General features: G+C 40.3%; 19 protein-coding genes and 1 long non-coding RNA gene across 54 annotated transcripts in view; 14 read left to right on the top strand and 6 right to left on the bottom strand.

Moving 5' to 3' along the window:
- Window positions 1-8,827: 8,827 nt before the first annotated feature.
- tas1r3 (taste receptor, type 1, member 3) lies at window positions 8,828-12,853 on the top strand. The gene is made up of 8 exons (XM_010731352.3): window positions 8,828-9,069; window positions 9,196-9,496; window positions 9,599-9,955; window positions 10,044-10,460; window positions 10,544-10,750; window positions 10,863-10,983; window positions 11,709-12,079; window positions 12,165-12,853. Exons 1-8 carry the CDS (start codon window positions 8,867-8,869, stop codon window positions 12,780-12,782), a joined length of 2,595 nt encoding a protein of 864 aa, XP_010729654.3. The 5' UTR covers window positions 8,828-8,866; the 3' UTR covers window positions 12,783-12,853.
- Window positions 12,854-13,598: 745 nt separating this feature from the next.
- odad1 (outer dynein arm docking complex subunit 1) lies at window positions 13,599-19,026 on the top strand. 4 transcript variants are annotated; one of them, XM_019262932.2, is made up of 15 exons: window positions 13,599-13,672; window positions 14,671-14,748; window positions 14,839-14,935; window positions 15,024-15,213; window positions 15,289-15,414; window positions 15,575-15,688; window positions 15,814-15,881; window positions 15,981-16,168; window positions 16,621-16,755; window positions 17,015-17,097; window positions 17,359-17,527; window positions 17,680-17,843; window positions 17,929-18,032; window positions 18,125-18,215; window positions 18,309-19,026. In XM_019262932.2, exons 2-15 carry the CDS (start codon window positions 14,688-14,690, stop codon window positions 18,411-18,413), a joined length of 1,695 nt encoding a protein of 564 aa, XP_019118477.1. In that variant the 5' UTR covers window positions 13,599-13,672; window positions 14,671-14,687; the 3' UTR covers window positions 18,414-19,026. The 4 variants fall into 4 exon arrangements, with proteins under 4 accessions (XP_019118477.1, XP_019118476.1, XP_019118475.1 ...); XM_019262931.2 differs by having other exon boundaries at window positions 14,836-14,935; XM_019262930.2 differs by having other exon boundaries at window positions 14,671-14,754.
- Window positions 19,027-28,778: 9,752 nt separating this feature from the next.
- Window positions 28,779-31,538, top strand: si:ch211-222l21.1 (parathymosin). Its single transcript, XM_010731353.3, has 5 exons — window positions 28,779-29,023; window positions 29,671-29,784; window positions 30,171-30,240; window positions 30,447-30,520; window positions 30,632-31,538. Exons 1-5 carry the CDS (start codon window positions 28,973-28,975, stop codon window positions 30,710-30,712), a joined length of 390 nt encoding a protein of 129 aa, XP_010729655.1. The 5' UTR covers window positions 28,779-28,972; the 3' UTR covers window positions 30,713-31,538.
- On the bottom strand, window positions 31,323-39,452 carry slc45a1 (solute carrier family 45 member 1). Of its 3 annotated transcripts, XM_010731354.3 has the most exons (10): window positions 38,899-39,452; window positions 37,860-38,300; window positions 37,670-37,762; window positions 37,127-37,351; window positions 36,071-36,969; window positions 35,828-35,981; window positions 35,542-35,718; window positions 35,226-35,431; window positions 33,801-34,026; window positions 31,323-32,615 (listed from the first exon to the last, which is right to left on the bottom strand). In XM_010731354.3, the coding sequence occupies exons 2-10, from the start codon at window positions 38,278-38,280 to the stop codon at window positions 32,587-32,589; spliced, it is 2,430 nt and encodes an 809-aa protein (XP_010729656.2). In that variant the 5' UTR covers window positions 38,281-38,300; window positions 38,899-39,452; the 3' UTR covers window positions 31,323-32,586. The 3 variants fall into 3 exon arrangements, with proteins under 3 accessions (XP_010729656.2, XP_019118513.1, XP_019118514.1); XM_019262968.2 differs by having other exon boundaries at window positions 31,323-34,026; XM_019262969.2 differs by lacking the exon at window positions 38,899-39,452 and having other exon boundaries at window positions 31,323-34,026; window positions 37,860-37,914; window positions 38,031-38,109.
- A 2,356-nt stretch (window positions 39,453-41,808) lies between these two features.
- On the top strand, window positions 41,809-48,979 carry prxl2b (peroxiredoxin like 2B). The gene is made up of 7 exons (XM_027279729.1): window positions 41,809-42,033; window positions 42,387-42,591; window positions 43,244-43,295; window positions 43,662-43,725; window positions 43,849-43,924; window positions 45,262-45,380; window positions 48,703-48,979. Exons 1-7 carry the CDS (start codon window positions 41,971-41,973, stop codon window positions 48,727-48,729), a joined length of 606 nt encoding a protein of 201 aa, XP_027135530.1. The 5' UTR covers window positions 41,809-41,970; the 3' UTR covers window positions 48,730-48,979.
- A 1,290-nt stretch (window positions 48,980-50,269) lies between these two features.
- mmel1 (membrane metallo-endopeptidase-like 1) lies at window positions 50,270-69,111 on the bottom strand. The gene is made up of 24 exons (XM_019262918.2): window positions 68,772-69,111; window positions 63,889-64,065; window positions 63,346-63,390; window positions 62,967-63,026; window positions 62,649-62,810; window positions 62,470-62,550; window positions 61,566-61,661; window positions 60,940-61,058; window positions 60,333-60,398; window positions 59,906-60,040; window positions 59,573-59,662; window positions 58,535-58,671; window positions 58,357-58,450; window positions 58,138-58,266; window positions 57,543-57,641; window positions 57,367-57,450; window positions 57,179-57,282; window positions 56,740-56,798; window positions 56,488-56,607; window positions 56,181-56,314; window positions 55,973-56,038; window positions 55,753-55,848; window positions 55,119-55,195; window positions 50,270-53,776 (listed from the first exon to the last, which is right to left on the bottom strand). The coding sequence occupies exons 2-24, from the start codon at window positions 64,043-64,045 to the stop codon at window positions 53,677-53,679; spliced, it is 2,310 nt and encodes a 769-aa protein (XP_019118463.1). The 5' UTR covers window positions 64,046-64,065; window positions 68,772-69,111; the 3' UTR covers window positions 50,270-53,676.
- A 12,534-nt stretch (window positions 69,112-81,645) lies between these two features.
- Window positions 81,646-86,977, top strand: miip (migration and invasion inhibitory protein). 2 transcript variants are annotated; one of them, XM_010731358.3, is made up of 9 exons: window positions 81,646-82,006; window positions 82,612-82,805; window positions 83,399-83,507; window positions 83,595-83,706; window positions 83,801-83,880; window positions 83,976-84,102; window positions 84,709-84,805; window positions 84,955-85,056; window positions 86,156-86,977. In XM_010731358.3, exons 1-9 carry the CDS (start codon window positions 81,799-81,801, stop codon window positions 86,159-86,161), a joined length of 1,035 nt encoding a protein of 344 aa, XP_010729660.3. In that variant the 5' UTR covers window positions 81,646-81,798; the 3' UTR covers window positions 86,162-86,977. The 2 variants fall into 2 exon arrangements, with proteins under 2 accessions (XP_010729660.3, XP_010729659.3); XM_010731357.3 differs by lacking the exon at window positions 86,156-86,977 and adding an exon at window positions 85,276-85,631 and having other exon boundaries at window positions 81,647-82,006.
- On the bottom strand, window positions 82,637-85,383 carry LOC113745912 (uncharacterized). Its single transcript, XR_003462480.1, has 4 exons — window positions 85,245-85,383; window positions 84,925-85,029; window positions 82,924-82,984; window positions 82,637-82,777 (listed from the first exon to the last, which is right to left on the bottom strand). It is a non-coding gene; the product is annotated as an uncharacterized LOC113745912 (long non-coding RNA).
- Window positions 86,978-88,583: 1,606 nt separating the features above from the next.
- Window positions 88,584-94,581, top strand: tnfrsf1b (tumor necrosis factor receptor superfamily, member 1B). The gene is made up of 9 exons (XM_010731359.3): window positions 88,584-88,782; window positions 90,290-90,395; window positions 92,102-92,227; window positions 92,325-92,483; window positions 92,826-92,919; window positions 93,007-93,269; window positions 93,386-93,472; window positions 93,674-93,732; window positions 93,820-94,581. The coding sequence occupies exons 1-9, from the start codon at window positions 88,732-88,734 to the stop codon at window positions 94,324-94,326; spliced, it is 1,452 nt and encodes a 483-aa protein (XP_010729661.3). The 5' UTR covers window positions 88,584-88,731; the 3' UTR covers window positions 94,327-94,581.
- A 1,294-nt stretch (window positions 94,582-95,875) lies between these two features.
- Window positions 95,876-128,940, top strand: trim62.1 (tripartite motif containing 62, tandem duplicate 1). 5 transcript variants are annotated; one of them, XM_027279568.1, is made up of 7 exons: window positions 95,876-96,071; window positions 96,304-96,365; window positions 97,253-97,809; window positions 117,465-117,560; window positions 120,626-120,987; window positions 122,463-122,578; window positions 126,105-128,940. In XM_027279568.1, exons 3-7 carry the CDS (start codon window positions 97,402-97,404, stop codon window positions 126,653-126,655), a joined length of 1,533 nt encoding a protein of 510 aa, XP_027135369.1. In that variant the 5' UTR covers window positions 95,876-96,071; window positions 96,304-96,365; window positions 97,253-97,401; the 3' UTR covers window positions 126,656-128,940. The 5 variants fall into 5 exon arrangements, with proteins under 5 accessions (XP_027135369.1, XP_027135365.1, XP_027135367.1 ...); XM_027279567.1 differs by having other exon boundaries at window positions 96,060-96,114; XM_027279564.1 differs by lacking the exon at window positions 96,304-96,365.
- Window positions 128,941-132,487: 3,547 nt separating this feature from the next.
- Window positions 132,488-136,451, bottom strand: LOC104919375 (uncharacterized). The gene is made up of 3 exons (XM_019262926.2): window positions 136,224-136,451; window positions 135,478-135,627; window positions 132,488-134,674 (listed from the first exon to the last, which is right to left on the bottom strand). The coding sequence occupies exons 1-3, from the start codon at window positions 136,267-136,269 to the stop codon at window positions 133,563-133,565; spliced, it is 1,308 nt and encodes a 435-aa protein (XP_019118471.1). The 5' UTR covers window positions 136,270-136,451; the 3' UTR covers window positions 132,488-133,562.
- A 2,202-nt stretch (window positions 136,452-138,653) lies between these two features.
- znf362a (zinc finger protein 362a) lies at window positions 138,654-149,736 on the top strand. Of its 6 annotated transcripts, XM_027279800.1 has the most exons (10): window positions 139,482-139,567; window positions 139,677-139,732; window positions 142,298-142,361; window positions 143,908-144,148; window positions 145,665-145,790; window positions 146,033-146,354; window positions 147,062-147,286; window positions 147,966-148,044; window positions 148,190-148,348; window positions 148,444-149,736. In XM_027279800.1, the coding sequence occupies exons 3-10, from the start codon at window positions 142,299-142,301 to the stop codon at window positions 148,561-148,563; spliced, it is 1,335 nt and encodes a 444-aa protein (XP_027135601.1). In that variant the 5' UTR covers window positions 139,482-139,567; window positions 139,677-139,732; window position 142,298; the 3' UTR covers window positions 148,564-149,736. The 6 variants fall into 6 exon arrangements, with proteins under 6 accessions (XP_019118447.1, XP_019118448.1, XP_027135601.1 ...); XM_019262902.2 differs by lacking the exons at window positions 139,482-139,567; window positions 139,677-139,732 and adding an exon at window positions 138,654-138,788; XM_019262903.2 differs by lacking the exons at window positions 139,482-139,567; window positions 139,677-139,732 and adding an exon at window positions 138,656-138,788 and having other exon boundaries at window positions 143,941-144,148.
- Window positions 149,737-152,030: 2,294 nt separating this feature from the next.
- On the top strand, window positions 152,031-158,172 carry LOC104919360 (N-acetyllactosaminide alpha-1,3-galactosyltransferase-like). Of its 4 annotated transcripts, XM_027279631.1 has the most exons (7): window positions 152,032-152,512; window positions 153,452-153,481; window positions 154,148-154,246; window positions 154,339-154,428; window positions 154,605-154,700; window positions 156,642-156,779; window positions 156,905-158,172. In XM_027279631.1, exons 3-7 carry the CDS (start codon window positions 154,242-154,244, stop codon window positions 157,587-157,589), a joined length of 1,014 nt encoding a protein of 337 aa, XP_027135432.1. In that variant the 5' UTR covers window positions 152,032-152,512; window positions 153,452-153,481; window positions 154,148-154,241; the 3' UTR covers window positions 157,590-158,172. The 4 variants fall into 4 exon arrangements, with proteins under 4 accessions (XP_027135434.1, XP_027135432.1, XP_027135433.1 ...); XM_027279632.1 differs by lacking the exon at window positions 153,452-153,481 and having other exon boundaries at window positions 154,616-154,700; XM_027279630.1 differs by lacking the exon at window positions 153,452-153,481.
- Window positions 158,173-158,627: 455 nt separating this feature from the next.
- On the bottom strand, window positions 158,628-171,821 carry si:dkey-264d12.5 (coiled-coil domain-containing protein 30). Of its 6 annotated transcripts, none has more exons than XM_027279625.1 (21): window positions 171,699-171,821; window positions 170,773-170,949; window positions 170,557-170,677; window positions 169,790-170,001; window positions 169,295-169,390; window positions 169,040-169,111; window positions 168,763-168,928; window positions 168,363-168,434; window positions 167,949-168,064; window positions 166,594-166,701; window positions 166,346-166,444; window positions 164,498-164,617; window positions 164,282-164,380; window positions 164,087-164,184; window positions 163,861-163,981; window positions 162,331-162,443; window positions 161,732-161,873; window positions 160,355-160,491; window positions 160,121-160,250; window positions 159,016-159,077; window positions 158,628-158,928 (listed from the first exon to the last, which is right to left on the bottom strand). In XM_027279625.1, the coding sequence occupies exons 2-21, from the start codon at window positions 170,932-170,934 to the stop codon at window positions 158,709-158,711; spliced, it is 2,466 nt and encodes an 821-aa protein (XP_027135426.1). In that variant the 5' UTR covers window positions 170,935-170,949; window positions 171,699-171,821; the 3' UTR covers window positions 158,628-158,708. The 6 variants fall into 6 exon arrangements, 5 of the variants coding, with proteins under 5 accessions (XP_027135426.1, XP_027135425.1, XP_027135429.1 ...); XM_027279624.1 differs by having other exon boundaries at window positions 171,639-171,754; XM_027279628.1 differs by having other exon boundaries at window positions 158,628-158,835; window positions 171,639-171,754.
- emp3a (epithelial membrane protein 3a (MAM blood group)) lies at window positions 171,793-177,132 on the top strand. Of its 2 annotated transcripts, none has more exons than XM_027279635.1 (6): window positions 171,793-171,855; window positions 173,957-174,059; window positions 175,479-175,589; window positions 175,676-175,778; window positions 175,942-176,082; window positions 176,538-177,132. In XM_027279635.1, exons 3-6 carry the CDS (start codon window positions 175,512-175,514, stop codon window positions 176,711-176,713), a joined length of 498 nt encoding a protein of 165 aa, XP_027135436.1. In that variant the 5' UTR covers window positions 171,793-171,855; window positions 173,957-174,059; window positions 175,479-175,511; the 3' UTR covers window positions 176,714-177,132. The 2 variants fall into 2 exon arrangements, with proteins under 2 accessions (XP_027135436.1, XP_019118473.1); XM_019262928.2 differs by lacking the exon at window positions 171,793-171,855 and adding an exon at window positions 171,907-172,021.
- Window positions 177,133-177,418: 286 nt separating this feature from the next.
- fam83e (family with sequence similarity 83 member E) lies at window positions 177,419-183,127 on the top strand. Of its 2 annotated transcripts, XM_010731383.3 has the most exons (10): window positions 177,419-177,745; window positions 177,843-178,623; window positions 179,124-179,270; window positions 180,352-180,476; window positions 180,558-180,983; window positions 181,246-181,302; window positions 181,421-181,471; window positions 181,558-181,759; window positions 181,839-182,051; window positions 182,668-183,127. In XM_010731383.3, exons 2-10 carry the CDS (start codon window positions 178,156-178,158, stop codon window positions 182,866-182,868), a joined length of 1,890 nt encoding a protein of 629 aa, XP_010729685.2. In that variant the 5' UTR covers window positions 177,419-177,745; window positions 177,843-178,155; the 3' UTR covers window positions 182,869-183,127. The 2 variants fall into 2 exon arrangements, with proteins under 2 accessions (XP_010729685.2, XP_027135364.1); XM_027279563.1 differs by having other exon boundaries at window positions 177,419-178,623.
- Window positions 183,128-184,378: 1,251 nt separating this feature from the next.
- Window positions 184,379-191,259, top strand: utp3 (UTP3 small subunit processome component). Of its 2 annotated transcripts, XM_027279817.1 has the most exons (16): window positions 184,379-184,569; window positions 184,778-184,865; window positions 186,659-186,715; window positions 186,805-186,861; window positions 186,940-187,051; window positions 187,136-187,204; window positions 187,295-187,416; window positions 187,528-187,683; window positions 187,803-187,874; window positions 188,930-188,970; window positions 189,058-189,154; window positions 189,396-189,527; window positions 189,623-189,753; window positions 189,837-189,903; window positions 190,634-190,741; window positions 190,886-191,259. In XM_027279817.1, the coding sequence occupies exons 1-16, from the start codon at window positions 184,553-184,555 to the stop codon at window positions 190,973-190,975; spliced, it is 1,416 nt and encodes a 471-aa protein (XP_027135618.1). In that variant the 5' UTR covers window positions 184,379-184,552; the 3' UTR covers window positions 190,976-191,259. The 2 variants fall into 2 exon arrangements, with proteins under 2 accessions (XP_027135618.1, XP_027135617.1); XM_027279816.1 differs by having other exon boundaries at window positions 186,940-187,204.
- ppcs (phosphopantothenoylcysteine synthetase) lies at window positions 191,106-198,724 on the bottom strand. Of its 3 annotated transcripts, none has more exons than XM_027279819.1 (4): window positions 198,202-198,724; window positions 192,570-193,107; window positions 192,373-192,476; window positions 191,106-191,763 (listed from the first exon to the last, which is right to left on the bottom strand). In XM_027279819.1, the coding sequence occupies exons 2-4, from the start codon at window positions 193,099-193,101 to the stop codon at window positions 191,437-191,439; spliced, it is 963 nt and encodes a 320-aa protein (XP_027135620.1). In that variant the 5' UTR covers window positions 193,102-193,107; window positions 198,202-198,724; the 3' UTR covers window positions 191,106-191,436. The 3 variants fall into 3 exon arrangements, with proteins under 3 accessions (XP_027135620.1, XP_027135619.1, XP_027135621.1); XM_027279818.1 differs by lacking the exon at window positions 198,202-198,724 and adding an exon at window positions 194,094-194,221; XM_027279820.1 differs by lacking the exon at window positions 198,202-198,724 and adding an exon at window positions 194,094-194,217 and having other exon boundaries at window positions 192,570-193,104.
- foxj3 (forkhead box J3) lies at window positions 194,396-268,593 on the top strand. Of its 5 annotated transcripts, none has more exons than XM_027279814.1 (12): window positions 194,396-194,588; window positions 226,117-226,626; window positions 250,612-250,686; window positions 253,650-253,733; window positions 255,128-255,229; window positions 259,029-259,157; window positions 261,219-261,393; window positions 263,430-263,906; window positions 264,595-264,696; window positions 265,274-265,465; window positions 266,267-266,365; window positions 266,468-268,593. In XM_027279814.1, exons 2-12 carry the CDS (start codon window positions 226,306-226,308, stop codon window positions 266,578-266,580), a joined length of 1,869 nt encoding a protein of 622 aa, XP_027135615.1. In that variant the 5' UTR covers window positions 194,396-194,588; window positions 226,117-226,305; the 3' UTR covers window positions 266,581-268,593. The 5 variants fall into 5 exon arrangements, with proteins under 5 accessions (XP_027135615.1, XP_010729674.3, XP_019118488.2 ...); XM_010731372.3 differs by lacking the exon at window positions 194,396-194,588 and adding an exon at window positions 197,250-197,572; XM_019262943.2 differs by lacking the exon at window positions 194,396-194,588 and adding an exon at window positions 197,250-197,672.
- Window positions 268,594-282,200: 13,607 nt separating this feature from the next.
- The window catches only part of prdm2b (PR domain containing 2, with ZNF domain b), a 16,601-nt gene continuing 14,951 nt past the window's right edge, over window positions 282,201-283,850 (top strand). The window contains exon 1 of one of the 3 annotated variants that reach the window (XM_027279200.1): window positions 282,201-282,428. The gene's annotated coding sequence lies outside the window, so the exon portion shown is untranslated. Of the gene's footprint in view, window positions 282,470-282,579; window positions 282,599-283,850 lie in introns of those variants that run through there. The other 2 variants (XM_027279201.1, XM_027279202.1) reach the window with 2 other exon arrangements.

Genomic DNA, 283,850 nt, shown 5'->3' with positions numbered 1-283,850 from the left:
CATCAGTGATCATTGGAAAAAGATGGGCCAGTGATGGAGTGACAACAGAAACGTCAAGGGTGCTCTGGTCAAAGGTTCGCTTTGCTTGCTAATGAGCGCAGTGTTTCCATCTATGTTACAAAATGTTTGTTTCAGCGCTTCAACGCAGGCAGAATATAAACATTTAAAACATGGTTAATCTCTTCTGTAGTCAACCTTAAGTGGAGGCCGGTGTATAATCAGATTATGAACCGTCTCATAACTCTGTCTTGCCTCAGCATTTATGAATCACACATTTCATAGAACCGGAGATTAACTGGGAAGCGGACGAAAGTACATCCAACATGGCGGCAGCCAGCGTTGCATATTTTCGGCAGACTTTCAGAAACCTACGCGTGACGTCTCTCAGGCTCTGTCCATTCTTTATACTGTCATTGGGTTAAAGTAGTTCATGTTTCATTTTGCCACTGAATGAAAAACTAATAAAATTACATCAAAAAGTAAATTAGGAACGATGCTGATGATTGTGTAATTTTTTTTCTCAATACAAATGGCTACTCTGATCTAATTTCATCTAAATATGCAACTATATGTGCGTATCCTACTTCTTACTTAACAATGATGAAATACCTGAATACATGTCTTTATGTGTGTGGTGTGAAGCATGACAGGGACTATGACTGGAGACAGACTCAGGTTACCTGAAATGACTGGGCATGTGGCTGCATGGGGCAGCTTCTAACCTGTGCTCAGAGGACAGACACCCTGAGGGTTGGACTGTGGCAGCTGGTATGTTTCTAAAAACAGGCAACCCCCCTCTCCTCACACTGTATGCCTCCTCCACCTCCTCCTCCTCCTACTCCACCTCCTCCTCCTCCTACTCCACCTCCTCCTCCTACTCCTCTGTTCTTCATAGCAGATGCTGATCTCCGTCTGTCTTCAGAAGGAAGTAATTATTGAGTCACAGGGAAAGACGCACCTCCTTTTAATAAACCCACATCAAATCATCCGATGACTGACAGCCTCAGAGTGTGACTCACGTGTTGGACGGAAACGGAGAGTGAAAAGGTTCAACAATGACAAAGAGAAAACTGAATTAGAGGTCTTAAGAGAGGCAGACTCATGCAGTCAGGACAGAGCTTCAGGCACCAAACATCCCAAGCTTTCATCCCCCCTTCATTTGTCTCTTTTAATACTGTGTCTCCTGTCTTTATAGCTGCTCTCCTCTGTCTGTCTGACTATGACTCTTACTCTGTCCTGTCAGCTCAGCCTCTTACATAAGATTGACCTGGTAAAATTCCACAGCACTCGCTCGCTCCCTGCTCTTCTAACTTCCAAGTGTTTCACCCCGTAGCGACAACAATTTGTTACTGTTCTGATCCAGCCGCCCACTCGTAGGATGTTTTTCCAGCTGCTCACAAACAGGCTACCTCACTTCAAATGAGGCTTGAATGGAGGGGAGGCTTTACTTTTAAGAGAGTCCATCATCTGAAAACACTGCGTGTCATTGTTGTGAGTGGTCTGGACTCGCTCTCTGGAGCGTCTCCTGAAGCTACTCATGTGAACTGAGGACGCTTTGGCCGCCACTCATTTGAAGCACATGAAACAGCACTTTTATTTATAGGGAATTTTAAATGAGGCTTAGCTAAATGTGCACACACTAAGCATAAGATGCTGTATTTATACAGCTTTACTTATTTTTCTATATATAGGACTAGTTTGTCATGTTGCTGTGAAAAAAAAATTCTATTAAGTGCAGTTTTAATAAACAAATATTATACTGTTTCAATACACTACATTAAACAATAACATCGACATTGGCAAGCGGCAATCTCAGTGGCTGTGAAGTGAATACTACAGTATGCGAATTACCAAAAACTGCTGTTCCTTGAACGGCCACTTGAGGCTGGCTACAGAACGAGTCAATTTCCATAAGCCCCCATGTTAAAACGTCCAACTTCACAGCAGAAATAAACATGTTTACAGCCTCGTACAAAAAACTGTTTTGGTCTTTATAGCTAATTTCACCATTCATGACAACTGTACTGAGGGTGAATATTTTTTAACTCGGTTCAAATTAAATTAAAGCTTAAAGTTATGTATAACCAACAGCATGGCAGCTTTGATTGACAGGTAAGTGCTGTTATAGGTGGCTTGCCTCAGGTCCACCAATGATCCACAGATTTTGCGCTTCATAACAACTCCTCTGGGTGACAGCACGCATACGCCGTTTATTCTTAATACTGTCAGTGGTCACTGATAAGGTTGGTCACCTTTAAAGTTGATATGCCAAACGTTTTAGCAGCAACTTCTTTAGTTACACATCCAACAGTGACAGAGAAATATTATTACCATCTCCACCGTCTCTTTTAGGACAATATCCTAAAAAATTTCAACTTTGATCCGCTGCATAGATCCAACTTTATCTTGGCTTGACTAGAAAATGGCTCCCATCACCAGTTCCAGCAGGTAAAAACCGCAGCAGGAGTGTGCAGACTAACTCAGAGATCACAGATAACTTGTCTGATGAGTCACAGACCAGAGGATGACAGATGAGACCTATCAGTTAGCTCTGGGATGTAACACGACACCACCACATCGGCAGGAGTGCACACACACTTAAACACACACACACACACACACACACACACACAGTCAAACATGATGTATAAAAAGTTAGATATTAAGTGCTTTCTGCTGCATTAGTCATGTCCATTAGAAGACCATACACCGGCTGAGTGCAGCATCAATAAAATCGATGAGTTACACACATCCTGGCTGATGCAATCCACAAACAGACTGCTGTCTGCAGACACTGAAAAGTGGAAGGACAATAACAAAAAGGAGTGACATCGCCCGAGCTCTAATAATTTTTCTTTTTCTAAGCATATCATATCTGAATATGTTTGTATACATGATCGCAATGATGTTCCCAATCAGATGACCAAATTACTAACTATAATAAACTGTTGAACTTTGGTTTTGTGCAGTGACACTGCAACAATGTCACAAGAGTTTGCACAGCCTGCATATCTAAACATTGTACATTTGCACAAACTGGAAGATAACGAATCAATCATTACAGTGAAGTCTAAAAAACCTTTTAACATGTCAGCATTTCACAACACTTAAAATAGGATCTCTTTTAACACAGCGCAGATTGAAACATTTTTCTTTTCCTTGATCAAATTATTCAACAAGCTCATAAAAATCCTACTGCTGTGAGTCAGTCATTCACTGCTGTGTAAGTAGCAGAGCAGACCGGTAGAGATGAAGCCAAACACTCTTGTCCCTGATTTGAACTGTACATGGTAGTTTTTTTTTCCTTCCTCCCTGACCTGCATGTTAGTCAATCCAGTGTGCAAACATCATTGTTCCAGTCCTTGGACCGTGCTAACACAGTTCTAGGAATCAGGTTAATCTGTAGGTATTTTTTGTTGAATTTTATCATTGTTTTCTCAGTCACCAGTAAGATATTAAATGTACTCATGGAAAATCTTCTCACAGAGAAGTGTGGTATGTTCATCCACTATTAGATGTGAAACAAAGAATCAAATGACTGAAGTACAATACAACAATGCACAATAATGTATTCCATTGTTTATATATCCCTGCACATGTGAACGTATGTACAAATACAAGTTGCAACACACTTGTTCGCCACACGCACACACGCAGGCTGAAGACACGAAGAAGAACAAGTTTTACTGCTGGAAGGGGGGGAGGATGAATCCTTTATTTAACCCTTTGAGGTGAGGTAAAGACACCTACATGATACACATGTTCAGGCTGTGATAACACACACACATCCTTTTCTGACTGTAAATTGAATGATGTAGCAACACCACCGCTGGTTCAGCCATGACCAGCTGTCCCCGACATCGCGCAACAGGATCTCTTCGTTCTCACATTTCCACCAGCATCATTGCCACAGAGTTGATTGAGACAGATGGTCTCATGTCCAGCAGCACAGTTTAGTATTCTGCTGCTTCGCTGCATGGACTCGCTAGCTGGCTGGCTGTCTTCACTCTGCAGAGAGAGGCTGGCTAATAATTTGTCAGGCCCTGTGGGGTATGAGGCCAGCATGTCAACAACGGGCCCAGTGTTTCTCAGGCCAGCGATGGAGATTAGAGAGCCAGGCTGATCCGGCCAATCTGAAGGCAAAGGGGGTTGGGAGAAGTGGGAGGGAAGGAGGGCAAAAGGAAGCAAGAAGGGAGAGAGGGTGGTATTCCTGGGTCCCTCTCAGGGAGGGAATGTTGCCCAGACTGTGTTTTGCAACAGTCACGGCCATTAGGGACTAACAGAAAGGGCACCAGTGGCCTATTATGTTTGCCAGCCACAGTACATTACCACTGGCACAAAGGAACAAAGCACCCAAACGTGCGGGAGTATCTATTTCGTCACATCAGGATCCATGTATGATGTTCCCTTGATGCAAACAACATCTATTTTTTCTCATTCTGAGAAGTGTTGTGCAATAATGTTCCCTCCTTTTGCAGGTCAAAAGGCTAAACCATGGAAATCTACAGACAAACAATCTACAGTAGAAATGGCTTCAGCCTTACAGGACAAAACATGTTTCTCCAGATTGTGACTAAACCAAAACATTAGGACCAAGAAAACCATTTCAGCATTTATGCAGGTTGACTCCCCTCTGTTATCAGTTGTTCAAACAGCCCTGTGCTACACAATGTACCTGCTGCCCACACAGCTACAAGGAAGCTCCACCTTCCCTCCATCACCAACAACACAAGACGTCTCGTACTTTTCTCACCTCAGGGCTCCAGATCCTCATAACATAAATTTTCCCATTTTGTATGTAAAGATTTCAACAGCCTTACAGGCAAGGCTGACTGTACAAGTCCAGTAGGTGAAGATGATAAAACACACACATCTGACATCTAGTGGCTGCACTACGTAAATGTTCACACTCAGGAAGTGGTGGACTTGTGCAGAAGGGTGAATAAAACAGACTTAATAGCGTGTAATATGACATAAACTGTACAGTATCAAGGCAGACTACGTGTACAGTATGAGTGTGGAGAAAATGTTAAAGATTCAATTCACCCAAACTATGAAAGCATATATTTCCACTTACTACTTTGACCTACATTACCACCCCATCTACCCTGAGTGGTGCTAAGTCATGTCAATTTAGATCTGCAGCGTAATCAAAAAATTAATAAGCAACAGTAACTTGTAACTTGTATACTGTTTTTAAACAGTTTTCAAGTAAAAATGGCAGAAATGTGATGAATACAGGTTCTCAAAGGAGACTAAAATGTCTAAATATGTTTGGGTTTTGTTTTAGAGTAACTGATAATGAAAATAATCATTATTTGCAGCTCTATAATATATATATATATTATATATATATATTATATATATATATATATATATATAATATTTATATAGCCCAAAATCACAAATTTCATTCTGTACAGCATCTGTACACCCTCTGTCCTCGAAGGGGAAGGAAGAAAGAAACAGAGGATACATCATTTTCTTCACAATGGACAGAAATGATGTTACAAACTAGACCAAAATAACAAGTAAATGTTAAAGGTAAAATTACAGTATGGAAAAGCAGAATGACAATAGAAGGTTGAAGTTAAGGGTAAAATTATCCAGACTACACCAAAAACTAAATTGTTTTTATCGTCTTTGGGATTAAAGCAAAAATTTATATCCAACCAATCTCACAGAATCCAGATAAACTGAAATTATTTGTAATTTTGAAATCACCCTGTAATCTGAGATTTAACAAGCTTCCATCCCACACCACATGAACCAGCTCTAACCTACAACATTATTACCAAACATTATCACGGTCGTGTGCAGTAATGATAGTCATTTTCTGTGTGCCAGTTAAGTATGTTGTTAGGCTGCTGAAATTATTTAATACGTGCTATCAAAACAGAAAATGGATTTACTACGTGCATGTGACGTGAGCACAGATCATCAATGAGAGTTTTCCGTAGCTACAGCACACAACAAGGCAAAAGGTGACTTCATGCTTGAGAAGGAAGGCTGCTCAAACATAAACAAGATGTTAATCTGAATCCACAGTCTGCGCACATGAACAGTGCAGAAACCCTGAGCCCACACTAATCACACACGACATCCAGTCAGAGATATGTAAGCAAATTTAAATGTTTCTGCAAACAAGTTTATTTTCACTATTCACACAGAGGATGAAAACTTTGAATACCAGCCGTTAGTGAAAGAATGAACTGTAGGTATAACGATCAGACAGGCTGTGCTAAAGAAAAACAGTTTCATCACTGGCTTACGTCAAGATGACTAACAAGATAGGCAACAAAATACCTCCTTTATGTCCCTGAACAAACCCTTCCTGTAACTGATATGGCCTCACATCAGGCTAGTTCACCACAAAAGATAAGTGTACATGAAAAAGAACAGAAAAGGTACAATCACATATAATCACAAGAATCTGCAGCAGTACACGCCAAAGCTCTGCAAAGAGCAATTTTTCATGTTATTGCCAAAATCTTTCATTTATGCTTCTTAATTTTGCAGCACTTGACTTACTTATTTTTTTCTTGTACTGCGTTTAATGTTATGCACCAATATACCAAGGCTAAGGTGGAAACTTATTTGGCAAGAAACATTAATTTTGATCTTGATTCTGTTGTTCAACACAAAACTCTTAGGGGGGACTTTACATTCTCAATTTGTAAAGTAAATATTCCAAACATATTTTTATGTAATATTTTTTCACCTAAACTACCGCTTTAAATCCAGTGTAAGGAAAACTATATTGTCTATATATTTTATGACATTTAGATTTTTCATTCATCAAAACCCAAAGTATATTTATTGAAAACAAATCAATCATGAATGACAACTAAAACTGTGCGTTGTAATGTTGAATAACATTGTAAGGCGTACAGGGTAGTGGCTTTAGCAACTAATTCTTAACCTATTAATCAAATGACAATCATGTGATGACATGATTCAGAAGAATACTTTTGCCCATGTGGGGCAAATAAGAAACCACTCCCTTCATTGACTCTGTTTGGGACTCTGTATGCAGACATGACAGAGAAATCCTCAGGAAATGGACTGACAAAACCAAACTCTTCCTTGTATGATAATACGATGAATCAGTTTTCCTTTTGTTTCTGTTTTGTCCCTTGTTCTGTCAGTTCATTTGAGCTGCGCTTGTCTTTCATGTGAATAGTTCTGTAACATGTCTCTGCACTAGTTAAATTTTCCTAATTTTCCTTCCCTTTTAAAGTAACTTCAGCGTAATGTACAGACAAGATTTGTGCCAATCAAATGGTGCCTCCAGCCATATGCTGAAAAAACAATGGTGTAACTCATTGAGCTTTTGTTCGAGAGACAGGTCTCCCTTGTTCACTGAACAGATTACACAGAAATGTCTTGTAATGTAAAAAAAGAAAAAAGAAAAAAAAAAGGATTGCATTACAGGGTGAAATAATTTCATCCCACAGGGAAAATTTGTTCTTGTGGCTTGTCTGACAAAGTACATAACAAGCACAGGAACCGGACTGCAATGACAAACCCTGAAAAGTGTTTTGTTAACACTTGGCAGCCGTGGCTCGGAGCTGTGGCTCAGCGGTAGAGCAGGTTGTCCAGGGTGGTAGGGCAGTTCGATCCCCGGTTCCTCCAGTATCCATGTCGAAGTGTCCTTGAACCCCAATCCTGAAGGCTGTGCCATTGGTGTGTGAATGTGTATGAATGGTTACCTCCTAAAACTGATGAGCAGTTGGCACCTTGCATGGCAGCTAATGCCATCGGCGTATGAATATGTGTGAAGGGGTGAATGAGATATGTTGTGTGAAAGCTCTTTGAGTGGTCGGAAGACTAGAAAGGCGCTATATAAGTACAATCCATTTACAATGCATTTAAACATGTGGTTAAATTGTTGCTTGGAATATAGAAATACTAAGGGCCTACAATGAGAGCAGACACTAACACTAAGCCTGTGGGAATAAAAATTTAAAAGCGTGTATGACTACTGTAGGTTTATGCAAATATCTTGGGAGGGAATATATCAATTTGCTTGTATGAATGATACGACATCCAGCGATGGTTAGGCATGCAAATGTAGATGCAAAACTAACACTAAGGTGAAAACAAAAGATAACAAATAGAAAATGAAAATATTAAATAAAAGGACCTTAACATATATGGTACTGAGAGCATTATCAGTATCTAGATTGATACTTATAACTGGTTTTAATAACAGCTCATTGGCTGCAGTGATAGAGTTAGTGTAGCATAAAAAAATTACATTAAAAGCCACCCACAAAAACTAACATTTGCAAAGTGGTAAATGTGAAGTTTTTTTTCCTGTGAAAACAACTCAGGATGAGTGAGCAAAAAGGAGTTTAGTGTGCTTATGTGTTAATCTCCTGACTGATACTTGCACCAAGGAGAATCAAAGAGCAAACCACAAGCAAATGTCAGGAAAATACTCCGGAAAGACGAAATCCACCTGCACGACATACACACACACACACAAGGTGCAAGGTGGGTCTTTCCTCATGTACCCGCAATGCCATCAAATGAGATGCAACTATTCATACTTTTTAAAAAATATTTAAAAATATATATTACTAAAATTATTTCTTCAATATAAAACTAAATGGGGTGCTGATCTTTCATTTAATTTCCATTGACACCACCAATGTAAATGTTGGTTAAAATTTTTTCACATGATTTGCAGTTACTTGGTACCTCAACCTCAGGTGGCCAGGAAGGGGAGGTGCCAAATGCTCCAGTTCGCTTTCAGGCTTACAGGTGCAGGTGTTTGCATAAATTCAATATTTCCTGATGTACTGACACATATGTGCAGTGTTCTCCTTACTCTATCTGCCATATCTGGTATATCTGGATCATGGCTAAACCTTTCGGTCTGCTGAATTTGTGCTTTGGATTTATATTGAGCTGCAGTGCAAATTCACCTGAATGGTTCAACAACATTTCTACCAATCTCTTCAATTTGTCTGGAGACATTATGCTCGGAGGACTCTTTCCCATTAACCACCTCACCAGTAACCTCAGCCAGAGGAAGGAACCTAACAACATCAGCTGTGAACGGTAATGAGTTTTGGAAAATTGCATTTTGGGGGAAATAATCTGGGATTTTGCACTAATATGCATGCTTTAGATGACTAACAAGGCTTCTACTTTGTCTTGTTTTTTTCTCTGCCTGTTGTCCCACAGTATCAATGAGTATGGATTGGGCCTTTCTTTAGTAATGAAATATGCAGTGGATGAGATCAATGCAAACCAAACTCTGCTCCCTGGCATGAAGTTGGGTTATGAAATCTATGACACATGCACACAATCTGCCATTGTCATCAAGCCTACTATCTCTTTCCTCTCTGAAAAATCTAACAACATGCTATCTGCGCAGTGTAATTACACCGACTATGAGACCAGCATATCAGCTGTGATCGGTCCTTACAGCTCAGAAATGGTGTCAGTCATTGGTAAACTCCTGGGATTCTTTTTGATGCCACAGGTTTGGTTACAAAAATGTTAATTTGCATTTGGACAGAAAATAGAATGAGTAGAATTCAAAAGTGGTATCATATTAACAATACTAATGATCTTCTCACTTCAGATTAGCTTTGGAGCCACCAGTGATAAATTCAGTGACAAGCTTCTGTACCCGTCATTCTTCCGTACGGTGCCCAGTGACAAATGGCAAGTGGAAGTAATAGCACTACTGCTGAAGGAGTTTAATTGGAACTGGGTGGCTGTGGTGGGCAGTGAAGAGGAGTATGGACAACAGGGTGTGCAAGAATTCTCCAAAGCAGCATCAAATAAGTCAATCTGTGTGGCTTATCAGGGCCTGATTCCAGTATACACTGATCCTGAACCAGTGGTCAAAACCATCATTGATAATATCGAAAACACCAAGGTCGGAGTGGTAGTGGTTTTTTCTCTCCCATTGCCCGCTCAGGTCTTTTTTAAAGAGGTTAGTAAAGCAAATGTGGGACTAGACAAGCATTGCATGTGGATAGATGGTATTCAATTTAGTACCAATCTAATCTAATCTATTGCAGGTTATCAGGAGGAATGTAACAGGTGTGTGGATTGGCAGCACAAGTTGGGCAATCCATAATGGACTGACTTCTCTCGCTGATATAAACAAAATTGGTACAATCATTGGATTCACTGACAAGACGCAGGACCTGAAGCAGCTGCGTGACTACGTAGAAGTGCTCTTCACCAAACTGAGGGAGAAGAACGCAAACACATCCCCTCCAGCATCAATGTCTAGCAGTCGTTACAATCCCTGCCCACTATGTTGGAACTTGTCAGAAGATAATATCACATTGGTGACTGATCCAGCAGTGGAGCGCAGTGCTTTCAGTGTGTACGCTGCCACCTACAGTGCAGCACAGGCACTGCACAACCTACTGGGATGCAATTCTACTATCTGTTCACACGGACGTGAAACCAAAATCTATCCCTGGAAGGTGATTTTTAAACTCTGTTACATAGGTAACAAATTCATTTTCACAACACTGAAATTAAAAGTGAATCACATCTTCTTTTGCAGCTGTTGGAGCAGTTGAGGAATACATCTGTAGACATAAACGGCGTACATTTGGAATTTGACAGTAATGGCAACCCAAACATAGGATACAATTTGATTCAGTGGGTCTGGAATGAGTCGCATTTTGAGTTTATAGATGTTGGAAGCTTTTATAAAAAGCTGAACATCAGCAAATCCCTCTTTACATGGCACACTGAAGACAAAACAATGGTAATTTTTTAGCAAGCATGTACAGATTTAAAGCTTTGTGATCACTATCCAGTTGACGTTTCTGAAATATTTTTATTCAATAAACTTAACTGTCATGCCACAACTTTTGCAGGTTCCTACGTCCACCTGTTCAGCAAATTGTGATGAAGGCCAGGTCCGCAGAGTCAAAGGTTTCCATTCATGCTGTTTTGATTGTATCGACTGTCCACCAGGCACTTTTATGGAAGATGAGGGTAATGTGGATATCCATAAAACTTTTACAGAGTAGTGCAACATTCTGTGAAATCATCTGATATCTGTCTTTACGGTAACTATAATGTTGCAGCAAGCAGCTGGTGAGCTTAGTTTAAAGACTGGAAACAGGGGAAAACAACTAGCCTGGCTCTGTCTAATGAGACCAAAATCTCTAATCTAACATGTCATACCTTGTTTGTTTAATCCGAAGTATGAAAATGTACGGGTTAGATACTAATAGTTTTACGGGTTTATGTACTGGACTTTCTTGACCACGTACTTTAACTTCAGAGAGTCTTGCTGTCATGAGGTTGCCAGACAACCTGCAAAGACTCCACTGAATGCAGCCAAGAAATAATCCCACCCGTAGTCCCTCTTAAAATCCCAATTTGACTTTTTTTTCTTGGGTTTTTGTTTTAATTAGTGTGCTTTAGAGGTGCTGGAAGGCAGATTTTCTTACATTCAGGCAGAGTCAGCGTAGCTGTGACCCCATGCCCCCAGTCTTTAGTGGTTAACCAAGCAAAATAGCTGCTGTAGTGGCTGTAGGTCCAGATTAAATGCACAGACAGTGGTACTGATCTTCTCTTCTATCACCCTGTAAGACAGCAAATAAGCCTAAAATGTCTGTTACTTATGCAATCAATCCATGCATCACCTACAGTTGTTGTTTTATTTGATTTCTGTTAATCAAACCTGATTTCTTGTCTTGCTTTCTGAATCACAGATGACATTCAGTGCACTAAGTGCCCTAGTGGTCAATGGTCTAAATTGAACAGCATTAATTGCACTCGACCTACCTTTGAATTTTTGTCCTGGGACACAGCTGAGGCTCTGGGACTGATGCTGGCTGGGGTGCTGCTGCTGATATGTCAGGGGTCAGTGTTTGTTATGTTCATGAAACACCGGGAAACCCACATGGTAAAGGCCTCGGGGGGAGTCCTGAGTTTTGTGGCTTTGATAAGTCTGATGGGAGCTTGCCTGAGTCTGCTGCTTTTCCTGGGGAAGCCTGAGGATGTGATGTGTCGTCTTCAGCTGCCCCTCACCTCCATTTTCCAAACAGTGGCCCTCGCCATTATCACATCCATCTCGCAACAGGTGAGGAATGACAGCATGCATTACTGTTTTGTAGAGCAAACTTTGTAATCAGGCTGTAAACCCCAGTTTTTTTTCTTTCAAACAGATATTCTTCCTGTCAGAGTTCCAAAAGACGGCTGCCTCTCACCTGCATGTACTGAGAGGTGCTGGATGCTGGCTGTTTCTGGTGGTCTGCTGTGTTGTGCAGGCTGGTATCTGTGGCTGGTTTGTTTCTGAGGGGCCCTCATTGTCGGATTATTTGGCAAATATGACCATAGACTTTGTGACAGAATTTCTGTCATGTCCAGTGTTACCTTTGCCTGGATTTGCCATAATGCAAGGTTTCAACAGTGCAATGGCCCTTATATCATTCATGTGCACGTTCATGGCAGCAAAGCCTCTACATCAATATAACCTTGCCAGGGACATAACGTTTGCCTCCCTGATCTACTGTGTGATTTGGGTGACCTTTATTCCCATCTACATAGGTTTGAAAACCAAAAACCGGTCTATTGTACATGTGTCTTTTACCCTGGCAAGCAACTTCGGACTGGTGGCAGCCTACTACTTCCCAAAATGCTACTTGCTGTTGAGAAAACCTGAGCTCAACACAGCAGAACACTTCTGTACCTTTCTAGAGGGCGTCCCAGCAAGCCAGGAGGAGGAGGAACCACAGACACAGACAGAGTCAAAGACACAGACACAGACAGAGTCAGAGCAATAAACAGAAGTGCAGTTTTTTGAATAAAAACTCAAAGAATGAATCTGTAAGAATCATATATTGTGTACAATTTACATTTGCATGCATGAAAAAATATGTTTTCATATAATCAACTAGCTTAGGTCTACACTATAAGTCCTATAATAAACATAAACTCATGTACAAAGAATAGCATATAGACATTTGTATATTTACGTTATAATAAAGAGACAACAGTAGACTGATTCTTGTGGTTGTTTTTGTAATAGAAAACATTTGAATTATTTTATTTCTAGATTTATTTATTTATTTATTTATTTTACAGAACAGAACTTCTTTTTGAATTTTCTCCTGGACTTCTTACTATGTGAATAATAATCTTCAGCCCCTTTAAATAAATAAATGTAACACATCATGCATTCAAAATAAGTATTATTATTATTAGTTTAAAGAGTAAATACACATTTTATGCAGGCAAATGAGCCTATGTTGTAGTTATATAACGTTTTTATTCCTCTTATTAATGACTTTTGGATATTGTGGTTGGTAAAGGTGAAGCTAATTCTACATATACTGCATGTAAACATATACTACATATACTATGGAGGTAGAGCAATGGATAAAAACACGTTTGTTTTCAGCACTGAAAAGCGTACACTACATTGCAAATTCAGTTAAATCACAGTTTGCCATTTATTTTCTCTGCATTGCTATACCTGTCTCTACTAGTCTCATCATCGTTCAGTCAAGCCCATAAACCTTTGTCACTGCCTGAGAGGCCTTACTCAGGGATTGAGAGTCCCCAAGTCCCTAACAACAGTTGCTAACAACTCAGGCTGCTGTGTGTGTGTGTGTGTGTGTGTGCAGGCTGGGAAGAGGTTACACTGGGTTTCTACTTTATAAACTTTAAACTGGTGAGATACATTTTCATTTTCACTAAACATCGACATCTTTCAAATGTTATCTAACTGTTTCAAACAAGAAGCTACTTGGTTTGGTTTTTGTTAGTACTAATGTTGTGGGTAGTGTTGGCAACCTCTGATGACTGTATGCCTAAATATTCTACTAATTACATATGCGGTAAATACAACAGACCTGCAACAGTGAATATAAATGTTAATTCGTCAATGGAAACCTTTTATACATTATTAAAGATGCAATGTCCCAGAAAATTAATTATTTTTTAAATAAATAAGACAAATATATCTATGTAGTGTTTACTCACATAACTAGTAAAAATAAACCAAACCCACTATAATAATAATAATAATATAATAATAATAATAATAATAATAATAATAATAATAATAATAATTGTAAATAATTGAAAATATATATTAATGGATTAATATAATAAAACAGTAAATTGTGTAAACGAACAACTCATGTCTCACAGATATTTGGATATAAGGTTACACAAGCACACACAACATATAGTAAAGACACACTGATTGATTGATTGATGGGTATGTTTATACTGTTGTTGGTGATTTATGTAAATGTTGTATGGTTTATTGTTATGTATGCAAATATGTGAGCAAATATATCAACGGTATCATTTTATTAGTCATGTGAGTAGAGAGACGTAGATAAGAAAGTCAGGAAGAGTTGTGGAGAGTTGGAGATTATTGGAGTTGGTTGGTTGGTTGGATTTGAATTGCAAGTGAATTATTGATATAGTAAAGTGGTTGGATTTTGTATGTTGTTTAATAAACACTCGACAAACACTCTCGACAGTTTGCTCCTCAAAAGACCTAATTTTACAGTGATGTGACATGCAGACAAGACCAGCGCCAATCAATTGCAGTTGTACTTGTTTTATCTCACCTAGACAAAGCTGACTATAAAACCAACTACCTAGGTTAAATATTTTTTCAGTAACAGCATCTTTGTACTTTTCATTTTTATCTAGTGAAGCTCAGTGTTACCATGCCTCGAGGAAGATCAGCCAGGAGTGCCTGCTCAGACAGCAGTGAAATGGATACTGATGGTACAGGTATAATGTTGTTATGAACTATTAGATGCTGATTCTCTCTTGTTTGCATGGTTGAAAGAGCTACAATATGATGTTTTTAAGCAGAATCAGAGATAGCCAAACTGCAAAGGCAGTTCAGGATCATGGAGGGAGATCGGCTGGCCTACAACCTTCAGGCTCAGGAGCAGATCCGCAAACAACAGTGAGTAAGCACTACCTCTACATCACATTGTAAACAGTGTACGTGTGTGAGCTTTGCCTGATCGACTGTTTCTGTGATGTGAATAAAGGCAGGAGATAGAGAAGCTACTGAAGGAGCAGGAGGAGCTGCATCGAAACCTTGGTGCCTGTAAGAGCATCTCACGACAACAGCAGGACAGTGAGGACACCAAGAGTCTTTGTGCCCTGCTGGAGCAGAGAGACGCACTGGAGGAGGAGATGGAGAAAGAGAAGCAGCGCCAAAAGGAGTTAGAGAAAGAGGTAAATTAAATCATTTTTTACAACTTTTTTTGGTTACAAACTACAGTTTATGTCATGTGTCTATAATGTGGGCAGATCGCAAACATGCAGTTGAAGCTTGCAGATGTGAGAAAAGGGGAGGTCAGTACTAGTGATACAAAGAGGTCTGAGGAACGGCGGACTCAGAAGGCCATACGTACTCTGGAATACAAACTGGACAGAGTGAGTTCATTACCACGAAATACCCACACATTTTTAAATATTATCACATAGAAGTATTTTGTTCTTTGTCCATCAATATATCAATATATTTTCACAAAGCGCATATCTTTACCTATTATATTATTATATCATTTTAAAGTGTGTTTTGTATTCTATAAAGGCCTTGACTCGCTTCAATGAGCAACTGACTAAAAACGGCCACCAGAGAGAGGAGCTGCAGACTCTTCATATTGAACGTGTCCGTTTCCAGCAACTACAAGACAGGCTGGACAAGGTCAGAGGTCACACCAGAGATGATTCAGATGTTTGGAACCCCAAACAAGTGTCTTTTCTTTGTATTTTGTCCATTATTTAAGTTTACATTGGTTTTCAGTTCAGAAAGATTCTTGTGTGCTGTAGGAACTCCACGATGTCCGCAAGAAGATTGGAGAAATTGTCAGCCTCTCCACTGCTGCTTACGATGCCAGGTCAGGTTTGAGACAGCTGTAATAAAAATAAGCCCTATGATATGCATCTCATGATCTTGGTTGTTGAATATTTAACGTATAAAGCATTTTTATTCATAGGGTGGAGGCTCAGTCCAAGATGACCATGATGAAGGAGAAGGCAGTGAAGGACCTTGCCCAGTACAACACTGAGATGAAAGAACTGGAAAGGGTTATTGCACATGAGTGTAGCTTGAAAGATTTCATGAGCACCAAGTGCAGCGAGAGGAGTGGGCTGGATGATGGCCCTGAGATGGGACACAGGCAGTGTAAGCTAAAGAGTCGAATCCCACAAATATAAAATCATTATAAATGTATTTTGAGGTCACACCACAGACGATATTTTATGTTTTGCTTCTGAAATAAGCATTGTACTAAACATTGACTGGTTTCAGTTTAGTTTTATGCTCACCAGAACTTAGATGGAAACCTAATAGGAATAAAAGCATCCTTTTCACAGTGTTTGTTAGCTTGTTTCAGCCACTAGCAGCACTGTTACAAAACAGAAAGTCTATGTAAATCGTCTGAAAGAAGATTTACATATATTTGATTTAAGTTAAGTCAAATACAGGAAGTCTGGCAGGAAGAATATGTGAATAATCAAATGTTCAGCAGTCATAGCTGATAGCAGCCAAGTGATGGTCAGACAAATGACTGAACATCATGTCTTATAAAACTCTGATGATACTGATATGATGCTAATGGTGCTTGTTTGTCCCAGTGTCTGAGCTGAAGGAGCAGAAGAGGATGGAGTCAGGGGAAGAGTCACTGGACGCTCTGGAAGAAGTGTTTGAGAGGATTCAGACTGTGACAGGGGAGGACAACCTGGACATGCTGGTCACCAGGTTCATCCAGGGTGAATATAAAGCTATTTCACAGGTTTTGCTTGTGCTTCTTCCAGGCTCTGGAACACATCTTCATTACTCATTAAAAAAAATCTGTTTCTTTAAATATTTGATAATATTTGATTAATAGACAATGGCACCATAATTACAGCCTTCTCTTTCTCCACATTTTTCTGCATTTTGAGAAACACTAATAAAGCCAATGAGAATAATCCATCTCAGTTTAGAAGATTCAAATGTTGTTTTTTATACTGTTTCTTCTCTGTGTAGCTGAAGACCGGAACTTTGCACTCTTCAATTTTGTAAATGAGCAAAACAATGAGGCTGAGGCACTGAGGGATCAAATCAGTCAGGTGAGTATGTCTTTTCTACTTGACCGTGCCTGTCGACACACTCCCCTTCCACTCTGCTATAAACGCTATAAACGACCAGTGTTAAGAAATTCAAAGGCCAGGGCTGTGGAGTTGTTTCAAATTCTTGCGAGATCTAGGAAATTAAATAAAAGCTGAAGAAATGAAGGTCAGTCAGTAGTTAGAGCGAGAGGAAAGGAGCATGTAGTTTGGTGGATCATATAAATAATTTGTATATTTATCTGTTTTATTGTGTATCTGCAGATACAAGTAGAGATTGAGGAGTTTCGAGTAGCAGGTTTACAACAGGAGAAAGATCATCAGTCTTTGCTGAAAGACATTGATGAGCAACGTCAGGAAACTGAGTTCAAAGCTGACAACTATGAAAACCAAGCCAACATCACAAGCAAAATCCTGGACGAGGTTAAAACAGGTCTGTAAAATATATATATATATCCATTTCTGCGCACCAAATGATTGAATGATGAAGGCTTTAGCATACTGCAGGTTTGGCTGGGTGTTTATAACACAAGAAAACACAGACAGTTCTTGGTACTCCTGACTCTTGTTTCTTTCATCTCACAGGAGTGAACAGTATCTTCTCTAAAATGGAGTGCGACCGCTCAGTGATAGAGGATAAACTGGGCTCCTCCTCAGGGATCAGTGAGAACAACATCATGTCCTACCTGAGTCTGGTGGAACAAAAGACCAATGACCTGCTCGCCATACAAGCTTTCCTCAATTCCAAAGTAACAAATCAACCTGTTGTTCTGGCATTCATTTTCTTACACACACTCCTGTTGTATGTACGATACCTTCTTCCTCTTCTTGCAGGATCTGGAAAAAGACTACAATCCAAAAGACCTGGCTAAATTTCTTTTGGGTCAAAATCCAGAACTGCTTCAACAGAATGTTAGCATCCAGCCTGCAATCGACAGGTGGGATCTTGATCTGTTCATTTTGATAACTCTATTTATACATTTAAACACTTTGAACATCAAGTTGATGAGTGTTTCTTTGTTCTCCTCAGCGTGGATTATGAAGCAGAAGAGTCTTCTGTCACTGATGAGGAAGAACAGCCACTTTCACAGGAGGAACTTCGCCAAAGAATAATAAAAGGGGTTAGCACGGAAGTCCTACACTTGAATGACTGTTTATTGTTTACTTTATGCTAAGTATTTTATTAGTTTGATCTTTCTGGATATGATTTACAGGTTCTGCAGAAAGAGAGCTCAGTCCGGCAGGCTGAAAACAAGACATCGAAGAACAGTCAGCAGTTTGATGGCAGACGGCGCTCCCTGGAAGACGCACTGATCTGACGCAATCATTGACCGGATCAGTTTAGTTAATGTGCACATATTAAAAACAGGACCCTCATCCTCAACGTCATCTGCTGTTGAAGGGCCTGCTTTCATTGTTTACCGTAATATAGATCACTGTAGGGCCATGACCGCTGATCGAACCAGCTTGATTGGCCATTTTGAAATGTTGCAGCTTGCGCATATAAACATTTAAAGCTTAATAATGTTATGTGTATGTCACATTTTATGATGAATAATTGGCATGGCCTGTATATTATATCTTGTTGTGATTTGTTTAGTTGTAACTAATCAGGTTTGGTGTTATAAAGATGCCTTTTCAGACTCTGGTCACCAGCTGTCCTTTTGATGTGTGACTTGCCATCTGGCTTTGACTATACAATCTGGTCTCAGTACAGCCCTCCCTCGCTGGCAGTGCTTCATTACATGATACTTGCTGCTATGCTCAAAAGGAAAGGTGGGGGGCAGCAGAACCTTTTGTAATCGTAATTGGCATGCTGAGACCTTGATTCTGTTTCCAAAAAGGAGGCGAGAAGCTTTTAGCGCTTCACTGTACACACTGATATTGAACACATTTCTGTCCCTGGAATAATAATTATTTTATTTTGGTGAATCACACTCCTCATGTATTCAGATTAAAGAGTCTTTTATTATATTTGCATTCAATGAGTTGTCTGTTCACACACCACAACTATTAAGAGTTGTATCCTCTTAGTATAGGCATACCAGGAAGATTACCATATTATTCTCATATGTACCATCTTTTTTTTTACTGTCAGTAAGTTGGTGGGGCTTTTAATGTTCAACAAAAAAAAACTTCACTTGGATCCTCTGGAGTTTCAAATGTCACCTTATCCAAACATCCTGGAGCGAGTCGGTGTTGGGGCAAAGATGGCAGTCAGTGCTGCAGAGTGCAACTTCCTCTGTATAAAAGAGAACATCAGGATGGGGAACTTATTTTAAGAAACATATTTTTACTACCAGCACAGTGAAACAATTAACAAAGCGTGTTACTATATTTAGTTTTAAAGCTCACGCCGATGCCATCATACACTTCTATCAAATCAAAGGGGCTCATTTGAATGATTTAAGTGTGCCTGTCTAAACAAGGAAGAGACACATTCGGGTCATTATGTTAATCATCCAGCTTGGGTGGTTTTAATTATCTTATCTGCTAAAGGGTTTTTTTTCCGCTGAGGTTTTGACAGCGGTGATTTGGGGAAGTGAAACTGCTACTCTGTAAACATTTATGACTGATCAACCAATGACCTGCTCTGCTCAACATAATCCCCCTTGCAGTCTCAACTGTGTGGCTATGAAAACAGATTATCAGAGATAAAAGGGTGCCTTGGAAAAGCAGAGGGGTGGCGGCGGTGGGAGATGTGATGGAGGAGGCTGCTTTCTTTGAAATTCTACTCTCTCTTAGCCCCCTCCACTCCCAACAAATTCTCTGTGCACACGGCTCTCTGCATTGCCATAGAAACCTTCCTTTTAATCACAACAGAAACCTCATTTCCTACTCCTGACAAAGAGTCCTCATTGCCTGTAGAGACCGCCTGCATCAGCCATTTCCAAGGCCAACCTCCTTCTGCAGGCTGTACCTACCAGCAGCACTCCTCCTCTCCATATAAGCACATTTTCCACCTTTTCTCCTCAACAGTTTCCCCATTCTCCAGCACACCTTCAGCTTCACATCTCCTAACCCCATGCAATTTGAGTTGTTAGTATACACTGGAGATTGTTGTATTTAGTTAAACTCATCCTAATTATAAGGAAATAATACGAACACCTACACGCCCAATTGGGCAAACAAAGACGTGCAGGTACAGGTTGTGTTTCTCCAGGTTCTTATCTGAGGACTGCGTGCAGGCCTGTTGATTTATTCCACTTCAAACTGTTAGTCATAGTGTTTCTCCCAGGTTTAAATACATCTCTACAAAAAAACTAATGTTACTGGAGTCCATTATTATCTCAAACAACTAGCAATTCATTATAAAGTTCTTGTCAACTTTTATCTCACTACAGGCAGAGTTTTAGTAAAATACAATCTACTTCCTGTCCCCGGTCTGGTTCTGCTTTGGCAACAGACTGTGTTAGCACTTATAAAATGCCTTGTTCCCTTTATCTCAACACAAGACTGTTATCTAGAAAAAACCCCTGTCCTCTCTCTGCCGCTCTCTCTCTATGTCTCTCTCTCTCTCTCTCTACCTCCCCCTCTTCCCCCCACTCCCTCCCTCTCTCTCTTTCTCCCTCCCTCCCTCTCTCTCTCTCTCTTTCTCCCTCCCTCCCTCTCCCTTTCTCTCTCTCCCTCTCTCTCATGTTTGTTTATTTGGGAATAGTGCCAGGTATTTCCCTCAGTCTGCCTTCACCCAGAATGCTCCATCCCCCTTGACGCTTTCTCCCCCTCCACCACCACCACCAGCCCCAACCAACACTCACACCCTCCCACCCACATCCCACCCTCCCATGAGTGTTGCTAAGCAACCACCCGCCATGAGAGCTGGTGCATTTTCCAGCCAATCAAATGACTGAACATATTTTTCGAACAGTGTTGAGGAAGGAAAGAGGAAAACACTTTTTTTTTTTTTTTCCTATCAAGTCCCTCTTCAATTATGGGCTTTGCGCCTTGCAGGTAAATGTGGCTATTTCATCTAACTGGACACACACGCTTTAGTGAAATGAGCCTTTGATCATTTGCAGTGCCAGTTCATCCCCAGCTCGTATACCAGCAGTCCACCGCTGGGTGGCAGCAGGATCAGTTTCTATGTTACCACACATGCTGCAAGAATTTTTTTTACTGCTGTTGCTAAGCAATCCTGATTCACGTCTTACCTGTGAAACATTTGTGATTTTTACAGATGTCACTGACACCATTTTGTCTTTGTTTTCACCATTTTGGAATGCACCAAATTACATGTGAAAAAAGGGTTTGCACCTTAAAAACACATCCAAAATATGATCCTTCTAAACTGAGAGATCATTTCTTTTCAGATCAGTGCAGAGACAAAGCCTGTTGGACGAATGATTGAGATGTACACCGTGTTTGAGAAGCAGCTTTTGGTTAAATATTAGCCTTGAGCAGCTTCAGTTGACTTCATCTCATCATGCAGGAGGCAGGAAATGTGCTCTTGAGCGATTAGGCCAGCAGCTCTTGTCTTCCACTTTCCCAGCAGTGGAAAGATACTCTCTTGCTGCATATACTGAGTAGCTTCTTTGTACAAACCTCTGAGATATTACCATCGGCTGCTTTGATGTTCAGACATGATCCAGCAGATAAAGTCCCATGTAAATATGTCTTTATCGCTGATTTGTTTTCTTTTTCTTACACTCTCCAGGTCCCTGTGCCCTACCCCCCTCAGTCCCCCTGTGTGTGAGTCCCTCATCTCAGCTTTGGTTGCTGTGCAGATGGCTCTTTGTTGGTGCTTCACAATGGGCCTAAGGTCAGTGTGCCTCATGCCATCAACACACTCAAACTTCTCCTCTCCAGCTGTCTCGTGGCTTTATTTAGAGTTTGTCTAAAATGATTCTCTACAAAGTGTCAAGGCTGCTGATGTGTACACGGTTATATTGTGGTCTGAATTAAGAGGAAGTAAAAACCACAGATGTAGTGTAAGGGTAGCCTGGACCTTTCGAGCTGTAAATACGTTAACAGATAACATCTTGTCTTTCATATCTGTGCTACACCTTCACTGTCTTAATCTCCCAAGGATCTTAGTCACATTTCTCAATTCTTCATTCTTCGATTTGTCAGTTGAAATCTTTGGAGCATGTGATATATTTGAAACAAGCCAGACACCAGAATATCAGATCAGCCAGAGAAATAGAAATGCAAATCTACCATCTGTTCTGTGATCCCAAACCAACCCTTGTTTATCATGCAAGCACTAATGTAATAGTTACACGTAGCTTAACCCCTTAATAGTCATTCAGAAGGTAACAAGATACTATGTACTTTCAAAATAGTAAACAAATACATGGTTGGACAAGCTCTTTCCAGGAAGGTCAGAGAAAATTACACATTTAAAAAGCACTTATTGAAGACACTTTGGTATGACTAGTCTGGCTTTAATCCTCACTCTCTACCGCCACTCTAATCTCAAACATGTTCAATACAAAGATCATATTTCTGTGGTAATATACATAGATGTATGTGTCACTGACAATGACATAAAAATAAAAAGGTGTTATGTTTTGTCTCTCTCCTTGTGTAAAGTAAAACCTGCAGGGCACCACACGGTTCAGCAGCTGAGCAGAGAGCCATGAGGTCTTCAGCAGGAAGGAGCAGGTAGAGTGAAAGGCGGGAAAGTAAAAGGAGGAGGAGCATTTCTTGCAAAGCAGAAGGAATTACTGGAAATTTCCACTTTTCTCTGGCAAGGCAGTTGCAGGGGTGGAGCCAAGAGGTGAAATAAATAAGGTAGTACAGCTGATGTTGAGCTTAAGCAGTGCAGAGGGAAAACTTTCACTACTCTTTGAAGCACAGTCTATCTGTTAATTATTTATGAGACCTTAAAAGACAAAGGCTCATTGTGAGATTACATGTAATATTGCAGTGTGCTTAGTTGTTATAGGTTTTCATTCATTATATACCCTTTTTATGTTTAATTTATATAATACCTTAACAAATTATGCATGTTTTTTTTGTTTTTACTATATCAATCTAATTGCTAAACAGTGTTGCAATTATGTATGCACCCTTACTATACTAAAAGACAATGTAGTCGTTCAGGCTGCCAACACAGCAGCGATAAGTTTTTGAATAATTCTGGTATGTTTTGGACTGGAAATCAGTAGAAAATGTTGGAGAATCATACAGCATACATAGATAGCAGATAGCAGGATCTGGTGTGTTTGTGGGTGTAAAATAATCATGTTATCTGACTTGAATAAACATGTCATCACACAAAATACAAGATCTGTGAAAGACATTATAATTTAGAGTGTGAGAAAGATCAAATAAAACATAAATAATGGCGTGTGATAAAGCAGCAGTAATACAAATTAAATGTAGCTTAAGATAATACACACTACATGTGTTTGTATTATGGTATTGGTATTAGTTTTAATCCTGTGTATGATGTATTATATCTCAGTGGGACACAGTGCTTCCTGGCAGATGATGTGTCGCACTGCCTCCCACTGCAATCGGACACCGTTTATGGTCAAGGACCGAAACATGTTTATCTTTTGCTATTGCTGTGTTTGAACAAAAAAATAAAAGTCACATCTCAACATCTATTGAATTTAAATCCAGTCTATGATTAATCGTTTGACATTTCAACCTCTTTGAGTTGCACAAATGATCTGGATGAACACATCTTAGTGCTACATTAATTCACAGCATACATACATTAGCTTTGCTCTTGTACGGTAATGCATATACATGACATGTTTACACATCATATGTGTCATCCATTCGTCCATCTGTCCGTTCATTCATTTATTTATTCTCTTGCAGCTTTTCAAACTCAGGGTCGCTGTAGCAACACAGTGAGTAGAATATCCCAGGTGACCTTTTCCCCAGCAGTGTCCTCCAACGCCTCCACCAACAAGAGATGCTGCCACAGTGGCAAGGCAGACAATCCCCTGTGGAGATTCACAAGATCTCAGCTGGTTGTATACAGATTATAATTTTTGGTCACCACTTACAGGTGAGGGTCAAATTAAAGATGAACAGCCGGCTTCTTCAGCACCATAGTCTAGTACCAATGGCTATATTACTGTAGTTGATGTATGTTACCGTCACTCATCACACAATCTACCCACATTCATTATTAATGAGAACTTCAAATTTCGTCTCTACTCCACATAGGGTGTTTGTGTTCCCCTCATCTGGATGGGATAGGACACATCTTTATAGATAGGATTTGTAGCCTCAATTCAAGAGTTGGTAATCCTTCTCCCACTTTATAAACAGTAGCAGTTGGCTCCTGTAAATCAGAAATAGAGCCAGAAACAACAGAGCTGATAACCAAGCGTTAACAGAGCAACATTCTCCAGACTTTGGCTACTCCTCGATATCCTGCCCGCGATTATCAGGAAAAATGGGGAGACAATGCTTGAATAATTCTAGCACCCATTTTAAACTAGATTGAGATAGTGGCAAACACTGCTTTAAATTCAGAGTGCACAGAGGCCAAAAAGACTCAAAAAGCATTTGGAAACACTAGCTCTGGCATTCTACAAATCCTCAAAGCACCTACAGACTAATCCATGCAACACTGAAGAGACATGTCAACCACAACAGCTCCAACAATATCCAGAGCCACGGAATTTCAGGATCTCTTGGCATAGCACCTCTAGGAAGCTTTGGTTCACATTATGTGTGTTTCTGTAAAAGTCAGTGTTTCAAATTAGTGTTTGATGCTGTATATACTTTTATTTTGTGTTTTCTTACTTGACTTTTTTGTTTTTACTTCTATTGTTTTGTTAAATATATGTTCACACATACTGCAATGAATGCTCATATAATTTCTTTATAATCTGCTGAATCTTACTATTGACTGTTGCAGTAACCTAATAGTGCCAACGCAATCAATAAATGACCAACATTACAATTAATAGATTATGTTGGTGGAATTAGTGGAGTAAACACTTGTTTTGTGTTTCTGTGTATTGATAGAAATGCAATGTGCATTTAATTAAACTTTTTTTTTTACTTTTTCACAACCATAAAGACATCTCAAAACAATAATCATAAAACGTTCAAAATAGATGAAACTTTGTTCGTTTACAGAAAAGTTGTTATACATGTGCTGTGCATTTATTTATTTGAAAATAGAGGAGGAGCTTCTGGAGGTCTCGTGGCGGCACTACTGGTGTATATGTCTTCACTATTGTCTGTAATGACTGTACTTAATTGTATTAAGTATGGATCAATATGTGCACACTTTCTTCCATCTGTGCATTCAACTGAAGAGTCCCAGCGAGAAGTCAAATTTATGTTGTTCCTGTACTATGCAGCAGTTGCCAGAAAACCAGAGAAAGCCAACTCGACCATATAGGACACTGCTGTTCAAAACAAAAGAGCCCAGTTTGTCTCCACCAATTCTTCCAATTATCGGGACCCTTCCCCCGCCTAATCCTGACCTCTGCTCTTTGATGGGCCCCACTTTGCTCAACCCCCCGAAGCACTGACATTCCTCAAGTCAGGTCGGTCCTTTGTCCTCAAGAAATTAAGGTGAAATAAAGGTGCCATACTTCCTATCCTATAGCCTTTATCCTCTGACCTGTCAGCACAAAGGAAACAGTTTAAAATGCAAAGGAGGGATGTGGGAAGCAATGCAAAATACTTCATTTACGTTTAAACGTGTGTCATTATGAACACAAAGAGGCTTTTCTTTTATACAGTATTGCTTTCTGTGGCTCCACAACTTCAAATAGCATGAAAAAGTTTTCCAGTTCCTACTTGTGGAAAGTGTGGTAAACACTCCATTTGTTGGCAAATAAGGGGTTTATAAAAAATCACGACATGAATCGCATCTCTTTTTCAACTTTTCCTTGACTACCGTACTTGTTACAACAGTTTGGTTCACTTCTTTACCTGCAGAATGAACAGGCAGTGCATACACAGATTTTTCCCCCCTTTGTAACAGATTGGTGGCCCATGGAAACATGTTGAGGTAGGCAAATAAGGGAAAAAAAAGAAACAGGAAATGATCTCACAAACACTCCCCCCTTGCCCTGATTGCTCCCATTTTCCAGTTACAGAAAAAGAGTGAGTAATGCCTTCTCTTTAGTCTACTCCTCTGTTCCTCACATGGATCTTCTGAAGTTTCTGCACACACTGGGGCCATTACATTGTGTATGTCTGGTTCAATGCGCTGCAGTCGCCACATGGTCTTAATTTACCAAAATAAAAGGGTATCTCTTTATCTTCAAGCCCATTGCTGCTTTGTGTATTAATTCTAATTCAACCACACAATTTAAAAGTAATGCTGCATCAGTGTTTCACATAATACATCAGAAACTTTGGCATTAAATTAAATTTGCAATATATCCTTGATATAGTTGCCAGGTAATATGTGATGGCACAACAACAGATTCAGCTTAAGTGCAAAAACATACTTATATGAGAGAGAAAATACATCTCTCAGTAACCAGCTAGTCCACTGACACACAAGGCTTTGATCTCTGCATGTAATTACAGTCTTCATAATTATATTTCTGCAGAATGTGAGGTGAATGACTAAAGAGGGCCTGGAGGCTTCTTCAAAATCAGCGTCTTGAATGCTGGCATGGCACAGAGAAGATAACTGAGGCGGTTTAGGATTAGGTTAGGAGGCCCTAAAATTAGAGGCTGAAGAAATACTTGTGTTAAGATATCCTCCTTGGGTGTGTTGGGGCAAGTTCAGGATACAAACATTAGTACAACTGTCTAGAAATATTTGAAGTCTGGATCCAAGAACTGTCATATTATGTGGAGCACATGCAAATGTGTTTTATAAATGGCAAGGTGGACATTACACTGTTGCTGTGACAACTATCTGAAGTCCAGATCAGCGTTTTACAAAAAGGAATTATAGTCGTGTGTGGGCAGAAACAATGACAGGTGTGGCAACTAAGGCTATTCAGGGTCAGATTAGTGTGTTGACACATGAGGAATTCAATTGTAAGTCAGAGCGGCATGGCATAAAATACCACAAAATATGGCAGAGTTTACCTGAAACAAAAACGTGTTTTCTGTCTTCTTCGCAGAGAGTAAGGCACTGACCAAATGCAGGCTTAAATTACAGAGTTCAGGGGCCCACTTAGTTGTGTGTTGCCACTTCCTTTGGTTTAACAGTTGGATGAGTGAGTGCAGCGACTGCAAAGAAAGTTCACCTCAAATAACTTCTGAAGGAGAAGAGGGAAAAAAGCCAGTTTGGGACATCAGGCAACAATCTCTCAACCAGGACTAAGACCAAAGTGTTCCTTATGACCAGGAACAGAGGGAAATGTCTGGAGAAATATTACATGTAAATCATGTTTTATCAGTTACAGCTGAAATGTGAATTACAGAAAATGCGGTAGTAGTATTTCAGAGTCCTTTATGAGGTCTGGCAAATCACTTGCATCTGCCATTAAATGCCCCCAGACACTACATTCATAGGGTGCATGCTATCATTTTTTATTTTTTGCATGTGTATGTATTAGTTCTTATAGCAAGACTGTCTATTATGCGACTTAAACTTTGTCTCAGATATAGGGTGGTCCAGCCTTTCATCGACTTTAAAAAGTTTTGCACTGAAATGCACCACCTATCATGACAATGGCTAATTCAGTTTGAATTCTAATTAAATCATAAATCAAATCATAACAGAAGTTAACACAAGACACTTTGCATATAGATCATGTCTAGACCAAAGTGCTCTTTATAATATTATTTACATAAATTCCTACCATGAGTAAACACCTGGCGACAGTGGCAAAGAAAAACATATTTATATATGTTAATCAAATGAATGTACAGTATTATAGGCACACACATAGCGTACCACACAACACACACCATAACTGTCTCTGATAGATTCACAAATCACAAAGCAACATATTTATTTCCTACTAGACAGTGTGTGACACTTTTATTTATTTATTTATTTTGATCTTCTTATCTTTTAAACATTTTTAAAAATCTATTTTCAAATATTGCCTGAAACAAACTACAAGTTTCCCCCTGGGGATTGTACTAAATTAATACATGTAAGCATACTTGACATATATCAATTCATATAGATAAATTATTTTTGATGCTCCAATTTAATGTATTCTAAATCTCTAAAATGAATGTGTACCTCTTAAGCTATGCATTGTATGTTGTGCCTTTAGGTAAAATGCTTTTGTACCAGAATTGGAGACGCTTAAGTGTGATTTGTGTGTTACTGGCTCGCCTCAGAAGAGCAGGTAAATAGTGAAAGTGTAAGCACATTGTGGCAGGAACACATTTTGTTCGTTACAAATGTTAAATATAGAAAGGAGGAGTGGCCGCATGGTTTTCACATCGTCACAGTATTCCTTTTTGCATGTAATTTGACACCCCATCTCTGCAGAGAAAAGAGCGCTAAGACAAAGGATGTCGTCCGTGTGAATAATGTTTATAAACTTTTACAATCCATCCACTTAAGATCATATTCAGTCGTCTGTAGACTGGTGAATTATCATAACTTTAATAATAGACCACTTCTGATCCATTGTTCAGATTCGGGTTAAAGAAAATCAAACTGATGGGTAGTAGAAAAAAGAACTCTGGTGTCATAGTGCAGCGCTTTAAAACAATTGACCAATCAGCGATGAGATAAATAGTAGGCGGGCCGTCTCTTTAAGATTGATAAATTATTCCTCCAATCAAATAATCCGGTGGTTGATATTAACCAATCAGGTGCGGGATCGACCCGCTGTATCCAACGAGAGTGGATTTTCAACGAGCCCGAGAGAAAAGCGGAGACGGGTAGACATCATTTCTCTCTCAGCTTCTTTGGACTATCCACACGAAGAGGCAAAGAGCCAACAATTAAAGAAAAAAAATATCTTTATTTTTTCTGAACTAGGAATATTATCACCTACATTAATTCACCAAATTAACCATGGCCGACACAGCTGTTGACACTACCGTAACTGCAGAGGTTACAGCCAAGGTGCGTTTCATTCAAGGTTTTATTCTCGTGTGAAAAAAAAAAGAAAAAGATTTTGTGAACTTTTGTTTTGTTTTAAGTTGTTGTGTTATTTAGTTCAAGAATTAACAAAACTAAGTCGAGTTCAGTATAAAGTTGCCGTTTGTAGTAACCGTTACCGTTTAACGTTCGTGTAAGTTGGAACAGTAATTTGAAGCGGTGGTGTTGGTGGTGGGGGGGTGTAAATTACCTAAATGACTGTAATGTTGAAACGCCACTTGTCGACAACCACGCACTACAGAGGTGACTTATTTGTGATTTTCAGCGTCGACAGACAAATATTGTGTCTGGAAAGTCCAACGTTGTGTGATGTGGTTAGCTAAAAAATGTCTTGAGTCGAGCAGACAAAGCGGCAGAGACGGTACAGCTGGTGAAGCGGAGCTGCTGCTGCCGCTGTGGGCGGGAAGCCACAGTAACGTTAACCTAACGTTATGGAAACGTTCGGCACTGCCACTAATCATTTCTAACGAAGTCTCTTTGGTTTTAACTTAACCCCAGATATGTTAAACCGGCTTTTTTTTCTTAAAAAAAAATTAAACCAGAGCGTGTGTGTGGCACTTCAGAATAAACTCGCCCGATTTTTAAAAAAAAATCATGCTTTTATTTTGTAGGAGCTGAAAGAGAAGAAAGAAGTAGAAGTGGAGGAGAAGAAGAAGGAGAAGAAGGAGGAGGAAGAGGAGGAGGAGAAGACGACCGACAACGGGGACGCACCTGCCAATGGCACAGTGAGTTTGTAGACGAGGACCAGCCTCATGGCCTTTTGTCTTAGCGCCCCTCATCATGCAGGTGTCGCTGCGCCCGCCTCCCCCTCCTGTTCAGCTGCTCTCTGCACACAGCGCTTTGTTTGGGTTGTGAAACGGCACAGATGTTAGTTAGCAAGTCTGTGGACGTTTCTATCTGTGTCTCAAAGTCTGAGAGCTTGGTCGCTAATCCTCTGGGGAGTAATGAGAGCTCTACACACACACATGCCTTTTCTTTAACTGTCCCCACAGGAGTCTGTACATGCAAGGGGATTATTTTTAATATGTTTTTTATCTTTTTGCAATATTACACACAAACTATTGTGGCATGATGTGTTTTACATGAGTGACGTTTCCCTTTCTTCTCTCAGAACGGTGCTGATCACAGCGACAAAGCGGAAAAACCAGAAGAAGAAGAAGAGAAACATGAAAATGGGGATGGTATGTTAATTTTTAAAAAATACTGTTTCAAGGAACACAATGCTTGATACACATCTCTCACTTTGTTGCCTTTTGATTTCCCTCATAAATGCAGCCTTTAAAAAAACCCCATTACATTTAGACCAGATTGATTCATCCATTAATTCTGTGTTAATTACACTCAAAACTAGAGGATTCATTTTTAAAGTGACATGTTGTCCTTACAGAGAAAGCAGAGGAGGCGCCCCCTGCTGAAGAGACTGATGCACAGCCTGTGAAGCGTGCAGCTGAAGAGGAAGAGGTGGGTTGTCACTAAGCACACTGTTTTAAATTGTTTTCGACGTGTTTGCCTAATCTGGTGAGCTTTGATCTTTGCTAATGCGTGAAATATTTTCCCTTTTTTATGTTTTAGGAGAAGGTGGAGAAGGTGGAGACAAAAAAGCAGAAGACAGAGGAAAATGGAGATTCAAAAGAGGCAGAAGTGGAGGCTTAGGTCTCTGCTCTGCTACTTGTTTGCAGCACTGTCTTACCAGCCTGGTCAACATCGTGTTGTAGAGCTTGTGCTTTCTGTACCTTTTGAGAAACATTTCTTTTTGTTTACTCCCATGTTATCACATTGCACTGGAGTCCTGAAACGTAGTGGCCCTGCATCCTTTTTTATGAAATGTTATTTATTGGTCTTTAAAATGAGCTTCTTTTTTTTTACTTGTACAAATAGGGCCACATCATGAGATCAGTTTTTTCATTTCTTGAGGTTTTATATCGGTATATTAGAAGCACAATCTCTATTATGTCAGTGCTGACCAGATGATTCATTCATACAGGCAGCTGCTCACCCCCTCCAAGGCTCATGTTGACCTCTCAGATTCACTTAAAGGACCAAAGATAAGTTTTAAGCAGGGGCTAATGGACAGTTGTTAGCATTATTAGTTGAGGCATAATTTCTTTGTGTTGAGCTGCTACTTAATCCTTGGCTTGGCTGCCCTGTTAACATAACAGATGGTGCAAATGAATGAAGGGGCTGTCTTGCTCCTCCACGATAAGATTACTTGATCTTGTTTCACGGAGGCAGGATTTTGCAATGTTAATTAACCCCTCTTAAATCTTAAAGCTTTGGTCATTTGTTCTGTATGCATTCCACGCAAGTTTGTACCATTTATACTTTTTGTTTTTCTTACGTTTTCAATGAATTTTATGTTATGGCTGGGTAGCCCAGTTTTGTGTCCAAGACTGCCTTTTTCAGAACCAGAATGACATTCGGTTACTTCAGCCACTGCTTTGTATATTCTGATTAACAAATAAATTGTCTTTTTACTTAAGTACATCTATTTTTGTGTGAATGAATACCTGTTTATATATTAGTTCTGCTTTTTTAAAAACCACAGCTTCATACGTAGATGATGTCACTTGACCCCATTTTCTTAACATGGAAAATGGCTGTCTTAGATGCAGGAAGGAGCAGGAATAATCTCACTCACTCAGTAATGGAAAAGGGTGCACAGAATCAATGGATCACTGTCATGTGTCTCCTAGCTCCCTCTTGTGGTGCAATATAAGACTTACAGATTAATGCTCAAGTCAATTGGGGTGACAATTGATTCGGGCTACAGTGATCAGTGAAAGTAATCGACACAGGAGTCCCAAGTGGCAAAACGATCATTTTTAGTTTTAAATGAACCCTGAATAAAAGTAGCTTTTACAGTAACACTGCTAATATTGAGCAATAGGTGGTACCATAACACAAAAACCCAATGTGGTATTGTTTTTTTTTTCTCAAGCAAGCTGCAACAGCATGATCCATGCTTAGTTTCCTCAGAAACATTAGCATGGCGTGCATCCAGTCAGACCAGGAGGCTTTAATAGTAGGCAATTATTGACATTCTGCTGAGGCAGCAATAATGACTGGCATCCTAGAGTTGGTGTATTAAATGTGTGTCTGTGTGAGCCAGTCGATGAAACCATCACAATGACAAGGCTTAAAACAGGTCATATATTAAAGTTAACCGTGTGTTAAAGCCCTGAAATCAGGCTTGGTACCTGTGTTGAGGCTGAATAGACAAAACTTAGTGTTAGCCATGGCACAACGTATATATAAAACATTATTTGTATCATTTTGTTCGTTAAAGATGGCTTCTTCAGGATGGAAAAATGATCTGCTGCTTTCTAAACTGAGTTGATGGGTTGTGCGTGGTGGAGCAGAAGCCTACTACCTTAAGCATGCGCCCTAATGATGACAATAAGCACTTGCTGCTGGCTCTATGAACCCCCACAGTCTTTTCATTGTTGTCCACCTTCAGGGTTACCCATAGTTCACATGAGTCTTCTCCCTGTTCTTCTGTTTTGTTCGGTTTCCGACTGAATGCTGATTCACACCCCAGTTTCAACTTCTCCTCTTCCTGATAATGACAAGAATCACTGTCATTATTACAATGGCATGGCCAGGAGTAGGGTGACAGCTCACGGCTGTCGATGGCTTAGTGAGGGCCCAGACAGAATTTGCCACCAGCACACATTTCTCTGTGTTTTTGAAAGTTTATGTACGAGCGTTTGTATGTGTGTCATCCTATTAGTCATGGCCTTACACTGATTAAGTGCTTAATTGGCATTGTACTCATACTTGGGACTTTATTAAGAGTCACCCAGCACCAGACTGTGAAATTTGGGAATAGCACACTGATAAGTCTCAGACAATGTGAAGCCCTTCATGACTGTAACTGTGATTAAATTCAGCTTCATGTGAATATTAAATATGTGTTTGCCAAATTATGCCAGAAAAGCTGTTGAATTAATGAAGCATTAACGGTGTGAGTGTGAGTGATCACTGGCAGCACATTCATTTTGTCAGAAAATCCTTCCTAGGGTGTCGATGCTGATACACTAACTCAGAGAAACAGGCAGGTAGACATTCCCTTGGCCGTGTGACCAAAACAAATGTTAACACAAGGTTCGAAGAGATTACATTGCAGCTCATGCAGACGTTAGGCAACTGATAAAAGGAAGAAAAACTAAGGGAAAGCTGTGGTTAGCCTGCACGTAGTGATCAACATTTCTATTCTAAACACAGACAAGCAGGAAAAGATGATGCAAGATTTTACAGCAAAGAATTGGACACAGAAACAACTTAGGCTTCTCTACACTACAAGAATTCACTCACAGTCTCTCTCTCACACACACACATCCATTCATCTGCATTCAGAATGGTCACACACATTCATTTGCAAAAGTTAGGAAAAGATGCATGGGCACACACACTGTATGAACACATATGGGTCATGTATACACATATTAGAGCAGTGGCCAATGTCTGTCTGTCTGTCTGTCTAGCTCTGAGAGGAACAGTGCTGATTAGTGTGAAACAATATATGGAATTGTGCTGTACAGTGTGCGGCAGGGTGCACAGTGTGTTTGCCCTATCAGTGCTGTGAAGGTCAACACACTCAGACACTAAGCGACAGCGTGAGAGCGTATGTGCCGGTGGGTGGGTGTGTGTGTGAGGTAAAGTAAATCAAAAGGCTTTTATTTTTATTTTTTTTTCTAAATGTGCACCAATAGTGGCTGGGTCTCGCTTTCGGGGGGCTCACCCTCAGGGGGGGGCAGCTGGTACACCACGCAGAGAGAGGAGTACAGGCAGCCCACGAATGACATCAGGCTTGAAAAGTACATCACTCCCTGGGCCCCACCCACCAGTGAGGTCAGAGGTCCCATCGCCACAGAGACCAGGATCTGAGCCAGGAAATACTGGCAGCTGAGCAGAGAGATGTCCACCCCCATCCCCCGTCTGGTCCCTTCCTCTGATGAGCCACAGAACTGGAGGAACAGATAGTTTGATTAGATGATCAATAAAGTGCAGTGCACAGAGCAAAGTGCAGTGCACCACAAATCAGTGAGATTTGATGAGAAGATACCACACCCTTGTCTTCATGAATGAAGTTACAGTTAGCAGCTAACTTACATCAAGATGGGAAACAACAAGCCCAGTTGTATCAAAAAGAACAAAATCCAACTACCAGCACCTTTAGAGCTAACTCCTGATCAAACTACAAAGTGTCGTTACAGGTGGTGATAGGCAGAATTTGTTAAAACTGATACCACTCTCATATCTATACTATAGATCAGTGGTTCTTAACCTGGGTTCGATCGAACCCTAGGGTTCGGTGAGTCGGTCTCAGGGGTTCGGTGGAGCCTCCGCCATGGAATTTTTATTACCATTGTGTTACAACATATCTTTGTGAGCAATCATTTTTTGAGGATGCTGGACATAAAAAACTAAGAAAAGGAACAGACTTTGCTGTGAAAATGACATGAGGCTGGCACTTGCCAAGGTGAAGCCACGCATATCTGAACTGGTCTCTCAAAGGCAACAGCACAAGTCACACTGAGGTAAGTTGTTGTGAGTTCATGCACTGTGTTGGTTTTGTTTTATTGAACAAGGTGATGTTAATGCACGGTTCATTTTGTGCACCAGTATAAAAAAATCATATTTTTTTTTCTAAAGAAGGGTTCGGTGAATGAGCATATGAAACTGGTGGGGTTCGGTACCTCCAACAAAGTTAAGAACCACTGCTATAGATATAAGCTATAGCAGCGGCTTAGCTTAACAATAATACTGGAAACAAAAACAAAAAAACACTAATTATCTCAATTGTTTGTCTCTTCAAAAGCTAACATGGAGATTGAACAATTACTCAGTTTTATGGATGGTTATGTGCTGGACCACTTCTTGGCTAGGACCAGTAATTCATAGTTTTTAAACTTAAGTTTTGTACAGATTAATTAGGTGAATTTGGTTATCTTTGAACAAAGCCAGGCTAGTTGTTTCCCCCTGCTTCCAGTCTTTGTGCTAAGCTAAGCTAAGGCTCTGTAATTTCCCATAGGTATCAATTTTCTATCTAACTCTTGGCAAGAAAATTGCATTCCCTAAATTGCTGAACTGTTCCTTTAAGTTGATCCTGAACGAGTATATTCAAGCGACTACAAATTACTGAGTTACATATCAAAATACTGACCTGAGGGCTCTGGTAGTATTCACACAGCAGAGAGTAAGGCAGCGTGCATAGAGAGGAAAAGAGCACCCCATAGGTGACACAGAGAGAAAGTACCACGTAGATGTTGGTGGATAGTGTGGCCAGGCCTGTGCCCAAACCAAATGCCAGGTAGGCAAAGAAATATAGTGTACGAAGAGAGAAACGCTCCTCCAGTTTCTCCAATATGGCTGGGAGTTGAAGAAGAAACGCAGAGAGAGAAAGAAAGAACAAATATAAAGGTTATCAAGGCAAGAAAGACAATACTTTTCCCAGACCTGTGATTACAAGGGTAGCTTACCTGAGTAGAAAGCAGCACTGAATGCATAGATGCACATGCCCCAGCAGCCCATGCTAACACCAGCATTGTAGCGTTGGTAAGCCTCGGAGTCATGGGGTGCCTTTGGGTCACCTTCAAACACAACCTCCCCCATGAAGTCAGTGTAGAAGAGCAGCATACCTTCAAAGGACAGCCAGCCTACAGAGAACCAACCAAGTATCAGTTAATATTAAATACAGAACAGACAGTTCATAGTGTGTTGCAGGTTTCATGTACAGTTAAATAAAATAAAAAAGATTATTCTCACCCAAAAAATGATTAGTGCATAAACTTCGCAGAGAGGGAGGCATCCTGTAGATGGCTATACACAGCAGCTTCATTGACATTTGGGATTCTCCTGTCTCCACATTCTCACTCAGGTCACTCTCATAGCGCACCCCATTCAGCAAAATGTTTGCAACCTTCATCAGAGAAAAAGGACAGTGTTTAAAAATGCTGTGGTGGCTACTGACTAAAAAGCTTCTGTCATTTGTCAAAGTACGTGTCTGACCTGCTGGCTGAAGGTTACTGTTCTCCTGCGTCCATTCTCCAGCCCAACAATCTGGTTTGCCATCGGCTCCTCTATTAGTGCAAGACTCTGAGGTCGCTTCAGGATACCAGCAGAAGAGCTCCGATGTGACCCTGCACCAGGCTGAGCCCCAGCTGTGACCTGAGATGCTCCTTGAGATTGTGCATCTCCCTCAGGCTGTGACGCTTCTGCATCCTGAGCTTCCTCAGCTGGATGAGATGCCACGTCAGCCTGGGTTTGTCCTGCAGGATTGCTCCCTGCTCCCTGTCTGGACTCGTCAGGAGGAGAGTCCCCTGGAGGCAGGGGCGCAGTGGTGGAGTTAGAGGCCAAAGCCTGTGGTGTCTGCTGACCTGTGTAGCAGTTTATGAGCACACTGTCTATATAGGAGGTTCCTAATGAGGAGGCAAACTCATTGATGCCAGTGAGTGAGCTGTCCCTACTAATAAAGCTGCCATATTTTGGTGTGAGGGGGCTCAGGGGTGATATGGGGCTAGTTAGGCCAGCACAGAGGCGTGCATTGGCACTGCAAGAATGGGCCAGAGGCTCAGAGTTACTTGGGTGAGACTTTGTAGAGAAATTGTAGCTGTAAAGACCATCCTCATCTTCTTCATCCAGCCCCATCGCTGACCCTGGGGGAACAGGGGGAGAGGGAGGAAGAGGGAGGCTGGGGCTTTTTAGATGGGTTTTGCCAGAGTTTTTGCTCGGCTGGCTCTTTGGTAGGGGCCGTTCGGGGATACTCATCAGAGTCATGGCTGTGGCGATCACCAAAGTGACACTCGTGAACATGTAAATGACCCGTAGTTGACCTCCCATCGACCTTCCAAACTGTGTCTGGTCCCAGTTGATGCCGCCCACAATGTAGCCAAATCCACCTCCTAGTCCTGTAGAGCACAATTAATTACTAAACAAATAAAATGCTTTTTTTTGTTGCTATGATTGATAATGCCTTATCTTTAAAGTTAAATCTGCCATCCCTTATGCTACTACTATATAATGATAAAGTAACCATGAGGTTGTGACTGTGCAAGTTTTTCCTACCTGCCAGTAATGCATGGATGTTCAGCCCCCGATCCTGGTCCTCTGGGCTGCACACATCCATCATGTAGGCATGGCTCGGGTTGTCGGCTGAATCAGCACTGAAGTCCATCAGAACCACACCACACACTGTCAGGACAATTCCCCACTTGTGATTTGATGCTGTGTCCGCAAGTGCACTTCCAATGTCCCGCCCGTTCAGCACCAGTGATAGACCAACCAAAGCCCCTATGGGGGAGAAGAGCAGAAGACAATAGATCTTGGTAAGTGGGAGAAATAATCATGCATGTATATCATTGATTATTTAAGGGGTGCTCTAGAGATGTTATACTCAATGTATTAGTCATGGAGAATAGTATGATGTCTTCTGTGGCTCAGGAGTCAAGTCTGAGAAAAATACTCAAGTGACCTCAACAAGATATCTGAGCTCAATGACAAATGTTTTACCAGAAAACCTTTGTGGATGTGGAGTTTAAAAGGTCTAACAAAAGATGTGGATCAAGTTGCATTATGGGAAGCATGAAATCCAGGGTCCACATTTCTTACCTATAGCCAAGGCAAAAATAAAGGGTCTTCTTCGCCCAAACCGGGATGTACAACGATCACTCCATGCTCCAATGAGAGGCTGAACGAGGAATCCTTGAAGCCAAAGACAGAGAAAGACAGTTAGAGTCCAAAGAGCTAGCACTGCACAAGATTATTGCTACTCAAAATCACAACAGGATGTATCACATACCCAGTATGGGACTGATAAACCACACCAAGCTGTAGAACTGATCAGGCAATCCCATCTGTAGAAGCACAGGAGTCACATAAGCTGTTTCCATGGCATAACTAAATTCAATACCAAACAGTATGCAGCCATTGAAGACCAGCTCTTGAAAGGTACGCCTTGGGGGAAGCTCACTGAGGTCCAGCTGGTCCAGGGGACAGGGTGTGTTGGGCGGCGGCGGTGGCGAAGGTCTTATCAGCTTCCGACGCTTTGGCTGTCTTTGGAAGTTATTGGCTCTGTGACTGAGGTGCCGAGTGGTGGATGTGGGGAAGCTGGCAGTTTTGGGGAGTGAGCTCCTCCAGATACCTTCCTGAGCTGTGGATAATCTCCCTCCTGGACTGGCCAAGAGGGGATCACTGGGGGTGCCCATGCCTGGAGATGACATCTCTCTCACGCCAGCTCACACTGCAGAATATGAAAGGGTGGTAAACAAACTTGCTGTAGATTGAGTTTTCACATTAGAGGTCATACAAGATCATTTCAATGTAGCATAGAAGTCATGTGGGTAACTTAGTGCAGCTAATGGTTATGTAGTGCTACCAAGAGGACACTGCAGTCATCAGCAGACAGGCAATGATGGGCACGACGCACTGCAACCAATGCGCATGTTAGTGATGTGCGCAAAGCCCATGTGCTCGGCGTGGCTGACTACAGCAGTGTAGTATGCGGCACCGCTCTAATGAAGCCTGTTTCCATTTTAATTTTTCATGAAAGGAAGCTCAAATCGGACACAATGGAGCGGCTGGGGGAGGTTATAATGACGGCTTTACGAGGATAACGTACCATCATTGCTCAAATTTAAATGAAACATTTGACCAATATAGATTCTATATGTAGCCACGTAGCCGATCGATTGCTTTTCTTTTTTTTTTTTAATTTTAGTTTATTCGTCTCCTCGATATTTTCCTCGATCTTACGTTTGGTTCTAAAGGTGGAGATCACACGATCGACTTAACTGTGTAAGAAGATGAAGCAGGCGTGCAAAGTGAAAGATGATAATTACCTTATCGGGGATGGCTCGTCATTTATTGCGGCATACTGTGTAGGTAAACAGACCAAACATTATGATTTATCAAGAAAAAACCCGTAGGATGGATTAAAGGAGTCATGATTGTTGTTTTGTTTTTTTTCCTCCTTTTTTCATGCAGTCATCCCCCCGCTCTCTCCTCCTCCTGCTCCTTCTCTTTCCCCCTCTTCTTCTCTCCCCCTTCTCCTCTTCCTCCCGGTCTCTCCCGTGACGTCATGCCCCTCCCTGCAACATCAGCACCGCGGACAGTCCCCCTGACAACAACACACATCTGTCCTCCGTCCTCATGTCCGTCCTCTGCATTACACCGAGATGATAGTAATGATTTGTTAGCTGACTGTTAACGTTGTGTAAATGCACAATCGATAGATGCTACTATGCTTGTATATTGAAGCTAAAAGACATGTTTCACTTACTGAAGGGAATGCCTTAATTGTATGAAACAGATCATGTGTAATGTTAGAGGGCACTCCTTAGTGGTTTAACCCCTTAAATCTCAGTAGGTTACTGACAGGAAGGATGTTCTGGACCAAGAGGCAAGAAGTTGAATACACACTGGAGATGATTCAGTAGCTGATATTAAACCGCTGAGGAGATCACAGACAATTTGTTCAACATAGAAAGATACAATCTTAATATACAGGAACAGTCAAAAGTTTGGACACCCCTTCTCATTCAGTACTTATTATTATTATTACTTTCTGTATTGTAAATTAACACACACTACATCAAAACTATGAAATAAAACATATATAATTATTTTAAAAAAGCAAAATATTTAAATATTTTTAAGATTTAAAATTAACCTCATTGTGCTTTCATGACAGCTTTGCACACTCTTGGCTTTCTCTCAGTCAGCCTCATGAGGTATTCACCTGGAATGGTTTTCAATTAACACTTGTGCCTTATCAAAGATAATTTGTCACACCATCTAAATGTGGAACAGCCTCAATATAAACAGAATAAGTTGTTAAATTGGGTTTTACAACCTTAAAGTAAATGCATGGGAAGTGTTGAAATAAATTACAATCCACTTTAATGTGTATATTTGCATGTATAGTTCCTGGTGTATTTATGTAGACTTTAAGTAAATTAAACTTATAAAGCCACAAAATGTGTAAGCCATGCAAGATTAATAAAACACATCCTAATTTGAGAAGATGAAATGTAGATACGTGTTAGTGATTAGGCCCATGGTTAGCAGTGTGTGACATTGTCACTGTACAAAGGGAAGTTTTTCACAGCAGACAGAGCAGGAAAGCACAGGTGAAACAAATTTCATTAACAATGGTTCACTTCAATCTAGTGTCCCAGTAAGCCAGCTGCACAACAGGACCCTGAAACTACTGGAACAGCATTTGCCAAAAAAGTTGGCACACTGTGTAAAATGTGAATAAATGTCATGATGTACAAAACAGTGAAACCCAATATGTCATTTAAAATATCACTTTGGTAAATAATATGCCTATTTTGAATTTAATGCCGGCAACACTATTCAAAAAAGTTGTCAACAACAGACTGGAACAGTTGTAAAACACTAAAAGAAAACACCTGGTGGAACAACTGAAAATTGATTAGGTTAACTGGCAGCAGGTTAGTCACATGACTGGGTATAAAAATAACATCTCAGAGAGGCTGAGTCTTCGGGAAGTAAATGGAGTTCATCACTTTGTGAAAGCGTGCGCTGGCAAATAGTGCAAATGCAATAATGTTTCTAATTACAGTGTGTTGTTAAAGATAGAGGTGGTGAACAGAGTGTTAAACATGATCCTGACCAACTTTCTTGAATCATGTTGCTGGCATCAAATTCAAAATAATTTTCCAAAAACTATAAAAAATTAACATTTGATAAGTTGTACTATTTTCAATTAAATATGGAGTTCAATATGTTTTTTAGCAAGGCTGATAAGGTCACTGGTCAGACAGGTCTTAGCTGTCTTTAGCTGATATTTTCCCTTATCACAAGTAAGTTTAACTTTCTGGGTTTATGTTTTATTTTTGTAAATAGATGCACCATTTTTAGACAAACGGATGTGGTTAGTGTATGTGGGTAGTTTTATGCACTATACAACAAGGTACTGGAATGGGTTATATTTATAAACACATTTGAATACACTGAATATACAATACATACAAATACATATACATACATACATCTATATATTATCACTATCTATCTATCTATCTATCTATCTATCTATCTATCTATCTATTGATTACCTGTGAGGATGTTTTGTTTTGCAAATAAACCAAAACATAATACATAAATAAAAGAGAGGATTGCAGAATAACTCATTAAGGCTGACAGTAAGTACAAGTCCCTATAGACATACTGGTGTGATTTTAAGGTCACTTCTGACAACAGGTGCATCATATCTAATTGACTGTCCTGCTGGTTGTCCAGGTGGGATGAAAATGAAAAGTATACTATAAAAAGTATAGTAGTATAATGGAGTAAAATAGAATGAGTACATCACATATGTACTGAAATATACTTCCACCACAGGATGAAGCAGAACAAAATGGTTGTCTTGTTATTTTAACAGACAGACAGATGGGACATAACTGACAGCAAGAAAAGAGAGCAAACAAAGGCCATGCAATAAATCTCACTATACCTTTGAGCTCACCTGTAACACAAATTATGCAACGTGTATTATGAAAAACTGAATATTTTCAAACCACCGCGCTGTAGTCTGTGTTAAACTGGCGACCCAGTGAATACAAAGTGTAAGAAAACGTATTAAAACATTGACTTTATTCAAGAAATTATTATTATTATTTAATACACTGTAGTAGTGCAAAACACGTGCTCCAAGTTGCTCTCACGAAGCCCCGCCTCCGTTCCGCACATCTTGCGCTGTGATTGGCTAGTCTTTCAGCACCAACAGGATCTGATTGGATGTCAGCGCTCTAGTGGTTGAGGAAGCAGCTGTTTTGCAACAGTTTCTGCGGGCGTTACACAAACTTTACAACTCCAAGACTTTATTTCGCACAAACTGTACATCTGCTTTAAGCTTTGTTTTCAGGTTACAGCCCGTGTGGAAAATGGCGAAGGTCGACCTTGCTCAAGTTGGAAAGAACTCGTTGAAAAGCGCTGAAACTGGAGAGGTAAGCCATGAAACTGTCTGTTTATGGGCTTTTCCTCCTCCTTCTGGTCACATCCAGTTAATTGATTGTTTTGTCATTAAATGTGCTCTCTTTTAATATAAAGCCATGCTTGTTTACCTGCTGTGTTAAATGTGCCATCACCTCACAGCTCTGACATAACTGCTGTTAAGTGACGCCTCCAGGGTGACATAATGATGATCTGAAGGGAATACATGTGATTATGAACCATGACATTAGAATCTATGATAACAGATCAAAATTAATATAATCTACCTACTCTCATTCCCCATGTGATGACTGTGTGTCACCTTTGTTGTGGTTTAAATGTGAGTTTCTCCGTTTGTGCATTTCAGATTGTAGAGCTTCAGTCTCTGTGGCAGGACCAGCCGGTGGTATTGTTCTTCCTGCGCAGATTTGGCTGTCAGATATGTCGGTGGATGGCATCAGAGATCAGCAAACTAGAGCCGGACCTGAGAGCCAGTCGTGTAGCGCTGGTGGGCGTCGGACCGGAAGAGTTTGGGCTGAAGGAGTTCAAGGAAGGAGGGTTTTTCAAAGGATGTAAGCAGTTATTACTGATCTAAGGGTCTTTTTCCAGATTTGTGTTGCACTGAGACAGCTTCACAATATGTGGGACTTTAACTGTAACGGAAACATGTTGGCACACAAGCCTTAAAAGTTTTAAATAAGATTCACTAAAGCTGTTTTTACCCTAAAACCCTACACAGTTTTCTTTCTTCTCAATCTGCACAACACCTGTTGGACCAATACATCAGTTCTTGGATTTTATGGATGGTCAAATAAATAACCCCTCCTGGCTTTGTTAAAATGGAAATTTCAGTGTAAAGTTTTCCGAAAAAACAAACAAATCCAGTGAAACAGGATCTGATGTGCAGTGCAGTTCAGATTTCTGTCACCTCATGGTCACAATTCAGATATGTATCAGATGAATGTGACCAGAAAAGGATCATAATCCATTTGTCCTCCCTTTTCTGGTAACTTTGAAATTAGCAGATCTATGTTGAAAGTTAAACAAAAATGAATCGGCATGAATTGTTTTGTTTTACTTAGCTGCAACTGTCACAACCAAACTTTTGCAATAAAAAAGTCTGGGTGTGTCACAAGGATACAGACCTGCTCTTTGAGCCCATCATTCTCAACAGCCAGTCCTTTTGTAGGATTGTAAATAATCATTAATCATCTTCTCTTTCAGCCATATACGTTGACGAACAAAAGAAAACCTACAAGGACTTGGGCTTCAAAAGGTGAGTACAGTGAATTCATGTGAATCAAAGATGATCAGTCTCAACCTTAAATGTATACTTTAGAGCTGCAAAGATTAGTTGATTAATCGATTAGTCAGTCAATGGAAAAACAATCTGCAACTATTTTATTATTCAATAGTCATTTGAATAGTCATTCAAGCCAAACATTTTCTTACTAATGTGATGAGTAGATACTTTTCTTAATCTTATATGATAGAAAACTTTGTATCTTTGCATCTTGGACTGTTGTGCAAATAAAATCAAATACCTTTCATGGGATGGGAAATTAAAATAACATTTTTTAAAAATTTTCATTAGGTTTGATCACTGATCTTCTCATCAGTATTTATTATTTTTGACTCTCAGATACACAGCTGTAAGTGTGGTTCCTGCTGCTTTGGGGAAGAAAGTACGAGAGATAGCTGCAAAGGTATATATATCCTTACGGTTAATACAACTATTTCATGGTACATAGGTATGGTCACAGATGTAGGAGTGAAATTTGCTGAGGCCCAGACTGACACACTGACTTCTGATTTCTACCTGTTTTCAGGCCAAAGCTGACGGCATCCAGGGAAACTTCTCAGGAGATCTGCTGCAGAGTGGAGGCATGCTTATTGTGGCCAAAGGTACAGTCCATGCACACCAGAGGGGGAGATTAGTAAAGCTTTGTGTTGTAAAGGTGTACAAGTGAAACTGGTTGGATGTGAACATGTAAATGACCTCGTAATGAGACTGGGTAAAGTTTGTCTGTCGTTTAAATGAAGGTAAGTAAATTAAAGAAATGCATTTCTGCAGTCTTACCTCTAGAGGGCAATGCTGCATTACAACATTCAGAGTCAGCTCTCTAAACAACTCACCCCCAGTGTCAGTGATCCCCTTACTTCTTTATTTCCTGTGTCCGCACAAGATTAAAATACTTTTAATTTGCAATAGTGTATTGGGTTAATAATTCTGTATAGAGATGAGTCACAGTTGAAACAGGTGAGAATCTTTGGCATGGGGTAGTGATGTCAAAAAGTACTAAAGACAACACACCGAAGACGTATTTAGGCAGATTAATACATTATGTGTCCAGATACAAAACTCAGTCAGACTGCCTTCCTCTATTAATGTGCAGATACACTCTTTTATGGTGTGGTATGAGCAACTTCTTACGGAGAGCTGGAGGAAGTCGATTACAGATCATTCTGTCCCTTCTGTCTCCTCAATTTTAAAAACCTCAGCTCCACCAGAAGACTTTTCAGAGACAGTTTCCACCCAGTATTGCTCCTCTCTGAGCACTTGAATGAGGCTTAGGCATAGAACTGAATGTTTCTGAATGTCTGTCAATTTCGTCAAAGTTATTAAATAGAAGCTTTGAAGTGAAACCAGACTTTATTGCACATTTTTGGAGGACTTGGCTTGAAATTAAAGATGTCCCGTTGTTCTGGGGACAATAAAAATCGCAGCTGGGACCACAAAGATACGTTGTCTGGGACAGCAGAGACATTTATCATTGCCAATAAAAAATTTACATTAAAATAATCCATCCTGCACAAGCTCCATGCCACATCACATCTGTGCTTACACACACAGAATTAATCACAGAGAGAGACGAGTTTTGCCAACTTGGTGACTTTCTCACAAGATTTAGCGACTTCTCAGACTTACAACTTAATTTCTAAAAAGTGACGAGCGACAAATTTACTGGCTTTCAGACGTCAGGGAAAAGGACAGTGTGAACCGACTGTGGACAAACACCTCAGGTTATTTATATGAGTGCAGGGAACAACTCGCAGAGCTTCCATAGTGGACCAGAGGGAGTCAAGGAAGTGATGCAAGTTACTGAAACACAGTTATTAAAATATATATATTCTCTTTTTTTGTCAGCCTGAGTCACCAAAGTAAAATTCATAATAATCGTTGTTTATAACAGATAAAGTTGATTTGATGACTACTCCTAAATATATTTTACTTTGCAAAGGTGGAGAAAAGGTCCTGCTGCACTTTATCCAGGATTCACCGGGAGACCACTTACCTCTGGAGGATATTTCCAAGGCTTTAGGTATCTCAGCCACAGTAAAAGCAGGACAGAGACCAGTGGTAAGACACCTCATAAATATACAAGAAAGATACAATTATTTTCTGAACGCCCTACTTCAACTTCTAATTTTCTGTTTGTGCTCATGAGTGAAATTGATCACTTATCACGGTATCGTTGTGCTCACTAAAGGACACTGTACTGATGTGACAGTCTTGTTTTTAGCCAGCAGACTCTGTTTTACGTCAGTAGCAACACGCATCAGACTAGCCCCTTTAAAGACAATTTCACACTTATTACTCCGTCTTCATGGTCTGTCAATGTTTGTGTCATAGTCCCACAAACCTTTTAAACTTGAGTGATGATCTTGGTTTTGTACTTAAAATGCTCTAACCTAACCTAACCTAACAAGGAAAACCAGTGTTGGGCAGCCTTACCCAAGATTCCTGAAATATATATCAAATATATATGTCCTAATTAATCTCACAAAGACCATCATGTAGCTTCAGTTGTTCTGTGTGGAATTACATATCAAGTATATCATGGAGGCACGTTTCAACATGTCGCATCACATCAAGTCTTTGCACAGAAATGTGATGATTTTAGTATCTGAGATTGAATCTGCATGTCACAGATGTAAGGATTAGTTTAGTTTAGTTTTTAACATTATGGTAGAAGCTATGCTAAACTTTGCACAGGAGGAGTTTATGAGAATGAAGGGTAAGTGTCGTCATGCCAGTGTGAAAAAATGGTGACCAGAGACAAATTAATAAACATCAACTCTTAGTCATATAAGAAAAAAAACCCCAAAAGACCAAAACACTATTTGTTTACTTTTAAGCATAAAGGAATAGTTCATGATAAATATGCTTATTTCACTTTATTGGCAGGAGCTAGAACAGAACGCCTGGTAAATATGAAGCTACAGTGAGGATATGATGAGCTTTGCTTAGCACAAAGACTGGAAACAGCTAACCTAGCTCTCCACAAATTAAAAACATGTGTCTGTATAAAAACCAAAGCATAAAAACAAAAAGTTGTCATCTCGAATGGGCTTGTGTGCAGGATTATTTCTTGGCCAAAGGCAGAAGTTACTGCTTGTCACCAAGATTCCACACATAATAATAGTCCCATAACCCCATGAAACTTTTGTGAAGATTAAACAAACATGATGTAACATTACCTTTGGAGAGAGACAGACTAGACTTTTCATCTGTTTCCAGTCTTTATACTTAGCTAAGCTAATCAGCTGCTGGTTTTTAGAGGATTTCTATGTTCTCATCTTTTCAAGAACACCCCGTGTGTTATCAAAACTTAATTGAATTGGTGAGCCATATTTTTTTATGCAAATGGAATTGGAGTTCAAGCAGCTCATATCTCATGTTCAGGATGATCTTTTAAACATCAATAAATTGTAGCTGTTTTGTTGTTTTCCCCTCAGTGGAATCTCACTTGATTTTAGGGTGTTTAATGGATTTTAATTTGGAAAACGTGAGGGTAGTGTGGCGTGTGGCGTGTAGCATTCAATCATGAATGACTTTGGAGTTGAGATCATTCTTATAACTTTGGTGCAATATGAAACATTTTATAGATCTCAGAATAAATTTAAAACAAATACAACACTGTGCAAAAGTGCAGAAACCCAGAGGCTATGTAAACATTCACAGAGCACTGTATTCATACAGTAGCACACTACAATTAATGACTGCAACATAAAAACACTTTATTTTACATCTTGAGCTAATGAGCCACATTGTTAATTCTGGTTTTGTGCTGTCAATATGCAAGAGATGGATCATAAAATAACATGAAAACAAATTGTTTGGGGATAATGCACATAATGTCTCAAGTCCCGAGCACTAGGTTTTCTCCTGTGATCATCAAAGCTATCAGCATGCCCATAACATCCAGCACATGGTGGTCTTACCCCATGGCTTTATTGCTTGCTTCCCACAAAACACAGCATGTCAGATTGTAACGTGCAGTAGTTTTTCCCATGACCTGTCCAAAGACCAACAGATGTCATTGCTGCAGCCCAGGAACAGAATGGACCTTGTTTTCTCTGAGGGATCAGAAACAAGTGCAAGTCACAAGCTATGTGCTCCTCTGGAAGAGGCCCTGAAAAGTTGAAGCTTTGTTAACAGAGTGAGGTCATTGGCTGATCTGGATAAAACCAAGTAATGTCTTCTTGTTCAAACAGCTGATAGACAGTATTTACTTCTCTAATCTGTGTCTAAAGATGGAAAACCTCAAACTAGATTTCCCTGAAGAGCTTTCAACGTCACAACTTCAGCACAATAATTCACATAAACAAAATGTTTAATGCTTTATCTCTAGACAAACAAATTCACCTAAAGATCTGCCTTTATCCTAGAAATTGAAGCACTACTCACTTATCACCTTATGTGTAAGTAACTCACAGGTAAGTAGTTAAAAGTCAACAATACTGGGCTTCACTATTTTGTCCCAACAACAGTCTAAAACTTAGATATATTCAGTTCACTGTTCTAGTTTCTTACATTTAAAAAGCTTGAAACAAGAGATTGTTTGGCATTTCCTAGTTTAGATGACTTATCGTTTCGGCTCTGCCATTAATAAAAACTGCTAATCAGCTAATCAGCCTGGTAACTGTGCGAATGTTCCCATTTCAAGTTATTTGACCTCTTTTTGAAAGCCGTGGCTTTGGCTTTGAGTAGATGCATGTTAGTCAGTGCTTAGCTGCTCTATTTGGCTTTAAAATGTCCATTGTGGCATTCCAGCAGAACTCATGGTCATTAATTTGATTGATTAAAACCCAATATGTAGCAAAAGCTCTAATTTGAGTGGCGCTTGAAACTGTTATTAAGTCACAATATTGATCAAGACTCTCGTCGGCCCTCTGCAGATGCATTAGGTGGGAATGTGCTTTTGTGATTGTTTTAATTATTTTTTCCCTTCTGGAACATCAACCTCATTTGAAGTTTTCAACCACAGTAATTTGTATTTGAGGTGCTGATATGAATGATTAATAGCTCTTTTATATCAATACGTTTCACAAAACTGGATTTGCAGGAGATTAGTCTGACTGCCAATAATTGGTTTTACACAATGTTTACACAGGACGTGTCACGCACAGCAGCAGAACTGCAGCAACTGCTTCAGTGGTTTGTGTCTACACAAGGAGGTATTTAGGCACAGTATTGAGTGTAGGTCATTCAAGTTTCAGCAGTGTTAAGAACCCAAGGAACAATCACTGTGGAAAATGGACAGTAAAAATATACTTCCACACATGTAGCACGAGTGAAGTTATCACTTCCTGTATAGACGCACCATTAACCCAAAGTTTGAATAACAAATGTCTCCTGTTAATCCACGATGTAAATACGTCGGTACTTTCTCTTGCAGTGCAACGATGATGTTTGTACCCGATGATGACAGAGCTGCTTTTTCAGACTGGGAAGCTGAAAAGGAGATTTAAGAAGTGGATCTACTTTGTGACAGTTATATATTATCTACAGTGAAAACAAGAGTGATATTCCTTTATAATCGTTACCTTTTAATTGTAATATTAGCATCAATGATTATTGTATGTAATTTGTTTTTAGATTATCTTATATGTATACTGATCAAGGTGATTTTCTTTACACTAACAGTTTATAAATTATTATAAATTATTATGTATTATTATGTGTCTAATGATAATAAATATTTAAAATCAAAACTTGGCTTCAGTCAGTTAGCAGTTTCATGTAGACGCGTGGAGTTTTCTAACTTCGACCTCATGCCCATATGCAAGTTCAGTTGGTTGTTTACTGCATCAGTGATTTAAAACTCGTATGGCTCCATCATAGGTTTAAACATCACCATGTTGTAGGCTTTATTACAATACGAAATTTTAAAATGGCCCAAATTATTACGTTATCGGCAGGGATTAAATTATTGGACTTTATTACATTATCGGTTGCTACACACCATTAAAGTACTTTCTTTCTCTCCCCTTTAACAAATCTTCACATACCAGTTTATCCAAAGTGTCTCTAAACTTTTCAAAGATTACATTTTTCATTTCTCGTGATGGTGATGCTACCTCAGTCATACACTTGCTTGACATGTACTACATTTCTACAATTGACCCAAAACTGTGATATTGGTTCGGACTTAATCAGTGCACTGATGCCAAGTGAGCCTTACCGTAACTCAGCATCACATGTACCTAAAGACTTGTAGTTCAACAAAACTTCTTCAGAAATTAAACATAAATGAATAGTAACCAGACTAAAAGTTTACAGCCAAGCTCGCAACTCTATGAACTCTCTATGAAGCTGGGCGGTACTAAACGCTAAATGCTAATATCACCATGCAAACATACGCACAATGACAATGTTAACATGTGGTAGATGTGGTGCTAGATGAAAATTTAGAGGATCATCAAAGTGATTATAATTCATCCAGAGAGAGAACACCAAAATGTTTTGTTGAGATATTTCATAGGAATAAAATGTGGATCTTGCACATGAAACATCATGATCAACTGTGATGAAGCCAGTAAATCACTAACTCAACTACAAAGAAGTAGTGAAATCTGTATCTCATTCACGACACTTAAGTTCACAGTTCCAATATGTATAAATGTAGCATTTTACTTTTGAAAGCTTGCCTAATAATGACTCTGTCTATGATATTTGCTGACACAGTGACAAAGTGGTTAAGATAACAAGTTGCGAAGCACGAGGAGCCCCTGATTCTGATTTATGACTATAAAGTGAAGTAACAAGACAGGACATATGACATTATGACTGTAACATGACAATGAACATGAACGCCTTTGAGCACTTTTCTTTTAGGGCACAGATGCTAATGTTGCATAAAATCCACTTAATCTTTTTGTCTCTGTACAGATGAGAATGAATACAGTACATGATTTTTTCAGGTTTTTACGGAAACATACAAAATAAAAAGACTTGAGATCCAGTTGAGACAGTCACTTTAATGGCAATCTAGATTACATAGCAGCAGGAACATTCAAAAAACATATTTAACGTCTGAATTCTTGCAAAGCAACAATAGTATTTCATAAATATTCATGTAGATAAATAAACTCCTCTGACTCGTATACAGATATAACATGTTCATATATAATAAAAATGTATTTTTACTTGGCTGGTAATTTTAAAACGACACAATTTCACCATGTAAGTAAATGTGAAGCTAAGAACTAAGGTAAGAAATGTACGCTCTCTTTCTTACCTGATTTGAATCCTTTATATGTAAATACTGCAGTATAGAACATCGAGTATCTACAATAACACATTTTATATTATATACTCTTTGTTACCAGTCAACAACCGTTGAACTGCTTTACTCTTTTTGAGCAAAACCATAGAAAATACACGAGTCTACGCTGTTGCCCTTCAAACGGCAGCCCTATGTTGCATCATAGCCTATGATTTATCCTCCAGCACTTCTTTGAACCAAACATGACAAATGTGCCTTGTTGTTTAAATGAATAGACATTTGTGGAAATACGCTTTGTTGCTTTCTGGGTGAGAGTGAGAGGATAAGATTGATACCACTGTTATGTTTGTCTGTTAGATATGAAGCTACAGCAAACAGCCCAGTCAGCTTAACTTAGCACAAAGACTGGAGGCAGGGAGCACTGCACAGAAACTTAAATGTAAAATCTATGAGTTACCTAAGAATTAGTCCACCATATAACCCACATTACATGTTGGCTTTTGTACAGGCAAAAAATGACTTATAACGTTTTAATCAGTTTTACAGGAAAGCAGATTTTGTTAGTCTTTGACACAGCCAGACTTGCTGTTTTGACCTGTTTCTGCTCTTAATGTTACACTAAGATAACTGGCCGCTGGCTGTAGCTTATATTTAAAGGTATAGTGTGCAAGATTTAGTGGCATCTAGTTCAAGCATGAAGGAGAAACTACAGTGACCATGAAACTTGTAAAAGAAAGGTGCTATGTAGTGCCAGTGTTTAGTTTGTTCCCTCTGGGCTGCTGTAGAAACAAATTGGTTCAAAATGGCAGAATCCATGAAAGAGGACCCTCTGTTGATATAAAAGGCTTCTACGGTAACATAAACATAACAATTCTTATTTTCAGGTGATTATACACTGATGAAAACATAGTTATGAATATGATATCCCACTTCTGTCCATAGATACCCTTAAATGTTACACTATCAGTATATTTTAACCTGAAAGTTTACTTTAGGATGAACGCTTTATATCTACAGAGGGAGCGGGTCCTCTTTCAGGCGGTCCGCCATGTTTCTACAGTAGCCCAGAACAAATAAACAAACTAAACACTGGCTCAAGATATCACATTTTTCACAGGTTTGCAGCCACTATAGTTGAGGAGAGGGGTATTCAGCTGGTTGTAGCCTTGATAGTTGCCACTAAATCCTACACACTGGACCTTTAAAGAACATGAGCGAGGTATCAGTTTTCTCATCTAACTCTCACCAGAAAAAAGCAAGTGTGTGTATTTCTGAAAATATCTAACGTTCGCTTTAACACTATCAGCTTTACATTCTGAGTAAAACAGTCTTTCATCAATGTGTTTTCTTCTCCTGCTTAAACACAACAGTATTTGCCAATATGTGAAGGCTGAGGATGTGAAGTTTCAACACGCACATTCAATTTGGCCTAAAAAGTGGTGTTCAGTTTACCAAGGCATCCTGAATGTGAACATACATTCAAAACCGACTATATGTGTTTGTCTTTTTTTCTGCCGTGTTTGAAAGCTCTATTCCACACGAAAACTAACTACCTGCAGCCACTTCCTCTGTCCTCTATTTTGAGTTCTGCTCTGCTTTGATTCTCCTGTCATTACTTGTTAATAAAGGTAGAAAATAACAGTCCTGGCCCCGGCCATCTCTTTAATGACAAGCACCATTCTTTAGTGTGTCTGCCTGCGGGCACCTGGTTCAGAGACAGCGATCGCCACGCTTCAGCACACCGCACTTCATCCTTTCATCTTACACAGCACTGATCAATGTGAGCTCAGAGGGCAAACCACTTCATCTGCTGCTTGTCCATGTGTGAGGGGGTCTCTTGTTTCTCCCCCCTTGGCATGTAATTGGCTATGCCTAGAGGCTAAAAGTCTTGTAATGACTGTGGGTTCGTGTCTCCCTCCTCTCAGGGGGTGAAGGAAAAAACAAGAAATCGATCAGCATGTCAAGTTAAATGTAAATTTACAAATATCATACAAGCAGACAGACATTATAGTTTTTGAATAAATGCAGTTACATGCCATGTAACAAACGGAACATGGGAGTTTTATATATATCAGCCTCTCAAAATCATGTAAAAGGTGAAGCGAGAGTCAAACAGGCAACACAGCTGTGATTAGCAACCGACCGTATATCCAAACCTGCATCTACACTTGGCAGTAACGAATAATGCAATACAGTGATATACATTGGTTTTTCGTCATTATCCCATCACTCTAGGACAGGGGAAAAGTAGTAGTTCCTTTACAGAAAACTGTCATGACATACGTATACATTTCTGCAGCGAGTATTGAGCAACAGTCATTGGCAGAACGTGATAAAGAAAGATCCTCAAAAAAGTACTAAATAGCTTTGTAAATTTAAATATTTATCCACTCTATCAGTGTAAAAATGTTGAAAGCCACAGCTCTCTCAGAATGTTAATTTAAGGTTAAAGCTGCAAAGATTTAACAGTCTTAAAGTCTTTAGATAATTTGTTTCATGTAACAGTGAATGACCAAACTCTCGGAGTGTGACTAATTCTCTTGTAGCTTTCCTTCAGCAAAGCCCAGAGCTTTCATTTATTTCTCACTCTTTAGCCAAACTTAGTTTTGTTCACTATTGTTTCTTCTGAAGTGGCACAAAGTCTCGAAAACAATACATCAGAGGAAAGACACCAGGCAACTCGGTGCCGAATGATGATAGATAAATCACAAAGATCTGCACAAGAGATTTTTTTTTTTTAAGGAGTAATTGAAGAAAGGCTGGCAAAGCAGTTAAAGCCAGCCATCTAAGCTTTTACCTTTTCACAAGGTATTAGTTTTCTATGTAGCCTTTTTATTCATGTACCCACTCATCATCTGTCGTGGGACACAGCAAAAAAAAAGAACAAGTGACCTACTCATCCAGAGACAACACGTCAAACTTGAGAAGATACTCAAGCAAGTTTCTTTTTTATAGTATATGTGTTGCAAGTTTTGAAACTAGGGTGTATTCCAAGATGTCATCCACTTTAAATACATCTACAGTATAAGCAAATATCTGTGTCATTACTCTGCCCCAAATAAATTGGAATAAGCAGGATGTCCCTGTGGGTTTAAGAAGTAGAACTTGTTCTTTTTGATTTGAGTCGCCCGAAAGTAAAACTTTCTACCAGACACGACACTTCAGCTCGGGGTTCATTCGACTGCCTTTTTGGCACTGGAAAGCTTCTGAGAACGCTTCAAAATTTTGGAGCGATCCAAGTACCCTAAAGACAAAAGAAAAACAAATCATTATTAGGGTGATTAATGTGTGTTATGTAAGCTTTGGATCTGTGAATGGAGCTGCACTGATTCAAATATTTAAATGAGTTGTGCTTTGGCACACTTCCTCACAGGAGTATTACGCTCCTTACTGTCTACGCTATGTGAACCTTTAAATTCAAACAGACAGTGTCAGCTTAAAAGGGCAAAGGAAAGGTCAAGCACCTCTCTTTGTCCATTTACAGGAAGAGCAACAACAGCAAATTTGACTTCAAAATTCAAATTACTTTAGGAAAAGACAGCCATGATTACAATAATTCCACTTTGGGAGCAGCTGCCAAACATCCATAAAAGAGGAATATTCACAGAAACAGAAAATCCTTGTTTGCACAGAGAGTGTTTATAATAGTGGTGTGCGAATCAAGCCACAACCCGTGGTTGTATGTCACAAGTTTGAGAAGTCGGATCAAGTAACAAAGCAGCAAGTTATTAATAACTTGCAGAATAACTGCAAGTGCATCAAAATAGGTTATAGCCTGGAACTGCTAGGCTAAAAGTACAATATAGACCTCCATACATGGGTAACTATTTAGTTAAAATTCACTGTTAAGATGTGAAGGATGCATTGTTTGTTTGAGTAAGTTTGGAGTTTTTTCAAAAACCAGATGAAATTTAGCTCTGATTTTGGTTTCCCACCAATTCATGATAGAAGCTGCTAACTTTAGCTTCTAAATGTTCCACTTTGTTCACTGGCTTGCTAACTTTAGCTTCTAAATGTTCCACTTTGTTCACTGGCTAGTCGCTGACATTGTTTGGCTGCTGTTTGGTGCTGAGCAGGTAGTGTATACAGTTGCTTTTTGGAACATTTGATTAGCTTTGAAAAACAGTGAAGTTGCAGAGAAACCAAAACCAAAACAACAAGCTGAAATACACTACAGCGTTCCACAGAGTTGAAGGTAATTGCAGGTAATAATTTATATATTTTTTCACATAGAAGTAGTCTAATCTAGTACTCTTCTTTTAAACCTGTTAGGAAGAAGTAGTCTAATCTAGTACTCTTCTTTTAAACCTGTTAGGAACTCAAAGAACTGTAACACATCTATCAATATGGATGATATTTTGTGACTTATTTTACTTTTTTACTTTATTTGATGTCATATTTTTTCTAAGTTTAAATGCATATTTCGATTTGATGTCATATTTTTTCTAAGTTTAAATGCATATTTCGATGAAAACAATAGATTTTGGGTCACAATATTGATCAGTAACAAAATCCATCGAATTATCTATTAAATAATGGTTATTGATTTTGTCTATACTGTATCTGAGCACATTAAAGCTCCTTACCTGTACTCTAAGGGACTATGTGAGTCAGTCTTGATTGACTGGCTGGCATACTCAGGCCGATAAGCACCGCACCACACCTAGAAAAAAAAAATGATTACATGAGCAGATAGAAATCTAGTTGCTAAAGATATTATTAGTTAAAGGAAGGTCTCAGACTTAACATTAAGAATAAAATGTACAAATATAACTGGGCTGATTCACAGCTTTTGTATGTTCAATTCCTGTTTTTTCCCTAATGTACCAATCGACTTGTTAAATTCTTCCCCATCTTAGTGGGGAGTAGTTGCGGCTCTTGAAAAAGATTTGTATCAGGTGTTTGGCGTGTGTTATTGTCGGTGACAGTTTTTTGCTTATGCTTTACATTCCATGGCACCATGGTGCTCTTTACTTTGGCACCTCCTCTCATCTCCTATGTCTGGAGCCAAACACTCATTTGTTCTGGGAATGGTTCAGCATCTCACCCCCTGACCCTCTGCCTTTGTCCCAGTTTTTACTTCTCAGGAGGAAAAATCCACTGAAAAATGCACCTCCTGAGTTTTGGCTTCCGACTCCAGATGGAGAAATTATCGCCTGCGCTCTGTCTGGTGAAATAATACAATCAGAACTAACATGTCCACTTTTTATTCTAACTTACTTGGGCAAAGTTAAGAAAGAAAAGTTGCTTGTGATCCATGTCTAGACCAGGTAGCCGAGATTCTTCACCCACCATCTCCACCCACTTTAGATAAGCCTGTGAACACATACACACACTTAAGAAGATATTTCAAATGCGCAGGAAGTTTATTCTAAGCATTTTGTCATTGCTGATGAAATAGTAACATGTTTCTGTACTACTTTTGCCGCTAACATCAAACCTTATATGCTTGACGAACCCCTCCGTTGTCTGCAATGTTCTCCCCCAAAGTGCTGATTCCACTGACCTGCAGTCACCCAGACAAAACCATGAGTGCACTCCATCATGAAAACACTCACTCTGGTGGCGACTTAATACATGGTTCACACTGTCAGGGATTACAGCCGAGACAAAATATACTCATTTCATACATGCCACTGGGTGCTTACATTTTGTCCACCAGCTAGCTTCCAGTTGAAGTTGCCATATTGTTGCACCATGCACTGTGACTGCTCTTTAAAATGCTCAGCGGAGTAATTACTCCACCAGTTTAGCATATTACCATCCTTGTCAAAATTGCGCCCTGTAAGGAAACATATACGTAAAGGAAACGCAGAACGTAAAGTACTGTTTACCAAACATGATGCATGTCATATCATGGTGCTTTGTTTGTAACAGCAGACTTAAAATAAATGACACTGAATGATGAACTGCATTTATCAGTTTGGGCTTCCCAAAATATCCATCACGTCTCACCGTTGTCATCAAATCCATGCGTGATCTCATGTCCGATAACCATTCCTATCCCGCCAAAGTTAAGAGCCTGGTGCTGCTGCTTGCTGAAGAAAGGCGGCTGCAGGATTCCTGCTGGAAACACTGGACAGAAAAAAACAACACAAATGACAACACTATAAGTAAACAGGATTACAATGAGGAATGACTGTGTTATCGTGAACAAAAACATCTTATTTGTCACAGAGGTCTTGTTGATGCTCCTAAAGCTCTTACCTATCTGGTTTCTGTTGGGTGAGTAGAATGCATTCACCACAGCTGCACCGATAATCCACCTGAGGTGTGATTGATAAAGGGTTTATAATTGTTGAAGATACAAAGATACATGGAAAATCCAGGCACAGAGCATCTTTTGCACCATGAAAGGAAATATTGAAATTTTTATTGTTCTTTTGGGATTACTTAATGAGGACACAGAGCCTCTTTTTCTTGTCTAAATTTGAAGATATTCAAAACACCATTTCCATTTTGGAAAATCTTTTTTGTTACACTTTGGCAGAGCACTTGGAAACAGAAAGAAGAGACTGCTTTTTGTGTAATCAACCTCATGTAAAAGGCGGATTTGTGTTGTCACCCCTGATGACATTTCATGTGTATGAGTACAAGATGTTTCTTTTTGTGTTTGTACTGTCAGATGTAACAACAAATATCTTACAAGTCCGGGTCAACTGGTTCTCTGAGCTTCTTCAGACTCTTGTGTGCTTCAGACTTGAGGTTCTCCAGTATGTTCTCAAAGTAATGTTCTTGGCTAAAATTAAGCTGGAAAGTGAAACGGGACAAATGAAAGATTAATGACAAGTACATCTGTGAGTTATTCACACTGTGGCTTGGAGACAGACTTACATGAGTGTACTCCTTGTCAAGCTTCTGGTTGCTTTCCTGCAGAATATGATCTGGATAGCCAATATGCTCCTTGATTGCCATGGCCTATAAGACATGCAGAACAATCAGTAGTAGTGATAATATCTAAGAAGAAGATAGAAGATAACATACACACTTACCTTACACTAGTCACTTACCTTCTCTCTTGCCTTCTCCTTTGAGGGAGCATCCATCCAGCTTAACTCCTCCAGTGTTTCCACGTAAGCTTGCTGGATCTTACTGATGAGGTCACTGACCTGTGAACAGGATAATTACACCCATCACAACCACATAAGTGAAATGACGTTTACTGTCTTTATGATAAATGCTTTGGGGTTTTTTTTTCAGACCGGGTAAAGCATTTCAAGTGTCACAAACATGTTATTAATTATTATGCCAGAGAAAAATATTCTAAATGTATTTTCTTGATGTAGTGACTGAAAGTCTAAAAGGTCTATTTTTAAGGTGAATGATTTCCTAACAGCAACGCAGTATGTGACAGTTACAGCTAGCATTCATTTACATAAACTGTGATTAGTAGTAATCATTGACAGCATAATTATAGACGTCGTTATAGACGTCACCCACAGGTTTCTGAAGAGCTCTGGCCTCCACCATGTTGGCAGTCCTGCCTATTTTCCCTCCTGGTTAATCTAAAAAATCTGCAAGGTCGTCGATCATCAGTGGACCGGAGGCGGACTGAATGATGCCTGGATGCTCAAACAAGTCACGTTCTGTGAAGTTCAGATTTACCATTTGTTTGCTTTCTCCAGCAAAGGTCTCCCGCACATACAAAGCCCCAACTGCGTTCTCCATGCTGCTCTGGACATAACGGACACATTCTCGCCACCAGGCATCCTCCACAGTGGTCCCATAGAGAGTCTGAGCATACAGAAAGACACACACTGTAATTTAGTTTTTGAACAAGTTCATATTAACATGTAGTGTTCCCTTATGTCGTGCTCATCGCACCTTCCTGTAGCGGGCTCTGGCATCTTTGAAACGGCGGCTCAAGCTATTAACTCTCTCACTGATGAGCTGCCAGGTGAGGTAGTTCTGCACAGTTCTGCAAACATACATTTGATTTTGTTAAATTGTTGTGCTGAATTGTCGATGTTCTGTAATATTAGGCTAACTGTCTTGGAGTGACCTGCTACTGTGCCTGGCGAGAACTTCATTCATCTTCTCGAGATAGGGAGAGCTGTACACCACCACCTCTTCCTCGAGCTGGACGTCAATGGACACACTGGACAGCACACCTTGAATAAATCGTGTCCAGTTAAAACCCTAGAAAATAAAAGGAAGGATATAAATGGAGATATATATTTTTATGGACTTCGACGACAGTGGCAAGGAAACACTTTTGTTTAGCAAGGATACGGCTGGCAGTATTCTACATTTTTCTTGTCAACATCCCATGATATTACCAACAATGAGCTGATCTTCAAGTATTACAGTCAATGTAGCCACAGCTTATTTCTCCACTGTTGTAGACACACATCCGTGAGCCATGTTTCTTTATTATCATGAACATTCTCACTGTAAATTGACTCTTTGATTGACTCAATGAACATACATGTACACAGCCCTGAGAACTCCCAAGCACACTAAATGTGTATTATTCTCTGCTAAGAACAAATCCCTAACAAATACATTATTCACTTTTGTTTGCTAAAACTACTACCTCTAAATGGAAAGCCAACATCTGGAGGCCTAGCCTCAACTCCTTGTGACTTACAGAGTTTTCTGATATACAGTAAAGTAAACTGCTGTGAACTGTAGCTGCTATTAGCTAATGTTATCTCAGTTTGTTAGCCGGGGTGCACGGCCTGTGAGCTCAGAGCATATATACACTATATAAAGTTCACTAATTTAATGGTCTCAATCTTATTATCTAACTCTCAGTAAGTGAATCAGCTTAAAATTCTAAATTATCACTTGAATGGATATGTGCCAGCTAAAGATAAATTAATATTTTCCATATCCACACTGGTTTAATTAAATAATGGCTTCTATGGTTCACTACTAAATTGTCAGCTGACCTGTTCAAAGGCACTTCAACAGCACTTGTTTATTAAATGGAAAACACCCTCATTAACTCATTAAGTTTTTCCACTCTGTCAAAGATGCAGTAATTTAGTTATTTGAACCTGTGACCTGCTCGCACTTAATGTGAAATCACACCTACATGAAAGTTGAACGTGCTCTGCAGCTCTCCAAGTGTCATCTTATTGTAGAGAACAGTGACATCTTGACGCTCCTCTGCTGGTGATGTGGCCTGTCCAGCAACAGAAAGGGGAAAAAAAAACTGACTCTTGGTTATATATGTTCACATTTTGGACTCCTTTCATCAGTAAAGTCTCATTCGTCCTGCTCTTGTCAGGCATAAAAACAAACAGGTTAAAAGCTGATCTTCTATGTCTACACTAAATGTAGCCTGCACTCATTTTTCATCTTGTCATTATTAATTTTCCTACGCTTGTGTCCCACAATTCCATTTCCTGTTGAGGCTGGCACTCACGTTGGCGATGTCTGTCTCCAGCTCCAGCACTTGCATCATTTCCTCCCACACACGGTCGTCATCCTGAGTCAAGTTCCTGTCTTCTCGGGTTATCTTCGCAATAGAAACCATAAAATGGAGATAGGCCTCGCGGACCTAAGGTACAATCACAAGCTATAAATCTTGTTTTCACAACAAAATTAAGGCGTCAGAACAATGTAAGACTTATATTTGTACAACTTAAATAATATTAATATATATTTGAGTGTTCAATTTCTTAGGTATAGTTTTTTTTAAGCATCATTTTTTATGCTTTTAACACAAAATTGTACTGTGGTGGAGACAGAAATCTAAGAGGAAGACATCTCAGAACTTTGACAAATTAAACATATAAACATAAAAATGATTCGAAAACATCTTTGGGTATACTGATCCTTTAAGGCCACACCTTTTTGTAGTTTCCATCATTGAAGTAATAATCTCTTGATGGCATTCCAAGTCCTGGCTGATCAATCTAACCAGAACACAAAATATCAATTAAACATTAATTAAACAAGCATGTTGGTATCTTTTAACAGTATGATTAAAGGGCCAGTGTGTAAGATGAGGGGCCTTTATTTTTAGAATAAGGCGGACATGGAGTATAATATATATTATTTTTTTTTTCCTCCACTAGTAGTGGACACACATCAGTGAGCCATGTTACTTTATTATCATGAACACCGGCACTGTAGTTGTATATTGAGTCAATCCTATGTACACGGTCCTGAAAAGTCCCAGGATTTATCTGCTGCTTACAAAATAATCCCTAACAAATACACATTTACTTAGTTTTTTCCTCTAAATGGATTTTTTTTTTTTTGCCATTTATGAAAATGAAATTCTATATTTACATTTTTAAATATTTACATCTTCATCTTCTCTCAGGCTGAGAGCCGCAGACAGGGTAGGGAAGATCTTTTTTTTTAAATATAGAAAAACACCAGCCTTATTTATAATGACATAATGTCTGTGATCTGTTATTTGTGCTCCAATGTACTCCAGGGTGATCTTACATAAATTATATGGCGCCGAGAGTCACGGTCGTCCGTCCACACATACATGTCGAGTATAACCTTCCTGTGGAAACGAGCAGTAAGTGTTGCCAGTGTGTCCTCGAGGCTCCATGTATCCTCTGCAATAGCAAGAAAAAGACTGGCACTTAATCTAGGATGTCTGGCTGTAAAGAACTACTCAATGTAGAAGGCTCTCTTCCTGTGCTGCCCATTTAACCGGGCTCTCTGTGTAAATTTGTGCAGATGCAGCTATGTGTGCTTAATTCTGTTGGAGCCACAGTCCATGATTACATTTAATTAAAGTAGCAAGAGCCAGGAGCTTGGGGAAGAGCAGAGTAGACTATTTAAATCATCCTTCACAGTCCTTAGTGAGGACTGCTCGTCTGCCCACTCATCACGCTCCCAAACTCCACACCTGACTGCTCAGCTGAAGAGCCTCGGCCGGCCTCTTGATCCCGCCAACAAAGCTTGTACTCAGCAATTCACTGAATTTAAATATAGCTACACAGGCTCTGAGTGAGCGCATGTTTTTGAGTAGGAACGTCAGTGCTTGTTTGTGTGAACGTATCCACATTTGTACAGTACAAACTGTAAACATTATGAGTGTTGCCCAGGGGTATTTCTACCTGTAGTGGTGTTCCAGTCATCTGATGCCACAGGCCAGTCTCCGATACTGTCAATGAGATTCAGGAGGGGCTGGGAGTCACGCTGCTCTATGAGGCCTGCACGTAAAATATCACAGCTTACTAACACTGTAGCCTCTCTGCTGTTTAATCTGCAAAACAATGTGCCTTATTGAAATTGAAAGTTCGTTTTTTTCTTGGAAAGATGTTGACAAAAACAATCTCACCACAAAACCGAGCTTTCAGTCTCAACTTTTAAGTCAGCATGAAAGAAAAGTCCTTAAAGGCTCAGTTCCTCAAAAAAGACATTAGAAGGTGTTAAATATCTGCCTTCTCTGCTGCAGGCTGTAACGTTGGTTATAAATGTTTAGTTATAAATGCATTTGTATCCGATTGTGAGCTGTCAGTAGACATTATACACATATAAACTAAAAGTTGAATTGTTCAAACAGAGGATTGTGCCACAGAGCGCCCTCCACTCAGCACCATTAGTTTGCTTTGTCACTACTGTTAGCCGCAGTGGCTAGAAAGTTCATGTCTTTTAATGGGCAAGTGTCCACTTTTAATGAATAATTGTCCAAAGTTAAATAAATAATCATTGTAGCTGCAGTGGTTAATCAATTTATTCATGTTCAGGCTGCTTTTATTAAATTAATCATATCATTATCAATGATTGTTATGTACTGGTATACTGCTTTTAGTCAATCTTTCATACATGACCAGTATGATTATAAAAGGCATGAAATTTGCCCTATTTGGTATTTAAAAAAGTCTTAAATTGAACTTGAGCCCTGCAGAAATCCTGGCTGAGGAATATCATATGATGTGATCCACAGCTCCAGTAAAACAAACTGTTTTTGTCACAAGCTTGAAGTAAATGACTAAGACTGCATAAAGAATAGCTTACTCTCATTCATGCAGGAGCTGTAGAGTATTTTGGCCTTCCTGATGGCATCTCTGTCCTGCTCATTCTCCGTCTCAAGAACACCTGCAACAACAAAACACATGCAGACATTTCCTCTCTGATTGAATCCCACGCGTAGCTCCGCATGCTGCAGCCCACTGACCACCAAAGATTAAGCTGACCTTTGAGGACAATCTCCAGCTTGTCCCTCAGAATGTCAAAGACGCTGTGACGGGAGCTCGTCTCTGGGATGACATGTCTTTCCAGCCAACCCCCGCAGGCGTACTTGTAGAAATTATCACAAGGCTTCACAGATTTATCCATGTTCTGCAAGAGGCGAGCGGCTTTAAGGTACCACAGAGACAAAAGGGGAAAGAGAGGCAGAGGGACAGGATAGTGGGGTTAGAAAACAGCTTATTTTTTTCTTCTTTTTGGCAAAGGGCTGACTTTGTTTGCAGAATAAATTACCAGAAGGGCAAAGAAAAAGCAGTTCCTCTCACCTGCGGTAACACAGTCCGCAGTTGTGCACACACTGTTGAGGCTGGAGCGAAACAGCTGGCCTGGAAAAACCAGTGTCAACATTTATGAGAAAGCATATGCAATGTTTGGCAAATTACACCCCCAGTGCAGGAGGATGTTGTGTGAAATACAGAGCTAATTCTACATAGCCTGTCTGTGTTTGTGTGTATGTGTGTGACAGGCATTGTCTATGTCAGCAGTGACTCTGTCACTTTTGTGTGGCCCTGCTGAGCAGGCAGTAAAAGGAATTACAGTATTACACTGACTATCAGAGGCGCAGGCTTCAATATGACACATGCCAACTTATCCCACAGTGTAATTCTGTGTTCAATTTACAAGCTTAAAGTGACCGACACTCACCTTCAGCTGTTGAGCTCCTTGACACACTCGACCTGTTAGATTGCTCTGAATTGGGTTGGAAGAAATAGATTTTAGACAAAAGACACAGTCAGGATGACGTTATTCGAACTTGTAATGATAATTGCAAATCGACTGGTGACATTTAAGCAAGAGAAAATGCAATCAAGTCTTATGCAGCTTTGAGTTCGTGTTTGCAAAGTCCACAAAAGGTAATCTATTCTTCCAAACAAAAACTCCCAAAAAAAAGATCCAGGAGTTGCACTTGCACTTAAAGGTTAGGTCTGTGCGTGTCTGTGTGTAGTGTAAAATCCTTATTTTGCTTTTTTTGGGGAGTAACATTAACCTTTAAAAATCTCTAAAAAGGTTAACTGATGACATATGAGCATCGATATTGCATAAAGTGTTATTGTTGTATCTGAGAGCATCTTTAAGGGTCAGGATTATTTTCAGCTTGCAGTCACACAAAAGCAGAGCAGGGACACATTTGTCATTGCCATCTGTAATTTCTGAATTTTTCCACAGTGAGCCTGACAGAGTTGTTACCTTTCACAGCTGATGTGTAGAGAACTACCAGCCCGGCCAAGGCACAGCTGACCAACAGCAGCAGCACGGACAGACCAATTTCTGCAACAGTCCAACGACGCTTTCCAGGTTTACTTGATTTCTCCATGATGTCCATTTGGCTTTCGGATTTGCCCATATTCCTCCTGACTGCCGGCTCTGTGGGAAAGACACCGTTGGAGTGTGGGATGGTCCAGGCAGAGAGCTACCGGTGTGTGTGTGTTATATATGCGTGAGTGTGTGTGTGTGTGTGTGTGTGTGTGTGTGTGTGTGTGTGGGCAAATGCAGTGAGCTTCAACTGCTGAACACCTACAACAACTTCACTGACAGGAGTTATGATACTGTTGGTCTCATTGCATGAAGACAGTTTGTCACTCTGCAGGTTTCATTGGTAAAGCTTTTATGTTACTATAGTTTGCATGTTGAATCACTAAAAATAGCCTTTTTGTCATTTCTTTCTATCGTATTCTCACTTTTGTCTTTCTTTGCTGTACATTGCTACTAATTTGCAGTTTGCAAGGACACCACACTGTAAGTCGTTGGCTTCAACCTGAGGGCAAGGCTCCAAAAGAGGTCCAATGATAATTTTTAAGGGTCACAAGATGATTAAAGACAAAAATAAATTAAACGAAATGAACACATAACTTCTAAAGAACCACTGTGTTGTGGTTCTGGCTAGCGCCATCTTGGTAGTTCTGCCTGTGCCCTTACTGACTAATCTAAAAATGGGTAAAGATGTGGATCGTCAGTGGACGTGAGGCGGGGTGAAAGACACCTGGATGCTCAGATAAGCTATCTATGACACTTTGGTTGGGTTGACAGGTGGAACCAAAACATTACCAAATTTTTTTTTTTTTTTTTTTGTACCAGGCTGTAAACATTTCTCCTGTAAAGTTAGACATTTTAACATAGAAGCTTACAGAGATTGTTCTGTCGCCAGCCTCAAGTGGCTGTTTGAGGAACTGCAGTTTATGGCACTTCTATTAAAATTATTGCCAATTTTTAAAGGTAAGTTTACTGAACACACTGCATAAGCACAGAGGACACATCATTAAGCCGCACCAAAAAAAACTAAACAATCAAAGTTAAAGTATTTAGTACTGTAGTATATTTCCTAGTAAGTAATATGTACCTACTGGGTAATAACCAAGTAGTTACTAATTATTTATTTGGTTTTATGTTTTTTATCAAGTAGTTTTCTAGCAGGTTCTGATGAATTACCTGGTACCTACTATCCTTTCCTTTTAAGTACTTCACTAATACCTAGATTTATTACCGTCTAGTGTCCTGGTAAGTTTCCATGTGCTTACAAGGTAATAACTTGGCACTTACTAGCCACTTCTTTTGGTACTTTCCTAATAACTATATTTTGTTACCATCTAGTTTCCTAGAAAATATCAGGTAATAAGCAGACTCTAAAATAACGGGTTACTAATTTATGTATTGTTACAAAATGTGTTAACAATACATTTGTTTTAAACATTATCAGTCATTATTCATTATTGACTAATCGTGGTACTTTTCCATTCAGTATTTGAAACAGAGTCTATACTGGATTCAGAACAAGCTCTCCAAGTTTATATTAATATTTCATTTCATCCATATAGCCCTCCTCTAATGCCACTTGATGCCTTGGGTTGTTAAAGGGATTAGTTTACTATGATAACAATGGTTCTTCGGGGCTCAGCCCACCTGTTTTAATACCCTGACCACATTCAGTACATTTTGTTCATATAGGACACTTATTCTCACTTCATCATTGAGCTCCATCTGTTGAGCGTCCTTGCGTATATTAAATGTGACATTCATTCTGGAAACTATTTGGGGAGCAGTAAATTAAGCATTAAACTTACTTTCACTGTTTGAAATATCTGCCCTCTCCCTACCTTACACACCCCGCACACACACATCAGACCTCTAGCCATAAGCCAACTTCCAGAGAGCTAATTTCTATGCACAATAATTATGTATGTGTGAACACAATATTGCAAATGAGCATTTGTGCAGGGGACAAAACGACAATCACCCGTGGCTTTCAGCGGCATTGCTTCGCATCTATTCACTCTGCAGCACCTGTTCCTCCATAACCAGCCCCATTGCCCTATCATTAGGCCTGACAGGGGATGGGCTGTAAATCAGAGGTTCACACTGCTGTGCCCCATTAGCCCTTCCTGATGAATACTCATGGGCACATATCTGGCACTACAGTGATGAAGAGCAGGCAGGGGCTTGTTAGAGCTGCACTGACATCCTCAGCATCAGACTGCACAGAAACTGTCTCTGAGGCAAAATCCTGCTATAATGCATTAAAGACAGACATCACTTTATGGAAAATTATGCAATAATGTGCAGTCTCCTATTGATTTATATAACAGGAAGAGTTATTTACATCTTCAAATGTCTTCAGACCGCTGTGCTGCGTTTCTGTTTAATTTCTAAAAGGATAGAGGATAGAGGCAGACTTCTGCAGTTTAGTTTAATATCTATAGTAACATTACGCATGCAATTATAATTATATTGATAAGCAACCATAAAACTTATGCATATTAAAGCCATGGATCTCCATTCCATTTCAATACAGCAAAATGTAATACAAGGTTAAAAATAACATCTTTATACTTTAATCTTTAATGACGAAAAAATTAAAAAGATTGTTTTAATCAGACTAGTTGCATTTTGTTAGCTCATTATTTCGGCAAACTATTATTTTTAAACATATTTTTATACACATTAAAATTATTCCTAATGGTAAAATTAAACAGAATCTGGCTAAATGTATGAATAGTACTGCAAAGCAGCTGTTGTTATGATCAAAACTGAAATAATCAAACATGTTTGATCGTCTATGTTAATGGTATTTCTTGCATTTAATTATGATGACATTGGTCTTGATATCTGTCATAATGATGGAAGTCTTAGACATTAAGATGTCATGTTAAGGAGACTGAAGACAACAAATACAGAATACAAAGAAAATATAGCTTTATTCACCACTCTCTGTTTCATTAGCACTGTCCTTTGTTTCCTTCTTTACATGATGATGCTCAATGCTTTAATGTGTTGTATTACTTGTTCTTTTACCTGACTATGTTTATCTTGTGTTTTAAAAACATACAATGTAAAAAAAATGTATTATTATCATTATTATTATGGACTTATATATCTAATATAGTACATAGTATTATATTTATCATACACGGTTACTTTTATTTCAAAATTTGAACTACCATTTGAATGTAGGAAATACATTGATGCCCTCTCAGTATTATGAGGGTGTTGTTTTTCTCTTTGGTAACGCAAAATGGAAATGTGAGGAAGTATTCTGGATTCAACACCAGAGATGGACAAATCCTGGATGACGGTGAGGCTGTTTGTTCACTTCATGAAGTGTAACTGCTTTACAGTAATAATGACTGGAAGCAGTGGAGGAAACACAAAGAGTAGTTTAGGATCAAGTTACAAAGGTTATTTTCAAATGATATGAACAAATTACAAATGAGTTTGAATTTGTTTCGCTACATTAATCAACATGTTTGTTTGGTACAGACCTCATCAAATGTCACATCAATATAATTTTAATAATTTTTTTTGCAAAAATCATTCACACTACTCCCGAATCACCTGTTAAAATATCTTGACAACATACAGTATATATGTGGTTTGTACTTTTTCTTTGTAACTGTTTGCAGGTTGTCCTGCACAGATCCACCAACCACTAATTCTCAGCCTGAGAGACAACGCCCAGGGCCAAGAAACAACCCATGCTTCTCCTTGCTTTAAGCGTAAGGTAATATTCGACCCCATGACTCTATTTGTGTTTCTACTAACTAAAGAAAGACAGCAACCAAATAAGACACCGCAGAGAAAATGTGCCTCCTTCTATGAAGCCACAGATGTACACAATGTTCTTCAGCTTTCAACTCGTCCACCACAGTGTGGTGAGGCCTCTGCAGATGATCGGTCCAACCAGCTGGAGGTCTGGCCAAGAGGGCAGCATTAAAAAACTCTTAAAGCAATAAATACAAACAATATAAGCAGCTTCTTCTGTGTTCAAGGGGTGTTTCAAAGCTTCTTTTTTTTTTTTTACCAACTCTGCCCTGACTTTAGGAAGTCACATCTATAGAACATCGCGAGAATGAAGCCTATACAGCTTCAGGTTTCTACACATGTACTGTATATGTACACAGGTTAGGAGGAATCAGCCAAAGAAAACAAAATGTCGCTCACGGCCATCAGTGAGAGGAGCATCGATACAAATAGCTACTCATTCAGTCAGCCTGATGATCCAGTTCAGCTCAGCTCGAGGAAAAATGTGTTTATTCATGAGTGGAAGTGAGTGAAAAAACAAGTTTCTTTCCCCCAGCACCTTTGAGCATGAAACGTGTGAAAAGTGTTAACATACCTGTGACGTGTAATCTGACAGGTCACAGGTTCAATGTGTCAAAAATAAAATCTCTTTTCTGAAAGTGAGACTAATCTGTACTAAAGGTTTTAAGCACATTAAGATTACATGCAGCTGTGCTCGGTGACTGGCACCGTTTTTCTCCAAACTTAGTGTTCCAAACAAAACAAGGATTAACTCATAGGACAGATTGCCAACGACCCGCACACTTTTTCTAGTTCAGTGGTATTTGCTTGGCCACTGAGCAGATCTATACCTTCAAGTCTACAGCAGAGATCATTTTCCACATGTATAGAAACAGCTCAAAATGTCTCCATGTACGTGTGCACTGTCCTGGGACTGCTGAGAATCTGACATGAGTGATGCCTAAAGGCTGCAGTTTCAGGTGGCTTTAACTTTAACCACCTTCACTTTGGTACTTGACAGCAAACAGTTATTTAATTTAAAGGATCCAGAGGCTTACCTTTTGTATGTGGTTGGTAGAAGTCCCTGAGCCGTTCTCCCACAGCGGGCTAATATCTCAAACACCCCTGCTGAGCATCCACTCAGAGCTGGTGTGTAGAGAAATGAGTCTGTGCTGCGGGTTGAAGGAGACGTTATCCAGTTCAGTGTGCTGCTCAGGGAATGAGTGAGGCAGCAGAGAGAGAGTGAGAGCAAGAGACGGAGGGAGGGAGAGAGAGAGAGAGAGAGGAGGCAGATGGGAGGTGATAGGACTGGATTGTTTTCGATTACAGTCCTGTGATAAGAAAAAGAAAAGGTTCGGGGATGTGGGTGTTATAAGGTCTGAAGAGGATTATGATATGTGTCTGTCTAAGGGGTCAACAGGATGTGTTACAGAGAGCATCAATTTAGTTTTCTCTCTGTGGAGTGTCACCAGCTGCTGAGCGGAAAAGGACAGAAAAATCCGGAAAGCTTGCAGAGAGATAAGACAAACACATGCTTAAAGCACTCTGCAGACAGATCATCTTGTAACACAGAGTTTCTAAACCTCCTTTAGTTGTTTTTTTTTATGATTTCTGCAGCCATAAAGGTGTTATCATCAAAACACCACTCATTAGTGTTGCCCTACTCCTGTGTCCAGGAAAGACTTGTCTTCAGGGAGATCTTGGATGCTTGCACAGTGTCGTTCTGAACCCTGGCCTGGTGTCAGGCTGTAATGGCATGACGCCCGGGCTCATTATCAGCCTGATTAACCACACTAATTAGCTGATAATAAAAAGAAAGTGAGGGCCACAGTGTGATAGGCTGATGCACATAGGCACCCAGTTGCTCAGGTGCTGCTGCCCAAGAAAGTAAACAAATTTAGCGCATCTAACCCAAAATAGAACGTGCATTTACTAATACGTTAAAGATCCCTTTTATTGCTAATGTGCAGCAGCATGTCAATAACTGGAGGGGAGAAGTGAAGAAGCTTGCAGTCGTTTAACAACAACATGGATGATGGAGCGCAGCACAGTGGGGAGCCGAAGTTTGCAACTGAGTTAATAATTTATTCATAGATTTTACTTAGCAGAGAGAATGTATCCTCTCATGTAGTCACTGTGTTAAGTATTCTGCATTAGGTTGTGCAATCTTATTTAGTCAATCTCCATGACATCTTGAGTTTGATACTGAATGTCACAGACACACGAGAGGTTAGTTACATTTCTTTCAAGTTGTGTAAATATTCAGCAGAATGGATAAAAATGAATTATGAATGTTGCTCTTGCTGATACTGTTCTTCATTTTAGCCATGTTTTATATCTTAAAGGTCCAGTGTGTTACATTTAGGGGGCTCTATTTACAGACTATAGCACACATGAAATCTAATATGCATAAGTATGTTTTCATTAGTGCAGCAGACGCATACAACCTCAGAAAATATTAGGCTCTCGGGGTGTTGTTTAGCTCAGTCGGTAGAGCATCCGCCCTATGTACGAAGGCTCAGTCTTTGCCGCGGCGGCCCAGGATTCTGTGACTATTTCCCACATGTCATTCCCCGTCTCTCTCTCCCCACATTTCCTGTCACTTTTCAAGCTGTCTCTGTCAAATAAAGGCCAATAAAATATCTTTAAAAAAAGGAAAATATTAGGCTCTCTAGGTACCACCATTATGACTGACATTAAATACATTACTGTTCAACAGGCAGGTTTATTTCTAATCAAAATATTACTTATTGTTGACTCTTGAATACTGAATGTAACTAGTTCAAGAATAAAAGCTTATGTAGTCCTGATCCATCAGTTCCCATTTGGAGCCACAATGCAACGTTTTAAAAAAATATTTTATCTTGTGACTGATCATGGACGTATGAGTGCACTGCATGCATCAATGTGACTACATAGCTGGCTGATATTGAATCAAAATACTACAAGAAATGCTCTAGGAAAATTATTATTGTATGATTATTTACTAAAATCTCAGAGATTCCTCCAGGAACCACTAGAGGGAGGTCATTTACTACCAGTGTTACTCATATCTTAGTTTGAAGTGTACTGTATAATCATCGGGAAAATAAGAATCGTTATGTTTTTGTTGCTTTAGAGTGAATTTTTATATCTATGCGGGTCCTCTTGGTTATCAGTCATGTTGCCCTGCCATGTTTCTATAGTAGCCCAGAGCGGACAAACTAAACATTGGCTCCAGATAAGAGAATTCAACGTTATTTGCATATTTTGCAGCCACTGTCTCTTTCAGGCTTGGAACAGGAGGGTGAGTGGAGAGGGTTGCAATCTACAACTACAACGCTAGATGCTACAAAATCTTACACAGCAATCATTTAAATCTAAAATATCGTGAAAACATCATGCAAACACGTGCATTTCATACCTTGGCAACCTTAGGACAAGCCCTGTTTAGTCTCTTTCTTGACTTATTCATCTTCTAAGGTTTGGCATGGTGGCCACAAGTGAGCACTGTCTTCACTGACTGCTTGAGGTCTACATGTTATTCCTGCAGGATGTACGTAGATGTACTTCTTACTCAGAGAAATCATAAAAAGAACATGTAATCAGGGATAGAAGTGTTTCTCCTTTCTGTCCCTCTGAACTATAAAGTCATCCCGCATCCCATGTGACTGTTGCAAAGACCCATGAAATTAAAGTCAAATTTATGTTTCTGAAGATCCTCAAAGAAAGCTGCTTTATCTTAGTCCCTGCCTGCAGAAGAGCATCTGCTCTGACTAATGTATTTCTGCTAATTTGAGCTTTCATCCAAACTAAATGAACATCGGTGCTTTTAAAGGCTTGGTTGCCTTTGGTTTCTTTCTTCCCCTCCTTCCTTTCACAGCGATGCTGTGCCGGTAAGATTTTTCTCACATTTCCAGGAGTCACAACCTTTTTGCTTTTTGTCAGCTGTGTTTGTGCCTCCTGCTCTGTGTTGCAGCACTGTCAGCTAATATGTTGCCGGGTTTCATTTTGTCCTGAATCATTAACTAACTTGAACAAAGGTGTTTGCAAACATCAGATCTTTACTTTTCTGCAATTTCCATTCTAGATATTACATGTTATACACTTGAGTGCAGACAATATCTTTGGCTTTGCAAGAGTAAGTCTAATTATGTGTAAGTAGGGAACCTTAAATTAGATTATTGGAGATTTATTTGCTCTAAGGCAGTGTATGTTTGTTCTCACACAGGCCATAAGCGAATACTGGACTGTCTGTGATTAGTGGATCTGAAAAACAAGCCTGAAAGCTTTTTAATTAGGCTATTGTTGATGAATGCTACTGTACGTACTTGATGGAGAATGCTGTTCAACTTCGCTAAAAGCCTGTGGCGGAAAATGAAATGTGTACTTGGAAACTCTGAGTAAAAAGAGGAGAGAAGGTTGTTGTTGATGGAGGATGAAAAAAGTGTCATAACTAAAACCGATATCAGATTACAGGTTGCAAAACATGGAACCAGATGGTAAAGTTCTTTTCTTTGGTTTCAACAGACTTATTTATGAAAATGTTCTTATTTGGAGCCAGATCCATTAACCAGCATGTCATTTTTGGTTTGGCCTGACATCTCTGTTTTTGAGCATACAGCTTGAGCTTGACAATAGTAGTAATCACTGCTTTACATTCTCCACTTCCTGTTAATTATGTCCCATGTTAAATACTGTCAGATTAGGCCCGCAGTCAGCACGAGCTTAACCAGAGCAGAATATTTGAGTTTTTAATTGCAATGCTTAAAGCCATTTTCAAGCAGGAAGCTTATTTATTGTAACTTTGTGATGAGGTGATACTATCTTACATTCGTCTTACAAATACTAACAATGCCGTCATCTTGTTTATAAAAGGACAGTTTGCTGACAGCAGTAGAGACTGGATGAAATAGCTGCATTGATTCTTGTTTGACACGTTTGGCTACTGAGGCAGTACGTCTGTCTGACATGACAGTGTTAGTTGTCCTTACACACGCTCGGTCAGCTCGGCTGCCTTCTGTTAGATTCATTGTCTCCCCTCAGCCCCAAAACAAAGGTTGTGATTAACTGGTATGTTCCTCCTCTGTTGATTTACTGTGTTTAATAGGCCTCAGAGAAGCACACAGGTCATTAAGCACAGCAGTGACATAAAAGCCTCAATATGAGGTCTCAGTGCGGACTAACTCAGAGGAACCGAACCAGGGGCAAATCTCATGGTCTCTGTCCTCGTCTCATAAATCAGCGTCCATTAGATCACCGTTTCCAGGTGTAATACGGTGAAATACGGTCGAGCACGGCATGATTGCTGGGGTCAGTGTGGACATTTTCACAGATGCCTTCACCCCTCACTATTATTCAGACGTGGCCAAGCATAACTCTCTGTAAAAGAAGTAAAAACAGGCAGCTTCAAAGAGAGTACACAAGGACCTGATATACAGATAATATTAAGTATGTGTAGTGTGTTTTTATCTCTGCGTGTGTTTATGTGCATGTGTGCTGTGCTTTCTACTCTGAATTAACATGTTGCTATTGCAACAATAGAATAAGTACACTGTGGATGTAACATACCCCGATTTCAGCTGTTTAATATGCATTCTCCACTCTGGAAACTCTGGTCTCCATTTGTGAATATTATCTGTAGCTTTGCAGAGACATTAACAAGAACAAATAGTTTTTCTCCTGACATTATTTTGTCAAGCCGATGTAAAACTACACAGTAATAATTTGAAAATAATTACAAAAGGGGAGCGATGAGACCGACGAGAGCTTCTTTTTCTGGTCTGGAGCAGACTGTGCTGCTATAAAAACTTTGTCAAATAAACAGTTTCTGAGGCGTCTCATTAAAATTTGTTTTGGGATGTAACTAAGTACATTTACTCAAGTATTTTACACTGAGTGGCCACAATAGGTATATATAGGTAATAATAGGTAGATACCTGTAAAATGTATTACATTAAATGTATACAACAGTAAAATTCTACTTATATATTAGTGCATGAGTGATAATAATCAAATTATATAGTAGGTAATAATATAACTGTTTTGTCCTGCGTTCAGCACTTTTAAAAAGTCACAAATGTTATGTACCTCAGTAACATATTCAATGTCAGACTTGCTGCGTTGTGTTATTGTTACTTTTCTTAAGTAAAAAAGAAGTAATCAAATACTTCTTTCACCGCTGACAAAAGTGTTTTGGTTGTCTGTTTTTAAGCTGCTTATTTTATGCCTATTAAATCATCAGCTCCACATGATTCAGTCCCTTTGGTCACTGACAGGCAAAGTGACAACAAACCCTCCTGGATGGGGCCTTTAACCCCCCACCTGTCCCTCAGGTTGCAGCAGCTTGGACAGTGATGTGGCAGGTCTAATCCTCCTTATCTTAATGGCATCCACCACTATCGCTTGAGTGCTGGGGACAATCGACCCTTTCCCTTTCTTTATCAGTAAAAAACACTTCCCTCACCAATCCTGTTGGTCACCCCCCTCTGTCAGACCTCCTCCTCTTCCTCCTCCTCTGCTCCTCAGCCGGTCTTTCGCTCTCTGATATTACCTCCCCTCGTCGTGCTCTGTTACATTCTCACTTAACTAGTATTTATTTGGCGATGCCTGGTTCCAGGAAAATATAAATGCTTGTTGGGAGATGTTGCTGCTGTTGAAAAGGACAAATGGGATATGTTTTTAACAGAATCATAAACTCCTTGTGTACCTTGGCTGTTTGGTTGTTTTTCTTCTTCTTCTCAGAATCCCACTGTGGGCTGCTCTGCAAGAAGAGAGTCAAGAGAGACTTTTCAGATCAGATTTTTTTTTAAAAACAGTGTGGTTTATTTAACCATAAACCACACTGGACTATTGTTCAACTCAAGATAAGTGAAGAGATTATGTTTCAACAGGCATACCTCTCAAAGTCATGTCAAACTTTATTTTTGTATCATTTGTGCAATGGGACTTTAAAACAGTATTTACTCTGTTGTTCTGGCTCAGCTTAAATACCAATTTCACTGTTTTGTCTCATAATAACTGTGTTTGTGTCTCTTTGTCCTACTTCATTGTGTAATAGTAAAACTCAAGACACCAAAACATTGTGCAGTCTATCTACTTCCTGTTTTTGTGTGTGTGTAGTTTAGTATCATAGTACAGTATCATTAAAATGTATGTAAGCTTTTTTTTTAAATAAAATGTTTGGGTGCATTCAGGGCAAACAACTTTTAGTGGAGTATCTCACTTATTTACATTTTTATCATATTTTCCAAGGTTGTAAATGAAGCTTATTGCTTTCCCTCAGTGAGACAGAGGATTTTGCCTGCAGTCTGATTTATCACTACATATTTATCACTTACTGAAATAAAAATATCAGACATTTAGAAAACGTCCCTGACAGGGTTATATTGAGAAAAATCCCTAAATGTGATTATAAAGGAGATTCCTGTTTTCACATTATGTTGTATAAAATAAACATTTTGATGGATGATCTTATGTCCGTAGGTCTTGTGTCTTTCCTCTTGTTAGCTATTTCTGCACTTTGCCATGACCTGTAACCGCACAGGACAGGATCCAGAATGTCCAACATTTATTCATAGATAATCAAATAGTATAACACAGTTAAAGTTTCTTACTATGATTAATGTCTTCCTACATGAACACGAAACCTTCTGCCGAAGCTGGAGTAGTTTTTTTTTTTTAATTCCTCTTACATCTTCAAGAAATGACGTCATGTGCATTCATGCACCAATCAGAATTTAGCAATTTAGATAAAAATCTGATGATAATTGTTTGTTGACAGTTGCTTGATCACAGTCTGTTAAATCTGATCAAACTATGCCAGTGCAGTCCTGATGAAGGAAGCGTTTTTAACTCATTAAAGGTCCAGTGTCCACTGTAGATCATTATGGTTTGTTACTTAATCAATATACTGTGAATCACTAGTAGATAGCAGTAAAGATAAATTATGATTTCATTAAGTATGGGGATCAAGGTACATTGTTTGGTCAGACTGCATGCAGTTTGGAAAAGTCAGCTTGTTCAAGCTGGCCATCACACCATCCTGTGCATTGGTTAAAAAATTGCATACATAAGACTTAACGCTGAAATGAACACTGAATGCTGGGAAATAAATTACAATCATATTTAGAATAATGTCACTGTCTGAAATGTTTTTATATTTTATACTAACTAGCTTGCTGTTTGTGAATCACCCTGTCAGCCAACACCATGAGGCAACCAACACCAGAACCATACTACCCAGCCACACCACAACCAGCCAGCTCTCAGCTTTTGGGAAGCTGGCTCATTGGCTCCTGTCTTGTATCACTCTTGGATAGTAGAAAGCAACTGTTAATTATATGGGAGTTGGATTTAGTGTTGTTGTGGATGCTGGTCATTTGTTGTAGGTAATGTTAGTTAGTGTCAACTGCAGGAACAAGAAGAGGAAAGGCACACGGGAGCACAAATAGACGTCACATCTTTTGGATTGTCCCAGAAAATCTGTCTTGAAAAAATACATTAAATACTTAAGAATCTTACACATGGAAGCTGTAAATAATCTTAATTATAAATAAAGATATAGTTAGCTCCCTAAATGTACAATAAGCCAAAAGGCCATCTTTGCACAGGGCACGACACAAAGACCCATGACATGCCTGTCATCAGCATATTAAGGAAATATAAAAATATTCATCAGTGTGCTGCTGCTGCCTAGGCTTTCTTTGGGTTATATGATTCCTAACAATGTCGCCACCTTTCACCTAAACACACCTTTGGTTTCATTAAACTAATGACATCAAAGTAATTATTTTTGGGTGATATTTTGTCGTTTAGCATAAATGTGAATAATTCCACTTTTTCTTTTGTTTTTGTTGTTGGTGTGTCCGTTATCTGTGCCTAATGAACGATGAAACGTTCTGGCGGCAGGCAGTAATTGCTTGGAGCCCAACAGTGGGGGTGTAATTAGAGAGACAGGGAGGAGTATATGACTTCATGACTGGCACCGTTTAATGATAATGGGGTGCAACTCCACACTACTGTGGTCAACTAATCATACTGGACTGGCCTGGACAGCTCTCAACGCAAACGAGCCGTGACTGGAATACAGAGCAGCAGCTCGCCCACGCAGTTCCACACCATTCGCTCCACGGGGGATCAGGCATATGATTATGGCTGTGACCCTGCACCACCTGCAACACTGTCATTATTGCCACCATGGATGGACAGATTTAGTGTAAATAAACTAATGTCATCAAGCCACCCAGCAGAGGATGGATGCGTACTACTGTCTTCACTTTTACAAGCACAGGTTGTCCTTTTAGAGAGAGAAGATCAACATGTATTTTACGTTAGTGAGAAATGACTATTACTTGGATCTAAACTATTATATCTGTATTATATCTATATGCATGCATGCAGCTGATCAAATACATTTAGCTAATAGCCACAACACGTACCGAATGTGCAGATATTAATAAAAGCATTTTGCATCAAACACATGTACAGCCTACGTACAAAACTGTCTGTGTGATCTTTTATTAATATAAGATTATCTTTATAGGTTGAGGTAGTGTACTATATGTACAGAAATATGTACACAATCACATAAGCATGTGAGTTGAAAGTGATTTCTTTGAGGCACACCATAGATTAATGAATTGGTTAAATGCACATTGGCCATTCAGCTAACAATGTAAAACCTGTTGATGTGTGGTGTAGTCCTTGAGTTATAGGTGCAAGCAATTAGCCAGGGCCCCAGGGTAAGAGTTAGGACTCCTAAAGCAAATAGCATTTGGTGATGCATACCTGCATATAGAAATATCTGGTGTTCACACAGACTGTTTTCAAAATCTACTTAAGATTAAAACAAATAAAACTTTGCCAAAAAGTAGAAAATGTGATTTTTTCTGATGGACGAAAAAAATTGGAATACAGTTGCTATCCGCAGATTTTAGACAGGCAACAACTGCTGTAGTATAGACTTTAGAGCAAAATGAGACTGCTCAGTTTTAGCCAACCTTCTTAACTAATGCACTAATCAATATGTTTAGCAGTGAATCAAATAACTGTGTAATGTTGAAGAAGCCAGCAGAGAAGTATCACCTACTCCACAGAGTGTGCTAGCCTCTTTTAGCTCTTTGTTTTTGGTTTTATGGCCAACCAACAACTTTACTGTTTTGGTACAGACTCACATCATGCACCAACCTCGTTTCCTGACGCAGCAGGAAACTGTTGCGGCAAAATAAGCCATGATAAACCCAGTGTGTACTATCTGCCCAGCACCAGGCGACAGACAGAGAAGTTGGCAAAAAACGTCAGCTGATTAAGTGGAGTGTTTGGCAGCTGATGAGCCAGATATTTGCTTGGTAGAAACCAAAATAGAGCTAAAATGTGAGTGAATACTGCCCTCAACACAGCTCCAAATGAATAATAACGTTAGACTGTGTCAGCTCGAGTTGTAAGTAACCAACTGTTTGTTCACACATTCACAGGTTCATAAGGTATGATAGTGTATTTCAAGTTATTGTTCTGCCTGCAAGTGTCAAAAGCAGTGTTTTAAAGCAGTTCACCAAAATAAAATCTTTCCATGTGGAAAATGAAAATATCAGATGAGACCATTTTTTGTAGAAGGACATGCACAAGACCACTTGCCCTCTCTGGAGAAGAAATAATGGTTCATTTTTGTTGTTGTGGCTGCATAAATAAAGTCCATAACTGCTAAAGTAAGACCAAATTAGATAGTCATATCATCCAAACTTATATTACTTTTTGATAGGCATGCTTCTGTTGCATACAGGGATGGGGCGACCCAAAGCCGTAAAACAAACAAACCAAAGAAAAGAGGCATAAAGCAGTGCCATATGTTCCTTGTTTGTGTCATGTGACCAGAGGTCCCCTCTTTATAACTTCACTCAACTATAACCTCAGTTATACACATATTCATACCTCTAAAACTGAACATTATTATCTTTGTAAACGTAGAATTCATGGCTGAGCTGTTGTATTGGATTACAGTAGAGCTGTACCAATAACACAATAAAGAATGGACAGAGTGACATGAGTGATGTCACCCGTAAGTTTCCGAAGTGCTGTTTTGAAGCCAAAAATATGTGGCAATATGAACATGTTGGATGTTCTTCTTCTTCTGCCTCCTGGCTAATCTAAACATCGGCAAAGACATGGATCAGACCTGAGGAGGGCCGAATGATGTGTGATCTGTAAAGGCACTTACCTGTCAATCAAAGCAGAAAAGTTGTTAATTATGCAGAACTTTAAGCCTTAATATAGTTTGAATGGGTGAGTTAAAAAATGTTGTCATGAATGACGAAATTACCAAAACCGCTGTAAACATTGTAAACATGTTTATTTCTGCTGTGAAGACATTTCAATACAGGAACTTCTAGAGCTTGGGTCACTTCTGCAGCCTGTCTCAAGCGGCCGCTTGAGGAATTACAGTTTTTAGCACTTAGAACAGCCATTCGAGGCAGCTTGAGCTATACAGGTTTACCTTTAACTGAGAGAAAAAACTTAAAAGTCTTCACTGACTGAATTGTAAATGTAAACTTAATGCCACAGTCTAGGATCTGCTGTCATTTAAAGGTTTGTGCGTATGTTTTCGGCGACCTCTTCATCTGACATTTCAAGAGTTCTTTCTCATGTGACTTCTGTCTTCACTCCTGACATAGAGGATGTCAGATACTGATGTAGATTTTAGTTGCTATTCTGGCAATGAATGTGCAGCCACAGTTGCATAATATAGATAGTAGAGTCTGTCTCTTCATGCTGTAAAGCTCTGAGCAAATATGGCTTTAGATACCTATTCTTAGAAGCCTTTTACTGTTTTAACCTCAGTTAATATATGGCATAAAGATCGTTGTTGTAAACCTTGTTGACTAGATATATGATCACACTTTTAAGTTACTCCAGGGCTCTTGCAGCAGTCCCCGTAGGAGTTTCCTCTTTGAACTGCCGCTGCCTCAATGTTATTCCTTCATTTTACCTAATATGGTTTTCTTGGGGAGTATTTCATCCCTGTCCCCGCTGGGACTGTAGTGGTGCCGTCTAGGCTCAACTTGGCCTTGAAGGCTTGTTAAACATTCCTCAACAGACTATCTTGTTTTTGTGCTTAGACTCTTATTTTTAGCAGTGGTTCTCCTTATTAAACAATGTCAGAAAGTAACTGAATAAGTAGTAAGTAAGTTTTGAGGTACTTAATTCTCTCTTTTCATTTCAAAGGAAAATATTATAGCCTACTTTCTACTCTTTTAACAGCTGCGATTTACTCTGCAGATTCAGATTTTACTACAAAACCAATTAAATGTACCCCACCCAATTGTGTCTGTGTAGTCGGGTATAACACCTGCAACATTTGAATATTGCTTACATGTTTCCACATTTCATCCCCCTGGCCATAAGACAACATGCACAACACCTCTCAGTTATGGCCGGGAGGACACAAAGCACAACAGACAAATTGACAATCTCATTCTCGGTTGCACTGATTCCTGGGCATTCTGTTAACTTGCACTTCAATCCATTTGAATTATATGCTTTTAATATAAATCAACTAATAAAATTAATGTGAAGCAAGTATTACCATTTATGTAATAGTACTAATAAATTCAATCTGCTTCCACTACACAGTAGTGTAATAGTAGTAGTAGTAGTCAGGTTTATGCATTCAATATTAATAAAGCCAGTTTATTTGCCCAAATCCAACAGTGAAAATGAATGCAGTCATTTTGAGTTTATTAGTATTATCACATAAATCTTATTACTTGCATCATATTAGGTTTGTTAGTTTATTTATATTAAAACAATGTCATTCAAATGGATGTACATTTTCTATGTAACTGAAATGCATAAGTAGCCAAATAATCTTTTTGAGTGTACCCTCTGCTCAGCATATTTTGAATGTATATAGTTTTAATGTCTATCTGTAGTTTTCTCTACTTTTCTCTGCAAATGTTTAATTTAATTTCTCCGTACATATCTAAATTTAGATCTATCTCAGGTTAATTTTAACGTATGGTTACTGTGTTATAGGTTAATTCTAATGTATGTTCAATATATGTTTGCATGCTGCTACTGGATGCTATCTATCTATCTATCTATCTATCTATCTATCTATCTATCTATATTTAGCTGGCCAGACTTTAATTAAATATTTTTTCTCAAGGAACTAGCACACACAATAAACTCACTTCATGTCTCTTAGAATGAAAGAAGGAAACGGATAAATGTCTAAATACAGAAGGTGCTTTTTATTTTCTGTCACACCTCCACAGCCAAGCTTTTACCAACACGTTTCACAGCATGTGTCATCAAATACATATCATCGTATTCTGCATTGAGACAGCTTTGTCTTTCAGTCCTTATATGAATCCGGCTGCAGTCCTTGCTGTGTTTACAAGACACTTACCAGGGGGACATTTCTTGCAGAACAGGTTAAAGTCTTCCAACAGGTACTCTATTGTTGTGTTGCGGCAGTTTCCTTCTGAGTCTGGCTGATAGGGCTGAGAGCAGACCTATGGGAAAGAGACATGAAACTTGAAGAGCAACTCATCTTTGGCTGTTCAGATTAGCATAGTAAAGAACATACAGGTATTCTTGTAATCCTCTGACATAAATGAGATTCAGACTACTGGATTATATGCAGACACACACATATATGTGTATATGTGTGTGTGTGTGTGTGTGTGTGTGTGTGTGTGTGTGTGTGTGTGTGTGTGTGTATATATATATATATATATATATATATATATGTGTGTGTGTATATATGTATATATGTATATACTGTAATAATCTTTTTTGTTACTGTAATTGTATCACATACTATAAAATAGTAAATAGTAAACATCGCCCTCTGCTGTTCACCCTCATGCTCTGCAGTTTAAATAAAAGCGTGTCTGTCCCTTTAAAAAAAAAATCATGTCGTCATGGGTAGAGGTTTCGCAGCCAATCAAATCATTGTTGTCAACGCGTTGCTATGGAGCCGCTGGAGGTTTAAACGACAAAGAAATCAGGAACTTCCGCTGCTCGACCCGCCCTCAGGTGGATAAACGTGATTTTAACGTGTTATAAAAGTTTAAAAAAGCGTCTTAGTTTTAAAAAGCGTCTTCAATGGACGGACTGGACGTTTTACGACAGCGTAACAAGGACTTATTGGACCAGCTGAAGCGGCTGAGCGGCTGCAGTCAGAGCCGCAAGAGGGACCGAGAGGACGAGGCTGAGGAGAGCAGAGAGCCCGCACAGCTCCTCCGCACCCTGACCGATGGAGACCGCGGCGCGGGCAGGGCTGCCCTCGCCAGACCCACCGTGAGACTCGCGGGTAATGAAACTGTGTGTTTACACGAGGCTAATAACGCGAGATCAGGATGTGCCGACCCTCCAATATGTCTTAATTTGTGTTGTTTACCTCTGCACTAAGGTCACATTAATTACACCGACACAACAAGTGGATAAATGTGATTAATCAGTTAGTGATCAGTTACCTTAAAGGTCCTGTGTGTAAGATTTGGGGGGTTGTATTGGCAGATAAAATATTCATAACTATGTTTTCATGAGTGTAAAATCAAACCTGATAATATAACTTGTGTTTTTGTGATCCTTGAATGAGCCTTGTCTAAGGAGAGACTTTTTTAGGTTTACCTACATGCACGGTAGAGGAAGGTGAAGTAAGGGATATTCATTTGGTTGCAGTCTGCAAACCTCACCGTAAATCCTACACACTGGATAAAGTAATGCTTGACAAGTTGCAATGGGGAGCTCAAATGTGTGGACCTATGGGCACATACTAATTTCCGATATTTGCTTTTTTTTAAAGTTTGGAATAATCTTTTGAATCCTCTGACCTTTTACTGCTTTTTCATGTTGTTGTTTTGTGCAAGTGTCGAGTACAAAATGTAGAAATCTGTTCCTCCCTGTCTCCATCAGATATATGTGAAGGACAAACAGGCATCCGGAGCAATATTACAACGCCACCTTTGACCTCCAAACAGAGTGGACGCTCTGCTGAACATACGACACCGTCTGACCTTTTCAAAGACAGCGACCGACATCTGCGAGTCCACAACAGGCCGCAGGATGCGAGGCCCAAGTCCTGTTTAGTAAGTCACAGCAAAGAACAGGTGAGAAGAAATGAGCTCATGCAGTTGAATAGAGCATCATCACCACACTGATCTTCTACCTTTTTAATCTCAGTTATCTCATAACTTTTAATTTATCCCAAACTCAAATGGTACTCACCGCCTTATCGCTGGAACTCACAGGACCTGTGTGCGAGATGGTTTCCGTAGCTCAATCTCACCTTGACAGAAGCACAATATGTTCATCAGCTGTCTGAGAACAACCTTTTCATCATAACTCAATTTCTCCGAAGCCGAATAATTGCATTGTGTGTCCAAAAGTCCAACATTTTTGTTGTTATCTCCTACACTACACGCTCGGTTGGAGGTGTATCCAACGTGTAAGAAAGTGTATGAGATGATTCGGTAAGTGTTAGACTGTAAAACTTATATAAAAGTTAAAGTCTTTTGAGCTGCTCAGAAAAAAATGATGCACATTTTAAAGCTTTTTAAAAAAAATTTTTTGTTATTTTCCTAACAGAACAAGTGCTAACATGTATGTTATGCTGTGTGTGGGAATAACTTGATGAATTTTTTCTTTTAGCTGATTTATTGGAGGCAGAACATGCTGATCTCTACTCATTTTGTTTGTGTAGAGGGAAGTGCGGAATCGGGTCACATTTCAGTCTAATGAACATGAAGAGACATCCGCCTCAGAGAGTCATCATCACATGCAGCCTTTACTCGGTTATGACTGGATAGCAGGTACGCCTTATCTGTGTTTGCCTCTTTCTATGTAATGCACATTATCCTCTAATGGAGTATTAACAGGTGATGTTTGTTCCCTCTAAGGAGTCCTGGATGCTGAGGACTCTTTGATAGAGCGCTCTGATGAGTTCTTCAATGACCTGTGCACATTTCGATCACTCAATAAAGACGAGTGTGTCCACAGCCTGCAAGCAGAGTGAGTGCTTCACGCTTGAACGCATCTGCGACTGATTATGTGTGTCAAGTTTCGATGGCTTCATTAAATGACTATTCATTGCCGCTCCTCATAGATTTGCTGAGGAGAATCAGTCAGTCCTGCCGCTGCAAACAGACAAGAACGTCCCGGAGGCTAAGACGGACACTCATCAATGTAAGAGGGGCTATTACTCAAATAGACTGATCTCATTTTGCTTGTCATGATAGCTAATGTAGCTGACATCTTTTCTTGCTCACCTTTTTGTTCAGGTACCTTCTCATACAGGATTAACAGCAGACTGTTCCCCGTCCCACTTCACTCTCAGGAATCCTGCCCGGTCTGCAGAAAGCATAAAACCTCGCACCCACACACTGTTGCTGAACCAGCTCTCATCAGGTAGTGATGATGTGCACTATAATTACTTTTAACGAACAACAGAGAACTTAATTGCCCCTGGGCGACAGACATGTTATTTCATATAAATACAAACCCAGAAGGCGATGGGGCCCTTGGCTGCAGTTGACAGCTTTTATATTGTGCTGTTTTGTTAAAAGTAAAGCCAGGAACAGGGCTTGTTTCAGACTTTGTGTCTGTAAATGTTGCTGTCAGGTAATGCTACCTTCAGAAGTAATGTGTGTTGAAACGCATTAAAGCATATCAAAAGGGCTTTAGCAGTGGCATCCTCAGGGATTCACTGGAGTCACCACTGAAATTGAAAAAGGTTTTTGATAGTCATAACAGCAGTTTAGTCATGGTAATAGTCTAAATGTTTAATATGTATTTATTCCCCTTTTTGAAATGACTAAAGCATTACTAGACTTTCAGAAAAAACAGGCTCTACGATAGCACGAATCATCTGTTTATCAGTCTCTGTCATGTTTTTAAGCGATAACCTCCATAAAAATCAGTTTTTGTTCATTTATGTTCAGATCATCCCATTGTACTTGTAACTGTAGCAGCATGTGTATTGTCTCATGAATTTTTTTTTGTTCTATTTGTAAGGGTCAGCATCCCTCGCTCCGCCCTCTTGCCATCTTACAAATACAAAGCTCATCGGCGGAGCAGTTTTGATCCTTCTGATAGTCTGGGGTTACCGTCGGTAAGTAAATGTTTTAATGACACCATTTATGATAACTAATCTGTTTCATTTCCCTTTGTGATCTTTACATATTGTATTAACACTTGTTTGTTTGAAAAATAGTACATTTTATTAATTACATCTTCCTGCATCTGTCCGATCCTGCGCAGCACTGTCTCTCAGGCTGGTCAAACAAAGGTCAGAGCTCACTGCCGCCACCCAGCAGCCTTGACCTGCGGAGCAGTCTGAATACAAAGAACAAAGAGCTGGAGGTGAGACTCAGCCAAACTAAAACATTCTAGAGAATTTCCACAGCAATCATTTTGGCTCATAACAGCAGGGAAAGCACATGTGGAACTAATAACGCTAACAAAGGTTACACCTATCACTTATCAGTTACAAGTGGGCTTTCCCCACCGTGATCTAAAAACAACAGCAAAGTAAAAGATGAATGTTGAACCTTGTGAAGATATGGCACAATTATTTTTCAGGATCTCAAAGTGTCCGGCAGCCAGATCTCAGATGTGTCTCGCTTGGCTCGTCACAAATTCCAACACTTCTCTCCTAAAAGAAAACTAGGAAGCACATCTTACCCTTTGCACTGACAAGCAATTTTTAAGTGACTGTACTTCCTACGAACCATTTTACACCGCCCAAAACAATTTCCCGTTTTTTTTCATGCTCATGTATCTGTATGTGTTTTCTTATAATAATGATTTTCTGAAATGTTTCTACTAAAGGTTTTATGTTCAGGAGGATCTTTTGGCAGAAATGGAATAATATTTAGTATGTTTTCATTAGCGTAAATTCACTTGAAAATAAAAATTGTTCTCTTTTTGTGACCCTAGAATGATTTGTTTTATAATTACAGAGGGAGCGGGTCCCTCTAAATCCTGCACGCTGGATCAAAATAGATTAAATAGATAAGTTAGGAAATAAAATGCAAAATCTTAGATTTTTCTTTTTCATTTTCTGTTTATTTATAATACGTAATGTGATCAAAATAGGCTAGTTTAAAGAACTGGGCATAATTCACTTGTTTATAATGCAGCATTTTATTTATTCTTCATTTGTTCTCATCTGAATTAAAGTTTGAACAGATTTAGACTTCACATGTGACTGAGGATGTGAAGCAAGAGATCACGCTGTTACGACACAGTGGAATCGAAAGTCCTTTAACACAGTGAGATTGTTTTAGAAACGCACAACCAAGGTTCTGAGTTAGTCAATTCTGCAGCATTACGGAAGTCATTTTGAATCACCTCCCTTGCTCGGGCACCAGTCAGCGTTTCCCGTTCCATGTGTTTGCTTTGGCTCTCAGGTTCATGCCTACTTCTGTTTTTGACTTCCTTTGACAATTCTTTACTGCAGGGCTGAAAAACACTGTAGAAGCTGAGGACAATGTACTGTATAGAAGATGCAAGTCACAGGAAACCACAACCACCTCTCACATAATGTAGCAATCCCACCGATGACACGTCAGTGTTTTCCAGTTTGTGTCACTGCTCTGAGGACAGCTCTTTGAGAACTGAGGTGGCATCATGTCATGGCGAGGGTATTGATCATTTCTCTTTAATAAATCTTCCAACATGAGACATCTTGGACTACACTTTTTCTCTCCACTGACTTTTTTCACTGATGAATAAAGTACTGCAAAGATACGCTAATGTAGTTCCTGCTGTCTCTACTTTGATGTTTTGTACCGACTTTTCCAAAGAATAGCACCATATGTCGGTTATCTGGTAGACAAACTGGTGATCTTTATCGCAGACCAGCGACATGACACCAGAGTAAAGCTGTGAAGATGAGGCTTTGAGATACTACATCTTGTCACTGCAAACAGCTGTTGAGGGAAATTACGCTTCTCAAGATTGTTTTATCATCATATCTTCAATTGGTACGCATGTTTTCATGCGGTTTTAATGATGCTTGATGCAGATTAAAAAGATGATTTATCTGAGTGGTAAATAGAGTCCTCAGATAACGACGACACTAGTGTCTCTTCCAGGTGTAAGTCCGATTTCACTGTAATGTGCTCCTAGGAGGAAAACAGGATTTGAAACCTGCCTAAGACCTGTAAAACACCTGTTTCAGATATACATTGTCATTGTTCACATGGTAATGAGCACGTGTTGTAAGCCCTGACTGATATGAACATCTGCACTATAAGAATTAAAGGAACTAAAGCAAAAAAGAAGCCAGAATGTATTTCTCATCCCTGCCTGAAGCAAGTTTCATTTACCAATCTTGAGCTGCACTATTGGAAATTACTCAGCGGTAAGTTACAGTATTACAGTAAGATTAGTCCACCAAAACATGAAAGTAGGCCAAACTTGCTAGAAATAGCTTCTGTAGCTCTTTCAAAAAAAAAAAGTTTCACTTCTACTAGTCACGTTTTTAAGGTATGCCATTTAAAAATCACCTTAGCATTACTTGATAAAGTAAGTAATTTAGTACCACAGAGAAAACACAGCAAGACCACAATAAGCACCAGGACTGCATCTGCTTGATAAGGATGTGGGAGGGGAAACTTTATTGTGAAATGTCAATGTCTCATACAGGAACAAACAAAGCGAAACATAGGGGTATTTATCTGGGCACAACATCAGCACGTACAGTACCTTGAATGAATTATAAGAAGATGTGTTTTAACTGGAGTAGTCTAGAAGGAAGAGAGAAAGTGAAATACTTTAATGGTAAACATAAAGATTTGTATATGATGTGTGACATAGGTTACCCTGTAATAAAATACATTCATTTTAAGACAACATAGACTGACCAGATTGTGATTTTCTTTTTTATTCACCAATAATAAAGTTCATATGTCTCCACGGGGAAGCCAAAATGTAAGTGTGGGGATGATGTTGTAGGGCTTCAGTGCCTTGTTCAGCCAGGAAAAATATTAGCAGAGACCTCAGCACACCCTACCCGCCCAACAACACCTTTATTATCTAACAATGACCTACAGTATCCTGCCACAACACACGCCATTTCTTCTCAAGAAGACTTTGTAAATTCCATTGACATCCTGTTCCACATTCTGCGATAACAAACGCTTACTGTTAATGCTGCGTGCCGAGCTGGCATTGTGAGACGGCTCTTTATCTAGACCTGTCAGTCTGTAAACGAGAATGTGAAATCTGTGAAAGTCCACTTCCTGTTTTAGTAGTGACTACATTTGTTTTTCTTTTTTTGTTGTTTTGGGGTTTTTTCCCCTAAAAAAATTCTGTGCTCCACATTTCATACAGTCAGTCACCACAAATTCACAGATACTGCATGAATCACACAGGGAGAACACATTTTCACTTTTCTTTTCTTTTCTGCCTTCATCCTGTGCAAGTTAAATCCTGCGTGATAAAAACTCATGTAGGAGGTCATTATTTTGAATTCCAGTCGTGGGAACAGAGTTTTTTTTTTTTGTTAAAGAATGTCAGTACACTGCCAAAAGTTGGATTTTCTAGATTAAAACCTACAGACTACACACAGGTTGATCAGCATGTAATGAATGAATGATGTGACTACAAACCCCCCTGGCTGTGATGATGATTTAGATGTGTTAAAGTGGGTGAATACATATACAAACAGTTTTCTGTCAAAAATGTCTACTACTAATTAAATCTACTTTGATTCAATCCTATAAAACATGAAAACTATTTAATCTATCAACAAAAATGATCACATTGTATTTTCTTGCTGTATACATACAACACATATCAACATGTGGAAGTGCAGCAACCAGTTTTATCCACATATAAACCCTGTCTACTCTTGTAATGGTTATTCATGTTAGATCAGCATATCTAGGTTAGAGCCTCTCTGCTTGTTTCCTTCCTCACTCTGCTCGGTTCAAGGAAATTGCTCCTGTTTGCAGTGCTAGCCCGCCTTTAAAAATATGATCAGTACAGTTCACACGCTGGTAGCTGTATCCTCTGCACTGTCGAGAAGCAATGAAGGACATACTTGTACTGCTGGTTCTGCTGAATGTCCAAACTATCAAGGTAAGGTTTGTGTGTGTCTGTAAGTTTGTCATGCATGTTTGCAGTTTTTATCAGGGACTCTCGACCGGATAAATACCAGCCGGTGTCAGGAATTCGACCACATACTGCTTAAACACAAAGTGAACTGTCAGTTTTTCGTACATGGATTAATTCAAGGGAGTGTGAAGTTTTCAAAATCAGAACTTTAAAATGTGTACTATTATTTTTGTGTCATAACCCTGAAAAGTAAATCCATGTTATCTTTTTTTAAAAAACGTGTTTATAGTCTAACTAAGTAACTGTCACCTGTCACAGAGCTAAGAAGGGGAGAATTTTTTATTTCTTTTAAAACATGTCTTAAAACTCATTTTCTGTAACACTACCTGATGAGTTTTGTCCCGAGCGTGACAATGTTACAGTTGAAAGTCTTACTGTAGAAAATGAACACTTAGTTGTGGTGTGGTGAACCTGTATGAATATTTGGTTTCGATCGCTTGGCATCTTTTGCAGTTTCAAACTGAATGCTCGCATTGTTTAGACATGAAATGATGTAGCAACCCTTTCTACTGTCTTTCACTATCACTGTGCATTTCTCTTAAAGAGGCTGAGTTCGTTGAGGAATGCAGCCAGGGAGGAAAAGGAAAAACAAAGGTTTTATCTTAATCTCGTGTTACCAGTGGTCTCACCACAAAAGAAGCCTGTGCTTCTGAACTGAGGGCTTCTAGGTTGCCGCCTCTATTTCCTGTAATACGAGAAACACGCCGCTGCTGTCAGCATATTCTAAGTTTTGCTTGTCATTGGAGGGCACTGTGGTTAGAGACTTTCTACGCATGCACAGTACAGGTGTGTCAGCAACTGTGCCATCTCCAGCACACCGTTGCTGTGGTTATAGCAACTGTATTTGTGCTATTTTGGCGTGTGTGAGAGAGACAGGTTAAGCATGGGTACACGTGTGCAATGTGTGACCAAAGACTGAAGATTTTTGAAGGGCCCCACAGAGTAGAGAGATGTGATAGAAGTGATACGCACCTCCTACAAATTCAGAACAATGGTTGTCTGTGTGACCATGTCTGCTTGCAGCTCAGGCCGGCGGCATTACCAGAAGGGAAAAGGTGGGCGCATGTGTGGGTGATCTGGTACTACTTTAATCTCCTGTTTAACAGGCTGAAAAACTTTTCCACTCATTGGTCAACTTCACAATACCCTCTGTCACCCGATGACTAAATTAGTGATTTTAAAATTACTATCGTACTACCTGTCTGATTGGTTGTCTATAGTTTAGGCTTATGATTTACCTCAGACGAGGTGCATTTCAAGGAAAAACGTCTGGCCAATACAAAAGTGGGATGCAAATATATCTCACAAGTTTCAATTTCAAAAAGACTGAATTCACCTTGAAGCCCCCCTCCCAGTAGTCTGAATCTCATTTATGTCAGAGGATTACAAGAATACCTGTATGTTCTTTACTATGCTAATCTGAACAGCCAAAGATGAGTTGCTCTTCAAGTTTCATGTCTCTTTCCCATAGGTCTGCTCTCAGCCCTATCAGCCAGACTCAGAAGGAAACTGCCGCAACACAACAACAGAGTACCTGTTGGAAGACTTTAACCTGTGCTGCAAGAAATGTCCCCCTGGTAAGTGTCTTGTAAACACAGCAAGGACTGCAGCCGGGTTCATATAAGGACTTAAAGACAAAGCTGTCTCAATACAGAATACGATGATGTGTATTTGATGACACATGCTGTGAAACGTGTCGGTAAAAGCTTGGGTGTGGAGGTGTGAAAGAAAATAAAAAAGCACCTTCTGTATTTAGATATTTAGACATAGTTTCTTTGTTTCATTCTAAGAGACATGAAGTGAGTTTATTTTGTGCACTATTTCCTTGAGTAAAATTATTTGTTTAAAGTCCAATGGCCAATATGAATTCCAAAATAGATTTGAGGTTTACAAGTAACAAAAGTGTTGCCTATAAACACAACCCAAGATGGAGGAAGTAGGAAGAACTTTTACTTAACTAAGGGTAACAACATCAGAATGTAAAAATAAAAAAAGTAAATGCACTTCACAACTATAATATGTACCCTGCAGTATCATGCTCACACCCTGGTATTCTATCAATAGTCCCAACTTGAAGATTTGTTAAGCCTCTCCACACCAGTTACTGTTGCTTTGTCAGTTCCTCAAATTCAAGCACAGCACATGTAACGTTAATTTCTAAATATTTCCAGATTACCCTCCGAGTCTTACATTTCAGATAGAGGAAGACAGACAGAATAATTTTAATGACAGCTAACTTTTCCTGCTGACTCTGAAGTTTCCTGCTGACTCAACTTGTGAACAAGAGCTCATATGTATTGTAGACACATTAACTTGAACTTGATGGCAACATACAGATGAAGACTGAAAAAGCTGTATGTCTCAGGCAAGAAGTCAGTTAAAGAGACTATATGGAAGAGATGAAAATAAAGAAAGTTGTTCTTGGTTTGCAGGGTGCAGTGTTTATACGAGTGTTTGGCACTATCTGGGTAGAGTTGCTGTAGTGTAAACTTCCCTAAATGTTACTGTACTGTAGGTACCACACAATGTGGAAATACTACACAGTTAACAGTGCTATTTTGTTTTTTAACATAAGTTGTAACCCCACAAACCAGTGTGATCGGTTATTTAACAGGTCCTTGGCCTGGATGTATCCGGTTAAAACTGTAGGTATAGCCAGGCTAACGGTCGCTGTTTTATTTTAATTTCATGCTCTGTCCAGTTGGAGATTTCACAGTTATTTCTTTTCTTTTCTTTTGCACTTCTCTTAAGCAATAGACATGATTGGTAAAATTGTAGCTTGCAGCCCAACACTGAAATTTCTCTGGAAGATCTGCCCCCCCCCCTACACCTTCCTACTCTTCTTGTAAAGGTTCGGGGTTATAAAAACTGCTGTTGTGTTCGAGCAAAAATTTTCATCACATGTGTCTTCTAACCTCGTCTCCCACTCAGTGTGAAGATAATAGTTTTGTATCCCACTTTCTATTCAGCGAGCGGGGTAGCAGCAAGTGTTTCTTTGAGCGCCTTTCAGCTGTAAAATGCCTGTGCTGAAGTGCATATCCACAATTGCTTACTGCACTCAAGCACCCAAGTGAAAAAATTAACACTTATAAATGCATTAATATGTAATATATATATAATAAAACCACCCATGTTGCATTGTACTAGATTGTAATGAACATGCAGGAAGACGCAACAATGTATTTTAAATATTAAAAGCAAGATAACCACATGATACTATGATGTAAAATATGTAAGGAATAATTCAGCTTTAAGTTTTCATCTGTATATTATATTATAACAGGACAGCGACAGAAAGTAAAATGCTCCCAATCAACTGACACTGAGTGTGAACAATGTTCACCGGGGCAGTTCCTAGAGGGCTGGAACTACTCTCCCAACTGCCTTTCCTGTAAAATATGCAAACCAAGTGAGTGACTGTACTCCTTATCTGTTGATTTGTTTAATTTTGTAAACACAGACTGTCCTTGTAAGCTCAACATTTTTTTTTCTCTTAATAAAACCAGTTAAAGGTCTGCAGGATGTCCAGAAATGTTCCTCTACCACAAGGTCCAAGTGTGGGTGCCAGCCAGGGAGGTATTGCTTCATGGGGTTTGAAAACCTATACTGTGACGAATGTAGGAAGTACACGGAGTGCAAAGCTGGTTATGGAGTACTTACACCAGGTACAGCACCTATTTAGTCTATAATATAGTCTATAATAGTTACATTGAGTGCCAATGTACATGCAGTTTTTACATTTATTTCGAAATTCAGGGATTAACCCTTCAGAAGATGATCTCTTTTTTGTGAACGACCTTTATAATTACTGCAAATTGTATGTCAAGAACAGAATTCCAGTTTGGAGAGTATATATATATATATCATATCCATCATAATAGTGTCTCTTATGTCTATATCAACCAAATATACTGTCAACATTAGTCTGTAAAATGTTACATTCATATTAAATGAACTGTGATGTCTGACAGTGAAATGTGAGTGAATGGCAGCATGTTTGTTTTCAGGGAAGGCTAACTCAAATGTAAAGTGTCAGGGGTGCCCTGATGGGACGTTCTCCGATAGAAAGTCCTCCACAGACCGCTGTCAGCCTCACACAGTGTAAGTGAGGAACATTCACATCTGTATACAGCTGCATTGGGAGCGCAGATATTTGACCTCTCTCTCTCTCTCTCTCTGTCTCTTCAGCTGTCATGGGAGGGTTGTGAGAAAAGGCAACGCTACTTCAGACAACGTGTGTGAAACTGAAGCTTTTATATCTACCACACAGCCTCGAGTCTTAATAAATAAGGGTGTGGTTACAACTGCAACTACAATGGCGGGCACACTCTCAGCGAACCCAGAGTCAAAGACAGAATCCATACTGTCTCCCAGCACATTTGTTTCAGGCGTAGCGAACAACTATTCAACAAAAAGCCCGCCACCAAGCACAGTATCGGACGTTAAGCTGGGTACGGTAACTGATTTGATGTTTTCAAGTAGTCATTATGAGAAAACTGTCCAGTCGAATCAGTGTCTCAACATTTCTCTCTTTCTGACTCTGAGTTGTGTTGTTGTTCTCTGTTAGGTGCAATCATTGCGACTGTTGTTGGAGTACCAATTTTTATCATCATCATCATTCTGCTGTTGCTTTCGAGAACCATCTGGAAGAAAGGTAACTGTGTCCTGTATATGTAATAAGTGCATTAATCATCGTCCATGTTTTGTGATTGTATCTACACATATATTCATATTCATCTTGGAATACAAAATCATATAATGTTGACAAATGACGGTTGTTATCAGAAGCTGTTTGCCTCGCATTGTCACTTTGTTACTTACCATTACTGCATGTTCACTCTGCTTTTTTGCCCAGATGCTGCAAGATTTCAACCTAAAGTGGATGCAAATGGAAACTGTGAGACTGCTGATAAAGTGAGTCTTCCCCTCTTGAATACCTATAAATATTGTTGTAGCCATACAGAAGACTGAGAATTAACCTTTAATGTCCTTACGCTGCAGATCAATCAGGGTTATTTGGCGGAAACTCAGGTGACTTCATTCACAACAACTTTACCAGAGCAACAGTGTCTGCTGGAGAAAGGAGAAGCCTACAGTGACCAGACCCAGTGTGGAAACAACAAAGAAACTTTGACTAGAACAGAAGGCTGCAGCAGCTCCGAGTCCAACGGACCTTTGCAATCCACCATGCCTCTTCACAATCCATACTCTGGTCTGTCTGAGCCCATGTCTTTACACTCCCACATAGAGCCTGTTGCTCAGCAGACCAGCGTCTCCACACCGTCCTCCACTCAGCCTGTGACAACCAGTCCCCACGTCAACGTCAGCATCATTGTTAACATCGGTAACGGGACTGGTGAGACAACATCTGTCATGCCCACAGACTTGATGCATGTAGACTCTAATCTCCCCTTTGGAGAGAAAGAGGAGTCCTCTAGCACCCCACAGCAAGAAGCTGGCAAACAATCACTGATGTCAGTACAGGAGAGCACAACCTGCTGTGCATGAAGACTGACCTGCACGACAGACTTTTAATCTGTTTTTGCTTCATGTCATGATAAAACATTGAAAAGAACAGGCGAGGTAAGGCATGTTTTTAACATGACAAGCTTATGCCTTTATTCAAAATTATCCACTGCCACGTTGTGTTTATATATATATATATATAGTATGCTGTAAATAAAGATGTAAATATTTTTGTCCTTCAGTGATGTAGAGCAAGCACAAGTAGATGCAAATTAAAAATATAAATACTGATGTAAATAATGATGCAGTATGCAGTTTTTTGTACAATTAACACGTCATGTATATTTTGTAAGAGAATAATGCTTTTTAAAAAAATTTATTAAATGTGTATTGTACTGTATATGGTAGTCAGTGGTGGCATTAAAGTAGCATTAAAGTGTTTAGAACTTTTATCAAAACAAGTTTCCAAAATGTAAAGAATATTTCAGGTCTTGCATTCATCATTTGACTTAAAAGTGCAGGTGTAAACGGAGCAAGAACAATAAATTTATTGTCAAAAGTAAAAGTACTCATTAGACAACAGAAAGGCCCCTGTAGTGTTATATTAAGACTGTAATACATTAGTAGTGATGCATCATCGTGCAAGTAGCGTTTTAATGTTATAGCTGGTCATTGCAGAATTATTTTAAACACATTAGGTTTAATTATGGGTAGTTTTATTTCTAAAGTAAAATCATATCGTGGTTTAAATGGTTATGGTGGGAAACATACAATATTTCTATTTTAAATGTAGTGTAATCAACTTTATTTATATAGCACATTTTAAAGTTCTTTACAGAGCAGAGGACCCAACAGAAGGCCAGGACAAAAGTAAAATCGAGAAAATAAAACCACAACAAAGACAAAATATTTATAAGAAATGCTTAAGAAATGCAGTAAAAGGAGGAAGAAATAATAATAGCACCAGGAAATAAAAAGGAAAAAAACTGACATAACAAAGGCAGGTCTGATATAAAAAAAAAATTATATGAAATGATAAAAAGACTCAAGTTATGTCAAATTTTTACTTGCATGTATCTAACAGTAACTTAGTTATCATCATACTGATGTCATAATATGTAGATCTCATGATAAACATAACATATATTATTATATCATATTATATATATGAACTGTAGGGTTATATTTGGGAATGACTGATGCTTCCATGAGGTTGATATTACAGGTTTTACAACACACACTCACCTGTGACTCTTCATTCATCACCTGGATGTGTGAGGGGCGCTGCTGCCCCCTGCTGGCCGAGGACAGACACTGCAGCCTCACTCTCTCTCGGCTCATACAAACGTCAAAGTTGACTCTGACAGGACATTTTCACAGCAGTTCAAACGCTTATTTTGCTTTAGGTCAAACAGTTTCTCACACGGACCCAGCTGCTGTTTGTTTAGTATGTTTGTTTGTATTTAAAGGTAGCTTTAGCTGCGATGCTAACCAGAAGGGAAGAAGTGAGCCACTCCATTATGACTCAAACTTTATAATGTATTTTTTTTTTTTTTACATCCCGTATTCACTCAATAAATCACTACAGCTCATAAATAAATCGATCATGAATTAACTTCTAATCATTTTCATAGCGCATTTATCCACACATTGCAGTTATCTTGTAAATATCCTGCTTGAAACCACCCCCCCATCGTTTGAAACACTTGGTATCGTCTGTTGCCGCTGTGTGCTGCTCTCCTTCCTGAAAGACACTTTGCACCGCTGAAGCCACAACGGGGAGACCGGTGAGTCCAGGCTCTTTATCTCTGTCCCTGCGCATGCATTCGGGTATGAATTGTCATATTCAGATACCCACACCTCTCATGTGCTTCCCCTGTATCTACATTTTTTAATATATAGCTGTTTAAATGAGTGTTTCGCCCTTTTTGTGTGTGTGTGTGTGTCCCTGCTCCACTCTCATCCTCCCGCTGTGCTCGGTGCTGTCGTGGTCCTTGCTCGGTTATGTTTACAAATCAGGCTCACAAGTGAGGTGGAAGACGACAGTGAAATGGCACGTATGCTACAGAGCTGCAGCACAGGTGTTGACAGTTTTTTAGTTTTTTATTTAAAAAAAGCTCAATGCATGCTGTTGAATCCTCTCTCCCTCTATGTGGGAATTTAAAAGGACGCTTCCTGCACACATGAGGGGGGTAAGGAGAGGAAGACAGCAGCGGGGATCATACCTCTGCAGGTGTTTCCCTGTTTTCCTGTTTGTTGGTGCAGACAGTCAGATGTGGAAATCAACAGATCCTCCACAATGACACAGGGGGTGGAGGTGGAGGTGGAGGTGGGGGAGGGATGTAAGCAAAGCTTCAGCATATTCAGGTGATCTCTCAGGTAAAGGTGAAAAATAAAAGTGAAAGTAGGTTGTATATCTTGTCAAAGCTGAAAGGAAATCGCATTAAAATGGAGTTTAATCTCACTGTTAAGAGGTTACAAGGGCAAGCCAGGACGTGTTGCAGCTCCTGTTTGATATTATTAGATTTTTGCTGTATTTAAGGTGCTTTGATCAACAATACTTGTGTATTTGCTTTCAAATGGGGCTAAAGCTACTATTTCATTCACCGTCCATTAATTTTTTCAAGCAATTTATTATTGGGGGCTTAAAATGTGTATGAAATATTAAGAAAACTGTTAATTGTTTGGTTGTTCTTGCTTGAAAATGACTGATGATTGTTGCATCTCATTTTGAAACGTCCGCTTTCAAACCCAGCTTTAGTAAATCTCAACAGCTCCATGACATTTCTATGTGTTAAAACTGTATTTTAAATGTTTGTTGAAGTCTTTGTTTGTTAATGTGTAACCATAAGAAGAATCTGCTCCTGTTAATGATTCATTTGTTCTGCACGTATTAGACCGTCCAGTAAGGTGTGTAGCAAAAGATGTGTTTCTTATCGTAGTGTTGCTATTTGTCCTGTTCCAACAGAGACAATTAAGGTGACGTCCCAAGATTCCTGAAGATCTCGTCAGTCAGCTCCCGCGTGGCAGTGAACCCCCTCACTTGAACATTAAACCAGTTATACTCCGCTCCAGAGAATTGCTCTCTTAGATGCCGCTCAGTCTCCGTGCTTGCAAATGGCTTGCTGTCTGAAGGACGAGCTCCTCTGTTCCATCTGCCTCAGCATCTACCAGGACCCCGTCAGCTTTGGCTGCGAGCACTACTTCTGCAGAAAGTGCATCACCGAGCACTGGAGCAGGCAGGAGCCTCACGGGACGCGCGACTGTCCTGAGTGCCGGAGGACCTTCACCGACCCTCTCCTCTCGCCGAGTCTCAAGTTGTCCAACATTGTGGAGCGCTACTCGGCCTTCCCTCTCGACGCCATCCTCAACGCTCAGAGGAGCTCCTACCCCTGCAAGGACCACGAGAAGGTCAAGCTCTTCTGCCTCACTGACAAAAGTCTGGTGTGCTTTTTCTGCGACGAGCCGGCGCTACACGAGCAGCACCAAGTAACCACTATTGACGAGGCTTACGAGGAGATACAGGTCAGTAATGGCATGCACTCACGCACTCAGACAGCTCATTAGCAAGAGTGAGGCGGACATTTTCTTAAAAACCCACGAGTGCTCTGCGCCACATTCAGGCCGTTGTACTCATTGACGTCGTGGCGGCTGCCCAGCCTCTGTCCTCTTCTGCCACGGAGCAGCTCCCCTGAAGCACTTTGGATTTGGTGCTTTGCTCATAAGTACTTTCGGTGCAGTAGGTGCTGAGAGCTGAAATATATTTAATTTACTTATGCCCACATTTAGCTGGCTGCCATTCCTTCTGAAGTAAAGGTTTGTTTTATATAGAAATAAATGACAAACCGGCCTTTGTATTGCCTCAAGTAGTCATACTCTAACGTAGTCTTGGTGTTTTAGATGCATTTTAGTGACAAGGTTTTATCTTTTGTTTAGGTCAAGAATATTTTTCATGACTTTGAAGATACTATACAAGTTTGTGGCACTGTCTCTTATGTGTTTAGACTGAGTCATATTTTCCGCATTAACAGGAATGGTTCAGTGTTTGTGTTCCTCTCAGTGTTTGGATAATTCAATTCCCGCAGAGGCAAAATCCAATAACTGTGAAACAAAGCTCCTAATCCCGCTCCGTCTTTGCTCTAGTTTGCACAGAAACACATTCCAGTCTAATTTTCTTTTCTCGAGCCTGCAGTATATATATTCACATCTACTATCTATGTAACATAAACACATTTGGTTTCTGGTTTTCTTGGCAGACAGCGAGGTTAACCTCTCTGATAAGAAACAGACCAAAGTGTTGATGATTAACACTCAGCTTTGAAGCGTTTACAGCTCTGATCAAACCTCAGGCCTCATCAGCTGTCACACTATAATAATCTGTGATTTTGGCTTCATAAATTTGAGTTTAATGTTATATAAAATGTTTGCTGTATGTCCACATTTCTGTAGCTTTGAGTCTTATTGTATTATCCTCCTTCCTTGCAGCAGTGACTGTATCCATGAATCATCACAGCCTTTGATTATTCATTACACTGACCTCTTGCACTCTGAAACTGAATCTTTGACACCGGGAAACTCGTTTTGGCCTTTTTATTCTGAATCAGTGAGCAGGTTTATGTGCAGACTGCAGCCTGAATTATAAACTCCATCTGATGGACAGTTCAGAAGTCCTTTGGTAGTTGCTGTCTTTCTGTAATTTATCGTGACACACTTCAGAATTCAAGAGAGGAAATAAATACGACATCTCCAGTATATCTATTGTTCTAAATTTTAGGTCCTATCACACGTATACTATCCTGGTTACAGACCACAGAAGCTGACAGCATCTCTGATCTTACAGTGTTGTGCTGTAAACACAGAGCCAGAGCTGGAGCGAAGTGTGGATGAGATTGTGCAGCTGTACAGGTTGTAAGTTGACCTTCAGTCTTTACAACAGTTAAACTGAAAGTTAATCGCTCTGAGCAGCTGTTCATGTTGACTCAAATGTCTCATGGTTTACTCTCTTATTGGTTATTTATCTAAACCGCGGATCGCACTGGATTTATCTGACATTCCCACTATCTTTCCACATTACGCACATGACACACAGATCTCACAGAACTTTATTTACTCTGTCGTATATATTGCTTTATTATGTATATTATCCTATGATGCTTGTTAGTATTTACAGTTGTTTTTCTGTCTAATTGTATTTTTCTATGTTAATACTCACTTCACTTTGCTGTTCTGACGCCTACACCAAAACAAATGTACTCAGTCAGTAGTCCTGTCTAATTATCAAGCTTAATATTGGTTGCTTTAAATATTATTCATTTTAGGGAAAGAATCCTTGTTGTTTTTAATTGGATTATAACCAATTAACTCCCCTGAGGTAGCTGAGAGGAGACAATCAACAATTAAAACATGAAATAAAAAATCAGCACAATGAATTCAATTAATAGATTACATGTAAAAATAGCGAGGTGGTTAGCGGGGAGTATAAAGCTGCAGTCGCGCTTTTCTGTTTTGTGCATTAAATGTAATTAACAGCGCTGCGAACATCAATGCTGTCCTCTTTCATTTCCAATCAGGCTCAGCACTGGAAGTCTGAGAAAGGTCAAAACTGTGTAATCTTGGAGCAGAAGTAATTAGGCCCAGCACAAGATGTTTCTCTTTTCTTGGATACCAGCTTGTCCCCTCTGCTTGGAGCTCTTTTCAAGCCGGCGGTCTGGCATTTTGTGTTCTGGCAGGAGCTTTGGAGGCTTCCCAGAACTACAGTACTGAAAGAGAGTATGTATGTATGCAGAGGCCACACTGGAAAACAATTACGTCCCGTGATGAGCTTGGCATACTTGTTTTTAGATTTAAGAAGTGTGGTGGTTTGTTGCTTAATGTCCCATCCTGATGAGAACAATACAAACGTCAGAACGAGGCAGAAGATGGTGTGAGGTTTTAGATCGCAAAGTAAATTTTATTATGAATGTTCTATCACTGTGAACTTTATTCTATGAATCAATTTGTTGTAGGCCAGATCCCATGTGAGTAATACATACTTATATTAGTGAACTTACAAGTCTACTTGTAATGTCTTTTTTTCTGAGCAGACAGGAGCTGCGTGTCGGATACAAACAAATGTGTGAGTGCTGTGCCTGCAGGCACAAGCTTCACTTTTAGCATGAAGCTCAACAATGCTTAACTGAAGTGCCAGAACAACATGGCGAGGATGTGTTAAAGAGCAGCAGCAATCAGCTCCAGTGTTTTGCGCATGCCGTGCCAGCTTGGTGCCCTCCTTTTAAGATGAACCTTAGAGATTTTGGAGGGTGGGAAAGTTTGTAGATGAGGAGAAAAGGATTTGGTAGGGTGAGAGCCAACGCTTGGGCTTTTTGTGTTGAGTTGTTTGAGACTTTGGCACACGGGATTTGGGATTGGCTAAGACAGTTTCTGATTCTGTGTGTCTATATGTTGCTCTCTCGTCTGTTTGCGTGATACAACTCCTCGTTTGTGTGGTTCTGCAGACTCCTCTCTCTGTAAGGAGAGTTTACAACGAAAGAGTCGTGATTTTGTTCTCAGGAAACCTACTCATACCTGACTAATAAGGTTTCACTTTTACTGTCCATTTTCCTGGAAGCATTTGCTCTTAGGTTACGTGATCCTCCCACCTTGTCATTTGCTAGAAGAGCAAGAGAGTTCTCGTTAATCCAGCTAACTTCAGTATGACGCCGAGTGTGTTTCACAATCATAGCTTTCAGTATAACAAAGTCAAATTTCAACATCTACATGATGCACAGACACTTGATGAAATACCGAAGTGTAGTCCTGTGACCTAAAACTCTGTGAGTCCTCCCTAGCCAAATAGATCTGGATCTCAAACAGACTTTTGGTGGCATGTGTAATGAGGAGAACTTGAGCTGTAAATGTTCATAGTGTGTATGTATCCATGGCTACAGACTAGACTCCCAAAGAGTTCAGATAAACAAGGCACTCGTGTCATGTCATGTCATGGCACTACCGCCCTAACTCTGTGTTGACAGTGTGTTTTGCTGGCCAGTGATGAGGGCAGGCCTTGGTTGCTTTGTGGCAGGCAGTAATCTCCTTAGCCTGGCATGTCACTCCGCTGATCTCAGGCCTTGAGTCTTGTTGCTGCGTTGAGAGCTTTACTTCCCACAGATTTGCATCCTTTTCCCTCGTAAACACTCCTGCGGCCAGATCCGTGATGCACAAACACATCCAGGACCCGACACGCATCTGGCAAACATTCGTCCAACACATAATTGCTTGCTTGCGTGTACTTCTCAACATAAAGGACATTAAGGTAGGATCGGGGAGGATTTGTTTGCAGCTCTGCCATTTGTTTCAGGGAGCAGAGATTTCACAGGGAACTAATGCATTCTGATTAGGAGGGGTATTATTCCACCAATCACATTAGACGACATTAAACACAGTTTAAATGTAATGCACGAGAGCAGAAAGCACATTTAATACAAAAATATCTCAAACTAAAACATTAAATGGAGCCTCAAACGGCACTGGAAATCTCCGGATTCTTGCACATTAAATCCTCTGTTATTTTATTTATTCATTGACCTGTTGGTCTTTGAACTCCAAACATTCTTATCTACAGAGCCACATCCTTCACCCTGTAAAGTACATGCTTTATGTTATGGGGAAATAATGCCTTTTTATTTTAGGCTATGAGATTACAGCCCCCCTAGTCATGCTACACTTGGAGCACTGGCACCATCCTAAATGGAGGTTGGCTGGATCGCTGTAACCCTGATCGGAGCTCGACGAAGCTGTGTGCCTATTATCACACCACTGTGGCCTAAAGTTGGCAGTCAACTCCTGCGGAGGACAAAGTGAGGGCCACAGCAGCCACTGTGCCTTAATTGATTGAGGCTGTCAGTCGGCGGTGTGCGACCACAGTATTTTAGGATTGGACTGACTCTTCCTGCTGTCTTGCCCTGGGGACATGTTTCCGCTCTACTTGACAGTAAGACCGAAATAAGAGGGGGAAAAACAGACAGCAGCTCCTGGTTTGTGCATATTTGGGCACTTTTGTTCCAGAGAGTATAGATACTGTAAATGCTATAGCAGCAGGCGGCTGTGCAGTGATGCTGGTCGCGCTAAAGACCATGCAGCTGAAGAATTAAATGATGTTGAGTCACACCCACACAGATGTGTCCCTAGAAGTGACCAAATGCACCTGTTTGCTGCTACCTAGTTCCTTCTTCCTTATCAGGCCACAAAATTGATTTTTAATCATGGAAAACGTGTTTGCACAGTTTCTCATCTGCCTCGCCATAATGCACAGTGCCATTTGAAAAGGCCGAATGAGCACACCGGCCTTTTAAAGTATTACTCTTGGTTTAAAAACAAGGCTGTCTTTCACTCTCTGACTGTCAGAGCCCTGCCGAGAGCTCTCTCTATCTCTATCTCTCTCTCTCTCTCTCTCACTAGGCCTGCCATCACCACACATGGCCGTGCTGCTGCAGTAATGAGTCAGGCAATTTCAAGGGCACCCACTGCTGCCATCTCCCCTGTGGCTTGCCTCAGTCTGCTCTTCTTTCCTCTAGCAGCTCCCTCTCTCTCTCTCTCTCTCCGTCTCTCTCTCTCTCTCTCTCTCTCTCTCCGTCTCTTTTTTTTACCCCTCCTGCACTGTCTTCTCTCTCCGTCTCCTCGTTTCTAAGGTATGTGGCTTTATTAAATGCCACAGATCTTGTCTGTTAGTCTCCAACCCTCCCATACTGCTAATTTCCCTCCACCCGCCCACCCCTACACAAGTGAGCTTGTCCTTCTTGGTGGTCAGTCAGTTTGGTGTGGCAGAGAGGTTGCATTCAGGCGGAAACGGAGCCATGGGGAAAGACAGAACAGTCATGTTCCATTAAAAGGGATGCTGGCATATATATCCTTATCCAGAGAGAGGCAGTAGCTTGTACTGCTTATCACTGATACCACTGATGACGCTTGAGGCACGACAAAGCCAGACTGCATGTTTACTTCAGCCCATGCTGCTGTAGATTAGCAGATAAACAGCTGCATCAATAGGAGAAAGAAGAGCTAGTGCTGCGTCCATCACACAGAACATTTTGTCTTGTTTAGATGATTACTTTGGCTCGCGCTTAAGTTAAGTGCGTCACATGATAGTACATCTGTTATGCATTAGGACTGTTTATGTAGGCCTTCTGCACAGAGCAATCTGTTTGCAATTTGCCATATGTTTTCCAACAAGGAGAAAATGCTAGAAAATGGCTGCGTTTTTAATACAGGGCAGGAAACATGCAGGAGGAAGATGTTTTACAGCTACAAAGAGACCAGAGCTCCGTTTCCCAAAATGATCTCAAGGCTAAGATGGTTGAAATATCAATTTTATGAACTTTCTGTGAGCTTAACCAGGGTCTAAAAGTCTAAAAGCTGAGTAACTGCTTGGAAATGGTCATAGATGAATGAGCAGTTTATATTTTGATTTGTGCAATCAAGTTTGACAGTTTTCATCACGATCCTCTCCTTGATTTTATGTTTTCAGCTTCCATATTTTGTCTTTTCTTTACTCATGGTGCATATGTTGTGTTGCAGTAGGTGTAAAACAGAAAATATATGAATTAAAAACTGGGGCAAAGTTGCATTTAATCATATAGTCATGTAGATATCACAGAGAGGCTGCATTAGCAAAGATGGGTATAAGTAACACTGAGTGAAAGACATATTATTGATTACCCGTTTACCAGGTACAGCTAGCTGAAACTGCAGGATCTGTAAACAAGAGACAATGATTTGAGCATCAGAAGAGTTCTGGTTTCTTTTTGTAGTCCGAGTAGTATTGACCAGTCGCATTTGTTGTGGAGCTGAAATCAATGATCAGATCTGGAGGGAAGTCTTATACTGTTATATTTATTGAATTTAGCCAAGGACAAATAGAGTGACTCTCAAAGTACATCATGTTGGCCAAGGAGAAATAGAGACCTCCTCATGTACATCATGTAGGTGCGTCTGAGTCGGTCTCACATTTTGCCCAACTCCTGCTGGTGGTCAGAGTTTAAACCCCTACAGATAACACTACAAATACTATACGCCCAGAAATAGTCAAAGAGAATGTATTTACCCATGTCAGTGTTACCGTCAGCACATTCCTAGTCTAGGAAACATTCACTTCCTTCAACCATGGTTCAACAGGCTGGTACCTGCTCTCCTCAAACAAAGCCAAACAGCAGCCTCTCAAACCAAAGAGAGGCAGTGTCTTCCCTGATAAGATTTAGTGCTGTTACTTTCTATGACCTCAAGGCCCACGTGTTACCCCACGTAACCCAAGGATAGAAAATTCTTTTTCAGTCCAGAAAACTTTCGCCCCTAGAGGCTAAATAGTTCATCAGATTAAAGCTGATTCTCATTCTCAGGTTCTGTATAAATAAATCAATAAATTCTACAATCATAAACAATGTGTCATGTTCAGTTTCACTGTCAGAGTCCTGTTGATTTAACTGTAGGGTCATTTTTAAAGATGCAGTTTGCATCGCTGTTCAGCTTTGCTGATTTTAATGAGAGCTTCTTCTAATATCTAGTTTACCTCCTACCTACCTGAAATGACCATAAAGATGAATCAACACTAAAACAGGTGATTTATTGCAGGGCTGTTGTGTTAGACATTATTAGTAGACATTTACGAGCAACTGAGGGATTATTTGCTTAGCAACATTATAAATTATACAACCTCAAAAATAGCCTCTTCTGAAGAGGTGTGTTCAGCAGACATGATTCAGCCTCTGTGATTCATTATAAATGAATGCATTGTACCTGTTGTATCACATCAGTAGTTGGACTTGTATCTATCTAGGAGTGCAGTGCATGCTTCAACTGGTCTGGCAGCCCGTAGAGCAAGAGGAAAGATCGCTGGAGAGGAGAGATTTACTGTTCATCTTAGCAAATGAAAGGGGAAGTGCTGTCCTCAAAGTTTTGCAGCTTAAACCAAGACTTAGTGCTGAGGCCTAACTCCCTACTGTCAGGCAGATCGGCAGGGAGAGCAGCCTGCACACCAGACACCACTGTAAAGGTTTCATTAAATGCAGGTAGAGATGTTGTGTAAATGGTTACCTTTTCTCCAACTCTTTTCAAGGTAGAAAAGCCTTTTTTTTTTTTTTTTTAAGTGTCAAATATAAAATGAGAGTTCGAGGAAGAGATGTTTTGAGTAGACATCGGTGAAGGTAAACGTTAAAAATCCATGAGAGGCGAGTGAGCGCAGAGCAGCTATTATTCAGGCTTCTCTGCCTTTTTCAGTTTTGTCAGTTGAATCTTCGGGTGGATGTGATTGAGCTGCTGTACCACCGCAGCCCTGAGACTCCGAGGCCTGCGTTACTTGATTAGCCTGGGAATTAAAGCAGATTATTGGCCATTGTTCTCAGGGGTCTGTGCCCGGCTGAACCGGGCTGTAATCTCCTGTAATGCTCTGGTTCTGTAATTTTCTGCAGATGATTTAATTAGATGTGCTGCTGGTAGGAGTCCTCATTTACTGTACAGCTTCCAATCAGCCAGATCTGACCTCCACCCTGAGCTAACAGTGATTGTAAAGGAGGGAGAGCGAGAGAGAATGAGCCTTCAAGGCGTATTTTTTGTCTAAATGAGAGAGTTGAGCTGCATTTCTGTTTACCCACAAACCTGTGGTTCTCACCCACAGACCAGGTACGGAGGAACTGGAGGTGATTGAGAGGCAGCCACATGTTGGGAAAGCTCTCAGTCCAGTTTTAGCTGTGAGCTTATGGAAATTTTGCAAAACCGTTGCGTAATTATCAGTGAAGAGGAAAAAAAGCCTGTTAAATAATCAGTTTTAGTGAAACAACCAGTGAACTTCTGCACGACTGCTCTGGCTGTGCCTGTACTGACATCCTCAAAGGTTCCTGTTTAATGTGATGTACGGTCAGTTCATGTTTCTCTGACCAGGGCCTGTATATTTCCCATAATGCATTTAGCGTGCATTTGCTGATCAGTAGGGAGCTGCCAGCTGTATCGTCTGTCCTCGTCCTGGTTCCTCTTCCTACACTCATCATCGGTCTCCGTCTGCATATTAACAGAGGTTCCCTGCTCCGGCAGCTCTTTACAGTTTAGGCATTTAGCAGAAGCTCTTTTCCACTGTGACGCACAATAACTGTAGCTGTAAAACAAGTGAGCATTAGTCAAGAATTCAAAATGTAAGCTGTCAGATAGTGTAGAGGTCCGTTGAAAGTGGTGCAGCTATAATAAGGGCAAGTCAAACAAGAACATCAGTCTGATCTGAACTCTCATATGTTGAAGTGGCAGAGAAATCTTTTGAATTCATTACATATGTTTTTATATTTGTGTTATCAAAAGCTCATTTTACCTTTTTGAACATGTGTCTTTGTGGTGGTTTTAAAAATAAGCACAGTTTAAGAGAGGCAGGTGTGATTTGAGAGCGTTTGCTTGATGGATTTGTCTCTTTGAAAAATTTGAAAAAGCATTTTTCGATTTACTTTGACCTTTTTGTCCACAGCGAGAATGGAGCTTTTGAAATTACATGAACCTTGGGGCTCTGCCGCCTCTAACCCACTTTCTTTTTTAAATGGCCACGTTGCTGTTGATCACACAGAACATGTTGTCATGAGGCGACTTGATGATGATGAACTTGTTGAACATGATTGTAATGATTTGTCCCCAATCACAGTAACGGTAAGATTACTGTTTCTGATTTACAAATAGCTTCCATGACCTCTTATCAAATCACAGTCTATTTTATCTGTCTGGCCAAATACAAATATGTAAATGAGAACAACAGATTCTGAAGTTAGTGTAGTGTAAATGGCAGGAGGAAACTGAAGAGACAGCTGAATAACTGTATGTTCCACTTCTTACCAGGTGTTGGAGCAAATGTCAGAGTTGTTTGCTGACTGAAATTGGACAATAATGAAACGATTCAGCCATTTGTGGCCAAAGATTTTTATTAAAACGACCTGGAAACTAGCCAGTGTGGACAGACGCCATGATGTGTAGATAATGTGGTAAAAGATTAGCATGTTGCCATTCTTTTAACGCTTTATTTTTATTTATTTTCCATGAATATACAGACAGTCTCACAATAAAAGGTCTGGATTGACACTTCTGCACTACACCAGCTTCTACCTGTTGTTACATGCATGCAGACATCGTCTGTCCCATTTTCCCATTTCTCCTGACACTTCCCCGCCTGAGTTCTTATCTCATGAGTCCACACTTCCATCTTATATATGTCTGTCACAATTTTCAGTCATTCATCTTGCAATGTGCACGCTGCCAACAGAATTTTAACAGGTATCCATCTCCTCTTTGTACACTGTCTTCTGTAAAAGTACAACACTACAATCGATGTAGAGATTTCGTAGCTCAGGATACTAACCACGTGAACATAGGACATAACCAAAATGCATGTAAGTGTCTCCAACATGGGAGTGTTTTCTCAATATCTCAGCCAAAGTCCTTTCTAGTTAGTTTGTTAGCGTTCAGTTCTTCGTGTATGTTGATATCTAACATTATTTTCTGTCCATTTTAATCTAAATTAGTGTCTCTAGTTGAATGAAAGCAATCCACCATGTTTGCAGGTGAATAACTTTGGCTGTCCATACTGTGACAGTTAAGAGGATTGATTAATAATTTACTTGATATTCTGTTTGCACAGCACACATTACGTTTTTGGCATACAGCCTTGACTTCCCTATGATTTGGAGTAAGCAAAGATAGTATGTTTTAATCCAGTTGAGGCTATAAAGTTTTGGAAGGGGGATGAAGACCTGCGTGGGTTGAAACGGGTCAATATTGTAGAATCGAGACATACGTTCACTGTTAAGAGGATGTCTTTTTCCTGCTCTGTGCTCGAGCTTGAAATTTGTTCTGCTTTTTTTTTTTTAACACGATGATCCAGACAACAATATAGATTATCAGAAATCATCATGGGATTTATTAAAATGCAAACCTGACTCAAGGCTATACTTAAAATTCATGCACTGCCAGTGTCTGTTTAACAATGTGACTAAACAAAAGAGGCGAACATCCCAAATATTTATTTAATGTCAGGGGACTGAGCAAAAGAGAAGCAGGCGCACGCTTTATTTGGTCAGATAGAGCTTCTGGCGAGCTATAGCAGTGACGTCTGTCTGCTGCACACACAACAGGATAACGTCCAGCTGCACCCATACCGCGGAGACAAACAGATCTGTTTGTTATCTCTGCCGTGTTCGTGTTGTGGTGGCTGGCATGCGACCGCATCATGTTTTTTCACGCGGTGATTTAAGCGGCTGACATGTTAACAACATGCTGACTATCGGAGGTTTCACTAATCCTAAGAAGCTTTTTATAAAAGATGACACGAGTATTTGTATTTGGTTGTGGTGGAAAATCTGCCGGCGGTCAAACATATTAAAGAGTCGCTGTTGTTGTGTGTTTACTGTGTGACCACAGAGTGAAATCACTGTGCAGTAGGGAAGAGATAATGTAGTTTGGTCTGTGGTTTCTGTATAGCCAGGTGGAGCTTCCATATTTAAACTAGCAAAGGCTAGAGTTGCCAAATGAACCACACCTGCATGTCTCTGGGAGGAAACCGGAGAACGTGGCAAAAACTGATACAGTAATGTTTCTTGAACTTTTTGGCCCTAACCTCAGCTCTATAAAAACCTCTATACTGTTGACGCCTCTCTGTCCTGCTGTTATTACAGACAGGTCTGGACCTGACTAGAGTTTATGGGAAATGTTGTTCCTTGAAGGCAGCTGAAACATATGAGAGACCTATGGAGAGACACACACAACATACCTCTGTGAAACTATCAGGAAATAACTTTTTATTTTGCTCCCTCACTCTCCTTCACTGTCTATGTCGGTCTCTCTCTCACTCTTAAACTATCAGATAGAATCCAAAGGAAACTTCTTCGTGCACTATTTTGCAGCATATATTATGAGCCAGACACAGATTTAGAAGCTGGTACATGAAATAAATAAAGCCAGAACTCAACAGGTAGGAATATTAGAGTTGAGTCCTGGATAGCTTCGGTTTCAGAGACATTCCAGGCTGACTGATCATCTGACGTCAGGCGCAACTTTTCCGCCACACATCGCTGCATTTTTTTTGGCAGACACCGCCACATGAATGTGGAAAAACCTGCGTTTTCGCCATAGCATCAGATCCTGCCTGAATGCGCCCTAAGACTCTTTTCCCAGGCTGGATTTTCAGTTATTGACATTACTAAAGTCGTCAGTGGACTTTTTAATAAGGTTTTCCTATTTCTTACTTCTACTTGCTGCTAAGTTCTGGTCTCTCTACAAACACGAAATTTAGACAGGTATGAAAACTTGGAGTTTGGTTGCTGCACAGTCAGATGGAGCTTCCAAACATAGCTGCTTAAACCAGTTGAACTAATGATCTTTCTTTTTTAGACATTAGTGATTCCTGGGGAAAAAATGTGGCTTGTTTCAGATTTTATCTCATCTCAGAGGCCTAAAGCAAGTCATTTTTTGGGGGTATGTTAATGGTTTCTTTTTCCATATCAGTTTCCTGTTGAGATGATGTATAGCCCTCTCCAAGATCAGCATCCTGCTCTTGACAGGGTTGATTGATAGCTCTTCAGAGATGGGCTGAAACTGGTTGCTGTGGTGAGTATATTCAGAAATTTCACATTATGCCCCAAAAGCATTGGCTGTCTGTCAAATAAATTCCCCACATTAGCTGTGAAAATTGTGCACCTACGTATATCTCTGTATTTAAATAGCTCTGCAGAAGCTAGTTCTTCTCGGCAGTCAGGAGAAAAACAGCCTCGGGACTGACGGTGAAGCACTGAGTGGCTTCTGTCAAGCTGGTGACTCTTCACAGGCAGCAGGCTCGCTCTTATCGCTAACACCTCTCAGATTTCCACTCTTGTGCCAAAGACAAACCCCCTGTTCCTCTTAAATAGCTTGTCCTGTGCTGTGTAGATGATCAAGTGTAACTTTGATGGCTTTGACTCCTGTTTGTCTTTTCTAAAAGTCACACATCTAACTACTCTGCTGCCCTTTGAACGCCCTGTGCAGACTCTGCAGACTCTGTAGACCTTCTTCAGCAGTTTAAACATAATGAATCTTTTTCATTTTAAGGATAAAGATATTAAAACGGACATGCAGTGTTTTGTTTTTTTTTCCCTCTTAGCTATTCATGTGTCGGGGTAATACATTTGCATACTCTGTGCCCTTCCTCGCTCCGGGAAGTGGAGCAGCGGCCTCTGAGCATTCATCATTTACATGACGTGCCCTATATTCAGAGGAGGACTGGAGGAGGCCGCCAGCATCAGCGCTTTTACTCTAATCCCCACTGCTTTTACCAAACGCTTCCCGTAAAATAGAAGGGGTCATTTGTGATCTGATGCTCAGATCTAGGATCAGTCGCAGCGGGCCTGTTTCAGCCGTCAAAGAATGTTTTTTTCATTGTGGATACATTTTTTTGCTGAAATATTTTGTTTTGTTGAAAATAGACAAAAAGTCATTCATTAGGCAAAAGTGCAAAGCATTTGCTTGTTTCAGAAAAAACAAATGAGAATTTGTTGCTTTTTTTCTGTTTTAAATTTAATATCTGTTTTGAACTCTTCAAAAAAAGATTTCACCTCTCAGCTATTTCAATTCACCAAAATTGTTGGAGCATGTACTTTTTTCTAATATTTTCTGATAATTATTAGGCAAAGTAACTGATTCACTTAGCTCTGGAATTAACTTATTTACACTCTGTTTTTTCCTTGATATTTTGTCAGTTCATTGATTCATTGCTTAGCCTGTAAAATGTCAGAAAAGAGTCAAATCTCCTTCATAAGTTTTCACAAACTCAAATTTTTTTCTTTTTTCCGATCAACAGTGCATCTGAAAAGGGGAAACTAAGGGGAGTTGCGATATCAATATTGACAATAGTTGTGATATTTAAAAAATCAATATTGATATTGATACTACTACACATGATAATATTGTGTAAGTAATCCAGCACCTTTTCAAATAATTTACGTTCTTGCTTTGGGGTTCAAACTCTGACAAAATAGGTAGTTGTAATGCTACTTATTTTTTCTATTATCATGAATTCTTTATTAATCTATTTATGAATTATGTGCTGAAAATCTAATATCAGAACTCTGATAGGTGGAACCAGAGTTTGGCATTTTTGCTTGACATTCAACTCAAGCAATCACTCAGACTTGTTGGCATTTAGTTTTCTGTTAATCAGTCACCTCTATTGTAACTGACTTTGCAGGAGGTCTGGAAGCTTCTTCCATATAGAGAAAGTTGAGCTGCAATCTGTCCTGTGTAATAGATGCACATGTACCCATATACCGTACATGCTGTTCTTGGTCTCAGGTTGCTTCTGTCTCACTAGGACAGATGTTGGAGGTGAGTAGTGCACCTCTGTCCTGCAGCTTTCTGAGCCAGTCCTGCACAGTCAGCTCAGCTGGCCGCTGCCTGCTCTGCTGGCTGAGCTCAGGCTGCGGGGACGCGCTCGTCCCCACCGGTGAGGCTGCGAGCTCTGCTGATGCTAGAGGAAACAAGGTTCCAGTATGTAAGGCGCAGCTTGAGCTCAATTAGATGTCTTGGAACAAATACAGCAGCCTGAGACAGCACTTTTTGTTGTTCTGCTTTTTGTTTCTTTTAATAACTTTTATGTGTTGATTGCCACCCAGGGGCCAGAGGGTGGGTGCAGCCATCACACCAGACAGACGGGTGAAACATTTTTATGATTGGCCTCGAATCCTTTGGCTCACAGTTTATCATGACTTCGCCCACAGCTCAAATAAATCCTCTGTTGACTTGTATACCATATAAAGAAACACTTTGAAAGGCTGTGTGCTTACACGATGTGTTGTATTCCCTGAGGTCATTGGTCTGCATTTCGTTATCGCACTGAAATGCTGTTCTTGTGAGAATAATGCTCCAGAGATGTGAGGGGGGGAAAAAATATTTAGAAAACACAAAAGTTGTTTTTCTGTGGTTGTGACATCAGTAGTTGCTATTCGCTTGTGGAAGATTTTCCGCTTTTAGCTCTTTCTCTGCTGCACGTGTCACTGTCTGCCGGCTGCACTCGGTTTGGCAGTGAGTGCTGTGAAAGGGTCCTCGCACTGTGAGGACAGGACTGAGCACAGGCTAGTCACTTGTCGTCGTGTATCATCTGGACAACCTGCTGATGGAGATGGCCTTGCACGGCGCACTGTTGGTTTTATTTTTGTCGTTTCACGCCTGGCTTCTGTACTCTAATTAAGAAACACAGCACTTTGTAGAAGCCCACTTACTTTTGGTACACTAAGAAATTATTCATCTTGCCTCTCTCCTCTGTTTTGTTTCTGTCCATTTCTGCTTGCTTGTGTCATGTTTACTTAAAAGCTGAATCTAGTAATGACTTTAGTGTTCATGTTTCATCTTTCCTCTTGCTGTTTTACTAATTTATTGCTTTCTTCCTGCAGCAAAGAATCACGTGGTTAAACAGGAGTGAATATTTTTGCACATGTAGTTCAAATTATTCAGTCCAGACCAAAAAAATCATGTTCACACTGACTTATTACAGATAGACCAGGAAATTATACAAACTAAGACAGAGCTCACAAAGATACATTATATGAGCATTATGTATCTTTCTATATAGATAGTGATAAATGGGTATAAACAGGCATTTTGTACCATAATACAGTGAAGGGGTTGTTACTGGTTGGGTGGACACAAACTCAGAACACATGAATGATGTCTTCACTTCTTTTCACTTCATAAATATCAAGGAAAATATGTGGTGGTTATTAAGACCGTGCGAGTGCTGAAATGAGTATCTGTTACAGGTACACTACGAATATTAAACACTTTTCTAATAAAGAATCAATTTTAAAAAACATTGCTCTGGAGCTCAATCCTGAGGCTGTTCTGTACATAGTTTTCTAATAAATATAGCAACTTCTGATCAACTCACCCATTCATCCATTATCTCAGTGAGGAGAGTACACCCTGGACAAGTCGCCTGCTTATCGTAGGGCACATAGAGACAAACAACCATTCGCTCTGATCAACCCATATCAATTAGCAACTACTGGTTAATACCACCCATGTCCGGTTTAAGCACCACTCATCCCAAATGTATACGAATACAGAAAATTTAGTTAGTTGAACAGACACAGATAATGCTCTTGCATAAATAAAGACCATATCTTAAAAGTTAACGATGAGCACATCTGTTTAGCTTTGAATGCATGCTAGAATAACAACTTCTATCACAAATTCATGAACTGTGTCAGAATCTGCTTCAAACCAGGCCTCCTTTTTCAGACCACACCAGAAACAGGCTGATGCCGTCACACCGGCCCAAACAAACCAAACCAAACAGGTAAATACGTTAGACTTTGAACAGTTGCATCCATAGATATTAAAGGCTATTTCAAGGTGGAAAAAAAAGACTTAGCTTTTAACTGTAAGGTGAGTCTGTGCTTAAAGAGTGTTGCTTCCCTCGTTATATCCAGGCAGAACTTCTCAGTATGTCATCACCCCTGTGACTCTGTACCTGGGTGTTAGCGTCAGCTCGGTGTGTACAACATATTTCAGTCCTGGTCTAAATCAGAACAAGCCTATAAAGTTCACTGCTTGACTGGAGCAGCTGCAGCATGTTCACTGCTTTGTCATTGGCTGGCGTCCCATTTACCCACCCTGTCTGCTACCTGACAGAATTACACCCTCAGCTCGATGAAGGTTATGTTAAACTGTCCTTGTGAGAATCACTCGAAGTACACTGAGTTATTGTGGACTCTGCTGGGGTTTGCATTCGCTGATGAAACAGATGAAAGCGCTCACACTGTACTTATAAGTCTAAGTAGCATATTGGCTCTGTTTTTCCTCCAGTAAGGAGATGAGTCGCAAGTTTTCCCAGTTTATTTTTTTTTCCTGTCATCAGCGCATTTGAATGAAATCACTGGAAGCTAGTCTTCTCTGCGTGTGAGAGGAAGTTCTCCACCCTGTAGGCTTTTTATTATTCATGCTGTGACACTGCATGTTGTTTTTTCCTCACCTCTTCATGAGGGCTGGCAGTTTGAAGTCATAACGCTCTTTAAATCCTAAACAAGTTGCTGAATGCAATCAAGCTCACAGCTGTAAGGAAACCTTGAGAAAATTCCATCCCTGTGCACATTTTTGAAGAATTGTATTATTTTATTCATTTACTTCCTTGTAAATATCTACCGGAGCTGCTAACCTGACAGGGGAGATGGAGGAAGAAGGGGATGACAGCAGGATGAAATGAGGTTTAGATTTATAATCCTGCAGCCGTGACCCCCATTTCCTGCATCTTGACGTCCTGGGGAAATGTCATGTCAGACTTGTGTTGGCCAGATGCGATGGACAGGAGAGAGACGCCCACGCACACAAATTTCCCTGTCAGAGTCTCTGCTGATACTTGCATTCATTCACCTGCTTTTTTTTCTGTTTTGACATATAATAATGGTTTTCTTTCCGTCATTGCACACTCTTTCTCTAGATACCAGCAAATCACATCATTATCCCTTGTGGAGCACTGGACACTACAGCTGTGGCTTTTGCTGTGTTTCTGCTCGAAATGTCACCACAGAAAATCTCCATCTGTAGGATACTCAAAGGACAGTTTGTGCCTCCAGGAAGATTAAAGAGGATTATGTAATTGCATGTTATAGAGGAGGTTTTAGGGCCTTGAAGTGTGCGAAGATGATTTCACAGAGGCTGATTTCTGCTGTGTCTAAAGTGCAGCTTTGTCTGCTTTAATTCACTTAAAGTATAGTCCACGTTGTCCAGTGCCTTTAATGTCAACTTCTCCACTGCACCAACCCATTGTTTTCCACTGTTCCTGTCCTTGAAGAAACATGCTTCATTTTTTAACGATAATGGTCAGGGTTTTTCTAATGCGTCACAAATTGATGCATGGCTCTGCTTGTACCTTAACCTTTTTTTCCCCTCTTGTAGACTCGATGGTTATATTATTATGTATTTTTCCTGTCAGTGGAAATCTATTCTGGCATTTATTTCAGCCCGGTAGCTGAGTGATTTTCTTTGCCCTGCTAAGCTGACAGTTTCATTAGGTGGATGTTTTTTTTTCTTTTTTTGCTGCGGTTGGTGTTCAGGGGATGTGACACTGTGTGGATCACAGAGAAGGTGACACACAGGTTACTCGAGCAAAGAGACCAGCAGCAGCAGCAGCAGCAGCGGTGGCTTAATAAGGGGGGACGTTGAAATAAATAAGGCTTGAGCCAGGTTGTTTGCTTTTGATTTTTCAGAGCAGATAAAGTGATTCCCTTTGTATATTGTCATTTCATGCACAAGGCTTGTGTCTAATGCAATGTTTCTGCTTCATTTGTAGTAGTCTTGTGTGAGTATAATTGTTTGGACCTCAGGCCCATTTGTTTGTTTATATTTGAATGTAATAGCATAATTAATTCCCCTGATGTTCAGTTTTTTTATGTTTTTCATAAAGTTTTAAAAACACCCAGCTTTTATTAACGAGCAGAAATACAGACTGCCGACATTAGTGGATCTTAAACTGTAGGCTGGACTCAAGCAGCTACCTCTGTAGCTGTGAAATGAAGCCAAAAACTGCAGTTTCTCGATCAGCCACCTGAGGCTGGCTACAGAACGAGCCAATCTCCATAAGCCTCCATGTTACTTCACAATAGTTTCTATACAATTCACCTGTTCAAATTATATTAAGGCCTAAAGTTATGCATGACTAAGAGCGTGGCTGCTTTAATTGACAGGTGGGTGCCATCATAGGTGGCTTTTTTGAGCATCCCGGCTCATTCAGCCGCCCTCCACACGTAGGAGGTGGCCCATTCTTGGATTAGAGGGGAGCCACGAGAGGCAGGTCAGCCAAGATGGTGGCAGCCGGAGCCATCACACTCTGAGCTTCACAAATGGCTCTTCAGAAAGCTATGGGTGACCTCACAGATACTAAACTTGTGTTTGACAGTGTACAGTGGACTCCATAGAGCCACGGCAGGTGGGGCATGGATGACGAGTCCAAAATATGATATTAAGTTGAATGAATATGAATTATGTAGGGAACAATAGTTTCTTAATCATATCCTGCTGACCGTTATTTCACTCAAATTTAACATGGATCCTTTTTTATTAGTTACTTCCCCTATCATTGACTGATAAGCACCGCTACAGTTAGTTACCACAGTGCTGTTTTGTTTTCAGCAGGTTGAACCATGTCATTTTGAAAAGGGTCCATGTTGCTGTGTATCTTTGTATCCCTTCGATACAATCAACATCTTTCGGGTGTTATTGTTCACTGTAGTAACAGAAATATTTTCTCTACATACTTGAGAGATGATTCCTCATTCTCTATAAAAGAAGTAAAGCACCACTGTCAAAACACGGCAGCATAAGAAATCAAATGGTGAACGTGGTATAGTAGTACAACTAGTATTGTCATTATGAACATGTTAACATATGATGTTAGCTCAAAACACCACAGAGCTGCTGGCGTGGCGGTGAATCTTCTTTAGTATTGTTTCAGTACAAATTGTTAAATTCTACTTTTTTCTTAACCCATTTTAAACTTAATGGAAAACTGCTGTGTAACCAAAAAATATTAATTTAGAGGAGTCAACCTTTGCTCAGTCTGAAAACATCAGCCGAGTACTGTTTAACAAAGTGCAGAGCTGTACCTTTTCAGAGATTTTGTTCCCACAGTTCTTTGCATATTTGTATAAACAAGTCTGTACTTAAGGGAGAGCATCTGCTGAACCACTTCTGTCCTAAAACCTTAATCTGAGTGCACCGCTGTTGTTGGCGGCACACGGGACCTGCATTAAAAACTCTGCCTTGGGGAGACTTGGAGGTGGATGAGCGGTGCAGGTTCTGCCAGCATGTGCCTGACTAGGGATGAGACCCAGTTTTCTCTGACACGGACCAATATCTCCAGAGATTTCATTTTTATCTCTTTCATATCTTGCTCTCCATCTGCCTTGCTTGTTTTGTAGCTGAGGCTTAAATCTTTGCTGCCTAGTACCCGAGCAAAGAGGGCTGATACACAAATAATCCAGTTTAAATAAACATAACAGAGTTTAAGCTTGCAAAAAAAGATCCGTCTGCCAAATATATTGGCATTATTTTTACAGAACTGACAGTGTTTTTGAGACATGATTTGAGCAACGAAGAGGTGTCAGTATTCTTCTGTTGTGTTTTATTGGCTTCCAATAAGTAATTACTCACCTGTTGTGTTGCAGAGGGAGATGAAAGAGCAGCTGGCCACCCTGCAGGACAGTGAGAAGGGACACACTGAGGCTCTGCAGCTCCTGCAAAGACAACTGACTGAGACTAAGGTGAGTGTCACACACAGAGCTGTCATTCAGCTGCAACAAAAATCTTTTTCATTATTTTTAGAGTTTATAACAATGTTAGAAAAAAAGCATCACAGTTTCCCAAAGCCTTTAGGAGGAGTAAAAATATTAAATGAATAATGATCTAAAAGAGAGAAGTAGCAAATCTTTACATTCGAGGAGCTGGAGATTATTATATCAAACAATGAATAAGCAGACTGACAGAAATTTCTCATTAGTCATTCTCATTATCGACGGCTTATCCGGCTTAATCGCTGTGATCATGTTTTTGCCTTATTTGACAGGGAACTGAACTAAAATAATTCTTTGGTAGGACTAACCATCTTCACTGTAAGATTTTCATAAATTAGATGTCTTCTTATGTTCTTATTGTGAAATGCGAAGATATTTCTTTTACTAACATAGAATATTAAATATATGCAAATATTCACATTTGAGAACCTGACAATATCCTTTTAAAAAAGTGTTTCAACTCTGATCTTTGGGTTTTGGTCTGATGGAAAAAAAAAAATAATAATACATCCTTGTTTGTATCTTAAGTGAGCAAACAGACACAGTAACACCTAAATAAATCAAGTTCATATAAAAGATATATATGGAAATAAAGGACAGGTCTGTGTCAGTGTGTCAGTGATCAGTCAATGATTATCTGCCTATTCTTTAAAACTGATATGGATTGGCAGTTAAAGTCCAACAGGTAAATCGGTTTATTGAGCAGCTGTTTAATCTCAAACATTGTTTTAATCAGCAAATCATGAGCGTCCACACACACACACACACGCACACACACACACGTCTCTCCTCTCTCCTGTAGTGACATTGAAGCTATTGACCAGGCAACGGGCAAAGATGTCGCAGTTGAAGCATTACTTATCATTTCAGGAGCACGTTGCCCTCCCTCCTGTTTTTGTACCTGCTGTCCAATGTCACAACATCACCCATCTTTCTTTCTGAGCTCTGCACTGCGGGACCCTCCGCTTCCAGAGAGAGCCAGCCCTTTGTCCGCTTCAGCCCGTCCATCGACTCAAACTGACTGCTAGATTGTAGGCCTTTCAGCTGCCCCGACTCCTCATTGGAAAGGAGCTGATCTCATTAGATTTACATCCATTTGCACAGAGTGCTCTGCCTGGAAGAGAGCCACATTGTGACTTCATTGATCTCTGATGCATTTAGGTAGCTGACAATGAAATGTCTGCCTACATTACTTCATCTTGAAGTCATTTGAAGTTACTTTTCCTCTTTGTTTTTCTTTTTTTTTTTAAGTCCTCCACCAATTGTCAGAAAAGTATCAAACTCAATGTTGCAGAACCAGAGATGCTACCTTTTTTCTTCCCTTCGCCTATAGTGTCTCAGGGTTAGGCTTACACCTGCCCACGGTGTCAACAGATTCGGGTGTGTTATTCTAGAAGCTGCTAATGTAGCCCTGAGTTGCCAATTGCAAGAGGAGATGAGAAGCAGGCTACAAAGGTCTGGAAGCATTGCTTCTAACTCTTAACTCTTAACTCGACACCTCCCAGTGTTTCTCTTTTCATTTTCAGACTTGTAGCATTCAGCCTCAGTCGATTGGTCAGACTATAGGCAGCTCCTTCTGGAGCCACATACTGCTCAGGACACTGTAAACAAAATCTGTGTTTCTCTTTTAACGTTAGTACAAGAACAGAAATGCAGCACAGTCTAAGACTGAGAAGGAATCGCCACAGCAGCCCAGCTCTCATTTTAGCTGAATGTGCCTGCATTACACTCCAATTTGAGTCTTTGGCTCATGTGTGCACCCGTCTGAAGGATAAGCATTGTGTCGTATTCACATGCCCACCGGGGATTCTCTTGATAATGACATGCCTCACTGAAAGGTAGCCAGCCTCCTGTTTCCAAGGGCTGCAGACACCCTCTCTGTGCCATCACAGCCTGCTGGGCCAAAGCAGCAGACACGTCACTGAGAGACTGATAGGTGGGCTGCTGCAGTCCTCCTCCTCCTCCTCCATACCATCAGTTTTCAATTCTTAACTAGGTAGGAGGGCTGCGAAACAGCCCATCTTAATGTCATAGCTCTCGTGCTTGCTTGAAATAGTCATATGAATTTGTTCCCACAGAGGCAGAGCGAGAATACCTTCCCCCGTGGTCTCTGAAAGAACAAGAGGAACAGACCTGCTGTGTAATTAAACCTGAGATCAAAGTTCCTGAATCCATCTCCTCCTGAAAAGATCACAGGAGTTGCTGGATTCCCCAACAGAGAAACAAACATGTTTTCTTCTCAAACTGAAGCTGACAGCACTCGTTAATTTCCTCTTGTTCTGAGCTGCTGTTTGATGAGCAGATTCTTGCATTGAATGAGTTCAATCTCTCCAGCGAGCCGATGATTGTTACGGACAGACAACTTTCAATAAAATGTCTGAGTGAAGTCCAGTCTTTGCTTTGCTCAGAAGCTTCAAATTGAAAAGCTCCCGTTCCTTTATGTGAGATTTCACATCTCACCCCTTTGTTCTGACACCCAGACTGCTCCCACTCAGATGATTCATTCTCTTTCATGTCCAGCCTCTCATTTTTCCTCCTCAGCTACAAATCAGTTTCTTCTTCTTCATCTACTCTTCAGCTCCCGGTTCTGCTGTCCCCTGCAAACTGCTCAGCTCTGTCTGTAACTCAACTTCAGCCACACAGGATGCCCTTTGCGACCCCCTCCTTGGTTATCTTTTTTGGGTTTTAATGTTACGGAGTACTCTTTGTTTGTTTGTTTCTCCTCACTAACACTGTGTTAAAGGTAGTTCCTATTCTCAGGGAAAGGTTGCACACACACTTAAAATTGATACACGTAAAAGCCGAATCAGTGAGTGAATGTTAATGTAATATTAACACAATGTAGAGCACTTTGTAAGCCATTGAGTTACTGATCCGTGTCTAATTAAGAGTCAGGCTGTAGTGACTGAGACACCCAACCAACATGCCTAACCACAATATGAAGTCTGTTTCACAGTCCTGCATTGGGCCAGCTAGGGGTGATTTTATTTTGGCTCTTTTTCTTGAGTAAAAGGCAGTTTGCCTTTTTCTTTCAGTCCTCAGCAAAGAGTCTGCGTGCAACCATCGGCGACGCCTTCGAGCGCCTTCACCGCTTCCTCCGTGAGCGTCAGAAAAGCATGCTGGAAGAGCTGGAGATGGACACCGCCCGTAAGCTGTCCGACATTGAGCACAAGATCCAGCGCTACAGCCAGCAGCTGCGCGATGTCAAGGAGGGCATCCAGATCCTGCAGGAGCGCCTCAACGAGTCGGGACGCCACGACTTCCTGGAGGGAGTAGCTGTCACATCTGAGAGGTGCTTCACCTGCCCCGAGTTTGCTAAAACAGTCCCAGTATCATCACTGCAGTCCAATAAGAAACGAAATGTGGTTGTAAACACATTTGCCTCAAGAAGGAGCAGGTTTTTATCAACTCTTGAAGTCTCGCATCAGCACAAACTGTTGTAATCATAAAAACCTCACAGCATGCTAAATGTGTTTTCTGCTCGGGCTTATCGTAAGGTTGCTTAAATTTTGGACAAAGTACAGATTTGAGCAACAGCATCAGCTAATCCCTGAACAGATGGTGTATTAGGCCTGAAATATACCAGCTGTAATGTTTAATCTGGACGATTTAATTGAATATCTTTTGAGCAGATTAACGAAGTTGAATGTGGAGCTAGTGAAAGCGACAGAATCAAACATTATGTTTTCTGTTTAACATATTCATTTTAAAATATTTTCTTTAGTACAAGCATTAGTTTATCTAAAGGTGGATGATGATGGATGAGAAGAGATTGTAAATGTAGATTTGACGGACAAGCCGGTACGATCGATGTATTTCACTCAGCTAGAACAGCCCCAAGAGAGAAGTAGGGCTTTGTACCAACTCCTAATACTTTTTGAGTAATGTAGCTCTAGATATCGAAAACTCGAGTGTGCTCGATCAGATTCTAAATCTTGTTGATTTGTTTATTTATCATATTTTTTTCTGACCTAAATCAAGAAATCAGCTAATTTTGCTTATTTTAGATTTTTTTTTTAATTAAGCCAAAAGATTTTTAAAAACATATTTGGCTAAGCCGACATGAAATACTGGTAGAATTTTTATTTTGCAATATGGTTTTGTTTGACTTGCCACTGTATCATATTGTTACATAGTTATAGCTACAATAATCCATACACTAATGGACAAGTTTTCCATGATGGGACGGGTTAGCTAGTTGCCCTCAAGTATCATCAAATTAGATTTGACCGGATAAATTTTGTGTTCTCGTGTTCAAGATGAGTTATCATAAAATATATAAATATTATAAGTATATTCTTTTGATTACTCCATCTCAAATGTTACTTTATTAATTATTTTTGACCTATAGAAAGAGATTAACTTAACAATTAAGTCACGCTTTAACAGAAGAACTTTCTCATTCAAAACTTGTTCTCTCTTGAGCGCCCTGTAAATGGTGCTTAAAGAAACGTATAAATTTATTATCGTTTGTCAATACACCACGAATAATCTGATGTTTCTGCACAAATGTGTACGGTTCATTTTTTCCGACAGACTGTACTGTTATTTCCAGGATTTTAATGTGATATGCCTCCCACTCAGTGTCTTGCCTGAGCTCAACATGGAGGAGTACACCGAGTGATTCATGTGGAGGTTTATACTGAATCATAGTGTGATGGCGTTAGAGCTGAACTTCCCTCCCTCCCTCTCACTGATACGTTCATCTATGTAGCTGGAGATTCGTGAAGCAGTTTCTCAGGTGTTCACTGTCAATAATAGCACAAACTGAAGTAATTACTTGAAGCATAAGTTGTGGGTTAAACAAGAAGCATTTTGAGGGGAAAAGTTGAATTTGATTCAAGTTGTTATTGATCTGTTTTACTGTCCCAGGATCAAAGGGAAGATACATGAGACCAACCTGACGTACGAAGACTTCCCGACATCCAAATACATGGGGCCCTTACAGTACACAATATGGAAGTTACTCTTCCAGGATATCTCGCCAGGTATGTAAACACGACTGGCACATGAGCTGTATGTAACGCAAAGAGCCGTGTCATTAAGTGTAAGTGTAAAGCCTGCTGATGGCTCAACAGAGAGTGTTACATAAGAAGGTCTGTCAGCCAGTTAGCCTACCTTAGCACAAAGGATAGAAACACCTAGCCTAGCTCTGTCCAATGATAACAAAAGGCTCCTATCAGCACCTCTAAAGCTCACTAATTATCCCGGTTTATCTCATCTGGTTAATCTGTTGAGTTATGGGCCGGTGTGTTTCTGGGCCTGGGTGCAGTGACCCCAATGTAAAACCCATTTACTGTTTCATTATTGTACAGATGAAATAGATGAGATATAAGGTGTTAATTAGTCAGTGCTGGTAGGAGGATTTTATTACCTGGGGACAGAGACATATAAGCCCTGGTTTCTAGTCTTTATGCTAAGCTAAGCTCACCATCTCCTGGCTGCTTGTGTTTAATAGACTGAGAGGAGATTGGCATACAGTAAATGGTAAATAGTAAATGGATTGTACTTATATAGCTCACAGCGCATATTTCATTCACCCATTCACACACATTCATACGCTGATGGCATTGGCTGCCATGCAAGGTGCCAACTGCTCATCAGTTTTTTAGGAGCTAACCATTCATACACATTCACACACCGATGCCACAGCCTTCTGGAACAATTTGGGGTTCAGTATCTTGCTCAAGGACATGCAGACTGGATGAGTCGGGGATTGAACTGCAAATCATCCGATCTGACATGCTCTACCTCCTGAGCTGCCCACAATCGTCTCATCTAACTCTCGTAAGAGAGTAAGTAACTGTGTTTTCCAGAACATGAAGCTGTTCTCTGTGAAAAAAACTGTTTGTTTTTTTTATCTAATTTTCCTCCAGCATCTAAAAGCCATGCTCTGAAACATGGAGCGCATTAATGAGTCGTGCCATGCATGAGGATTTCTGGGATGCTTTTGGGCTTTATTTTTCACCCCCTCCTCAGATAAGAAATGGTGGTCGATCCTCGAGGGTGACATTGCACCTCTATGTTTAATAGTGCCAAGAGGGGCTCTACTCCCTCTGCCTTACAGCCATCACTCACTCACAGGAGATTATTTAAAATAATGTGCTGAGGAATTTTTACACTCCCTCAATCAATTCTCCCATTTCAGCCCGCCGCTGGCTGAGTGGAGGCCTCCCTTGACTGGCTGCCAAATGAAACAATTGGTTACAATCCATCACCAGAGGTTGCCAGAGACAAAATAAAGACATTCCTCCCATCATCCCTCATCCCTCACTGTCACTGATGGGTTAGTGGGAATAACTACCAGACGCAGCTGTATTTATTATTTATTTATTTATTTATTCCGCTCTCATGTTCGGCAGGAAAAATGGTTTCTCTGCTGATGTGTCTGTGGCCGCTTGCTGGTTTTAGTCTCTATGACACAAAGAGGCAGACTCTGACTTGTTTGTAACAAAACACTGGAGATGTCATTGACCGGTGAAGGCATTGTCCTGCTGTCCGCTGGCTGGGCGCCAGATAATTCACCTCCATTTGTCCCAGCTGATATAAATACAGTGGATCTGGAAAAATGCCCTTTTCACAAAGTGAGGTAGAGGGCAAAGAAAACAAGTATTTGTTATTCATCCTTTTTTATATTAGCTTTATTGTATAGAGACAGCTGAAGAGTGACAGGAAATGTGGGGAGAGAGAGATGCGAAATGACATGTCAGATTCGAACCCTGGGCTGCCGCAGCATGGGGCGGCTGCTCTACCGACTGAGCTAAACAACACCCCTTGGTATTCATCCTGATACGTTTCCGTAATGAGCAGACATGGGAGCAGATTTTCCATCTATTAAACCACAAAACTGTTCAGAGAAACAGTGAGTTGGTGCAGCTCCTCCCGTCGGTGTAATTACTGCTTGACTGGATTGTTTGCCCTCTTCATGTGGTCTGATATTGCTCAAATTGAGCAACCCTGTCCGACTCTGGAGAGCATTCGACTTTGAAGACTATATTTAATGCATGAAGGTAAAAACACAGTATAGAAAATGTATCGCGGTGTTCTCACAGTCACACTCGCTGCCACAACTCCATGTTTCATTTTTCTGAAATAAGAGTCGAGCAGCAGTTGGGAGTGCGCAGTATAACACCAAGCCAGTCAGTCATCTTTTACCTCAGGGCATGACTTTGATCACCTCATGCACCTCTGGCAGTAGTGAGATATATAAATATAAATAATATATAACCTCTGGTGGTACCATGACATTGAGATCCGAGCCTAAAGGAGCTGGTTTGATTGGTCCAGGTTTAGAGATATCTTCCACAACATCATCCCTTTACATCAACAATGTCTTTGGATAATACACAGAGGAAATATTTAGTTTCCAGTGAAAGCTGTCTACAGTGAGGGTGTGTAATCCAGAGTTACATAGACTAGAAAGATACAAGGATTAATGGATGCAGTTGTAACATCCTCAGTTTAATTCCTTACTCTCTTCCTACCTCTCCTGTTTGGAGATTAAGGCAAAATGCTAAAAAAAAAAATGCTTCAAGCTCCACAAAGCTCCACAAATTAAGTTTAATTCACCTTCAAAGTGTTGCTGGGGTTCCACATTAAAAGTCAGACTTGCTACTGACACTATCTCCATTTGGCCTGTCAGCTGTACAGCTCCTGAGTAGTTAAGAGGACCAGACAGCTGACTGACAGCAAAATGTACTGGACAAAAATAGTTCACAGGTAGGCTCTAGGAGAAGGAGAGGACATCATCATTTTTATTCATTGGTTTTATTTCCCTCAGTGGTCAGTGTGATTTGATTAAAAATGGAAGTAAATCAGCTCTGTGATGCCTGTGGGGTTTTTTCTCGGGGACTTTTTCCTTTTGGACAGCATAGAGGGGTTGTACGCAGTATAGACTCTAAAGCCATTTTAAGTATTTGATTTGTGATATTGGACTGTATCAATAAACTTTACTTGACTTAATTTGATCACTGTTGGGCAGCAAAAAAGCTTTCTGTGTGGATTGCTCTTAGGGTGAAAGCCAAAACCTCAGATATAAATATCAAAACCTGCGAATGTTTTCATTTTCAGCGACCTCCGGGTCAAAACATCAAATATATTTCCTAACTAGGCAGTGTCCTTTCATCCACTGTCTGTAATGAAATCTTTTCACTGGGAGCATTTCAGATATCAGTTCATAAACTTGACTCCAGCCCCCCTTTAAAGTGCCTGAGTAGCTTGGATGTATTTACTTACTGCCTCAGCAAAAAACTGTTCACACAGCATCTGCAATGATAAAGAAAAATTAGATGCTGAGAATGACACTGCAGTCCTCACTTTTCTTTTCTTGCTAAGCTGAGTCATAACATATTGATGTGTTTGTTTTGTGTGGGTTTTTTTTTTCTTACTTATAGCCATGACTGGCCCGCTTATCTAGATTGACTGTTTTCTCTCTGCAGCGTTAAATCGAAAAGTGAAATAAATGCTGACTCTTTTGTGCTCTCCGTTCGTCTCCCTTTCTCTTGTCCCCTTCAGTGCCAGCAGCGTTGACCCTTGACCCCATAACAGCCCACCAAAGACTGATCCTCTCAGACGACTGTACCATAGTAGCCTACGGGAATCTCCATCCGCAGCCTTTGCAAGATTCCCCGCGCCGCTTTGATGTAGAGGTGTCTGTTCTGGGCGCAGAGGGCTTCGTGTCTGGCGTCCATTACTGGGAAGTGATGGTGTCGGAGAAGACCCAGTGGATGATCGGTGTGGCCAATGAGACGGTCAGCCGCAAAGGCAGCATCCAGATCCAGCCCAGCCGTGGGTTCTATTGCATCGTTATGCACGACGGGAACCAGTACAGTGCCTGCACCGAGCCGTGGACCCGCCTCAACGTTAAAAGCAAGCTGGAGAAAGTGGGGGTGTACCTAGACTACCCGAAAGGCCTGCTCATCTTCTACAACGCTGACGACATGTCCTGGCTCTACACCTACCGGGAGAAATTCCCTGCAAAGGTCTTCCCGTACTTCAGCCCGGGCCAGAGCCACGCCAACGGCAAAAATGTGCAGCCGCTGCGAATCAACACTGTACGCCTTTAAGAGCTACGCTCCCCTACGGTCGTGGTCGTCCTGATGTATTCACAGGACTCAAAAGATGTTCAAGAAATCTGTTTAAAAATGTCTAATAGGGTCTTTGAATTGTTTTTCTTTCCATTCAGTTAAGAATTGTGCTCGATGTTGCTCTTAAAATCCTGCACTGTTTTCTTTGTGACTTGAAATGACCATACGACAATGGCCTGCACTTGAGCCTCATTCCACATCTTTGAATGGAAAGATGACACTAAATGGAGACAGAGGGACCCCTGGGCTCCTCTGGGGTCTGTGGCAATTATGTAAAAATAAAGAGGAAAAAAAAAGTGAGTTCCCCTCTGACTGCTCCAGGCCCACCTTGCACACTCCTAGGGGGCACCACTCTCCTCATCAAGCTCCAGGCCTGTCAGACTTAAAGTCCCCTCTCTGTCCAGCCAAGCGGACACTGAAGACTGGTCACTTGTCTTCTCCGTGCTGTACAGTTGGCTTAGCTTTGTGCGTGGAACGTGATTGACAGCACTCACTCCTTCTTTTTGTTTTTTTTGTTCTTGAACTTGTCAAGTCTGTTTTACTTCTGACCATGATCTTGGTTCCCCCTGCAGGTCACATCCATGTGTCTTTTATCATTGCAAGGAAAGCTCTTGTTCTGTGTGCACCAGCGATTATCCATCGACAACAAACTAAATGAATCAAAAAGTAGTTAAAAAGCTGCCCATCCCTATTCACTGCCCAGTCCTTCCCACGTACGGTAGGAAAGTATGTTCGGAGGTGGAGGTTGTTCAGAAATATGCTGCTATTGGTGGAGTAAGAACTTGCATGTTTGTATATAGAGTATCAAGGGTTAAATGGAATAAGTCTCTCATCATGCTGGCTCATGCTTCATGTTTCCACTCTTTCCCCACAACCACAAATATGCTAGCCTTCAGCACTACACCTGTGGGGTTTTTTTTTGTCCACCTCAGTGTTTCCAGTCAGTCTTTCACTTCTCGGATGTGAAAATCTGAAGTTGAAGATGAGTTATTGCTCAGAAATGCTCCAGAGACGTATCATTTAGGTAATTGAAGTCAAGCTGTATGTTTTGGGAATTATTATGGACTTCCACACTAATATACTGTCCATGTGCGACTGGCATTCCCAAGGCTGCTGCTGCTGCTGTGTTATATAACAAAAATACTGATAATTCCTCTGAGGCTCACCCATGTTTATTTCGTCACCCTACGTGCCTCAAGTGCTCTTGTTTATCAGTTGTACACAAGTCCTGCAGAGTCGGCTCCAGTCACGCAGCCAAGTCCAGCATACTGAGAGATGTGTTTGTGTGTCGGTGGGTGGGTATGTACACGTGTATGTTTGTGCAGCCCGGTTTAGCTGTAACTTTAAATCCAGCTTTGGTTGTGCTTGATAAAGCTCATCTGGCCGTTTAAGGAATACCCCTGCTGTGGCCAAAAGCGATTATTACAAAACACTTTCAGGTAGAACTTGACAGATTTAACAAAAAAAAACAAAAACACACACCTCATCCCTCATTTGCCACTGTACATCTTTGCATTTGTGTGTTGTCTGTGTACGTTTAAAAGAAAATTGGGGGCAGTGCCCTTGTTTTTGTTGGATGTGATTCTAGTATTTGCAGTATGATGCAAATGAGGGTCAAATCTTGAGCATCTGCGAGTTGTTCTTGGTCTTTGTTTTAACTTGCGCAGATCTGCAGGCGCCGGTTTCAAGAAGCAGCTATGTTGTCTGACTAACGTTGCTGTATAAAACCTCTGTATGTATTCTACATCCGTCTGTTTTCTGGGATTTATACAGCAAATTTGTCCAGATGACTCCGTTAACCTGCTTTGTGAAACAGGATTTATATAAACGTGTAAAGATAATAATTACCAGAAGGTTTGGACAATCAGTATTTAGTCATTTTACGTCTCTCTGATTGACACTCTATGAATCTCAAAAAGTGAATCCCAATGAGCAGATGCTTCATGCACGTTAAAACAAACGCTTATCTCTGACCCCAGTTTGTGGTGTCGCAGACCGGTGTGGTCTGCCTCAATAAAGACTTTCTGTTTGAATATTAAGAAGGAGATTATTGTGACGTGGTGTTGGGTTACTGGTGGTGGTGGTGGTGATGCTAATGGTTAAAATTATTATAACTATGACACTTTTACTGATTGTGATGATGATTGTGTCTTTTGATGATGGCAGCTGTGCACCCATCATTGTGTGAACACACTCTAGTGTGCTTTTGCTGCTGGAGGTTTGTGGAAAATGTTTTAATGTACAATAAATTACTGCTAAAATCAGCCAGCGTCTTTAACTTTGTCCTGGTTTGGACATCAGCGTGTCAACACAGAGAGGCTACAGAGCATCTGTAAGGATGCTCAAGTCCAATTTTGTTTGTTACAGATACCAATAATGGGTACGGATCCAACACCAGCGCCCATCTGCACATCTCTGTGCAAAATCCTCTGGAATATTTTGATATATATCATCAAACGGTAGCAAAAACACTGAATTATACAGTATTTAATGTGGATGAGATGTCATGGCCCATCTCCGATCCAATTACTAAGGTTCTTAATGTGGGCAGATACAAATCCATATCATCGGATGCATCCTTAATGTCTAATCACCTTGGGGTCACAAGATGATTAACAATTAAGGAAAGATGGAAAAAACAATTTATCTGCTACATGAACTGTGTTAATGTTTTCAGATGCTTTTCACTGTACTTTGGCACAGTGATCAACGTGCTGATGTTTAGCAGGTGTAATGTTCACCACCGTATTTTAGCGTGTCAGCTTGCGAACATTTACTAATTAGCACTAAACACAAAGCGCAGCTGAGGTTGACGTTGGAACCCCAAAGCCATTAGGATTCATCATCTGGGGACCATAAATGGAGCGATGGCTGTTAGCAGATACAGTCAATTCAACATACAAAACATGCCTCACTCTGAACATCATCTGACACACACTCACAAATTGGCTGTTTAAGCTGCAACAATTCAGATCACTCCCGCTGCCCTGCATCAATCCAGTCCTTTCAGCCCCAACACCACCCACTTTCAGGCCCCAGCTGGAGGGTGTAAGATGTTTGCTCATCACTTCCCAATATCTTAATGTAAACATATCTGCAGGGAGTGATAAGGTCAGAGGCTAGACGCTAAATATGTCCTGCTGCTGTAATGAGCAGCAGGACATATTTCAGTTGAGTTGTCTGACTGCAGTCTGTCTGTATGAACCTTCAGGGCAGTGGTTGTTGATATATTTCAGTCTGGAATGACTAATGCAGCCATCCATACAGCCACTCTGTTAGTGTGCCTGAGGTAGGTAAAACCTCTCTCCGCTTCAAGTGTTTATGGATCATAACAACATGGAACCTTTGAAATGAAGCGAGTTCACTCAAAGACCTGCAAACCTAAAATGTTTTGAGTACCACCTACATGTCAAAAACTGACACCGGTTTAATGTTTTAGCATTAAAGCCAGAGAGTGAACATGATGTATCGCATTACATTGGAGCACGAATATCAACATGGTTGGAACTGATAGTCTCAAAATGAAAAAATATCTGAGAGGCAGAAGAATCCTCTTTGCATTGCAGGAAGACTGTGTCTCAGCTTGTCAATACCTGCTCCAGTTCAGTAAGAGACTCATGCCAGACATTTTAGTTGAGATGCGCCAAACTCTCAGCCCTGCAAAGCGATCCAGCTGGGAGGTGGGAGGTTGTGCACTCTTTTTATTACTGTTCCCTATTTTGGCATAGGCTGAGGCCCAGGCGTCTGACATAATGAATAAAAAAGATGTCTGCATGGGTTCAGTGTTCCCTCACCGTGGGTGAGCTGCAGCTTTCAATAGGTCTTCTTCATCTGCCATCTGTGATGCGTTTTAATGACTGGTTGTTAAACTGGAGGGAATAAATTGCCACACAGCTCGATAGAAACTTGAGATCTTAGTCGTACACTGCGTCAGTAACTCAGAAAGTTGTGTTGTCTTTTTTTTCTTTCACACTCCAAAGCAATTTTTGCGTCATGATAACAGCTGTTCCACAACAAACTATGCAGTTTGAATCAGAGTGCCAGGAAACCCTCAGGACAAGTGGCTTCATATTATGCTCATCTTTGATTCAGGGCTTCTTTTCTCTTCTCACTTCTGTGATAGAGGCACTTTTTATCCAAAGAAGAGGAGGAGGAAGAGGTGTCCATCCTGTAATCGACATTTTTTACCCGAGGCGAAAGTGTCCATTAAAAAGTCACTGAGTTCTCCTCCGAGAGAGACCCGTATCTGATTCCAGTCTGATGTTGCCCTCCTGAGGCGGGAGTGTAATGTTTTTAATCTTGTAAGTGAGGAAAAAAAGCAGAAAAAGACGACTCACTTCTTCTGTCACCTACAGTTCAAAAACATAAGCTGAAAATGCTGCTGGCATGATCAGATCTATCTTCTTGTATTATACAAGTCAAAGGATAATGTGTTAGATTAAATACTTCTCGAGGTTAATGATTACACAGTAACAAAAGGGATGTGTTAACGCTGAAGTAATTAGTGCAGTGTCGTAATAGACTTTGGAAACCTTTCACTACATTCTACTTCAGACTGAACAACACTGAGTGAGATGAAAAGTAATTAGCAGAGTAATTAGGAATAAATATGTATTCATGATCACATTACACATCTCTTGTTCTTTCTTTAAAAAACATGTCTGTATTTTGGAATAATTAAAAGAATATCTGCATCCTTGAGTTAAGTTACCAGTCTGTAACCTCTGCTCTTTCGTTTCAAGCACTATATACCTTTTAAAATGAGTAAAACCTTGAGAAATCTGTCTCCAAACGTTCAGAAAAAAGTCATAGTCAAAGAGAAAGAAGTCACATGAAGATGAAATAGTAGATTACTCATCGTACCGGGAGAGGTTAAATATGGAGCAATGAAATGAAACACGATTACAAGAGATTTACTATCGTACAGCCTCTTGACATTTCCTCCTAAGCTGAATAACAATTTACAACTGAGGAAATGAACAGCAATTAACACATTTCCTCTTCTCATCATCATGCCATCACGCAATTAAAACTACAACAAAACACCACTGCATTCATTCGATTCTGGTCTCTTTGCACACATTAGTCAGCTCTGATGCCACAGTTATGAAGCAATGATTTGCCTGTGGTAAAGTATCTCCATCTGGCCTTTTTTTTAAAAAAATTGAATCCTGCCAAAGTCAGTGTGATCTTTAGGTATTTGTCTCCACAGGCCTCTGAACTTTGAAAGAAGAGGTGTGCAGGAGGTTCACTCAGCCCTCTGGCTCCATCAAAGGTAAGACAACCTAAAAAAAAAAAAAAAAAAAAAAAGCCCTCCTTTGTCTGCTCAACTCTCTTCATCCCTCTCCTGTTACTTCCTAAAGCTCGTCTATCAAACATTTCAAGGGCTTTGAGCTCTTTGGTGTCAGTCCCTGTGAGTTGTTGTTGTTGTTGTTGTACCGGAGTGCCCTCTGGTGTTGACATCTGTGTCCATGCCTGCAGTGCTTGTCACTTCAAGGCTTGAAGGGTGCATATCTGTCTCTACATGCGAGTACAGGGCAGTCATATGCGTGTTTATCTACTCCGGTTACACAATGGCGAGCTGTATTTGTATGCTTTCACGGGAGCACTAAGCCTTTTGATGCAGTGATTTAAATAAATAGTTTGGGGAAATGTCTGCACTTGCAGAGAGTGTCATGTCCGCAAACTATCAGGTTACAGCCAGCCAACCAGCAGCCGGTTATCTTAGCTTAGTATAAAGGCTGGAAATAGACTCTACCCAAACTTACTGACACATTGCATTTCATAAAACGCAAAACATTTGCTGAGTACATATACAACAATAAAATGCACTTATACAAGGACCCTACTGACCTGCAGGGCTGTAGTGGGAGGGGAGGTAGAGTTCATCCTTCCTTCCTATCTTCCAACTATTTTCAGATCAATTGTATCAGTCAATGAGGGTAAAGTACAGTTTACCCACTTCTGTATGTATCACTACACCCTTGTCTACTTCTAAGTAAAAAGACAGAAGCAAAGTGTCCTCAAAGTATCAAAAGTAATAGTACAGTGAGTGAGAAGTAGATGATACTAAATTGCCACTGTGGCCGATATATTAGCTAGATATGACAGTATTAGATCATTAACACTGAGCTGACATGTATATAGGTATTCACTTTGTGAAATCTGAACCCCATCTAAACAGTATTTTGTCACAAGCCAAAAAGCTCGGAAGCCAGTTAATATTTAACAATGCTTTGTATTGTAGACGTGCACCATTTGTTTTTTAACATAAAATCTTAAGCCTACAGCTGTCAGATACATGTCGTGGAGTAAAAAGCAGAACCATTCCAGCTGAAATGTAGTAAGAGTAGACTAAATCTACTTTTGACCTCTGAGGAGGAGTACGCTCCTTTGAAACCAAAACTACAAAGACGAAAAAGCAAAATCTGTGGCACACCCTCAAGTCACTCAGTATTTATTTATACATTGCTTTATGCAGGGTTTATGTGATGCAGCAGCACACACTTCATATTACTACTTTCAAAACACTGTTTGCTCCTGGATTAGCCTTATTTAAACTGCAGAGGCTCATTTTTGCAGCCCGTCGTGTAATGACAAATCGTTGCAGATCTTAAAGACTGAACAATAAAAGCAGGCCTTCCAGCTGTCTGTTGCAGTCAAGTTTAGTGTCTTTCTACCAAGCACGCCTCAACCTGCCTCCTCAGCACCTTTCAGCAGTTTCCACATATTATTCCTCCCGTGTGAATAGCTCCCTCAGAAATGGTTATTTACACTCTGTTCAAACCGATGTGGACAGGTAGTCCTGCTGTCTGAGCACATGCAATATTAATCTGGTGATCCTGTTGCAAATAACCGTCCGCTTTTTCTTCTCAGCAGTCTGTTTTTATGCAGGTGTTTCTTTATGAGGGGTGTATGTGCTGTTTGCGTTTGCTGCAGATGTAACTAAAGATTTGATACACTGCTCCAGCAGAGTCTCTATAGTCCTGATCAGAAGAATGTTCACACTGAGGTTTAGAGGCAGCACAAAGATGGAGAGCACACCCACGAACTCTATCATTACATTCACCTCCAGGCAGGGGAAACCCCTCTGTAGCCACCCGCACTGGCTCCTGTACTGTGAGTCCACGTGGTCCTCCGTGCTAAATGTCACAGGTATACCTGTCTTTGGCTCCTGTCCTGCAGATAAACACTCGGGGGAGATGAGGACAAAGTCTCCATGGTGACACGCCAACATCTGCGCACTATTCCAGGAACACGCTCTGTGAACGGTGCAGCTGCTCTCTGTTTTCTCTGGGTCAACACACTCTGATACTGAAGTCCCAGGGTTCACCGTCTTGGTGGGCGCAGTCAGCGCCGGAACAAGGTCCTGCCAGTAACTGATGCCATTATTGTTAACTCCATGTTTCTCTCTTTGTGTCCTTACCATCTGTGCACCAGCCTGCTGACGTCTTTGCAGGCCCATGCTCATGGTCAGGAGGATCAAGAGAAGCGAAAGGAAGGCCATGACCCAGCAGGGATTTACAGTGCTGGACATGGGGCTAAACAGGTTGGGCAAACATCTGATGAGGGAGTTGGTTTTGTGCAAACAAACAGCAGCCCACACTTCCTCCAGCTTCCATCGCCACCTGACATTAAGGGCGACGACGACCCACACTGATAGGCAGCAGAGGTAACTGACAACATAAGACAAACTCTTTTTTATGTCTTTGTCTGGATTGTCACCGTCCGCTTCCTCCTCTTCCACGGTTTCCATCCTAACATAACAACGTTGTGCATTTGAGTTGGTCACTCTTTGACTCACTGCCCTGTAAGCAACAGCAGAGTGAGGCCACAGTAGTCTGCTCAGAGTCTCCACAGCAATCAGAGGTGTGGTCAGGAGCAACACTACCCCATATGTGTGGCTGAGAAAAAGCAGGAAGCGCAAGGCAATCACATCACCGAGTTGGGTCAGCTCAGTCAGCCAGGACTCAAAGATGCAAAGGAAACTCAGAAAAACTGTGGAGGAAAAAAGAGAGAAGTGAATTAGGTGTCGGATTAGGGCAGTGACTCCCAATTGTGGTGCAGTTCAGTTAATTTCAAAATGAAATGAAACACTCTACCACCCCACACACACACATACACATCCTCTAAAAATTCAAAATATTGCATCTACTCCTTCAAATATTGCTCATTTCAAAAGTTTGCTGACACATGTCTCCTATTTCACTGACGAGTACAGTCTCAGTGTGTATGTGCACCCAAGGTTTCCAGTTTCCACATCACACTAGTTCCATATTGGCAAAACTCATGATTGGCCTCTGAACTAGTTACAGTGTCACAAAATCAAGCTGTGTCATGTTGGGCTGTGAGTAATAATAATTTCATTCAATCAGATAATCATTTGGTCTCTAAAATGTCAGAAAACTGTCAAAAAAATCATAATTTTCTTAAATCAAAAGAGACAACTTGTCTGGCCAACACTAATTTTCTTAAATCAAAAGAGACAACTTGTCTGGCCAACACTCGAAAAACAGATTTTCAGTTTGCTATCACATGAGACAAAGAACACAACGTCACAGTTGAGAAGCTGAAACTAGGAAATGTTTGGCTGTTTTGCTCTTAAAATGACTTTTTGCTGTCCAGTGTTGCTGTTTCACTAGTTAGTTAATAAACTAATTGTTCCAGCACTCAATAATTACGAGCATTCAATAGCATCCTATCTAAAATCCTTTACAGGTGGTGTTGATGTAGCTCTTCGACTGTGTGGGTACATCAGGAAACAAAGGGTTGCGGTCACCCGATCATGTCCTGATACTCACCTGCGACCAGGAAGTCGGTGAAGATCAAGAGGCAGCAGCAGCAGAAGCTCACAGGACTGTGGGAGGCAGCCAGCGAGGGCAGGAAGAGGAGACTGCAGGCCAGTTTACAAACACACAAAACCGCCGCTCCTTCCAATACACCATCCATGGCTGCAACACAACACACACATGTGGGTTTAACATATCGAAAAACTGGTTTTCTTTTTTTGCCTCAGGGTGGAGGAGCTCAGGAATGTCAGGCACTCTGCTGACGCTTAAACCTCCAACAATGTTGAACATTTCTCTAAATTTTTATACACTCACATTACGTGATCGACCCGCTGTCAGGGAATGTTTCTGACCTGTGGTTGCAGATCAATATTTTTCTTTGTTTACATTAGTAGTGAACCATGGACCAGACAGATGTTTACAGTTGATCAAAAAGAGGAAACTCAGGAATAAGTTCTCCTTCCACTGTCAGTGCATATTGTATTATATTTAACAATGACAATGAATACACAAATGAGCATGAATCTTCTCAGTAACATGAACACAGATGCAAATTTGCAGTACACTCTTTTTCTATGACCTGACTGTAAATATTTCCACCCCTTTGACAATGAAAAGTACAATAAGACTGGGTCGACCTGTTACATCCATCACATGATCACAGCGTGCACATTCAAACTACACCTACACCAAACTACACAAGAGAAACATCTAGATTAAAAACAAAACAAACTGCTGTGAACTTCATTAGTTCTTACCTGCACTCACAGAGCAGCATGTCAATATGAGCTTCAAATGTTTCATCCCTTCTCTTCACCTCCCCCTTTGCTCCACCCTCAAGGGGATAATGACCCTCTCCCTCCTCCCTCCCGCCTCCTCCAACCACCACCACCACCACCAACCCCCCTCCTGTGCTCCCTTGCACCTGGCTCGCCGTGGAGGTGAGCGAACATGTGCGTCTCAGAGGGTGTGGCCTTGTTTGTACAGGCAAGAAAACCTGTCGAGCAACTAACTAACAGTGAGAGATGCAAAGTCTGCATCTGTGTGTGTGTGTGTCTGTGTGTGTGTGTGTGTGTGTGTGTGTATTTTTCATCTTCACTGAGCATGTACAAACTGTGTTACACCCACCTTGTTCAAACTACAGTATGTCATTTCAAAGGTTAGACTACCTGTGACAAAGATGATGCCAAACAACAAATGTTTCAGAGATACGGTTCATTTGCACTTTTCAATGCTTCCCCATCATTTATGAATAATAAATGACGGTGGTCACTTTAGTTTGCAGCTGAACATTGTTTGGACAGGTGCGACGCTCCTGTTTAACCGTCAGAAATGGAGTTTCGTTGTACATTATGTATCTACAAGGCTAAATCTATTTCTGTGGCCTCTCCTAGGGGAACATTCTCATTACCTGTCTTCTCCGATTACATCTAAACCGTCATGATGCTGGGTCACAGGACATTTAGCTTTGCTTATGCCTTATGTTCAAACCACGCTTGGAAAAACTGGGTGTTAACACGATGCTCCTGACAGATGGAGATGTGAAAAACATTCACGTTGAAGACTTAAAACACTAAACAGTTCATTCTTGACCTTGGAAACGCCAGTTGACAAAACAAAGGCTGTTCTGGATCTTTCTATTGTATCACAGCAGGCTGATTGTCACGAAATTGTGACGGTCAGCCTTGAAATGATGTTTCTGAGCCCTTTAAAAGGATGTCTCATCCAAAATTTCAATTTCTTTTTTAGTTTGCAAAAACATGATGTGCTCTCATTTTTGAAAACCTTAAACTGTGTCTGTATAATAATCAAGTGACAGTTTTATAAGTACATTGTACCTTTTATTATAAGCATGGTGAGTTGGTCCTCCCATAAGAGGTTTTAAACCTCTCATAACAGTGTGAAAGTACTTTTACTGAGTAATAACCAGACAAACTTCTGCTTTTCCTCTCTAATTATTGGCGCCACATCCAAGCACATTTTCTCAGCGACTCTCCTATCTCCATTTAATATCATGGTGCACGGCAAAGATATGAGACGGAGTCCTGTTTTGCATGAATTTGAATGTATCTCCCTTTGTATGATGATGATGCAGGAAAGCAGCCATGTGTACAAGGTTAAACCATGACCTGCTCAGAGGACTTAGTACCAAAATACATTTCATATATGAGAATGAGAGAGTCGTTTGTGCTGATGATCACACTTGAAATTACATGCTAGCACCTCGCTGCAGCGTGGCCTTCGTAATTAAATTTGATGTTTGTTGTTTTTATGTTTCCCAGCAATCAAGTGTGAAATTTCAGAGTGTGGAGTCCCTTTCTAAATGCATTTCAGACCCTGTGAAGGCTGAACCATTAGGTGCAACTTAACTACACTGTGTACTCTTCACTCATAGTAGTAAAATGACTTGTTTATGCACGAGGACTTTAGATTGATGTCTACAGAGAGCACAAAAGCTACAAAATGAGTTGTTTTTTATATTCAGTTCATCCTCATTGATATAAAACTGATTGGACAAAATACTAAATGCACTAAAATTCACAAAGTACAGCCTCTAAAATCAACAGCCTCATAAAGACATTGAAAAATTGGTGTATAATCCAGTTATTGTGAATACATGATGATGTCAAAGTGCCTGCCTTTGTTTTTTGTTTAATCCGAGCATCATGTGCTGTTATTATAATGCCTCATTTTCACATGTAAAGCAGTAGTGCTTAATCATTTATATTATGTCCTATTTGCAGCCATGAGGCAAGCTGAGGATCTGTGGCTGTGGCAGCAGTGCCATCTCCTGCTGAGCTAAGCACAGAGCATATTAGCAGCCTGTCAGGCTGCTGCTGAGAGGATTACACTGTATACAAACTGTATGTGACCATCGTGCCACAGCTGTCACAGAGAGCTGGGGAAAAAAAAAGATGACACCAGCGTGCGATCACATGTTTCTGACTGTATACTGAATACAGTAGCTCTGTATTTGAATAGCTGATCAGCAGTGTGGAAGGAAGAAAGTCATCCACACACATGCAATAATATGTTAACACCACAGCTGTCACTGTGCGCGGAAAGCCGCGTTAAATGTGAACTTTATTCGTGCAAACGCGCACGGTTATTATCCTTCAACGCTGCAGCAACATCTGCAGGAAAATGGTTTCAATCAGAAACCAGAAAATGGGTTAAAAAAATCCGTTTGAGCTCAGTGTTTAGATGCCTGCAGCACCCAGAAGTGAACAGCAGGCGACCCGGAAGGTTTGAAGTCCGACTGAGAGGCGAGCAGAAAGAAGAGTGTAATCCTTTATTAAATATTTCTCCTGTCGCTGGTTCAGGTATGTTGGCCGCTCGATGCAAAAAAATAAAATAAAATAATAATAATCTTTTTTTTTTTTTTTTTTTTTTTTCCTCTTCACACAGCTCTCTTGTGTCGCTTCGCCACCGTTTCTATTTAAGTCATGCAAAAGTTGCAACGCAAAGAGAGAGAAAAAACAGCGTTTGCAGCGCGCAGGGGATAAAACACTGATTTCTTTTCTCCTCTGTCGTCCGTATAAAAGATTTCATTACGCGTCAGGATGAACGTCGACATTTGGATTTATGGCTCAGCAGCTGCAGAGCATTCAGCAAAGGCATGATGATTGTTGTAGGAAGTGTCAGGCGTGTTTTTTTTTTTCCTCCTCAAGCCGGGCTATTCAAACCTGCAAATCAAAGTAAACAATCGTTCGTACGCTTAATGCAAATATGGCACATCCCGACGCGTCGCCACGGCGTTTAATTACATGTGGGGAATCATCTCCTTATAATATTCGGATCTGCAGAATATGGCGTCCAGTGCTTATAAAAATAAGACAGGGCTGCCATTTTTGTTTTCCTTTTGTCTGAAATTTTTTAATAAACTGTCTGAGAATGTGGGAGAGGCGGCGGACCGAGCGAGGAGCTGCGAGGGATCGTTTCTCTATGGAGGAGATGCTCTTATTTAAAAAAAAAACTGCTCGGGTTCAGATTTGATAAGGGGTGGGAGGAGGAAAAAAAAAAAAAAAAAAAAAAGCATCTTAAAGCTTCTTCTTCTTCTTTTGGGTTTTTTGAACGGAGGAATAATTCAGCACAGCAGCAGGTACCAACAAAAAAGGGGGAAAGTTAACCCTAACTTTTGTCTCTGAGGTGGACTTGTATTCCTTTCTACGGGTGATCTAACAGTAATTTTCCCGTTTGTTTTATTACAGTGATGAAGCTGAAATATTGAGATTTGAAAATAGTTTGCTGCCTGCACATCACTGTGGTAACACTTCACTCTGAGTGCTAGTCATCTGCATGATTATTACAGCACCTGAGCGATAATAAATACATTAATTAGACTCCTCTATCTATGAAATAATAATAACAGTGTGTACCCTAAATAGGTCTTACATTAATTCAGCAACACTTGATATTAGATCATTTATAAGGCTTTCTCAGTTGTAACAAATGGCTTTGTTAATTCATTAATGACTGACTAATTAACTCTTTCCAATTTAAGGGTTGCCAGGTTGTGTAAAATCTCTGACTATTAAATTTCCATTAATAAATGCTTATGGATTCTGCACTTTGTAGTCTCCAGTTATGCACGTTAAGTCATTCACAAAAGATGTTTAACTCTCTCAAGGCTGCTGTTGTTTGGTACATGTAAGTAGTAAAACCAGATTTTAAGACATTTTTCACAACCTGACAAACCCAAAGGTTTTTCTAAATGCCTCAAGTGATCAGTGAATGCCAAACTTTCCTTTCTTCCAGCATCTTAATTGTTAAAGTTGCAGCTTTCCTTTTCATATATTATAGTAAACTCAATGTGTATGGATCAAACAGTAACTTTATATACATCAACTTGGACCCTGCAAAGTTATAATGATACATTTTCGCTATTTTCTGAACTTTTATTGACAAAACATACTAAAATCAATCAAGAAAGTTACCTGCAGATAAATAAACAATCAAAACCGTTATTTGCAGCCCTAAAGAGCAGCATGTAGGGTTTTATTTTTCAAGATATTGAGCCCATCTTTAATGCACCTGCATCAGAAATACAAGTATTTTTCCTACCTGCTAGAAATACTTCAAAAACAAGATAACTTATAGATATAAACATTTAAGCCATGTACAAACTCAGCTGCATTAGTGCAAAAAAAAGAAACATAAAACTATTCTGGCAAAAGTGGCACAAGTGGTCCTAAGTAAGTCCAAAACCAATACAATGTAGACCTGAGTCTTTAGGCTGGGAAAATTAATCTGACATGCATGTAGCATGAATGCACAGCAGTACACAGGAACTGTGATACCTCACTACCAATGACTATTTTCTCTGTGAAGCATGTCATTTTAAAAAGTGACACAAAGATGTCGAGCAGCAGTCAAACTCCTGAGGCTGATCCCTCGAGGTAGAAAGCCTCCAGGATGTGAAACTGATCCCCACTGGCATCATTAGAGAAATATTTTGTGGGGTTTACTGTACGCTCGTACCCCTGGACGTATCGTTTTTGTTTCTCTTGGCTCGGAGATGTGGACTGTGTTATGCCTCTGCTAAGCCAAACAGACTTAGGAATGGTGAAGTGTGCCAAAGCACGCAATGCAAAATGTTTTAAAAAGGAACTTCATATGAGGTTGAGAGGAGAAGCTATGGAAAGAAAGGCCTTCAGATCATAACTTCCAACAGCATGCGATCGTGAAAAAAAAAAAGAAAAGTGAGACCATTTCTGTCCATCTGACTAAACAGGGTGAAAAACCAGCCTGATCAAGCTCGGTGTTAACTGCAGCCTATAAAAATGTTACAATTTAGAATATGCCTTGCTCTTATTTTGCTTTCGTGGATGTAGAAAAAGGAAGAAATAACTGTTGTGTCACTTACAAATCAGTGTGCAGTATCCTCATTTAAGTTATTCCGTTTTCATCATATTTACCTCTCAGTTTTTGACTCTTAGGTTAAGTCTTGCTGTGACTCTGAGGTGAGACTGTGCAACGTTTGTCCTATTTCCCATCAGATTCAGTCAGCTAGGGCCCCACGTGTTGAGGAGGACAGATTAGGATCCGAACCACATCACTTTTAACATTTCTGTGTTGTCTGATAACCGTTTTGGGTGAGTCCTCCCTAACTAGCTGTTGTAATCACGAGATAACTTATCTGTCAGGCACCATGCCCATCATGAAGTCTGGTGGTTGGAGATCTTCAGAAAATGCTGTTGGACTCAAAACATTTTCGCTGACTTCATTTACCACGGCAGCTCAGACACCTCCTCTGCTGTCTCTGACGAAACTCCGGTTTAGAGAGAAAGGTCTCCTCTTGCCTCTTCTTGGATGATAACTAATACAGAATGCCTTTGATATTACACTATCACAAGACTGGGATACAGTTATCTCAAATTATCACACCAAACAGTCAGCTGCTGTTCAGGGGGAGAGCTTCTGAAGTTTCTAACCACTGTTTTTCACACTAATAATAGATCTTCACATCAAATTTTACAGTTTTTAGGAATATATTAAACAACAGCGGTTATTAACCAAAACCTAGAGATGACCAAAGATGATTAGCAAGAAAGAAAAATGACATTTTGCTGCACAATTGTCCTATAATTTCTGCCTTTTTGTGCGTAAACATTAGAGATTAAAGTAAGGCAAAAGAAATCACTCACCTATTGAACCAGTTGTGAGGTGTCTCAAGAAAACATTGCTTCATTCAAGGCTGAAAAAATTGTGAACCACTTGTCTTGCATGTTTACAAAAATGTACTCCATACATGTACTGACCAGTATTTTACTGATGGACGGATGGAGAAGCTGTGCTCACCTTGGTTATGACCCTTGTGTATTTATTTCAGGATGGCTGAACCTCGCTTTAACAGTCCCTATTTTTGGCCTCCGCCTACTGCTATGCCTGGCCAGGTGAGTGACTGGTATTCACAGTAAACCTGAGGCAGTAAAGTGATTGTATTGTGAAATTTCTGGGTAAAGGATGATTGTTTTCTTTAAATGGTTTTAAGTAATGCGCTTTTTAAAGGAATAGTTTGGAAATATTTGTTAATTTTCTTGCAAAGAGTTGGTTTGGAAGATTGACGGCAATCTCTCTGTAAATATGAAACTACAACCAGAAGAAGACGGTGACAAAATCTGCTGTCCTGAACCTTTAAAGCTCACAGAGTTATGTGTTATATCTGGTTTGTTTAATCTGTGAAAATTGGCTATCAGCCTTTAAACCGTTATTTATTGTCATTAATTAATTATAATTATTACACTTTTTGTATGGATTAAACAAACAAGGTATAATGTGTTAGTTACTGAACTTTAAAGGTGCTAAGCCAAGCTAACATAGTTAGTGTACAGATATGAAAGTGGCATCAATCTTCTCATCTAAATCTCAGCGTAATGTCAAAAATGTCAAACTATTCCTTCGATACAGTTGTTCCCACTCAGGGCTTGTTCATGATGATAGCTGTCCTCAAACACTACTCACAAAAATGTTAGGGATATTTGACTTTTCAGTGAAATTTATGGAAAACGTAAGATCATGCAATGGTAATTTCTTCATCTCAAATAATTTATCGAAACAAAAGCTAACAACAGTGGTGGGTACACCACAACAACAAATGTAAATGTCTCAGTAACTTGTCTCCTTGAGCATCGATTACAGCTTGACAACAACATCTCATGCTCAAAAGTCGACTTACTGCAACCTGCTGATAACACTCTGTGACACTCTAAGCTCAGTGGCAACTTCTCTTTGAGTACATCCCGTTTGAATCCTCGCACTGGCTCCGTAATGTTGATCGATTGTTAGGTGTTGTCTTGGTCTCATGATGCCAAAATTCTCATTGAACCAAAACATTTAGTGGTCGAGTCATGCATCAGACACTTATTGTGATTTTTGTGGTTAATCACCTTGTTAGAGAACAGCATGTTACGCAATGAATACTGAAACATTGAACAGTTGGACATGTGCATTCAAAAGTATGGAGAAGGTCAAAGTAACTTCACCTATAAAGGTTGTAGTGCTTTTTAGGAGCACTCTGAGATTTCATCCAAAAGCCAAATATCCCTTGCTTTTTGTGAGTAGTGTATATTACCTGCCTCCCGGTCAACCACAAGAAAATCAGTTGCTATAGCTGGATTGCAACCAGCAGAGGGAGATCACTGCATATTTATAGCACATTGTTCAAAAACCTTGCACTAAACTGTCCAAATTGGACCCTACATCACTGCTAAATGAACATATATGTTGGTTTTCACCTGAAAAAAGTGGTCACAAGTCAAAAAAAAGTTGAGAACCACTGGTTTAATACAGCAATTGAATCTCAGACACATTTACAGTAAGGAGGAAGATTTATGTACAATGGCACGTATCAGCCATTAGAGGGAACCATCGCTTCATAAAGTGACGCTGACTGAACTGATGGCTGTTCTCTTGTCACAAATGTTGTTTCCTGGCTGTCAGCTGGATAACCTAGTCTTGATCAATAAAATCAAGGAGCAGCTGATGGCAGAGAAGATCCGACCACCCCATATGCCCCCTGCCTCAGCCCCTTCCCAACAGCCTCTACTGGCTCCCACCAGCCAGGCGGATGGCGTCCAGCACGGGATGTCCAAAGCCCAGCAGATGCCGATTCTCCACAGCCACAGCCCTTCTCAGCCTGACATCGCCCTGCACGCCCGTCCCGCCTCCAGCTCAGTCACAGGTACACTGACTCCTCCTTGGTTCAGCTTTCTCACAGTAACATTTTGTTGCATTGACTCTAATGTTCTGTTGGGGCTTTAGCAGACTCTTAACAGCTCAAAAAAACCAACTTAACATTGTTTTATGGCCTCGATACTTAATGACTTTATTGCTTATTATTTTGAACACATGACACGTTTCAGAAGTCTGCTACAGAAAACTACACATTAGTTCTGTTTGGAGTCTCTAAATCATAGTAAAGTTAACTTGTGTGCAGTCTTGTAGTCTTGTGAGCAAGGTGCTGACTGCGAATCACATCCAGTCGAATACTTTTGTTGCATATCATCCCCATCACTCCCTCATTTCCTGTCATCTCCCTACTATTGGCTGTCTAATAATTATAATTCATATGTTCTATACCTAAAACCATGATTCAAGAAAAGTAGGTAAATGGATTGAAGTGGTAACAAGTGGTGGTATCATAATTGTGTATGAAAAGGGCATCCTCAAAAGGCTCACAAGCTTTGTGAAAAGCTGCATAAGCAACACCTTAATAAATGTATTGATTTCATAATGTACAATCCATAATATCATTAAAAAGCTTCAGGGAATCCAGAGAACTCTCAGCATGTAAGGGGTAAGGATGAAGCCAACATTGAATGCCTGTGACGTTCAACTACTCTGTATTAAAAACTGAAATCCTTGTAGACACTAACAATGACTTTTCCGTGGCTGCTGAAGTCAGTCTGTGGATGCTTGAAAAGAAAAGAAACACAACTCATCTTGACTTGAATAATTAGGACTTTATTCAAAGAAACAAGTGAGTTTGGGATGCATCCCCTGATCGGATCCCTTCTGAATCTCTGTGCCGAATTGCTGATCCAAATTGTGGCTAGCTTTTTATACCCACAGGAAAAACACGAACAAACATACTGAAATCTGAAAATGTCCGTTTCAGGAACCGACTTCCATTGTTGTCTTTCATAACTTATTTTACCACATCTGTCTTACTACTAAGAGAGAGATAACAAAAGGTCACGACACAGAACCTGAGAGAGAAAAGTAAAAAGTTCAGCAGAACCTCTCACCGTTTTCCCAAGAGAGATCATAAACACTATAGAACGCTTGTTTTTCACTTAGAGATAGGTCATTGTAAATTCTTACAAACATACATTTCATATTCAACTATAATCTTAGGAGAGATCAATGAAATACTGTGGAAGGCTTATAAGAAAATATACCACATTTGCAATCAGAGTGATGATTGTTGTTGACATTACTCTTTACATTGCACTACCACGCCCCAAGTTTTTATCTTCCATGGTGGAAACAACACCTTAATCAAATGTGCAATCGCAGTTTGTGGCAAAGGAAATGCTTGTCACTATTATCCTTCTCAAGAAAAGATTTTGCAGCTAACAAAACAGTTAAAAGAGTTCATGTGTCTATCTACATGTTGAATCTGTGCAAAATGTTGGTATGAAGGCGTTAATCACGTTAATCAGGATGATGAAAAATGTGTTTGTACATTTTACCAGGTCGTATTCTGGGGGATGTGAATCTGAATCTGGACGAAAAGGCAGCTATAAAAGCCAGAGGATTATGGGAAGACTGGCATCTGCGTCAACTTATAGACCATCCTTCCAGGACAAACCATGTCTCAGGTAACCACAGTCTGCACAGGCTCATCATATTACAGTAGTCTGCCAGAGGCTGCCGACCATCCTGATTTCAAAACAACAGCTACATTATTCGAGTAAACCAGTTCAAACCAGTCCAATCCACTCACGAGTGCTTCCAGATCAGTTTACCTGTCTTCCTGTTTTCTGTTGTATTTCAATGGAAATTCTTAGTCTTGTGTAACTTATTGCAGCCATGTCCTTGTTTACACTCACATGACTCACAGGAGTCGCACTGGCATCCAGAACAGGCAACCTCAACACCTCAGAGATCATCACCCCGACCACACCCACCTCAAGTAGCCACAGTCGGCTGGGAGGAGCCCCAACACCACACTTCATCTCAGGGTTAGCCTGCGGTCACGGGATGGAGCCTGGGAAAAACAACGGTGGCCTTGTTGGACTCCTAGGCCCTCCTCCAAAGGAGGAACGAGGCCGTAAGAAGATCAAAGCGGAGAATGGGTCTTCTCTTTTGGTGGTGCCCTACCCAATTTTAGCCTCAGGCAATGACTGTGTCACCATCACTGCCAAAGAGGGTAAAACATACAGGTAACAAAGGATATTTTGATATGTAGCTTCTATCACCTGGTAGTTTCTTTGTTCTTCTTCAAAAATAACCAGTATTATTTATAGATAGACAGACCAAAGTATACTGAGGTATCAAGGTGCCTCTGACGAATAGCTCATATTTGTTTTTCACATAATGAGGAGTTTCCAAACTCCCTTTGTGCTCCTAAAGTGATCTACAAGGCCAAAAGTCAATAAGCCAATAATAACTTAACAGCCACCAGTCTTTGGCTCATCAAAACATAAAAGCAGGGTGGTAACTTCTGCTTATCCGGCATGGTGAATCAGCCAACCAGCTCAGCTCCTTCTTCCCCACAACAGTCCAGTGCAACATCCGCAATACTGCAGACGCTAATCCACACCAATCCGCCACTCGTGTACAAGACCCTGAGATATTAAGACTTCTTCGCTTAATGCAAAGAACATAAAATGATATGTTTAAAAACAAAGAATTAAATAGTGAACTCAAAATATAATGCTGTGGCAAAAAAAGATTTGGTTGCCAAAGAAACTCATCATGTCTCTTGGGATGTTCACACAGGTCACCCAGCTTTCTTCACTATAAAGCCATGACAAAATATTTACAATATACTCTGAAAAGAGGGAAAAATACTTTGATCCTTAATCAATCATTTTATAATGTGTGTAATGTGTAATCTGTGCGTCTTCTGTCTGTCTTCTCGTTGCAGGTGTAAAGTTTGTCCCCTGACCTTCTTCTCCAAGTCAGACATGCAGATTCACTCCAAAACGCACACAGAGGCAAAGGCTCACAAGTGTCCTCACTGCACTAAGACCTTTGCGAACGCATCATATCTGGCCCAGCACCTGCGCATACACCTGAACGTCAAACCTTACCGCTGCTCCTACTGTGAGAAATGTTTTCGCCAGCTTTCCCATCTGCAGCAGCACACCAGGTCTGATCTTGACACGCATCACAACGTTTTTGTCATTGTATTGTCATCAACCAAAGCTACAATGAGCATATTCATTGTAGTTTTGTTGGTTTTGAATATTCTTTTACATACACATATGCATATATCCCCTCTATGTTTGGCCATTATGAACAAGGGGAATGTTTACAGCATCTTAACTTAGAAAAAAACATCCTTTAAATTAGGAAAGGAAAAGAAAATAATAGTGTTGTCATGTCAAACAACTTCACTGTCAACACCACAGCTTAACTAGCGTCAGCTTGTTGTAACTGTAAGAATTGTGTGACAAGTTGCCATATGTGGTCTAACCAGTTTATGAATATTATATTACGTTTCAGGACTCATTGTTTACTTTCTGGTACATGTACCAACTTGTTGCTTGTTACACACACCAATGAGCACAAGACGAGACGGATTTCACCTGAATAAGTGTTAAACCCCAAAACAGGACATTTAAATTTAAAGAAGAAATTAACTTGGTTTGTTTTTTGGGTTTAGTTTTTTTGTTTTTTGAGACTTTTGAGCGAGAAAATAATTTTTGGCACCGCTCATCACTTGAGTAGTTATGTCCCTTTACTCATATTTCAGTGTTTTTCATCTTTTTGGGTCAGTTTGAATAGCTTTTGTTTGCTAATCTTTGTAATATCTAAATATCTTTCAGAATCCATACAGGGGATCGGCCATACAAATGCGCCCATCCCGGATGTGAAAAGGCTTTTACACAGCTGTCTAATCTGCAGGTAAACAAACCTCCACACTGTGTATCAAGCGGTTACCAGAGTGTGAATTCAATATCTTCTGCAAGGATCTCACTTTGCATATATTTTTAATGTGATAGTTAAACTGAATTGAGCTTTCTGTTTGGTTTTTTTTTGGCTGCTGAAGTCTCACCAGAGGCAGCACAACAAAGACAAGCCCTTCAAATGTTCCAACTGTTACCGTGCCTATTCAGACTCTGCCTCGCTGCAGATCCACATGTCTGCACACGCTATCAAAAACGCCAAGGCCTACTGCTGCAGCATGTGCGGCAGAGCGTACACCTCTGTGAGTTGGAAAACTTATGTCTTAAGATCTGAATTAAACGCACTGGAAATGTGCTCATGTGTTGTTGTTTTTTTTGTTTTGTTTTGTTTTTCCAGGAGACGTACCTCATGAAGCACATGTCCAAACATACAATGGTGAACCATTTGATTTCCCATCACTCCCCTCAGCACAGGACAGAGTCTCCTACCATCCCTATACGGATCGCCCTCATCTGAGCTCAACACCCCGTCTCCTGCCCTCCCATTAGAGACGTTTCCTGTGATATCTGCGCTCATCTGTTGGACTTTGGACCCATTAACGGGTTTTAAAAAATGTGCCAGATTGTACAAGAATCTTGTGAAGAGGTGCTCTTTTGACGAGTATATCCTCATTTCCTTTTTTTTTTTTTTTTTTTTTGCTGACCAGATAAGTATTATCGGGGACATCCAAAGATGACTTCTCAGCACTTTCAGGCCTGGAAATGACTGGCCTAAAAAAAAATTCTTTTTCTATGTGACTTCACAGAAAAAAAAAATGCTCCAGGCAGCTACATGGAAAAACTTTTTGTGTTACAAGAGATTACATTGTCCTTTTTTATATGGTCCTTTTACTTTCTTTACTCAAGTCTTTGCAAAACAAAACATATATTTGCATCAGAAATAGTCTTCCGTTAGCTGGGTTGCCAAGTGAACATAAAGGTGAATGCTTATATAAAGTGTATTCATGTATATCGTGCCACTTTTTATGTCAGTGTTTGTAATGTTTCACCGATCACGTGGCTATAACACGCACATTAATTGTTTTGTTACAGTCATATTCAATGAACTTCCTCTCCCCCTGATGTGTGACTCATAATTATATGGACACATTTTATTTTATTTCTATAGTTTGTAATGTTATAAAATATGCTCAAAGCAGTCCAAATAGCCCACAAGCCACTAAAGTTGAACTAAAACTTTTAACTGATGCAATGAAGATGAGGACGTCCGCTTTCAGGTGTTGTGAGTAGAAAGAAAAACCCCTGAAAATATAATTTATATTGACATATCTACGAATATGATGTTAATATTAGGTCGAATGATGCTCTCAGCCAAAAGACTGAAGACCAGACCTCCACTCTGCTGCTGCTGCCACACAGACAGATGAGCTCCTGTATTAGGAAACATTAATGGGTTATTAATGTTTTTCAGCTCTAATATGTAACTAAGGCATCACACGTCTTTGAATACTCATTTTGCCATTGTTTTATGAATGAACACTTTCCATTTTATATGCATTTAAGCCTTAACTTTGTTACAACTCTAAGGTCCACCCTTGTGTTACATTTTTTTTGTCATAGCATGATGTATACTGTAAATAAACTATATTAACTGTCAACCCGTTTTATAATAAATGATTCTATAATTACTCATGTGATGGTGAAATGTATTTTTTTTGTTTTTGTTTTTTAGGCTTTACGTCAAAGCTTGTAAGGAAATATTTCTAGGAAATGTTTTCACGTAGCTCTAATGCATTACGTGGAGGAAAGTGTTTAGTGTTTAGTGTGTTTAGTCACTCCTGAAAAACAAGGTAACATTTGTTCAGCAGCATTCATAATAAAGATATGTCCTCATTGTTTCTAGATGGGTTTTTTGGTGCCACAGATGTTGGGTCTTACAGAAATATACCCAGGAAGAAAGATGATGACTTGTTAGAGTTTCCTTGTTTCTCACCTTACGTTGATATAAGGGAAACATTTCAGTTAGTTTCATGAGAAAACAATACAATTAAATGACGAAATGATGAAAAAAGGAACCTGTAACTTCTTTTTGAAAATGAATGATAACGTTGCTCCATAACTGCTGGATGTGTAAATAAGCAGCTGTTTGCTAACAAGTTCACCATATCACCCCAAAATGTTCACATTTTAATTCTGCTGCCCTCAAGTAGCCACAAAAAGTTTGCATATAGTATTATATATAGCTTTTATGGGATCAATAAAGTTTATCCTATCTTATTTCAACTGTTCCTCATTGTCTATAAATGTGAGGACAAGTGACTGGTTCTTTGGAGGGAATGCACATTATACATACACATCACATGGAGATGAAAAGTTACTGGAAACCAGCATCTATAAAAAGACTAACCTCAGAACACTAATAGCAAATGTACCTTAATGGCCAACACATCCCAAACATCACCAACTCAAATATTTAAATTAGTGGACGATCCGCTCTATCTCAGACTGTCTGGAGAAAGTGGTCATCAGCCATCACATGCTAGCACCTACACTGAGAAAGAAATACTGTTTTACTGTTGTCATAGTTATTTATTTATTAAAAAAAAGATAAAAACAATCAACTAAAACACGAATTGTGTTTTATTTGCAGAATTCAGATGAATTAAAGTCTAAGTTATTAAACTTTCCTGATGCTGCTGATGGTTTATTTGCATCAGTAATGTTTTTGAACACGAGTAAAATTATCAACAGTAAACTGAGAAACATCATTGAGACAACAGAACATGTTACACTGTACTTAAAGTACATCTGAATTAGTTATAGTCTTGGTCCAGACTAACACTTCTAACAACCTCAGTGCTAATCAAGAATGATAACAGGTGTTTTTATCACTCTTTTTTCCACATATATTGTATAGCTGTCCCAGGGTGCACACTGTCTCTGTCCAAGTTTAGCTGGGATGTCTGTAACTGCTTATCACTAACCTCCAGCACCCTGCGACCCTGATAAATTTAAGTGGTAATCCTACACATTAGAGCTTAGCAGCTTCTTAAAATGTAGGAAAGCTCTACTTTTACCAAAGTATAAGGCAGTCTAAGTAAAAGGATCTGAATACTTACCATAGTTTTAGATTGACTACCATAAATCACAAACAAGAAGGCGGATTAACAAGATTTATGAGAGCACAATAGTGCGACTCGTGCTTCTTCAGGTTTACCACTGTCTTATAATTAAGATATATATAAGAATGAAGGAAGTTCAAAATCTGTTTATAGACACAACTAGGGCAAGGACTACTGACCCCTGATAAAGAGGTTACTATCAGCTGTCATTCTGCAGCTCCATCAGTATAAAAGAAAAACAGTTTAATCCAGTGTTCCTCTCCAACGAGTCACATGATAGATATGATGGGCTATTATATGATTCATGTGGTTCAAGTTCTGCTACACCAAACTGCATTCATTTTTTGGATGATTTTACCTCCGTGTGCCTTGAACTGTTGTTCAAGGCACACGTTAATGAAATCATCCTGGAGGTTCAGATGGGAAATTAGTGGAACGACTGACTCACACATCTGAAACGTGCCAAAAACCAGTGCTGGCCCAGATGCTGAGGGCGCCATCCAGGGGGCGCCACAAATGGGGGAAGAAAAAAAAGAAAAGAAGAAAAAAAGAGTAACTTTCACTTTTTTATACTAAAACTCGTTGGTACTATTATTTCTTGATATAAAAATATAAACCCACGTTAATTTAACTGAATAGCAAAGCCTCTTAAATAACAATAATACACGTCTATTGACATGTGGTTAACTAACGTTTGCTCTGCTTGTAATAGTCAGTCAGACGTTATTCCTTTTTCTTAAAGGAGTGAACTCCTTTATTCCAGCAGTGTAATGATAATAAAATCTAATGAATCTAATCTAATTTGCATATCAGAAATAATCTTAAGTTTTTTTATTTTTATTATTTTGCTACATTTTATTCTTGGTATCATTTTTTTTTTTTTTTTTAATTTATGATTAGACTGTAACACCCACACTCCTCTCTTCAGATGTGTTGCTGAGATATCTGAATCCCTAGTCAGTCAAAGCAGTGAGATAAACATGTATACACTCTTCCTTCTGTGTCTTTCTCGTCTATAAGGGCACGTTTCAGCAGGATCACATGGGTGCGACTATTTTGGGGCATGCGGGCGAGGTGTGTTTACAGAAGAAACACACCTGTTTGCAGGTAGACTCCATGGCAGAAGCCCAGCAGTGTTAAGCGCGTTTTATCCGAGAGAGCAGAGAGCAGACAGAGAGAGAGCCACTCCCTGCGGACTGACGCTATATTAATGGTTGGACACAGAAGGACCTTGCCGAGTCCGACACACTGGTTGTGTGAAACTCACGCAAGACCATATTTAGATTATCATCATGCGAAGATTTTAGGACGTTACGGATGTAAACCAGTGACAGCGACTCAGAGGTAGGCGATCAACTCCTTTAGAGTCGGCTTGGACATTTTGTAGGCTGCGCAGGCTTCAGAGGAAAAACTTTTTGTTTTTTGGTTTGGTTTTCTTCACATAGTTGTGCAGTCTCTTATTTTGAAATGTCTCTGACGCATGTGCGAGGACTTCATGAATTTGGACGGTTTTAGTCTGATTCGTGAATACGTTTGACCCGGTTATCCGTCTATGTGTCAGTGTCTCATGATTTCTCAAGTAGCTCCTCCCGAGATACATTATCGACTATGGGACATATGAACCTAAAGCACGAAACAAGGAAAACACAGCAACACATTTGAAAAGAGTTTAAAATACATACTTTAGTTCTGTTATTTAACTTACTTGACACCAAATCAGATATTATACACTTTATTAGACGCTTATGCAAAAAAAGAAAGAAAAAAAAGTAAGTAAGCACAGAGGAGGAGGCTGACACAATCCAGCAGCTGCATGCAAGCTTTGCTTGGTTAACATAAACTCATTTTTGGGGCCACTTTTAGGCACAATCTAATGTGATCCAATACAACAACTCTGCCATAAGTTCTGCTTCTAGAAAGATATTAATTAATTAATTAATTAATTAATTAATAAATATATAAGATTAATAATTTTAAGTTTTAACAGACACTAAATTAGGCTACAAGTTTATTTTTGAAGTTGTAGTTTGCAGTAGACTTAAACAGGGCTACATCAGTTAAGTTCACACCAAATGTCTGGTCTGATTCATGCTCTTAACTTAATGTTGGATCAATCCCCGAGGCACAAGTAAAGAAAAACATCTGGTTATTTATTTTCTAAGTCTGGTTTCCTCTTGTGTGTTGATGATTTAAGAATAGTTGGAGGGGACAAAAAGTGTTTTGCATTGGTTTCAAATGTGATACTACTTCCTTATTCTTGTTCTTCTTTTTTGGGAACAATAGGCTGACGTATAATTGCCCAACATCTGAAAGGTACGGGGCAAGGTCAATTATATATTATTGTAACTGTCTGTGTTGCAGTGCTGCATAATGTGTCTTTTACAGTAATCTTATGTTTTACATTTGATAATGACGCAGTGAAGTACAGATGATCATTTTACCTTACAATATAGGATTTACATTCAAATATAAAGTTAGACAACAACATATAGAATATTTACAGTAAATCAGTATAGTAATAAATAATAGATACTGTAGTATAGTAATAAGTTGTCCAAAGTCTTCTTACTTACCTTATATTAAATAATGACTGTATAAATTACATGTTTTTTCTCTCATTGCTAGTTATAATATTGAGGTAATGACCATCTCATACATTGTACAAGTGTATCACCTACCTTAAAACTCTCAGGTTGTCTTTCCCTGTGGCTTTTTTGTCTTATGATGATTTGCATATCCAAAGTGTGGATTTTACTAACAGCAAGCTTTTACTTGCCACCTCAGAAGATCTTATTTTATCTGATCTTACCTTATCTTATTTTGGATAAGGCACCTGGCCTAATGTAAAATTAATGTTAATTTAAAATGTTTGGGTTCAGAGTTAAAAGGATTAAACACAAATATTACCCACCCATACCAACCCTGCTCTGGTACGTCAGTAATGATTTTCAAAGGAATACCCCTTCTTTCTTTACTCAGTTGCGTTTTCATCGATGACACTACAACTGCCTTTCCTTTCTTTGGCAAGACAAAGGAATGATCTGCTGAAATTGGACACCAGCGTTCTCTGACAATGGGGTATCTGACATCTTTAAAAACTACTTTATTGTTAACCCTATTGTGTAATTTTTGTCTTCACTCTTTAATCTGTCTTTGTCCTATCTTTGCAGATACAATCAGAAGATCAAAAGTGTTTTGAAATGCTTGCTTTGCATTCCTGTTGCACTCTGTGCTGTCTACTTCTCACCACTCTCTTTCAGGTATTTAAATATTAACTCCACATAGTTGATCATGACCTAACGACAAGACACACTTCAACTGCATGCATTTTAGTCGAGTTATATGGACCAATCACACATGCCACACACCCAGCACCCACACAACATGAAACAGTGTACGTACCTTTTAAATAACTATGACATGTTTCTGATGTTAGATTTTTAACAGGCTTCATACCTATGAAAAAATGTCACTTGGAAAGTGGAAAGATGTTGTCTCTGGACAACAGTGTGGATGCCAGCCTTGATCTTGGGTAAGACACATTTACATTTAAGTGTAGCCTTTTATACTGGAAATTGTGTCTTTTGTTGCAAAAAGAGAGTCAGAAAAAGAGGTAATACATTTATCAGAGCTGAAATGATTTTATGAGTTTAATTCATAGAGCAATAGACAGTAATAAATTGATTTTTTTTTCAAGTTAATGAAATTTGTGAAAGACTAAATGATCAATTGAGGAATATTTGGCACATTAATCGATAATTTAAATGATGAGTTCCAACCCTAAAATGTTAAATTTACATAAGACAGATGTGTTTGATACGGTGTACTAACATAAATCTGAATGCTGACATCAGGTCATTCTTAGAGCAGTATTTCACTTCCTGTAATATATTATAATTTTTTTTTTTTTAAATCACCACACAGGTATTTCTCAGTAGTGAGTCCACTTTTTCAAAACTCTTTATGCAATCAGCACAACAGAGGTCACTATAGACTAAACCAGACATGGGCAAACTGCGGCCCGCGGGCCGTATACGGCCCATTAGGCTTTTCAATACGGCCCGCCAAACTTATCCACATCCAAAAAATAAAAATATATCTTACAAAGATATGTGTCTCATCACTGTGCGATGAAAACTCGGCGAGCTAGCCCCCAAAGAGTAGCAACAAAACCCACAAAATGATGCAGTATGTCTCATCTTTGCTGTTTTGTGTCAAAAGTTGTATTCCAGCATGAAGAAACGCTGCTAATGTCTCTGCTAATGTCTCCTGCTAATGTCTCCTGCTATGTCTCTGCTTTAGTTTGAATCAGTCACAAAGCTCCTGGTTGTTTACATAAAGACAAAGAGGCTTTAAATATGAAGTGAGACCTCTTGGTCTAATCAATTCTCCTGACTCTGATTGGTCGACAGGTGACAGGTGTCAATCATCCACACTCTGTGTTGTTTTAGCCTTAGCAGCACCGCTAGTTGCTACCTGCTGCTTCATATTCTTTTAGTACTGCTTGTTTCAAACATCACGTCGTATTAAAACTCGAAGTCTTCTTTCTTCGCCACCCTGTGAAGACATGTTCATTATTAGTCTGGCAGGACGGGGCCAGGCTTGGTCCTGCCAATAAGGCGCGATAACTTTTGGGCTCCTCGGCCTGCAAACGTCGGATGAGTGAACATGTTTAAAAAAAATCAGCGTGAAAAGTTCAATTGTGTGAGGTGAAAAGTGAAGATTTTTTTAACAAAAATAGTTTAAATATATTCAAATGTTTAAAAACACACAAGATGTTAAATGTGGGCTATGGGGGGGCTATGAGGTCCTGGCCCGGCCCCTCTGTCAAATTTTAGAACCCAATGTGGGTTAAAAAGTCAATGCAAGTCAAAAAGTTTGCCCACCCCTGGACTAAACTGTGGATGACTTGACGTTGCTTTGACCCTAAATACATTCAGTGACACCTCACTCAAACTCAACCGCCATCGAAACTCTGGATTTACACTCCATATTGGACATGTTTAGATACTGCTGTAAAAACTGTAAAATTTACATTCAAAATGTAAAATATAAAAATGGCTCATGCAGAAAATGAACTGCAGTCAAAAAATAAAGTCAGAGCCACTTCAAAGTCAAGAGTGAATCCTGTAATTTGTGTTGGTGGTTCTTTTTTAGGCCATTGTGTCCTAAGTTAACTTCACACCTTTTCTTCGGTTACAGATTTGATTTCTCAGGTCTGAATTCATAATTCACACGCAGTTTTCTTGTTGGGAAACAAATGTTGATGATTCCTGAGATGTGTGTGTTCTGGTTGCATTACTGCATTTTGGATGTGAGATTAACTGTTGTGCGTAACTGCATGTTGGTAAAGAAGATTTTTGAAGAAGTAACTTTAGTACAGAGAAAAAACGGGGAGAATCAAGTGTCTTCAACAAATACGGCAGAAGACATTTGCGGACCCCGATTTTGAAACAGTCTTCTGTTATTTCAGGTCAAGAAGTGACGTGCAAACATGCACAGACTGGAAAGCTCCCATTATCTGGGATGGAATGTTTGATCCTGATCTTTACGACAAAACACACCAGAGTGAAGGATCCTCTGTGGCTCTGACAGTGTTTGCTGTGGGCCGGTGCGTTTTTCACATCAATATTTTAAACATCTGAACATTAGGATGATTGTGTTTAACTGGAAGACTAACTTTAAGATTTAAAAATAAAAAAGATAACATTGATCCTCTGTCCTCTTTCACTATAGGTACCTGGATGCTTACCTCCTGACCTTCCTGAACTCATCAGAGCATCACTTTATGTTGGGTTTGCCCGTCACATATTATGTTTTTACGGACACGCCAGAGAAGGTGCCAGACATTAAGCTTGGTCCACTGCGAAGCATTAAGGTTATCAAAGTCAAGAGGCACTCCAGGTGGCAGGATATCTCCATGATGCGAATGAAGACGATAGCAGATGTCATAGAGTCGGATATTCGTCACCACTGCACACACGTCTTCTGTTTTGATGTGGACCAAGTGTTTACTGGGAGATTTGGCTCTGAGGCTCTGGGGGATTCTGTGGCTCTGCTCCACGCACACTACTACCACCTCCCAGAGAGATTGTTTACCTACGACCGCAACCCAAAGTCCAAGGCGTACATGGAAAGTGGAGATTTCTATTACCATGCTGCTGTGTTTGGAGGCTCGTGGAACAGTGTAAAAGCGTTGACTGAATCCTGCTATCATAGCATCATGGAGGATAAAGAGAATAACGTGGAGGCACTGTGGCACGATGAAAGTCATCTCAACAAGTACATGTGGCTTCAAAAACCAAGCAGGGTACTCTCTCCAGAGTACTGCTGGGACACCAGCATCGGAGACAGAAATGACATACGAGTTACCCGACTACTGTGGGCAACAAAGCACTATGATACACTCCGCACAGATTAGCATGTTTGAGTGCATCACCTACCTTAAAACTCTCAGGTTGTCTTTCTCTGTGGCTCTTTTTGTCTCCACTGATTTGCATGGCTGAAATGGGGAGTTTACTAACCGAGTGAGTTCACTCAGAAGATTTTAATTAACGTAAATTTATCCAAATGCTGCCTTTGTTTGATTGCCAATGTATACGAACAATGTGCTCAAACAAAGTACTTTGATCTAAGCTAAACACGTCTAAGTGTTCTGACAAGTATCATATGGTAACGATGCAACTTTCATACTTTGTTTTTCAAGTCATCTTAAAGAGGAATATTTTTTATTGTGTTGTGTTTATTGTTGTACGAATTTCAATGTTTTTGCTAAATTTCAGAACTTTATATACAAATTGTAACAAATATTTATATGATTATTGCAGGGACATAAATAATGAATTCCAAAGTAGTGGAAATATGGATTGTTGACATAATGTAAATAAGGATGTAGTTACTGCATATCCAGCTGAGCCAGATCAATAGCAAAAGTTGATTTTTCTGTTTATTGAATATTGCATATTCTGTGAAATGCAATACATATTTATATTAAATGGCTGTAACATCTAAACGGTCTATCTGTGCACACTAATTCAGAATTAAGTACATACGGCAGGTGTCGCTCAGGAGGTAGAGCAGGTCATTCGCCAGTCTGATCCCTGGCTCCTCCAGTCCGCATTTCAAAGTGTCTTTGAGCAAGATACTGATACTGATACCATCTGTGTGTGAATGTGCATGAATGGTAGCTCCTAAAACTGATGAACCTTGCGTGGCACCCAATGCCATCAGCCATTAGAGTGTGTGTGTGTGTGTGTGTGTGTGTGTGTGAATGACATATCTAGTGTAAAACACCTTGAGTTGTCTACTAGAAAGGAACTACACTAGAAAGGTGCTATATAAGTACAGTCTATTTACTATTTAATTCAGTTTATGGACTTTGTTTGCCACTGTCTGTTCAGATAGTGCCGAGGAATCAATGTCTTAAATTTATTCATAATAAAAGTACTTTGTTTAAAAATGCTGTGCAAAGTTATTTTGTTTAATTTAAGTTACTTACAAATACAATTGTTTCTGTACAATATATTTATGTTGCAGAATCTCAACAACACGTACTGTCTGCTGATGATCTGCTGAGGGTAGCCGGGTGAGCTGAGTAGTCCGAGCGGCTCTGAGCAGAGGTCAGATTCAGGTAGCCCATCTCTGCTGATCGAGACAGGGACCCGGAGCTGAAACAGTGAGGTGAAGAAGTCACGTCCGTCTGCTTGCTCTGTGTACTGTCCGATTCGCCCTGAATTTCTGAAGGTTCAGGCATAGTCTCACTAGAGACACAAAGTTCGCAGATATTTAATGGTGTTTTGACAAGCAAACAGGGTTGTGCTGAAGTTCTTAACTAGGGTCAGACCTACCTTGTAGTTGGCACAGGGAGAGATGTAAAAACCTGTATAGGATTAGATTTTTTCTTCAGGTCCTAAAACAACAGAGCAAAATATTAGGTTAGTGGTGTTGGTTAGCTCAGTCGGTAGAGCATCCGCCCCATGTACAAAGGCTTAGTCTTTGTCGCTGCACCCCAGGGTTTGAATCCAACCTGTGGCCCTTTGCTGCATGTCATTCCCCATCTCTCTCTCCCCACATTCCTGTCACTCTTCAGCGGTCTCTGTCAAATAAAGGTTGAAAAAGCCAAAACAGATCTCGCCAGTACCCGGCTACCTATTACCATATGCTTTGGGCGTGCCCTTCCCTGAATACCTTTTGGATGGAGATTTTTAACACTATTTCACAGGTCACCTCTGTCTTTTTCACACCATCAGCGGTTACTGCCCTATTTGAAGTCACCCTCAGACCTGTTGTACCAAATTTTAAGAAAAACGTGGTGGCCTTTGTAATTCCTTTGGGACTTTGGGATCGTCTGCTTCTTTCAGGAAAACATAGGGGGCCATTTTTTGTTTACACAAATAAATTGACTTTTCCTAACATCCCAAACTGACAAACAACCCTTTATACATTGTCTTTTTGTTTGTTATACAAGTGTCTTGTTCATTGTTTGTCTTTATTTGAGTTTTGTCATAATAATATTAATAATAATAGAGTCAAGAAGAAGAAGAAACTTGATACTTGCTTTTTTATAGCTGTCATTTATGTGTTTGAAAACATAATTTAAAAAAAAAGGCCAAAAAAAAAATAAATTCTTAAAAAAAATATATATCAGGTTAGTTAGATTAATAATATCACTTTATAAATAAATACGCTTACGTGGCTCTTGGAACAGTAACAAGGGTCAGTTAGTATTGGTGGTCAGACATTCATGATGAATCCTTTAGCGACCCCCTGACTTTTCAACAATTGTTGGATGGATTGCATTGACTCTACGTCTTGTTAATCCATCCATCAATTTTGTTTAGGTTGTTAGCATGACTACGGACTTTTAGTCATGGCCCAAGTTAGGAATGAAGTTGAACATATTGTAGCCAAACAACAATCATACCCTGTGTATAAAGATTAACTGGACTTAACTGTGCACGGAACTTCTGCAAAGTGAAGTGACTGCATGTTTTGCAGGCTGCGTTCCAGGACAGCGAGCTGATTGGACATGTGAAGTATTTTGTTTCCTAGTTTCTTGTTTTCCAGCTCTAGAAAATCCACCCTTGAGATAAAAACAAACATATTTGCAGTGAATTAGTGTAAAGCTATAGAAATTAATTGTCCTTTGAACTCTGCAGTTAAGTGTTCACTGTGTATGTTCAGTACCTGCATTTGGACAAAGTAGCTGTTAGATTACTGTCCTTTTTGTTGTGCTCCTCCTCATTTAGCTGTTGTAGCAGCCTTCTCCTCTCAACTAGTAGTTTGTCATTTTCCACAGTTATACTTATGGTGAGGTCTTTTTCCTAGGGAAGATAAACACATTAGATTTTTTAATTTATAAGTCTATAGAGTGAGTGTCAATAGAGGAATTGCCTATGAATCAGCATCTCCCTCCCTTATTGATGCTATGGACTTTGCCAGAGTTCGACATCAGTGAGGGCCTGTTAACCTTGTGTTGTGGAGAAACTGCTGAAGTCAAAGGTCAATGGTCAGGTCAGGAGGGAAGAAAGTGTTCAGGAGCCTCTAAAGTCTTATGCTCTAGTATTTATTGACACGTCGAGAATTAGAGACACTCTCAAAGTACATCAGAAGTGCCTGAGTCGGTATCACATTCTGCTGAACCCATGTTGGTGGATAGACTTTAAAACCCAAGATAACACTACAAATACTATATGACCCAAATTAGCCAAAGAGAATGCTCTACTACGTTCCTCTGGGTCCTCATAGACGAGTCCTTAAGTTTTAAACGTTGGTCTCTTCTTTAAAATAAGACATCATCTACCGTTAACTGCACTACTCACTCTATACAAAACTTTGTTTGAGCCACACATTAATTATTGTAATGTCATTTGGTGCAACACTTACCCCAGTTATCTGAAAAGGTTGGAAAGCCTTCAAAAAAAGATTATTCGAGCTGTGTCATGGTCAGAGTACAATACCCCCACAAGACCTCTTTTTCATCGCTTTGGTCTTCTCAGTTTGACTGATTTAAGTCTACATCATAACACCCTGTGTGATGCATCAAATCATTCATAAAACTAACCCTAGACTATGTGTGCTGGTTCCGGTTTGCGGTCCTCGGGATGCATATGATACCAGAAGTAAACATCTAATCACTGGGAAAAAAGAAGACTAAAAAGTACCAGCTTGTCTCTGCATGCAGGGGACCACAGATCAGCAAGCTTTCTAGTATGTCTAGGAAGGCAGCAATAGGTCTCTTCGTCCCTGGCCACCACAGTGCTGCGATAGACTGGCACCTACTGTTCCCAATCAAAGCCAAACAATTCCTACTGCCGAGGACCTCAAGGCCTACACGTGATCTTGTGTAACCCAAGATCACTGAGTCAATATAGATACTACAGCCAGTATCTAGGAGTATAAAGGATATTTGTTTTGTGTGAAAAAAAGGATTAACAAAGGCGGACATGCACATCATCACATGAATACAAATAATAATACATTGATTTTTTCTCAATGATGCACCTCACCCTTACAAACATCCTGGTTTCTTTTGTGTACAGTAGGACTAAGCTGCGGGTTTACCTTTGCTAATGAGTGGGAACACAAGGACAGTTCTCGCTCGAGATTGTTTATCTTCTCATCACGCCAGGCGGTTTCATCGTCAAATTTCTGTTTGGCTCGACACAGTTTTAACTTGTGCTTTTCCTTCATTTCGTGGTATTTACTGTAAAAAAAACAACAACGCACATTACTCATAAAATCAATCCAGAATATAAAATGCTGACTGCAAAAGAAAGCTATACACGTCATATATTATTCTGATGATAGATTTTATGCTATGAAAGGTCACTGTCATATGTTGTCATACATTGTCAAAGTTTTCAATATCCTCTATACCACTGGTTCACAAATTTAGGGTCACAAAGCTTGTTGTGTAAGAAAACATTTTTTTTATTTTTTTTTTTACAGTTTATCAGTTGCTCTCTACCGTTATTGCTATACATTAAATATGCATAAAAAATCCATAAAGTACTCCATAAGGGGTCTACTCAATGATAGAAAGGGACTAGAAAATGTTGGGAACCAATGCTTTACAGGACAAAGAAAAGTCGTGGGGTTTGTTTATACATACAACTTTAAATTCAGTTTTTCAGATGGCAGCAGCATGACGGGTCTCTTACCTTCGCTCTCTGTCGAGGCATTTAAGGGTTTCACAGACCTCCTTCTTGAGTGTTTCACACTGGTCTTGGGTAGCCAACAGAGTGTTCACTGCTTCTTGATAATCCGGACACTCCTGCAGTACCACAATTACAACCATCAAAAGACGATGTCACTATTATATAACAAACTAACCCTGGTTCTGGGACTAAGACATGGGCAGCAACAGTTTATCTTGAGCACTGGTCCAAAGTTGTTCACTAAACATGTTTGTATCAGATGCATCCTGTATATCATCCTCTACACATGACATTGCAGCAGAGAAAGTTAGGAAAACATAAAGGTAGAACTATTGATTTTAAAGCTTCTTTATCTTCCTCTTTATTGGTTTTAACACCTTAATCCATCATATGATCTCACATTTCTACTGCTAAACGTGCAGCCAAATCACAGACACATTTGTTCATTGAATTAATTATTAACCTCATTTTACTGATTATTAACAGCTCCCTGACCTTTGGCAACTTTCTAAACAAAACTAAACTAAATAAATATCACTTTAAAGCACATAATTTGTAGTAGTTGTCAGTCAAGTTTTAGAGCTCACCATAGCACAAGGACTCTAGCTCTTGTAAAAGTCCCTAATGACGGACCAAAAATTAGGTCATTCATCACTACTCATTTGCACAAAGTTATCCTACTACTACTATCCTTACTACTGTAAAACACTCAGTCAGCGCTCCCCTCCCTGCATCTGGTGACTCTGATGCAGACTCTGATGCAGAATGCTATGTTATGCCCCAGTCTAGGGGCCTAGAGCATAACAAGAAAAAGGTGTCACAATTTTCCCCGAGTCCCAAGTAGCCACTTACAACAAGTTTTATGTACAAAAGAAAATGGTTTATTTACAAAACTGAAAAGGTCAAACAACTATAACTAAGGAATCATCTACAAATAGCAGAAATACGATCACATTACTCTTGTGCTGGCCAACTAACACTGACTGCCTGTTTTATTCCATAATGATTTTTAAATTTTACTGATCAAATTTAAAGATTTAAATGGCCTTGATCCAAATTATATAAAAGACTTATTGACTCCCTAAATGCATCGGCGTTCTCGGAGACGAGTGGATCCAGTTTGTGACCAAAGGTGATCAGGTCTTTGCTGTTAGGGCCTCCCAGACTGTGGAACATTAGCATCTTGGGAGGCAGACACGGTCAAATTTGATTTGATTTGATCTCTTAAATCCTCTGTTAATATAAATATTAGTTACAGGGTTTTATCACAGTTTTTTTAAACTTTATTTTATCCCCTGATGTTTCTTGGTCCCTGTGTTGTGCATTTATTTGGTGCTTCTTAATCGGCTATTCTTTATCTGTGTTATTTTTATCTGTACCGTTTTTTTCTTTTTCTTTGAAGCATAAGAGCATAGCATAAAGGTGCTGCATGCATAACGTTTATTATTATTGTTATAATATATAACCAGACATAGTCCTGATAAATTACCAGAATATTCAAATATATAAGACTTTACCCCGTGCGTTGTTTACCTTGCTCTGCAGCAGCTGCTGTTGAGTCTGTTGTTCTTTATCCTCTGATGCAAATGAGTCTTTTAACTGACAGTGACTGTCTTCACAATGTTGTGAATCTGCCTCTTTTTGCTCCCACAGCCTTCGAACACACACAGGAACCTTCATTTCACGTATTATTGCAACATTGAGAGCTGGCATGCACTACAGTAGTTGCTGGGTGGTGTGAGGAGGTACAATATCCTACTTTTGATCCTGAAGCTGGTTTTCTTTGGTGCAGATGGTAGCTATAAGTTTATGCAGATCTTTATGAGAATTATCTAGCTGCTGCTTCAAGGAGTGTATCTGAAAGGATGAGAGAAGGTTTTTACATTGTGTAATAGGAAATTAAAAAGGTAATTACAGCGCATTTCTAGTGCATTTAATACAGTGAATCACTCACTTCTGAGTCCTTCTCCAAAAGGCGTCTTGTTTGACTGCTGAGTTTATTTTGTAAATCTCTGCAAATGTCATTGCTCCGAATCAAATCCGCTGCCTTGGACTGAAAACAAGAGACCAACATCAACATCAACGCTATGTTTTCTTCATACATGATGATTTTCCGATCTTCACTAGATGTTCTCAGGTAATGCTCAAGGATCTATACAGTGAGACTTACTTTAGCTTGGTTGGCCTGAACCTGCAAGGTCAGGAGCTGCTGCTCAGCGTGCTGCTGCTGCTGCTGCTGCTCATGGAGGGCTGACTCCAGCCGCTCCACCTCCCTCTGCAGAGATACAACCTGAGAAGCAAAAGTTCAATCAGGAACACTGTCTTTAGATTTTGCCACAGTCTCCATCAGCCAATCAATGTTTTTGCTGTCAAACCTTAAATCGGTTTTCCTCTCTCCCAGTTGGAATCATTGTGATCCCGTTTGAGCTCATCAGGAGTCAACTCTTAATCACAAATCTTCAGCGTTCTCTTCATCCCTTCACCACAAGCAGCAGGACTCCATCACAGGGTACTTCTCACAATCTCATCTTTATTGTGCACGTCAATACATATATTTGTTTGAAATGCCTACGTTTACATTTGATAACAACCTTCAAGAAAAGTGGATTTCAGCTGGGTCGAAATACAAGGAAGAAAACAGAGGAAGATTTCCACCATTTGAGTTCTTCAGCAAGTTTGTGTGCAACAAAGCTCGTAAAAGAAACGACCCTAGCTTTGCCATTCCAAGTACTAGCGGCTCACCTGCAAAGTCTGAAAAAACCTTCTTTAAAAGCACAAAGTACCCAATTTCGGTCCACAAGACAGACGTCGCCCCAACATTCCCAAGTATCAACAAAGGTGCCGGCGACCCAGACAAAAGCTGCCCGATTCTGGAGTCGTTGGAGTCGAGAGTACTTGCCAACCTTGCAGTGCCGCAAGAAATGGATAAAATCTCACCAAAACCTGCAAGTAGGGGATATTGTACTTCTCAAAGACATTCAAGCTACCTGCAACAACTGGCCCATGGCTATGATCACAAAGACCTTCCCTGGAGAAGACAGAAGGGTGAGGAAGGTGGAACTGAGAACCACAAATCAGGGACATTCAAAAACTTTCTTCAGGCCAGTCTCAGAAGTTGTCTTACTTCTTAAGTCTGAGAGACTCGCGTAGTTCATGGGGGTCAATTATTGACCTCACAGAGGTCAGGCGGAGAGTGTGTTGCCTTTCAGGCATAAATTTGAATGAACATTTATTTTGAAGGATCTTTTATTTTGAAGGGCCATTTTCAAGCTGGGAGTTTCCGGGTTTTCAGGTTGTTTGGGTCAATAATTTGAGGAGGCTAGCTGAATGTGCACAGCTACATTTCTGTGTTCAACCACATGTGTTTCATCACTGTAAACGCCACAGAGGCAACGTCGGAAGTTACATTTATAAGTTAATGTTAAAAAGTACTCTTTACATAAAAAATGCATTTGATTTGTTTGTAACTAAAACATTTTACTTACATGAGAAAAGTGGGTTACAGAGCTAAATGGTAATTCTGTATTTGTTTTTGTTACAGTTTTCACTCACAATGAGAGAAAGAGCCACAGTAAAGAGCAACTAAAGCTTACTACGACTCACGTCTTCATTAATAAGGAAGAGTTTAGCTAGTTGTATAGCTGCAGTTGCTACACTGCAGTGAGGACAACATAGACAGGTTTGCAATGCAAATTGCAATCAAATTATTTAGCAAATCAGCAAAGGAAAATGCTAATTTGTGCTTTTCCATCAACCATTGTTAGGAGTTAAGCAACAGCAATAATCAGTAGGTGGGACTAATGCTCAAGTCAGGCCTAAGAGGACGGTTTAACAAGAAAATCTAGAAAAAAAACCTCAAAGTGTCGAAAAAATGTAGAAACCACAATAGAAATACGGCATTTATGTTTGTTTCATGTAGTCATTACATCACTGAAGCAGCCAGGGCCATGTTGCTGTATGTTGGGCAGCAATACAAATGATTTATGATAACATGCATTTGACTGATCAGACTACTCACAGTTTCCTCCTTTTCTAAAAGAAATCTCATCTGAGCGTTGAGTTCCTCCTGTAAATTTCTGCAGGTCTGGTTGCTCTGTGACAGCTCTGTTGCTTGAGACTAAAAAAAAAGAATGAAATGAAAATAAGTTTCTGCTGGTGATTTAGATATTGTGTACAGATGTTAAAGTGGGATCTTTTCACATAACTATAGGATGGGCAGACTGTTTCAGTCTTTGATCTACAGGGAATCTGTGTAGTGAGACTTACTTTAGCTAACTCATTAGCTTGGGTGGCCTGAACCTGCACAATGAGGAGCCCCTGCTCAGCCTGCTTGGCCGACTCCAGTCGCTCCACCTTCTCCTGCAGAGACACCATCTAAGACAAACAGTATAACATTTTCACTACTGATTAATCTGCTGACATCATAAAATAGTAAAAAAAAAAATGGCCATAACGATTTCCTCCACTACAAGTTGACCTGTTAAAATATCTTTTTTGGAACAATCGTTAGCACAAAAACTCAAATAGAGTTTACTATAAATTCACAATTGAGAAACAGGAAAAGGTGAATTCTTCATCAATCATTTTAGTTTGAAAGAAGATGAATCAGTTTTCAAAACTGCCAATTCATTTTCTGCCAGTTGAATAATAAAAAAAATGTTTCAGCCCTACAGGACACAATTACACTGATGTGTCATTTTTATCTGTTTACCACTATACCACTGTCACACACGTAAAAACAAATACATACAGGCAGACATTAAACAGATGTGGGGTGTCATTTGTACAATGTACTCATCCATGTTAGCTCATAAGTGACATTGGTGTACACCATAAACCGCAGAATGAACAATGAATAGATGTTGTGCTATAAAGGGCTGTGTGATATGACCATACAATGTTTGTCACGTGAGTGAAAAACATCTGTCATCTCATATTATTTTCCCTATGGCATGAATACAGGCAGGAAATTTGCATGAAGGCAACAAAAACTAACATAGGAGGAGAGTGAAAGGGACACATGGTAATCCTGAACAGGAGAAGGACTCCAACCAGCCAAGACAAAACAGGGAACTTGCGGCTAACATACATGAACATGGTTTGGTTATAAAACGTCTGACAGCAAGCGGAAAACTGCAATTTAAAAATCATGTTGCAGACTGTAATTAACGTCATATGAATGAAGTAAGAAGTGTGCTTTCTACGTGGTTATTTATTGGTTTTCTTCATCATGATAAATTGTTTCGTAGATATGAAATAAACATTAGTTTCGCTAAAACAGGATTAATGCTCAGTGAACACGATGTAAAGCGAGACTCAGGGTTGTAACTATACTGTAGAAAAGGGCAACAACAATTAATTATTCAGTTTGTTCAGCCTTAATTGTAAGTGTGCTTTACAACATGATGTATGATTTACCTCCACTTTTATTATGGCCGACAGTCTGTAATAAGCAACACTGTGTGCCGCCTGAAAGTACTATAAATTCAAGCTTATTTTTCAAACTTGAAAATCTTTGCTGCAAAATAATGTGTAAAATTATTCCTGTGTGTTACCTCAGCATAATGTTTGGACTGTTTGACATCGATATTGGTAAAATTATATTCCAGCAGGTAGCGTACCGTCTGCTGCAGAGAGCTTTTCTCAGCATCCAGGCAGCGTACCCTGTTCCTCAAGGCTCTGATCTCAAGGTCCAGACGATCGTTCATCTCTTTGGCCTTTCGTAGTTCTGCCATTTCTTGTGAAATAAAGACAGACGATGAACTCATCAAATTATAAATAATACATATTGAAGGATAACACTGTTCTCCTACACTGCTGAGTATTCTAACACAATGCTTTGTGTGTACATGTTCACCACATGCTTGTGTGTTTTCTCCCACAGTCTAAAAAGTCTCAAATTTAGGTGAAGTGGAAACTGCAGTTGTCTTATAGAATGGATTGGAGTGCGAATGTGTTTGTTTATGTGTGTAATGGACTGGTGACCTGTCCAAGGTACTCCTTGCCTCAACAATAATTAAAAAAAAGATTCTCACCGTATTTCTTCAGTTTTTCTACTTCCTGTCTCAGTTGTTCCACCTCTAGCTGTGCAGCCTGCAGCTCAGGCTCTACAAAAAACAAACAAACACCAATGATGTGGGAGCAGGGGAAGTTGGTGGAAAACAGTTTTTGTTTTTTAGACTGTTTGGATATTTATTGTATGATCGTAAACTTCTGGCTTGTAGTAATATGCAATATTTATTAGGGTGTCATCCTTAATAATAATAGTTTGTGATGTTTTCTTTTCCAGCAGTAGTGGCCAACTTTATTAACTGACAAATAAATACACAGGAAGCACTGCGATAGTGGTGACAGCAGGCTACTGCATTATCACCATGAGAAATCTTTTTGAGAATGTCATAGTCTGTTTGGAAGTAGCTGATTTATCTCTCTCACCATAAGCTCTCTGGGTCAAATGAGCAGACTCCAGCTCATCAGTCAAACGCCGGATCTCATTGTGTGCCATGGCCAGCCTGCGTGAACCCTCCTCCAGGTCCCGCTCCAGGCGGGAACATTCCCTCCCCACACTGCTCGCCTGGTCGGCCAAATGCTGGGTCTCAGCCTGAAGAAAGTGGGAAAGAGTGAGTGACCAAATGAACATTAAAGTGATAAAGCAACTCAACAAAGAGAACCAGTCAATAAAAACAAGAATATTCATAGATGCATGCATAACCTTGAGAAGGACTTTGGGACAAAATGCATCAGCGGTGTAGTATGTTGAATTTCTTCTGCCATGCACAGTTCCCTAGCGTGTGTTGGCAACAGAAAAAGAGGTTGCCGTTAACGTGGACCCTGCTGAACAGAAAACATGCTTACAGATCCTCACGTACAAACATGTACCTTCGGATAATCAAAATAACGTGCAGTGCAGTTTTTAGTGTTTGTTAGTATGGGATGCAGCACAAATACTGTGAATAAAAGAACATACAGGAATAAAAGTGTGTTTGTTTTGTGAAGCTTTGTGAAGTCCAAACAGTCTCTTCCATGGGCTCTGGCCATGACGTGGTGCCCCCTTGTGGGAAGTCTGTGGAATAACAGATCACAGAAGAAGTCGTTTGATCACAGAGAAATGTAAAAGGCACGTCTCTCTCACAATTAAAATGTATGTATATAAATCTAACTTACTTATGATATAATTATACAATAAATGGCACACATGAGGGATCACATGCTTCAAAAGGTAAAACTACACAAAGGAAAGAAGGCATTGTGTGTATCTTACTTCACTCTGGTGTTGGCTGAGAGCTTTTGCATCTCTTAGGTTCTCAAAATGACCCGAAACCTTTCAACTTTGCAACTATAAACTACTACTCACGTCTCTCACTACTACCCAAACCTACCCTTAATTGTTCATGATCAAATAAAAGTGAAAAGGTCAGAAACTAACACAAGGATCAAACCTCAGTCTAAGCCTTCCTCTAACCTGGTGTGCATTGGTGTTCAGCACTTGCGCTTCGGTCCCCAGCAGGCTGGCTGTGTTTCCATCACCTGTCAGGTTATCAGGAATCTCACTCGTCTCAAGTAAGGAGGCTCTCTCCACCAGGAGGTAGGCCACCTGCTCACTGGGGCTACTGTGGATCAACTCTGTGAGACCCTGCTGGTACAGCATTTTAGCCACCTCGCTTATCTGGGAATCTATTGCAAGATTGGTGAAAAAAAAAAGTAGGATTTGTCAGGCTTTAAAATCTGGAAATTCTGTGGACTAAGAGTGTCTGTAATCCTGTGAAGGCAGTCTGTTCAAGTTAGCTTTGCCTATAGAAGCACCGCTCGCCACAAAGGCATTATCTGCTGTGTTTTTAAATAGCATTTGTTGGTTTTACAAGAGAAAAGATTTCAAGTGTACATCTGGTTAACCAGTCCGCATGCAGAGCCGCTTCCCTGAGCTTTGTCCAGAATTAACTCCATGAATAACTTTCAAACAAACTGTCCAACAAGATATGGACATGGCTTGTATTACTGGAAAAAAAAACTTGTGAATGAAAGAGATAAATGTAAGAAGAGATAATTCTTCACCGTGTGAAACAAAAATACCTATTCTCAAAATGTGTACCATTAATCTACTGGATAATGCCATGCAACAATTTTTAAAGATTAAAAATACTCTGTCATAGAAGTACTATGTACTCACTACTTCTCTTAACCTTGCTTTATTCTTATTTTTAGGCGATGTATCAGTGGAAAATGTCCAACCTTGAAGGGATATTAGACGCCGCAGCTGATCCTTGAGTTGATCGTTTTCATCCTGTATCTCCTGAGCCAAAACATCTTTGTGCTCTGTAAAGATTCGAATCTGCTCCAAGGACTTGCGCACCTTACGGACAGAAAGCTGAAGTTTTAATATCTAAGAGACAAGGACCTTCATTTATTCTTTGAATTTCTAAGATCATTAGTGATTTAATAACTTACCTCTGTCATCTCTGCTAAGTGTTGTGAGCGCTGGGTGTCCAGGTCCCATGTCACACCGCTCAGACGACTCCTTGTGCATTGGAGGGCACGCCATAGAAAACACAGCTGAGCCTCCTTAGAGGAATCGGGTGCGAGTCCCTCTTCAGTGAACCATGTGGTCATCTGCTCCAGCTCTTCCTAGAGAGGGGATGAGTGACATGTAAACAAAACATCATATTTCAGCGAGGCTACGGTCTCTATCTACTTGCACCCTACATATTTCCAATCAGTCTCTGATTTAAACATTATATATATATATTTTTTTAGATTTCACCGTGCAACAGTAAGAGAAACAATTACAATACATGACAATATTTTAGGATAAGGTGATCGATCTTGTGTTTTTTTTCCTGATATATCCAAATAATCTTTGTCAATGAATGTTTCTCAGCTCTGAACTGTGGTGAAGTAAGTGACAAGTCTCTTGGGTTATGTTTTAAGCATATTTTTTGGGGAACAGCTGTTTCCTTCAGCAGAGACAACTGGCATTGCCATCATGTGTCTGCGGAGCAGCTTCTTCCAACACTTTATCATGCATGTTATTATAATCACATGCTCTGCAGCCTAACTTTATTTTAAACTGATGCCAATGACATTACAACATTTACATTTAATGACACAGTAAAAAAAACTAAAAAAAAACATGATAGCTTCCTGGGATAAGTTTGTGATACTGTCTTGAAGGTAAATTATTTAATTCACCCAGTTTTCAGCAGAAAAGTTGGTAAAATGTCACACCTGGCTCAAGTTTGTAACGTTTTCGGTTTTAGCTCGCTAGCTGTTGAGTAAACTAAACGAACAAAAAGTAGAATAACGGTAACCGTTACCTCCGGTTGATCCATTTGTCCTCCGGTGTGAAACAACTTTGTACGGCGGTTTACACTCACATTTTAACCTTTTCTGTTGTCCGACATCGAAACCAAAACATTGAAATAAAATCAGCCCTCGGTGGGCTTCAAAAAGCGAAGAGTGACCTCCTGTTCCGTAACACCGAGACGTAAACACGCGAGCCGACCGTTGTTGTTGTCTTCCCGTTGTTCAACGGTACGTTACAAACAGACACGCACGCGCTCAGCTCGCTACAGATTTGAATTGAAAAAAAAAAAAAAAGAGTTACTCGAAACTTTGAAACGTGAAAATCAGCGACAGGCAGAAAGAGAGGACACAAAAAATGGGCTGGGGATGACGGAACGCACTGAATAAAATCAGGGTCTGTGGTTAGAATAAGTGGTGGTGTGAGTTTCTGTTTCTCCTTGTTTAAAAAAAAAAAAAAAAAAAACTCCTGCGCACTGTGATCGTGTGTTTTCCGTGGGTCCATGAAGTAGTCTTAAGGCACCGTTAACAGTGTGAGTAGTTTAAATTCACCGGTAAACATCAGTAGAAAACAAAACTATGCTGCTGAAGTGAAATGGTGGGATACTTCTATTACTGTTAGTGGTGGAATGTAAGTACTATTCAAAGTACAGCTTTTTTTTAAAAAAACTTACATTACTGAAGTTTTTCCATTTCTACTTTACAGCATACCTCTTACTCTATTACAGTTTACAGAGAAATATGCTCCTTTTCAGTCTAGTACAGTGACAGATATGGTTACAATCTAAGATATTGACCTACAAAATATATGACCAGCTCATAACATATGATGCATTAGTCGTATATTTTGGGTGTTAAACCACCCAAAATATCTCAAAGACTTATTTATAATATTCACATCACTTCAGTTAAGTACAACAGTACTTGAATGACATTTACTTTTGATACTAATAATAAGTTTACATTTTGCTGATAATCTTTATGTACATTTACAATTTTGCGCTGGACTTTACTTTTTTTGTGTGTATTTTACAGTGCGGTGTTACTACTTATTTAAGTAATGAATCTGAACAGTTCCTCCCCAAACAATTATTGGTTAATCAATGTAATATTACTCATTATTTGCTATGGGCATCCAGTGCTGTAGTAACTTGAGTATAAGGTGTGTTCATTTTATACAAGTAACAACATAATTTGGGACGCAAATATTCTCATCTGTAAGTGCAATCAAAATTATTAACAGACAGAATTAAATTATACCCAGCAGGGAGATTTTATTGCATAAAATGTAGCAAAATGCTGAGTGCTTACAAACTGCTTACTGTTTATTATTTGTGATGTGTGTTGTTTATTTAAGTTTTTATCTTTACTATATTATATTGTGTTGCTTTGACTATACTGCATTGTTGGTGAGACAAATATCCTTACCTGGTGGAACAATAAAGTTTATTTTTGTACCAAAACCAGTGGCAATTGAATGAAACTGAATTTAAATACAAATTGATATTCTTTCTGAGAATTGAAGGTCCAGTGTGGTCCAGGATTTATATCTATTTACAGAATATGGCTGAAATTGAATACAATATTCCTAAGTATGTTTTCGTTAGTATCTATTCATCAGAAAATAACAATCACTATGTTTTTGTTACCTTACACTGAGCCTTGTATGGATGCAGTAGTTCATCTTCCACAAGGTCCGTCATGTCCCAGAATAGACAAACAAAACACTGACTCTAGATGGTGCCTTTTGTATTTTTCGTGCATTTTGCAGCCACCATAGTTTCTCCTTCATGCTAGCAAGGAGATGGTGAGGTGAGGAGGTTGTAACTGGACTGCTACATGTCACTAAATCCTACACACTGGCCAACACTGTGTGTTGTGTCTTGGGTGGTCTTGACACTTCCTGCACATTTACAATGAAAAGTGGGCAGTAATGAGCCTTTATTTCCTGCCTTTCAACCACCGCATTCTGGTAATACTGTGAAGGTCTTCATGTCGAGCAACACGTCTGCATGTGCAGCACAAAAGCTTTTAACAATACAACACAGCCCATAGAGCATTCTTGGTTATGACAAATATGTTTAAACTGCATGATTCTGTCATTGTGATAACAGGAATACACTACCTCATCATACTTTAATTCGGATTGGATATATACAGTACAGCTTTAGGGTTTTTTTCTGTGCCATTATAGAGGAATGTTATTTTTGGTTCTGAGTTGGTCCAGACCATATATTTGAGGGGGAGGGCAGGGAAACTTTAGAGGAAATGGGTGTTGTGAACTCCTCCTATATCTAACTCCACATTCCTCATTTATACCCTTCTCTCCAAGTTTTGGACCCAGAAAGAGCACAGAGGCGAGAACGCTACAACTCTGGAAAAAAATCAAAGACGATCACTGAAGGGTACAGACTCGAAGGCACTGAAGCTGAAGGGTAAGAGCTTCATCAAAATATATTGGTTACATTGGATTAAACAGAAAACATGTGCCTGGATTTTTTTTCTGACGCAGGTCACACCAAAATGTGATGAAATGCCAACTAAAGAGTGTAGTTGTTTTAACATTTATGAAGATACTTTTCTGTTCTTCCACCGTGATATGTTTGCGATTTCTGTGGTCATTACTTTCCTTCTGCCTGTGCCAGGTACCTCAAACTATAAAGTAAACCAGATGTAGTAGTATGTAATCAAACACATGCCTCTCTGAATTGTCCACAATCTAATAGCAACAGTGCATACAGCACTTTTGTGCAATAGCAACAACCCTCTATGGGCAGAGTGCAGTGCTGGGTGGGAAAGACAAACATGTGCAAGGCAAAGAAAACCCTCTCCTTAAATTCTGAGCTGGACTTTACAGTCGAGGGTTGGTGATTAAGCAAAAGTAAACATCTACATTAAACACTATTTGAAAAAGGATTCAGGGATTCATGAAACCAGGCAGCAGTCTCACTTTCTGGCCAAAGAAACAAATGTACTAAATGTTTTGATATTTAAGACTTAGTTAAATCTGGGGCATGGATCTACAACTCTTTAATTCTCCTCAAAGAAAGTTGAGATGATAAAAACAATTAATTTATATTGTGTTTTAGCTAGCTATAATATAGTAGAAAAACAGCAGCTGTATTTATGTTTAAGGATTCCATGGTTACTTTGTATTGTATTTTTTTTTTATTTTGACATATCTGGGGGAACTGAAACCTAAAAGTCTTACTGCATAAAGAGACTTCCCGTTTTTTTATGCCTTAATGTTTCTGATGGAAAAATTCTCCAAGCCGATTTTAATAAAATCAATGAGTCATTCATCACTTTGTGCCATCTGATTTCAAAGCTGTTTCACAATAGTTTTCTATGGTGTGTGTCACTGGGGGGAGTGTTTAAACTCATTAGGAAGAAGTACCTCAAATGTAATGTCATTCTTTATAATACAAAGTTTGTATCCAGATTCATGAAAAGTGCACAAGAGTATATCAGACCGTTGGTAGACAGGGGTTCAGATCACAAGTTTGTTTACATCGTCACAGGGAGCTGATGTTCTGATGTATTCCTCAGAGACTGGTCAGGGTCTGAAGGCAGAGAGAAATCCCCACAGTGAGGCTTGGTAAATGGGCAGAGATTGCCAGTGCAGATGTTCAGATGCATGATGAAAGTGCTCAGAGTTTCCTCGAGAGGCAGACAAAAAGCCTACTGTTTGTCCTGATCTAAATGACATGTTGTAAAGGGACAGGGACTTAGCAGTGGTTCTTTGTGTTTCTGTTCTATGTGGAACCACCAATCTGAACACAAAAAGTTCACAGCTCTCATAAAAACATCATCCTACAATCTTAATAACATCCCAGTTTGTTGTTTGCACACAGGATACCAGACTCGTCCCTCATCTACAAGAAGCGATGGTCTTCCTGCTCATATCCCTAACTGTGCTGCATCTGGTCACCTTGGCCATGCTCCTCATCGCCACCCTGGAGAAGGTAAGATGCACAGTGCCCTGATGACTTATGTTGTCTCTTTTCTTACAGTTGTTTCTTTTTCTTATGTTTTCTCTTTCTCTCTGCAGTCATGGTGGGTATGGACTGATTCAGAAATCAGAGACCTCTGGTACAACTGCTTCCACAATAATGCCACAGAAACCTGGATGTGTGCTTCCACTAATGAAAGCGGTAAAGTATTTGTATGCACGCTTGCCTACAAACGCGTGGTTCATTTATTTCCTGGTTATATTTTACATGTCTGCATGATTGGATATTTCATAACTGCCTGATGCTTTTAGTTTTATTTGTGAGTCAGGGTGTTACACTTATTCTCCGATCATCTCTCCCCCAGACTGGCTGCAGTCTGTCCAGGCCCTCATGGTCCTCTCTGTGGTCTTCTCCTCCATCTCCTTCTTGGTTTTTCTGGGTCAGCTGCTCACCTTGTCCAAAGGAAGACTTTTCTACTTCACAGGCCTATGTCAGGCATTTGCAGGTGCTTTACGTATTCCACAAGCCACATTAAATGCTTTAAATCAAAATAAATAAACCTGACATTTTAGGTTTTCAATGTTTCAAGATTAAAGATGTTCATTTTTTATGGCAGTGACAACTTACCTGCATTTATATACTTAATAGAAGAGTTAAAAGAGTTACATCTTCACTAGAAACCAACGTGACTGAGGCTGAGTGCCAAAGAAAGTTTAGGGAAGTCAGAGAATTGAAAGATGGACTGACTCATCATTGGTTTTGGTCTTTTTGTGGCATTTGCTGACAATAAGAAAAATCGAGAGCAATGAAAGTCTTATCGCTTCAGAACCGATTCAACTAAATAGCAAGAGAGGCAGTCCAATTAATCCCATTAATGTGTTGTTAAAAGCATGTATATGTATGACTGTGATGAGATAAGAGAATTTGAACTAACACCTTTTTAATGTGTTACTCTTGCAGGTCTCACAACCTTTGCCGCTTGCCTCATCTTCACCTTCCACAGAAAGGAAATCTTAAATGACTCCAGAGATCTGGCCAAAGGACGCTTTGGCTACTGTTTCATTCTGGCGTGGCTGTGTGTCCCTCTCCTCCTGATCAGCGGAGTCCTATATGTCCACCTGCGCAAGAAGCAGTGAGCGACAAAAGATAGAGAAGATAAAGAACGCCTTAAAAACCGTTTTAGTATGAGTGTGATGTTCATTTCACTTCAGTCACTTCACAGTTAACAGTAAGCATGCATGTGGAAATAAGATGACTGAGAATGAAAGCCGTGTTGAAAAGATACACTTCTGTTTTCTTTCTGACTCAAGACCCACCCGACCGTGCCCATGCTTCATGGTATGTGGGACATTTCCGTCATCATAGTGGCGTCGTTCTCTGTGAGATATTATATTGTCAGTCAATAAAGATCAAGATAGACAAAGGTAATTAAAACTCAGTCACGCTATATGATAAAAACACAATGTTACATGAAGGATTCTGACTCTGCTGTGCTTAATGTGTGATTGTTTGTTTTGTATATATTTGTGTTTTCTTATTAAAAAAAACAAATGCACTGAATGTTGTCATTTTGTAATAAATTCTAAGTGTAACACATGAACAGACACGATCCTCTGACATAGCACAGTGGTTGCAAAAGGATGTGTCATCTTTGTTATTCACTCAAGGTATGCTCGTGCTGTTTTCTGGAGAACTGTCTAAGAATATGATAAAGAGGCCGGTGATGATAGTATCAGTACAACCATTCTAAATATGTACCGCATGAGTGTGTTACTCTCAAACCTACCTGTCAGGCTGGACCAGTCCAAAAAGCCATATATGGTAAGTGACAGCCTCTTAAATATATTATACATGGAAATATTACTCCCCACACACCTCACACCACACACACATTCAGGAAGTGTATGTAATCAGTGTGTTAAAGAGCTTGATTAAATTTAACGAGAGCAGTTTATGAATGTGAGTGAGAGAGAGGAACAACAGGTTTTAGCAGCTTACCGACCTGTCAACTGCGCAGAATGTCAGGAATCTGAACAAGGAGTGGAAGCGTTACGAGGTGTGAGAGATGACATGCAGGGGAGGGAACACACACACACATGAAGAGATTCAGCTGCTGTGAGCTTATGAGCAAAACTGGAGCCTCAGAGATGAGACATGCGGCCCGGGAGGTGAGTTTCACAATGTGTCAGATTTTAGTGTCTTCAAAACTGATTTTTTTCTTCTACTTATTAAAACATTTGACTCACTTTCTTGTGTTGACATGAGCTGGGGGACAAGGCTGCTGCAGAACATAACAAGTGCCCGGGAGTGAACTTTTGAACCCTGAACAGGTTTTTATCTCGGTCAGGTCAAACGTCGAACTCATTATCAAGATTGCCAGCAACACCGAGATCTCATCTGTGTTCTGCCTACATGGAAATATTTTGACTTTTTGCCAGAGGGATAAATAAAATGATCATTTTAACTAGATTGAAGGGTGACATGAGCCGGCCTGGGATCTTGTCGTCACACAACTGGAGTCAGTAGTGGGAACTTTGATAAGTAACGCTTATTCCCAGGGACACACCAGGCTGCGGTCATGTCAAACTCCCAAGAACAGAGCCTGGATGAGAATGCAGTGTTCCTGCCAGTGACTGAGTCCTCCCCAGAGTTTCTCCACTGCGAGAAGGAGCGGCAAGCAGTGGAGAGACTCCTGAGCGCGGGACCTGAGGCCTTCTACAGCTCCATTGGCACAGAGCGAGCTGGCTGCTTCCTGTCTTCTGAAGAGGTCAGCCAGATAATCAGCTGGGCTCAGGACTATCACTTCAACCCACTACAGTTGCAAAGAGAGACAAATGGAGAGGAATACAGCTCAGAGATGGAGAACTTCTGTTCCACATACTTCCCTTCATTCTCAGATACGCCAACCCCGAACCTGGACTTGGGCTGGCCTGAAAGAAGCCCCTGGGTGCCGAAGGGGAGCGTTACAGTCTACACAAATCCTCCTGCTGACGGAGAAGCTCCTGTCAGAGAGATCATCAGACGGCACTTACAAAAGGCTAGCCAAGTATGGAAATATAATGTGCATTACATTTTTATAAATGAACACACATTGTTTCATATTGGAGGTTGAGTACATCAGTATAAATATGAGAAACTGATTCTTTCCTTGGGTATTCAAAGATTCACTATACATGCACACCACTACATCTGACAGAGAAATGTACTTTTTGAAATCCCCCCAGTTTTTGATGTTTATTTGGTGGCTTTATATATAATAAATAAAACTCAACAATATAATGCAGTATACTTCAGTTGAAACTCTTCAACAGTAAACTAGTCACCAGCTACAATACTGAAACTGTTGTGTACTGTACTGTATGTTGTGTACATAACACACTGCTCAGAGCTATTTCTTTTAAAACGAGTTTTACAACTTCTTCACGTTGCCTCGGGTAATTACCGTATCATCATAGAAACAAAAGTAGAAAAGGAAGGGTTTCATTTTGTGTGACGCTATCTGGATAATCCTGTCAGTTCATGAAAGACATTTTGTGTCCCATGCAGGTAATCGCCATCGTGACGGACAGATTGACAGATGGTACAGTAATTGGTGATCTACACAATGCTGCTTCGAGGGGTGTCGCTGTTTACATCATCCTGAACCAAAGGTCCATTCAGGAAAACTTCACACTCAACAGGCTCAGGCATCCAGTGAGTCACATTCGACAAATCAGCACACACCTTGCAGCCATCCTTCTTTGTTTATTTTTGACATGACAATGAGTAAACCAGGTTTTATTTAGCTAAAATCAAGCACCACAAGCCTAACAGATCAACACATTAGGTATTCGTCACACCTGAATGTAAATGTACATCACTGGTATTAAAACATTGACACTAACTCTAAAACTGCAAGTATTTCTTTTTTACTTTGGCATGCTTATGTTGTCAGGAATGTAGCATGTAGGCCTACTTTTAACAAAGAAAGGCTAAACTGGTTGCACAGCATTCATAGTTGTCTGTGTTGTTTCAAACCCTGCCTAATGCTGAGAACAAAATGAATAAATCCTATCAATGCAAAATCTGAAATTGAATACACACATGACTGAAATTTTGTGTCTATAATTAAACAGGCTATTCAAGTGATGATCATGAACAAAGGATATTTGAGATATTTTAGCCTATGGGTATAACAATCTTGGCAATGCTAGTAGTGTAGCTCCAGGGATGGTGATGTTTGTTGGATAGACTGCCATGATATTTGGTAGAGATACTCGTGGTGTTCCAGACAATGAACCCTGATGAGTTTCTGGTGTCTTGGCTATCTTTTCTGACTTTTCATTTAGTGCCATCAGAAGGTCAAAGTTGTCACTTATCCAATGAAATATCTCACAGTCTGCAAGACCTTTTCCACTAGCTCCACCATGAGGTTCACATTTGTGGATTTTAGTGAAATTTCTTAACTATTGGATTAATAATTGGATTTTCTTAAGGATGCATTATCTTTTCTTTTAGCACCATCATCAGATCAAAATTTAAATTAGTCTAATATGTTGATCTGCAAAACTATGTTAGCATGCAGACTAAATTAGATGAACTTGGTTAAAATTATACCCGCTGATTATCAGAATGTTAACATCGTCATTGTGGGTATGTTAATATGCTGAAGGCAGCACACCTCAAAGCCTCACGGAGCTGTACATACAAACCTCGTTCAACATGTAGTTGACAATTTACATAACATCACAGATAGTTTCAAGGCAATTCAATCTCAAACTCTGTGATCTGACAGAACATACGGGTCCGTGTTCTTGGTGGGAAAACCTTCTGTTCGAGGATGGGACGAATGGTTGTTGGGGAAATGAAAGATAAATTCCTTCTGGTGGATTTAGAGACAGTCATTCATGGCAGCTACAGGTGAGCTGTTATCTCAGCCTATTATTTTTTGTATCACACACATTTCAGAGTGATATAACAAGCTGTCTTTGTACTCTGCAGTCTCACGTGGACAGACGCCCACCTGCACCGGCAGCTGATCACTGTTCTAAGCGGCCCAGTTGTTGATTCATTTGACAGAGAGTTCAGGATCCTTTTTGCTGCTTCACACCAAGTTCCAGATACATCGAGAGTCGCAGGTTCTCACGTAGACACAACCCATCAGCTGAAAGACTTCTCAAATCTCAGGTTTCAGAAGCATTTCCCCGTAGACCCTGAGATTATCAGCCCTCCGTCCCCACCTGCTGATTCTCTCCTGGACTGGGAAGCCATGGGGGTTGTCCAGAGAGACCTCGGCTTCCCTGACAGTCCTCTTGATCAGAATGAGGAAATCATGGCGAGAAGCAAGGAAATTCCTCTGCAGAACAACATGCTGTTTGATAAAATTATGGGCATTTTTAATGGAGACCAATTGGTGGTTAAGAAAAGGTACATGGAACATCTTGACATTTTTAGCCAATTTTAGACATCATTAGCGAGTCTGAGAAGTCTTTGGACAAAGTATACAGTGTATATTTAAAATCCACTTTGCCATTTACACAAATGTAATTTTTTTATTCTTATTTATTATCTTCTATTGAAACCTTTACTGAAATGATGAAACATGTTTTTTTTCTCTCGCATATAGTTTTAATACTTTGTGCTACAGGTTGTCTGCAGGACTTTACTGATCTGTTTTTGTACATGACAGGGTAAGTGAAAACACCCCTCGAGTGACGAACAATGTGCCAGAGAAATCAACTTTCAAGTGAGTCTTGCTGTAGCTGCTTTTGACATTAAGAGTATTCACTCTCGATATGTTTTTTTAATTTTCTTGCCAATTGTTTTACTTAAATCTTTCCATGGGATCTTTATTATTTTCATAGCCACAGACAGGCCTTGTCACCAGAGCCAACAAGTCCAGAAAGAAGGAAAAGGTAACACCCAAAATATAAAGGAAACACCTTGAATTATTATTATTAAAATAACATACCCCCTCAAAAATCTACTTTGTCTCTTGCAGGGTGGAACACATAATAGAAAAAGCCCGTTCAAAGCAGGTCGCCATAGAGAAGAACAGAAAGTTAGATGACATAACAACAATACTTGATGATGAAGCGATAAAGCCAACTCACAATATGGCCATACCCACCTCCCCAAAGAGAAGAGAGCACCCAACGAGGGAAGAGGAGCACACCAAACTGGAGAACACACCAACTTCTAGAGTAAGTAACGAATCGCTGTCAAACCACTCGAGTTGATGAACCTTGATACCAAAACTGAGATGGATTTCTCTTCTCACAGAAACCTTTAATCCTGAGGATGCCACAGTCTGAGAGCTTCAGCTCCCTGAGTGACATTATGAAGAGGATCCAGCATCAGCAGAGCACTGGGCTGATGAAGAGAGGATTAAAAGCCACTGCAACTGAAGTGAGCCAGTCCATGATGGACCTGAGCGTACACAACAAAGATACAAATAATGAGAGAGGAGTCCCAGTGCCAAGATTTATAGGCAGTGTAAGTGTGTAGATCCATCGTATTTCTCAGTCTAAATGTTTGTTAAGAAGAACTAGTTCTTATAAAAGAAGGTTTACAGTTTAGCTCTTTAGTTCACCAAAACAGGAGAAGCACTTTACTAAAAATTAAGATGAATGAGTACTGATGAATTATATTTCATAAATCAAAACAATGTCTATTTTCATCCTAGAAAACCTTTGTTTTCTTAAATGATGCTGCTTTTTAAGTTTATATATTTGTTGTGAGCTCTACAAACAATTTAATTTTAGTTGTTTTATTTCAAAATCTAGCATATTATGAGCACAAAACTAAAATGAAAGTACCAAAAGTACTAGTTCTACAGAGGTTTGACCAAAAAGTGAATTTTCCTTGCCACATTGTTTCATTTTAGGGTTAAAAAGTATCCAATACTTCACAGGACAGAAGAGAAATATAATTTGTTGCATTTTCATCATCTTGACACCTGTAAACTTTATCTCAGGGAAAAAATACTGTTCTACAGTTAAATGACTGATGTGCTAACCCCTGATGAGTAATAATAATGATTACCTCAAAATTGAACTTTGGCACAGTATGATTTTAATTGTCTTTGTTACTGTCAATGTTTCCTTGACAGGGATTTGACCCGGATCGTTTGACACCTGCTTTTGCTCTGATGAAGAAGAGGAACGATGACTTAAAACCTCTATTGTACAGAACGCCAAAGAACTTTCTGCCCAGAGAGAGGCCTCGCAGCGCCACTTATAACCTCGGTGTGGACTGGAGGAGGTCGCTGGCAGAGACAGATGGAGAAGTGGAAACATTAGCAAAGAAATAAGACATGAGCCCTATGTGTGAAAACATCTTCTGTCACTGAGGAAAGTCAGCTGTCAGTAGTGGATTGTCATGACCTCTGCAGTGTTAATTACCCGCACTAAACCCAAAACAGGCTGTGACTCCGATAAAACCATTGTTAGGATGTATGTGCTGTATATACCAGTTGTATCTGTTGATTTGAAGTCTAGATGTTCTGCTGTGTGTTGGATGCAAGGGTTTCCTGCAGAATATATTTAAATAAATAAAAATGTTCTATTAATGCTGCTCACCATGAAAAGTATCAACTGTTTTAACCACTAAAAGATACGTGTTTACATCTGCGGCTCAGTTTAAAGAAGAAATTATGGAAGGACTTTTATATAATCTATAATAGCTATAAAACAACTCTCACTGACGACTAAAAGTCAGTCCCTGATGAACTCTTGTCCGACAGCCTCTCTCGTTTACTCATTCTCTCCTTTTCTCTTACTAACTTTCTCTGTCACCGTCCTCTGACATTATACCTGGTAACTCTGCCTGTTTGCCCAGCTCTGGTTCGCTCCCTATCATCATTTCTGTGCCCTGGGCCTGGAGGCCATCTGTTCCTGGCGGTCCAAAATGCAAGTGTCATCAAAATAAGAGAAATAGTTGGTTGTGTGTGACTTAAAGTGCCGTAAAGCGTTACATAGTTGGTGTTCCCAGTGCTCAAAATTAGAAGAAAGAGCAGAAACTTATGGAGTGCAGATGAATGACGGAGACACCCTTCACCTGATTACAAGTCAGTGTAGCTTCAAACTGATTTGAAACTTATTATTTTATGGTAGAAATGTTACACAATGTCGCTTTAAACTTAAGGGTGCAGTGTGTAAGATTTGGGGGCCTTAATTTTCAAAATAAGGCAAACATGGAATATAATATTCATAACCATGTTTTCATGCATGTATGATCACCTAAAAATAAGAATATTTTTTACTTTTGTTACTTAAAAATGATCTTTTTATATCTACAGTGGGAGCCGGTCCTCTTTCATAGAGGCCATCATGTTGAAACATTGTGTTTCTATAGATTAAACTAAAGAGTGGGTCCTTGAGTAGCTTCAGGCTGCTGACTGATGTCATTAATGGTATGTTTGTTTCCCTCCTCACATCTATGGTTTTTTTCAAGAGGCATACGTTGGGAGAGACAAGGCTCACATGTCCCAGGAATGGGTGGACCAAAGAACAAGTTCCCAGCTCCATTATGTTTTTTTGTTAGGAAATTTCTCGTTAAGGATTACCTGATTTTTCAAGAATTTTGCTGCCCCCATGGTACCTTTTATTTTATTTTATGTGATATTGTATATTGGGGAATTAAAGAAGAGTACTACAATTCGGCATACAGTGTTGTACTTTTACATAAATTGATGAAAACTGTATTTTATCCGGGATATTAAATACACCCGACGTTAGTGTTAGTGTTATTAATTTTAACGTTAGTGCTCTAGGGTTAAATAAAAATGATGGTACATACTCCAGTACACTAGGTGGCGGTGTGCTCTGTAAGGCTGCCATCCAAGGTGAAGAAGAAGAAATCACGGCAGCACATGTGTTGTCTGTCTGTCCCCAGTGTGTTGATCTCATCGGGATATTTACACTTTTCTTTAGTTTTACTGTCCACAGATAATCAGTGAAGTCGAAACGTGTTGTTTGCTTTGTTTCATCTCCATCATGGTGCGAGAGAGACGGTGAGTTTGTCTGTGTGTTGACATGAATGTTGTCCTTACCTTAAACCAAACACTTCCCCCTCTGTCCATTAACGTGTTATAGTCCTCTTTAGCTATTTGAAGTTGCATAAATTATTAGCTCTGACTCTGGATCATCGCATTTACTGGCAGGACTTGCACATGAATTAAGATTTAACCACATCTGTGTCTCCTCTCTGTCGCTGCTCAGGGGTAAGCCTGTCCAAAGGCCAAGAAGGACACAGAGACATGATGAAGATGACCCTGAAGGCTTCAAGAACATGCCTGACCCTGACAAGGTGAGAGACCCCAGCAGTGTTGTGCAGTGGTTTATAATACTAATGACCATCACAGCAAGAGGAAACAACTAGAATCAGCCGGGCTTCAACATACTGTGAGCAAAGGTTTTATCATGCTGGAAACATCCAATATATGTTGATTATATTTGGTTTGGCTTAAATAAAACTTCATAATACACTTCAAATATCAACCAATCAGACTTTATTTGTATACACACAATAGCCCTCCACCCCGTTATAAACAAAAGCACAACACATACACGTTCAAGGTATCTTTATTAATTCCCAAGGGACAATTTGTGGTGCAGCAAACAACCAGTAAACTATACAATAAGTACATGCTACAAAACAATTTCACATTCCACTGTTAAGAAGACCTAACAAAAGGAAAAATTAGTTTTATATCTGTTTGTCCTGATTTTTGGGAGACCAAATATGTGGGTCTGACGGTAGTAACTTAAAATGGGAGTTCAGGGTGTGACTTGGGTCGGCCAGGACTGACTGGGCCTTCTTCAGGGTCCTAGTCTCGTACAAACTGTGTAGGTCATTCAGAGACACTTTAACTACATCCTGCAGTCTGCTTTTGTTTTTGAAAGTGAGAAACCTGTACCAGCTCACAAAGGCGAAGGTAATCTTTCTCATCATCTTGCAGTGAGGAAACACCAGAGGCAGGTTTAATAAATACAATTTTTAAAAAACCTAATTAAATAAAACCCATTAAAATGTATAAATGGTTCAAATATAATAAAAGTAAAGCATAATAAAATACATAGATAGCCAAAAATAATGGTTAAGATATGTAAATAAACAACTAACCAAATAAAAGTAAAAATGGAACAGATTTAAATATATAAACATATGTAAATATATATTTTATAAATGTAGTTCAAGTAAAAGCCAAAAAAAGATAAGTCATGAGTTAACACTTATAAACATAATCCAGAACTTGAGCCAACAAGCACGTTAAACAACAAGCACGTTAAAATATTGCAATATTTGTGTCTACCACAAAGAATTGATCCCAAAAGTCAAGGCTTTGTAAACAGACCAAAGTTTTAAAAAATAAGTTTTCATGTCGTTGCTGCATGATTTTTAAAACAAGATCGATGTGTATTGACCGTGCACATTTTGGACAGTATTAACCAGACAGAACCTTTATTTCTTTGTTGTTTTTGAAGAATTTTTCATCAGTGCAGTATCTGTATCAATAATGTGGAAATGTTTTTGTTCTGGTATGCAGTCATAAATCTTAACTACATGAGGCTGCGTGATGTCTAAAAATGTCTGGAAATGAAGGCCAAACTGTTAAAGATAAAACTGGACAACAGTAATGGTTTTTATTTGAGAGCACCCATTTTTGCCGCATTTTTTGGGAGGCTGTTTATGCTTTTATTTGATAGGACAGTTGAAGATAGACAGGGAAGTGGGTGGAGAGAGCCGGACATTGAAGTCTGGCTACCAGAGCTTCAACAAACCCAAAAATTGTTCCATTAGTGGTATTTAAATATTGCTGTTGGAGTCTGAATCAGACAGTGCTGCATCTGTATTTACTCAACATCTAATTATCTCTTATTTTTATGTTGACGTACAACTTCATAGTATCTTAATTACTCACAATATAAGGTGACTACAAATGGTGACCATATTTTCAGCTCCAGCCACCAAAAGCTGATACTTGATTTTAAAAGTTTGTCTCCCAGCTGTCGCCACATCAGCTCTGCTCATGTGTTGTCATCGTAATGTTCAACAGTGCTGATGGTTAGATATAAACACGTCTCCTCTCCTCCCTTCAGAGATCGTCGCAGTACACAAAGGACAAAATCGATAAGTTTCACGATGAGAAGATTGCAGTAAGTTCACCTCACCAGCAGGACTGAATGCATGGTGGTGCATTGTTGTTCTCTTAACTTTTTTTTTTGCCACGTTACCTTTGCTGCAGAAACTTCTCGCCAGTGGTGTTCAAAGTGAGAGTGACCCGGAGGAGCTGGATGATGAGGTGATTACTTACTTTGGATTTACCTTCAGAAAATTACTGCAGTTCAAGAACAAAGTCGAGCTTATCCTAATTTCATAGGAGGAAGTGATGGCCCTGGATGACTCTGAGTCAGAGGAGGAGGAGGGGGAGGAAGAGGAGGAGGAAGAGGGGACAGACATGGAGAGTGATCTAGAGGGGAAAAAAGAAGACGGTAAACATGAAATCAACTGTATATCTCCAGGATTTGGATTAGTCATACCAGCCTGTTTAACTGCAAGATTGTCGTCTTCCTCAGATCTTCCTAATGACATGGCGTGGGGCACCAAGAAGAAGATGTTCTATGACACTGACTACGTGACCACCAGTAAGCATGTTTTATCTCCGGCTACAATATGGATTCCCAATAGTTTTGTTTGCGTGTGGCTGATGCGACATTTTGTGTGTGTCGTTACAGAAGGAAGAACACAAGAAGAGCTGGAAGCTGAGGAAAAGGAGGAGGAAGAAGAGGCTAACCGTATCCAAAAACGTTTAGCTGCAAATCTGAGCGAGGAGGATTATGACTTAAACTTCTTTCAGGTATTTTCTTATTGTGAATCTCTCCTGTACACCTGCAGTTAATTCCACATGTGTTGTGTTTTTTTAAATTTTTGCTTACTATGGTTGTTTCGTGTTGCTGTCTAAATCAAGGAATTTGCCGTGGAGGAGAAAGATGAAAACAAGACTGCAGAAAAGGAGGAGAGGATTGTGAAAGACCTGAAGCAGATGACCCAGAAGGAAAAAATGAAACTTCTGAAGGAGGAGTCACCAGAGCTGCTTGAACTTATTCAGGACTTCAAGGCAAAGGTAAAACAACCTCAGATGTAATAAACAGAAAGATATTTGCTTATTTACCACAGACGTGACCAACAGAGGCCAACATAAAACTGCTAAATTCATTTTTGTTACTGCTATGATGTGTGCAGCTCATTGAACTGAAGGATGAGCTGCAGCCCCTCATACAGATGGTCAAAGACAAAAAGATCCCACCAGGAAAGGTGAGTACATTTAGCTTCATGTATAGTCTATATTTTTTATAATAACAATGTATAAAATTAAAATATGAAAACAGTGTGAAAGAATTTGCGTGTTGTGCTGGTCCTACAAAGAAACATTACCTGAATCTCCAGCTCCTCTCTGCTTTATGGAGCATTATAGTGACTTTCAGCTCCGTCATTTAGCCGTCAGGTCCACAACTTTACTGTTTGGTTTCACTCAGAGCTTTGTTTCTGGTCACAGCAGGTGATAAACTTCTAAAAAAAAATAAATCCAGCTCAGCACCAAACTGCAGACAAACCTCGTTGGCGTACAGCTGGTGTACACAGTCGATCATTTAGCAGTGTAAAGAGCCTGATGTTTTTCTCATTAGTTGTTTGGTAGAGACTTAAAAAGAGAGTGAATATTGAACGTACATTCATTGTTAACAAGTTCGCCATTTTAACTTAAAAGGTGATGGATTTTTGTGTTTTCGCTGCCTTCAGGTAGCTAAAAAAAATCCGTTTTGGCACATTGAAAGATTTATAAAAGAGCATTTATCCTTTTTATTAATATGGAACAGTCAATTTGAACAACGAGACTCCTTTTACCTCCTCTGATCATTTCCTTCTGCTCACTGAAGGAGAAACAAAACTTCGATCTTTCATTAGATACATCAGAGATTCTTTGTTTTAACTCCGGAAAGTATAATTGCAGCATAATTGTTTTATATGACATATGATCTGCAGCCTGTTCAAAGATAACTATAATCCCCAAAATCTGCTTAACCTGAAGCTGTATGAGCCATCACTTCAACGATTTAAGGCATGCATGTTGAATTCTACCATGATAAGGTCCAAATGACGTTAATCACAAGTTATTTTGATCAATTAATATTCTTTTAATAAAATGGTTATTGTTATAATTAATAATGATCAGTGTTTTCCTTTGTGAGTGCATAAGGGAGAAATATGATGTTTGGTGCTTGTTGTAAGCTTGCAGTGTTGATGTGTGTTGGGGAGTGCCAAAAAAAATTGGAAATCAAGCATATGAAAACATGTCATCCTGTTTCCTAAAGGGTGCTGACTACCTCAAGACAAAACAGCAACTTTATCTAAAGTAAGTTGTGATAAAATTATAGTTGGATGTTGCAAAAATCATGTCCCAGTCTGTTATTGAATGACTAATGATTCTTTCCTGTCACAGTTACTGCACAAACATCAGTTTCTACATGGTGCTGAAAGCAAAACGAATCCCGGCTCATAACCATCCTGTGATTGAACGACTGCTCACATACCGAAATGTAAGTCCACACATTGAGGTTAACGCCTGCTGGCAGCAGAACAGCGAATGTATTTTCACCCTGTATGTCAAGAAAACTGCACATGTAGTCTTTTTATTTTGGACAATGTCCTTTTGATGTGTCACTGTCTAACAATGACACCAATACCTATTTGAGCTGGGACACCACATCACCGGTGTTACACGGGGGTTGTCATTTCTGCACACATCTACAATAGTTACAACTCTCTGTCTGCCTGCAGCTCATCAATGAACTGGGTTCAGTAGATGCTCGACTTGCACCGCAGTTTCGCAAGCTGCTAGCTGGTGAGGAGAACGATGATGCAACCAGCAGACCAGCAGAGAAGACCAGAGTCTCCAGTAAGAAGAAAAAGGTGGGATTTTGTGTTTTTCCTGGACTTGCAGACCTGCAGGGCACCCTCAGTTTGAATCTGATGTTTTAATATGGAGCTTGAATATTGATTTGCAGGATTCTGGAGCAACTGTGCCCGAGGTTGAAGAGGATTCTGACCTGGAAGAAGAGGCAGCTTTGCGTTTCTACAGAGACATGGAGAAACAGTTGAAATTAAAGAGAAAGGGCAATGAACCAGAGGCTGAAGAGTAAGTATGAGTTTGAGTCTTCAAATGGAAGTTGGGACAAAATCACCTGGAGGATCTGATCGAATGTTGTTAATTTGTTGTAGGGAGGAAGAGAATGAAGATGAAGATGAAGAGCCCGATCCTAATGCTAAGAGAGGAATCACTTACCAGGTACAGTGAAACAACCACTCACACACTGAAATATTAGTATTTACATGTCCGACATGATACCGATAACATTTGCCAGCAATTGAATGAAGTGCCAGTTTACTTAGCTCCTCGTCTGCTGCTACTGGAGTTGTCAAGAAAGCAAAAAGATCAGGATTTTAGGGGATCTTTGAGTTTTAGTAATAACCTGAAACCTGAGGGCAAAGGGCAAAAAACTTTTGATGATGGTTTATGAGCATTGTGCTCAGTTTGCGTTTGGAGAGCACAAGTTTTAAGTGCGAGAAACAAACTGGAAGCCTGGAAATACTTTTTCCTTTCAGCTTTTATGATGGAATAACAACCCTGAATTAATCATTCTCAAGACAAATGTCAGAGGGTCAAATCTATGCTTCATAGTTTGTTTGTTTTTTGTCATATGAAGGTGATAGGGTGCTCAGGGTCAGTAGTATGAGTGATATATTGTATCTGTCCAGGAATGTGGATTATGGAGTAGCTGTTATAACGCTGCAACTTCAAACAAATGTGCCAGTGTCTGCAACTAACTAACTGTTTTGCTCTGATGTGTCTTTGAATATTTATTATTGGCTGGGATCTTTGAGGTTTAAGTGAAATTTCTTCATCCCTAGAAATATTATAGTACATTTCCATACATGGTGCCTCTCATACTGTATTCACTACATGTTAAACATTTCTGGACAGTTATTCTAACTATGTGTCTCCATGAATTCCCCAGATGGCCAAGAACAAGGGACTCACACCAAAGAGGAAGAAAATTGACCGCAATCCCAGAGTCAAGCACAGAGAGAAGTTCAGACGGGCCAAAATCCGCAGAAAGGGCCAGGTTTGTACTCCACGCATTGATGAAAACGTTTTAATTACACTGAATTGCATCATAAAGCTTCCGAAGACTGTTTAAATCAAGAGCATGCGTCAATGTCAAGCACATCCCGAGATCGATTATTGAGACTGTTCTTCAATTCACCAGGTCCGTGACGTTCGTCGAGAGGAGACGAGATATTCCGGAGAGATGTCTGGTATTCGTGCTGGTGTCAAGAAGAGCGTCAAACTTAAGTAACCAGGAGAGAATCCAACATATGCTGCCAAGTGTAACTATGGGATTGAAAAACACCAGTGGACTATTGATGTTTATTATATGTGACCCTTCTAGTAAAGATTATCACCAAATTATTCAATTTTCATTGTTGTAGAAGCAACATCAAAATGTTTTATTCTATATCATTGCACAATGTGAATAAACATTTTATAAACTTTCAATAACTTGTATTTGTGCCTGTACAGACACCGCATTAATATGCTTAGAGTTTTGTTTTTAGAAAACATTAAAAGGATAAGGAAAGACGTGATGTGTTTAGTTATTTATTCCTAAGGTTATGCAACTATATGACATAATGAATATGCAGGAACTTGTCAGCAGAACAGCCGAGTATGAGTTTAAGCTGAGCTCAAGATCAGGAAAGCACAGACATAACTTAGAGCTGCGCCATTCACTCGACCATGCAGTGTAGTGAATCACTGTCAGCCTGCTTGTTGAGTTATGAACACGTTGTGTGCTGATGTCAGGTTGCTCACTATTCTGCACTCTATCTCCACCTCATTCTTCTCATCCTCCTCTGTGAGGATAAGCTCATCCTGAGTCTCAGGGGTCACCACCACCACGTAACCCCGTCTAGAGTCCAGTACGTTGGCCACTACTGCCTGGTGCCTGTAGGTATCCAGAGCCCGTCGAGCCTTGTCCAGCAGGATGGTTGCATCTGTCTCCAGCTTAAAAGATATGACAAACGCCTGAGGTGCCCAGTCTTTCACCAAGGGGGACAATATCTTGGGGACCATGTTCATGCTGAGCTGAAGAGGAGAAAATAACATTCTTAGTGATACAAAGGGCAAGAGTCTACACCTGGCTAACATCAGCATACTACTAAAGCTACCCAATGACAATGTGAGCATACTGATCCAGCCAATCTGTTTAACATGTGTACCATCTGAGTTTAGTGTTAGGATCCATACATTTGCTAAGGTACAAAGCATCTGTGACATTTGTTTTGCAGGTATTTAAGTACAATTTGGACCTGATAATGTTGCTAAACATAAAGTAAAAACCTAATCATCAATGTTATGAAGATTCAGCCCATGGGAAACAGGAAGAGAAGCTGTGGTTGTCTGGGAGGAGACCACGTCTTCTAAATAAATGTTGCCTTCTTAAACCACAAACGGCATCCAAAACAAAACACAGCAGTGTGTAAATTGTACAATGCAGTACTTGTAAGTACCCTAAGTAGGCTACATATCATCTGATCTTAGCCATGCACTGGTCTACAACACTGCCATGAATGCCTGTACAAAATTTCATGGGAATCCATCCAGTTGACTTCTGTCTCCTCCACAGTGATGGACTGTCTGACCAACATTGCCATTCCTGAAAACATGAGAAATCTTGAATATTTTTTCACTCACTTGAAGAGGTCCATTAGAAGACTGGATTTTGTGTTCTGGCATCTCAGATGCTGGGATATAGAAATCAGACACTGCTGCAGCCAAGTAAAACATGGCCTTTGATCCTAGGTGAAGATTAAAAACATTTGAGGGAACAAGTTATGAACAATGTGCTAGTTACGAGGCACAACTTTCACCTGTAAATTGTTCATTTGTACCTATTGTGCTGAGTGCCTGTGCTGCTGCTTTGAGTAGATGCAGATACTCTGACAGGGTGTTGAACTCAATTGGCAGAAGAAGTCTGCTTTCTTTCACTTCCTGGTATCGCTTTAACACTTTAGCAATGTTCGGAAGCACCTGCTGGTTAACCACCACTTCACAGTTACTGGATGCTCCTTCTCCACTTTTGAATTTCAGGGCGTCCAGCATGTTCATGGTTGAGAACATCCGTGTGTAGGGGTAGAGGGAGCGATGCCTGTGTAGGAAGATGACAGCGTAGCCCGACTCTATGAAATACTCTGCTGAGGAGGCTCCTCGTCTGCCGCTGCTGAAGTTGTCGAGAAAGCGAACAGTGCGGGACTCTAGGGGAACTTTGGTGCCTCCTGATGTAATGAGAACCACCTGGCGGCCTGCTGACGCATGATGCCCGGCAAAAGCAGCCATCTTCGCTTTGACCTCCTCGACATGAGAGGGAACAGCAAATTCTTCAGCTAACTTCCCATCAATGGATGATATTCTGGGTTCAGCCATCACCTGCTGAGAGAGAAAGAAGAAGAGTCGGTGTAGCAAAGCAGTAACATAAATCGACATGTCAGACCTGCATTTAAAAAAGTGGAACTTTGCATATGCACACATATTTTTCATAAACATGTTAAACAAGTTGTATTATGTCTTCTGTGGACGTTGAGGGAGCATCCAAAACTTTGGTTTCCCTTACCAAAAAAGTGCAGTACAGAAACTTGGTTGTTAATTTGTATACATAGCTAAAACTAATACAGTTTAATTCAACAATTATAACGAATGTTGTAAACTTAGTTTTCTGAAGCTGCTATGTTGGTGATAAAGTAAAAAATCTTAAAATATAAACAGGTTAACTGTAAAAATCTTGAAGTATAAACAAGTTAACTGTAAAGATCTTAAAATATAAACAAGTTAACTGTAAAAATCTTAAAGTATAAACAAGTTAACTGTAAAAATCTTAAAATATAAACAAGTTAACAGTAAAAATCTTAAAATATAAACAAGTTAAGTGTAAAAATCTTAAAACATAAACAAGTTAACTGTAAATATCTTAAAGTATAAACAAGTTAACTGTAAAGATCTTAAAGTATAAACAAGTTAACTGTAAAAATCTTAAAGTATAAACAAGTTAACAGTGAAAATCTTAAAATATAAACAAGTTAACAGATAAAATCTTAAAATATAAACAAGTTAAGTGTAAAGATCTTAAAATATAAACAAGTTAAGTGTAAAAATCTTAAAATATAAACAAGTTAAGTGTAAAAATCTTAAAATATAAACAAGTTAACAGTTAAAATCTTAAAATATAAACAAGTTAACAGATCATTAACAGATAATTAACAGGAGAGAAGAAGAAGACAGTCGAGTCCTCTTTCACAACACTTCACACCACGTAACGTTTCCTGCCTCTTAGTGCCACTTAACAATAATTCACCGCCGTGACAACACGCTGCCTGGGACAAACACAGCCCTGGTTTTCATCGCGGCAGTGGAGGACAAACCTCAGCTCGTCCTTCTTCAGGTTTCGAGGTTTGTTTTGCAGCACGGAGCAGATTCACGACAACTTGTGCACTTCCTGAAACCACAGTCTGATTCTTTGGTCTTCTTCAGGAACCAAGAAAGCCGCCAGCGCCCTCCCTGTGGCCGGAAACGGTACTACCGCCATCACCTCATTGCGTCAGCTGCATTCTCACTTTCACAGGAGGTGTCAGACTTTACGAACACAAGCATCACTGATGGCGACACAGACTCCCGGGAGGGCAGAGGGGAATTTATCTGAAAGGGGATGTTTCGTACCGGACTGTCCCAGTGACTCAGTAAGTGTGGTGACAAGAAACATCTTCGTTATTAGTAACATTTGGTCCTCGATGGATCTCTTTCATCTCATCTGTCTCTTTTCTTTTTGTTAATAGTTAAAATAAAAAATAAAAATAGTTGGAATGGAATAAATCCAAAGCTGCTTGGATCCGGATGCTCCATTTGACGTCTAATTTCTGGTGAGTTTTAAATAGCTGTGTATAAATTAAATATTACTTTCTGAGGGGACAAAATTATATTTATTAGACATTAGAAAACCTCTGAAATACCAAGTGTTCTTTTTTCCCGAAACGACACACAAAGTGAGAAATAACTAAATGAGAATATGGTTTATTATTACAGATCATGCACTCATTTAATTAGAAAATATATATTTTAGGCATCGTTGATTTCTAATTGCACTCACTTCTAAATGAAAATGAATCTGCACCAGGTTGCTAAACAGTTACTACAGTGCAAATTTGATAACTTGCTTTTGGCACGTTTATTTATTTATTTATTTTTAGTTGAAAATATTTATTTTTCTTTTGGATGTGACTTGCTAACTTAATACACGTGCAGACACTTCAAGGAAGGATATTTAGAATATCATTTAATGAGAAAAAGTTCATTATTTTGCTGAATGTAAATTTAGGCTGGTTTCCGTACCAAAGTATGAAGGTCTCAAGGTTAATTTATTTATTTATTTATTTTTGTAATTTGTAATATGTACAACATAGAGTTGTAAAATGGAATTTAGCTTGTAGCCCCTTCAAACACAAAACACACACACACACTGATTTAAATTAGAATAGAATCAAATAATATTATTTAAATAAGTATAAAAATACTTCAAGTAAATCAAGTCAAATCAAGCAAGCAAATCAAGTAAAATAAAATAAAACAGTAAATACAGTTGGGCTTTTGACATACATACAAACATACCCATTTCTGGTTTCAGTCGTTAAAGCGTCACCTTGAATAGAAAGACAGGGTCAGCATTTATTAATGTAACCTAAATGTTTTGATTTTTAAATAATTAATCATTTCACCACCAGGATTTAGTAACAGCGGTTCGTGTGATCAACCCATAAGAGGCGCTGTTGTCCTGCTGAACACTTCAGTGTGGCTGATTTCTCTGAAACATGTTTGACTGCGTTGATTAACCTGATTAGTTTCCGCCTATTTTTCTGACATATACACGTTCATAAAACTATTTCAGTGAGGCGCCACGAGTTAAACAGATAAATTAAGACTGGTTCAGGTTTTAATAAACCCATAGCTGCAGTCCTGTGTGTCAAGAGGCACTCAATCAGGCTGTTTGTAATTGGAATAAAAACGATGCATAAAATCCCAAAATAGCCAAAAGTCAATACAAAACAACCACAATCAGATTACAGTATATTTTGGATTAAACTATAGATAACAGACATATAAAATGTAAATATGTTGTTTATAATTAACTTGCAAATATAAAAATAGCACAGAGCTGTGTGTGTTTTTTGCACTACAGACTAATGCTGACATTTTTCTGACTGGATAGATTGTACATGTTTCACCCCTTTGAGTGGACTGAAATGACATTTACTGGTAGAACATCTAATCTTAACACCTCATAAAACAGTTAAAATAGGCTAAGTATAAATCCCTCTACAGTCTATACTTCCCTTATGGTATCTTTTTTATTTGTATATCATAAAATATAAAATAGCTCAAGAATACCTACAGCTATATTACAGTAAAAAAAAAATGAAGATATGGTCAACATGAATGAACTCACTGGACTGCTGAGAACTAGTGCTGCAGATAACTTGGTAATTGTTCCTCTGTGAATTTAGAGGTTTATTAACTAAGCTTATAAGCAGTTTACACTGTGCAGTGGAGAGTTAGACATGGTGGCATATTAGAGGAGAATACAAAAATGTTTTTTTTTAAGTCAACAATATTTAAATTGGGCTATTTTTAGTCTAAATGAATGCATGAGTTCAGTATGTTTACCTCTAGAGCTTGATGTGGAGAAACTGCATTGAAAGTAAATTAATAAACGATTACATTTAGAGACCACAGACTTATTTGTATGTCTCTATTCAACAGTGCTCTGCATAATTGTGCAGTAACCTTGTATGTGGTATCCTGTGTATTATGTCTCGAGTGGCATCAAAAGCAGTAACATTTTTAGTGCCTATAGAAAATAAAATTAAAATGTGAGCCTACTGCAAAAAAAAAAAAAAAAAAAAAAAAAAAAAAAGTTTAGGGGGCTATAACTCCTAGTTACACCTCTGTAGGCCTATGTATCACATGTCCACCATTTTCTATCAGTTACTTCATTTCTCTAGATGCATATTTTAATCATGGACTATATCTCTGATATGCTTTAATTAGCTTCCAAGTTCTTTATTTATATATCCTACTAAAACACCCTTAAATTATTTGGCTCAATAGCCTAAAATATTCATTAATGCTTCATCACCCATAAAGCAAAACAACTCTTTGGTTGCCAGGTTGTAACAAAAATAAAAAACAAAAAAAATCCCACGTGGCCTATCTTCCTTTATTATTCTCTAACTTGTATTTTTGACTTATTACTCTCTTTATTAATTATGTAATCTTAAAGCACAGTGATTAAAGCTGATTATAATTGATCAATTAAAGGCTCACGTGTAAGGCTGTTTCAATTGTTGGGCGCTTGTGCGTTTGACCGCGCGCTAGTTTCTGTGGCGGCAGGAGTGGTGAGACGGCGTAAAAAAAAACACCTTCATGTGCGTTGTCGTCGTATGTGAAAGTAGTTCCGGGCACTTAACCCGAACGGAGGAGGAGGTGGGGAGGAGGAGGAGGAGGAGGAGGAGGAGTAGAACGGAGAGGAGGAGGAGGAGGAGGGGAGAGTCCCGGATGTTGGCTCGGCAGCCGAGAGAAAGGCGAACGGGAGAAGGCGCAGAGAGAAGCTGAGGAGGGACGCCACGGCAAAAAGGAGGGCACACCGGCGAAGCTACGGCGGCTCCTTTGCACAGGGACGATAACGTCAAGAGCGCAGGACACCTCCTGGGGAGAGCCCCCCTGCTAGCTGAAGAAGAGGAGGTGGAAGAAAGGGGAGGTGGCAGTTACTCTCAAACTAACCGTCAGGATTTACAGAGAGAGGGAGAGAGAGAGAGAGAGGGAGCCACCGCCACAGCAGCTTTCACCCAGAGTAAGTGAGCTACACGGGCATGGAAGTTGAAGTAAGGCCCACGAAATGGACGACTTTAACGGGGAAGTGAGCCGCACTGAAGTTCTGGGGATTGAGCCCGGTGAACAGGCCCGGACACACACACACACACACACACACACACACGCTTTTCTCTGCTCGTTGTGGTGTCGGGGCGTGCGAGGACACCTTTTTTTTTTTTTTTTTTTCTCTTTTCTTTTTTTTCCTCCCGCCAGTGTGTGTTAGTGTTAGTGTGTTATAGTGTTAGTGTGTTGCTGTTCAACTCTCTCTCCCCTAAAGTTGACAGCTCTCTCTCTGTGTTAGCCTGCTAGCAGCGAGCGCGACGTGCAACCGGTTGACAACTGACAGGGCAACTTTGACAGCTAGCCAGCTAACTTTAGCTGAGCGAGGAAGACACACACACACACACACACCTAGTCCTGGAGAAAGCACCGACATTGTCGGTGCTTTCTCCAGGACTAGGTGTGTGTGTGTGTGTGTTCCTCGCATTAGCTGGATATATAACAACATATCCCTTCAACGGCTAGGCTAGCTGTTTGGTATGTGAGACGTTGTGTGTGTGTGTGTCCAGCATGAAGTGTGTGTGTGTGCTCTGATGGTATTTGACTCACAGCTGTTGCAGTGTGTTTTCCCGTCTGTCAATCGTCTTGTTTCTCAGGCGGCTAATAAATTCCTCCAAGAAAAATAATGATCCTTCGTATGTAAAACCTGCATGAGGAGGAGGAGGAGGCGCAGAGGTTTGACATGTGGGGTGGACGATCAACAAGTGCATAGCATGTTTCAGGTTGAATTTAATGCTCCTGAATTTGATCTGTCTTTTGCCTCTGCTGCTGCTGCTGCTGCTTGTGGTGGTATATCCCTGCGGATTGCCCTGAGATGGCACAGACGGTGTTGCAGTTAAATATGTTGCAAGGCATTTCTCTTAGCTTTGATGTTTCACCACTTGGTGTATGTGTGATAGCACAGGACACACACTGATTGGTTAACGTGACTTTAAACTAAACAGCTGTGGCATTTGCGTGCAGCTGTATACCAACAAAAAACAGAATCAGTGTCCCTTTGCTTTATCCTGACGCCCTTTATTAGGGGATGGATGACTAAACTCTTAATTTGTCAGCTTGTGCAAGTTTTTATCAATCATGCCACAGTGTCATTTTTAAAGAAACGATTAGGCGATCATCACGTACGGCACGCTCAAGTTTATTCTCTCTTAAAGCCAGCATGAAGAGGTTGAATTTATGACTAAAACAAAACATTATGAATTCCCCCAGAACACCCCAACCCTGCCAGACCTTCTGCTTCAACTAACAAAATGCCCATAGCGTTAGTCAGCACCCGCAATCAAAGGTCAGACCTGGTTTGCTTCTTAATCACCCATCCTTTAAATAGCAGGCCTACAGTGAGCTGTCTGGATTTAGGCTATCTGTGCATGCAGCTTTTAGAGGACACACGGTGTTTTAAGTTTTTTTTTTTGATCTCACTCCAATCCAGGTAAGCAGAGCCAGAGCAGTTTAAATTGTCACAGACTTATTCTGTGAATTGTCACGCCGCTGCACTTTTCCGTTGCTCTCTGAGTTATTCATCTTGCGGTTTATGTTGATTGCAGTGTCCCAAGCTGTTTTTTTGTTTTTTTTTAACACTGCTGAAAGACACCTTAACTCCTTCACGAGAAATACTTTGATTAAATTCAGCTTTTTTAGAAAGAATGTTTTGGGTTTTTTTTTTACAAGCAATAACTTTGACACAACTGTGAAATAACAGCAGCAGAATAATTGGCATAGACAGCGGAAGTGACATTTTGCTGTTGTTTGCAGGCTTGCTGTTAACGAATAGACCTAAAGTGCAGCCGATGTGTGCTTTTTTTTACAGATTGAGTGCAGGAATATGAATCACAAGCACACACATTGTAAAATTTGTTCCTCAGAGCGCCACTATTGCATCCATCAAATGTTGTTAGTTTATAAAGCAATGTGGTAATTCAGTTTTTGTTCCGCGGGCTTCTGTTGTTGTATGTTTTTGCCGATTTATAAGTGCTTTTTGTTAATATGACGACTCTTTGTTATTTGCTATTTTACCTTAAAACCCATTGAGTAGAATTGGTTACTTTTTTATTTAAACAACCTCAGGGTTAGTTGCAAAGAAAGAGGAGAGAAGATAAAACATCTGTTTTCTTTTTTTTTTCACACCTTAACTATTTAAAAGTGTGAATGGGAGGATGTGACACAGCTCCTCATTAATGGCGGTTTCAGCCTACAGCTGTCTTTAAGAGGTCTATTGCCTAATGGTTTGAGAACACGACACCTACTTCTCCTTTAAGGTCTTCCCCTAATCTGTGTGTGTGTAAAGCACCGGTAGCACATTCATCTATCATTTCTGAAGAAAAATGACCTGACATCATCTGTAAGAGACACAGAATAAACTACGTGTAAATAAATCCTGACTTTTTATCATTGTGTCACGGTTAATGTTCAGCATGGCATGATATGGAGCTAATTTGGATAGATGTCAAGGGTCAGTAAGCCCGAATAGCCGAGTGAATTTAGAGCAGGTTTCTACTTTTTCAATGCAAGCACCTCATTTGGAATTCAGGATGTGGCCCTGTGCCTAGCCCAGTCTCACTGAGAGGCTTTTTAATTTCTCCCCTTGTTGAAGTGATTATTCAAATGGCCATCCGTGAGATGCAGTTATCAGACTCCTGGTGGTAGTTGAGCCTGTGGCAACATGAATGCCCATCACAGCCCCCCCTCCTCACCACCCTGTTTAGTTGGACAGCGCCCAACAGGTACCCTCTGTAGCAACCCCTATTAGACGGCCACATCTTACCCCTCAGGCTGAAAACCTATTGTGCTCTGCGATTGGCAGATGGCAATTTATTCATGAGGATGGCGGATATGTTTTTTTTTGGCATGGCGTAGTGGTGATGCTGCCGGTCAGAGGCCTCTGTTTAGTATTTTTATGACGACTTATTTTTTGGTCTGAATCCAAAGAGGGTTCGTTTCAATTTCTCTCTGCTCTGAAATGTGAAGTTATTTTAGGTTGGAGTTTCTTTCTCTTCCCTTCATCGCCCATCATCTTGTCCTTCAGTGTGTTTTTCACCTTGGATTTTGGTTTAAAAGAAAAAAAACACAACAGGATCTTCTTTTTCTTCTCAACAGCTGTTTACTCTGCATGGAGGCTCGTCCGTCCTTTTAATGCAGCCAGGGCCAAATGACTGGACAGTTTTGTTGGACATGTCTCACCGTACTCTGCTCATATCCAGCGTGAAGTTTTGCTCTCCCGGAAGCCGTGTTGGTGGGAAGGGACCGGCTCAGTCTTCATTAGCAACGCCGTGCATCACTAGAATGCAGATGAGCTATGAAGCCATTCATCTGCTGGAAATGCCTCCCTGATTCCAATTTGAATCTTGTTTGCAGTCACATTGTGTGAGCCCACTTCTCCATGTTAAAGAAGTCTCTTTATGTGAGAGATCAGAGGGGGATAATTGCACTTAAGTGAACCTCATTTAGTGCTGGCCAGAGCAATTACTGTAACTGCAGTTCTAGGCGTTTTTTGGGGCCTGGAGCAGCTGTCATTGAGTCTCTGTAGCTGAGATATCAAATGGTGAATAGAATGACATTGGCATGGCATCATGGGAATGGCAGATCCTTGGATGGATTTTAATTAGTTTATGCAGGTTTTTGCAGAGCTCCTTTTTTTTTTTTTCCATCTGAAGAAAACCATAATTAAAAATGACAATTAGAAATGCATTATTTTAGTAATGATTGAAAATAAATTATTCTCAAGGTGCTCTAAGGTGAAAAAAGCCGCCGCTCTTTCTTCAGGCAAAACCCCCTGAGCTTGAGGGAGATGTTTTATCATTAATGTTATTCAGGAGCCAAATTTTGAGTTTTGCTCAGCTGGGTGCTTTAATCTATTTTTGCTGTAAATTAATGAATTTTTAAAGAGCCCCTCGCTGGATACGGGTGGATGTGGGATTGCAGCACTGGTTCAGTTTTCAAACGAGCCTCTACTCCATCGTCACCCCGCCCCTTCACTACCCTTCCCTCCTCATGGGATGGAGAGCGAATTTACTGAAGCACTACACTTTCATTTTTTATTCATCCAGCAATACACTGCACTAGTTCTCCTCATCCCACCTCCTCCAGTCTATTGAGTTGAATCTGTCAGAGTCCTATATGCACCAATTCAAGTCCTGGGTTGGGGTTGGATGTGGATGCGAATCAGTGAGGGGGAAGCATGTGATGTTTAATTCAACTGGTTCGTTGCCTAATATTATCGGCACATTTGCTCAGATACATGTTTTATCTGAAAGTGTTTAGCCATTTATTTTCCCAGGCTGACTAATCAGGGCCCTTCTCTCCACAGGGGAAGACTGTAACTACCCACACTAGAGCTTGCTGGGTAAGTTTAGAAAGTGTAGGAGAAATGGGTGGGGTGGGGGTTAGGGTGATTGGCGGCTCCTGTCGTGCATGGTGGTTTCTGTGACTCATTCCAGCTATGTGGTAGCAAAAAGACTGATACATTTTGTGGCAAGTCTATTATGAGTGTTTGATCGTATGCCTGCACGTAGTTCAGGTCAAGCACCAGAATGAGGTACATGAACACGAGTGCATGTGTTTGGTGGTCGTAATGTGCTAAAATGAAATCCGAGTCTACAAATCCCCCGTGCTTAATGACATGTAAAACAAAAGTTTTCAGAGTAAGTGCAACGTAGGTGTGCCATTTGAGATTTTTGCAATGAATAACCAAGTCCTGAATGAATAAGACTGGATTGACTTTTCAATGCCTTGAAGGATTTAATAATTCATCATATTGTGTGCGATGTCCTTGAGTTTTGATTGGCTCTCAGTATCAGCGCATTTCTCTTAAGCTTTTTTTGTTCTTCACTCCGTAGCAGCAATTGATATGCTTATATGATTCACACTCTTAAGAGACTTCCGAGCTGCGTGCGGGAAGAGAAGCTCACTAAGCTGACACAGCTTAAGTAATAAGAACGGGGCTTTCATTATAGTATTTGGTATCTGTTTTAATCATTACAGTGGCTCCTGTGGCAGATATAAAATTCACTTCCAGGTAAAGCAGCAGAATACCCAGAGACAATTTTAATATAGCCGATATGAGGGCCTTCTGTCAGTTTTGAACAACGGGAATTTGAAATTTGTTATTTGTGACATATCATACCAACAGGAGCAACTGCCCCTGCACTAATAAATTGTCGAAAAGTGACAATATGCTAATGTTATATACCCAAATGTTACTTTCAGTTCTCCTCTGCGGACAACATGCATTTCACTATTTTGAGGTGATACAATAGCAATGAGAAGTGTCGAGGCTGGCATAAACCAAAACTGATGAATATGATAATCTCACTGTTCTGTGGCATAGTGATTGTGGTATCAAATAATCATTGGTAAACACTGGATGTGGTGTTCAGTTCACCAGAACTTATAATGACTGTCAAAGAGAACAGGCAGCCGAGCTGATGGACGGTTACCAAACTGCAGCCAAATATGAATAAACTTCTGGTAGAGGGTGATGTTGACGCGATGTCAGTGATGCTTGGTGGCATGATCTCTTTTTATAAATGCATTTGCGTGTGTACTGCAGAAGTATTTGCATCTATAAAGTCAGTGGGCAGTGCAAGTTCCAACAGTTGCTGTGTGCTGTGCTGCAATGTAGGAACAGTTTCACATATTTGAATCTGCAGACTGCAGAAAGTCACAGAGGGTAAGATTAAATCAAGCCCAAAGTCCTAAGCCTGCTTAGTAAGGTTAAATAGTCTTGATCGTCACTCATGCTCATCCTCTGCTGACTGGTTGGGGAGACTGATAATTTATCGTGAAATCACAAGATATGCCTCATGTCAGACCTTGAAGGGTGTGCGAGCCTCTTCATTTGTTTTGTGATTTCAGACCATGCTAATGTGGGCTGGTCCAGAAATAGCTTCATGTAGAAGTTGGAGACTGTGTGTGATGTGGTGTGTGTGTGAGGCTCATGATCTGTAGGGGCGAGTGCCAAGTTGTGCAGATGTGGAGTCAGTTGGTAAAAGAGCTGTGGTGGCTCTGTTGGACACGATCTCTTTCTTATGCCTCATTGTCCTCTGCATGCTCAGCAGAATTGCGTGTCAAAAACGTCTCTGTTGTCGTCATTTGTCACTTTTTTTTCTCGGCGTGAAACCTGATGGATTAGCCTTAGATGTAGTACTTGGAGTCTCCATCTGTGATTCAGAAAACCCCTAACAGAAGCCAAGGATTCTCTCTGTGGAGTTGGAGGAAATGTTGATCTGTGTGGACCAGGGAACCCACACAAACGATGACTCGCTCTTACCCCATCATTCCCACCCCATCCCTCTTTCTTGCTCTCACACGTAGCCTCTTTCCTGTCGTGTCCTCACTTCTTTTTCTTTATCTCTTTCTCTCTCTCTCTGCGCCATACTCTCCTGTGCTCTTCACTTAGCAAACAACACGTCTGTAGAGAATTCAGAAGAATGCATCTTGTTACTCAGATGAGTCATACTTCCTCTGGCCTGCATGCCTCTCCCTCAGGGTGGATGAATGAGAGGGCGGAGAGGTTAGCTGGAGGAGGGGCTCAGTGGCTAAAACGTGATCTGTGCCAGTTGCTCAGTGGAATTAAGAAAGTATCGGCGTGTTGGTCACACGGCCTGAGACGTGCATATCAGCGCCAGCTCAAAATGTGGTTGTTCTTAGGTGGCTGCGTGACGGCTTTGACCAGGCTGAGTCACCGCTTTCAACTGTTTGGAAATCTCAGGCCCGCCTCTGACCCCACAAGTTAGCCACTCTGCCAAGGCACTGTGGCCCTGGGAGGAAAGCCCGGGGCCTCTGCACCTGCAATGTGAGAAATCTGTCTTACTGAAGCAACTTTATATGTTTGGGATGAAACGACTGTAGAGAAGTTTGCATGCAGTTACTGGGCTGAAATGTTCCTCAGGAGGCCTGACGATGTAATAGTGTGTATGATACAAGTGCGTAACACTCCGGTTTTCTGGTTTTAATTCCCCAAACCTCTACATCCAATTTAGCTTAATATCACATTGTAGCAGAAAATACCCAGCGTTGTAAGTAAACTTTATTATGTTTTATAATACTGATGAAATTGTATCAGTATACTATTAGGCCCCTCTCAGCTCTCGCTCTGTCTCTCCCATACCTGCTCTGCTTGGTCCCTTGCCAAAATCTATGACTCACAGGAGACTGAGTGACCTACTTTTTAAGACTTCTAGGAGTGCCAGAAGATCTTTTTTTTTCCCTCTGCAAGACAATACAGTGGGTAAATATAAGTCAATTAAAATGCACTTAATGCACCCATTTTTGGATTTAAGCACCTAAAGGCTGTGTCAGCATTGCAGCCACCTCAGAGGATTCCCTTCATTATCACAAGGAAAGAAGATACATAGTAAACAGTTGAGCTTTGATATCTCATTAGAAGCAAACTGAGTTTAAGGCCACGCTGGCTCTCATCAAGCCAATTTCAAAATATAACTCGTTTAAGTCTCATAATCCTGCAATATCTGTGTGCTTTTATGTTGCACATGCTCATTTTATCCAGGTTGTCGGAGATTATGGTTTTTACATGTAGATAAAGCATTTATCTACATGAATCAGTGAAAGTCGCCTTAAGGCCTAGTCAATTTGTTTTGGTAATGATAGAGTTTTGGCTGCGCCGGCGAGGTAAAGTTTGAGCAGTTGCTTTTTTAAATATTATGTGGATCAGGACGGGAGATAAAGTTTGGTTGCAGAAGCAGTCTGCCAAATGCCTGGTTTACAGTTTGCCTACCTCCTGAAAAGAAAACAAGGACGGGATCAAAGGCCATAGGATCACTCAGATGGTTTTGATAGTTATAGTTGGCTTTTGATTGGAAAAATATGCCGCTTTGCAGCGGATGGAATTTCCACTTTAATCGCTAATTGCCGTTTTTTTTTTTTTTTTTGGTCGTGTTGTCTCTCATTGAAGCAGAAACAAGCTGTGCAGTTGAATGTGGTGTCTTGGCTGCTCTTTTCCCTTCTACAAGTCTTGGCTGCTTTGATATGTCAGTTTTGTTTTAGTCTGCCGCCTTCGTCTTGACACGATTGGCCCCGCTCACTCCGACCTCCTGGAAACCCCCCGGCATGCCCGCCCCAGGGTGTGTGTTCAGTCATTTATTCGGCTTCCTCTAAAAGACTGCCATGCCTTCACTTCCCTTCCCTTCTAGTTTCCCTCCTCTTATTAAGATGCAGAAGGCAGCGTTTGCTCTGAAAGCCTTGGTGCTGGGGCGGGTTGCTGGTGTGTACAGTGGGGGGTTAGGGAGGGACTGTGAGCATGGGGACTTTAATGACTTAATGTGCACGGTACAGCCCGGCCACACTCCAACTAAGTTCTGCAGGCAGCTCACTGTGGTCTGATTTCTGCCTTTTTTTTGTGCGAGTCTAGTCAAAGAAAGTCAAAATGACGCTCTGACAAAAGTGACTATAATTGGAGAGGAGCAAATTATTAAGTCTTTGGTTAATGCTGATTGCTGCTTGGGTTTATGCCTGATAATCCCTATTTAGTCATCCGAAATGACTGCCTTTTTGAAAACCTCATTTTTTAAGTTTATTTTTATTTTTTATCTTGTCTGTTCTCCAATGAATTTTTTCATGTTTTGCTTCTTTTTAAGAGGTCCCAGTGGTGAACCACTTTGACCACCGCTCTGGCATTTTCAGTTCCCTTTTTTGTTTTTATCAAACATTTTGCTTTCACTGTAATCCTCCTGGTACCTTTTTGCAACATGGACTTTCTCATCTCAATGGCACGCCTATACACTGTATGCTCGGTGTGCTGCAAAAACATGTATTTGCTGATCGTGTGGTTTTGTTCGACTACTGCTACTGATTCAAGAATCAGGGCTGCAGATTAAACACGAGTGATACTGGTGCTCGTTAAATCTCTATGCACAAAATTTGGTGACATCCAAAGAATGTGCACCGCTACCACACGTAAACCAAACACATGTTTTTCAGTCACAGGATATGCAGAGCAATTTAAAATCTAAAAACAAGTTTCATCCATGAACTTTAAAGTCACATTTTTAAATGCTTTTCAGGTAGAGGTCACACACAGTGCTGCACAACAAAAGCAGAATGACTTTAACATTAAATATAACTTGATGAAACTTGAAATATAGATGCCACTGACTGTGACTACTTCTTTACCACTTCTCTCTTTTGTCACGTGTCCGTTGTATTTCAGGCTTTGGAGACATATAGATATAATCTTTGTAGGTTTCTAATGCACGCGTCATTCTATGTGTCGCTTGAACTTGGCTGTGTTTGTATAATTTGAGGCTGTCGTGCTGTGCGTCACTACAGAAACTGTAGGCAAAGGAGAGCAGATATCTCACACGTTGTAGAGACATGCACTCAGTTTATTAGGTAGACCTAACTAAAACTAATACAATACAATCCTCCTACTATCACAAAGGTTATAATGTTCAGCTTTTGTTGAAACAGTTGTAGAGTGGCAGTAATTCAACTTCATGATCATGTTGGAGGATGCTGTTTGTGGTGCTGTTGAACTGTATTGCATTATACAGAGAGATGTAGTGATGAAGTGAACATATTTAGTGGTACTCAGCCTATTTTCATATCAGCCTGAAGGAGAGATGAAAATAATTTTTGATATTTCTCACCTTCCACTTTTAATATATTGAGCAATAATAAAAACTGTTCACATCACGGCACTGTAATGCATTGTATACTGCGCATTAATAAAGACATAATCAGTCAACATGTTGACTTTAAATATACAAAACTGAAGTTTTACTAAATTAATCTCTATAAAAATAATTTTAAAATACATAAAATTTATATAAAAATATAAAAATTCACAGCATTTAGAAAATGGATTTAGGAAAATGAATCAAGGATTTCTTCAATTTAATTTAAATTTAAAAACAAAATATTTTAACTATAATCCTGTGTCATGGAGTAGATTTATTAGCTTACCTTCATCTGAAGAAAATATCCTAGTAAATATGGATCACTTAACAAGAAAATGAGCTCTGAAAAACTACGCAAGTTTCAGGGAAACACATGTTTTGTTGTGTGTTGCCATGGATGCGCAAGGTTTCTTATTACGTCAGCAGCGCTCTAACCACCACCGTCACCACCTTCACCTAGTGACGGTGCAACCGCTGCAAAAAAAAAAAAATCTTTGAAGCAGTGAAAACATTTTTAGGTCATTTCTTTCTCCACAACAGGTTGTGGTTTCACTGTCGTCTCATTGTTCAAGATTGCTAATCTGTATTTAGCCAGCAACCCCTCGCTTTGTGTTGGAGTCCTCGTTGCGCAATATTTTTGCAATACTCACTTGTTTCTCATTGTATATACATTGTAAATACAGTAGTGTCTATAAATATGTATATTCTCCTAACACAGATGATTCGTCTTTTCCAGAATATGGATCTGAAAGTTTTGAAACAAAAATAATATCCAAGTTCTCATTTTTAATTTCTCTTTATTCTGTTTGCTTACTAAGCTGTCACATACTTATGAGTCAGAGTGGACTGAGCAGGATTTTCCTTGGCGATATGATGCAATAAATATATTTCAAACTGCAAAAGTAGATGTTTCATAGCAGCAGAATGTGTTCGCTGATTCACATTTAAAAAATATGTCCAGAATATAAATAAGTTTAACTTATTAAACATTTATCTTTTTATTTTTTATTTTTTTTGATGACTTTTATTCTCCAGAGTTTGCAGGTCATTGAGGCTTAGTGCTATTTCATAGTGAGGTCCGTGGTCAGTGGGGAACAATACAGATCCGGTCAGGAGCATGTACGGTATGTGCTCTACTGTTTCGCAGTGACTCATGGAGCATGATGCACCACTTTCGTAAAGATACTCATCCTGAACAAAGACATCTAAGTTGAGGGAGGCAAAAAATGAAACACGCCCGCCACCACCTCGTTTTTTTTTGTGGTTTTTCTCATTCTTTCTTTTAATCTGTGACATTTACACATCGCTGACACATTATTTGTAGTCATGGTTACATTTTGCTGTTGAGACAGTGCACGTGGTAGTACCAGGATGTGTTTATCTTCACATTTGCATGGTGGTGTACTACTCTTGCAACTTGTACTAAAAATAAAGATAACCTCTTCTCAGTCCCACTGAGAAATGTAAAGATATTGTTTTAGAAATTGTTTTATAATCGTACCTCACATTGCTGTAGTTCATAAAAGTCTTACTTTTCTGAATATATTGAGATAGTAGAAAATCTCTCTGTGATGACAAACCTTCTTCTCGCTTCTGCGTATTAAACTAGAGCCCTTATCAAGGTCCAGGACAACAATAGAGAAAATTCATCATCATCTCATCTCATTGTCCATGCTCTGTCTTTAGCTGTGGGCTGATTGTGGACAGAATTAATATCACAGTATCTCTTAAATATTCAAAAAAATGTTTATCCAGTGGGTTGAAGTATTTATTATTTTACCAGGTCATTATCCTTTAGGGTTGCAACTAGATCCTCCGTCAGTTATTTTATAGTTAAAAGTGAAACATGCCCACATTTCCTCCGAGGACATGGTAATGTCTTCAAGTTGCTTATTTTGTCTGACCATCTGGCCAAAACCCAAAGATATTACAGTGATATAAATGAGAGAAAAGCAGCAAGAGCAGTTCAATTCTGTTGGTCTATTAGTCATTGCACCAAAAGTATTGGACTAAACACAATATCTTAAAATAAATTCTCCAGTTTTTAAGATCTGACGCCGGGACAGATGAAGTTACAGATGAGGTCTTCTGGCTATGAGGATTTATTCATAATGCGATAATAAAACGGTAGTCTGGAATTTTTGAATTATCACTCAGCCGTAGCTGACTCACAAATCTGACTGTAATAAAATCAAAAGGACAGGTTAGGAGACCATGACGTGCACATGGTGTGTGTGACCTCTCAGTTGGGGTGGAGACTAATGGTGCAGTAACATAACCGGTGGTCGCATCCTCCTCGGCTGAGCAGGCTTGATTGGTAATGTGCTGGAAGGTAGACTTGTGTTTTTCAATTTATTTCCTGCATATAGATATATTTAAGCTGAATACTGTGCAGTGTGAATTCTTTCTGGTGGGGTATCTTTGTGTTTGTTTGCATATATATATATGTGTCTGTGTGTGTGTGTGTGTGTGTGTATGGCCTGTTTAAGAAGCCTGCATTTGTTTGCTGGTTGTGTCTGGGGCCCAAGGTGGAGCTCTTTCTGTCAGATGAGTGAAGCTCTGCAGAGGCAGCCACTGGGAGTTCTGTTTCATCTCCTCTCATACTGCTCTGGAGCAGACATGCAAATCCGCTGTAATGAGCGCAGCCTGTGTGGTGGTGGTGGTGGTAGTCAGGGAGGGAAGGTAGGGGGGGGAGAAGAGGGGGATGAACTCAAGAATTTAAAGTGGAGAAGGGGAAGGTGGCGAGGGTGGGGAAAGGTGAGACGCTGACAGTCGTGCTAGATAGCAGAGCACGAGAATTTAAGGGGTTTAGGAGAGGGTTATGTCAGGAGCGCTGAAAGTGACAGGAAGTCTTCCCTCTCAAATCAAACATTCATTAGCCCGCTGCGGCTGTTTTTCTTCCCTTTGCTGTTGAAACATCGTGGTAAAGATGCAAATGGTGCCACGTTAATTAGCCTTATCTTTTACAACAGCAAGACGTGGTGTGGAGGGGGAAAAAATAAATAAATAAATAACACAGTGCATCATCATCATCACTGTTAGCAGATGTAATGAGGCTTTTGTATGGCTCCTGCTGAAAGTGTAGCATCATAAAATGCTTGTTGTTGTAATTCGGGGCTTTGTAAATGTCTGGAGTTTTACTGTTTACTTCGAAGAGGTAACCTGTTAATTTATCGCCACAACAAAACATTTTGAGTGACAGCATCTACGGATAAGAAAGATTACACCTGTAGTTTCAAGATACAATCACATGATTGAAGAAAATCACCAGAACAGTAACCTTCCTTAAACAGGATACTGGATCTAATGATTTATGAAGGTGTGTAAATACAACGCTTTGACTGGAGTGCAGCAGGAATATTGCACCTGCCATCAACGCTGCAGTCTGAGAAGTCTGTCATAAACCCCATTAGTCTGTGCTGTGCTGTCCAATAGCTGTGCGAGTGTGATTTTATTCACTCATAAAGAATTAAATCCCCAGTCAATGTTGGGGTGGTTTGGCGTCTGTCTCTATCCAATAATGTAAAGCACTCAAGACTTTTGATGAGCTCTGCAGATCGATAGGCGGTTAACAGCCACTTCACATAAGCTGAGTCCTACAACATGTCAAGGGGTCTTTAACTATTCAGGGGGTATAGCAGTTTTTTTTTTGCCTAAATAGACACGAGAACTAGAAGCTCCTGAGTCTGAAAGTCGAGAACTCTGAATCCTTTAGTGTGTTTTCCCAACACATTTCAAGAACCGTGAAGATTAGGCAAATTAGACTGATAATGGATTAAAAAGCTTTGTCTGTGACAACAACGGAGAATGGTCGTGTTTTTCCTTGTAATGCACTGTTGTGTGACACGTCGGAAAGGAGATACACAGTGGTGGAAAGAGGAGGCTGAGGCATCCGTCTCCAAACAGAGAGGATCTACTCACTACATAATTAAATGTACAACAATTGAAAATTAAGTTTTTATTTTCTCTGAATTACCATCCTTTGCTTATTCACTTGTTTCTTATTTGACCCTTTTTTAACTCGTCTACTAGCTACACGATTGTCGATCAATAACATTAAAGGCAATTTCCATATTAAGTCCTAATATTGATGCAAGTGACAACCAGCACTTTTTCTGGTGTATAAAGGAATGCAGTACATAGCTGTTGTAGCCTGAGACAGGAAATGCAAATTCAGAGCTGTAAACTTGGTCACTGCGGCTGAAAAAGCCTGCAGATTTCCACGTTCTTTGTTGTGTGCAACGCAGAGATGCAACAGTTAGTTGATTCATCAGTGAGTTGCTACTTTTCTTTGTGATATTTGATGGTTAAACTGAATATCTTTGTGTTTTGCGCTGTTGGCTGGCCAGAGAAAGCATTTGAAAACATAAGATATCATATTGGGTCATTGATAATCTATTTGCTGACATTTTATAGAAAACAAATGATGTACTTAATCAAGAAAATAATCATTACTTGGAGCCTTAATGGAACACATAGGCCAGTAAGGTATTATTAGACAGACTAGACAATAAACAGATCACTCGTGATTTTATTTTGTGTGTGTGTGTTGTTAGCTGTGAAAGCTGTTTCACAAGTTGGGAGCAACCTGGTGACCCATCATGACCAACATTACGCTAGAGAGCAGGATAAAATGTCAGCTGCCCACACAGTGTCTTCACCTTCCTCCTCTGAAATTAGAGTTCCCCATTGGAAACACCACAGCCAATTTCACAACGGCAATACAGTATCTCCTTCTGCTGGTTCCTCCTGTCTGACAGCACACTCAGATTGCTGCCTGACTGCTTTGTGACGTGGAAGGACTTCCACACAGTTTTACATGCTGTACAACGCATTTCATTTTCAACATTCTTAAAGTCGGCCGCTGAACAGAAACCCCTTTTTTGAACATGAGAAGCTACTAAATGCACATGATCCTTTTGATCGTGAATGCATGAATTTCATTTTATTGAAGCGTTATACCATGTATCTTTTATAAAATATCAGTAATGTTTACAGTGCATCACTTCGCCTTTAACCTCATTTTACAAAGATCATTTTCTCATCTTAGCTTCTCCTGTTAACTTTTGGTATTTTCGTCTCTGGCACTATGTCCATAGAGGCTGCTACATCGCCTGCTTGCCCAGCTCCGGTTCTGGCACAACACCAGCTCTGTTTGCTGCATTCCCTCACGCCCCTGGGCTGCAAGCCTCTTCCCGGTGGTCCAAATGGCTGTGCTACAAGCAGTCACACCCCCCGATGCTCTGATCTCACAGCACAAACATTAGCTATAGTTCACAGCAGTTTACTTAATCAGGTGAATGTTTTGTCATCAAATTTATTTTGTGTTAGCAAAGCTACACAGTGGGATTTTAAGCTGCTTTTCTACAGCAATGTTAAAATTCACATTTTCTCCAACATCTTAATCAGAATACATATTGATGAATGAAGTCATGGTAAATTTCATAATATATTTATACATGAAATGAATTAGTCTTAGTTTTTGCTTTATCTTGGTTACTCAGACTGCCAGGAGCTAATGCTAATTTGCGATTTGTGCTCAAATCATTTGAGTTAGCTCGTCCATCTTTTATTTATTTATTTTTTTTAAAGGGATCCCGGAGGCTGAGTGCTATTTTTACCATTTTAAGCTCATCTGTTAGTGAAGTTGTAGATGCCAAAGAGGCCTCACTCACGTGTCTGCTGTTTATTATGGTAAATCCTCAGGTTTTGTGATGACCTATTGTGGCTCTTGTAAGACTGTAACCACACAGTGATGAATCCATTTTTTTTTTTTTTTTTTTTTTGCCAGGAGGTGTTTTGACTGCAGAGCTTAAATCAACAGTGACTGCTCCTACCCCCCCCTCCTTCATCCACACCCAGATAAATAGCAACATTGTCTCCAGGAAACCAAATTAATTGAAATGATCTGGAACAGAACAGGGTGAAGAGAACAGGTATAGACATCGACAGCTGTCTGTTCCACGTGAAAACAAATTCCTTGTCCGTCATACAGCGCTGTAGACGGCCTCGGTTTCACGTTGTACTCTACTACTCTTTCCTTAATCAGCAGTATATGAAAACCGAGCTGCCCTCAAATTACCATGAAAGTCATCTGGAGAATGCCCAAGGAATTTATTAGCTTGTATAAACACAGACAATTCCCGGTGACGTAAGACAGGACTGGTTCAATTCAGCAGCTGATTGGAGTGCTTTCAAACTGTATTCTGCAACACTGTTTCTGTAGTGAATGACTGCACGTCTCCTTCAGGTATGTGATGTATTTTGACAAAGCAGATGATTGATTAGTCAGAGTATATTCAACTTGGCTTTGTGTTTGTACGTGCATATGAGCTGTTCATATGTGTGTGTGTGTGTGGCCTACACGTTATGTGTTTGATCGAGTGATTGAGCCTGGAGACCAAAAACCTGACAAGGTTTAAGATGGAGCTCCAAGAAAATGCAAAACTATTGACCTGTGACTTCTAATCCCTCTAATATGCTCTGCGCTGTGTTGTTGTTGTGCAACTTCCAGTGCAGACTGCATTATCACTCAGGGGAAAGGTGCATGGATTTATGGCAGGTGGCCGCCCCACAGCAATATGCCTTGAAAATCTTGATCATAGCCGCTGCCATTTCCTGTGAAGCCTTTGCATTCGGTTGACTTGTATAAGCTGTACGTTTGTCACGTACATGTGTAGCCTCAAGTGTTTACGTGTTACATGTTAAAAGCCATGTCTGAGCTAGAGAGGGAGAGTATACACGCTGCATGTTATCAGTGGGCTGTGTTATTATCTGCAGGTACAGTATGACTCCAGCAGCATTTTAAAGAGCCAGTATGGAGGCGCAGTAAACCAATGAAATGGGACATGAGGAGTCAAAGAGCAGCGCTTCAACAGCTTAATGATGTAGACGCATCCAGCTCTGTCAGGCAGTAAACTCTTTAATATGCTGTTAATTATTTCTGAGAGATTGAATATTGATTAAAAAGCAAAATGGTTTTAATTATAACTCCAGCTCTAGTGCCGTCTTAAATGAAGACGGTTTTAGGCTTTACGTGAGAGGAACATCTAACAAATCTATCAGACCTCAAGCTATTTCAACTCCGTTTGAATTTTGTTTTTTACTTTGTACTTTCTGGGTTTGAAAGTGAGTGCTCTCTCTCTCTCTCTTGCTGTGTAACCGGTGTTGCAGTTCCTTCTCTCAGCTCCCAGCTTCAGAGCTGCCAATGCTGATCCACTGTCTAAATTTGAAATTCATGACCTGATTCCTGCTCTGTGTAGCACTCTTAAAACATGCATTGCCCACCCAGGTAATTCCTTTTAAATCACGCTTGGGTAATTGTAACATGGTTTCTTTTTCAACACGTCTGTGTTGCAGCTGAAAATGAGGCTCGTACACAGTTGTTTCTGAGAGAGATGACATGTCACATGCCACGTTATGTCCGAGTGCAAGTAGAGGACATAAAAAATCTCTTCATTCTGAGCTGAAAGTGTACTCTTTCATATTTATTTTATATGTGCACATATTCATTACACCTTCAGCATTAGGGCTGCAACTAACAATGATTAAGCTACCAATTATTTTTTCAATTAATTAATCCGTAGTATCACATTAGCATATTCTGAAGCTGGTACCGATAAACATTTGTCTTTATTTTATTTTCTGGCAACTAAATAACTACTAAAGCGAGAAACTGGACTTCAGGGTGGACCGGTGCTTTCCTGGATAGTTTTCTGTGGACAATGGATAGCTTTTGTATTCCAGGCAGACTTATCCAAGCTCACCTTACCTCACTACTCGCCTCAGACACTGGCTCAATATTTAATATTGACGTTGGACTGGATCTAGCGAATGCAGATCAGGATAGGCCCTCAAGATTGCCACCAAAAATGCTTGGGCCTGCCAGCGCCTTAAGTGGTCCTTTTGTGATTCAGCAGAAGGATCTTGCTGGCTGCCAGGCTGGCATGGAGTCAACCTCCCAGGGGGAGCGCGTTAATGTGGGCCCCCAGGCCGTGGGACCAGGATAATTGGGTTCGCATGGTCGGTGTCAGGGCACCCCTACCACCTCCAAAACAAAGGACACCTCCCAGGCAAGCTGTTGGGGACGGAGAGACAAACCCCTCCTGCTCTGATTTGCTAGAAAGGCTTATTCAATTATAAGATGTCATATGTAGTTTTTTTGTATTGACCTGCAGATTGTACAATGAACTGAGGGCCTTGTGCTTATGTGTGCTCTGCCTCTTTATCTATATATACATCCTGCCCACTGAACTCTCATTAACATAGCTACTGCTAAGTGCATCTCTGTAAGATCTCTAATATTTGACAGTGCTCCTCTATTCAAATTACTCTTCTGGTTTGGCTGTATCTGCATTCAAGGGTCACAAACCCTCTTTCTCGCTTTGTGGCCGCTCCAGACAGCCTGAAGCGGCTCAGTTGATGCGCAGCCAACTCCCAGATCTTCCACTACTCTGATCTTCTGTCCCACTGCCTGGTCTGCCTGCTTGTCTTTCTGCATGTCTACAACAGCTAGATGCTTTTTTCCCCTCCTTTACCACTCACTTAGACGACCTCCCTTTGTTCGGCACTGTCTAATAAGACAAAGGTGTCTCTCTTGCCTTTTTAAGGTTCAGTGGGTTTAGAGGAACTCTGGGTTTAGCTTTGCTTTGTTGACAACTCTCTCTCCTCAGCGTTTAACTGCCCCACAGCCACAGTTGCGCTCCTGATTGATTGGCAGAATAATTATGGACTTGATTTGTTCAACCACAGGCGAAGTGGGATTGAGGGAGTAGGGGAGCAGAAAGAGCATGTATACCATTTTTCTTTTTTAAGAGCGCAGCAGAGCGGTCTGCTCGCCTGCATCTTAAAAACCGACTTTAACTTAACGTAGCCCACTAATAACAATGACACATAGATTGCACTGTAAAACATGGACACTGCTGCTTGTTCTGTTAGCAGCGAGGAGGCCTTGGTCGCCGCCCGTCTTGACCGTAGGCTGCAATAAACTGCACAATGTGCTCAGCCACGTGAGCGGTGAAGCGATAATTGACACATCCTAAAAATGCAAGTAAGGACTGGGTTATTAATGCTTTCTTCCTGAGGGTGGTTTCAGCAGAACCATTAAGCCTTTAATTGAGAAGGAAGACTGACATTAAAAGCTGTTGCCTTGGCATTGCCGTTACCTACTTTTTGTTTTTTAATGAAGATGAGGCTTATGGTCGTTCGCTGCATGATTACAGAGCTCCATGCAATCACAATACTCAGACACACTGCTATTTTAGTTTTCAGAGATCTCAAAAATAACTCCTAACTAAGTCCACTGCCACAGGGCTGGAAAAAGTGAGGAGTCTCCCTTTGACTGAAGGGAAGGTGAGCAGAATTCCCACCCCTCCCTATTTATCCCCCTTGCAATCTCTAGGAAAACAAGGGCTTCTCCCACGCTAGATATAAAGCTGTTGATATGGAAGGTATGACCCGGGTTTCGGTCGAGAGTAAAGATGCCAAAGGCTTGTTACCAGGTTACATCACTGTTGTTGTTGTGAGTGCATGTGCCAAATCTTCAGGCATAACAGAGGGAGCACGCTTAGCGATTCCCCTCCCTTTTGCCAAGTTACCATCACACTACAGGAAGATTCTTGTCATAATAAGCTCTCTCTCTTTCTCTTTCTCTTTCTCTCCACACGCTCACACCAAAGTCTGGGCAACATTTAACAATCGGTGGTGTAAATATTTATTGTTGTGTGTTTGTGTCCTGGTGACATTATTTTCAATGCAGCATTCATCACGTCTACAGCTCTGAGGTAGCATATATGGTAGCACAGCCATCACAGGTCCTTAATGGTTGTGTCCGTGTAGCCGAGCAGGCACATGCTGTTGGAGCGTTACTCGTGATGGATGCATGACTGCAGTAAAAGAGGATTAATCGCGGAAATTGCAGATAAGTGCAGGAGAGCACTGGTCTGGTACCTATCAACCGTCTTGTGTCTGCAAGTGGGAGTGAGAATGTGAGCTGAATTGCCTACTCTTTTCTCAGAGAGGAAATGATGACAGTAATGCACAGGCATCTGAAGGGAAGTTGTTCTAGGTAGGCAGCTAGGTGTTCTAGGTAGAAAATAAAATAGGCTAGCAGTGGTGGTTATATAATAATATAAAGGAATCGGTGTCTGTTTGTGTGCAACAATGTGTCATTTCAAAGAGATGAAACTGCAAACTGAGAATGGCAAATCACTACCCACGTAGGAAATTGCTTTCAATAAATGTTCCATGTATAAAAGGCAGCTGCGCATGATGCTGCTGTATTGACAATATATATTAAGAAAAGAAGAACAGCAAGAAAACAAATCATGATATTAGTATCAGTATATTATAAATGTATCACAAAAGTGTGTATGTAGATGTATCGCTAACACACACAGACTCATGTGAGATGAACGTCTGAATGAATTAGTATTGGTAAATAAATGAATCCATCGAGTAAAAATCATTTAATATTTGGACATTTAAAGTGAATCCCAAAACGATGCAAATCATTTTCTACTGTGCTTCATAATTAAAGTAGGCCACCTCAACAAAAGACAGCAGGTTTAAAACTTAAAACAAAATCCTGCCAAGAGGATGATTTCATTGAATGCAAAGTTGTGTTGAACATTGCAAATCTGATTAATGTGCAAAGAGACGTGTTTTTTTTTCTGGTAATGATCGTTAGCTGTGACTATGCTCGAAATGTTTACATTAAATTTATATTTGTAAAAATCTGTTGCACCCCTTTCACATGAACTGCCATGCATAAAATGGGATATTAAACACACAGAAGGTCAGGTCTGTTAAATGATGTAATATTTTTGCAGTGTAGCTGTGTTGTTTTTAGAGATTACATATGATTGACACTACATTCAGTCAGGGTTTGAATGGCAATCTTTGAAAGGAATTGGTCGGCATTTTGGGATATATACACTTGTGCTGTTGCACAGACCGGCCACTCTTTTGTCGCCAAGAAATAGTTACAGGACGAAACTCTTCCTATAACCACAGATTTTCCTTTTTGTTTGTTTGTATCTGAGTTAAACAAACGAGATAAAGTTTTTATTGGTTCACGTTAGAAAGCTTAGTATGCATATTTGTTTTACCTTTGCCTCCAGTCTTTATTCTAAGCTAGGCTAATTGCCTTCATACACAGACATTAGTGCGGTATCAGTCTTATCAAACTCTCGGAAAAAAAGCAAATAGCTTCCCCACAATGTCGAACTGTTCCTTTTTTAATTTTACAGGATTTCTGTCACAACCGTTCACCTTGAAGAAAGTTAAACTTAATCTTTTCTTAGTCATGTTTATGCATGTTTCCACTCAAGAAAAAAAGGATGGAATTATGGCTGAGAGTACAAATACCCACTAATATCTGTTGAGGAGGAAAAGCCTTTGTGTTGTCCTCAGCGGTTGCTGTAGTGAAGCAAAGGCACAGCAACAAAAGCCTCTTTTCAAAGATCTTCACGCTTTCAGGTCGAACAGTGACAGACCTGCGTAAAACGCTGGTCATGAGCGGGATTGTGGAACCATGTCAAATAAGCCATGTTGACTCATTCACTCCAATGACAAACATTGATTTTTTTTTTTCTCTCTTCCCTAATACCCATTTTCACACCAGAGTAAGCACTACATGTGATTTTGTCCTTTCTCCCTCTTGCTAGCAGTTGGTTACATTGCACCCCGGCATGAGTGGCCCTATTCAAACTCAGCTTTCAGGTAAACTGAAATGTATTCGGTTAGTCAGACACAGAGTACAATATAATTGAATATGTTTTATTGACCTTGCATTATTAAACAGAAATGGCAGGTGAAAACATTAAGTGTGCATGCTGTCTGTTTTAGTTAGACTTCTTATCCTTGACTAAGGCTTCCTGTGGGGTGTCTTGTCATCTCCTTTAAATACTGCTCCCTACTGGGAACGCACTGCAACCTGATTTTCATTCACATGCTTTTCTCTTCACCAAGAACACTTGGACTCTTATTCAAATAGTAAAACCAGTGTTTTTCACCTTTTTTTTTTTTTTTGTTGTACCTACTTCCCTTTTGTGTGCCTCCTCTACTTCTGCTTCGGTCGGTGGTTCCCTGTATTTTGCAGTATGTTCGGTCTAAACCAGAAAACGGGTGTTAGTTTCATTCATTAGTGTGAAAGCCGCATTTGACAAAGAGTGAAGTCAGCTTATTTTAGTATATTTTGTGGGTAGTTTATCTTTAATTTTGAGGTCACTGACGCTTTCTGGTATTTCTAGTGTCTCCTGAGGTGTGAAGTAATAACCTAATCCTAATAAACCTAATAACATGATGAAAGCTAAATTTAGCAGCTTGATTTCCTACCTCAGCAGGCCTCAGGTCTTTGCAAGGTGATTTTCAGGCTATACTGTCAAACACATCAGCAATGTAGAGCAGCCTACTGCATTCTTGGGAAATACTCAGCAGTATTACAAAGTGAGGTGTTACATCACTCTGTTATGAGAGGCCTTGCACCATAAATGCTGTTGTGATACTGGTCAGTGGTATAGTTCAGTGTAGTTTTACCATGTATTGTTTTGTTTGGTTATTGCTCTGATCTGCAGCATATTCATCAGCTCATTTGGGTTAACTTCCTACTTTGCTGATAGTGCAGGCAGCAGTCTGAGCTTCCCTCTTTGACGCTGGTCTATTCAGTGAACACTTTTGCAGCAGGAAACAGGAAAAATTCCTGTTATATGGGAGCATAAAATCCAGGTGAAACTGATCCGTTTCTTTTTTTTAACGGAAATCTGGAAGCCAGTGGAAAAGTGAAAAACATTCCTCCTTAAATCTGTTGTAATAAACGTTAACTAGTCTACATTTACGTTACACCATAAAGCATCAAACAAATCATGCAGATGACACACATTAGGTGCTTATCTTTGCTTGAATTACCATAGCACTTTCAATAAAACTAGATACTTCACACTGGTCCCATCACTGCCTTTCCCCACAGTTTTATTGAAGCGGACTAATTCAGTCCGTACAAATTGCACGGTGCACCTGTGTACTATATTTAGGGAGTAAAATAGAAGATGCAATGAAATAATAATTAAAACGGTGAACAATATAATTACAATCAGGTTCTTTTTGCTGTAGCATCTCGTAAAACTGGTAACGTCCCTCTTCTAACTGTAGTCAAAATAAATTATATGCCATCCTCAAAGATAACATGGCATTTACGTGGAAGTGGACACGGCAATAACAGTAAGTAGATGTTGGCAGCCAGGAATAACGTGGCTCACCCGACAAATCACAAAGTACAAAATTCCTCGTGGATGCTGCGTTCTGGTTCCATTCATGTCTTATCAGTAATTAAGGCTTATAAATCTAATATTAACCAGGACCACCATTAGCATTTAATCTACATTTAAGATTATATTTGTGTAGAATCGGACTCAGTACCAGCAGGTACACGATCTTAAAGTCAGGACATCCATAGTTTCAGATGTTCAGCCACACAGTGAGCATTTTGAATGACCCTGTTACAAACAATACAAACATTTATGAGACACATCCATTCTTTCTAAATTAGAATTCAAATTAATTATATAAAATATAAAATGTTGAAGACACTTAAGTGCCATTCATTGTAGCAAATCACAGTTAAAATATTGATTTCATCCTGGGACATGCATTGTTAGGGGCCCTGCTAAAAATTTTAAGTGCTTGTGAAGTTCAAACATCAATTTTGCAATAGTGGAGGAGTTGGGGAACCGTGCTAATTTTTATGACGCAGTTGCTGACTTGCATCTAGGTATGCACTTGCCTAATGTGATGAAGTTGACGTAATGTGCTGTGTTGTGTTGAGTAATCCCTGGTTGTTACTCAGCTTGCTGCCTCATTGGAGATTCTTGAATAAAAGAGGCGCATGTATAATAACCATGCTGTCAGTTTGATTGAGCCACTTCAGACTCACTAGCTGAGGCACAAAACACAATCACTGATTTGCTGTCAGTGCTCTGTTGGCAGCAGGAACGTTGATAAATCCTGTCAAGAACTTGGTAAATTAAGATGTTTCAAAAACGCTTTCAGTTTCTCATTCAGAACTAAATCTGCCATTAATCCCTGGAGGATAAAGAAACTTTGAGTGTTGAATAGAGAATGAATTTGACCATCCATTTCTCCCTCTCAGCTTTGGAAAATGGTCTCAGCTCCCCGTTCTAAAAACAAATTAAAGTCGAGAGAAAGAGAAAGAAGTTTTCTTTTTTTGGCTGTGACAGTGACTGAACCCTATTTTCCTAGAGCCAGATCAAAGTGGCTCCGTGTGTGTCGGATCGCAGTCTGTTCCCCTGGGCTTGTAATCATAGTGCCTGAACTCTCAGACCTCTTCGATGCAGACTCTGTTGCCACATTTTGCTCTCTGCCAGGCTTGATGCCAGCATCACGGTGCCCTTCACACCCTCCCCTACTGCTTCATCTCCCCTGGCTTTTCTTCTCATCTGCCGCTTCCTCAGTACTCCCTCTACCCCCAGACCCGTTGATGAACACACTCAGACAGTCCTCTCTGACGTGGCAGCAGGCTCAGGCTTGTCCCTGTTCTGACTGTCCCACAGCCTGGCGGGGTAATGAAGGCAGCAGGAGGGCCGTCTTACTGCCTGCCTGTGTTGCGCTTCATCATTCCTGCCACAGCCCAGGGTTCTCTAATTAAGACACCGACTTGGCCCGGCAGATTATGTAGCAGCTGGATCATTAGCGTAGAGGGTCAAATGGCATGCGTCTCCGTGTAGCGGGCGGAGCGCCTTTCATCAACCCCGGTCTCTGTCACCTCACCTCTGGCGGCCACCAGAAGGCTCTGCCTGCTTCATCCTCTTGGCTAACCCCATTCATACTGAGTGTGGGTATGAAAGGGGGGGCAAAGTCGGTATGAATGCAAACAAGATTTACATCAGGACCACCAAGAATTAACTTATGCAGACCCTTACATTAAGCTGCCAGTTATCATATACCTAATGCAAACCAGTACAACAGACACTGAGTGATGATTTAAATCAGTTTGAAGGCTATACGTTTGCACTATGTGGCTGAATTGTAATGCTGCCATTAATTCTTTTCATTATTAATTCATTTGTCAATTTTATGACCTAATTGATTAATAATAATCAAAGAAATGTCCAAAAAATAAAAAAATATTAATCAGATTTGCCCAGCTACATACTCTCACTTTAGAGAAGCTGGAACCAGAGATTTTACAATATAAAAATGATTGAGACAGTTAATCGAGTATCAAAAATGTTGTTTTTCTTCAATGATGTATCAAGCAATCATTTCAGCTGTATTGTATAACATTATATTTAAAGCAAATTATTACAGAAAGACGCAATAAAGGGTGTGACACATTCAGTGGAACGATACACAAACAAATAAGGATGGGAATTGATAAGATTTTTACGATTCCGATTCCATTATCGATTCTGCTTAACGATTCGATTCTTTATCGATTCTCATTTGGGAAAAAAAGGAGAACAAACAGTTTGATCAGCATCATCTAGAGGAGGCAGTGAACTGGACCGAGTACTAGCACAGCTGCCAGCCTCTGAGCCAGCCAGACTCTTTCTCTCGTCATGGTCATCTTCTAAATGTAATGCAGAAGGCATTCGTTTAATGTTACCTGTTATAGCATGTTTTACAAAGCAGCACATCGCGCTAACATGGTAGGCAGTGTGTTATTTACCTTCTGTAGTAACCGCAGAGGTGGTCATACTGTAGCCTGGCTGCTGCCGCTGCTGCTAGGTTAAGATTCATCTCCTGTCCGAAGCGTGTCAAAAACACGACATTCATTTAAAAATATTGCATGTTGTGTGCGCAAATGTTTGTACATGTTTGTCGTGTTCCCTCCCGATACTGTTATCTCCACTTTGCAATGATTGCAAGTCGCCCTGTTGACATGTGTTTTGGTAAAAATGCAGCCGAACTTTGGAGCGCTTGAACCGAGTGGGTGACATTCGTGCTTTCTGGAATCGATAAGAGAATCGTTATATAAACTGCCCAACGATTCAATGAAATTGAAACACATGGAACCGGTTCTCGATTCCCATCCCTACAAACAAAACTGTTTCGATAAACAAAAACAGGGAGGATATGTTTTTATAACTACTGTATGGTGTTTTAACCACTTCAAAATGAATGGGTTCACCGTGTTTCCTGTTATTTGCTTGGAATATGTCAAACTAGTACATATACTGAAGTAGCAGTGGAAATTAAATCATCATTAAAGCATCACAACATACATTAAAATGAGAGCTATACATAGCTACATATGTATATGTAGTTGATTGATGGAATGAAATTGACTTGAAGTCAGTCCTGGAGGTCAGTGAGATGGGCAGAGCTTAACTGAAAGACGTACACTAGTAATGGGCCGTGGTGTGTGTGTGTTGCAGATTATAATAGATACATCTCCGAAATCAAATTTGTTTTACATTTCGGTAGGCCGCCATTCAAAGAAGAAAATTACGGCTATTAGGAGCTTATGAGTCACCCGTATTTCAGTTACAGGGTGGGGATATGTTGTGTATTATTTGTTTGTCTTTTCAGTGACAACGAGCTTCTCCACCATTAGACTGACTCACCTGGTAGTCAGTCAACAAGTCAGCTCATCTATCAGTCTGCTCATGGCTGCAGGGGTTGGGTGTTACCTTAAAGCCTTTTGTGTTTTATTATTATTATTATTTTTTATCAAGGTCCTAGTGTTTTTATAAAGGAAGAATAAAAAAAACACACACATTCAAGAGTAAATAAGCACCTCCTTTCCAAGTGAAACTCTTTGAGTTTTAGAAGGCTTGAAAGATGGCCATAAAACATTAACTATGTTCTTCTCATTAAATTAAAAGTTGTGAGCAGCTTGATTTCATGGAGTTGAAATACATTTCAAAGGCAACATTCACTCCAAGGATTTAAGTATCAAAACAGCACCCTGCTAGCATATCGTGCTTCTTTGCTGTCCACCTTCATGCTTAGTATGTTCCAAGCGGTCACCTTTTTTTTATTTCAAAATATAAACTATGCTGCTTTAATTGTGATCCATGGCCTTTCTCAAAGCTTCAGAGCTCTGTCTGCAGCAGCATATTTTGGAGAAAGTACGACAGCTGATTTGACATTTGAATATGACAGAAACATGCTGATCAGACAAACTGACAGTCCATTAAAGGGATTACGCTCTGAGCAGTTTAGCTCTTTAAGACTTTTGGTATTATTTTGTTTCCCATTTTAAAATAAAAAAAATAAAAAATGTCATTACTGACATGAATTCAAGGTGACCACAGCTGCTGTTCTGCATCGCAGCCACTTTTAAAGCCTAAAAAAGGAAAATTTATACTTGGAAGGAGTATCGCTGAAAAAACTAGACAGGAAACGGATAAAAATGTGAAGCAATGTTTCTCAGAAAACTTGGATTAGAAACTTTACAGGGCCATATGAAACCCAGCGCTGATTATAAGGAGGAGGTTTTAGATCAATCCTCCACTCCATTAATGATCTCCCCCAACTGGATTTAGTTTTTTCCTTTCTCTGAATTCTGTTTGGATGTATGAAAAATGCCTTCATCTGGCTCTGCCCGTCTACACTGATAGCCTATATTGAATTGGCTTCTGGGCGCTAGCTAACCCCCGCTGTGAGAGATCAATTGAAAGGGACAGCAGCAAACTGCTTGTGACCAAAGCGGTTTGCCCAATTTAGGAATTTCTTACTATTTGTGCTGCATCGCATACTGACAGCAGAGGCCCCCCCAAAAAAGTCTACTTTTTGAAGTCTATTGACTAATAGAGTTTATCTTTTCCGGCAAACCTTTCTTAAAAAAACGAAATGTTTTGATAAAAACAAATATCATAATCATGATAAGAAGACGTCATTTTTTGAGATTTATCTCAAAGCATTCGAACCAGAGTTTGAAAAACTGGGTTAAATGGTAATAACTCCACACAAATGCTATTTTTGAAAGATACGGTATTTGACCTATTGAGTGCTGTCAAGACCGTATTTATTCTCAGCCCGACAGCCTGAGTGCACACTCCAACTCACACTTGCTCTCACACACACAAAAACACACTTGTGTGAGCATGCTTAGTCAAGAGAAAAATCCCACAACTTGGTGAGGATTTCTCATTCTCCCGCCCGTTTTCTCTTCTTTTTTTTCCCTCCCTCAGACAGATTGCAGTGTCATACTGCTCAGGTTTTTCCCCCTTGTGTTGCTTGTGTTCATCTACCTTTGTAACTTTAGGCCTTTCTACTCTGCCCCCTCTATTTTAAGACAGGGAGGGCAGTGTGCCGAAATGGACAGAGAGGGACAGGCTGTTGTGGGCTGCACTCTCGCGCAGCACGGCCGACATGCACAGGGCTGAGGACAGTTTGCAAGACGACACTGGCTGGCTTGTTTACGGCAGAGGCTCCGTTTGGGGGAGGAAGGAGAGAGGAGGCAGGCAAAGCTGGCAGGCAGGGAAAAAAAGGAGAGGGGGTTTACTACCCTCAAGAGAGTCGGAATTCCTCCTGAGCCATTCCCCCATTTGGCTGGCAGTTGTGAAAACAATTGCCTGGCATTTACTCTCTCTACGTGCAGATGGAGTCCCAGCTATGAGTCAGCTTTGAGAGCAGCAAGTGGTGGAGAAAGTGGTGGGCTTGTGATCTCCTGCACAGCGAATATGAGCATACTTTACAGAGACACTTTGTTTTTGATGTTGGGCAAACCGTTAAGAGTTGCTTCCTCGCTTATATTTCTTTTCGTTCTCTGCAGTATTACTGATATACATATGTTTTATCCATGATGTTTGGTTGCTCCTTGTAACACGTTGACTAATAAAGGCATGTCTGTTTCCTGTTTCTCCAGAGTTGATCTACCGAAGACATTATGCTGATGTCTTGAGCTGAGGGGGAGACTTCTTCCTTGACCTGTCAGTCGTCTCCATTTGTTATTCCACACCTGGTCCGCTTTCCATCAACCCGCCGAGCACCAACAGCAACCAACACCACCTCCACGTTTTCCCCACCCCCCCCTTCTGCCCAGCCTGCCGTCACCATGACGTCGGAGCTGGAGAGCAGCCTGACCTCCATGGATTGGCTTCCTCAACTAACCATGCAGGCGGCCATCCGCAAGGCGGACGCCCAAAATGCCCACGGGCCAGGCATGGGCAAAAAGGGTACCCTTCTGGATCCTAACACCACATTGGACCAGGAGGAGGTGCAGCAGCACAAGGACGGCAAGCCGCCCTACAGCTACGCCAGCCTCATCACGTTTGCCATCAACAGCTCGCCAAAGAAGAAGATGACACTCAGCGAGATCTACCAGTGGATCTGTGATAATTTTCCCTACTACAGGGAGGCGGGCAGTGGTTGGAAGGTGAGAAAATTACACTTTTAATATTTTATTTTAAGCCGATGTAGTGACATAAAAGACAATTGACATCATGATGACATGGCTGCTTTCCGGTTATAGTGACACTCACACGTTATTTTAGTGCTTCTGAAAGTTGAAATGAGGTGTTCTTTTATTTTTTACGACAGCAGATATAGAGTGATTTACTTCAGTTGATTCACTAATGGAAATTCCTCCTTGATTATACAATTTGCACTAAGCTGTGAACAGCGTTTGTAGAAAAGTTGAAATTGATATGCCTTGCCTTAAATCATTGTTTTGTGGTTGCTGGGCATCTTAAATAAAGTGAGATGCCGTTGGTAATCACCATTGTCACTTCTGAGAAAGCTTTGAGAGAAACTATGAGTGCGCCAAATCACACTAAGTGCCTTACTCCAACGAATGAAATATGGTGCAGCCCTGAGAGAACCATATGAAGTGTAAAACCCTGGATTAATATTCAGAGAAGTGGCCCCTATCTGTGCGAACACAGACTAAATAGCCCATTCATGGGTGGTATTATTCATTGCAGATGCCTTGATAGGAGAAGGCCATTATGCAGAAGGAGAGAGCCAGTGCTGTGTCATCATCTCAAGGAGCCCATGATATACCGAGATGAAGCTATGCTGATTGCCTTTTAAAGGGCCCAGATGGAAATTGATATTAGAATGAGTTTTCCAATCAGTCGACGTTTATTGGAAATAGAATCTTAGGCACTGCTTTATTGCAGTCAGACAAGATGTATGAAGCCCATTTCCTGGGGCGACAAGATCTTGCGTTCCCACAGGCTGCAATCACACAAGGTGTGTGTGTGTGTAGGTGATGGGGGAGATGAGAAAGCATGTGTTATTGTAAATGGATTGATTTTTAGCTTCTGTGGCAAGGCCTTTTGTAAGGAAATAAATTGTTTTATTTTGCAACCTTTGTTTCCTCCTTTACCTTCATCATCCCTTATTTAGTTGTCAGTAACATGGCAGCGCTACGTGCTGTCAGTCTTCGTGCATTCCTGCGTTTGTGTTGCAGCCATTTTCACACAACACTGAGGTCAGCTCTGTATTTTGTATACAGGCTAACATTTTTGGCATTGAATTTAACCATTCATTGCACACCAAGGATTCGTGTCTCCAGACACGGGTACAAGGTTGCAGCAGCCGTATTATAGTAGCACCATCTTTGTTGCTACGCTAGGGTTGTTAACATATCCAGTTGCAGAGCATGTAGGACTCTTTGCTCAGGGTGTATCCATTAAGATACTGTTTATATTCTTTGTGTCTAGAAAGCAGCTTTAAGTAAATCATCATGTAGGTAGTTTGAAGTGGACTTCTTGTGGAAGTCTTGTGCACACATTTTCCACATTTTTTTTTTTTTTGCCTGGGAATACGAGGGTGTAACTGACTAGCCCAACTAAAATAACTGTTGATGAGACACAACATTTAGTCCACACTTTTACTTGCGTACACTTTTTATACATTTTAGAGTGGGTGGCCTCAGTGGGAATCAAATTTGTTCTCCTGGCAGGGTTGAAGTTTTGCTCTACCCACTGAGTTACAGTCCCACTGTAGATACAGCATGAAGGACTACATGATGTTAATTTACCAAAGCTTGTCGTACGCGTGTGGCCTTTTAATGTGCTTTTTGTTGTCAAGTGCGGCTTTATTATGAAATAAGTGAAACGCTTATTTCAGGATGGTGAGGTTATGTCCAAAACGAATAAATGGTATTTACGATTTGGAAATAATTCAAAATGCTAACTGATACCAGATTAATATATAAAAATAAGATAGTCACGATAGCTGTTCTGTATTTTTCAGAATATTCTCTGTGTGACTACAACCTATTTCGTATCTAACCAGCGAACGAATTCAATCCTCTTTGGGATTAACTGACCAGGGCAAGTTTCCAATATTGGGAATAAGCATGCAGTTTCAAGCAGTGTGAGATCATGAAAGATGTTTGCTTTAAATTCACAACATTCCTCTTTAAAGCAAAACTTATGTTTATGCTGGCTTGTACATTTTAGTTCCTAGCAAGCAAGTTTTTTTTTTCTCTCTATGTCCTAGCATTTGTAAAGCTTGCATCATATGTAATATTACAGTAGTACAGTTCAGGGTTTGTGATTATTCAGAGGTGCTCTAAAGGGTTATGTGCATTGCACTTTCTTTCACTAGAATAATCCACTCAGTATCAATACTACTTTCCAGTGAGCTATGAGTACATAATACATAGTATTCAGTGTGTTAATGCATTAATTACTTCGGTCAAGGCTCTTATTATGTTTTTTTTAAGTTAAGATAAAATTCAGTGGACCGACAGGCCTTGGATCAAGGAACTATTGATCACAGATTTTTTTGTGATTTCTACCATCACATTGTCGGTGTTTTGTATCCATAGAGATGAAGCTCTCATAAATATATAATGTCGAAATGGAAAGGATTTCTTTTCAGTGTTCGGTGGAATGTAGAGTCTTATAAGAGCAAGTTATAGAATTAGTCAGCGTCGGTGGAGATTGACGCCCTTGAAGTACTTTCTAGTTTAGTAAAGGCTTGCATAGATCACCAGATTCTGGCCTGAATGTGGGCTGAAACTGTAGAAATACCCCTCACATTTAAAAGTGTGAAAAACCACATCACTCTAACCAGGATGCTGTACAGCACAGGAAACACTGAAAAAGCGGTTTGAAGATGTGCTCATAGGCCTAGAGTCTGCGTCACAATCTTTCTCTCGGTTCTTGTTAATAGGGTTTTTTCCCTACCGTAGTTTTTTTCTGAGAATCTAAACAACTGAAATAATGTGTATAAAGTGTGTGTATATATAGATATAAACCTTTTCATTGCATAAGACATGTGAATGAAGTCTAATAATGCGGTTGCCATGCCTGGGGCGTTTGAACGAGTTCCAGTAGCCTTAGGTTTGTTACTACTGTTTTTGTGCTTGGAGAATGTTTCACAACCCATCACACAAATGATTGTTTCATATAAGCCTGAGCAAAAACCTGGGAAAAGTTTCTCTCCCAGTCATCAGGAGCTTGTACAGTCGTTTTTTTTTCGGGGTGGGGGCTTTAAAACCCACCGTAGCATGCTAATTGAAATTATATAAATCGCTAATATGCACACAGTAGTAATGTTTCCCTGCAATGTGACTATTAATATGATCTGAATCCACCTATAGTGTGACTGAGTGTGCATGTTTGTGTGTGTAATTAGTTGGAAGCAGGCATGCCTGGGTGGGGTGAATGTAGGTCGGATGTAGTCATCGCTCCTCCGTTCCCCTGGAGATGTCAGTCGCAGGAATTTGGGACTCGACGCACGCATGCGTCTGTTCTGTATGATAATGCAAGCTGTGCCGGCGAGATGAGACCAGGGCTAATCTGGGCACCAACAACTCATTTAGTCCTCTCAATAGAACTCCATTAGCCGTCGCTTTTAAGAAATATCAATAAGTGCTGTCAGTAAAAAAACAGATAATTCATCAAGGTCAAAAATTGTGAACGCTGCCTTCGAGAGTGCAGAATATGTGCTTGGTATCTATGAGCAAGTCATTAGATGGTGCCTTTCTTAACACCCTCTCCAGGTCTCTGAGGTTTTCATATTTTTCAGGTTTGTCTAAGCAGCCTTTTGTACGATTTAGCTCATATACCGTAGCATCTGTGTCCGTCTGTTCCCTGTATGTCAAGCATAGATTTCTGAACAGCTGCCAGTTTCCTTAAGGATATTCATATACTAGACTCCCTAAACACACATTTCCAAGAAAAGTATAGGCTTCTCCTAGCAGCACTCTTTCCTGTTCGTTGCTATGTTCTGGATTTTTATGCCTTCTTTGTCACAATTCATATTTGTTGCCATCCCGAGCAATGCGAGCTTGGCCCAGATGACTCCTCTGATCAGATTAAAAGGTAAATGGGAACAGGCCTCTTCCCGCTTCAAGGTCAGACGTACATGTCTGAGTGCTTCGCGAGGATGAGCCTTTTAATAATCTGAATAGTTTCAGTATTTAAGAAACCATGAGTGCGTGCATGTTTTGAATTTCTATAAATGCAAAGAAAATGGTTTAAAATGCAAATTCTTTGCGTCATTAGCGACGGAGCGAGCGTAATAGGAGCTGGATTTCGCTTTCATGTCTGCTGTCATAACTTCCTAAATCTGCCTCTCTTTCTTCACGGAGGCCGTCTTGCATGTCATGAATGGCGAATCAGCGCTCTCGCTCTCTTTTGCTACGACTGTTTGTGGGGCAATTTTTGCATAAATGGTTTTGCAGACGTGTGTCTTCAAGACACTTCAAGGAGGCAGCTGCAGGGGAGGGGGTATTCCCCTAGTCAACCTCTGCCTGCATCATGAGGGGCAGTCTGATAGATGTCTATCGTAACTATATGAACAAACCATGGTGGTTACGATTTTACTGACGTATGTGTAAGTGTGGCTTTGTCAGTTAGTATCGGCCAATTTGTTTGATGTTAGCAGTTGTTGTAGTCATGGGGAACAAGTGTCAAGTACTTACCGGTGTCTGTATTATTTATTGAAAGCATTATATCCAAAACTTTTCCAGTGAGGTCTGGTGAGATAAATCAGAATACAAATATTAAGATAACTGCTTAGATTATCAAAAATATTTTCCTTAAATAGGAAGGATACAATGTAATTTAAAGCTTTTTATATAACAAATGAGAGACTGAGAGTTTAAAACGTAAAACCTGTGAGAACATCTTCAAATCATCATGTCATGCATTCACTGTTAACAAAGGAGTATTTGTTGCCAAACAGTATATAGTACATATATATTTCCTATGTCCTTATTAAAGGTGATCATTCAGGTATTTTGGAGTGTGGTTGTATGAGGTACTCTGCTATAGTCTGTGCAGCCTACCCCCAGTTTGGAGAAGCAGGCAGGTATCTGTGCACTGCAGGGGTCAATGTCAACATTTAAAAAAAAAATAAAAATAAAAATATAAATATATTTATATTTATTAATATACAACAACAAAAATCCCCTTCCAGTTCAAATGTATGCTATATTAAGAATATTTTCACCACTTTATCTTGCCATCAGACAGACTCGACGTTAACCACAAAATTTCCAGCTGCACCACATTTGTATTACACGGCAAATAAGCTGCTATGGTTACAGTTGTCACAAATTTTGATACTTGGTTTAAAAAAAAAACGATGCTTGATACCTTTTTTGATGCCATGGCAAAAAAATAAAAAAAATTTTTTTTTATTTAACCTGCACATGTTGCTGGTGCAGAAATGAACACATATTCAGTTGCCAGTTGCCGGTGTGTTTCACACAGTGACCAGGGAATGAAACCCATCCACCTCTGTCTCTCTACGCTCACCTGCTTGCCTCGCCGCTCTGTTTCTCTCTCTGTATCATACAGAAACAGCTGTATTTTTGATAAAGTCCCCTCCAAAAACAAGTTGTTGGTTTTTTTTCTCACCTGTTTTTACAGCAGCAGGTGAGTCGTGTGCGAAGGAGGCTTGCAGTTCATGACGTAAGCTACCAGTACTAACGTGGTATCATATGACACGGTCACCAACCATGTGTGCTCACAGTTTAGTTTTGAGATCTGTGCTTGTAAAATAAATACTGTATCCAAGTCTTCAGCGTTATACCAGATAATGTCTCTCTGTCTCAAGTGTTGCTACAATAAGACCTTCACACTGGATGGGCTTATTTCAGCAAACAGACCTCCTTATTGATCTGCATGTCTTAACTCTACACTGATCAGGCTCTCCGCTCACCTCAGCTCAGCCAAAGACACAGTGACAGTCAGTGTGATTTTTATTTATTTATTTTTTTTCTGGTATATTTTCTGTTCAGGAGCAGTATTGAATAGAGACTCCACATACACTCTTAAACGTTGACCTCCATGCTCATCTCAAACCTTCTCCCGGCTCCTTGTAGGCTCACTTCAGGCAAAGTGTGTGAATTCCCCTCTGCATTTCTTCCAGGTGAAGAATGCCAAAGAAAATCTGGAGCAATTCTCAACCAGTTTAGAAATGCTTGAAATGTTTGCTCTTGAACTTTAACTGTTGAGGAGATTGTTGCTACCGGCATGATTTTATTTTTTCATCTCTTCCACACCTGTGTACAGGAGTGAAAATTAGCTGGAAGAGAATGTAGGCTACAGTTGATTGCCTAACAAACATTGAATCTCCCATTGCATTTCCACTGGGGTCCATAGCTCTCACATGATCTTGTTAACAGGAAAATGTAGCTTTGGTCTGTAAATCGTCCAGTGCGCAGAGATGGGGCACAGAGCTGCCTTCTGCAGAGGCCCTGGACCTTGCTTTGATCTCATTATAAAATGCAAATACACAGTACCCTAAACAGATCAAAGGTTCAACTTCCCATTGGATCTGAGGCTTAATAATAGCAGCCTGGAGCAGTTTTCTATTTTTTAAGAAGCGATTTGGGTAGCTACTGGTCCTCCAGGACATTATTTACTCTGGAGATAATGTTTCTGCTTCTGAGTAGTGACTAGCCACTGCTCAGAAAATCCCCGCTCCTGTTGCTTATTTGAATAAGATTGGTCAGGTATGAGAATTTGCGCTTCCTGGCCCTATCTCCCACCTCAAGCTTACACCGTAAAGCAAGCATTTAAATTTTAACCACTTTGCTGATACTGTATCAGCAGCACTGATGCATATTTAGAGCGCTGCTCTGTTTCTTTTGTAACTCATGCACCAACCCAGAGTCCAAAGTGATCCTTTTCATAAAGTTCATAAATTTCTCATTTTCAGCCCGGTGTCATATGAACCTTGGCTGAGACGCAGTCTGTTGATTGATGAGGTGATTTTTAGCACTATTGTCTCATCCTGGATTCCTTTTTTCAATTGTAGAGACAGCAAAAGTGGCTGTGTGCTGGCCCAGTGCTGACTTTGTCAGGTGGTGGGAGAGGTAGTGATTCACTCGGCAGCCAGTTTGATCCTGCTGTGAGGCGGGTTCCCGTGTCAGGAAGCTCCAGCCTGGCTACCCGCCCACCAGCCTCACCTTGCACCCGCCTACCGGCGCCCCACCGCTCACGCTCTGGCCCTTAGAGTGGGCGGGGAGAGCAGGCTGGCAGGCCTTGGCACAGATACATTTTGGCAGTAGCTGCTGTCCCCACACTCCACTGAGTGAAGTGCTGACTGCACTGCAGAACATAAAAGACCCGAGGCTTCTATCGCTTCCTCTTGTGGCCTGCAGGCCTGTGTAGAAACATTGGCTCCAGTTTTACTTGAAACTGTAGCTCTTTTGAACAGTCATGGCCAGGGCCTCACAGTTCATCCCCTATATATATGACTTCTGTTATCATTTTAAACAGTCATTAACCCTTAACAGCTCCCACCCATCTGCTCTTTTCGCTCAGTGAGTTGTGATACAGCAGACAGTTGTAAATGGCTGCTATGGTCATCAATTGATTCAGTGAACTTCCTCCTTTGTGATAATGAGAGCTCTTGAAGTCGACACCTGACTCACAGGATGGGACACACCACTTATGCCGATTTTTTTTTTTCTTTCTTTTTTTTCCTGAGAATCATTTATAATGCAGATAACTGTGGATAATGATGGCCTGTTGATCTCTGCACATGTTCTTAGTCATAGCCTCAGGTATTTGAAAAAAGTATTAATCCGTTTGAATTGTTAAGGCATGCTCTACAGTTGGTAATTATGTAGAAACATGAGAGTCCAAAGCTGTAGGACTTGTCAGTGTACTCACGGCTTTCGGGTTCAGGCTTGGCCTTTGTCTCAGTTGCCAAATAATGGTTTGAATATGAGAACTATGGAGTAGACTGAAGTGTTTAGCTGGCTGGCATTTGTGAGACCCATAAGACTCTCTAATAACTGGGGAAGGGGGTCAGGATCTGTAATGCTATGTCTTTTCCAGAGCTGTCCATTTATGTGGTGACTGAGATCATCACCTTCAGTAGGCCGTGCCCTTGCTTTGTCACAGATCTGTAGCCTGAAGCGCAGTTGAGCAAGAAAATCAACCCCGGTGTCACAGTTAAAGTTATGAACTGCAAGGAATTTGAGGCACATTTCAGAACAACTCATAACTGGAAAAATCATTAGCTAGTGTTTTTTTTTTCAGAAGGGAAGATGAAGGGCCACAGGGAGCTGCTCAGAAACTCTTTAGTCATCGTTCCATGGCTAGAAAGATTTAGACAAAAATAGCACTCTGTATTTTAACTTAGTTTTCCCAGTGAGTGGCCTTTTGCCCTCTATCATTTTTCTACTTGGTTGGCTGTCGCCTTTGCGTAATGAAATGTACAGTAAGAGCTTAATATTGCTGCGAGTGTCTGTGAATATTGCCACCCTATCACCGGGTTTCTGAAGAAGAATCAGGAACGTTTTATCCTTTTTTAAATAGCGTCAATACTCGGGGTGATGTTCCGACGAACGTTCTTCTTCCACAGCTGATTGTTATTGGAAAATACAATACAATAACTTCTAGTAAAAGCAAAGAATCAGCATCAGGAAACATTAAAAACTTAAAAACATTCAAATCTGGTTGATATCCAGCCTTCTTGTTAGCCTCTGTATATAAATGTAATTTGAACAGTTTTCACCAAACTGGAGCGGTAACCAAGTCATCAGATCTTTTGGGTGTGTGCCTAAAGTTAGTGACATCACCCAGCTGTGTCAGAGTCAGACAATATGTTTAATCATTGTTCTAAATCAGTGATGTGGCATATGATTAAATATAAGTAACTACAGTACAACTATAAAACAAACATGTTCACAGTCATATGTTGGCAAACTGGTAAGGAAGATGGATCCCCGTGCTGCTTAAAGAGTACGGACAAGCTGAGCGGACACAGTCTTTAATCAAACAATATTACACTTGAGGGTGTGCTTTAACGTCATTATTGGCACGATTATTGAAGTGCCAATAATAAGTTAAAGCACACCCTCAAGTGTAATATTGCGATTATACAACAATTACCAACTTAAATTGAATATATAATCAAAAGATTTTCATGTTTTGGGGAAATTTGCCCTCAAAATAAACGTTTCTTTGCTCGCCGTTTCTGTTCTGATCTCCGTTTCTATGGTGATACACAGGGTCTGACTAATACCTGGAAAACAATCGGTCACAGCAGTAAGCTCCTCTGTGTAATGGAGCCGAGTTTACTGCTCCAGCAAGTAGCCCTCACCTTAGTAACGACCTAGCAACAGAGAAACTTTCTAGTCCTGTCAAAGCTTATGGAGATCGTGGAGTTTTCCAAACTGAATAAGTAGCACACATATAAACACTAAACTGCTTTGCTAGTTCAGTCTTGTAGTGACTAAGATATCTGCTGAAAAATATATTTTTCCACGGACAGATTGGCCTCCTAACTTCACATTAATTTTGAAGCTAGCACCACATCAGCGACTCACCGGCACAGCTGATGGGAGGATGATCCAAACATTTCCAGTAACTCCACAGCAAAAGTCAAAATGTATTGAACAATGATCGCTGTAATGATTTCCAAAATGGTCAACATGTTTTTATCTAATGAATATTCCTCTTCATTCCATATTAGTCGACCTTTAGTCTTTAAAAACATTTCCTCTGAGCTCACTGAACTGTTTGATCTCTGACATGCCGCACAAAAACGAGGTACACACCTGTATTAACGAGGCGGTCTAACAGCTCCATGACACACATAATATTTATTTTAAAAAAGCTGAAATTGTAAATTCAGGTGTATTACTTTTTTAAAGTTGACTTCCAGTGGACTTATTTGTATTTGTTTCCATGTTAAAGATTTCAGGATGTGGAGATGGCGGAGTGATACTTTCAGTGATGAGTCAGGTGTGCTGTCACACTGATTTGAGCACGTTCTAAATGTCTCAGTTGACTAATCAGATTGCTCGGTCGGACCTACTTGTTGTATCATAAAGCTTTATTGCCTCAGCGGTTTGTCTCAAGATAATGAACGCTTTGTTTCTTTCCGTGTTATGTACATGTATGTGAAAGCGATAATGTCTCTGATGTTCTTAAACAAGATAACAATACACTCAGTCACCTCTTGCTATGTGCTGTGAAAATATTCGACTCTGCATTGTTTATCATTTTCCTGAAACTGATACATCACTGTGTGATATTTTAAAAGTAAATTGCCAAACCTGTATTTTTTTTATATATATATCAGCTGGTCTCTGTAAATTTGCTAAGTAAGTTGCACTAAATGTATACAGCCTAAAATAGTCAGAGCATCTGGATGCATTAGTTCAGTGATTGGTTAGGGTAAAATCAAATCCTCCCCTCCAGGAAACTGCTAATAAGAAGGCGATGTCAGACTGAATAATGGAGTAGCACCATAATGGCTGTTCGGTCTGAATATCAGGCTACCTTTGTTTACATTGCGATCACAGATGGTGCCTTTTAACATAGAGTCTTGTACGTGCACTGATTTTTAGCCCTGACAAGGAGGAAGAGAAAGGAGAGGGGGGGTACGCTGATGAATCCTGTGCTATAAATAGAGCACAGTCCTCTGAATCCGCCTTTAACACTGAATCTGCCCTGTTAAATTCATCCAAGCTGGCTTAGACTGACTACTGCTGCCACCGGCTCCGTCTGAATATTAAATATTAATTTTCACTATTGTTTGGAGTAAACAAGGTGTGATTTAATTTGAGCAAATATCTTTTTAGTTATGAGTGTGATTGATTGATTTTTTATTTATTTTTTTTTTCTTATTTAAAAAAAATAAATTCTGCTGGTGTCTTTCAAATGTAATTAATAATATTCATAATTAAGGTAGCCTGCTCTCCCCGAAGAACGGTTGCCTCCTGTGAAGCGTGCAGCTAATTTATCTGCCAGCATTGTGGCGTACACGCAGCATTTCCTTTTTGGAAATGAAAGAGAAAGAGGCTGCAGGACTAATTAGCAGAGTCTGGAGAAGGATCTTTTAAAAAGTCTACAGCAACCTGGGACTGCTGATAGGGGTCAAAGGTTTGTAGCTTGACTGAGGTAAGCCCTCCACTGAGTATCCACTTAAAGCGACTGGGAGCTCGGCCATGCCGCCTTACAGCCAGACTGTAGGTCATCCACATCTGATAGAATTTTTTAAAAGGAGTTGACTGGCCCCGATGATTGCCATGTTGATAAAATCTGCATGGCAAGTAATTATCTTGGGAATACGTCTGGTCGATGTTGTTCCATTTCATCTTTGTTTCAATCCACCCTCTCTCTTCTCTGGCAATTATTTAACCCCCCTCACCTTCTGTGTCAGCCTCCCCCAGCTAATGGCTTCACTCTGCTCTTCACGACTCCTGCTTTTTCTGGAATGAAAGGCGAGCAGCCAATGTGTCTGTACACGACTCTGTCGCTGCCCTGCATTAAATGTTGCTTATTGATAAAGATGTCACCACGGCGAAGGAAATGTACGAAAGAGGGTTTTTTCTCTTTGTCCTCTGCCTTGTCAGTGAAACGCGATGGTTGTCTTTTATCCCAGAGAGATATTTGATCATCCTGCTGGTGCGTCCTCAGTGGGGTCAGCGGTCTGTGAGAGAGAGGGGGACAGTGACACAGCTGTGGCAGCCGAGTGGAACCAGTGATGGATGACATGCCAGAATGGGCCACGCTGCCTTCCCAGGCGCCTGTGTTGACAGACTCAGCTCTCGCATCTCACATTCATCAGTAGGGCTAATCGTAGGTCATGCCGGCCACAGATGTGACACGTGAATATCGCTCCTGTAATTGCTCATTTGTCAACGTCACATTCTCAAAGAGCAGGTTGCCGCCGCCGCCACATTATTGTATGAAACTTGCTGTAATAGACAAACGTTTAAAAAAAAGAAATTAAACTGCAGCACCGGGCAGTGTAAGCATTTCATACCCTGTCGTCTCATGTAGATTTTCAATAAGGAAGGTCCCCACAGGAAAAGCATCGCTGGTGTTTAAAGTGGTTATAATCAATATTTTATATCTACAGTTAGGGTTGCAAAGGGGTATATGGTAATTTATTGGAATTAACTATAAATTGGGGGTAATATTTTTGCGGGATTTTCATCATTTGTTATTTGAAAGTTCAACATTAAAACCATACATCAAATATATTTACTCCATAAAATCATCAGCACTTTATGTAGTCCACAAGTTTTCAATAGCTTCAATAGTCTTGTGCTCTATGTGCATGTGATAGAGGAAAAGCAGATATTCAAGTGTACTTGCATGAAATCTGGTAGAGGAAAAGCAGATATTCAAGTGTACTTGCATGAAATCTGGTTATTTTAGTTAAAATTATGCTAAAACATATTTAAGTTTCCTATTAAGGGCCAACCTTATATTTTGTAAATTCACAGTTTATTCACGTTTTATTTATAAATTCCTGTTAATTAACTGAAAACTCTGAATTTTGCAACCCTATCAACAACAGATCATGGATGCAGATGCCTACTTGCATAAGGGGGTTGGACATTATTATTAATGTGCTGTTATTTTTTTTTTTTCTGTGGAGCTTTAGTGTCTTTCAGCTCATTGTTTCCATCTTTCATCTTGCAACTTTACTCTCCCTGCACTGTTTTTGACCAGAAAAAAGCTTGAACTGTATATTACTTGCCCAGCAAGTGGCTGATAGAGGAAACTAGCAATTAGCTGGTAAACATGGTTCCAGCTGAAGATCCACATATTTCCCATGAGTTGGTGGAAACCAAAACAGAGCTAGAAGAAGAGTAAATATCGGTGTTACATTTGTTGGGTGGACACAGAAGACTGCAAATAATTGCTGATGTTTGCCACATCAGATTCTAAGGCGATGACATCTTGCTTCCACTGCCTCCAAGTGGCCAGAAAAACAGATCTCAGGTTTACTTGATGAATTTCAGCTGAATTTGACTGTAAAACAGACGTTGAGCCAAGAGCCACTTAAAAATATTATCTATAGGGATAAACATGATGACAAGTATAAATGATATTCATTAATTTTTCTTTTTTCTTTCTGATATCCGCTGGAGAAAGCTACATTCTGCTTTACTACAAGTGTGTTGGCTCCTTTTCTAGTTGTATGTAAATTGTTTTGTGTGTGTGTGTGTTCATGTGTGTGCTCGCAGTGATTATAATCCAAGCCCTGGCTGTAAGCCCTTCAGCTTGTGCAGCCACCAGCCGCAAGGCCACAGCCTCTCTCCACCAGTTAATTGCATCTGAATTAGTCCATTAATGTGGCCGTGTAGAGGGATGAAGGGGTGCACGGAGGTGTCTGGCCTCTTTTGACCGCTGCAATGTATTATTAATGGGTCAGCAAGTCTGGCAGCTCTGCATTAACTTGGCTAATGGACTGTAGGGTGGGTCTGTGATTCCCTTTCAGAAGGAAATCAAATCTAATACATGTTACAGAAAAAAAGCTTCTCTTAGGCTTTTTGCAGAGTTTGTTAGCGAGAGCAGAGCAGTGATTTTAAAAATGAGCCGTTGCCACTTGTTGTTCCTTTGTGGATTTTCTCCCTGCTGACAGGTTACTGTGGGGAGTCCAAGGTTACACTGAGTCATCACCCTGTGTCTGTCATGGGCATGTACAGTAATGTCCTTTTGTTAATGAAAAGCTAAGTATCAGATCAGATTAGAACTGATGATAAATGGCTTACTTTCTTCTCTGCTTGTGTAGCAGCCTTCGGGTTCATGTACTGAAGAGATTGTGAGTGAATGTAGTAATGTAGGAGTGAATTGCATGTCATGTTTGAGTTTCTTTAGCTTTTTTCCATCCATCTGAGCGATAGTCAATGTTTGTTTCTCAATAGACCAGCATTCAAACGAATACGACTATGCAAAGATAGGAGGTTAAGGAGTGCATGCAGTCTGATGGTAATGTGCATATCGAGCAGCGGCATAAGCAGTATGATGTTCGTGTAGACATGCAGGAAATATAAAAGGTCAAAACGTCTCAGTTTTTCCTCAGCTTGATATTGTGTGTTTTCACTAGCTGTGTTTCACGTTTTCTCTTCCAAACATCGAGTTTTACAGTGTTTTCAATGTGAAATTTGCTCTTTAGCTACGCAAGCCTACAAATACAGGAGCGTACAGTGAAGTAGCACACAAAAGGCTCTCTGTGCCGTTACTTAATTTGTCTAACTCTTAAGTGGACAGTTGGCACTACCCCGTCACCATTAGTATCTGCAGTCAGTTCTTCATTGTTAGTGGGCACTGTAGTCAGCAGGCTGCTGTGAGCCATTGTCAGAGGATAGCATCAGAGGCTCTTCTTCTGGCTGATAATTAAGTGGCGTACTGACAAACGGCTTTCATCAGATCCCTCATGTGGAACTGAGAGCATGCGAAGGCTTTCAGGGAGGATAAACCAGAGGACGTCACTTTGCCTCCAATCTTTCATGGCCTTGTGCTGCCTCTGCAGTGGAGGAGGAAGGGAGAGAAAAAGCGCCCTGTGTAGCACAGGAAAAAAAAAAAGTGTGAGCCCCGCGTCACTCAGAGAACCAGACTCAATTTACAGCGCTGTGCAAGCCGGCTTTCTTTGCTGATATTGTCAGTCTGTACTGTACCAGTTTCCCAGTTTGTCTCGGGTGACCAAGCACACAGTATGTGCTACGTCTTCTTTCACATTTGAGAATCTGTCAATTATTTTTGTTTCCTCAAGGCTGGTATAACTTGTGATGACTTTAGGCGCTGAGTGCATGAGAGTAGATAGACTGACAGTGTTCTGCTCGCGACAATGACTCCCCTAAAACATAAAATGTCCCTTCACTGCAACCTCCCTGCACCCAATCGTCCTGCGCAATATCAAGGTCAAATCAATCAGTTGTTGTTTGCAGGCTTCTCATTTTTGCATTTTATAAGCTGTATCAACATATTGTGTGCGTTTGCCAAACTGTAACAAAAAATATCTGCGCTGGTGTCTGTGTGCTGAGCTAAATGTTAAAGTGGTGACTGAGCGCTCACTGTATCACTTAGAGAGTAGATACCATTAAATATAATTCCACATTTGTAGGTATTTAATGATTAGAGTAGTGAGAAGGTTTTAGATTTTTTTGGATTGTAGCTGTTATTGCTGAATGCGTCTCTGTCCTGGATTTCTAGATACGGATAAATTCTTTAAGGTTAAATTTAAGCAGTGTTTTCTGCAGTGGATGTTTCACAATTTTCTTCTCTCGACTCAATTTTTAGTCCTGCCACGTCTCAACCTTTTCGCTCCAGCCTAATCTACTGTGTTGTACTCACTGGTTTACTGTTCAATAGTGTTATCTATCACTCAATCCTGCCAATTTCTAAAGAGGTCCATGCCCATCATCATTTCTTCTCAATTCTTGTTGGTTCATTGCCAGTGACAACCCTGTCGAAGGTCAGAGATGTTCTAAAATAATCCACTAAATGGAATAAACACTCTGCACGCTGCACTGTGCAGTAGTGTATCAAGTGTAGCAACATCAGAGGTTGTACAAAGCGCTTTGACTGTGTGCAGTTTGGCTCTGAGTGAGAGAGTGAGACAGAGTGGGAGAGACACAAATATCGGTAAAAGAGAACGAGAGACAAAGACGGATAGCACTCTGAAGGACTGTGATCAAATAGGCCTCATATGAGTGGCTCAGGGCTTTTGTTGTAGTGTGACCTGCCATTCAGTGTTGCATTAAGTGAATTTTTCCCCCACAGCTTTTCAAATCTGCAGTGACTGCCTCCCAATTTATAAGGGGAGTGCTCGATTTTTTTTTTCTCCAAACGTAGCATTCAAGCCACGGTTGTAACCTCGAGTGCACCTAGAAAATAATGCAGAAGTTTTCTTGAATTTTTCTGCAGGTCCGTTCCAAGGTTGGCCTTACAGCAACAAAGCAGGTAGGGAAGGGAATGTGGGTGCATGCGCCTGAGTGAGATTGAGTTCAGAACATTTATATTGGAGCTTTTGGTCTCTAACCCCACTGCTTCTGTTGAAAAGGGAACATCCTTGGTGCAGTGTTCATAAACTTCTTATATGCCACTAGAGAACTACAGGGTTTTTGTTTTGGCTCAGCCTATTGTCTGAGCTCTATAGGATGCAGTATCCCTGGATTACCCTCAGCAAAATTACTTGGCAGATAAAGTTGGATTGCTTTGCTTACTTGGTGTTGTGGAGGTAAGCTCACCGCCTACTTTTACCATATGTTTGCAGACTTCTTTGGTTAATGTGTATCTGACAGTGGTTAATATGTAGACAGATTGGTCTGTTATGGCCTGCTGTTGACACAGTTATGTGTTGCTGAAGACTGCTGTTAGCTTGCTTATATTTATCTAGAATAAACTCCGTCTGAGGTGCCTTTCTTCCACTGATGAAACACAGTTTGTACCTGCAGCCTCCCTTGTCTGTCCTCCTTACCTTTCCCGCAGCTTGAATGTATGGAGCTGGCATCTGGAAACAATACACCTGTGGAGGCTGATTCAAACCAGTGACCTCAGTTGTCATCTCAGTTTGCTCTCCCGTAGTGGCAGGACACTTTGACAGTTTTTGATTCAGTTTTTCTTTCTTTATTCCTTGTTTTTATTTTCATGAATTGCACTCTGTATCTCTTAAATCCTTAATAAAAGTCCATGTGTTCACTACTCCAAATGTTCTGAAAGGTTTTCTTGTTGTTGCAGTCACTGTTCTCACTTCTTCTCCTGATAACATGTTCTTTTTGAGTCCACACATGTAATCGCTTATCAAGCTAATTTCTTTCTTCCATGTATTGCCCTCATTATATTAGCCTGCCAGTGAAAAATGGGTTTAATTTAGCCAAATGTTCACTGTTGGAGAGAGGGTGAAGGGGGGGAGAAAAATACAATTTCCCCATAGTGTCATCTCCTTCTGCAGAAGTGGCTGTTGAGTTTTAATTACTATAATACCTCAGTGTGCTACGCCAGATGACCTGGGTCTGTATAGCAAAAGTTAGCGATCATTTTGATTTTTCTGCTTTGCTTATTTCCTTTTGTCTTTGCATTATAGACAAAGACGTAGAGCTCTCCCCCCACAGAATAACAGGTTATTATATAGATATGACAGATTTCACCTTGGCATGTATTTTTCTCTGGCAGGCGAGCAAACTGTTCATGTTTTATTAAAACTACATACAAGTGAGTAAAGATCAGAGACTAAGGGGCTTAAAACCAAGCATGCCAACACATTACTCCTAGATGCCAGGGGAGGCAGATCAAATGCCTTTGAAGATGGTTAAAAAAAATCAAGTTGAAAATCGTTTTAGTTGACTTCATTGGTATTTGAGTGTGGGCTTTGGGTCTCTCGGTAGCTTTGCTAGATGCGAGATGGCTTTGTGGTGTGTGTAGAAAGACTTCTGCAGTCTGACAGTATGATGTTGGTGGGGGAGGGGGTCACTGTAGTCAATAAGGCTTATGTAAATAGTAATAAATGGAATTAAATACATCTTTAATAGGTTGGTAATGTAATTGTTTTCGAGTTTGTCTTGTCTGTCTCCTGATTTCCATGTGCGTACGTGTGACAGTGGTTTTAAGAACACTGAAGCATACAGCGTCCTTGCCCTCCTTTGTTAACACAGCAGGTTTTCATCCAGTCAGTCAGAAGAGCCTCGTTCTGATTGCATTAAAGCAACATTGTGTAGAAATTGTTATTTTTGTGTGCAGGACCCCCCACGTTTAAAATGCACTGTCACTGTCGTTACTGCTGTACATGTGTATTTGTCATGATTATATTATTTATATTTAACAGCCAGACATCAAGCAGACATAACGACTAAAAGTCAGTGCCAGATTTGCTTTTGTCCGTCGGCTTCTTGCTTTGCACTCTCTCCTTTTACTCTTCTTAGCTTCCCCCATCACCATCCTCTTCAGTCGCTTCACCTCTTGCCATTATGTCCATAAAGGCGGCTAAGCCCAGTTACATCGCCCACTTACCCAGCTCCAGTTCTGGCACACCGGTTACATAGTGCAAGAACAGGCATAAGGGCTGCAGAGTGGGGATGACTGAGACACTGTTCATCTGATTACATGTCAGTGTATCATCAAAATTATTAAAAATCTGTTATTTTACAATGTGATCAGATCATCTGATGAATGCACCTGGATGAACTTACCTTTCTCTACCTTGGTGTATCTGTGTCCAATAATATTTTTTTTTTTTCCTGAGCGGTTCCTTGCTGAGTGAATGCTGTGGCATCCCACATGCCTTCCCACACCCACTACAAATAGACAGCGAAGGTGCTACATTCCATGGCCACGGTGCAGAACCCCGAGGCTGAGGAGTATGTTCTGTGTTGGTGGGCATGTCACAGGGTCCATATAAAACAACAATGGCCTAAAAATACAATAATCTACCTGTGTGTGTGTGTGTGTGTGTGTGTGTGTGTGTGTGTGTGTGTGTGTACTGATTCACTTCCTGCTGCCTTTATTGTAGGCTTTGCTTGCCACACTCAGTTCTTAATGCCTCTGTCTTTCGCTCTGACTCTTAGTTGGGCTTGGCTGAAACGTGACTTGTCAGTGAATTTGTCATTCAATTGGAATGACATGCAGATATTGATGTTGATGGTTTTTGAGTAAATCTTAATAATGAGTTGACTAAATATGTCGCAGTAAATGCTTGAAAACCTTTGACCTTTTTATTAGATAGCGACTGCTTAAGACTGATAAGGTAGGGAGAGAGGGAGGACGATCTCGAACCCCAGCTGCTGCAGGACTCAGCCTTAGTAATTAAAATTTTGCTTATTGATTATGAACCTGTATCCATCGAATCGTGGATTTGATTCTTGGCATGTTGTTGATTAAAAATGAAGCTAAATATTTTATTTAGTAAAAGATCGAGTGTTATCACACTACGACTTGTACACTGAAATGCAGCAGGAAACGCTTTGCATGACAGTGATTAAATTAAATTATTTTTTTGTGATATATTCAGTCCACCCTGTTGTAAATGTTCATGTTCATTACATCATCTCTAAGGACTTTGTTTGCATTTGTTTGGCTTTTGTTTCACTCGCTCATTCATTCGCTCGCCTACTCAATGGCCAGATCTTTCCCTCCCTCTCACCATTCATTCATTACTCAGAGAGATTTTTATTTTTTTGAACAGGTCTGACACATCTATCTCAGTCGTGGCTCAAGTCTTTTGTATCCCTCCATCATTCAGCCTCGCTGACAGGTCAATTAGAGGTTGAGGTGCTCTCCTCCGAGCCACGGTACTTGCAAGATTGTTTGCTCTGGTTCATCTGATTTGTCATTCTTCCCTCATCTGTACAGACACTCCATACAAGATTATTGAATGTGGCAATACAGACCTGCATTATATTATTCTTATTATTTCACTCTAAAGGCCCTGTGGTGCTTTCTATCTTCTTTTTTATTGTTAATTTGAAAAGATTTCATACAAAATGGGATAACCTTAAAACAGGTGCAGTGATTCGCCCAAGCTAACCTTGCTCTACTCTGTTCCTCCACAGACAGCTCTTTATTAGACATGAGAGTTGAACCCGAGGAATTATTTTTACTATCATTATTTGCCATCATGAGCAACTCCTATAGCAGAGGTCATTGTAATGTTTAACCACCGGTTCCTGACACCGTTCAGCACCGCCTGTTTTCCCACACTGTAATTCTTTTATCACAAAGACGGCAAATCCAGCAGAATTTAAGTTACCCTCCATTCGGAGTTTAATAATAACACTTTAAGAGAGTACCTCTCGGTCATCTTTGTCTCAGGAATGTTTCAAGTAAACTCACAACTGGACTAATGCCTCCTGTTGCTTTTTGTTAGTTGTGGGAAATATGTGGGGCGTTTCTTGGTTGGTTAGAGCTCTCACACACTTTTTTTTTTTTTTTTTTTAAAGCTTTGTCTGGAGGCGTCAAGTTGCAGGAAGATGGTGTGAATGTGGGAAGGCCAGCAGCCTTTAGGGAAACTGATTTATTCACGTTGGGCCACAGTGTGACTCTTCCACTCCCTCTGTAGCTGGTGTTCGTCCCCATGTCATAACCAGTATGTGTGCGTACATGTGTCTGTCCCAGCATGCCGAGTTCGCTCCCTTGGGTCCCTGACCGTGTGCACAGGGTGCCTCCTCCTCCCCAGCTGTGAGGAGCAGGGCTCTGACATGGCCTGTCCCTTTAGCTCACTCCGAACGTTTGACACGCCGAGCGCAGAGGTCAGCCTGTCCTACTTTCCCCTGGCGGCCCTTCTGCTGAGCTGCAGCGCTCCTCAGCAGGGGGGGCAGCGAAGGCGGAGCTGCTTACGCCTCCACTGCTGTCCTGGTGTGTTAAATCACTGCCATTTGGAGACACGTTTCAGTGTGTGTGTGTGTGCGCGCGTGTGGGTTTTTTTTTAGGTGTGTAGGAGGCATCCCACAGACACACACACACACACAGGCTTGTGCTGAGGTTGGATATGAAGTGCTCTGTGGGGGTTGCAGGTAGATGCTGGGCAGCACTTGGGCAGGACCCCTGCAGTGAGCTCTGTCTGACTCACTTTGTGTACCACTGTTCACACCCTCTGACCTCTTCTACCTACTTCACTTCCCTCAGTACTGTAGTTCCACTTATACCCTTATACCAACTTAGCCCGCTGTCTTAAAACAAATACTTTGTACTCATACAGACTTAGATAAATCTGAGCTGCTGCTCAAATGCTGACATATTGTTTATATGCGCAACAGTAATTGGCCTTAATTTTTCATCAGCCTATCATTGTGTTGTTCTCCCCTTTCTCTCCTACTCAGCAAATACACTATGATCTATCAAATGCAGCAACTGCCGCTGTCATCATGTTTTATTTTCTTCCCCTGCTGCCGTTGTAATATTTTAAAGTCTCCTTTTGTTCTGGTTCGTCTCTCCGCCTGCAAATGACCCACAGCCTGTTAGTTTCACAGCGCACGTGTGTCTGAAATAGTGGAAAGAGTTTGTCCCACACAGCATGGGAGGTCGCGGGCACGAGGCCTTTTGGGAAGAGAGCAGTCAGGCAGAGTTCATTAAAAAGTAAACTTCTAATGTTGTGGCAGTCCTCGGCTGCTTGACTGTATCAATGATTTAGGCCCAGCAGAAGGTCCTTAATGGATAGAGCCACTTCTCTGTGCAAGTTCAGCTGCTCCTGTCCGCCTGGCATCAAGTGGCACACACACTCAGACACACATCAGAGGCTGTGAGAGTAAAATGGTCCTAAGTACTTAAGTGTGTACGGCATTGTGAACCCTGCATCACACAGACGCTCTCCTGTTGGACTTGTCTCAAGGTTTTAAAGTAGCATGGTTGGCTAAATAAGAGAGCCTCGTATCTGTTTGTCACCATCCACTATGCATGGTCACATTCTGCATTCACATTGTTTTATTTATCTGATCTCATGTTCAGCTGTGACAAGGCAAGGGACAGAGTGTGGGTAAAAGGACAAGGCCTGTGTAATGGTGCTGTCACTGCAGCCTGTGTAAAGTTGTCCGCCTGGGACTAGGACAAGAAGGAGCATAGGAGCCTGAGAGCAGACAGGATTTCTAGTCATGTTTAAGTGTACTTAATCAGGTCACCAGATCACTTTTGCCTGTCTTGAGGCTCATCAAGACTGACCACAGAGTTCTGATCACAGCGTGAGCCTGAGTGCCTCCGGATCTAGTTATGAAGATCCGATAGCAGTGTGACAAAAATATATTGTGGTCTGAGACCTATCCATGAATGCATTCTGGTGTGTATCAGAGGCTGTAATGGTCGATAATGTTTGTATGGCTGATGGTAATACTGAAATAGAGAGTGCTAAAACTGTTGGTCAATCTACAGAAAATAAATGAATCCATTAATCATTGCGAGCACAAATAAATATTAAGATGAAGATCTTTTAAATTGAATAAGAAAGAAGATCTTTGAAGCTGTCCCCTTAGCTTTCAGAACGTTTTTACACACGGTAAACTAAACGGTTCATCAGCTGAACAAAAATATAACTGATTCTAGCAATTGTTAGTAGGAAGGACTACACATTTCAATTTGAGAATCTACAGTTTTTGTTGGGATTTTTGGGAACAAGACTAGTTGGATTCCTTAAAATGGGAACATACTTGCGGTGTACGGTCTGTGTCTCTTCTTACCCCATCTATTGTATTTTGTGCTGTTGTCTTAGTCTGTAAGGATTTAATTTCAGTTTTTGAGTTCAGGTATTTGGGTGATACTCAAAGTCTTTTGAGTATCAAATACTCTGCGCCGAAGTCTTGAAAGGAGGCTGTTAAAATTTTAGCAATTTTTCTCTTTCAGAAACAACAGCAGCTGTAGTTGTCTTGAGTTTGTGTCAGTTATATTGGAATACAATGGAGGCAAGACAAAAAGTGTCAACATGTCCTACTGAATAATCCACTTCTCAGCTGTCTATACTCATGCTCTGTGTGTTGTGAACACATGTTTTCAAAATAAAGCTATTTAGGCTACTTCAAGTTGAGTTTTGCAGTTTTAGGCAAGGAGATTGAAGGAGCTTTTCAAGCCATGTTTTTTAGTTGAGCATACAGAGATAAAGCAGAGTAGTGGATTATGATTCAGGTGTTGACTCACAATTAGTGCATTCAGCGTTGATGGGAATAAAACTAAGAAGTCATCAAGTCTTTGAAGTGCATCCCTCTCAAACAAACAATAAAAAGCATGTTCAGAGCTGCAGTACAGTTCCTTTGGTGGAATCTAAAAAGTTTTCATCCTGCGGTCGAATAAGGGCTGTGACTTTGCCGTCCGGACATTCAGAGCTTTGACAAAGTGACCACTGGGGCATCGTGCTCCTTTTCTGCAGCAGTCATACCGGGCTGCAGGTTTTGGCTGAGGTTTGGAGGTTGGAAGGAGCACTTTCCTTTACTGCCCTGCAGGGGAGTCTTAAACTTGACCTGGATGCGTGCTGCAACAGAAAGCCAATTTCGTGAACAAATTTTGGGGGATCGCTTGTAACATGAATTCTTTGTGAAGGGAGAAAACTGCAGACTCTTTTTTTACAGCCTTCTTTCGAGCCTGTGGGGATGATTGTTTGATACTCAAAAGATAGATTTTGTGTTGAGTTTCACTTTAAGAATATTTTCCCTTCTGGCACAAGAACAGAATTATTTTGACTATGGCACAAGTTTCCCCCTCTGTATTTCTGTTGGAGAACATTGTTAGATTTCTTCTGGATTGCATCGGCATTTCAGAGTGATTTAACCAGCAAGATTGACAGCATTACAACAAGGCTGTCATTATCATCCCTCCTGTGGTATAATTGCCCGTACTGTTGAACAAGCAGCTCCCATCTTTTGCACTTGGGGGTCTCTCTCTCGCTCTCTCACTCCATGTATCTGACACGCTCTCCATGTGTCTCTCTTTACTCATCTCTTACATCCGTTAAACTCATCAGAGGATCCTACAGCTTTTCAGTGTGGCCATCTGTCAATACCACTCCATAAAGTGGAGAAGTGGAGTGGGAAAACGTGTGCATCCATTGGCTCTTTAGGAGTCCTCCGCTGGCCAGCCTCCAGCTGGTTCTGAGGGCTTTGCTGTAGCTGGTTAACCCAGGCCTGGAGCATCGCTCTCCAGCCCTTGTGGCTACTTCAGCCCACCTCGCCTCCCCAATCAGGCAGCTGGATGAACCGCCCTCTTCACCGCTGTGGAGTAGCTTGTAACACTGTAATGAGTTAACTTTCAAAATGATCTACATAATTTATTTCCTGCCCCCACAGGAGCTCACTGAAGCATTAATTAATATCAGGCCCTGGTATCAGCAACCATCCCAGTGTGGGATTCCTTCTGGCTCCTATTTTTGGCACCCGTGGAATTCAATATATTTGTGCAACCAGAACACAGTTTGTTGGACATTGATGAAAGGCATTGCTTCCCGGTGGCTTGGTACACAGATCGCGCTCCTGTATGTGCATGTGTAGAGAGAAACCCGGGCACAATTGTAGGCCAGATCTCTCACCACTGAAACGAACCGACCTCGATGACAGGAACTGTGACTAAACCTAAACGATACATGCCAACAAGTTGTATGCCCTTGTTGCTGCTGGCAGCGATCTTCTCCACACTCAAGTACTACAGAGTTGTTTGTGTAATCAGATTTTTGGATATGTGTTCACTCACCCCACCACCTTTCTCTCTCTCTCTCTCTGTTACAGAACTCTATACGGCACAATCTGTCATTGAACAAGTGTTTTCTCAAAGTGCCTCGCTCCAAAGATGACCCAGGAAAGGTGAGACTTTAAAACATGAATTTGATGAACGCATGAATTTATGAATAAAGCCAAATAGAGGAGTATGTTCAGTTTCTTAGCTGGCAGCATTAACTGTTAAAGCATTTCTTTGGTGTGTATCATGCTATCTCGGCTGGAAAAATGTTACCTTTGAATGGCTGCCAGGACTCTGACAGTCTGGAAATGCATGGCATGCTCCTAATCTATTATGAACCTCCCACCCCCGCAGAATTGCATTTCAAATCCAAGGAGAGACTAGTCTTTTGGACCAGGACAGACAGCTAATGTGGGTGAGGGGTAAAGAAAAAAAAGAGTCAAAGACTGGTAGAGATGGGGCCGTAACAGGGTGGAAGTCAGGTATTCCCAGAGTTTTGCATCCCTTATTTACTGAAGTTGCTAGAGTTATTCAGACCTTAAATTTAGACCTGCTCTCTGCTCAGCCTTCTGTCTTCAAATGTTCTCCGCTGTAAACGGATGTCCAAGTCCTACATGTTAATTTGACATTTTAAATCTCAGTAGGACCACCTACAGTTGCTTTTTCAGCCCGACTTACTCCACAATCTGTAGCAACTGATAAATAATGTCCCCTGGTCCACTGAGCAGTTCATGAAGAAGGAGCCTATGCTCCTATATTTAGTACGATGGTGTGCATAGGTCTAACCATATGTAGCCTAACCCAGATTTCATCCCGGCACTGTTAGAGCATACGCTACATATGCTTAGGGAACCACACAAATAATTACTCACACACACACACACACACACACACACACACACATACACACTGACACATGCATGAAGAGCTACGCCTAGCTGTGCAGAGGATGGGGACTGAATGCTAATTTCATGTTTTGCTGTAATCCTCTGATATTGACACTCCTGGGAGCTGCTCCACTAAATACAAAATAATCTATTGCTGTATGGATCCCATTCCAAATGCATGGCCAACATGCTCGCATCCTTAATGTTTAATTTGGAATTTTCCTCACTCCCTTCCCCCCCGAAGACAACTTCAAAGAGGCGCTAGCCGCTCTTGATATGTTGCATCAATATTGTAATGTGGCAGGAATATGAGAACTGCTGGTTGGATGAGATAGGAGAGTCATGTCGCTCTCTGTCTGTTTCTCTCTGAGATGGTGTAAGAGATGGCAGTTGGTATTGTACATGCACACACACACACACACACCGTGTCTACTTCAGAGGTAGAAATGCGGCCTGTGAAGGCTACCGTTAATAATCTATATTTTAATTGGTCTCGTCTCTCTGTCTGAGTTTCCAGGATCACCGGCGCACTTGTTGTGTTTGTGCTTCCTATATTTGAACACAAAAGGGGAACAAGATGACATAATTTATGTTGATGTATGAAAATGAGCTGCGTCATTTATGGGAAGAGAGCACATCTGTTATCAGGATCTGTTTAAAAAAAAAAAACAAGCTGCAGAGAATATCGTAGCTTTGCTATGTTGTTGCCCCAGACTCCACGGATACACTTCGCTTGCCATTGCTAGACTATATTGCAGTATATTTGTGAATAATTTAATGACTCTTTTATATGTTTTTCTTTTTTCCTGCCAACTCTCTTGGGGTGGGTGTAGGGAAATGCAGAAACTCCCCTCCCACGAGGGTTAACTTAATGTGTTCTTCCCCCCCAATTAAAAGGAACACCACCGAGCTTGGCTTTGTCTCCGTGACTTCTAATTCTGAAACATCTGCATCTCTCCCCCCTGCAATTAACCCCTGCATCTTAACACAGAGATGGAACACATGTAGAGATACTTTTTCTCACCTTTTACACAGATTTTTCAGTGAAGCCTCTTGTAGAAAACACGGCTATGTAATGAGGTCTTTCGCTGCGTTTTACTGTAGTGTACATCAATGAGATGTTTCTTCATCTTTAGTTCATTGTGCTGTGAATTATTCTTCCCTCTAAGGATAATCTTAATTGACCCCAAAGCCTTGCACATATTAAAACTTATAATTTTAACCCCCTGACGGATATAGGCCAACCTTGGCTTTTCATTTTAACAATTGCAGCAGTGGTGCATGTGAGCTGTGAAAATAACAGATTTTCTGGGTTTAACAAGGGCAGGCTATTGTATATGCAGCATTTATTGTATAGATACCTGAGATACAGCTTGTTCTATGGGCTCTCCTCGTGTTCAGAGAGTTTCTTATAGAAATAACAATTATTCTCTCTGCTAAGGAAGTAATTTTAAAGGTCCTAATCTCACTTTCTCTTGACAATTGAGATTTTATCAGGGTCCATATGAAATATTAAAAATAAATTCAGATCTCGCAGGCCCTTAGGGCAGAAGTCTGTACTGTAAGCTGCTTTTCTGTTGGTTTTTCGAGGAGAAACACCATTGAAAAATAAATTAAATGGGGCCGAATGCAAAGATAAATAATGCAGCCTGGTTGTGCAATTGCTCGCCGCAGCCCCAGAGCCAGCCCCAACTGTTCTCTCCTTGATTAGCCTCACTCAGACCTTAGAAGAAAGCAACACGGCAGGGCTAGCGCTGCCTCGATTCCTGCGCTGAGACCGTGGAGCCTTCATCCTTGGCAACAGCACTCTGACTCAGTACCTGAGGCTGAGGAAGTACAGCTTCAGGAAAAGGCTTAGCATTTCACCACAACCAGCTGCCCTCACCAGCCTCTCATTGAGGAGCAGCCGCAGAGGAGGAAAAGCCAAGCTTTTCTTACTAACAAAGCCCACCCACGCGCCGCACAAACTCACAGCTATCGACTCAAATAAAGGCTCGGGCTGATAGGACAGAGTTTAGCCGAGCAGATGAGCCCCCCTGATTTTTTAAAATATTGTTGCGGTGCCAAAGAAAGATATGATGCTCATGTCCTGTCACGTCAGAGGGGAAATGTCTCAGTCCAGTGCAAACATCCTAGGGATGTCACGTGAGAAAGTCATCTGTTGTGTTTTATCAGCTCACAGGCCTTTCTACTCTCTGCAGGGCTCTTACTGGGCCATCGACACCAACCCAAAGGAGGACGCCTTGCCCACACGGCCAAAGAAGAGGCCGAGATCTGGAGAGCGGGTGAGTGTGACGAGAGAAACTCTGCATTTTGTGGAGAAAACACATTTCTTTACATATGCTGTCCCTCTGCTAAAAAGCTTCTGCCTCCATCTCTTCTTGGTTTAGGATTCATCTGTGCCTCTGTGTCTCAGTTTTCTTTTCCTTTTTACCCTCCTTTCTCTCCCACTCGTTCTCTACAACACACAAACACACACACACACACATACATGCACACTCAGTAGGAGTTCATTTCTAGACTTTATGTAACTGCCTCTCAATGCTGCTCTGCTAGCCTGTCATGAAGTGGGGTCCTTATTAATAAACTAGGCCCCAGGCAGCCATTACATACATTATATTCTGCACTCACTTTTTTTTTTAACAAACATCAATTAATGCAGAGCTGTGTACGCCGGCTATTCTGAGCGGGAGCTTCTTGTCTTTAATTATGGATGAGTTTCGTCCACCGTTACGTTACAGCTGCTTTAGTGAGCCGCTCAGATTGACCTGGCCCTGGGGCAAACCCGACGCAGCGGTCTCTTGTCTCCTACTTCCCCACGATGTGGCTGACCAGAGGCTACGAGGAGAAGGAGGATTCTGTCAGGCTGGCGAGGCAGACCCATGCGCACACGCTAACACGAGTCATTGTCTGTAACCCACAGACAACATAAAACTTAACATGCTGTTGATGTAATCGCCCTGCAGCATGAAGATACTAGCACATTCATTGAACAAACTACGTCTCGTTGATGGTGTGAGATCCAACAAATTGTTATGGTACAGGAGAAGTAGATTTATAAACTGCAGCTCTACCTGTTTCAACTGAAGCTCACCTGATGCAGTTCAGTTTATCTGTGCACGACACAAAAGAACACACACACAGTGTGTGGAGTGTGTTTGCTGTATGACACGTGCTGTGCACACACCTAGACACCGTCTGCCTACAAGTCATTTCCATTAAGAGACTCTGAAACTGAGAGTTTGGTAAATCTCATTTATGTTTATCATGAATTAAAAATGGTATTGTTGGCAGCCAATCCTCTTACAGTAAGCAGTTTTGGGAGACAGGCATAGCAGAGTTATCTCGCACAACAGTGCGTCTACGCAGCAAGACGAGGGCATGCGTGTGTGTGTGTGTGTTTGTGTTTGGGTGGGGATGTGAATGGGTGAGCTGCCTCTGTCTTCCCAGAAAGCACAGTTCAAATGTGACCTAAATAAAGGTGTTGCTCTGTCATATGACAATAGTTCTGCTTTATGTTCTTTGTATTGTGCTGATGGGTATGTCTCTGGTCTGTCACAAACATAATACAGGTCTTGCAGCCTGCAGTGGGAATTCATGTGCTTAATAATTGGATAGTGGTGATTTTACATTTATTTATTTTTCCTCTGCCTCCACACCCCGCCCCCAACCCCCACAGGCTTCTACGCCGTACAGCCTGGAGTCGGAGTCTTTGGGGATGGAGTGTATGATCTCTGGAAGTGCCTCTCCAACGCTGGCAATCAACACTGTGACTAACAAGGTACTACAACCAGCCATCCAGCCTCCAGCTCCAACACACACCTGGCTACACGGCTGCACCCTGACCCCACCCACTTCTCCAACCACCTACAGCACTATTCCCCACAGAGAGAGGAGCACTCTAGTGGAGGGGAGATGCACACACACACACACACACAGAGACACACACACAAGCACACGCTCATATGCCTAAAGCTTCTCTGCAATGCAACCCACACCAAAATACACAACTATCTGCACTGCAGCACCTTTTTCCTCTACAACAACAGGCAGCAGGCTCTTGTTATCTTCGGCACGGAAATATGATGCTCACACCGATACTTAGCACTTTGCAACCTGATTCACCTTACACTGTCCCGTGCAGACTTGCAATACGATACACCAAACGCTGCATGGGGTTTAGGTATTTGCGCCTGTAGTGGAGGTTGACGGCCAGAGTCGTGTTACCCAGTCTGTGACCACATTACAGGTGACCACCACTGCTACTGGTACCGTCTGCTCTCCGCAGCTTTTTTAGAAATATGTGTAAAAGCTTGGAAACACACAGAGCAAAGCTACAGGGACTGCTAGCTGTTAGCTGTGAGTGTGCCGCTCACTCTGAAATTTAAATAGGCTTTTTAACCTTAAGCTCTCATCCTCTGAGCCCAGTGGGGGCAGCTCTCAGGTGTACTTTTAAAAGGCCTACAAGAGTGGCTTATTCATTTGCTGCAAGCATTACCGGAAAAAAACTGTTTAACATGAACAGGAGGTGTTCATAGGAGAGAGGAGTGTGCGTGCGCGCGTGTGTGTGACAGGGGCTGAGCGTATGCCGGCGTGTGTTGTGACTTGTGTGTACATGTATGTAGAGTATGTTACAGGTTGTTTCGGCTTGTTTTGACGATTGTGACAGTGATGAGTAGATAGGGGCCGCTTCTATAGAGACACATTGCTGTAGCAGACAGATTCACGGGGCCTAAGTGTGGAGAAAGATGACCCCTTTTCCTCTCTGATTGCTACAAACAAGTACTTGCTGCAGCACCAGTCTCCACCAGCAGTGACAGCATAATGAGGCCCTAATGTAAAGAGCTGACAGTTTAGAGTCTGGACTCCTGCCATCAAATACCTCCAGTCAAATAACTCAGAAGAGCAACGAGCAGAAAACATCAAATTGGCACAAAACACGACTACTGTGCGATTCCGAGAGCTGATGAAAAGAAGTTTTGATTTGTCTCTTTTTGTTCACTTGATTTCTGACAATACCTGTTAGGATGGTAACGTGAAGAGAAGACAAAGTGTAATAGGAACAGATCTGAGGCCCTAACTCCTCGGAGAGAGCTTGTTTCTCACTGTCTTACACTGTAAACACACGACAGGCCACGCCTCTTTCGGTGCAGTGTGCCAAGCCACAGGAATTCCCTCTGTCTGTTTTTCTCTCTCTCCTTTTCTATTCCAGTCTCTCTCCCTCATTCCCGCCTTCTCGGATAGACCAATAGGAGACGCTGGCACAAGGACTACTGAACCAGCAAGAATCTTTTCTCTTTCTCTCTTTCTCTCTTTCTCTCCTGTCGGACATTCCTCACAGATGATTGTCCCCCCCCCTCTCCCTCCTTCCTCTTTTTCTTGTGCTTTTCTCACACACCACACTCAGATTTTTCTTCCTCCCCCTAAAGGTTGTGTTCTGAGGCGGCCCCTAAACATTGGCGTAAATGTGATGAAACTCTGGCACTGAAGTGTGATGATGAAGGGAAAGTGTGTTTGCTGATGAATAGTCTGGCCTCCCCCCCCCCCCCCCCCCTACTCTCTTCTTCTCTGTCTTTTGTATATCTCCCGTCCTTCTCCTTCCCCTGTCTGTTCAATCCTGCATGCAGGGATTGTGCTGAACACTAGCTGGCATTGTTGGAGACACCTGGGCCAATCTTGCTTTGATTTCATAATCCATGTCTCATGCTCCAGATTAGGCCCCCATGTAAAAGACACCTCTGGCTTTTTACTTAATTCACTGCTAAGAATAGATCTCTGACTCGCTTGCCTGCTAGCTAACACCGTACACCGTATTTACTGTGGAGCCTCCCCTGCCTGTATGAGCATGCCTGCTTCTCTGTGTGTATGTTACCTTTGTACACAGCCGTAGCTGTAGAAATAGGTAGGTGTGTGTGTGTGTGTGTGTGTGCGCACGCATCATATGTTTGTGCGTGCCCCTACATATATTGTTGAGATGTGACGGCGTGTTCGTCTGTGACGGTACGTGCTTGAGTGGGCGTCTTCACTCGGGGGGGACTCTGGGGTCTGCGTAAACCACAGAGCAGTGAGGTTTTGAAATCATCACACTTTATGGGTGAGTGGAGTAAAAATAGATTGCGGTGAGAGACTTAAGGCTAAAAGCCTGTTTTATGACTTCATTACATATAACATTTATATTTCTGTGGCGCGCTGTTTTTGATTAGCATTGTAGGGCTGATTTTGTGGATGTGCTTAAGCCTTCAGTCTTTTGCTGCTCATTGAGTTCCCCTTCACGCTAATGAACACTGGAGCCAAGCCCACACTGAGTGGAGGGAAGCTAGAGTTGCCTAATGAGCTTCTCTTACTACCCCCCTATTCTCCTCTCCCTCAGCCTCACCCCTCTTCCTTGTACAGTGTTGCCTGAATTCAGCATTTGCGCTCTGTTTTTTATAAAAATCGCAGCATTTCTCATTCTAGCAGCTCAGGAGCCAAGCTCCTTATTAAAAGCTTTATATGATCGGACGCTCTCGCTCTGCATGTGTGGGTCCTGGATTTGTACCAGCATGTTAGTCAGCCGGCCAATCAGTCAGAGAAAGGGAAAGCAGTCGGAGCCTGCCTGGGTTTCCTTGCCTTCTTGTGGCCTCTGTGGTAGCTCGCTGCGCCTCAGCAGAGAGACAAGAGGCTTCAGTCCGCTGTTGGTGCTGAGAGGCAGAGTGCTGGGCAGGGCCAGGCCAATCTGCCTTCCTGAAGGCTGCTGCCACTGCTGTCTCATTGTGCTGAGCACAGAGCCCACTCTGTTCCACTCCACAGTGATGAGCAGAAGCCACCATGCTGCACTCAGTCATGGACTGACACACACAAACACGTGCACATATACCAGTCTTAGAATGCCTGGCCCTCTTCCTGCAACACCATCAGCGTGTTACTGCCATTCCTTTCTCACAATACCAAACTCAACACACGGACTATTCTCTGTGGGTATCATTAATTTCATTATCTGGATCGTTCTTCTTACTATTGTCTTAATTGTCTGACGGCGCACTTTATTTAGGAAGGGTGGGAGGACTAAACCTTGTTAGACGATAATTAAGATCGTCGTCCTGAAGTGGTTCGGCTAGTTTTGCTGCTATATTGAAAGGTCAGTGTCTCGGCTGCACTGAAATCCTTTGTTAGCTGTCCCAAATGGATTTGCGCTTGGTGAGCAGATGTGGCTGACATCGCCAGTAGTGTGACCTTTAGTGATGGGAATGTCTCAGCTGTCTCCAGACCCCTTTTTATACGTTCAGCTGGAACCCCTCAGAGACTGCGGTTGGTGCTCGGCAGCACCCTGCGTCTCCCACACACATTCTCAATAAAGTGAAAACAAAGTACTCTGCTATTATGACATGTCATTGCATGCAGCACACACATGCTCAGGCTTTACATTTCCATTCTAAATTACATTGTTTAACTATAGACCAACGTTACCTTTCATACCCATTATCTCAGAGGAATGCTGAAGTGCTCTACCCTCAGCATGGGTGGAAACAACGTTGGTAAAATTAGAGTGCGTGTGACTGACTCTGCAAGAGAATAAACTAATGTACATGTGTGTATTTCAGGTGGCGTTGTACAATACAGACCAGGAAGGAAGCGATAGTCCAAGAAGCAGCCTTAACAACAGCCTGTCTGATCAGAGTCTGGCCTCCGTCAATCTCAACAGTGTGGGCAGCGTGCACAGCTATACACCGGTAAGACCACTCTTCACAGGGACATGAATCCGCAGCGATGGGGTACTTTTTAAGAGATCTTCATGCATGTTAAAAATGTTTGTCACACCCCAAAGTTAAATCTTCAGTCTGAAAATACCAGAGCATGCTCAGCTCTGATCCAGAATGTGGATGGACCGTAACACACCCAAATTTAATGAAAACACGAGCAGCGATAAATGTTATTTTTCCGTCTTGTATCAAAAACCACATTTCTCCTGCGATGATTACAAAGCACCATGTGATCAGAGTTGACAACAAGTCAACTTGGATCCATCTTCACATTGACAGACAGATCACCTGACCCATTTAGATTACATATAATTTGGACATAATCCAACTCGAGTCCCAGTGCAGATCTAGTTACTCAGACTGACTGGACCAGCGAAGAATAAAATAAGGTCCTCCTGCTGTAGCATCTTGGAAACCTTTCCACAAATATACTGTGGCCTTGCAGTTCTTGCAGAAGGGTGAACAGATACCGACTCAATTCATCTTAATTTTATTATATAGCACCAAATCATAACAGAAAAAGTCTCAGGGCACTTTTCAAATAGAGCAGGTCTAGACCGTACTCCTTTATAAATAAAATAATTCTGGTTGTCGATGTTGCAGCTCATGAAAGTCTCCTAGTTGGATATTTATAACAAGATATTTATATAAATGTGTTGTAATTGATGATTTCTTTTCGCACTAAGTGCTAAGGCCAAATGATACATTTTCATTTTATTCACATTTTTCAAACTGTGGGGGAGCCACAGCCACTAAATGAATGAAAATGAAACACTGCCAGACTTAGAAAGTGTACCACATCCCATATTTCATCTGATCAGAAAGCCCCAGGAGGCTTTCTTCAGAGGAGCTTAGCCGTAGACGGCAATAGACCGCGGTTCAGGGTGGACATGCGCTGGAGTACAACATCAGGAAGGGGGTTAAAGGGAACAGAGAAAAATGTGCACGCTCCTGGAAGCCAGACAAAGAGAAGCGCTTCCTCTGATGTCCTCCCACCAGAGATGCCCCCTCTTTGGTGTGGTCCTCCCGCATCCTAGAGTGCTCCCTGCTCCAGGCTCTGGGCATCGATCGGCTCAGCCTGATGGATGTGCTCTCTCCCTCTCTCTGTCTCTCTCTGTCTCCCTTTCTCTCTTTCTCTCCCTCTCTTTCTTGCAGCCAAAGCAGCAGCTCACAGTAAACACTCTGGCTTTATTATCACCTCTTCACTCTTACCCAAGCCAGACTGTGAGCCATGCACTTCAGCAGACTGCCCACATCTTGGAAGAGGAAGATGTTATGATCAAAAATTGGACGTGACCTCTCTTGTAATGCTAGGCCACAGTGGACACGGGTCAGACCGTGCTTTGTGAAATAGTGATGGTTTTGCATCGCTGCCCTCGCTGCGATGAATCCCGTAGACAAACTCATTGCTGCAGGGGAACAATGCTTTCTGTCTAACACCCAGGGCTAGTGCATAACATTGACTGCCTACACAAATACATGGATAAAATGGTTACTTATTTGTACAAGGTATTGCTATTGATTTTGTTTTAAATATATTTTCCTTGGCCACCTGAGTATTGGGTTTGTGTCCATTCCAGTTGGTCTCTTAATGTTATGTGAGCCAAGGCGGTAAGCGTTGACCTAGATTGTTGCGGTTTGTGTAATTGTTCTTTACATGTCGTGTTGACTGACACCTCTGCAGGCTGAAACAACATTTTTCCAGGAGCTCCTCAGGAGAATTGAACCATCCTCATATTTTACTTGGTGCTGCTACATTCACATAAACCACCGTGCATTAAATATTCTAGAGGTTTTCTGCTCTCTGTTTTTGCGGCTCCGCGACCAGATGAGCATGGCGAGGGTATCATTGAAGAGTATGTATAATATTGATGTGTATGTTCGACGATATAGTGCGCAGTAGCATCAGTAGTCCCTGTAGTCTGTAGCGCAGATGTATTTTCACAAATTAAAAGTTAAACATAATCCTGTTTTGCACTCAGTGTTGCTGTTTGCTTTTGTAAATCTTAAGCTTTCTTTGTTTCTCCACAGGTGACCAGTCACCCGGAGCCCGTGTCCCAGTCTATGAGCCTCCAGCAGCCCCCGCAATCCCAGTACAACATGCCAGACAGGGATAAGCAGCTCCTGTTCTCTGAATTTGAAGATCTCAGTGCCTCCTTCCGCAGCCTTTACAAGTCTGTTTTTGAGCAGTCCTTCAGCCAACAAGGTGAGTGGCCTCATGGGAGCATCAAGTGGAAACCTAATAGAGAGCCTAAGCTTCATTTATCAAGGAACAGGATGATTCTCAGAACGATTTTCCTAATGTGGATTTGTTCTTAACAGCTGGGGCTATAGAGAGTCTTTAGGCACTAATTAGGTTTACTGAGAAGTGGGCAGGTATTCAACAGGCTGACTAGCCCATATTGCAAATCTATACTGTATTATAGTTTAGTGGTTTCATGGTCTTTCATGTGGGGAAAGGCATCATTTAATATTCAAAAGCAGAGTCTGAGAGTACGTTTTAAATATTTTATAAGAGGATGTAAAGAGATGTTATTGCATTTATTCAATAGTTATTTCATATTTATTACTATTCACCGTTCCTGCTTTATTTCTTTGAAATGACATGAACGTTTTCAGCGTCCTGTCGTGTTTTAAATGTTTTCTCAGAGGAGTGGAAGAGGTTACAGGCAGCCTAAGTCCTCAGTAAGTCTATTGGATTTGAGGTTCATTTGTCATAATGATGAGGAATTTATACGATATAATCCATAGCGGTGGATAGAGCACATCTTTCCGAAAGCCTGAGAATCCCTGTAGAACAAAATGCATTTTTTGCTTGTAATCTGATTGACTGATAAACAAAGAGCACTTGACAAGCGGGTTATGAGCAAAGTAGACTGAGCTTTCTGTGTATAACCTACTTTCACAAATCAAATGCATTTCATGCTAATATTTTCAAAGAGTTCCTCTCCTTTAATCTATCATCTATGTTTCATTAGTTGAAAGTTGTTACCTTTTTTTATGCGCATAAAAGTGAAATCTCTTAGTCAGACAAGCTCTAGCAATTAAAAAGCGTAAATAATCGAGCTAGAGGATTTCACACTCTGCCGCTGTAGACAGTGAGCTAATTCACTGGCTTTGATAATAGGTAATGAGCTCGCATTATTATTCTGGTGCCGCGTTAATTGCTTTCTGTATTTCCCTGGTTGGACAATGGGCTTTCTGTGCCGATAAGAGATGCACCTTTGTCAACCCTGCAGTGAGTGTTGCGTGCCGATTGTGGAGGTGCAGGGCCAGAGTCAGCTCTAAAAGCACTCCAGTGAAATAGGTTTACTGTGCCAAAGCTGTGAAGGACAGGGCCTCTTAAGACCACTCCCTGCCACTCAGATGATTGCAGTTGGGTGTGCAGATGTTCATGCCCGAGTCATGTCTGTTAAAGAGCCACGCAGCAGCACAGTGAATTTGTCAAAGACAATCCAGAGCCGTGTAGCTGGAGAGGAGAGGCGACGGCAGCCCTGGCTCGTGAACCTCAGAGACACAACTAATGCTGAGTCATTCCCTGATACAACAAAATGGCAGCTGGTCTGTCTCAAGTGTAGAGCTACTTAAACACAGGAGGTCCAGATGCCATTATTGTAAGATGTTAAGGCCTGGAGTGGCTGTAAAATGTGAAGACCTTGGATCTCTTTTTGTTTGAGGTGTATTAGTATAATGTACTTGAGCACAATCTGAAACAATGTGACTGACATTTGTGATGAAATTATTAGTCTCTCTTCACCAGCTAGGGCTTCAACTAAAGATATTTTTATTATCATTTCATTTGTCAATTACATTTAGATCCACCGATTCCCAGAGCCCAAGGTGACGTCTGTAAATTGCTTTTTTCTGTTATAACAAACAGTCCAAATAAGTTCAATTCATAATAATAAGAATAGAACGAAAAGCAGCAAATCCTCACAGCTGAGAGGCTAAACAAGCGAGTGTTGGTATTAACAGGAAATGAATCTAGAAATGTTCTGATGGAATGATCGTGTGAGCCATTTTTCAAGCAAAAACAGCAGCTGTATCTGTTGATTTTTTTTTTAATACAACAGATACTACTTTTTTAATATTTTTGAATGTTTTAAGATGTCACCTTAGGATGGGGCATTTTTGATATCTTATAGACAAACTAACGTCTTAATTCTGAATCCATTTGCAAATGAATCGCTAATTAAAAGTGACACTGTTTCAAGCTCTGTGTTGGTGTGTTTCGTTTCCCAGGTCTGATGGGCATACCGTCAGATTCCTCCCAGCAGACCCACACCTCCTGCTCCTATCAGCACTCCCCCAGTGGCACCATTAGCACTCAGAACAGCCTGTCAAACAACCAACCCAACAGCCACCCCAACAGCCACTCCGCCAACAGTGGCCAGGTGCCCCTGTCCCATCCTGCCCAAGCCCACCCGGGCCACGGCTCGCCCCACGCACAGCACCTCCCGCAGCATGGCGGCCCCCACAACCAACACAACCAACACGCCCAGCACAGCCAACACAGTCAGCACCCACAGCACGCTGCGCACTCCCAGCACGGGCAGCACCCATCGCAGCACCCATCCCACGGCCAGCACCCACAGCAACACACGCCACATCCCTCCCAACACACGCAGCACAGCCAGCATCCTTCCCAACACGGACAGCAGCATCAGAGCCTCTCCCATCAGCCCCATCCTACCCAGCAACAGATGGCCTGCAACACAGGTAAGACCCTCTGTCTGTCGCTGTCTTCCTTTGAACCAGCGTCGCCGTGTTGTTTTTCTCTTCATCCTGTTCATCACAAAGACACGTCAAGAAAAGCAAATGTTTACAGCGGAGTGTGATTTCGTATCCGTCCTCATTTTTCTTTTTTTTCTTTTTTGTCATAAAGCATTTAGAAACTGTTATAGGTGGTAAATCACCATCTGATATGTTATGTGTGCTGTGGTGAGAACAAAGCAATGCTGCATCTAGTGACTTGAGCAGCTTTTCCAGAGTTGACTGGCTCCTCCTAGTGGCCACAACGCAACGCTGAACTGGAGAAAAAGAAAAAAAAAGCCTGATGAACGGTTTTATTTGGTGTTACCTTCTCATTTATTTGGCACTACAAGACTGCCTGCACAGCTATAAAAAAATAAAAAAAATGCGACTACAATGAAAATGCATCATCTGGCCTTATTAGCTAACCCACAGTCAATAACAATTACAGCAGCAATTATTGTGCAGTTGTCCATAAATTACGTAATTAGTGCTAAATCTGTAGTTGTCCCAGGAGTGAACTTGGTGTTGGAACCAAAATTACCTGTATCCTTCAACTCTCTTGTCTTCGTAATGTTACAGATAGTATCATATGTGTGTGTGTGTGTGTGTGTGTGTGTGTGTGTGTGTGTGTGTGTGTGTGTGTGTGTTGCAGGTTTACTGTCTGACTGGTACCCAAATCTGGATGCACTGAAAGAAAGCTGTCGTATTGCTAGCAGCTATAACTGGGCTGATGTCGACCTTTCACCTTTCCAAGGTGCAGTTTGGACACCACAGATAAACCTTATTGCTTTTACAAATATCAAACATTATGTATAGCATATTATATATATGAAGAAGTATTTAATTTATTTGTTAGAGATTAAGATTTGTCTAGATTACAGAGCAAACAAACATTTTAAAGCCAGGAGCTGATAGTACAGTACTGCCCCAGCTTTTGATTGAGTGCTGAAGTCTTGACACTGTGGAGTTGATTACGAGTTTAATTAAACTGAGCTCTTCAATTAAATAACACTGCCTTCAAGTTTAATTACCAAAACACTGAGCTCAGCAGGTCAGTTTATCCAATTATAGTCTAGGATTGCAAGGTAGGATGTTTTTTAAATATCACCCACTGAAGGTTACTGACATAATGAATACATATTGCAACCAAAGTTTTTGCTTCATGCTTGTAAATTAGTTTCTCATTTACTAAATTTATACTGGACAGTCGGCTGGTGCAGTTTCATACATTTCATTGTCACAAAGGCATTTTAGTGCAGACAGATGCTGTCACTAGCTCTGAGAGTATCTCTGGTTGTTCTGTCTATAAATTTATGTTTTATGTTTCTAAGGATTAAGAGAGAGTATGAGACAAGCGGAGTTGAACAATTGGTCCCTGGAACCCACCCAGATCGCGGACCTCTGCTCGTCCATCAACCAATTTTTTGCCCGCACCGGTGTAATCCAACCACAAGGGGCAGTGCAGTCTCCTGTTTGTCATGGCTCCATGCACCCCAACAAACCCAGCCAGCACCTCAACACAGGTTAAACACCCACTCCTTAAACCTACAACTTATTTATGAGTTTGTGTAGCTGTGGTGAGTAGCTTGCTTTGACATGGGGACAGATTCTGTATAAAAATCTTGAAACATGACGCATTTTTATTGTTTACACGTTAAACCTGATGTCGGGTTTTTGTATGTAGAACGTCAAAACAACTGCAATATCAAAATAGCTACGAGGTCTTTGACTGTGTAACTTCCTTCAAACTCTTATTCAGAAAAGTCCAAATCTATACAAAAGCCCATTTTCTGATGAATTTACCTCATTTACATTTCCTTCTATTTGAAGTGCAGACAGTCTTGAGCCTCTTAGCACACTATGAGCTCTGTTTGCCCTTTATGTCCGTGATGCCCAACCTCTTTGGCTTGTGAAGCTGAAAAACAACCCTTTGTTACCAGCTCTGCCGGTTCTGTCAAGTTCAGCCAAACAATGATTTTTTTCCCCTTGATCTATTTGCATAATTTTTAGAGCCTCGAGGAGGTAACATTATTAAGTCAAGTCACCATTATGTGTTGCATAATTATCCTTTTTTCCCTCTTGCTCCCTAAACCTTGTGAGGGTCCTGTGTGATTTAACCCTGCTCGTATTATTACTCCTTAACTCAGAATGTTACATGAATTACAGTATTTTTCTATTATACATTGTTTTCAGCAGAGACACATAACTACAATTATAAACCATGATGTTTGGTTTGGATTCATGGGTTGAATTACATCTCAAGAGGTGCATCGCCTGGTTTAATCGAGACTTAATATAAAGCTTTGTTCTGATTTTGTCTTTAGGAAATATCTACATGGACTCCAGACAGAGTATGTCCATGATGGGTCCTCCTGGATATCCCCACATGACCCCCATGAGCACCACAGGACCCACAATGACAGGTGACATTGAAGAGAAGAACGTGATTAAAATAATGATCTGTTTATAAATGTTAATTAATGAAAGTTAAGTTAATTAAAAAAAACCCTCTGTTCTCTCTCCAGGACACCATGCACAGATGAACCAGCAGCACATGATACCTACCAGAAACTTCCAGATGCATCGCATGCCAGCTGATGACATCCAGGATGACTTTGATTGGGACTCTATTGTCTAGCCCCTAGACCTCCTTTTGCAAACAAAAGGGAGCGAGGAGAGGAGGTGGAAGCCAGAGGAAGCCAGGCTGAGCTGAAAGGCCGCAGGAGGAGGAGGAGGAGGAGGCCACTTTGGGTGGGATGCAGAAGAACATTTGACAAACTTTGGAGAAAGACAGACAGACTTCAGAGTCCTGACATTTTTACAAAAGCAAAACATAATGAGAAAATGTTACTTTGAAGACAATCATATTTAGTCGGACATGTTAAAGTGATTGCTTATGTACTTGTCTCAAGACAAGTAGAACACATTCACGTCTAAACCACACGCTCCTCAGCTCCTCAGCCAGCCCTCTCCCAGTCCCTAGCCAGCAGCCTTCCAAAGTCCGAACCCCTCTCCCCCCTCGACCCCCCGCTCCGTAACTGTTATGTGATTTGAGCGACGTGTTCAGCTTGTAATTCTTCTCGTGTTGACATTGGCCTCAGCTGCCTCTTGGATGAGTTTATCTCTCTCTCTCCTTTTTTTTTTTTTTTTAAGAAAAAAACAAACAAACATTTGTTTTATTTTTGTTTTTAAGGAACACAGGCCGTCTCTGTGAGTAATGTGATGGTGCTCGTTGGTCACTTTTGGGAGAAAGTGGGCCCCACGTTGGCTGAACTGGTGGTAAAGTTAGGTTTACAATAAGTGAGGTTTTTGAACAGGGTGTTAAATGTTTAAGCAGGCTTGATATTAAACAAACCAAGAGAGACGGCGAGAGACGAATCACAGAAAGTACTGTGAACTGTCACAGCCAACCAATGTGATCAGGCTCACTGCAACAGACTGGTTATGGGAGTAAAGCAACTTTTTTTTTTTTTCTTCTTAGTTCTCTCAAGCACTTCAAAATGAGTGAATATAATGAGTGTGAGAAGAAGGTGAAAGCAGGGAAGTCAGACATTTTATGTCTTTTTTTTTTAATTCATTCAGCCCAAAGTAACTCGAGGTTTAGGTTCTCTGTGTGCATCATGTCTGTTAATAATTGCTTTACCAATCAGAAGCTATTGTAACATTAAATACTAAACAAATCCACAATTTCAAGCTAGTTTAAATGTTAAAGTTCATCAGTTTTAGGTGAGCAGCCTATTGATCAGTAAACAAGTCAACGAAATAAGTAACAATAAATTGCAGTACCGAAATGTTGAAATGTTCAGCACTCATGGTCATCTGATCTATTTCAACTTTGAAATACTGGTTTTGGTAGTCCAGTATCCGTTGCAAGCAAGTATTTGTTTAAATGTACTGTTCAGATCAGTGTGGTTTGGACTTATTAAAGCTATCGTCCAGCATTTTAAATATAAAATATGAAGCTACAGACAGGAAATGATTAGCTTAGCTTGGCATGTGGAAAACGGCTCGCCTGGCTGTGTCTAAATGTAACAAAATTTGCGTACACGCAAATTTAAAGCTCACTAACGTGATATATCTTTAACGTTTGTTTAATCCGTACAATAACTGAAGAGTAAAAACAACTTATGGTTTTATGCGGGGGGCTAATGTGCTGGACTATTTCTTGGCCGGTTGCAGTGATTTCTTGGAGATACAATATGTTATTTACTGAGCTTTACAGAAAGTAAATAAAATATAATATTATATATTAAGAGCTCAGTAACTGGCTTCTGTGTTGTTACTGTTAAACACAGAGCCAGGCTAGCAGTTTCCCACAGTTTTCTGTCTTTGTGCTAAGCTATGTTAATTGTGTGCTGGAAGGGGCTTTGCATTTACTGTGTGCAATCCATATTATAATTTATGCTTGTGACAGTAACAAGTAAAACATAACGAGAATGTATGCAATTTTGAGAGTAATGGGCCGAAGCCTCACTGACGTGAAACATTGCTATTAAACTAATAAACTGTAATAAAATAAAAAACTAGAAGAAGGGTCTCTCATCCCAAAGAGAAAAAAAATCTGGTGTGAAATCTTCTTACATTTCGTAAAACTTTGATTAATGATCAATAGGATATGCATCAGATGTTGAACTTTCCATTTGAAAAGGGCAAAAAAAAAAAAAAAAAAAAAAAAAAAAAAAAGGAAAAAAAAAAAAAAAAAAAAAAAAAAGCGCAGGTTTTACTGTATGTTTCTTTGATTTGTAGAATGAGTTACATCCAAATTCATGCCTTTTTTTCTGCCTACTGTACATCAAAGTGCGTTTCCGATGCTACGTTCAGTGTTTATTGTCACTTCTGGCATTTAAATTATGAAATTAAGGATTAATTTCTTTAACTGCCCAATGTTTTGTTGTGATAGTTCGATAGCGTAAAGTTTTGCTATTATACAATCATAACAGAATGAGAAATGTGACTCATGATACAATACATACAGTGTGTATGTGTGTGTGTGTGTGCATGCGTGCGTGTGTGTTGGTTGAACATATGGTGTGTGCGTGTGTGTTTTTTGATTTTATTGTAATCTTAGGGCTATGATTGATTGCTGCAATCATCTCTATGCTATCTATGAGCACAAAAGCAGATGCACACAGTGATTAAAGACTTGATTTGAGACATGCGTTTTTTGTTGGAAGGTTTCTCAAGCACAGAACAGGGAGATCAGCGGTTCTGGAAACTTCTCTGTGTCCTGTAACAAGTGGCTCCTCAATCAGACAGGTGCTGAACTTTTAGAGACACTGTTAAAAAAAACAAAAACGCCTTTGCACACCTAAACCTTTAATTGATCGTAACTGTTTAAGATGCGAAGCACCTTCTGGATCTCAAAAAAGCTACTCACTCACATACTCATCCTGTCATTTATACGTTCACTCCCTCACAGTCCGAACCTTTCGAGACAATTACGAGGCATTGTCTATTAACACGATAATTTCTCCTCTGCAATACTGCTCAACTGTGTGTGGTGCTTTGCATCTATGACACTGTGTATCCTTGTTTAAAGGAATAGTTCAGCATTTTGGGGAATACGCTCATTTGCTTTCTTGCCAAAAAGATTTTTAACACTCACGTCTGTATGATTAATATGAAAACAGCCAGCAGCCGGTTAACCGAGACTGGAAACAGGAGGGAAGTCTTTGTCCAAAGGTAACAAAATCTGCATGGAAGCAACAATTCATTGTTGTTTATGGGGTTATATGCCAAACTACTTCTTGGCTGGGTGCAGTCACTTCCCAGAGACATAATGTGTTAATTAGACAGCTTTAGATGTGCTGGTAGTTGATTTTGTTACCTTCAGACAGAGCAAGGCTAGCGGATTCCTTTTGTGTTTCTGTGTTTGTGCTGCACTGTAGCTTCATATCTAACTGACAGACGTAAGAGTGATATTGATCCACTCATCTAACTCTCAGCAAAAAAGGCAAATAAATATATTTTCCAAAATGCTAAACTATCCCTTTTTAAATTAATTTAGCAGCAAGGGACTGCAGTTGTCACAGTAGTTTTGATTTTTTTTTTTATATATTTGGATGACAATCACGGATTCTTTTTATTTTTTTTATGATATTGCATAATGTTTGTTATTGTGAGAAAAGGCACTTTCAAGTCTCACACAAATGTTTTGTTTGATAGTATAGACCCTCATGTTTCTACATTTGAACACGTAGGTTATTTGAAACTAGAACCAGCCCAATTTTATATTGTAGATCGTCTGTCAAACTGTCCAGAGCTGCTTTGTGCAGATGAAGTCTTCTTTTCAACTGATGATACTGCCATTCATTTTTATATTTTCAGCTAATAGTTGTTGTGTTTTCTTTTCCTGCCAATCATACCTGTCCACTCCTGCTTCTTTCTGCTTTGTATATCAAATGTCCGCTGTATGTGGAGGATTGCCTTGCCTGTGGATCTCAGCTATGAGTTTTTAAAAAATTTTGTTCAACTGCCAGAATTTCTTAATTAATCAGACCGAATACTTAGTCAGTTGAGTGACCCAAATCATGACTCTTTTAATGTGGGCCAAAGGACTGCAACTGAAGACCGCAGTGAAAAAGAGCGTCAGTGTGTATTCATTAGGACTCTATGGACCTACGATAGAGAAACACCCTGTGAGTCCTTGGTTGGTGTGAAGGTGAAGCGTGTTTCAGTTCTTCCAGGTGAAGATTCTGAACACACAAGCTACTATTTGAACACAGCAGCCCATGGGGGAAAAAACAAAAGATTTGAGCTAACGGATGTGACTAAAAGGGAAAAAGGTGAAGACAATGACTGGATCACAATCACAATTTTTACATTATGTCTGTATGCATGTGTGCGTGTGTGTGTGTGTATTTGTGTGTTTGCTTGTGTGAGTTTAAGTTCTTTTCTCAAAAGACGATTTAAGTTTTTTAAAATTCCGCTGGACATGTACCTGCCAGAGAGATTACTATTAGTGGGGAAAAAAGACAAAAAGATTTAAAAAAAAAAAAAAAAAAGCCTTGTTACAATGTGGGAGAGAACTGCCAACAAGTACTGCTGATTGGGGCCTATTTTATTCAGTGCTGGTGTGTTGTTGTGCTTGTACATATATGTCTTTTCAATCATCCCTTTTTTCCTCTTGGGGGTGGGGTATCAAGGCAGGGGGTGGGTCTTATTCACAAAAGAGAGGAGGTAAAAGAATAGAGTATTTTGTTATTGTCCAATCAGAGGGTGACAGTATGTATATATCTATATTGTATATATGTGATGAAAATGCGTTGGCTTTTTGTGTGACACTACCTTTTACCTGTACTATGGTTCTACATTCAGTGTTTCAGTGTTGATAATATATATTTGGTTTGTGTTTTATTTTTCTGTTTTTTTGATTTTGTCTTTGTCATTTCTTGTATTTTTTTTTCTCCTATTTGTCCTTTTTTTGTTTATTGCACGGTTTATTACTTTTGTTGTCCGATGAGGTTACACAGCTACTCTTTGTATTCGTTTAGTGATGTAAAATAACTCAAGTGTTATTAGAATTGTCGATACCACCGCCCACCCCACCCCCTTCCCCAATATGCATGAATGGCACTTAAAGAAATAAAATATGGTAACTTCACTGTGGATTAATGTGCTGTTTGAGCTTTGTTCCTGAAGACGTCTGTCAATATTACGTGGCAGCATGATATTTCAGACTCACATTATCATTAGCAGATATAGCATTAGACCAGAACTGGAGCAATGGCGGTGACTTATCTTTTCATTGCACTATATCGATAAAAAAATAACAAGCAACACAAAGCATAAACACACAATAAAACATTACTGTAATTCACAATAATCACTGCCATTGACAAGTAACTTACTATCATTTTTAAAAAATCAGTAATTAACTGGCAGCCATTGACAAGTAGCTTACTGTAACTGGAAAAAATCAATAATCAACTGGCAGCCATTGACAAGTAACTTACTATAATTGGAAAAAATCAGTAATTAACTGGCAGCCATTGACAAGTAACTCACTGTAATTGGAAAAAATCAGTAATTAACTGGCAGCCATTGACAACTTGAATGACTCTGAGTAACATCTGAAAAACTATTACAAGTAACAAAACAAACACATTAGGATGTTTTAAAAGATCACTTTTGAGATAACAACATAGGGACTTTACTAGTGTAGTAGTTGCTTATACAGCTTTTCAATATGCACAGACTCAAATATGCACAAACATACTGTATGTAGTCAGACATTACTTTAAAGTAATACTGTATGATTTAAAAAAATCAAGACCAAATTGTTTTAAATTCTGGCACTTCTTCTGAATACATATTATCCAACCATAGAAGTAAGCAATCTTTTTGGGATAATATCGGAGAGCTCTTCTAGCAAACAGTAAGCAGCTTTTGTTTGGCTGTTGTAAGATACAGTCTTCATTTATATCTGCTTATATTATTACATATAATATTAGATACACCACGCACTGAGACTTCTTAACATTCCCAAATGATGTGGTATCACCAACCCCCTCACCCCCAATACAACCACTGACACATAGGCCACATTGTGGAGATGCCAACAACTTCATTTGGTATAAATGCGAGGAGTAGGATATGCTCTGTGAATTGATGCATGGCCTTTCTGGAGGAAGGTTTAATATCATTTCAAGCTACACTCTAGTTAATGGGAGTATTAAATGTGCTTTCTCCAAACTGTATAAAATAATAAAAGTATAATTTTCAAATATTTCTTTACTGATGCAATTTGTTTTATGTTTGAGGTTGAAACTGGGTAAATATTTCATTTACTGGATGAGTAATTCTGAGACAGTGTGGTTGAGCAAAAACAAAACTCAACATCGTAAATAATCTTGGAAAAGGAGTTCAGTACAAAAGAATCCATAAACATCTCCACTGTGTGACAAAATCACCAAAAGTGGATTGTTGTAAATAGTTCTGCAAATGCAATAATCTGAAGATAAATCTTTTAGCTCTTTTCAGAATATTCAAACAGAGTTTTATCCAGGATCGGGAACATCTAGTGTGTAGTCTTGTAGAAGAGGTCCATGTGATCTCACAGTAGGTTTCTCCTTTTACCCACACTGCCCTCCATGTACCCTCCCAAGATTTCCATATGGTGTGTCACTTCACAACATGTGTCCACACTGACACCTTACACGTGTACTTCCCTGGATATTCCTTCACAGTTGGGGCTGACTGCTGTATTGGAGTTTCTGGAGGTTGTTTGACTTTAATGAAAGGACTCTGACAAGATGGACATCAGGTTTAAAACCTCCTCTCTGCTACTGCTGACCCTGGTCCTAAATGTTCAGCTATACTCATCAGCACCAATACGTAAGTCATTCATTTCTTCTAAACTCTTTTGACATGGTAATTATTTATCATTATTATTAGAAAGTATCCTCTAAATAGTTCTCGATCATTACTGCAAAGCTACTTTTATGTATTATCAATACATAATCACATATATATAACCTCTCTGGAAGATAATGTAACAATATAGGCTGCCAATTTAATTTTGAAATATATTTAAAAAGTACATTTTGTCGAATAAGGTAGGTTTACCTTAATAAACAACATGTACTTCTATGTTTGGTGTTACATAATAGGTAGATTGTGAGTCAACGGAATCTAAGACAGGGAAAGGCAAATATTGCTTTAGGTGTTTTTTAGCTATGAATAATAAAAATATGTGTTCAGTTTGGGAACTGACCTCAGTCACCCACATGAATCTAGAATAAAACTCCTGTTCCTGAATGCGTTGGTAACAACCAAATATATCTGAAGATACTTTCATGTTCCTGTTAGCATGCCACCGAGTGAGACATTTGAACTAAACATGGATCACTGCACACCCTCCATGTGGAGATCTTTGTAACTGTTACATAATCAGCCATCATTACATTCAATGCCATTTTCAGAGCTGTAGTATGCTGTGGAGGAAATTGGCTACATATAATGAGTTGCTTAACCTCAGACCCTTTCAGATTACAATTAGTTTTTAAGTACAACCTAATATGATGCCAAATTGAGCTCATTGGAATGTGAACGGAGAACAGACAAATTTAGGCTTTCTAAGTTAATAAAGGTCCCTTTGTTAATTTAGAGAACATACCAAATGGCTATCTCTAACTATATCTGCTAACCTCTATTACAGCTGCCAAAGTTGTTCAGGCTTCTGTTGCTGCTGAAGAACCGGGTCCAGAGGAACTTGCACCAGTAATTGAAGACCACGGTTACTTTATTGAGGAGAAGCAAACAAATCAGGAGACACTCATTTCAGATGGCGCAGGGGATGCGGCTCCACCTCCTGATGACCCACCTGCTGAAGAAGACATTCCAGTTATTGCAAAAGAACCAGATCAGATCTCTAATGTCGCAGATGAAGCTGAATCAGCCCCTCAGGAGCCTTTGGCTGCAGCTCCTCAAGAATCCTCAGAGGAAGGGGCTGTCACTGCAGAAGATGCTGAAGAGGTTGCCTCAGCTGGTGCTGTTGAGAGTGAGTCTCCAGAACAGCATTATGTGGAGGATCCAGCTCCAGCAGCACCTATCCCCATTATTCCTGTAGGAGCTTTAGAGGATGAAGCTGCAGAGGAAAATGCAGAAGAAGAAACTATTGTTGTAGAACAAGATGGTCTGGAGGATCCAGCTCTAGCAGCACCAATCCCCATTATTCCTGTTGAGGCTTCAGAAGATAAAGCTGCAGAGGAAAATGCAGAAGACACAGAAAAAAAAGATGCAGAAGAACCTTTCCTTATAGTCCTCGATGACAATACTGAAGTAGAAGAAGAAACTCTTCCTTTGACACCAGAAGAAGATGAATCTGTTGTTCTTGTCCCTGCAGATCTTGAGGAAGAGGAAGCTGATCAAGAGGAAATTGCACCAGAGCAGTCAGCCCCAGAAGAACCTGCTGCTATCGTACCCTTAGAACCTGCTGAACAGGAGCTGGATAAAGAGGAACAAGAGGAAACAGTCCCTATCATTTTACCAGAGATAGAGGAAATTCCAGAGGAACATGCAGAAGAAAATGAAGCAGCTGACTTAATTGTCCTTGAAGAAAATGCTGAAGTGGACCTGGCTACTAATGAAGAACCTCTTCCCATGACATTAGAAGAAGAGGAATCTAATGCCCTCCTTCTGACAGAGCTTGAAGGTCAGGTGGAACCTGATACAGAAGAAACAGTATCACAAGAGTTGGCCCCAGAAGAACCTGCTGTTATCACTCCTGAGGAAGCTCCTGAACAGGAGCTCAATCAGGAGGAAACAGTACCAATCATTTTGTCAGAAACAAAAGAAGAGGATTCTCAAGAGGAACATGCAGAAGAAGAACAAATTGTTATCCTGGAAGAAAACACTGAAGTGGACCCTGTTACTAATGAGGAACCTCTTCCCAGGACATTTGAAGAAGAGGAATCTGTTGCCCTTCTTCCTACGGAGCTTGAAGGTGAAGTGGAACCTGATACAGAAGAAACAGCATCACAAGAAACAGCCCCAGAAGATCCAGTGGTAATTGTTCCTTTGGACCCTGCTGAAGAGGAGTCAGAGCTGGAAGAACAAACTGAAGAAGAATCAGTCCCCATCGTTTCCCCAGAAGAAGATGAAGAAGCTCCAGAAGCCCTAGAAGAACCTGCTGTTGTTGTTCCTGTAGAACCTGCTGAACGGGAGTCAGATCAAGAGGAAATAGTTCCCATCATTTCGTCGGAAACAAAAGAAGAGGAGGCTCAACGGGAACATGCAGAAGAAGAAGTTAACCCAGTTGTCCTGGAAGAAAACGCTGAAGTGGACCCCGCTACTGATGAAGAACCACTTCCAGGGACATCAGAAGAAGAGGAATCTGTTGCCCTTTTTCCTATAGAGCTTGAAGGCCAAGTGGAACCTGCTGCAGAGGAAACAGCACCACAAGAAACAGCCCCAGAAGATCCAGTGGTAATTGTTCCTTTGGACCCTGCTGAAGAGGAGTCAGAGCTGGAAGAACAAACTGAAGAAGAATCAGTCCCCATCGTTTCCCCAGAAGAAGATGAAGAAGCTCCAGAGGAATATACAGAAGTAGAGGTTGTAGGGGAGCCTGCCCCAATAATCCCAGAAGAAAATAATGAACAGGACCCAGCTATTGATGAAGAACCTCTTCCTAATGAACCAGAAGAAGAGGAATCTGTTGTCCTTGTCCATGCAGAACTTGACACAGAAGAGGAAGGTGAAGCACCTGCAGAGGAAACAGCCCCAGAAAAACCTCCCGTCATTGTTCTGGTGGAACCAACCCCCATTCCTTTGGAAGATCTAGAAGAGGAGAACACAGAAGAAGAAACTGTTCAATCAGATCCACTCCCAGAGGAAGCAGCTCCAGAAGAGGATACAGCTCCTCAGGAGAACAAAGCAGGTGACAATAATGCAGAAATACTTCTTGTCACTGAGACCCCATCTGAAGCTGAGACTGTAGAGACAGTACTGGATCCAGGTGAGCAGGTCCCAGTAGCTGCAACAGAGGTTCATGCTGCAACACTTGAAACAATTAAAGTTCCTGCCCCAGCTGTCACTACTGCAGAGGCAGAAACCGGTCCGGATCCTGTAGCAGTTCGTAATGGTATCATGAAGACACGCAGCGAAAATTTTAAAGCTGCAGTTAAGGAAGAACCTATAGGTAAGAATCCAACACTTTGCTATTTTTTTGTTTGTTTGCTTGTTTATTAATATTTCACTATGATGTAAATGTGTCTCTTTATCACATTTCAAATGCCATCTTCTATCAGGTCTACTACCATGAATTTCTTCAGGTTCTATACACAAAAATTCCACAATATAATTATTACCAATTATAGTGAAATCCAAAATATAAGTGGGTAAAAGCCTCAACTGATCCCTGGGGCACAAACAGTGCTGTGAGGACATGTTCATGTCTGTTTAAGAGCTCACAGTAAGACAAGTTAAATGTCACTGCATGTAGTAATTATGAATGTTGATTTCACTAATGACAGTTTTGGTCTCGCAGTTCTGGTGAACAGAGGAGCAGTGCTCGGTGCAGCATTCTTCACGCTCATGTCTTTTATCACTATCGGATTTGTTTGGGTGACTGTATCCAAGAAACTGCGCTGAATGCAAGTACAATGTCGTCTCATGTAATTTGCCTGAATCCAAATTTACTTATTAAATGGTTTAGTCTTCAGATGACTTCTTACAGCATGGCCAACAACACTGTCTATAAATTTGCATTCACATTTATTTCTCTTGTTTTAGGACGATGACGTAACGATCAATTGATGAATGGAATAGCTGTTTGATGACATGTGGAGCAACTGAAGTACTAAACAGAACGGGTTGCTCTGCATTGGATCTCCGCTTTGGAAAAGTCCACTGAACTCTTTCTTTAAGGTTAGGACAGCCAGAAAGCCACTTATAATAATGTTAACTAGTGGTGGAAGAGGTATTAAGATCTCCTACTTCAGTAAAAACAGCAATACATCATTATAAAATGACTCTACTAGTAGAAGTCCTATATATGTTTTACATACGTAGAAATAATTACCAGCAAAATATACTTAAAGTTTCAAAGGTATGATGATGCATTAATGATGATGATGTGTAAGCAGCATTTTCCTGTTTGTTGAGGTGATGCAAATATTATCTACTTTGTAGTTCGGGTAGATTAAAGGTGTCCTGTTGAGTTTTCATGGAAACAAACAAAGGTTTTGTTTAGAGTCAGAATGCACTGTGTGTACCCTTGAGGTCTAACAGAGGTGTTGAGTGCATTTCATCCTCATAAAACATTTTCAAAGTTGTTTTTATGAATATTTTAAATCCTGTATCCTTTCCATGTTTACGTGTTAGCAGTCATATTCTTCACAGTGTTTGCAGGCACATTTCTACTCTTCTTTGCTTGTGAACATCACTGTCAAACAGCAGAATAGCCTGAAACCAGTGGCAGGAAAGTGTGTTTCATTGTCTGTGTCCTCCTGCAGAATAGTAACACAACCAAAACTGGGACCCACTCATAAAAACACTGCTTGCTGGCACTACTAATGGTCAAAACTGCTACATTTTACCTTTAATCATGTCAATGCATCATATGTTACAGGCTGATCATAGGTTTTGTATGTCAAATGAAGGTGTCGAATATATGCAGTGGAGTAAAAAACACACAAAAAAGTATGAGTACCTCCACATTGCACTTACGTATATTTTCCAGAAGTGATTTATGATGTGAGCATGTGAGCTTAAAGAGGTTAGGGAAAAATAAGGTCATGGTCTATAAAATGTTTGTGTGCCTGTGAATGTTCTGATTCATTTGAGTGGACATGTTTTGATTTTAAAATGTTTGGATGATGAAAACTTTGATGCACTTGTAACTTTGCACTTTTATTTGCGGATCATTAAAGTAATGGTCAGTGCAGGAATAGTGAATCATTTCTTTCTTGTGGTTGTTCAATCAAACATGAGTCCAGCGTTTAACCACAAAATGTCCCTAAGTACAATATGTACAAACACATTAGCCTTGTGACTTATGCACACATGCAGTACTGTTTGTGAGCCAAGTAGGCCTATCAGTTTTCCTGGGTGTCATGTAGCCCTCATATCAATCACACTATGGCATGTTGCAGTACCAGCTATATGTCCACAGCTCATCCTACATACAGGAAATATTTTTAGGATGCTGAGGAGAACATGGTGTTCCAAATGAAAGCTATAAACTCTGTCCTGTATTAAACCTTCCCCCGAAGTACAGCCCCATTGTATTTGTTGCCTGCTTTTAATTCCATTTATTCTAAAGAGCCTGTATGAAATAAATGCAGATTTACAAGACCTAGGAGTGAAGACTAACAGAGTAATTAATTATTAGAGAAAATTCATAGCAGCCACTGCAGCATTTACAAACTGTAGAAGCCTAAGAAATTCACATTAATTAATCTTTATTTATTCAGGAGATGTCTTTTTTTTTTTTTTACAAGAATGATCAAAAAACAAATCACATACAGTAGATGCAACATTATACGCAACAGTATATTTTATATTGAACATACAGCATTATTTAAGATGTGTACTAAATATTATATAATAGCTCTGACTGACAGCCATATATATTTTTATTTTTTCCTACATACATGTTGTGTAATTAACAGCATGAAGTAGGTTTCTCTGTGAAAATCTGGATGAAATGTCTCTGTCATGAATGCCAGATGATCTCTGCCCAGAGGCCTCGTTTATTTATTCATGTTTTTTAATACTTATGTGATATTTGATGAAGCTGTGATACTCATGGTCTCATTTTAGATCATCAAATCTATAAATTGATGTAGACATAAGAAATCAAGTCTATCCACGTTCACTCGGTTCTTTGAAACTATGATATCTCCTTATAGACGGGGACTTTTTTTCTATTTCTTTTGGTGGAATCTAAATATTTATGTTGTTGAAGATAGTTTACAAATTTTCAAGTCTGTTTTTAAACAATAGTTAAGTTCCCATATGAACACTGAAGCCACATTTTCTTGCTGGAGTCATTGCTCCTGTTCACACGGGTCATTAAACGATCCCTTTCCTGCTTCCAGTGTAAGTGATCGGACAAAAGAAAGAAAATCCACAAATCTAAGAAAACCTCTTTCTCATCCTCATTAAAAGTTTATCTGAGGCTAATATGGGGCTTCTGTTATTAGAATTGGATAAATCAAGTGAATATCATCTAAAGTCTTTGCAGAACAAGCGTCTCTTCTTTTTAATGTCCCTTTACTGAAGCTTTGCAAGGAAACACTGCTGGGGGAACACAAAGAGTGAATGTTAAACACTAAAAAGAGCGTAGAGGCCTCATATTAGCCTAAGATAAAGTTTGAAATATATTTTTACGTGAAGAAAGGGTTTGTGTATTTTGTCCAAATCACATTAAGAAGATATCTTCTTCACGATAAGGAGAAATGATTACAGCCAGGGATGTAGTAGGAAACACAGCGGTGGGTTAACTGGAGGAACCTTGTTTCCCCTCATTGAGTAAGGCTCATTTCAAAGTGGATGAATTGAGTTTACTTGGGTTTACCACCCACTACGCCTCTGATTAGGGTTTGATTGTTCATATGGGCATTTAACAATTATTCTAAAACACATTTGAAAAAATTGTAAACCTAGCATGATTTGTCCAAGAACACAAGTCAGAAGTTATAAAAAGCAGGAGGACCTGTAACAGCTGTCAGCCTGATGGACATGGAAAGGTCATCAGGGTGGAGCAGAGGTGGAATTTGGTATTGCAGTTAGAGAGGGGAAAGCTTGTGAAAATGGGAAGAGAGGAATCAGCACATCTGGTTGAGAGATGCTTTTTATGCACCGAGGTTACAGACGTGACTCGTCCACGATATGATCCCTCTTGTGTAAGAGCATTACTGAAATATTTTGGAAAGAATACAAGAAAAACTCCAAACAGGAGATACAGTTAATATAAGAGCCCTGCCTGTGTACTCTCTGGTGTACTGAACGCAAGACTTGCAGGATAAGAATTTGCTGACGGTGTGTTGATGTGACATGAAGTCACGCATTAAGGAAAGTGTAAACGAATCATTTTATAATTATTAACAGGGAAGAATAGCGTCACTTTTTATTCTTGTAAGGTTTATATTAAAAAAACACTTTGTTGCATGATTGCAGACAGGGTTTTAAACACAAAGATGGAAATCAAACACACAGGTCACACATCCACTCACAATAGCCAATACTTAACCGTGAGCTGTAGTGCTGCTCTGACAGTTATCCAGCCAGCACACATTATTTGTTTATTAGTCCTGTTATATTTCCAGGAGACAGGACACAATCTGTTTATGGTAGCACAGCAGCCTCTAGTGGCCACAGACATGACCTGTAAACAATGTTAACAGTCGTGCCCTTTGACAACCATTATGACTAATAAACGCATGAACTGATGTATCAGGCTACTGAGGCTTATTCAGGTTTCAACACCTGCACACAGCAGAGAGCAGAGCTCACATACACACCCTGTGCACCTGAGAGGAAATCTTCTAACTGCCTTTAATGTCTTGTTTAGTTTGAGCTGTTTTCATGTAATTAAAGATGAGCCCATGTTGGATAATATTACAGTATATACAGTGAGAGGTTTACTCTTTGTATCAGGGCTGCTACAGTATCCCTTTAACATCTTTGGTACTTTCGAGGTCTCTGTGGACTATAAGCAGGTCTGGACTTTAATTTATCAGGTATTTAATGAACCAAAAGAGGCATTCCTGTCTTGTTATTCTACCCATACCCATTGCTATTTAACCTACCCTCACTATAAATGCACCAGGCAAAATAATGGAATCAGTATGGTGTAATATAATTCAGCGGCATCATAAACTGCATCCTCCAAAATGATCCACATCTCTTTGTCACAGATTCAACAGAAACCTTCAAACCTTCATGAATGTGAGGTTTATTTCAGGACTGTTTATTAGACTGAATTCGTTTTATTCAGACGTGCTTAATAAACTGCAAAGTGTCCAGAAATGTCTATTTGGAACAAAAGGGACATGAAGGTCAGTAAAAACATTACGCAATAAGTAGATTTCTTTCTTTTAAGGTCAGTAAAAACATTACGCAATAAGTAGATTTCTTTCTTTTAGGCATTATGGGAGCAAGGCTTCTTCACTGTGCGTGATGAATTGTTAATAGGGAAAATAACTAGATAGAAATTGGCTATTTTCACTTTACCAACTGCATATTGTGTGTTAAAACTGCGAGTCACATCTTAAAACTTATCTTATTTCTGCAGGTCATCTTTGCTTTTAGTTTTGTCACCACATTTCAGGGACTGTATACAAAATCTTGACACAACTGTGATGTGTTTTGATTGTCTTATCATTTATTTCTTCATATAATACATGTACCCAGGACTCACTAGAAAAGCAGCACCGATAATAAGGGAATTATCCTGGTTAAATAAACTGAAACATGGAGTTTATGAAGCATTTCCAAACATTCCACTTATATTTATTTTGAACTCACTTAAACGACTCAGTTTTAGTTAGTTTTCAATTAGCAGATGTATTAGAATAAGTATAATAAAAGAGCCAAGAAAACAACACAACAGGTTTTATATGAAAAAAAATAAAATATTACAACCAAATAACACCCTTCAGCTTGCATTTGCCTGCTTTTATCTGAGTTCTTAGTTGCTATTCATGGATGCACAGATGGTACCAGCCTACAGGCCCATTATGCTCACAGATGAATCTAAGCAAGGTACTTAATTGGCATGGTTTCATGTGAGGCTGCAGCGTGGACAGGACCTGAGCTCTGCCTGCAAGAGAGGAGACCAGGGCGTCTATAAAAACCTCCTTGCTGAACATTGTTGCCCCATCGCTGACTGTGTGTATGCGTGTGTATGTGTGTGTGCGTATGTGTGTGTGCACGGGTCTGACAGGCTGCCTCTCCCAACTACACTACACCACGATCCGAGTTACAGAAGAGGCTTTCGACTCAAGCCTCCATCCGCCATTTTCAGCAGATTGAAAGCAGGTAGAGCACAAAAATCACAAGTCCCCGGTCAGATAAAGCAGGTAAGTGCGCGTATGAGTAGCCTAGACCCAAAAAGCAGCCTGCGGCAGGCAACAATGAGGGAGAAAAACGCTCCAAACACCTTACTCCGGCCAGCATCGGGAAGAATAAGGAGAGCGGAGCCTACATGGGTAACAATAAACTGCATCCTTGCAGACGCTTGGACGGTTTTCACACATCCGTTCATTTGATTTGTCTTTGTCAACTTTCTGAAAGGCAAAACGCTTTAAAAATCCGTCTTTTACGCACACACACATGCACACACCCACATTGAAATCTCCCCATTTGTTGCTTGAACTTCAGCTAGAAGGGATTTAAAAATGTCTGATCACAACTCCAGCACCAGCGGATTGTACTGAGGGGAAATGAAAATGAACCTAAATGAACCGGCCAGTAAAAAAAAAAAAGAAAGAAAGAAAGAAAAAAGTTGGCATGTATTTTATCTTCTTGTTTTTAAGAGGGCGTTAAAGCTTGAGCAGCACAAATCTGTAGACAATAAGGTTTATTGTCTTAGCTTTGTCATTTATCTGCCTTTGAGATAATATAGCAGCATCATTAAGGCAAGTAGGAGTCGATAATGTCAAAAGATATATGCTGCTGAACTATAAGAAATATGAATTTTTGTGAGTGTGATGTTTGTGTTCAGCCCAACAAAACACATGGGTCAGCTCATTGTGCTCCTGAACAATTGGCTTTTCTGCCAGTTGGGGGGGGCATAACTAACTAAAGCTTAGTAATGTGCTTTTTTTTTTGCCTGTGATGGAGCAATATTTGAAAGATTTGTATTTCCATTGATGCATGAAAGATCAATTAATCAATTAGCTGATCACCTTTAAAAAAAATAGTTTGAGTCATTTTCTAAGCAACAACTACCACTTCTCAAATGTGTGGTCTTTCTTTCTTTCTTTCTTTCTTTCTTTCTTTCTTTCTTTCGTGCCATTGATAATTGAATAATGAATAAATAAATCATGTCTTTGTGCGTGCTGTGAAACCCCAGAGATCATCTGGCAGCCACGACAAAGACATCTCATCCAGAATTGTAAAGATCTGCGCGATTGTACGACCTTTAGCTGTGCATTGTGCTGTGCTGACAAAACAAGCAGTGTGAAGACATCACATGGGCTCTGAAAGATTGTAGAGTAATATATATATTTTCTGACATTTAATAGGTCAATCTTTGTTTTCGTGAAAATAATCTGCAAACTGTGACAGTATTTTTTGAATTGCAGCCCTAATCAGCGTGCATTAATGCAAACTTCAACACACTCTTATTTCTACACTTATTTGCTGTATTTCTGAAACCATTTTTATTACTGGTAACAAGGGAGAGAGGAGTATCTCTGAATTTACTGTCTACCTGTGTTTAAATTATTTGCATGTCAC

This window comes from Larimichthys crocea, chromosome VI (genome assembly GCF_000972845.2).
Source record: "Larimichthys crocea isolate SSNF chromosome VI, L_crocea_2.0, whole genome shotgun sequence".
Lineage (NCBI taxonomy): Eukaryota > Metazoa > Chordata > Actinopteri > Sciaenidae > Larimichthys > Larimichthys crocea.
Note: the sequence above shows the minus strand (reverse complement) of the source record. Positions and strands in the feature narration are given on the sequence as shown.

Bases quoted from the DNA above. Each gene is read 5' to 3' on its own strand.
- si:dkey-264d12.5 (XM_027279624.1), bottom strand. The intron at 169,391-169,789 runs GTTAGAGGAAGG...GTTATTCCACAG, and splicing joins TGAACACCAATGCACACCAG to ACTTCCCACAAGGGGGCACC. The intron at 168,065-168,362 runs GTGAGAATCTTT...TTATTTCACAAG, and splicing joins AGAAAAACTGAAGAAATACG to AAATGGCAGAACTACGAAAG.
- odad1 (XM_019262929.2), top strand. From the start codon at position 14,688: ATGCCTCGAGGAAGATCAGCCAGGAGTGCCTGCTCAGACAGCAGTGAA. The intron at 15,882-15,980 runs GTCAGGTTTGAG...TTTTATTCATAG, and splicing joins ACTGCTGCTTACGATGCCAG to GGTGGAGGCTCAGTCCAAGA. The intron at 16,756-17,014 runs GTGAATATAAAG...TTCTCTGTGTAG, and splicing joins GGTCACCAGGTTCATCCAGG to CTGAAGACCGGAACTTTGCA.
- trim62.1 (XM_027279564.1), top strand. From the start codon at position 97,402: ATGGCTTGCTGTCTGAAGGACGAGCTCCTCTGTTCCATCTGCCTCAGC. The intron at 97,810-117,464 runs GTCAGTAATGGC...GTTGTGTTGCAG, and splicing joins AGGCTTACGAGGAGATACAG to AGGGAGATGAAAGAGCAGCT. The intron at 120,988-122,462 runs GTTTTTATCAAC...TTACTGTCCCAG, and splicing joins TTTGCCTCAAGAAGGAGCAG to GATCAAAGGGAAGATACATG.
- fam83e (XM_010731383.3), top strand. From the start codon at position 178,156: ATGTCAAACTCCCAAGAACAGAGCCTGGATGAGAATGCAGTGTTCCTG. The intron at 180,477-180,557 runs GTGAGCTGTTAT...TGTACTCTGCAG, and splicing joins GTCATTCATGGCAGCTACAG to TCTCACGTGGACAGACGCCC. The intron at 181,303-181,420 runs GTGAGTCTTGCT...TTATTTTCATAG, and splicing joins CCAGAGAAATCAACTTTCAA to CCACAGACAGGCCTTGTCAC.
- slc45a1 (XM_019262968.2), bottom strand. From the start codon at position 38,280: ATGTCATCTCCAGGCATGGGCACCCCCAGTGATCCCCTCTTGGCCAGT. The intron at 35,719-35,827 runs GTGAGAATAATC...GGTTCTCTGTAG, and splicing joins ATGCACTAATCATTTTTTGG to GCTGGCTGTCCTTTGAAGGT. The intron at 35,432-35,541 runs GTAAGCTACCCT...TTCAACTCCCAG, and splicing joins CAGTGCTGCTTTCTACTCAG to CCATATTGGAGAAACTGGAG.
- miip (XM_010731357.3), top strand. From the start codon at position 81,799: ATGGACGGACTGGACGTTTTACGACAGCGTAACAAGGACTTATTGGAC. The intron at 84,103-84,708 runs GTAGTGATGATG...TCTATTTGTAAG, and splicing joins GCTGAACCAGCTCTCATCAG to GGTCAGCATCCCTCGCTCCG. The intron at 85,057-85,275 runs GTGAGACTCAGC...ATTATTTTTCAG, and splicing joins CAAAGAACAAAGAGCTGGAG to GATCTCAAAGTGTCCGGCAG.
- ppcs (XM_027279819.1), bottom strand. From the start codon at position 193,101: ATGGCTGAACCCAGAATATCATCCATTGATGGGAAGTTAGCTGAAGAA. The intron at 192,477-192,569 runs GTACAAATGAAC...ATCTTCACCTAG, and splicing joins ACAGGCACTCAGCACAATAG to GATCAAAGGCCATGTTTTAC. The intron at 191,764-192,372 runs GTGAGTGAAAAA...TCTCCTCTTCAG, and splicing joins CTTCTAATGGACCTCTTCAA to CTCAGCATGAACATGGTCCC.
- tas1r3 (XM_010731352.3), top strand. From the start codon at position 8,867: ATGGCTAAACCTTTCGGTCTGCTGAATTTGTGCTTTGGATTTATATTG. The intron at 10,751-10,862 runs GTAATTTTTTAG...CAACTTTTGCAG, and splicing joins ACACTGAAGACAAAACAATG to GTTCCTACGTCCACCTGTTC. The intron at 12,080-12,164 runs GTGAGGAATGAC...TCTTTCAAACAG, and splicing joins TCACATCCATCTCGCAACAG to ATATTCTTCCTGTCAGAGTT.
- si:ch211-222l21.1 (XM_010731353.3), top strand. From the start codon at position 28,973: ATGGCCGACACAGCTGTTGACACTACCGTAACTGCAGAGGTTACAGCC. The intron at 30,241-30,446 runs GTATGTTAATTT...TTGTCCTTACAG, and splicing joins GAAACATGAAAATGGGGATG to AGAAAGCAGAGGAGGCGCCC. The intron at 30,521-30,631 runs GTGGGTTGTCAC...TTTATGTTTTAG, and splicing joins GTGCAGCTGAAGAGGAAGAG to GAGAAGGTGGAGAAGGTGGA.
- emp3a (XM_027279635.1), top strand. From the start codon at position 175,512: ATGGTCTTCCTGCTCATATCCCTAACTGTGCTGCATCTGGTCACCTTG. The intron at 175,779-175,941 runs GTAAAGTATTTG...TCTCTCCCCCAG, and splicing joins TGCTTCCACTAATGAAAGCG to ACTGGCTGCAGTCTGTCCAG. The intron at 176,083-176,537 runs GTGCTTTACGTA...TTACTCTTGCAG, and splicing joins CCTATGTCAGGCATTTGCAG to GTCTCACAACCTTTGCCGCT.
- utp3 (XM_027279816.1), top strand. The intron at 184,866-186,658 runs GTGAGAGACCCC...TCCTCCCTTCAG, and splicing joins ACATGCCTGACCCTGACAAG to AGATCGTCGCAGTACACAAA. The intron at 186,716-186,804 runs GTAAGTTCACCT...CCTTTGCTGCAG, and splicing joins TTCACGATGAGAAGATTGCA to AAACTTCTCGCCAGTGGTGT.
- mmel1 (XM_019262918.2), bottom strand. From the start codon at position 64,045: ATGGGCAAATCCGAAAGCCAAATGGACATCATGGAGAAATCAAGTAAA. The intron at 59,663-59,905 runs GTGAGTGCCAGC...GTTGCTGGACAG, and splicing joins TGGAGACAGACATCGCCAAC to GCCACATCACCAGCAGAGGA. The intron at 56,608-56,739 runs GTAAGAGCTTTA...TTTTCTGTCCAG, and splicing joins ACCCAACAGAAACCAGATAG to TGTTTCCAGCAGGAATCCTG.
- znf362a (XM_019262902.2), top strand. From the start codon at position 142,299: ATGGCTGAACCTCGCTTTAACAGTCCCTATTTTTGGCCTCCGCCTACT. The intron at 142,362-143,907 runs GTGAGTGACTGG...CCTGGCTGTCAG, and splicing joins CTACTGCTATGCCTGGCCAG to CTGGATAACCTAGTCTTGAT. The intron at 145,791-146,032 runs GTAACCACAGTC...CATGACTCACAG, and splicing joins CAGGACAAACCATGTCTCAG to GAGTCGCACTGGCATCCAGA.
- LOC104919360 (XM_027279630.1), top strand. The intron at 154,701-156,641 runs GTAAGACACATT...CTGTTATTTCAG, and splicing joins GATGCCAGCCTTGATCTTGG to GTCAAGAAGTGACGTGCAAA. The intron at 156,780-156,904 runs GTGCGTTTTTCA...CTTTCACTATAG, and splicing joins ACAGTGTTTGCTGTGGGCCG to GTACCTGGATGCTTACCTCC.
- tnfrsf1b (XM_010731359.3), top strand. From the start codon at position 88,732: ATGAAGGACATACTTGTACTGCTGGTTCTGCTGAATGTCCAAACTATC. The intron at 88,783-90,289 runs GTAAGGTTTGTG...TCTTTCCCATAG, and splicing joins TGAATGTCCAAACTATCAAG to GTCTGCTCTCAGCCCTATCA. The intron at 92,920-93,006 runs GTAAGTGAGGAA...CTGTCTCTTCAG, and splicing joins CGCTGTCAGCCTCACACAGT to CTGTCATGGGAGGGTTGTGA.
- LOC104919375 (XM_019262926.2), bottom strand. From the start codon at position 136,269: ATGAAACATTTGAAGCTCATATTGACATGCTGCTCTGTGAGTGCAG. The intron at 135,628-136,223 runs GTAAGAACTAAT...GTTGTGTTGCAG, and splicing joins ATGCTGCTCTGTGAGTGCAG to CCATGGATGGTGTATTGGAA. The intron at 134,675-135,477 runs GTGAGTATCAGG...TTTCCTCCACAG, and splicing joins CACCGACTTCCTGGTCGCAG to TTTTTCTGAGTTTCCTTTGC.
- prxl2b (XM_027279729.1), top strand. From the start codon at position 41,971: ATGGCGAAGGTCGACCTTGCTCAAGTTGGAAAGAACTCGTTGAAAAGC. The intron at 42,034-42,386 runs GTAAGCCATGAA...TGTGCATTTCAG, and splicing joins AAAGCGCTGAAACTGGAGAG to ATTGTAGAGCTTCAGTCTCT. The intron at 42,592-43,243 runs GTAAGCAGTTAT...CTTCTCTTTCAG, and splicing joins AGGAGGGTTTTTCAAAGGAT to CCATATACGTTGACGAACAA.
- foxj3 (XM_027279814.1), top strand. From the start codon at position 226,306: ATGACGTCGGAGCTGGAGAGCAGCCTGACCTCCATGGATTGGCTTCCT. The intron at 250,687-253,649 runs GTGAGACTTTAA...TACTCTCTGCAG, and splicing joins CCAAAGATGACCCAGGAAAG to GGCTCTTACTGGGCCATCGA. The intron at 261,394-263,429 runs GTGAGTGGCCTC...TTCGTTTCCCAG, and splicing joins GCAGTCCTTCAGCCAACAAG to GTCTGATGGGCATACCGTCA.